This window comes from Microtus oregoni, unplaced genomic scaffold (genome assembly GCF_018167655.1).
Source record: "Microtus oregoni isolate MIOR12 unplaced genomic scaffold, Mior012 000134F_ref0000037, whole genome shotgun sequence".
NCBI lineage: Eukaryota > Metazoa > Chordata > Mammalia > Rodentia > Cricetidae > Microtus > Microtus oregoni.
In genome coordinates, this window is record NW_024544778.1 from 843,385 (window position 1) to 1,125,812 (window position 282,428).

Here is a 282,428-nt window from a genome sequence, read left to right on the forward strand (position 1 = left end):
GTGAAAACGTGGCTCGTTATCTCCATAAACAGTAGCCTCCAGTATCTTAGGAACTGTCTGTCCTTGGGCAAGGGGCTGCAGATCAGAGGCATTTTTGTTTCATGGGTCTCATAGGCGTAGTAATTAAAATTCTATATGTAACTTTGGCTCTCACAGAGGCAGGTGTATCTCTGGAATTTCAGTTACACAGAGAAACCCTGTCTCAAAACAACAACAACAACGACAAAAACCAGGCTGTGTAGGCCATGGGTCAACAAACCAGTAATCAGTCATCCCTGGCCTCTGAATCAGTTCCTTCCTCCAAGTTCCTGTCCTGCTTGAATTCTTGTCCTGACTTCCTTTGATTATGGACAGTGATGTGGAAGTGTAAGCCAAACAAACCCTTTCCTCCCCAAGTTGCTTTGTGGTGTTTCTTTTTTCTTTCCTTCCTTCCTTTTTGTTTCAAGACAGGGTTTCTCAGTGTATCAGCCCTGGTTGTCCTGGAATTCACTCTCTAGACCAGGCTGGCCTCAAACTCACACAGATCTGTCTGCCTCTGCCTCCCGAGTACTGGGATTAAAGGCTTGTGCCACCACCGTCCTGGCAAAAGTGTGCTCTTTCAATCCCTGTGCTAGGGCAGTGGAGACAGGCAGATCCCTGGGGGCTCAGTGGCCAGCCTTTAGCCTAATGGTGATTTCCAAGCCAATAGGAGCCCTGCTCTCAAATGAAGTGGGTGGTATTGCTGAAGATGGCCGACCCAGGCCTCTTCATGCCCACAGTTATGCATCTGCACACATGCTTCACATGCACACACACAAAATTAAAAAACCAAAGAGAGGGCTAGAGACGCTATTCCATAGGTAGACCGCGTTTGTCAAATCCCCGGGTTTGTATAAAAGGAGTCTTGTGATGAAATCCTGGGATCCCTGCTCTTGAAGTGGAGGCAAAAGGATCAGGAGTTCAACTACACAGCAAGTTCAAAGTCATACTGGGCTGTGTAAGAGCCTGTGTCAAAAATAAGCAAACACGGGGGCTAGAGAGATGCTTCTGTAGTAATAGGGGCGGCGGGGCTGCACCCACAGCACCCCAGCAGCCTGGCTAGCTTATGCTCCGAAATAACAACACACAAACTGTATTCATTTAAACACTGCTTGGTCCTTTAGCTCTAGCCCTTACAGGCTAATTCTCACATCCTGATCAACCCATCTCTAATAATCTGTGAGCACCGGTCTTACCGGGAAAGGTTCAGCATGTCTAACCTGGCGGCTTGCTTCATCGCGTGCATCTGCCTGGGAGAGCGGAGCATGGCATCTCTCTGAGGCGTCTGCTCCCGAGAGGAGAGCTGTGGAGTCTGAGCTCACTTCCTCTTCCTCCCAGCGTTCTGTTCTGTTTACTCCTCCCACCTAAGGGTGGGCCTATCAAATGGGCCTAGCAGTTTCTTTATTGCTTAACCAATGAAATCAACAGATTGATATATGACACTCCCACATCACTTCCCCTTTTTCTGTTTAAACAAAAAAGGCTTTAACTTTAACATAGTAAAATTACATATAACAAAAAGTTATCAAGCAAGAATTACAGTTACAATATTTATATCTATTTTATCTTTTATCATAACTAAGGAAAACTATAACTATCTATTCATTCTTCAACTCCATCAAAGACTCCAGAAGGATATAATACTACCTAACAAGAAATAAGAAAACTCTAGAAATGACAGAGACATCTCGCTGCCTGGACAGTCACCCAAAGTTCTTTTGTACTGTTGGGGCATCCATCTTCAGCCTTCAGGCCCATGGTATCCAGCAGACATTTCCATAAAGCAGGAAAATTCAAAGTCAGTTCAGTCACTATCTGTTGTGTCCTGCAGAATGTCTTGCAGACTCTTTCATGAATCAGGAACCCCGAAAGATCATCTCACCTTAGGCAAGTTCAGTAGTCCTCTCTCTGTGGGTTCTCTGTGTCCAGTTTATGCAATAGTCCAGGCAAGAGCAGTTTCTTGCCCAAATGGCTATCAAACTCCATAAGGTGCCTCTTCGATGCCCATCTTCCTCTTGAAGTAGATTGGTGCTGCCAGGAGCAGAGTGTCTCATTGTCATGAAAAGTCCTCAGTTATTAAAACATTAAATGTCCTATTCTGTAATCTTTGAAAGACATGAAAAATGTCTATCTAAAATATATCTCTATATATCTAGAAAATCTTAACTAACATGACTACAAACTTGACTATTATGATTATCTATTAACTACCTATATACATTACATTTTTAAATGAACTACACAATCACAATACCTTAATAAAGATCAGAAATACATACACATATAACAAAATTGACCTTAAATCTCTATCAATAAAGCAAAATCTATACTAATGCAAATTATTCATATCTATATCATATCCCCCTTTAAATGTTAAAGAATGTTTATAAACCATATTTGGGAACATGGGCGCAGTTTTTTCTCTCCAAACTGCTTCCTGCTGAATGGGGGTGTCGTTAATTAGGTCTTTCATGGTATAACCTGTGTGCTAGTTTCATCTCAGTTGGCAGTTGAGCAAAGCAATTTTCTGAAGATGTTCACAACAACCCTTCAGGAGGGTGTAGTCCATCATACCAAATCGGAATAGAAGAAATGAACAGGGTCTCATCCTCTGTGAAAACAAAATAAGAAACTCCTTTCTAAAGCATTATGTCCTTAGATCCAAATTTCAAAGTCAAGGCATCAAAATATCTATGTTGGATTAGTTCAGCAGCATTTATAAACAAATATCTTTTAGTAGCTTTTGCTCTTTTCTCAGCATTCAAACAATTCAAAGAGAGCATAATAGCATACAGTATCAAAATTCGCTGTTTATTTTCCATCTTTGTACACCTTTGTTTTAACCTCTATTTCATTTATTTTTACTTTTAACTCTTTGCTTTTTGAGACAGGTTCTCTGTATCTTTGACCTGAAGTAACTCTGTAGACCAGGCTGTCTTTGAACTCTCAGAGATCCGCCTGTCTCTGCCTCCCAGGCATTTGGGATTAAAGGTGTACACTACTACACTTTGAAGTCACAGAGGTCAATCTCCCTCTGCCTTCCAAGTGTTAGGATTAAAGGTGTGTACTACCACACACAACAACTCTCTTCCTTTTTTTTTTGTTTGTTACTTTAAGAACTTTAAATTTTAGTCTGCATATATTTTTAACACACTTCAAACCATTTAGAAATTTTCCTTGTCTTTGAATCGCTCTTTACTGTATATCTCTCTTTTTCTGACCACATGAGTCTTTAATTTACCAAGCAATATCAGTAGGATTAAAGGTGTGGCTTTGCCAGCTAGATGTAGCCCATTCCTTAGCTTTCCAGCCTCATGGCTGAGGTACTGGCTGTAGCCATGTTTCCTGCCACAACTCTATGGCATTTCAAGGTCCCTGCCAGCAAGCGAGCTTCAGCAGCCTGTGCTTGCAAACCGCACGAACCGCCTGCGTAAAAGAGTCAGAGTTTGCCCTGGCAGGACAGCCCAGAAAGCTGGCATTTTTAAACGGCGCAGCTTTTTTCCTGCTACGGCTGAAAACCGAAAAGCATGCGTTCAGCTTTTCGTCAACACCATTTAAGTGTTTCGTGGCAGGACCTCTTAATGAGCTGCAGGGTTTTGCAGCTAAAGCTGAGTCAGGAAGCCTCTATTAAATTGCAGCTACCAAGAAAACATGCTCTTCTCTTTCCCAAGCTTTCTCAGGCTTTCAGTGGATTCAGTTGTCCACACGTCTGGGCGCCAATCTGTAGTAGTAGGGGGCGGCGGGGCTGCATCCCCAGCACCCCAGCAGCCTGGCTAGCTTATGCTCCGAAATAACAACACACAAACTGTATTCATTTAAACACTGCTTGGCCCTTTAACTCTAGCCCTTACAGGCTAATTCTCACATCCCGATCAACCCATCTCTAATAATCTGTGAGCACCGGTCTTACCAGGAAAGGTTCAGCATGTCTAACCTGGTGGCTTGCTTCATCGCGTGCATCTGCCTGGGAGAGCGGAGCATGGCATCTCTCTGAGGCGTCTGCTCCTGAGAGGAGAGCTGTGGAGTCTGAGCTCACTTCCTCTTCCTCCCAGCGTTCTGTTCTGTTTACTCCTCCCACCTAAGGGTGGGCCTATCAAATGGGCCTAGCAGTTTCTTTATTGCTTAACCAATGAAATCAACAGATTGATATATGACACTCCCACATCATGCTTCAATGGTTAAGAGTACTGGCTACTCTTCCAGAGGACCTGAGCTCCATTCCCAGCGCCCACACGGCAGCTCACAATCTTCTGTATTGCCAATTCCAGAGGATCTGACACTCTTATGCAGACATACATACAGGCAAAACACCACTGCACATGAAACAGAAAATAAATCATTAAAAGAAATAAGCAAACACATGTGATAGCACTCACCTTTAACCACAGCATTCAGGGAAGCAGAGGCAAGTGGATCTCTGTGAGTTCATGGCCACCCAGGTCTTCATAGCAAGCTTCTTTAAATATTTTGTAGCCATTTGGTAACCTGCAACTCAGAGTTGTTACCTATGACTAAAGTAATAAGGTAAAACCTTGCTTGCCTACAGCCAGGCCATCAAAGGAAGTTGAAATTACTTGTAAATTGTAGCAAACCAAAGTAGCTTGTGAGTTTTCCTTTACATAATACATTCTGACATTGTGGAAAGACACAAGTGTATCCTATTTCTGACATACTGTGTTCATAACACCTGGTCAGAATAAAGCAGGTTAAACCAGCCTGAAAGATGCCACCCAACATGCCCTGAGTCAACTAAACATGCCCACACGCTGTCCCCTGGGTAAACTAAACATGCCCACACACTGTCCCCTGGGTCAACTAAACATGCCCACACACTGTCCCCTGGGTCAACTAAACATGCCCACACGCTGTCCCCTGGGTCAACTAAACATGCTCACACAGTGCACCTTCTGAGCAAGTTGCTGGAGTTCCTGCCAAGCCAGGACCAGGTGTCTTTTTCTTACGTGGCTCCCTCCAAGATTACTGCTTGTCATGAAGCTTCTGGCGTCCCAATGCCTCCCCTAATACCCTAGTCACCTAGAGTAGCCGGAATGGGCTGGAAGAGCGTGCGGCTAGATCTCTCAATGAGACAGCTGCCACCGGATTGCCAGCTCCCGTCAAGCCCACTGCTATAGACAGACAGGCAGTTACGCCCTGATGAGTGGAAAGGGTAAACCAATCCAGAGAACCAGCTGAGGCCCTGGAACCCTCACCGGGGCAGGGAGGGAGAAATAGAAGTGACAAAGACATGGACACAGGAAACCAGGGACCAGGTGGTCTGCACTCGGCGACAGAAAGGCCACAGTGCCCCCGCCCCCATCTCGGTGTGTTTATAACACATGGTTGAACAAGGGAGATGGACTTACTGTATACCACTGAATGAGGAGCCAGGGTTAGCTGACCTCCATAGGAGAGCAGACTTAAGGTCGTCCAGTGTGGGTGCAGAAAACTACACTGAATGTTTTCTGCAAACACTGTCACCTTCGAGTCAGACCAGAGGCAGCAGAGGAAGGCTCCGCCTGCCCTCAGACCAAGGGCGAGGCTTTGCCACTCCCACAGGACTGAGGCAGTGGCGGTCCTTGATGCGTCCACGCCAACAAAGCATTCGCTAAGGACTTCACACATCCCTACAGTTCCTTGAGTCACAGGTTCGCAACAAGAGGACCAATCGGCTGGAGTTCTCCCTTGGGGGCACCTTGATAGTGCATTCAACATTTCCTAGGGCTCTTAGAGTAAAACGGAGATCTGACAACACCCAGCCCCTTAAGGTACCTTGAGCCGTCTTACTTTCTGGGTTTCAAGTTTCCTATCTAAAAACAAACATAGAGGCAGAATGTTGTATACACAATAAATAAATAAATCTTTAAAAAAATAAATAAATAAAATAAATGACCTTGGTTTAAAATAGTGTGAAAAGCCCACACAGCAAAGAAATAAAGAACAAGCCATGGTCCCTACAAAATTTCAAGTTTCCCTGCCAGGGGTGGGAGAGATGGCTCAGTGGTTAAGAGCACTGACTGCTCTTGCAGACCTGAGTTCAATTCCCAGCGCCCACATGGTGACTCACAACCATCTGTAACTCCAGTTCCAGGGGATCCGATGCCCTCTTCTGGCCTCTGTAGGCACTGCATGAATATGATGTACAGAGTAAACTTACCCTTACACAAAAATAAAAATAAAACTCATTTACCTGCAAAAACCAAATGGCCTAACCATAGAATATTCCAGAAGACCTCAAAGAAACAATAAAAGCAAGGTCCAACATGCTCTGTTGGGAAAAGGGCTAGTGGAGATCTTTCTCTCAGGCCTAGGAGGGCAGGCGCTAGTCTTTGCCTGGAGATTTGGCTGGGGTGGCCTTCAAAGGCATGCTTTCTCCTGCCCTGGGTCGTAAAGGTTTGTTACTGGAGTTTCCAGGCAGACGCCTGGCCTTGGAAATCCCAACAGGCCAGGCTTGTGTGTCCCCAGTGCATTAAAGAGAAGAGAAATCATGAAGAGGGGGGGTTTAATCAATGTGGCCACACTGGGAAAAGAAAGGGTTTAGTGAGCTCTGAGCCCACTGTCTGGGTACTGATGTGAGGCATAGGGTTGAACACAGAAAGGTGTAGCCAGGAGTCTAACAAGCAGTCTGGCCTGGGTGGGTCTGGTTCTTCAAGGTCGTCTAGCCTTGCCTCACAGAAAACTGCAGGTCTAGGAGCCTTTGGGGGGCTGGCATTGCGACTCTCAAAATCAATAGGAAGATGTCTAAAGGAGAAAGATGTCTAAAGGAGAAAGACGAAAACAGATGCAAAGATGTCAGGTTTTCCATCACTGTGTGGGGTCCAAGAGATTTAAAAAAAGCAGTGTAGAAGATATTGTTCAAGAAATTTTATTGGGGGCTGGAGATGGCTCAGTGGTTAAGAGCACTGACTGCTCTTCCAGAGGTCTGGAGTTCAATTCCCAGCAACCACATGGTGGCTCACAACCATCTGTAATGAGACCTGGCGCCCCCTTCTGGCATGCGGGCACACAGGGAAGGAATGCTATCTATACACATAATAAATAAATCTTTAAAAAAAATTTAAAAAAAAAGAAATTTTATTAAGCCAGGCAGAGGTGGCTCTCACCTTCTATCCCAGCACTTAGGAGACAGAGACAGGTGGATCTCTATGAGTTTGAGGCCAGCCTGGGCTACAGAACTTGTTCCAGGACAGCCAGGACTACACAGAGAAACCCCGTCCCCCCCCCAAAAAAATTAATTTTTATTGATTTTGTCTGCATGTATGTGTGCAAGTTTGCCGTATGGCATGCGGAGACTAAAGAACAACCTTTTGGGAGTTGGCTCCAATATGTGGGCCCCGGGACTAAATTCAGGTTATGTGACCTGATGGCAAGCACCTTTTTATCCACTAAGCCACCTCACCAGTCCTTTACTAACGTCAAGTAACCCTGAGGACGCCCTAGCTTCTAAACATCACTACTCCATTCTTCCTGTGTCCTGAACAACCACCAGACCCGTTGGCCTTGCTGTGACTAGCCGGCTATTGCTTTCCCCTGCATACCTGAATTCAGACCGTGACCCTGAGCCAGAATTCCCTACTCTCTCACAGACGTACCATCCCCAAACACCTCCCTGGATCAACCAGGTGACTCATGGTTTCCCCTGGTCATCTGATGGATGAGCTCACGCTCTATGTCCTATAAAACCTGTGCTACACACACCTGGGGCTTAATTCTTCTTTCCTTGTGATCTCAAGTCGCCCATCTTGAGAGAGCGTGGGGCACCCCCGTGAACCCTAGTGCCATGACCACCAGAAGGAATATTGACTTACCATTCAATGTCGTTGCTAGGACACACACACACACACACACACACACACACACCTCAGCAGGCTCTCATCCAACGACTCTTTTATTCTTTACAAAGAAGATCACTGCTTCGCTGACTTCCTAGAGGTGGACCCAGCCCCAGGTGCTGGAAGGACTTGGGACAGCAACCACTCTCTTCTGCCCCCAGTCAGCGGCTCTGTCTGTGCTGCAGCGCCCCCTGCTGTCCGTGTGCCTGGCGTTCCGGGAGCTGAGCTTGTGAGATTCCCGGTGCTTCAGCAACCAACCTTCTAGCTCGTCCCTAGGTGCCCCTTGCTGCCCATCTTCACACTCCACCCCTGCTCCTGAGGTGTATGCGCCCCTTTAGTCTTCCTTGCACGATGTTCCACTGTTGCTTACAGACCACCAGGGGCTCAAGTCTGAGACTCAAGTCTCTTCCCAGAACATCTGAGCTGCAGGAATGACCAGATCAGAGTAGAAAAGGACTAAAATCTGCAGCCACAGCCAAAAACTGGACATTAGTGCATGGCTAGTCACCCAAGAGAAACACAAAAATGCTGTGCAGAGCCTTCAGCTTGACCAAGAGTGAGAGAATTGACAGTCACATCTCCTTGACAACCCAGCTCAGAGCTCCGCTTCTCCAGAGGAGAGGAACCTTACCCTCTTTCTGTCTGTTTTACAAGTTTCCGTCAGGATTAACTCGGCCTGTTGCAGCACCCTCCCTGAGAGCTGTGGAGATGTGGAGCTCATGGTAGCTCTGGGTCTCTTGCTCTTTGAGTAAAAACCAAACATCTAGGACTGGAGAGATGGCTCAGAGGTTAAGAGCACTGGCTGCTCTTCCAGAGGTCCTGAGTTCAATTCCCAGCAACCACATGGTGGCTCACAACCACCTGTAATGAGATCTGGTGCCCTCTTCTGGTGTCCAGGCATACATGCAGGCAGAACTCTATACTCATAATAAATAAATCTTTTAAAAAAAAAAATCCAAGGAGCCTTGGAAGGCTTCCTGGCCCCAATGTCAATCACACAAATATCAGAAATATCAGAGACTAGCCAACTGTGTTGATGGAACCTCAGGCCTTTCCAAAGACTTTCCCCAAGAAGGGGAGAAAGGCAAGCTTTTGAGAGCCGCTGGAGGCTATGTGAGCCAGAGGGACACAACCAGCGCTGTCACAACTTAGGAACTAACGTGAAAAAGAACACCTCTCACTATACATCCTAAAGTGGGGCTGGGGAGATGGCTCAGTGAGTCGTGTCCTTGTGCAAATATGGACTCAGCTTGGATCCCTAGCATCCAGGTAAAAAGTTGAGCAAGGAGGCAGCAGACATCTGTCACCCAAGCCTGGGGAAGGAGCAAGAGGATCATGGGAGGAGGGAGGAGGGAGGAGGGAGGAGGGAAGAAGGGTGTTGACTCTCTGACATCCAGTCTAGCTGAAACGGTAAGTTTCATTTTCACTGAGAGACCCTGTCTCAAAATAGTGTGGAGATCAATTGAAGATGACTGTCAACCACCTCAGACCTCTAGATGAACACAAATATGCAGAGGTGAACACACTCACAGAGACAGAGAGGTCTGTCTTACACACACACACACACACACACACACACACACACACCAACCGGAAACTGTGAACTGTGGACAGGAAAACATGACATAGCTATATCCAGAAGGTCATGTATTTGGGAAATATCAGTTGTGTACTTGGATGGTCTCAAACTCATTAGGAAGTTTTGACTCCTAATCCTCTTCCTCTACACACTGAGTGCTGAGATTATAGGTACTCACCGCCACACCCAGACTGATTTTTCTTCTCTTTTGAGATCAAGTTTTTCTGTGTATCAGCCCTAGGTATCTTGAAACTCACTCTGTAGACCAGGCTGGCCTCGAACTTAAAGAGATTTGCCTGCCTCTGCCTCCTGAGTGCTAGGATTATAAGTGTGTACCACCACCACCCAGTTAAGAGGGCATTTATTAATCTTTCTCCTCATGATCCAGAGATCCCAGGATGGGGTGGGAGCTGCTCTTCCACAGATATAGTGGGCTATGTGATGCTTAGGTCACGGGACCAGCCTTGGCAGGTGGAGGTACTGGGGATACAACCACATAGTCTTTAAGTAAGCTGCATTAACTCTGGAAAGGCCCTGGCAGTCCCAATCTGGTCGGCTCTGGGTGGTTACCACCCCTGCAGTCTACAAACACCCCTCCTGTTGGTGTAGACTGCTCTTGTCCTTGGTCCTTGCAATCCAGACACTGTGTTTACTGGTGGAGCCCCTGAGAGAATACAGTGCAGGCTAAGGAGGAAATCAGAGGAGACTTCCGAACTCCAGGTGCTGGGTGGGGTGGTGACTTGCCACGTGCCCACATTAGGGTCCCAGGCAGGTGACAAGGTCATAGCTGCGTTGGCGGATACAAGGGACACCTTCCCTCCCTCATATCTCTATGTTGCTGAGGACTCTGCAGCAGCTTCCAAGCTCCATCCTCCATGCTTCAAGCTCATCCCATCCGACTGTGTGCCTGTCTCTCAGCCTCAGCTCCCACGCTCCATGCTTCTAGCTCATCCCATCCAAATGTGTGCCTGTCTCTCAGCCTCAGCTCCCACGCTCCATGCTTCTAGCTCATCCCGTTCAACTGTTTCCCAGCCTCAGTCTTTGGCCTTCTACCAGGAACCCGACTGTGCAGAACCAGAGCTTTTCCCTGGAACCCAGCAGGCTAAGAACCCCAAAACCTATAGGGTTTGACCCAAGATGGAGTTTCCTCTTCCTTGTATGTATGACTGTTCACGTGCAGCCTACCCCCAGGTGCCAGCCCTCAAGTACGACACATCTTGTTTTATTCTCTCTCTCTTTGGTTGTTTGAGACAGGGTTTCCTTGTGTAGCCCTGGCTGTCCTGGAACCAGCTCTGTAGATCAAGTTGGCCTCGAATTCACAGAGATCTGGCTGCCTCTGCCTCCCGAGTGCTGGGTCTAAAGGCGTGTGCCACCACCGCCCGGCTTGTTTTCTCTTAATGTGGGTTTTGTGGCCCAAATCCATATCCTCAGGTTTTCAGGGAAAGCCCTGCAGTGACCGCGCTATCTGCTAGCCCCCGGTATCTTAATTCTGGAGCCAGATCTGCATAGCGCAGTCTGGTCTTGAATTCTCCGTCTTCCCGAGCTGAGATTACTGGCTTGCACCACCATGCAGGGCTCCGAGGCAAGTTTCACTTCTGGTGAGTACAACCCAGTCACGACTTACTGCTTCCTGCCCTTCACACACACAAGCCCCTCCAGTGACACCGGGAAGCCATAAGCCCATCTCAAGTTGAAATCATATGCACCAGCACACACAAGCGCACGTGGGCCAGGGTCCAGACCCTCTCTCAGCCATGTTCACACAAACACTACCCATGTGCCTATGTACCCAGGCACAACCATGCACACAGCAGCTATGACTACGCTCTCCCATATCACCAGCGTACCCCACACACAAAACGCATAACTGCCATGCTCACGTATGTGTACCGATGGTTCCATCCCATGTGTTAAGAAGACCACTCTCTAGTCCTGTTTGGCCTCACAGTATGGAGGGTTAAGGAGGTGGCTGGTGCTGTAGGAGCAGGCCTTCCTGGAGGAATAAGCGGTTGTGTGAATATCCGCAGAGCCAAGCTGCCAGGTGTCCAGCTCGCTTATTACGAGAGGAGTCAAACTAGGAACGTCACAGAAGCCTTTACTCAATACTGTAGTCGCTTCCCGCGGGACACCCCTGTAAAAGGTGCTGGGGCTGCATCTTGCTCCTAAGGGGCCAGAGGAAAGGCTCTGGCTGTTGATTTCTGGGAAGCTCAGCAAAGAAACCCCTAAACCTCCAGTTAAAGGAAGAACATCTCCTGGTGGTGATGGGAGGCCAGGGATTGAGGTAACGATGAACAGCAGCGTGGTTGGGAAGCAGGGCCTTGGGCTGACCTTAAGCATCCAGCGGCCAGGTAGTCTGCACATTCTGGGTTTGGATGGCGGTTCTGTGAGCAACCCAGGAAGAGTCTGTGGCCAGGCCTGGAGCCCACCCTTTCACGACTAGCCCACCAGGCACCATCTTAAGCTGTAGTTGTGGGAGGTCGGGGACCCGTCCCCTCCTGGGCCTTTGGGTTGGGCCAGCAGCATCCGTACACAGCTCGGCGGCATTACTTTTCTTGTTGCTCTTGGATGATCTCCGCACACAGTCCAGCTGTCCTCACGATCCCGAGGAACCTTGTGTCCCAACTGGAAGAAGGATTGTGGGAGGCCTTCGAGCAGTTTCGTCTTCTGCTGCCGAATCCAAGGCCTGAGGGAGCCACCAGGGGTCATCAGTTACTGAAAAGCTACCTCACCCCTGTTCTTCATAGGGCACCAGTGGGTGTCTGGGTAGAGAAGGCAGTGCACAGACTGGAACCTGCCAGGGGAAGAAGTGAGGTCAGCTCTGCTGGGCAGGGGGCTGATACCAGAGCCCTCCGGGGCTGAAATACCCCGGTGCCCACTCACCGTGTAGGGTCCTGCTGTATACTGAAACCTCCGGCTACATTCACCACATTACGTGGGTTCTCAGGACCCCCATAGCTCAGGGTGACCTGGGAGGGGGATCGGGGAGAGTGGGGGGTCAGTTCTTCCTCTTGGGTACTTTACCTGCTAAAGTAGAGGCTTGGAGAAGCAAGACAGTGGCCCTTCATAAAGAAGCCCCTCTGAGACTTGCCATGAGCTTCTGCTCCTGAGGGCCTGTCCCAGGGCTCACTCCCCAGGGACAAGGGCACCCTGCGGCTAGCCCTCTCCTGAGCTCTACATGACTGGAAGACCCCCTGGGAGAGAGGCTGGGTCCCCATAGGAGTGGACTAAGGCCCAGGCTTGGGTGTCTCACCTGCTGCAGAACGGCATCGGACGGCAGTCTCTGCAGGTTCTCCAGGTGGGAATGGAAGAGGGGGCTGTGGCGCAGACGGGCGCCCAGAAGCCCCTCCACAATGTAGCCTACCGTGCAGTCATCAGGGAGCCGTACCCGCTCGGCTGTGCTCATGAAGCTGCCTAGGCTGGAGGGTTAGGGTTAGTCAGCACCTACGTATCCCTTACCCTCCCCAAGCCAGGCCGCTGGGCTCCCAGCCTCCCACTTACCTGGCCCATGGACTCATTTTGAGAGCAAGACCTCTGCTCAGGCAGAACCCAGCCCCACCAGTAGCAAACCAGAACTTCACTGTGTTTGACTGGAAAAAGGGAAAGCTCGGTCAAGGCTGCCCAGGAGAGGGCTCCTCACCATCAACCCTCCAGCTGAGTCATGTCATCCTGGGCCACCGTACAGGAGAGTCTGCAGAGGGCACAGGTGTTCCGAACAAGTCACCGTGGTCTCTGGACCCTTGTTTATCACTATGCTTGGTTTGCTAGCTCCAAGGGCCTGGAACCAGGCCACCCGGCCCATGCCTGTCTTAGCCCAGTCTCAGCTCCTGCAGCTTTCGCTAGGTCAACCTGGGGGAGGATGCTGGCCCCAGCACTCACGGCGCCACCACCCTGGACTCTCTCGGTGGCCTCGATGGGGTGGTCCAAACTAGGTCGCCCCAGGTAGACGTCCTGGTTGGAAGAGAAGGTGGAAAGCAGGTGCAGCAGGCTTTCGGGGTTCACGTAGTTGTCGTCATCCACGTGGCAGAACCATCTGCAGGCGGAGGGAGAGATCTATGCACTGAGGCCCCCCGTTTGGGTGGGAGCCTCCAGCACGCTCAGCCCTGGGTTCTCTGAGGGGTGAGGTACTTACTTCCGTCCGGATTCAATGAACTTATCGTATTCCACCGACATTTTACAGCACAGAGCTTGGCGCGTGCGCACGGCCGAGCAATTGGTATTGATCAGGCGGCCACCTGCACGGTTGGAAATGGGAAATTTCAGGGTTGACTTTCAGCTTGCCTCCTGTTTAGACTGCAGCCCAACCACACTTAGAACAGCCCAGGTGGGAACAGGTGACTGCCGACGGGGCTTCCTCAAGGAAAATGGGTGCCAGGGACGGGGTGGGGCGGGTGAGGAGCTGATGGCCCGAAGGATGGGCACTGGAAGGTGGACTGGCTATCCCATCCCGGCTCTGCCCTCCACTAGCTCTGAGAACCCAGCCAGGTGCCTGACACAGGAACACAATTGCCCCGGTAGCTACAACTCAGTCCAGTGGGGGCGTCTCACCTGCCAGCAGCTGGAGCTCAGGGTCCTCTCCATCGGTGAAGATGAACGTCTGAGGGAGAAAACACCATGAGGCACCAGAGGACCCAGTGAGGTCTGGGAGCAGGCGCGGGGACCCCAGGACCAGAGGTGCGGGGAGGGGGCCGGCCCGGGACCAGAGGTGCGGGCAGGGCGTTCCAGCCCGGGACCAGAGGGGGAGGGGAGGGCAGGGGGGGCCAGCCCGGGACCAGAGGGGGAGGGGAGGGCAGGGGGGGTCCATCCCGGGACCAGAGGGGGAGGGGAGGAGAGGGAGGTCCAGCCCGGGACCAGAGGTGCGGGCAGGGGGTCCACCCCGGGACCAGAGGTGCGGGCAGGGGGTCCAGCCCGGGACCAGAGGTGCCGGCAGGGGGTCCAGCCCAGGACCAGAGGGGGAGGGGAGGAGAGGGGGGTCCAGCCCGGGACCAGAGGTGCGGGCAGGGGGTCCATCCCGGGACCAGAGGTGCCGGCAGGGGGGGTCCATCCCGGGACCAGAGGTGCCGGCAGGGGGGTCCAGCCCGGGACCAGAGGGGGAGGGGAGGAGAGGGAGGTCCAGCCCGGGACCAGAGGTGCGGGCAGAGAGTTCAGCCCGGGAGCAGGGGTGCGGGCAGGGGAGTCCAGCCCGGGACCCCGGACCCGCGAGGCAGGGGCGGGGTGCGCACCTGCCGCGGGGCTCGTGAGATCCAGGTGCGCAGCAGCAGCCGCAGGCGCGGGCTGTGGTTCTTCCGAGTGGTCTTGACTGCGATGAAGACATCGTCGGGCTGCAGGCGGGAGACCTCGAGAGACAGACCGGGAGTCGGGATCCGGCCGGGGTCCGGTGCGGGCGCGCGGGGCAGGGGCAGCGGCAGCGGCAGCAGCAGCAAGACAGCCAGGACCGCGGCCAGCGCGAGGCAGGCCCGGCACAGCAGACCCCGCACACGGTTCATACGCTCGCCCCGGCCCGGGCGCTGGGCGCCCGCCTGAGAGTGAGGCGGCCCCTTTAAGAGCGACCAGCGCCCCGCCCAGAGCCGTGACCCGGAACTGACGGCCGCGCCGCCCCGGAAGTGAACGTCGCTCTGCGGCGCCGGGGGTGGAAGATGCCGCTGCCGGTTCAGGTGTTTAACCTGCAGGTAGGGGTTGGCGGCTGCGCTCGCCGCGCGGCTGTGCGGCCCGGGTCGGGCTCGGTGGGCGGGGCTCGCGGCGGGCGGGGCGGGGCTCGCGGCGCAGGCCTGGGCGCGCGAGCCCCGCCAGCCTCGCGGGCCGCCCTGGGCTCCGGCCCCCGCCCCGCCCCCGCCTCGCGCGCCAACGCTTTTCCGTGCGGGCGCTGGCGGCCCTGGAGCGGTCAGGATGCGGGGCAGCCCGGCGCCCAGCTCCGCGTCGTCGTCGGCGTCCGACCTGAGCCGCAGCCCTGCGCACAGCAGGTCGGACTTGCGGCCCGGGACGTCGGGCGACTACAGCCTGAGCGCCAGTCTCTCGGCCTGCACGCTGCTCTCCGAGGTACCCGGCGCCCTGCCTGCGGGAGGCGGCCCTCGGCGTCGCCCGAGGCCCCGGCGCCTCTTCCGCACCGTGGCCGGCCTGCTGTGGCTCTCCTGACCTCTGCAGAGAGGGTGTCAGTCAGTTTTATTATCTGTGGCCTGGAGGAGGCTTCATTAATCTGTCAGAGAACTGTGACCCACACCAGTGTGGGAGAGCAGAGGGGGGCGCTTGGCCACCAATGCCCGAGGGAGCCCAGGGCAGTTGTACCTTGGGACGTCCCTGCTCTCCCTGGTGCTGTGTGTCAGGGAGCTTTTTCTGTATTGCAGGGGGCTGTGGAACCTATGCAGATTGATGTCGATCCCCAGGAAGACCCCCAGAACGCACCTGATGTCAACTACGTGGTGGAGAACCCCACCTTGGTACGGATCTTTGTGCGGGGAGGACTACTGTCACTTGGGTCTGTTAAGGGGTCCAATCAGACTCTCCACCGTAGTGGATAGTTTTGGGAGATGGCGACGCCTAGCAGCCACTTTAGTGACATCTTTCGGAGCCACGAAACTGGGTTTTCATGTGCCCCGCCTGTGTTGGCTTCTCAGGCAGTTTTAAGACTCTGCACCGTCTTAGTGGGAACACCTCCGTTAAAGTCTGTTTCTAGCCAACACGCTTTTTTATCTGTTCTCACCCCAACTTCCATCACTTGGCGGGTGTGCCTGTGTTCCTGCTTTCCAGTGCAGAGCTGGACCCGAAGGTCCTTAATCCACACCAGTGGCCTCTTCCCAGAATCTGGGACAGCAGTCAGTTCTGTAGGGAAGGTTTGGTATCCGTGCTCAGGCTGTCAGGTCCTTGCTTACCTGCTCCCCCCATTCCCCCACCAGGACCTGGAGCAATATGCAGCCAGCTACAGCGGCCTGATGCGCATTGAGCGGCTGCAGTTCATTGCTGACCGGTGTCCTCCACTGCGGGTCGAGGCCTTGAAAATGGCCCTGTCCTTCGTACAGAGGACCTTCAATGTGGATATGTATGAAGAGATCCACCGGAAGCTCTCTGAGGCTACCAGGTAAGGCCCTGGAGGGGGCAAGTGACCACCAGATTCTGTGCCCGTCATGCCCAGCATCCTACCTGTGGTGTAGCAGTACCCTGTACACGTTAAGTCCTGTGGTGTAGCAGTACCCTGTAGTTAAGTCCTGTGGCAGGGAGGTGGTAGCAGGCCCTGTTCTCTCTCTCCTGGCCTCCTTTGCCTGTGTGCACACAGCTAGGATCCTAATTCTTCAGAACTTGGTGTAGCTGTCCTTCTCCTACCCCCCCAAAAAAAGGGGGGTCAAAACCCTTTATCCTCCATTAAAACTTCCCTATCTGACTGTTGGCTCCTAGGTCAGGAAATGTCTCTGTAAAGGGCCCCTGGTGCGGGTGGGCTTCTTTGGGTGGGGCAAAGCAAAGGCCTCTTGAAGACCAGCCTGTGGCTTGTTATGTCTTCTCCCCTTCCTCCCTGGTTCTTGTGGTTGTTGCTGTCCTCATGGCTAGGTTATCCTTCAGGGAGCTGCAGAACGCACCTGATGCCGTTCCTGAGAGTGGAGTAGAGCCCCCACCCCTGGATACAGCCTGGGTGGAGGCCACTCGGAAGAAGGCCCTGTTGAAACTGGAGAAGCTGGACACAGACTTGAAGAATTACAAGGGCAACTCCATCAAAGAGAGCATCAGGTGCGGCCTGCTCTGGGCAGGGGAGGCGGGCAGCTGGGCCTGGCTGGCTCCTCGACCAGTATCCACTCACTCCCGGGCCTATAGGCGCGGCCATGATGACCTGGGTGATCACTACCTGGACTGCGGGGACCTCAGCAATGCCCTCAAATGTTACTCACGAGCCCGGGATTACTGTACCAGTGCTAAGCATGTCATCAACATGTGCCTCAACGTCATCAAGGTGACCTAGGGGACAGTGGGTAGGCATGGAGGGCCCGGAGAGGCCACCAGACTTAGCTCGGCCTTGCCTACTCATCTGCCAGGTCAGTGTCTACTTGCAAAATTGGTCTCATGTGTTAAGCTATGTCAGCAAGGCTGAGTCTACTCCAGAGATTGCTGAGGTAAGATCCACCTCCATGGGGCCCCCTGGTAGCCCCCATACCCATTCCTAGCCTCAACTTCCGTTTGAGTTTGCTCTTGACCCTTCCCTGGGTAAGCTGGGGGACAGGGAGTAGAGCCCCTTGAACAAGGAGGGCAGGGTAGGGCCTCTCATATTTGCTGCCTTCCCCTGTAGCAGCGTGGAGAGCGGGACAGCCAGACCCAGGCCATCCTCACCAAGCTCAAGTGTGCTGCAGGTGAGGCTTCCAGCCACCTCAAGCCCTTGTAACCTTGGGGAAATAGCTAGAGGTACAGTACTGGCAGGCTCCAGGGCTTCCGTGTGTTTCTGTGTTCAGGCAGAGAAGCCGGTGGGGTGTGGGAAAGTAGATGAGCTGGTTTCCAAGCCTGGCTGTATGTTATGGCATTTGAGGCTTCCCTGAAGACATACTTACAGGAATGTCTTCAGTTAGATGCTGTTACTAACAAACTGAGGGGTACTGGGGGCAGGAGGCCAGTGGGCTGTCCACTGATGACCAGTCTCCTAGGGCTCCAGTAACCTCCTCTAATAGCCTGTCTTCACTGTCTCCTGCCTGGTCCCTCTAGGCCTGGCTGAGCTGGCTGCACGAAAGTATAAGCAAGCTGCGAAGTGCTTCCTTCTGGCTTCTTTTGATCACTGTGACTTCCCAGAGGTGAGGAGGCACATGTAGGACTCTTGAGCTTGTCCAGGTCCATAAGAGGAAGTGAGGGCTCATGGATTGAGGTAACCTCTCCTGAATGAGGTCTAAGCATGTCTGAGTGGGTAGTAGGAAGGCCAGGCCCCAGCTCTGGGCTTCCTCCTTGGTGTGTGCACCCATGACCCAGGACCCTAGGTCTCTGGCCCCACCTCCCCTTCTGCCTTCAGCTGCTGTCCCCCAGCAATGTGGCTGTCTATGGTGGCCTGTGTGCCTTAGCCACTTTTGACCGTCAGGAGCTGCAACGCAATGTCATCTCCAGCAGGTAAGTTGGGTGGTGGCTCCTACCTCCTGTGCCTGCCCAGGGTCAGGCCCTTAGTCCCTTCTTAGCTGAGCACTCTGGTATCCTCAGCTCCTTCAAGCTGTTCCTGGAGCTGGAGCCACAGGTCAGAGACATCATCTTCAAATTCTATGAGTCCAAGTATGCCTCATGCCTGAAGATGTTGGATGAGATGAAGGTAGGAAACAGGAACAGTTGCACTGAGACTGGGCTAGCCTGTGCCTCGGGTCACTGACCAGTTCTCCTCTGCAGGACAACCTGCTCTTGGACATGTACCTGGCCCCCCATGTCCGGACGCTGTATACCCAGATTCGCAACCGGGCTCTCATCCAAGTAAGTGGGGGAGGGGAGTGGCAGTCAGAGGCTGTGTGGGGTGCAGACACTGGGGACAGTGGACAGCTTGTGGCCTCCATCCTGTAGTATTTCAGCCCCTACGTGTCAGCTGATATGCACAAGATGGCTGCAGCCTTCAACACAACAGTTGCGGCTCTGGAGGATGAGCTAACACAGCTCATCCTGGAAGGGCTCATTAATGCCCGCATCGATTCACACAGCAAGGTACGTAGTTAGGGCTGGGATTGCTGGGGGCGTGGCCTGCTGGGCCATTCTGAACTGCTTCTCCTACTTGTACAGATATTGTATGCTCGAGATGTGGATCAGCGCAGCACCACCTTTGAGAAGTCCCTGCTGATGGGCAAGGAGTTCCAGCGACGTGCCAAGGCCATGATTCTGAGGGCAGCTGTGCTGCGCAACCAGATCCATGTCAAGGTGAGCAGCTGGGGTAAGGAACGGGCAGCACTCACACAGCTTCCACTGACCCCTCTGTCCACTGCAGTCTCCGCCTAGAGAAGGGAGCCAAGGGGAGCTGACGCCAGCCAACAGCCAGTCACGGATGAGCACCAACATGTGAAAGGCATCCCGACCTGCAGAGACCGGTCCGCACTCCTGCCCAGCCCATGGAAGCAGCACCTGGGCCTCTTGCCTGCTTTCCTCAGAGGAGGCTCCAGACTATGTGTGGTTCATTAGAGCAGCCTGGCCGCTTGGATGCCAGTTCACTGGCCTTCCACTCTGAGGTTCTCTCTGCTGTGGTAGGCAAGCTGCCCGCTATGGTCACTCAGGCCTGACTCTAGGTTTCTGTCCAGTGAAACAGACTGTGTGCAATGCCCAGGTAGGGGACCCCGAAACCCTCCTGTCCATGTAGTTCTGACTGCAGCAGTGTAGCCATTAAAGTACAGATTGATCACTGCCCCAGGCTCTGCTCCTCTCTGCTTTGGAAGATCTCACCCAGGGCAATCCCCTGGATGTTCTGACCACTTAGGAAAGGCAGGGCATACCCACTCATTTCACACCGCTTTCCTGGCTCCCAAGGTCCGCTGAGCCAGAAGAGCAGCCTCCTTGGGTGTGGGCTGGAAGCAGCAGCCACTGGTCAGTATTAGATCTCTGCAAACGAATCTCTGAAATGGTTTATTGTTCAGTCCTGGAAACAGGTTGTGGGAAAGGGGCAAGTTCAGCCAAGGTGCCTGAAGACACCAACTGTCCTTCTGTGTCAAGTAGGAGATTCCCTGAGTAAGGCATTTCCTTAAGAGTGTCTAGGCTTCAGTGGCTGTCTGGAGTAGAGAGGGCCCTTGCTGGCTCTCAGGCCAGGGCACTACCCATGACTTCGGAGAAACCACCTGGTGTTCCGGGCCTCCCCTGCTGAGGTTCCTGCAGCCCAGGCTGGGTCTCTTTCCAGGCCAGAGACTTCTCTAATTTGGTCTTAAAAAGCAGTCCATGGCCTGACAGGGAGAACAAGAGGGGAATGATTGTCAGGAAGCCAAGGTTCCCACTGCTGCGGGGGTGGGTGGGCTGGTGCAGCAGGCGTCTGCTCACCTGGGCAATCTGCTGTCTCTCTGAATGCTCGCTTCTTACAGCAGCCACGGCACAGGTTAAACACACATCTGTTGCCCTGTGTACGAGAAAGCTGGTGAACTGAGGCCAACACCCATGCCTAGAACCCAGCAACATCCATGGGGACTGCCCTGCCCACCTGCACAGCAACAGAAGAGCCAACTCACCTTTGGATTTCCACACTGGTCACACTTTGCATATTTAGCTGAAAATAAGGGGGAGCTGGTTGAATGAGATGACTATGAGGCAAGCCAGGGTGACTGGCTGCCACCTCTACAAGTCATGCTGTGACCGACTGGTAAGGGTGCAGGATGTGGCTAGTTATGACAGGAGATGGTGGACACAGGAGAGTGAGTATGGCCTCAACTGGGAACAAACAGGAAGCAGATGGGCTGCCCATTCAGTCCCAAGTGTTCCAAAGCCCTAAGGTCTGTTAGCATGTCACCCAGTGAGAGAAAGTACAGCCAGGTACGGTGGCTCACGCCTGTAATCCTAGCACGTGGACTGCTGCTGAGGATGAGTCAGTGTGGACTACACCATGAGATCCAGGACAGCCTGGGTTACAGCCTGAGACATATCCCAAGGTCCCTCCTGCAAATTCCCCAGGCTTGCAAAGCTACCAGCTGCCACCAGACTGCTGAACCCCTAAGGAGCAGCTGAGTGTGAGAGCCCAAGTTGCCGAAATGGCCAGGGCACAGAGGACAATGCACTGGACTGAGACCTCAAAGCTGCACACCTAGGAACCATAAGAGAGGCTAGCCACCTTCAGCTCCATCTATTTGGATCAAGATTGAGCAAGCCAAGAATAGCCCTAGTAACCCAAAGCCCTGACACAGGCAAACTCCTCTGTGGTCACCTGAACAGCACCTAGGTAAGGAGTTTGTACAGTGGCCTTGTCTGATACATCACACACAGATGAGATTTAAAAGCTTTCACATGTTCTTAGTGTCAAACCCCAAGTCTGGTCTGGGCACGGGACAAACGTCCCTAGGCATCTGTTTCTGAACCTGGGCTCCTACCTCCAGTTAAGACAAAGACAGGGGACTGACAGTCAACCAGTTAACCTGGCCTGAACAGAGCCACACTCACGTTTCAGGGAAGGGTCGAAGGTCTTGTGAGGGTTCCTCAGCCGCTTCTTCAGCTTGTTCTTGGACAAGCCATCTAGGCTGCCCTCTTCCTCCTCCAGAGCCCGCTTACTGCGGCCACCACTATTCTCCTTGCTCCCTTCCCTGGGCCTGAAAGGAGAGGGCACACCAACAAGATACGGTCAGTTCACTGCTGCCAAGTTGGGCCGATCTCAGGTGTGGTCCCGGGCAAAGGGGCCTGTATAGGACACAGGACACACGTGCAGCCCACACAATACAGGGGGTAAATCTAAAGTTCAGGGGCCCAACGTTCGTACCACTGAGCCCAGGCAGGCTGTGATCACAGATCAGCCTGCCCAACTTTGGAGATTCCAGCCCCAGGGTCCACCCAGTAACCCCAAGGACAAAGTCACAGAGGACCAAAGGATCTTGGGTAAGTACCCAAAGCACTTTCTCCACACAAAGCCTCTTCTCTCCCTCCACTCAGAATAGGGACTTGCCTTAGTGACAATGGGCACCTGTGTGTGTATTCACACTGCAGGCTGGCGTAGCTCACCCCCGTGTGTGTATTCACACTGCAGGCTGGCGTAGCTCACCCCCGTGTGTGTGTGTATTCACACTGCAGGCTGGCGTAGCTCACCCCCGTGTGTGTATTCACACTGCAGGCTGGCATAGCTTACCCAGGCCTGATGTAGGGCTGGCAGATCCAGTGGAAGGTAGGTAAGTTGCCAGGTGGCCTCACTCCTTCTTGCTGCCTGGACATGTCCTCCTGCAAAGGCCCAAGATGTGTCAAAGACCTAAGCTGCTGGCCCACGACAGCTTGCTGGGCTCCCACAGCCCTGCACCTGCCTGACACCGAAGCTTTAGTGCCTGGCTCACAGCAGCCACACCCTCCAAGGTCTTCACTTTGGCCAGCTCCTCTCGAAGCTGCTGATGAACCTGCAGCCTGAGGAAGATGCCTGTCATTCAGTCACCACCTGAGCCATGACCAACTTCTTCCCACCCAGGTTCTGGCCTCCCTCACTGCCAAGCCAGCAGCCTCAGCAGACTTGGTTGTCTTGGGGAGAGCACAGAGCACTCCAGAGGACTGACATTGCTTAGAGAGACTGACTCTCAACTCCTATCCAAGGAGCAACTCACGTGTGGTGCCACAGCTTGAACAGATGGGCCCGGACGTAGGACAGTGGGCAAGGGTGTTGCTGTACAATGTCCAGGTACTCCTCAGCCAGCTCCCACACGGCAGGGCTCCGACCCTCAAAGAGGGCAGGATTGTGCAGGTTGCCCTCTGGGAAGTGGGGAGGGAGGAAGGCCTGGTCAGGTTACAGGCTAGCTATAAGGGAGCAGGCAGGACAGTGAACACTGTTCACTAAACGGCCATCCATTGCTCACCTGCAGTCATGACCCCTTGCACACCCGTGTCCTGGATACACTGCTCCACATCCTGCAGGCACTGGATATTCCCATTTGCAAACACAGGGATTCCCACGGCCTTCCTGTGGGGGGCAGGGAGAGAAGCCTGACCCTATACCACACCAGGGCAGTGCTTAGCAGGAGGGACAGAGACCAGTCACCAAGTTCCACCCTGTTGAGACACCTTGCCTGCTATGGTATTGCTGCCTTCCCTGCTAGACATAGGACACCAGGTAAAGCTGAACACACCAAGGTGTGGAGCTAGGACAATGACTGTACCCAACCTACTGTATCCACTTGCCTGACTGCCTTGATGTGCTCCCAGGAGGCTGTCCCTGCCATGGGCCCCTTCTGCTCCTTGGTGCGCCCATGTACAGTCAGGAGCTAGGACAGATCAACACATGGTTCAGCATTCTCTAGGCCAAGGTCCCAAACCAATCACAAAGGACCTGCTTAAGTTCCTCAGCTTTCCATCCAGGAAAGAAAAATGGCCAGCCGGGCCAGATCTATCCCTGGACCCCAGGGTCTTGAGAGCCCCGCCCCATGAAGGAGCCCCAGGCTGCTGAGGGGTGGCTCCTGCTCTTCCAGAAGCTACATGTCTCAGAGCACACTTGACCAGGCTCAACATGGAGGGCTGGGAAGAGTACCAAGTCTAATGCCCTGTGGCTTACGCCTAGTCTTCCAGAGAGGATGGACACTGAGCTCACCTAAGAAGGCCATGGCTGATGTCTGGAGGGCCTGAGACACGGTAGTAAACCCAATGTTACTCCCCATAGTCAACACCCTGGAGCTGGGATGGCAGTTTTAGAGGCTCTGAGACCAAGGTAGCGGGTCTTAAAAAAATGGGGTCAGGAGGGACCCACTGTTAAGCCCACAGAAAATGACTTGGACGCACCCTCCACCCAAAGCTGCAGGAGGATCAAGAGCCACCTCTGGTCTTGGAAGGTTGTCAGGGAGAGACAGTGTGGATGTGAGCCCAGACTGCCTGCTGGATCCCAGCAACCACCCCTGGGAGCCACGGCCCTCACCTGACAGCCGGCCTTCTCCAGCATCTGGGCATACCTCACCGTCCTGTCAATCTCAGGGAAGACACGGATTTTGCACGTGACAGGAACAGAGAGTCTCTCATGAGCCAACAGAACTGAGAAAGAAAGGTGGTTTCTAAGGGAACCATGGTTCTATTCCAAGGTGGAAAAGTCCCTATATGCCAGGCCCACAGAACCATACTAGCTTTTCCAAAAAGCAGATCTAGGGGCATATTCTTGGCCTTTTCCTGTCTTCACATGTGATGTCGGCCTGTGCTGGTTTCCAGTGAGAAGTAGCACCCAACAGACCTAGCTGTCCCCATGGGGCTGTGGGAGATAAAGGAAGCCCTAGAGGGATGACCGTCGTCCTGGCCTGAGCCCCAGCCAAGACGTGTGTGCTTATGAGCCCTGTCAGAATGTTCCGGGGCTGCTCCAGCTGACATGGTGGTGCGCAGCCAACTTACCCATTCTCTGAAGCAGATCCCACTCCTCCTGCAGAAAGGCGCCATAGTGACCTGCAGAGGAGAAGAGTGGCCCGGTGTCACTCTCGGACCCACTGTCACGAACCCACACAGAGCCTCCACCTGAACAAGCCTGGCCCGGACAGGTGTCAACACAGGACTGTGGAGTGACCTCACCTCTCTTGGCTATCATCTGTGGGCAGCCCAAATTCAGGTCGATGGCATCACAGTAATCTTGTGCCAGGAGACCCGCCTGGACAAACACCTCTGGGTCATTGGCACAGAACTGAAGAAGACATGAAAGTCATCTATGGTCACATCAGGCTAAGACTCCCTGCCTAGGCCTCCCTGCCCTGTGAGGAGCCCCATGGCGACCCTATTTACAATACGATAAAGCGGGGAGCATCTCGTTCCCCTAGGAACGTGAGTTATTACATGTATGTTACACGGATGTGTAACAGCAGCCAAGGGCACAGAGTTCCACAGAACTGATAGCTCTGAGACAGAGGGCACCAAGACCGAGAGGAAGTATCACGGTGACAACGGGGCTTCAAGTCCCTCACATCATCCAAGCCGTCCCTTCACCAGGGCGCAGGCTGGCTCCCAGGAAAGAGCCCAGTCTTGGGAAAGTTCACTCAGCAGCTGTGTGTCAATGCAGGAATGCAGCCTCCCCCTGCCCTGCAACCCTCAACCTGGGTACGAAAGCTTGGAGACGCTGTCCTCATATACAGGGTCTAGAACTCGGCTGCTACCTGGTAGCCATGGTCCCTCTGCCCACCTGCACAATGAGAGGCCTGTCCTCAGGGCACACTTCACAGTATAGGTTCTCCTTCCGGTAGTTAGCATCTCTGACGAAGACCTGGGCATGCAGCATAGGGGTGTAGCATAGCTGGGCTCCATGGCGGCGGCTCAGCAGTCTCCAAGCCAGCTCACTCTGGTCCACCATGGGTGCCACCACATGTCGAGCACCTCCCAGGGTGCGGCTCCAAAATTCAAAACCCTGAAGTTTGGGCATCCTCTCCACACTAAGGGCAGAAGGGGACCAGGCTCATTTTAGCCGTGGTATACATACCAGGGAGGGTACAAGGTTCATCTGAAAGGAGCTGACCACACACACACACGGTGCAGATACCACACGATGGTGACAGGAGAGGCGTCAGCAGGCACAGGATCGAGCCGCCCCCACCCCAGCCGTGACCCTGCCCGGACCTTACCCCCTCATTTGCTGCTGGATTAAATGTCAGCCTGGTGGAACGGGTGTGGAGGATAAACAGGTCAGTGCCGGAACAACGGATCTGCGCCCCTGCGGGTGGGACCTGGCCAGGCGAGATCCCGGATCTCGGGCAGTGAGAGCAGCGAGCACATCAGCCCACCGGGCCCCCTTCCTCGTCTGGCCTAGAGCCTCCTTCTCTGACCCGGTCCCTTGGGCTGGGCAGGGGGCCGAGGCTGCGACCGAACGACGGCGAAGGGGCTCGGATTAGGACGACTTCCCGCACTGTTGGGGCCGGCAGCGGCTCCAGAAGGCCTGTGGCTGCGGGCACGCTCCAAAGAAAGGGACACAGGGCCCCGGAGCCTCCGCCTTACCCGCGGCGCCGCCACGAGGACCCGCAGGAACGCGGCGAGAGCCGCTCAGGACCTTAGCTCAGACTCAGCGCACCGCTACCGGAAGTGCCGGTGCCGGAAGCGCACCGTCAGGACCTCCGCGCGGTCTACGGTGCAACGGCGAACAAAATCCTTGGAAACGGCGGCTCGGCGCCGAGGGGACCGGCCTTGTAGAAACTGGAGCTGACCAGGTACAGACTGCGCACGCCCGGAGCCACGTAGTGCTTTCCAATTATCCCTGGGAAGCCGTTCCTCCCACCTCTACTCCCTCTCCACCACGCCTTCCCAGAGCAGCTTAGTTCTTCAGACACAAGATGTAAATTCAGTATAATACACAATAGTTCAGATCCTGGATAGGAATGGCTATCAAAAAACAAAAAACCAAAACCAACCAACCAACCAAACAAACAAACAAACAAAAAACAGACTGTCAAATTCCAAACCGGGACAAAGGGCTAAGATACCTATCAAAACGGACCTAGCCTCGGGTTCTCCTAGCGTCCCCAAGTCACTTCCTCTTACAGGATAGGACTGGTACACTCGACCCCTACCCTGGACTCTACAGCCCAGGGGCTGGGCTTCCTTTAGGTAACCAGAAACTTCCTAGAGCAAGGGAACAAACACTCAGTGGTCTGGTCACTCAGTTCTCAGGCTGATGTTGGTCTGTTTGTTTATTTATTTATTTCTCCTCACCATCATCTTGAGACAAGGTGTCACTGTGCAACCACGGCTGGTCTGGGACTTGCTATCTGTGTGTGCACCTTAACTCTCAAGGGTCAGTTCTCTCTCTCCTTCTGCTTGTGGATCCCAGAAAACTAACTTAGGTGGTCAGGCTTAGTGACTGGGGGAGCTATTGAGTCTCCTTGTCAACCCACTATTTTATTTTATTTTCTTGCTTTTCCAGACAGGGTTTCTCTGAGTAGCTTTGGTGTCTTGGAACTCACTCTGTAGACCAGGCTGGCCTATTAAAGGCATGATCACCACTGCCTGGTGCAATAGCTTCCTTTTATTTCTTTTATTTTTATTTTTTTATTTTATTTTTATTTTTTTGGTTTTTCGAGACAGGGTTTCTCTGTGGCTTTGGAGCCTGTCCTGGAACTAGCTCTTGTAGACCAGGCTGGTCTCGAACTCACAGAGATCCGCCTGCCTCTGCCTCCCGAGTGCTGGGATTAAAGGCGTGCACCACCACCGCCTGGCTAATAGCTTCCTTTTAATCAGAATGTTTGGTCAGTTTGTATTTAACTCTGCAGTGACAGAAGTGAGTCTTTCTGCTTGTTTTCAACGTGTCTCCTCTGCGTGGTGTCCTGTGTTGCTTCTTTCCTGCAACAGACTGAAGGAGGAAAATAAAGAGCAGACACAGCTGTTTTTGTTGTTGTTTGAGACAGGGTTTCTTTTTTTTAATATTTATTTATTTATTATGTATACAATATTCTGTCTGTATGCCTGAAGGCCAGAAGATGGTGCCAGACCTCTTTACAGATGGTTGTGAGCCACCATGTGGTTGCTGGGAATTGAACTCAGGACCTTTGGAAGAGCAGGCAATGCTCTTAACCACTGAGCCATCTCTCCAGCCCCCAAGACAGAGTTTCTTTGTAGCCTTGAAGCCTGTTCTGGAACTAGCTCTTGTAGACCAGGCTGGCCTCAAGCTCACAGAGATCCACCTACTTCTGCCTCCCAAGTGCTGGGATTAAAGACATGTGCCACTACCGCCTGGCACACTATGTTTTTGATAGATAAAAATGAACTTCAATATAAAAGAATTAGGCCAGGCATGTGGTTCATGCCTGTAATCTCAACAGTTGAGAGGTGGAGTTTGCCACAAGTTCAATGCTGGGCTAGGTGATGACACAGTAAACAGTTAATTGTCACTTGACACACCTAGAATGACCCATGGAGGGAGTCAATAAAGGATTGTCCAAAGGTTATCAAGATGGCTCAGTGGTTAAGAGCCCTGGCTGCTCTTGTAGAGGATCAAGTTTCTATTCCCTCTGCCTCCATGGTGGTGGCGCATAACCAACTACCCTGAACTCCCGTTCCAGGGATCCAAAGCCCACTTCTGGCCTCCGTGGGCATCAGTCATGCCTACGTTGCACAATCATGCAGTCAAAACACTTATAAAGTTTTTAAAATTAAAGTTTTTTTTAAAGGTTGTCTAGATTGGGTTGGCCTGTGAGCAAGCCTGTGGGGAATTATTTTGATTGGTAGGAAGCCTTACCTCCTGTGCGTAAATTGGCATGGGATCCCGGGCTGTGTAAGAGTGGAGGAAGCAAGCTGAATACCAACACTGGCACACACGTGTTGGAGGAAGACCACTTGTTCATTGTGGCCACACAGAACCGAAATAACCACACAGAAACTGTATTATTTAAAACACTGCTTGGCCCATTAGTTCTAGCTTCTTACTGGCTAACTCTTACATCTTAATTTAACCCATCTCCATTAATCTGTGCATCACCACGAGGTCGTAGCCTACCAGCAAAGTTTCAGCACGTCTGGCTCCGGCTGCAACTCCATGGCTTCTCTCTAACTCCTCCTCCTTTCTCCCAGCATTCACTTTAGTTTTCCCCACCTAGCTCTTTCTGCCCTGCTCTGCTATAGGCTCAAAGCAGTCTTTTATTAGCCAATGGTATTCACAACATACAGAGGGGAATCCCACATCACCTCCCCTTTTCTGTTTAAATAAAAAAGGAAGGTTTTAACTTTAACATAGTAAAATTACATATAACAAAACAGGTATCAAGCAAGAATTACAGTTACAATATTTATATCTACTTTATCTTTTATCTTAACTAAGGAAAACTATAACTATAAATTCTTCAACTCTATCAAAGACCCCAGAAGGACACAATATTACCTACGTTAACAGGAAGTGTATTGTAAGCAACTTGCAAAACTCTAGAAATGAGAGAGACATCTCACTGCCTGGACAGTCACCCAGAGTTCTTCTGTACCATTGGGGCATCCATCTTCAGCCTACAGGCCCAAGAATCTAGCAGACTTTTCCATGAAGCAGGAAATTTCAGTCACTTTCTTCTGTGTCCTGCACACATGTGTCAACTCATGGCTCTCAGCTTTGACTGTGGATGTAATATAATTAATTGCTTTAAGTTCCTATTGTTTTGACTTCTCCAAAGTAATGGACTGTTACCTGGAATTGTGAACCAACTATGACAGTCATGGTAGTTTGAATGTCGCTGGCCCCCATAATCTCATAGGGAGTGGCACTATTAGGAGGTGTGGCTTTGTTGGAGTGGGTATGGCCTTGTTAGAGGAAGTGTGTCATTTTGGACATGGGCTTTGAGGTTTCCCAAACTCAGGGTCCCTCCCAGTGTCTCAGTCGACTTCCTGTTGCCTGCAAGATGTAGGATTCTATGTCTGCATGCCGCCATGCTCCCCACCATGATGATGATGGTCTGAAACTGTAAGTGAGGCACCCTAATTAAATGTTTTCCTTATAAGAGTTGCCACGGTTGGGCCGGGTGGTGGTGGCACAATTCTTTAATCCCAGCACTTTGGCAGATCTTTCTGAGTTTGAAGTCAGCCTGGTGTACAAGACCTAGTTCCAGGACAGCCAGGGCTGTTACACAGAGAAACTCTGTCTCTAAAAACAAAACAAAAACAAACAAAAAGAGTTGCCATGGTCATGATATCTCTTCATGGCAATAAAAACTCTAAGACAACAGTAAGATTTTTTCTTTATAAAAACAACAGTTATAATCCCAGCACTCGGGAGGCAGAGGTAGGCGAATCTCTGTGAGTTTGAGGCCAGCTTGGTCTACAAGAGCTAGTTCCAGGACAGGCTCCAAAGACTACAAATAAATCCTGTCTCAAAAAAAAGTTTTTTTTATAGTGTTGCTTTACTTTATTTCCTCTATTGGATTTTTACTACTACTTCCTCTGATTTTTTTAAAAGATTTATTTATTGTATATACAGTGTTCTGTCTGCATATATGTCTGTACACCAGAAGGGGGCAATAGATCTCATTACAGATGGTTGTGAGCCACCATGTGGTTGCTGGGAATTGAACTCAGGACCTGTAAGAGCAGGCAACGTTCTTAACCTCTGAGCCATCGCTCCAGCCCCCTGATTTATTTATTATTTATTTATTTATTTACTTATCTATCTATTTATTTATTTATTGAGACAGAGTTTTATTATGTATCTTCAGCTGGCCTGGAACTCACAGAGATCCACCTGACTCTGCCTGTCAAGTAGAGACACCAAAGGCATGGACCACCATGTCTGGCTGGTTTTATTGCTCCTTAATAGTTCTAAGGCTGCTCATAAGCCCCTCTAGTCAGAGTCTCAGAGTCAACAGTTTCTGTTGTACAATCACCTGCTCCCACTTTCCACCTCTGCTTCACACTTCAACTCCACAAACCTTATAGAAATATTGTATCGTCGGGTCCTGCTCTCCAGCACTGATGCTAATGTTGATACGTATTTTATAACGATATGAATTACAGAGGCCATTTAGGATACTTGCATTTTCTGCCCTGTAAGAAAATGAGAGGGGGGCTGGAGAGATGACTCAGAGGTTAAGGGTGTTTGCTGCTTGTCTTAGTGTTCTATTGTTGTGAAGAGACACCATGACCACAGCAATACTTATAAAGGAAAACATTTCATGGGGGAAGCTTACAGTTTCAGAGTTCCGGTCCGTTATAGGACATGGCAGTGTGCAGGCAGACATGGTACTGGAGCAGTAACTGAGAGTCCTACATCTTGCAGACAACAAGAAGTGATCTGTCTCACTGAAGTTCAAAGCCTCTTCTGAGATTCATGCAGTCTCTTAACTGTAATCTCCCTATAAAATCAAAATCAAAATGCAGATCACAAACTTCCAACACACAATGGCATAGGATATATATATTATGATCCCAAACATAGGGAAGGGAGCATAGTGAGGAAATACTGGACCCAAGCAAGAGTGAAAACCAGCTGGGCAAACTCCAAACTCTGCATCTCTGTGTCTGATGTCAAAATGCTCTTCGTATCTCCAACTCCTTTCAGCCTTGTTGAGTGCAGCACACTTCCTTCTCTTGGGCTGGCTCCACTCCCTGTCAGCAGCTCTCCTCAGCAGGTATCCCACAGCTCAGGCATCTCCAACATCCTGGAGTCTCCAAGGCAATCAGCTTCAACTTCATAGCTTCGTGCAGTGGCCTCTCTGGGCCTCCATTCAGGGACACCCCTGACACATGCCTTACCTCAGTGGCTTTCCTTAGGCACAGAGATAACTCCATAACTCCTTTCTTCTATCCTTGACGCTCAAGCCAGAACCACGTGACTGAAACCACCACATTCTGCTGCTCCTAACTGCTGAGCCATTTCTCCAGCCCCTTTCTTTCTTTCTTTCTTTCTTTCTTTCTTTCTTCCTTTCTCTCTCTCTCTCTTTCTTTCGAGTGCTCTATCTGCATGTAACTTTTAGACCAGAAGAGGGCACCAGACACTAGTAGAGATGGTTGTGAGCCACCATGTGGTTGCTGGGAATTGAACTCAGGACTTCTGGAAGAGCAGCCAGTGTTCTTAAGCCATTGTGCACTGAGCCATCTCTCCAGCCCCCCTTTATTCCATTTCTTTTCTTTTCTTTTTTTTTTTTTTTTCGAGACAGGGTTTCTCTGTGGCTTTGGAGCCTGTCCTGGAACTAGCTCTGTAGACCAGGCTGGTCTCGAACTCACAGAGATCCACCTCCTCTGCCTCCCGAGTGCTGGGATTAAAGGCGTGCGCCACCATCGCCCGGCTATATTCCATTTCTTAATCTGTTTATCTCCCTGAACACAGGATTCGGCTCTGTTCCACTTCCTGGTGCCCTTTTCTCAATCTGCACATTTTATATTTTTATTTGCTCAGCTTCTTCCTTTTCACTATAAATCTTCATCAGAGTTACCACTAATAAATACATGACAGAATCTATGCTAGGCTGTTTTGAGATTTCCTCTGCCAACAGACATAATCCCAAACTCTTCACTTTAGCCTCAGGCAGACTCTTTGGACAGGAGCAAAAGGCAGCCCTTCACCAAAATATCACAGGAATGATCTCTAGGTAACATACTAAATTCTTCCCCCTGCTAAGAGGAGCAGCCTCCCCATAGTTCAAATTACCCTAAGCACTACTGTCTCCCACTGGTATGGCCCATTAAACAGTGCTTAAAGCATTCCACTGGTTTCCTAAGTCCCAAAGTCTAAATTCCTCCAAACACAAACATGGTCAGGCCTTTCACAGCAACACCCCAGTCCCTGTTACCAACTTCTGTCTTAGTTATGGCTTCTGTTATTGTGAGGAGACACCATGACCATAGCAACTCTTATAAAGGGAAATATTTATTGGGTGGCTTGCTTAGATAAGTCCAGAGGTTCACTCTGTAGGGCCCAGCTATGACAACCTCAATAGAGGTCTGAGATTCAGTAGTTTATCCTAAGGCAATACCTGGTTTCAAGAAAGACCACAAACTGAGACCACCCAGGCACCACCCAGGAACAGGTCATCCAAAAGAAATTCCTAACCTTCCAACTGTTGTACACTGATGTCCCTTAGTCCAGCACACCCATCCCCCTTTCACCAAGACACCCCTAGACAAATGTCAGCCAATCAGAGGTCCTGAATCTTAGACATCCCTCACCCTCACCTCTGCTATTATAAACCCCCCCCAACTGAGCTCGAAGCGCTCTGACTGTGTCAACCCGTTGGACACTTGGAGGGTCCAAGTTTGAATTTGAATAAGAATAAAGGCTCGGCAGTGGTGGTGCATGCCTTTAATCCCAGCAGAGGCAGAGGCAGGAGGATCTCTGAGTTCAAGGCCAGCCTGGGCTACAAAGCAAGTTGCAGGAAGCGGTTACCCAGAGAAACTCTGTCTCGGAAAGAAAGAAGGAAGGAAGGAAGGAAGGAAGGAAAGAAAGAAAGAAAGAAGGCTCTTTGCTTTTACATACAGGATTCAGTCTCCTTGTTGGTTTTTTGGGGGCTCTGCAATCTGGACATAACAGGCCGTGATCATCATGGTGGGACATAGTTGTGTGCAGGCAGACATGGTGCTGGAAAAGAAACTGAGAGACTTACATCTTGCAGGCAACAGGAAGTGGGCTGCAGGCAACAGGAAGTGGGCTGTCTCACTGGGCGTGACTTGAGCATAGATGAGACCTCAAAGCCCACCTCCACTCTTCCACAACAAGGCCACACCTCCTGATGGTGCCACTCCCTTTGGGGTGGCACTTCTGCCACCCTGCTCTTCCAGGGGTCCTGGTTTCAGTTTCCAGCACACACAAGGCAGTTTACAAATGTCTATAAGAGTAGTCCCATAGCCGGGCCGTGGTGGCGCACGCCTTTAATCCCAGCACTCGGGAGGCAGAGGCAGGCGGATCTCTGTGAGTTCGAGACCAGCCTGGTCTACAAGAGCTAGTTCCAGGACAGGCTCCAAAACCACAGAGAAACCCTGTCTCGAAAAACCAAAAAAAAAAAAAAAAAAAAGAGTAGTCCCATAGCTGGGTGGTGGTGGTGCACGCCTTTAATCCCAGCATTAGGGAGGCAGAGGCAGGTGGATCTCTGGGAGTTCGAGGCCAGCCTGGTCTACAAGAGCTATTTCTGGGACCGGCACCAAAGCTACAGAAAAACCCTGTCTCAAACCCCCCCACCAAAAAAAAAAGAGCTGGGCAGTGGGCGTTACACACCTTTAATCCCAGCATTCAAAAGGCAAAAGCTAGGGGTCTCTGAGTCTGAGAACAGCCTGGTCTACAGAGTGAGTTCCAGGACAGCCAGGGCTACCCAGAGAAACAAACAAACCAAACAAAACCAAAAATGAAAAACAAGGTGCACATCCCTGACATTTATCCAGCGCTCCTCATCCTTCCTACAGATCTAAGCTTCTACCTGTTTTAACTGCTCCTTGGGCTAAAGTCATCTGTTAGTCCTTATCAGTCGGATCTGAGCATCTGCAATGCTCTCACTTTTGTTTATTTGTAAATCTCTGAAACTCTATCATCTCACCGAAAAAGGAAAAAATAAAGAAGGCAAAGAAAACAAGGTTAAAGAAAGCAGTATCTTGCTTCTTTCTTTCTTTCTTTCTTTCTTCTTTCTTTCTTTTCGAGACAGGGTTTCTCTGTGACTTTTCTGGTGCCTGTCCTGGAGCTAGCTCTTGTAGACCAGTCTTGAACTCACAGAGATCCGCCTGCCTCTGCCTCCCGAGTGCTGGGATTAAAGGTGAGCGCCACCACTGCCAGGCTACGTGTAGCTTTCTTTGGTGCCTGTCCTGGAACTTGCTCTGTAGAACCGGCTCCCGCACGGCCTCTACTGCCCAGCTGTTTTCTTTCTTTTCTTTTCTTTTTTTTTTTGGTTTTTCGAGACAAGGTTTCTTTGTGGTTTTGGAGCCTGTCCTGGAACTAGCTCTTGTAGACCAGTCTTGAACTCACAGAGATCCTGCCTGCCTCTGCCTCCCGAGTGCTGGGATTAAAGGCGTGTGCCACCACTGCCCGGCTGTTTTCTTTTTCTTAAGAGGGTCTTGAACCAGGTTTCTACCTAAGGACCTGAGGATGACCTTGAATTCCTGCTCCCCCCCCCCTCCCTCCCCACAAGAGGTAGTTTATCCTGTGCTGGGAATCAAACCCCAGGCTCCGCACGTGCTGGGCAAGCACTCTACCAGCTGAGCCATTTCCACAGCCCCTTTCTACTCCTCCCTTGTTCTTTAAGAAACAGCCCACGTTTCTAGAGTTTGTTGACAACTTGGGTTGGAATTTCTTTCTGCTTTGTTTCCTGGGGACCCTTTATTTGAGCTAGGGCGTTCCCTGCCCTTAGGCTGGCCTGCCCCCTAGTGGAGCCTTCCAGCACTGTTGGTCAGCGGAGGCAGAGCGCGGGCCAGCCCTGCAACTTACAGATCTGGCATCTGGGAAGGGACAGCCTGTGACCGTGACCCCCACTCACCTCTCTTGGCAGGGACCCACTACCTTACCGTAAGCCTGGGCAAAGACACCGAGAGTAGATTCCTCTTCCTGCCGCTCTGGAGCTGGACTTCCGACCTCCAAAGGGGATTTGGTGAGGAAGGACCCCGGGAAGCAGTCTGTGTGCTGCAGTGGAGAGCCTTTGGTAGCCTGTGTGGTAGCCCTAGGCTGGTCCTGGAGGAGGAGCCTGTCCTTAGCTGCACCCATCATGTGGGCAGAGGGGGACGGGGCCAAGACAAGTGCCCCAAACTCACTGCTGCTGCCAGGATTTGGTAGATTTTCCTGAATACTGTTTTCCCTTTGGCCGAGAGTCCTCAGAACAACTTCCAGGACTTTCAATGACTTTCTGGAGACTTTTCACCAGAAAAGGCCACTTTTCTGGGAGCAGTCCTCTGAACCCTTCCGGCCACCAGGAGCACGGGACCCTTTTAGTTCAGTGTGACTCACACGATGCTCAGGTTCTGCCAATGTGTTCCTGCTTTGTTCCGTTTTATTCTCTCTCTCTCTCTCTCTCTCTCTCTCTCTCTCTCTCTCTCTCTCTTCTCTTTCTTGGACAGGGTCTCCTTAGCTGGTCTGAAATTTTATGTGTAAACCAGGCTGGCCTCAGACTCACAGAACTCACTTGCCTCTGCCTCCCAAGTGCTGGAATAAAAGAACATGGGTAGCATGTGCCGTCATGCCTGGAAAAGAAATCTTAAAAAACAGCTGAACCAAACAGCATATTCTGAAGAATACCCCTCCACCACATCTTCCCTCTTCCTTCCTTCCTAACACATGAAGCAGCATTACTGTTAGGCCCACATATATTGTTATAACCATATCGACTCATGGTCTTCCTGCTTCAGCTAGCTGCATGCTAGGATTACAGATGCGCTCCACCGTCCTGGGATTGATTGCCTGTCTCTCCCAGTTATTGTCTTGAAGCTCACGTCAGGTTTCCTTGCTCACGGCCCTCCTTTGCACACACGACATTCGTTCTGTCAGTCATCCAGGGGAGATGGTTAGGTCATGTCCACTATTTTGTGATTTGACACAGTGTTGTGTGTGGTGTGTGTGTGTGTGTGTGTGTGTGTGTGTGTGTGTGTAGGCGTAGTCAGGCCACTTTCCAAGGTCGTTTTTCTGCATGCGGTCACCTCTCCCCCGAGACCCTTTGTTCTGTGTGTGTTCCCCACTGGCGCTGCTTTGGTACCGGTTCCCCTGCAGCCCCCACAGCACGGTGAGGAGGCCAAGTCTGCAGTTGTACGAGCCATCCTTGTTGTGACTATCAATCTTTATTTCCCTTATAATGAGAGGCTGAGCATCTTTTACTATGTTTAGAGGTCTAACCAACTATTATTTTGTTTATAAATCCCCCCTTAAACGGCTTCACGGAAGGATAATTAGTGCTTTGGAAGTATGGGTAAAGTGACAATTACACATCTATAGATACCCATATACACAGCCGAAACTGTTACAGTGAGATCTTGAAAGTGTGTATTGCCACCCCCAGTTTCCCTGTCACCCCCCCAACCCCCTTTATCCATGACACTCCCGTTGCTACTGACATGTGTGCTTTCCTAGGGCTTTATACGCACAGAAGTGTCTCAAGTCTTTGCTCATTCTTTCCAGGACTCAGTCATGGATATTCTGAAGTATTCATATTATGGGATGTCCTGAAATGCGTCTCTCCATTCCCCTGCTTGTGAGTCTGGAGTGGTTTTTGATTCAATCTGTTGCTCAAATCTTCATACGGACGTAGGGTGATTCATGTGCCCGGGAGCAGGACAGCAGCTCCTACGTTAGATGCACATTTAACTTGGCTTTTTGAAAGTGGCCTCAGATTCCCTCTGCAGCCAAGGACAGACAGCCTTGGACCTCTGATCCCCGGCCTCTTCCACTCAATGAGTAGAGGGTTATAGGTACACGCCACCACACCTGGACTCCTGTGTGCCAAGGAAAAGGTTTATTTGGCTCGGTCACATCCACCATGAGCCAAGGGAACTCAGGGCAGGAACCCAAACCGAAACTGGGAGTCAGGGACTGAAGCAGAGGCCATGGAGGAACACTGTTTGCTGCCAGGGTGCAGCCCTGAGCTATGGCCACACATCTGTCTGTGCCTTCTTTGGTGGCTGCTGTGGGCTTTGCATACAAATTAAAAGCACCTAGTCCCTGAGTCACTTCACCCATCCCAGTGAGGCCTGCACACCATTTCCATTTATTTATTTATTTATTTATTTATTTATTTATTTATTTAGGTTTTTTGAGACAGGGTTTCACTGTGTAGTCCTGGAACTCACTCTGTACACCAGGCTGGCCTCGAACTCATAGAGATCCACCTGCCTCTGCCTCCTGAGTGCTAGGATTAAAGGCGTGCGCCACCACCACGTCTTTAATTTATATGCATTGGCGTTTTGCCTGCATGTATGTCTATGTGAGGATGCCAAATCCCCCGGAACTGGAGTTACAGATGGTTGTGAGCTGCCATGTGGGTGCTGGGAATTGAACTCAGGACCTCCGGAAGAGGAGTTAGTGTTCTAACCACTGAGCCATCTTCTCAGACCATTTCTTCTTTTTTAAATTTAGCTTTATTTTATGTATGTGACTGCTTTGCCTGAACATGCATGTGTACCATATGTGTGACAAGATTTACGGAGTTCGAAAGAGGCCACAGGATCCTCTGGAGTTGGAGTTAAGGATGGTTGTGAACCACCATGTAGGTGCTGGGAACTGAACCCATATCCTCTGGAAGAGCCATAAGCGCTTTTAACCACTGAGCCATTGCTGCAGCCCCTAGCAGGTTCAGATTGAGGTGATTTCCATCATTTTATTTATTTGTTTATTCATTCATTTACTACTACTAATGCGTTTTTGAGACAGGGTTTCTCTGTAGCCCTGGCTGTCCTGGAACTCACTTTGTAGACCAGGCTGGCCTCGAACTCACAGAGATCCGCCTGCCTCTGCTTCCCGAGTGCTGGGATTAAAGGCGTGCGCCACCGCCACCTGGCTTTACTATTGGCTTTTTGAGACAGGGTCTCTATTATACAGCTCTGGCTGTCCTGGAGCTTGCTGTGTGGGCCAGGCTGTACTGAGCTCAGAGACCCACTTGTCTTTCCCTCCCAAGTGCTGGGATCAGGGGTATACACTACCACAACCAGCTTAGTTTTTTGAGGCAAAGTCTCATAGCTGAGAATGATGGAACTTTTGCCCCTCCTGATGCTGCCACTCAATGCTGGTTGGGGTTACAGGTGTGACCTGCCAGGCACAGCTTGGGCAGTGTTGGCGCTACTGTTATTGCACCTTCCGCTACGTTTTTTTTTTTTTCTTCTTCAGTAGTGGGTCTCTCGTGTCTAAAATTCATTCAGTGTCCTCTTTCTTTGCGGAGACTATCTTTACTGCCTTAATAAAAAAACAGCTATGTTCTTTACTGTTTACTGCAGCATGTGGTACCAGCCGCTTAATTCTCATTGCTGGGGTTACAGGTGCATTCTACCCAGCTTAAGCATTCCTCCTTTTCCCCTCCTCCCCTCCCTGACTTTCTTTTTTTTTTTTTAAAGATTTATTTATTAATTACGTATACAATATTCTGTCTGTGTGTATGTCTGCAAGCCAGAAGAGGACACCAGATCTCATTACAGATGGTTGTGAGCCACCATGTGGTTGCTGGGAATTGAACTCAGGACCTTTGGAAGAGCAAGCAGTGCTCTTAACCACTGAGCCATCTCTCCAGCCCCCCTCCCTGACTTTCTAATAACGGAGCTGATACCTGGGGCCTCTTGAACCACAGATGAGCCCTCTGCACTGGACTCCACACCTGAGCCCACTCGCTGCTTTCAGTTTTGCTCACTTCGGTGTCTATATCCCCTCATGGTTTTGCTCTTCCCACTCATGTCAACAATTTTCTGGTTCTCATGTCTTGATTAAACCTTGCTGTTCAGCGTTACTGGGCTGAGTCATATTCAACCCCTCAGTTTGGTTGGTCCGTCTCCTACCAGGACAGAAAGGTAAAAGACCTGGCTGCTGTTGCCTCAAGGGATCTTCCTTTTTCTTCAGATCAGGGCTTGGAGGGGTCGCAGTGAATGTCTCTGGCACCCCCTCCCCCAGCCTTTCTGACACCACTAGAGGGAAGGCGGTGGGGCTCCCTGCGGTTCTGGTTTGCTATGCTAGCTCTCCTGGCCAGAGGCCCAGATTGCCTACCTTCCTGCTCTTTTTCTGAGGTTGGAACTCAGGGCCTCGGAAATTCTGGGCAAGCCCTCTACCAATTGACCCACATTCCCAAATCCATTGAACACACATGTAGCTGAGGTTATCCTTGAGCTGGTAGCAGCAATCTTCTTGCCTCAAGTATTCAGGTCGCAGTTGTACACTACATGTCCTGGAGACCTGATGGGATTGGGGCATCTAGCATCTAGTCTGTGCCCTTAGACTCTCCAAGCTCCTCCTATCTCGTTTCCTGGACATTAAAGGAAACACACATTCAACAGTGGCTCTCGTATTTAGGACTTAGTATTTGGTTTTATTTCCACGCCCACGCTCAACAGATACCATGTGTAAACTCTCAGCTCTGGGATGACGGGGAGCACCACTCAGTCCATCTTCCCACCGCTCAGGTTTTTGCTTCTTGTTGGATTTTGAGCAGTTTGACTGTGATAGACCGTAGCATACGACCTGTTTGCTTCCTGAACCTGCAAGTTTGAAAGTGAACCCCCACCCCGCTTTTCCAGTTCTACGGATTGAAAGCAGGGCCTTGTGCACATTAGACAAAGACCACTTTTTCCTCTCAAGCTGCGCCCCTGCCCTCTTACTCTGGGACTCCACATTACCCACAAGGTCCTATCTCTTCCTGGGCTCTGTTCACTATTTAATAACAATAATAAAGATTTCTCTCTCTCCCCGGGTTCTCAGAGTCCCTTCTCTTGCTTACATACTTTTCTATTCTGAACACCTGAAGTTACCAACTTACTTCTGTTGGTTGGTATCCTAAGTTGGTGTCTATTCTGGGTGTCTTGATAGGTGATCTTGTGACCTTGTCTCCCCGTCCACCCCCCACCCCGCCCTGCCCCAGGTAGGTTTGTGTGTAGCCCCGGCTGTCCAGGCTAGTTTTGAACTCCTCTGTGATTAAAGGTGTGCCACCATTGCCAGGCATCCCCCTGCTTCTTATCTATAGCCCAGTCTGGCCTCGGCCTGCTGAGGGGATGGGGGCACAGGTACCCAATTTTCCAGAGTCTCGCTGAGATTTGTAGGGAGCAGTTTAGTTAGAAGCTTTGACCCTTAGGCCAAGAGGTGGCGTGAATGCCTTTAATTCCAGAACTCAGGAGGCAGAGAGAGGCGGGTCTCTGTGAGTTTGATGCCAGCCTGGTCTATAAAGTGAATCCCAGAACTGCCAGAGCTGTTAAGAGAAACCATCTTCAAAAACCAAAGAGAGCCTTATGGTCTTGGGGCTTTTGTTCATTCTTTTAGTTTTATGTATGTTAACGTCTTGTTTGCATGTATGTCTATAAACTGGCCAAGGTTGCTGGGAACCTGATCTGGCTCCTCTGCAAAATCAGCCAGAGTTCTTGCCCCTTGAAGCCATCTCTACTGCTCAAGTGCACAAGGTAAACTCACACCACTAGAGCAGGGGCTGCAGACGATTATTTCTGACTGATGGCAGGACTCAGTGCCAAGCCACGAAGCCAGATGTTAAATTTTGCCCTCTACCATCTCTCTCAAGACGCCTGTGAATAGCGACTGCTCTTGAATTTTTTCCCACTTATTTTAGTATTGTTCCACTTGACACGCATGGTCAGAGGGCTATTAGTTTTTCCTACTTTTATGTGGGTTCCAGGGATCAAACTCGGGTCACGGAGCATGACTCTACCCGCTGAGGGGCACCACCAGACCCAGCACTGCTGAAATCACATGGAAGACAGAGCAGGAGTCTCAAGATTTTATTGCTGGTCACAAAATGGACTTATACAACACCACGTGAGTCCCTAAAGGTCCCACGGCAGGGTGAGGGAGGCAGGCCTTTCTGGGCTGGCGTAGAAATCCATTCTCTAACCAGACATAGAGACAACACAGAGCTTTTAAGGAACGTTCTAGGGTGAATGAGAGCTAACCAGATGCTTATCAGTCTTGGGCTAACCACCGGCTGGGACGAGACCCCTTCTGAGCACCCTATTTGCACCCCCACTGAGAGGTTCTCCAGGCTGGCCAGGGTGCAGCTGTATGCGGCCACCTGTGGACAGATGCTGAAGATACCACTGCCGAGTCTCTGCTGGACATAAGTTTAGGGGCCTTGACCCCCAAAAGGCTGCCTTACAAGATCCACCATGGCTTATCCCCAAGCCCATACATACAAGCTAGCTGCCCTGTGGGCCCATGAGGCTGTGCCTGCATTCCCCAGGGACCTTAGAGACCTCAACTTTTCTGTGTTATCCTCTGTTCTGGCCATGTCACCTGTTTCTCACACCAGCCAAGGGCTGCTGAGGTTTTGCTCTAGTGTCTGGTTTGGCACCAACTGAGCTGATGCCCAGAGCGACGTGAGGGTGGAGATATTCTGCTCACACCGCAGCTCGCGGTCTCCAGCGGCCCCACGGCTGCTCCCTCTAGGGTGTGGTGCTGGAACCTGAAGCCCAGGTCAGGGACTGGACAGAGGGAGCAGAGCCAGTGCTCACACGTGGTTTAATGTGGAAAGGGCACAGCATCAAGAGCAGCACTTTTACCATTGGTGTAAAAATCAGTCCAGACGTGGTGCTTTACACTGACAGTCGCAATAAATTCAAAACCCAAGTAGCAATTTGAATCTTTTCTTGGAAAACAAAGTCAGTGTCCGGTGCGGTCCGCAGGGTCAGCATGGCCCTGCATCATGGGTGCAGCCGGGGTACTGGGGGCCAAGGGCCATGGGCTACAGTGTCTGCTGGGGTCCTCATCCTCCAGGAACCAGCCCTCTCCATACCCTGCCCCGCAGTAGGCAGGGCCAGGATAAAAAGGGGCTCCAGCCAGCAGCCTGTGTGTAGTGGGTCTGGAAACCTCACCAGAAATTTGCCCCACATTTTAAGGGGTTCTAGAATGAGCAATGGGGGTCTTTCCCAGCAATGCAATAAATATGAGAATTTATGGAGAAACAGCCAGCGTGGCAGAGGCCACACGGCAGAAAAGGCTCAGTTTGGCTTCTGCACGTCTCCACTGACTCTTCACAGACCAGGGTGTCTCCAAGTCAGTGGCTCTGGGAACCCCACTAGGTAGCTGGGACACGTGATGGTCCTGTTTCTAGCAGCCACCAAGGGAGGGGGTGGTGCTAGGCCACTGGGAGCAGGGGGTCCCACCAGCAGGACCCTCCCAGTCCCTGCATTTAGGGTGTGGTGGGGCTTGGAGCATCTCTGATGGCGGGTGTGGAGCGTGGCTTCATGTAGGTCTAGCCCTCCCGCACACTCACTCGAGGCTCAGCCAGGGAGCTGTGGATGATGTTGATGATGGACTCCAGGCCGCTGCCCTCCAGCAGCGTGCGGTGGTCTCCCTCGATGATGTGCACAGAAACCTTCCCGTCGCACACCTGCAAATGTGGACATCTCACTGTGACGCCACCAGCCAGTGTGCCTCTGCAGATGCGTCTGCCTCACCCGCCCCACTCACCTGAGAGAGGTTGTAGTCGGCACCCAGGTCCTCACCATAAGTACCGCCTGTCTTGGCACGCAACAGTGTCACATTGCCATGGTACTTGGCCTTGGGTTTATACTGGTCAGCTGCCCGCAGCTTGTAGTAGAAGGACAGGGCAGCAAAGCTTAGCTCACGGCGGTCCAGGCTGTGGTGGCTTTTGGTGATGAGGTCAACAGCAGCAGTCACCCGGTCCTCCAGGCTTTTCAGTGGTAGCAGGGCCTCTAGCATCTGGAGGGAACGGTTCTGAGTATCGGGATGGGACTAGTGTGCCCCGCCTTCCACTAGGGAGACAGGGATCTAAAGAAGCACCCCATCTCTCTCCCCATGTCATTCTCAGCTCCAGCCTGCCTTTCCTGCCCACTCCAGGTGTCTCCTGACCTACCTTGTTATGCTCTGCATCAATGAACTGCTTTATGAAGAAGCATATGGCCTCAGCCTCGGCCTCGGCCTCACAGCCTGGGGTCATCTTTGCCCGATAGCTCTGTCACGGGAGGAGACACTGCTGCACCAAGTGTCAAAGTGACCAGGACCCTCCCGGAAGAAATGCGTTCACATCCAAGACATAGGTGGCAGCACTTAGGACCAGTTGGCCCTGCTCTTACCTGGGTGTAGGCCAGCACGAAGGTGTGTGAGCCGTCAAACAGGAAGAGGCTGTTGTGGGTGGGGGCTGAGCCCTGCTGGGCCTGCAGCTGAGAACACATCTCAAAGGCCACACAGGCCCCGAAGGAGTACCCAGCCACTCGGTAGGGCCCCTCGGGCTGCACCTGCTTGATGCAGTCGATGTAGTAAGCAGCCAGGTTCGGGATGCTGTCCAGAGGAGCCGCTGCAAGACAGCACAGGGCTCAATACTTAGTGGGGAATGGAGTCCCCAGGCACGAGCGCCGCCCCAGCACATGTGCAGTACCTTGGGTGCACTGCAGGCCGTAGGTGGGCATGCTGAGCTTGGCAGCCAGGTTGTGGAACACAGTGGTAGAGCCTTCAATGGGGTGCACCAGGAACAGAGGCCGCTCAGAGCTCTGCACCGAATTGAGCCGAGTGAGGGTTGGGCCCTCGGGGTTCACAAGCAGGGTGCTCAGGTTCAGCTGGGTCTGCTTCAGGGCCGAGTCATTCTTGGACTTGGGGGCTGTCACCTCTGTAAGGATAGAGTATGATATAGGCTAGCCTTGGTATGTGGGTTCTGGTACACTACACATGTACTAAGCAAACACTCTTTGGTTTTTTGTTTGTTTGTTTTTTCAAGACAGGGTTTCTCTGTAGCTTTGGAGCCTGTCCTGGCACTCACTCTGTAGACCAGGTTGGCCTTGAACTCACAGAGCTCCAACTGCCTCTGCCTCCCTAGAGCTGGGATTAAAGACAAGCACCACTACCGCCCAGCTCCAAGTGCTCTTTGGAGAAAGGACCGTACTGTTGCCCCGGTGCTGGAAGCTCGGACGGGACACACGAAGACCCTCTCATAACCTGCTGCCGGGTACGCACCACTCGCTGAGTCAGTCTTGGAGGACAGTTCTTGCAGCTTCCGAAGCGTGAGTTGCCGCACTTCACGCATGGGTAGCACCAGGTCATGTTCACGTTCCAGGATCTGGCGTACTTCTACACCCATGAGTGAGTCTAGGCCGAGATCTGCCAGCGAGCTGTCCATGTTAATACCCGCCAGGTCTCGGATGCCTGCCAAAGGGGATTTTTTATTTAGAAGGGGAGGGGGATGAGGACAACCTGGACATGGGAACTAGGCACAGGCTGGGAGTGCTGGCCTAGAACAAATCTGTTTTTCTCTATAAGCAAACATCACTGTGGTCATAGCTCCCCAGGCCACATAACCCTGTCCTCTGCTTCTATAGATGGGGAAGCTAAGGCTCGGAGAGCTAGGCGGGTTCCTGAAGCTGGCTCACCTAGGATATGTGCTATGGCCTTCACCAGATCCTGTTGGGCATTGCCATCACCGCGGGCCACAGCTTTCTTCTCAGCCAACACAAAACTACTCAGGACTGCATACGGCTGGTTCAGGAAGAGGTCCAGCACCTCCATGCAAGAGGCAATACGCTGTGGCAGTGTGCCACCGATGACGGTGTCATTGGTACCCATCGCTTCCAGGACGATGCCCACATCACCGATAGCACCCCACTGTACGGCAAGGCCTGTGAGCAAGGGAGGCAGTGGGTGAGGGGCTTTGCGGAACGTGTGAAGTCACAGCATGGGTGGGCTGGGCAGAGGCCCACCTGGGAGGCCATCGTGCTGGCGCTGCTCGCATATACGCTCCATGGCAGAGTTGGCGAAGCCATAGTTGGTTTGTCCAGCATTACCACGTCCACAGCTTACAGAGGAGAAGGCCACAAAGTAGTCCAGCTCAGGGCAGGCTTCCCGGGTTGCCCTGTGGGTGGGTGTTCGTATCACTTTATCATGCCCATAACCTCTCCAAGGCAGTCCAGAGAAGGCCACAGGTGGCACAGATTTGCTCCCCCCAGACCCCCAGGCCCGGGGGGACCAATACAGGTGGGACCAAATGGAGGTACTGCCTACCTGTCAAGGTTCAGGGTACCATTGTATTTGGGCTTGTTGACATCCTGGAAAAGCTCTGGCGTCTGGTTCTCTAGCATAGCGTCTCTCAGGACCTGGGAGAAAAGGTTTTAGTGCTTGCTGCAGCTCTGGGGTTCTACCCTGGGTCTCAGGCTTTGGAGGTATCTGGAGCCCAGGATGCCTTTCTCACCATGGCCAGGTTGAAGACACCTCCAACAGGCCCAAGCTTTGTGGCTTCAGTGATGAGAGCACGGGCCCCCTCCAGTGAGCTGGCATTGCTTGTTGACACTAGCACATGTATGCCCTGGCGCCTCCACTCTCGAACCTGCTTGGCTTGGTAGCCTGTGGGACACAGGGCTGTGAGGCTGCACCGGAGGAGAGGGAGTGGCCTACAGCCCCTCCCAGAACACCTTCCACCAAAGGGGCCCCAAGTGCCCCTATTTGCTTACCTGTGCGGATTCCAGACCGGGAAGTTAGCACAAGCCTCTGGGCCCCCCGGAACACAAGCCACCGGGCCAGCTCCAGGCCAAAGCCACCTAAGCCACCAGTGATGATGTAACTCTTGTGGGCTGGGCAAAAGGTCTTGGCAATAGCAGAAATCAGGGTGGGCTGAGCCCCTGGGAGCACAGCCTCTGGCTCCTCCTCCCGCACCTGCAGATAAAGAGTAGTGGCTCAGAATCAACCCAAGGACCAGTGAGATGAGGAGCAATGGTGTGGGAGTCCTTCTGTATACGTGGTGCTCGTATTCGCTAAGGAATAGAGCTGCTTTGGCCTATGGGAGGGCAGAATATAACCAGGCTGGAAGAGTAGGTGGAGCCAAAGAGACGCCATGAGAAAGAAGCTGCTGGAACCTTAGCAGTAGGCAAACAGCCTCATGGTGGTACACAGACGAACAGAAACGGATTAATTTAAGATGTCAGAGTTAGTTAATGGGACTGGAGAGACGGCTCAGTGGTTAGAAGCACTGGCTGCTCTTAGGTGTCCTTCGTCTCTTCATACGTGCTGTGGCATGCAAATATCACGCAGAAGAGAGAGGAATCAGAAAAACTAAATTCTGCCAGGCAAAGCCAGCGCAGGTACGCAGGGCTGCCTCACCTGGACAACGACTTTGCCAATGTGTCTCCCCTGAGCCATGTAGCGGAAGGCATCCTCCACCTGGTTCTTGGGGAACACTGTGCACTTGAGGGGTTTCACCACCCCATCCCGGATGCCAGCCTGCAGCAGGGCTGCCACCTCCCGCCAGGTCTCATTGTTCTCCTCAAAAAGTGCGTCCAGCAGGATCCCGTGGAAAGTGACATTCTTCAAGAAGATGGCCATGCCTGAACGGGAGAGTCACGGTCACCGGTGGAGACCCCGGTGACCCCACACTAGCCCCCACCCCTGCCCCCAGGACTACTAACCCAGGGGGTGGTTGTTGGAAAGATCAAATTTGCCGATCTCTAGGAAGCGGCCATGCTGAGCGAGGCACCGGACACTGGCCTGGAGCTTCTCTTCTGCCAGGGAGTTGAGTACCAGGTCGACCCCTAGGGTGATAAACACAGATTCTCTGGGTCATGTGGGCTCAATCAGTCCAGAGGGCTAGACTGAATGCGTGAACCACTCCCTGGCAATGGCCCAGGTGGGCACCTACCTTTGCCTCCAGTGTGCAGTAACACATGCTGCTCGAATGACGTGTCTCGTGAATTAGCAAAGCTGGTGTCATCGAGCTGAGGGAACCTGGCCTGGAGGTAGGCTCGCTTCTCAGCTGAGCCTGTGAGGAGAGAGGCCCTGGTGAGCCTGGATCACAGAGCTCAAGGTCTGGGGTTCTAGGGGCAGGGCCCTTACCCACAGTGGTGAAGACTCGGCAGCCCAGACTGAGGGCAATGGAGATGGCGGCCTGGCCCACCCCACCGGAGCCCGAGTGGATGAGCACAGTTTCTCCGCGCTGCACACGCCCTCGCACCACCAGGGAGTAGTAGGCAGTGGTGTAGACGACGGGCACAGAGGCGGCCTCCTCCAGGGTCCTGAGGACACAGCACAGGATCACCTCAGTCTGGCCACCAACTCTAAGATCATGCCACCCCCAGCTGCAGCCGGCCCACTTACCAGCTGGAGGGCACTTCCCAGAGGAAGTCCGGTGACAGCAGGACGGAGGTGGCCAGGCCCTCTGCAGGCACCAGCCCCATCACACGCCGGCCACTCCTATCACGGCCTGAGAACTCCATGCCCAGCATGCAGTCCCGGTTGGCCCATTTACCTGCAGGGAGACAGAGGGGAGGCACATGCAGTGCTAAGGGTCCCCTCTTTGGGTTGTCCAGGGTATGGGGGTGCAAGTGTAGGCGGCCCTGGTGTGGGGAGCCCTTTCCTCCCCAGGACTTCTCCCTGGGTTGCACATGCACTACCCCTAGCCACTCAGCCGCACCTGGGATGGCATCTGGGGACAGCTTGCCCGTGGCGAGCATGATGTCGCGGAAGTTGAGTGAGGCATAGTAGACAGTACAGAGCTGTGCTCCTGGGCTGGCGGGCTGGGCGTGTTTCAGGGGAGAGCAGACCCAGCGGATAGAGGCAAGGTCTCCTCGGGTAAGGACATTTATGAAGGCATGTGATGTCTGCTCCTCGGGCTTGTCTGAAGACAAAAGGAAGCAAGAATGTCACAGGGCCTACCTGGCCGGGCTCTTTGCCCCCCACCTCTTCCTTGGCCTGGCAAGTGCAGGACAGGCAGCGATGGGCTCACCCTTCTCTAACAGGAAGTGGCGGAAGGCACCCCAGGCCCCATCACGGTACACGTTCATCACCAGGTCAGTCTCTAGCACCTTCCGCAGCTCTGGAGAGCCAGGGTCCAGCTTGGGGGTATGAGACGTGCTGCTGAGGTTGGACAGCAGGATGCACCTGTGGGACGAAAGGAAAGACATCAAGGGTGGGTGGGAGGGCGTGAGGGCGTGTGGGAACCTCTCAGGGTCTCTCCTACCGAATCCGGTGTCCACCAGGCTCTTTGCGGAGACAGTTCACCAAGCCTACAACACCTGAGGTGGGGCAATCCATGGCTGTGAGCCACACAGGTTGGGAGGATGATGTAGCCAGAATGCTCTGCAGGACAAAGAAGGGTCAGCCTCCAGGAGGGTCCCATGCCAGGGAGGGCAAGGAAAGGTACCCAGCCCCAGGACCTGACCTTCAGAGAGTCCACCCACTGGAAGCTGGTATCTTCCACAGGCAGGAAGAGGGGGTTGTCCTGCGGCGTGGCTCGGCGGTATAGAAAGAGTGCAGTACCATAGAATGACTTCTTAAGGGCCACTAGGTGCAGCCCCTTCTTTGAGAACAGGCTCTCCCACTCTTCCTGTGTGACGGCATGAGGTCTGACGTAAGTGCCGAGCTGGTAGGGCTCTACTCAGCCCTCACCTGCCCTGCACACCCAGCAGCAGTACCTGGCTTAGGAGGCTGGGCCCAGGCTGCACCGCAGAGGGGAGGCTGGCCAAGATCTCCCCAAGAGAATGACCTCTGAGCACCGTGTGCATTAGCAGGAAACCACCTTCCTTGAGGGCATCCACCATGTTACTCAGGGCCGAGGCTGGGTTGGCCAGCCTGGCCACTGCACAGTTGCAAACCAGAAGGTCAGATGCACCCAGGCTGCTGGGGGCAGGATCCTCAGGGTTCCATTGGCCCTGAGCAACGTCACACTGCTGCAGCTTGGCCTGAATATCCTGTAGGGCCTGGGGGTGCTGGTCGGTGGCTGTATATTCCAGTTGTAGCATAGGCTGGGTGTTGAGCAGTGCCGGGATGTAGGAATACAAGTGACCTTCTCCTGCCAGCACCTGGGGTGGGGGAACATCTTAGATCTGCTGCCTCTAGGAAACAGCAAAAACCTGGGGGCTGGGTAGGCATCCCTGGGCCTGTGGTAACGCCAACTAGGAGGCTCTTTCTACCCCCCAAGCCTGTCAACGAGGTCCCATCTTGGAGCCCAAGGCATCCAAATTCTTTTTTTTTTTTAAATTTTTTTTTTTCAGGAATTCTTTCCTAGAAGCTTTCCTTCTGGTATGACGTTCCTGGGCTGGTAGGAGTGATTTCGAAGACCACAGAAAGCAGCTGCACCATGACTGCCTGCTTTCAGGTCTGAGATCACCCTGGATCCATGCATATATACGACCTGTCTACCCTTCCGGCACCCACCTCTACCACCTTCATCTTGAGGCTAGGCAAGTTCTCCAGGGCTGTGTCGATGCAGGCCTTGAGTGCCTGGGAGTTAAGGAGACCGCTGACCAAAGGGTCTTCTGGCAGCAGGAACCTTTCTTGAGCCAGCGCCTCGCCCAGCTCCAGCTGCAGATTCCCGTTGAGCTGCAGCTGGCAGGCAGCTGCCAGCAGCCGAGACAGTCCATGCTGTGATGGGTCCTCCAGCCCAGGTGCTGCCATCTTCAGTCCTTGCTGGGTGGCCTTGGTCTGCAGAGCCTGGGCCAGACCTGAGAGGGAGAAAGGTCTGTTTTCCAAGGCCTCCAGCCAACTTCAGGACCCATTCCCCAGCTTGTCCTTTGGCCAGAGGACGAAGGGATGCAGCAGAATGCTGTGCCTAGACATGGAGAGCGGCCTTACCCTTACACAGCTGCAGCTCCCTCTGGAGGGCAGGGCTCTCAGACAGGCACCCAGCCTCCACGTGGGGCGTGAAAATGAACTTCTCCAAGGTGGGAACCAGCTGTTCCTGCTGCCGCCGTGGGGCTGCTGTTGTGTGTATCCTTGACATGTGGACCCCACCAGACACTGTGCTGCCCAGACAGAGGCTCGTCGTCACATCGGCCACTATGGAGACACACTGGTCAGCATCGGCAGTGCCCAGCAAGGACACAGATGCACAGAGTGAGGGGTCAGAGCTACCTTGAGTCTCCCCCTCCAGCGTGTACACCTTCTGCAGGTGGGTTGCGGGGTCAATGTGGATGGACGTCACTCGGGTAGGTAGCCGCAGACTCTGCTGACTGTCACCCAGAATGGAGATCTGTAGCATGGTGTCCAGGAAGGTCACCCAGTTGTCTTTCCAGAGCAGCTTGCCCTGTTCGCCTGTAGCAGAGGGGCCGGGTCAGGACTCCAGATAGCACCTGCTCCAGGGGCCTCTACTTCCCCCCAATGGGAGGAGATGGTCCTGGCAATTGTGCTCAGACTCCGGGATGCTCCTGCCCACCTTTAAGGCTGGCCTCAAAGATGCCCTGGAAGTGAGGGCCATAATCATATCCACGCAGCCTCAACTCCTTGTACACTTCTGTCTGGGTCAAGCGGGAGGCAGGGGCAGACTCAGGGGCGTTCAGGTCTGCAGGGTGGTCGAAGAGCTTGGAGTCAGGGTCTTCCCACTGGTACACTTTTCCTGTAGGAGACGGAACAGCAGGAGGACCTGAGCGCAGGGCTGGCTGGGATCGGGGTCCCAGGCCCCACAGGTCCAGCCAGGTCCCACTTACCACTCACTATCAGGTTGCTACTGTCAGACACTTCAAAGGCATGGGAGGCTTCTAGCAGCCGCACCTCCAGAGACACAGTCCCTGCAGAGAAGAAAAGTCAGAGCAGAGCCCTCAACATCCCAGCGGCCCCTGCTGAGGGTGTCTCTTACCTGTCTTGGGCAATATGGTGGCCTGATGAAGGGTGACATCCTCAAACACCACGGGAGTCTCTTCTAGGGACAGGCCCAGGCTGCGGGCCAGTGTCTTCCACACCAGGCACAGGTAGCCAGTGGCAGGGAAGATGACCCGGCTATCAATGCAGTGGTCGACCAGGTAGTGGTCAGGAGACTCAGGACCGGCATCTGTAAGGGACAGAGACCTCAGCACTGGCCAATGTGCCTGGGAAGGAACCTCCCTACCATGAGGCCCAGCTCACCAATGTTGTAGACTGTAGCAGAGGAGGAACTGGAGCCATTGGGGAAGTCTTCAGCAGCTGGGACATCCCAGGTCTGACTGTGGTCCCACTTTATGTGAGGGGAGATCAGAGGAGTCCCTCGGGGTGCCGGAAACTCCACAGGCGGGAACAGGGCATTAGGGTTGACATCGATGCTGGTGGAGAGAGCCTAGTGACACACCTGCCCCAGGTCCGAGACACTTGTGGCTCCATTTGTTTCAAGATCCCAAGATGGCCAAACAGGGCCAGAACTGAACGAGGCCCACAGTAACCCCTCTCATGGAGGGTGGAATGGGCCCCCAGGAGCAGCAGGGAGCAGGGGAACCTACCCTGTGAGGTGCACCTTGCCAAGGTTGGTGAGGAAGAACTCCAGGTTATCTTTATGGTCCCTCTTCATCAAGGGGATGATGGTGCAGCTGGGCTTCACGCCCCGCTTCAGGACAGCCTGTGCATGGCAAAGGAGGGCTGGGCTCTGACCTCCTGCACGCCACACTCATCCTCTCCAGTGACTGGCAGGCTGCTGCGCCCCTTCCCCGGGCAGACCCACTGCTCACCTGCAGCAGTGCATGGGGAGCAATCTCTAGCAGCACAGCATTCTCGGGGACATGCCACAGTGCTTCCTGGAAGAGCACGGGGCTCACCAAGTTGTTGACGTTGTACTCAGCAGAAGATGTGCGGGCCAGGCTGCTCTGCCACTGGGCCTCAGGAATGGAGGTGCTGAGCCAGCGAGCTGAGCGTGGCCGTGGTTCCCGGATCACCTGAACACAGAAGCTTGGTTAACAAGTGGAGTCAAGTTACCACACCCTTAGGTCCACGTATGTGGCCAGGCACTCACCTTCTTAAGAGCCTGCAGCAGCATGGGAGCAATGCCTTCCATGAAGTAGGAGTGGAAGGCCAGGCCACCTGTCCGCACCTCCTTGGCAAACACACCCTCCTGCTTCAGCTGCTCCACGAACTCACTCACTGCAGCCTGCAGGCAGCAGAGCCAGCGGTCAGAGGGGTCTGAGCAGGCTGTCCCTTGTCAGAAACAGCAGGGATGGGGACAGGTACAGCTCACCACTGGGCCCTTTAGCCTCCTGTGTAGGGCCAGGGCAAAAATCAGGGGAGAGAAGTCCTGCTATGGTTGCAGGGCCCACCTGAGGTCCAGAGATGGTCACAGTGTCCTCAGAGTTGTGACAGGCAGGCACCACACCAGGGGGGCAGCGCTGTTTACATTCCTCCCAGGACAAACCTGCAATCAAGAGTGGCTGGCCTCAGAGCGGGTCCCCACCCACACCCTGAACCAGGATTCTGCCATGAGCACCACCTGGGGCCAAGGGTGTTGTGGAATGAGATGACGTAATGACAGCCTCAGAACTGGCCTTCCTAGGGCACTTTCACCTTCCTCTGCGTCTGATCTCAAGAGGAGGTGTCATTATGGAGTTAGCATGGGAAAGGGGCCAGGTCTCACCTCAGAAATGACCCTTGGGGGGTGTCAGGGGTAAGTAATGGAGGAGCTGGGCAATGACCACCTAGGGTCAAGTAAGTAGCTCTCTGCCCCTCATCTCCCGTCTTGCTCAGGTCTGTGGGCTCAGAAGAACTGAAGCCTCCTGTGAATACAACCCGAGCAGAGTGGCCTGTCCCCTTGTAACCGCACTTCTTCCTCCAAGGCGGCAGCTCATTGTTTTGAAGAACCCAGAACTTTGCCCTTTCAAGAAGATCCCGGTGTCTGAGGTGGGGTCCCGAGAGGATACCTACCAACAGCTGCCATGGACCCAGCTGGGAGGTGGGCGTCCTTGATGCACTGGCCTCTCCAGTAGGCAGCAAGCACAGCCTCCCTCTGGGAGAGACAGCCATCGGCATAGCCACAGGCAACTTCTCCCAGCGAGTGCCCAATGATGCCATCAGGTTTCAGCCCCACAGAGGTCAGCAGGTCTATGAGAGCAATCTGGGGGTTGGAGACACAGGTCACGTGACTCACACAGCCCTGGGACCACTAGCCTCTCTGATGTCAGGACTCCTGGGAAGCCCTACTCTTCCCCAGGCTTGCTCTGCCCAGGGAAGCATACATGTTGGTGCCCACATCCTGGACTGTGTGATCCCGGAGAGTATAGCTCCTTGCTTCTGAGTGTCCCAGGACCCCACCATTATGCTGGTGACCTACCTGGATGGCAGTGAGGCTCACAAAGGCATGCACGATGTCATCGAAGGTGCTCTCATCTGTGCTCAGCAGCAGGTCTGACACTTTTACTCCCAATGGTTTCACAGCCTCATCAGAACGCAGAATAGACTCGCGGAAGCTGTCCAGGCGCATGAGGCTCAGCCCCATCCCGCGCCATTGCGTGCCCATCCCTGTCCCAGAAAGCTTATCAGGGCCACAGCATGGAACCCTACCAGCCTTGCCCTCAGGGAAAGGTAGCCAGCCCCCCTCCGAGGGTTAGCCTGGGAGCAAAGGGCAGGCTCACCTGAGCAGATGAACCAGAGTGGGCGTCTGCCGGCGGGCGCTTGCTGCACTTCCTGGACATCTCCCTCAATGCCCAGCACAGTATAACCCCTGAAGGGCATGGCTGCTGTAGGGGTGGCTGCAATGTCATTGAGCATGCTCACAAAGGCCAAATCCTGGCTGTGCTGGCGGCCTTGTCCCAGCAGGCCTTGCACCGCCTCTACAGTTCGTCCACTAGCGTGCAGCAAACGGGGAAGGGCAGCATGTGGGGCAGGAACAGGGGCCTGCCGTGTGTTGGGCTGGAGGATGATGTGGACGTTGGAACCTCCAAAGCCAAAAGAGTTGATGCCCACATTGCCACCACGAACAGGCAGGGGCCTATCCACCACCTGCAGCCGCCCATCAAGAAGGGCTGGGATTTCAGGGTTGGGGTTGTGGAAATGCAGGTTGGGGGCCCAAACCCCATGTTCCAGGGATAGCAGCACCTGCAGCCAGAACACATGTTAGTTAGGGGGCAGCAGACCCCAGCCAAGTGTGCCTACCCACCTCCCTAAAACACACCCCCTCCCCAGTCAGGAGCAGCCCTAGAAGGCATGGAAGTTCAGAGGTGGGTCTTGCAGAAAACTGTACATGTCTCCCAATATAGAAACGGGCTGAAGGTCCCTACAAACGGACAGGCAGGTGTGAGGGTCACCCATCAGGAAAGGGCACACGCCGGAGCATTTGCCGGCTCACTCCTCCTTTGCCATCACAGAACGAGGCGTTCTGCTGAACCTGGCTGCCCAAATGCGTCCTCAGAACTGCCCATCCTTTTCGCAGGCAAGGGTTTCCTCTGTCCAGAAGACCACAGGGTAGCCCCGTCCTGCCTGCCTTCTCAGCCACGGTGCAGGCAGGAGCCCACAGGTAGGTAAGTGGTGGTCACAGTACACAGCTACCCACATATCGGAGACTTCTGACTCACAGAGCCCAGCCTGCTCACCTTAGCCAGGGCTGCAAGGCCTGAGGCAGGCTCAGGGTGCCCCATGTTGGATTTGGTGGATCCGATTAACAGAGGGCCCTGGCGGGAGGCACACAGGGCTCGCACAATGCTATTCAGCTCCTGGGGGTCACCCACCTGCAAGGGACACAAAGAGGTTAAGGCTGCAGCCAGGAATCGCTCTAGTAAAGGTGCAGGGGTCAGGTACGGGCTAGAAAGGGCTGTCACCTTGGTGCCCGTGCCGTGGGCTTCAATGTACTCAAGGGATTCGGGGGCCAGGCCGGCTGGCCGATACAACGACTGGATGAGCTGTTCCTGGGCTTCTCCAGAGGGGAATGTCACACCTGGTGCAGACGGGGTAATGGAGGTATGAAGCCTTGCACACTCCACCTCTGCATTCTTGAGACCCATGCTCTCTTTGCCCTCTGTGCCCACCTTGCTCCTTGCAGCCATCTGTGTTGGTGCCAGCATTCAGTACAGTGGCATAGACCCGCCGGGCCAGGGACTTCTTAGTCAGCAGAACCGCCACCACAGCCTCAGAGCGACAATATCCATTCCCTAGGGCAGATCAACACCTAAGCCAGGCAGGTACTCTGAGATGATGGTGTGTGTGTGTGTACACTCAGACCCCATATGCCTCAGCGGGAGTCAGGATGCCATACTCTGTGTACAGACTGGAACCCTGCATAGGAAGCCTAAAGACAACCCCATGCCAACCTCACCTGAGTCATCAAAGGACTTGCAGGTACCCTCTGGGCTGAGCATGCCCAGCTTCATGAACTGCACAGAGGTGTTGGGTTTCAGCAGCAAGTTGATGCCACCCACAAGGGCAGCAGGGCATTCCCCACTACGGATGGCATGATAGGCGCTCTGTAGTGCCAGCAGGCTGGAGGAGCAGGCTGTGTCCAGGGCAATGCTGGGCCCTGCGAGCAAGGGCATAAAGCAGGTGTTGGTACCCCAAGGCGGACACTGGCCTACCCAGACCTCGAGCACCCCTCTCAGCTTTCCTCAAGAACAAGGAAGTCTGAATCCCAAAGGGTTGCCCGGATGGATGGACACATGCAGGTGAGGCCTATGCCAGGGCTGGTCTGTCCACCCACCAGGGCTGGGAGAAAACCAACCTTTGAAGTCGAAGAAGAAGGAGAGCCGATTGGCCATCATGGCTCGCTGACAGCCCACCATGCTGTAGCCCAGGAGTGTCTCAGGGTCTCTGCTCAGGGCCTCCGATGCCTCGGAACCACTCACACCCACCCAGACACCAGTGTTTGTTCCTCGGAGCGAGGCTGGGTTGATGCCTGCCGGGGGCAGCAGTAAGGCTCAGGTTTGGCCACACAGGTTTGGGTGAGAGGGGAAACAGTGGGCCTCTAAGGTCTGGGTCAGTCTGCAACCACAGGAGGGACAGAGGACACCATTGTCCCAAAGGCAACTCCTTTGGCCTCTGGTGTTACTGGTGGGTCCCAAGGGCCCGTTAGCCAATGAGTTCTCTAGGGCCAAGGGCAGCCTGCCACAGGACAGGCTGAGATAAGGAGATACAGGCAGACAAAGGCCAAGTGTCCAAGCTGGGAAAGTAAACCCCCAGAGAGCTGTGCCCAGCCTTTGATAGGGCATGGGTAGCCAGACAGGCCCAGTTAGGAACCTCCATGTTCACCATGGAAGCTGCCAGGGTCCTGCACCCCCTGATCTTAGACTGTACGCCAGGGTGGCTGCATATCATGTCGAGGGCTAGTTAGCTCCTACCAACCTGAAGCTCACTCTTCCCACCACGACACCAACCCACAATGGCTGCCCACTGTGGGGTCTTCTAGGCCTAGGAAGGAACACGTCCATGTCCCAAGCAGTGGGATCCAGATCTCTGTCTCCACAAGAGACAGCCTGTTGGACAGGACTGTTGCGTTGCCAAAGCTGGAGGCCAAGCCCCTACAGAACTACCTGCTGTAAGCCCCGCCCTCAGCTCCAGAGCAGCCAGAGATCAGGGAGTGAAGAAACTGGGGTAACAGGGCGCGCCTGGGACACCACTGGTGTACAGTTGTGAAACTGTGACCTACCCAAGGCCCCCGCCTCCTGAGCCACTGGCCCTAGATCAGGGCTGGGGACACAGCCAGAGGCCTATGCCAGGCTTTCCTGATATCTCAAAGCCAAGAAGATACTATTGTTACATTTCCTCTTCCTTTCCACAGAGCTGGGGATGAGACCCAGGTTCCTGTGAACACTGGACAAGTGTTCCACCACCGAGCTACCCCCTCAGCCCTCATGTTCTCCAAAGGGCAGGAGCATCCCAGTGACCCACCTGCGTCCACAATAGCCTCATAGCTGACTTCCAACAGCAGCCGGAGCTGGGGGTCCATTGTGTGAGCCTGCTTGGGGTGGACCCCAAAGAAGGAGGCATCGAACTTGGACAGGTCCTTCAGCTTTCCAGACCGCCTGGGCAGACCATAGAGCCCTGTGGAACATCACAGCCCCTGAAGCCAGGGAACAAGGAGCTCCTTCTTCTTGGGGAAGGCTCCAATAAAGAAGCGAACCAACCTCACTGTGAACGAGGGGTCCCAAAACACCTGCCAGAGCTGAGGTTGGCGACCACCCTGTCACCTCCATCCTGACGGGAGACCCGCTGCTGATATGGTTGGCCAGGCCAGCCTCACAATGCTGACTCACACCTGTCCATCAGGTAGAGCCACTCTTGGGCTCTAGTTAGAGCCCGATGGGTGTGAGAGTCAAATCAGCATCTTAAGACACCGGCAGCTGGCTCAGAGTACAGGCTGCAGAAGGGACTTTCAGAAGGACCCAAGCAAGTCATCTGTCCTTTTTCTTCTGACTGGTTCTCAACCTCACAACTATACAGGAATCTCAACGGGCGAGCACTGTCTCCAGGAAATGCCTTGGCAATTGACTCCCGATCCTAGGGAACACTCACCGGCCTTCCATCGCCTGTCATCGTCTGTGACCATGTCCACACCGCCAATGAGGTTGGCCCAGAATTCCTGCAGGTTCTCTGACTCAGGCAACTTGCCCGACATGCCGGCTATCACCACCTCCTCCATGGCTCTTCTCTGTGGGGAAGGTAGCATGGTGGGCCCCACACAGTCATTCCCAGCCAAGGCCACAATGTAGCCATCAATTGGTTAAGATGGACCCTGATCCACAGGTAGCATCCTGAGTGTCCTGCACTGACTTTCTGAGAGCCACGGCTCAGAAAAACCCTAGCAGTACCCAGCCTGGATGAGCCGAGTGTTCAGGGCTCTGAGCACCGAGAGAGCTACTTCTAAGGTTTTGATCCCTTCCTTTCGCACCGACATAACATGGCCTGACCCTACCATGCCTCGCTGGAGTTACATGGGACCATATGACCTCCAGGCAGTGCCTACTGGGTACTGGTCAAATCAGGAACTTGCAAAGAGAGATGGGTCTGGAACACTGGCAACCATGCTCTCACTTCAAGCCACGGGGAAGCCGGCGCTTCCCTCTCCAGGTGGGGATGGAGACTGGGTTCTGCTCAGGGCCAGCAAGGACGCCAGGCTTGCTGAGGATTCAGAAGGAACAGGCCCGACTACTATGGAGTGCCCAGGTCTGGCGGGGCAGAGGCAAACACAGCCCCTGCCCATGGACCCTGCAAGATCCGACCTGGAGTACTAACTACTCCCCGCTAAGTGCGGAGCAGGGACAGTCCAAGCCTCTCGTCACCTGGCCGAACACCTTATAATAACCTGGCGGAGGCAGCAGCAGGGGCTGCATGAGGTCCTCGGGTCCCCAGGGCACTTGCCCAGGACAGTCCAGGCCTTGCAGCCGTAGGTCTAACGTGGAGGCTTCCGCGCCACCCTGCCGGCGAGGCCTGGATAGTCCGGTGACTTCCGCTGAGGCCCCTGAGGCCTCGTGCGCACCCAGACCCCGCATCTGGCCTCTCCGAGCTGGCGCCCGCGTCCCACTGCCGCGGGCGAAGGCCCCGGCCCCATCCACGCGGCGCCCAGCCTCCTGCACCGGGGCTGGCGCGGCGCCCACGTGACAGCGGCCCGCCGCGCTGGCCCTCCGCACACCCCTCCCGCGCCCCTCTCGGCCGCACCGCACCGAGCATCCGGGTGGCTGGCCGTCGGAGGGGAGCGGCGGCGCTTTTGTGAGCGCAAGAATACCGGGGATCGGCGCCCGCCCGTCCTCCCGCCGGAGCCACGGCACTCCCGGCCTGCCGCCCCGGACCCCGGAACGGAGCCGCGTACCTGACTGGGCTCTGGAGGCAGACGACGAGCGCGGAGCGCGACAGGCGAACTAGATGGGGACGCCGCTGCCGTCTCTCTGGCTCCCTCTAGGCCGCGCCGGCGCTATTTAAACCGCGGCCATCCCCGCGCGGCCACGCCACATGGGCTGACAGCTTGGCTGCGCCGCCCAGGCCAATGAGCGTCGGGGCTGCGCCCCGGGACCCGGCGCGCCGCCGCCGGTGGGGTGATGCCCGCGCGCGCCGCCCCCAGCCGGGACCCTGCGCGGGCGCGCGCCGCCGCCGAAGGAGCGCGCGGCCCCCACCCGCTTCCGTCTCCCGCCCCCGGCCTCGCGCAGGCCACGCGGGCCCGGGCCCGACGCCCTCATCTCTCCCGCCCTCCCCACCCCCGGGGCCGGGCCAGGTGTGCACGGTGCGCGCGCGCGGCGTGGGACGGGCGTGCTTGGTCACACTGGGGACTGCGCGGAAGACACCGGGACCACGCGGGGCCACAGGCCCGTGTCGCCGCCGACTTCACGCCGCGATCGTAGCGCGCGCGGAGCTGAGGGGCGTGGCCTGCTCCACATCGAGACCAATGGGGTGCCGAGGCCGTCCGCGACGGCCCAATGGCGGCGCGCGGGTGGGCGTTGCTAGGCAATAGGGTGATGGGCCGGGAGCGGCGGCTAGGCGCTTCGCGGGCCCCCGCGCAAGCGCGGTCGTTGACCCTGGCGGAGGGCGCCTCCGGCGGGGTTACTACCGGTCATCGTGGCTCAGCTTTCTCGGACACCCTCTCGGTGGCCACCTTGGAGACCAGGATGCGGGCAGGGACGGGTAGAGTGAGCAGGATCAGGAATACTGACAGACTGCATGCCGCGGTCTCCGGAGTCCGCGCACGGTCCAGGCGCGGCCATCTGGCGAGCGGGATACCACCCCTCCCCCGCACGGTGGGAACAAAGGAGCTGCTGAGCGCCTCCCTGAGATCCTCGTTTCCGGGACCCTCTCCCTCCCTCCCTCAAATTCCTCTTTTGAAAGGGTCAGCAAGTTTGGGGGCGGAAGATGACAAACCCACCGACCAAAAAGAGACGAACTGCTCAGGGGGCCGCCGGAGCGCCCAGAGAGGTGGCTCCCTTCCCTGGTCACCAAAGAGACACCTCCTTATGGGGCAGTGCTTTTTGTTTTTTGGCGGCGGGGCGGGGGGTGGGGGGGGAGGTAGTGGTCCTTGACTGCCTGTCCATTGCTTGGTGTCTGAAAAAGCCTAGATGCGAACGGGTGCCAGAGCTTCAGCCTTGTTTGTCAACCCTGGTTTCTAGCTTCCCCAACTTGATTGTCCACCCAGGCTGTCTGCGGAAGGTCAGCCTACAGGACTGGCAGGTGTGTTCTGCCCGCATGCTGGCTTGCCCCCAAGTTCTCCAGCAACTGCCCCCATGTCTTTAAGGCCCATTTTATGCCTCGCTGTTGGCATCTTCCGCTGTCGTGTGTATTCTATAGAGACCCAGGTTCCGTACCTGCACCGCCCCCATTCAAGGGTCTTCACTTTGGTGATCGTTTTGGGTGTCTCGGTTTTCGGGCCAGTTCAAAAGGCTTGTGCCTGTGCCAGCCAGAACTGCCCAACCCCACCTCCTGGTGCTGGTCAGTAGGAAGTGGTCAGCAGAGGTCTGCAGCTCTCAGGGACTCGGGTGGAGGGGTTGTAACCAGGAGAGGCTGAATGCAGGGTCTGGGCCTGTCCATTGTAGGGTGCTGAGGTCAGAGCAGACATCTGCTCCTCTCCCTCTATCCCTCCATGCATGTTGCAGGGCTACATCTCACATACGTGTGGCCTAACCAGCAACGCGCAGCTGGCCTGTGAAGGAGCCACATCAGGATGGCCTTCCATTGCCCCTGCTGATCCTGGAAGCACAGTGTGCCCAGGTGGGCTGTTGTGAAGACATCCCATGGCTCTTGGTGTATGCACCTGCAGAGAAGCCTACTACAAACACAAGAATGATGTGCAGATCTCTGCTACCTAGGCCTGAGGTTCTCACGTGACACCCAAGACCACATAACTCATGTGGGCTTTCCTGTGATGTTTGTCTGGCCCAGACAGAGAGTAATCACTGTTAGTATTTTTTTTTTTTAAGATTTATTTACTTATTTAATCACACGGGTGTTTTGCCGGTCTATACTTTGAGGGTTTCAGATCCCCTGGAACTGGAGTTACAAGCATTGTGAGCTGCATGTGGGTGCTGGGAATTGAACTCAGGACTTCTGGAAGAGCAACCAATACTCTTAACCACTGAGCCATCTCTCAGTATTTTATACATGTGCAAAATGAAGCTGCAAGGGCCGGGCGGTGGTGGCGCACACCTTTAATACCAGCACTCGGGAGGCAGAGGCAGGCAGATCTCTGTGAGTTCGAGACCAGCCTGGTCTACAAGAGCTAGTTCCAGGACAGGCTCCAAAACCACAGAGAAACCCTGTCTCGAAAAACCAAAAAAAAAAAAAAAAAAAAAAAAAAAAAAAATGAAGCTGCAAGATTCTCAAGACTAGGGGCTGGAGAGATGGCTCAGAGGTTAAGAGCATTGTCTGCTCTTCCAAAGGTCCTGAGTTCAATTCCCAGCAACCACGTGGTGGCTCACAACCATCTGTAATGGGGTCTGGTGCCCTCTTCTGGCCTGCAGGCAAACACACAAACAGAATATTGTATACATAATAAATAAATAAATATTTTTAAAAAAAAAGATTCTCAAGACTAGTCATTGTCACAAAGAAACCTAGACCCGGGAGAGACCTGCACTCCGAAAGCTCTCCACATCTGTCTTGGAGGAAACCCAGCAAGGCCAAGCCAAAGCCATCCTTAAGTTCTACTTGGGGCAGGAATTGGCCCTAAGACAGTTCAAGTCAAGGCAGGTCTCATGATGAGGTTTTCAGAAGGGCATATGGAGGCCTGGCGGTGGTGGCGCACGCCTTTAATCCCAGCACTCGGGAGGCAGAGGCAGGTGGATCTCTGAGTTCGAGACCAGCCTGGTCTACAGAGCTAGTTCCAGGACAGGCTCCAAAGCCACAGAGAAACCCTGTCTCAAAAAAAAAAAAAAAAAAAAAAAGAAGAAGGGCATATGGATATGTTCCTGCGGTACTTAGGGTGATGGGGCCCCTACCAGGCTCGGACTGGGAGGACCTCTCACACAATGTTCTTTGAGAACATACTTCATAGGTAGCTACTCTACTCTCCCCCGCCAGGTTCTAGAGAACGACACAGTCAGTGTGCAGTGGCTGTCAGTGGCCATGTAGGCAGGTGGCAGTGGGACAAGATAGACAACTTTGCAGGCCAGGCAGAAGGAGGAGGGTTTTAATGGCTTGGTGGCATCAGGAAGGCTATCATTGGGAGGCTGCCTGTGCTCACAGCCACCTGCATGCCATGTGTACACCTGCACCAGCACAGGCTCCAAGCACCGAGGCGGAAGCACTCTTGGGTCCCCTGCAGGAGGTTGAGGCTTAGTCCTTGAGGTTATAGTTGCGGATCCTGGGATGCCGCGGCTGCTGGCAGTTTGTAGGTTTAGCTGGACGAGACTTGCTGGGTCTGGGATGTGTGGCTTTAGGCTGCGCTTCCATCTTTAGCCCTTTGACAGCAAAGGGGTTTTGCATGGTGACAGGGCTCTGGTCGACCTTCTGGAGACAGCTGGCTCCTGGAGATGCTGGGCACTCTGTAGGGAAGAGGCAGAAAAAAGTGCAGGTCAGGGGCATAAGGAAGCGGAGGCGTGCGTGCGTGCGTGCGTGCGTGCCCAGAGCTGGTCATACACCTGTGAGCACTCATTCTGTTTTCCTTTGCAGGAGCCCATAGAGGCCAGTAGACTCCTCCCCCCATAATGACCTAGCCCTAGCTAGTGGCAGCAATTGTGTTGGATCCTGACTGGGGTGCAGTTTAAGAGGTCTTTGTGGGCATGGGCTCCATATATTCTTGGCAGATCCTGGGCCTGCCTCTCCCCCCAGCACACAGAAACAAAACAACAAAAACACCCTGACCTGCTGTGTCCATTTCCTAAGGGGATGGGGCAGGTGGCCCCACCTCCCGTTCATGACAGATCACCCCATGGAGAGTCCAGTCAGTTGACCCGTGTCAGGGCCTGAGTAGATAGGGGGTGTTCATGAACACTTCCAACATTCGTGACAGAGCTGCACTGTGCAGGTAAACACAGCATCCCTGCCAGTGTCCACTTACGCCATGGTATAGCGAGCATTTTCCTGCTGCTGCCAGCACCCAGACTTAACGGGCAAGCCACATCTAGGTTTTGTAGGTGACCATCTGTATTTGACCTTTTCTGTCTTTTGAGTCTTTGACACTAAAAGTGCATTTCTTGCCAGGTGGTGGTGGCACACACCTTTAATCCCAGCACTTGGGAGGCAGAGGCAGGCATATTTCTGTGAGTTCGAGGCCAGCCTGGTCGACAAGTTCCAGGACAGGCTCCAAAACTACAGAGAAACCCTGTCTCAAAAACTCATAAAAAAAACCCCACAAAACCCCCCAGCATTTCTTTTGTGAGACATTATTTCACTTCCCTAAAGACCTGTCCTTTCTCTCTGGCGGCCTGGCCCAGCAGACAGGAAACTTCTGGTTTACTTGGAGCTGGGGCTTTTGCATTTGGGGGAGCGGGGAAGACAGGGTTTCTCTGTAGTTTTGGAGCCTGTCCTGGAACTCGCTCTCACAGACCAGGCTGGCCTTGAACTCACAGAGATCCGCCTGTTTCTGCCTCCTGAGTACTGGGATTAAAGGCGTGTGCCGCCACTGCAAGCTGGGACTTTTGCATTTTTATACTTTTTTCTTTTTAGGCAGGCTCTTACTGTGTAGCCCTGGTTTACCTGGAACTCACTATGTAAACTGCCTGGCCTAGAAATTGGGTATCCAGCCAGGTGGTGGTGGCTCACACCTTTAATCCCAGTAATCAGGAGGCAGAGACAGGCAGATCTCTGTGAGTTCAAGGCTGGCCTGGTCTACAGAGTGAGTTCCAGGACAGGCCCCAAAGCTACAGAGAAACCAAGTCTTAAAAAACAAAACAAAAAAATTGGAATCCACCTGCCCCTGCTTCCCAAATGCAGAGATTAAAAGCAGGCAGCACCATGCGCTCGGCATTTTATAACAGTCTAGTGGTTTGGGGACCTAACCCCACTGCTTGCCAGCCTTGCAGGCTGGGAGGTGATAGGCACGGTTTGCTCAGCATTGATGAGTTCACCTCTCTGACCCCCATGGACCTGGCACATGCTGAATGGGTATTGAGTAGGGTAAGAGTCAGTTCAGCCACACAGTGCCCAGTTTAATCCACTGTGCAGTGGGCAGGGGCTTCAGGGAAGTGACAGGCAGATGAGCCGCCCTCCACCCTGCTTCCCATCCTGCATTCCTTTCTGCTTTGCTGTGTGTGTGTGTCTCTTTTTCTTGTGTCTGTCTCTTAAAATTAGGGTCTTGCTTTGTAATCCAGGCTGGCTTTAAACTCACAACAATCCTCCTGCTTCAGCTTTGTGAGGGCTGGGGTTACAGATAGGTCATACTATGTCCAATTTTCTTTTTTTTTCTTTTTTTTTAATATTTTTATTTATTTATTATGTATACAGCATTCCTTCCATGTATGTCTGCAGGCAGAAGAGGGCACAAGACCCCATTACAGATGGTTGTGAGCCACCATATGGTTGCTGGGAATTGAACTCAGGACCTTTGGAAGAACAGTCAGTGCTCTTAACCTCTGAGCCATCTCTCCAGCCCCCTATGTCCAATTTTCTGAGGAAACTTTTTTGTTTTGTTTTTCAAGACCAGGTTTTTCTGTGTAGCCCTGGCTGTCCTGGAACTCACTCTGTAGACCAGGCTGGCCTCAAACTCACAGAGATCTGCACGCCTGCCTCTGCCTCCTGAGTGCTGGGATTAAAGGTGTGCACCACCATCCAGCTTGAGGAAACTTTGAAACACCTAGAACCAGCAACCTCATTAGGGCCATTTCTGTTCTAGCTCCTGATGAACCAGGCTCTGCTACCTGACTCAGGAGCCTTCTGGGAGCCTGAGCACTGCTGCTGCTGTGTCTGGTTCTCCAAACCCAGATACACAGATGCTCCCACCCCATCTGTCTCCCAGTCACTAGCTGCCATGTCACCCGGTGAGTCTCCCAGAAGACATCATGGAGGGACAGGCATCACAGACAGGGCAAAGGCCAAGGAAGGAAGCAGCCCAGCTAGGGGTCACAGTGGAGCTGTGCACGGCTCATGCCGGTGTCACTGAGAGCTGAGCAGACCCAGAGCTAGGAGGGTTGACTTGAACTGTTCTGCACAGGTCTGCTTAGAAGAAGAACAGAACACTCTGCTTTTCAGAGTCCTCCCTGTGGGAGGGGAGGAGGTACCTGGCCTAACTCCCAGGCTTTCGGGGCTGGGAGCCCCAGCCTGCTACTCTGTAGGGGAGGCATGACAGTAGGTAGCATGTCCAGCCTGTCTGAGGCCCTAGTCCCTGTGACCAGAGGTTGGTTCCACCTGTGCTGACCAGTAACTTGCCTGTAAAACCCACTCTGCCTCTCTGGGATTCTACTTCTTCACCTGGGCAGCTGAGTAGACACCAGGGAGAAATCTGGATGGAGACTGCCAGGCAGAGTCCCCTGCTCATCAGCCTCCTGATAGATCTGTCTCTGCCTGGCACTTGCTTGCGGAAAGTTCTAGTTTGTGGCTCTTAATTGAGGGAGCGGAGTTGGAGCCTTACGGATCCGTGTGTGGGGTCACTGCAGCTCATGGCACGTCACCAGTGAACACTGGATCCTGGGGTCTGGGGGGGGGACGGACCGCTGACAGTGTTTGGACTGGAGATGGGCTTGGCTCTGCACTGGGGCACCGAGATGTCTGACTACCAAAGGGCAGTACTTTCTGAGCCTCAGCTCTGGCCCCAGCAGCCATCTTCAAAGCTACTATCCCAGCTGCTTGGCTCCAGGATGTCATGTGACCTCCCAGCTCTATGGTTGCCCTGATGTGGCTTTCCAAAGGACAGGACTCAGTGAGGTCTCCAGAACCTGTCTTGGGGCTGAGGAGGGCTTGCCCTGGGCCCTGACTGCAGCCCAGGACTCAGTCTAAGCTGTGTTCCTGGGCTCAGCTGACATTTCCAGGTCGTCCTGAGCTTGGCTGCTCCAGCCAGCCCGACTTCGGGGGTTAACCAGCCCTCACTGCGACCTCTCCTGTCCCCATGGGACCTGTGTGCACCCCAGATCTCTTTTTTCAACATGAGCTCCTCTTTCCATCCTGCTTATCGATCAGGTCGCATTACACCCTCTGGCCCTTCGAACGCTTGGAGGCTCCCTACCACAGTTTGGCCTGCACGGGTGAATACAGCCAGCGTTCCCATTCCTGTCCCAGACCCCTGCCTCATGCCTCACCATGGGGAACCCAACGCTGCATGGCCAGCACTTGGGCTCCGTTCACAGGACTGCTGACCACCATGTCCCCTGAGCTCTGTACAGCAGAAGAGCAAGGACCTCAGCTAAAGCCACTGCCATGGAGTTCAGGAAATGGAGCCTGGGTGGTGTGGTCCCACCATCCCTCCTGAAGGTTACTTCGCCAGGCGTGGACACTGGGCCTCTCTTTCTTGCTGTCCTGCCTACAGCAAGTCATCGAATAGGGAACACCTACAGAGAGTGGCTGTGCCTACCAAGTACTTGCCTCTTTAACAACCTGTTCTGATTCTAATTCTGCCTCTGCAGGGGGTGGGGGACAGGGTTGAGGACAGCAGTGACAGCTGCAGGAGGAGCTGTACTGTGAGGTGGCCTGAGAACTGGCTTGGGAAGACACAATAGTGTGGGCAGAAAGTGAGAGAGAGAGAGAGAGAGAGAGAGAGAGAGAGAGAGAGAGAGAGGTGGGAGGTGTCTGGGCATCTGTGAACCTGCTTCAGGACCCTCACGTGTGGAATTCCATGTGTGTTCAGGTGCTGTGTAGCTCAGATTTCTCTGCAGATGGCTGACTTGATGAAATGACAGGAACTTTTGCAGGGTCTATCAGCTTGAGACTCCTGAGCATCTTAGGCTATGTCAGAGCAGGTCAAGGCTGGTGAGGGACTGTGAGGCCCTCGGTGATGGCTACACTGTGGGCAGCGAGCAAGCCCCTCGGTACCTGCATCTCACCTCACTGTGGCACCTCAGGGTTGTGGCATCTCCGGGCTGCTGTGTCTTAGCTTTTCTCTGCTTTCCTGGCCCAGGACAGCTGAATGTGGCAATCTTCCCCTCATCTACCAGTGTGGCCTTATGGGGAGAGGCTGTGCTGGCCACGTTGACACAGGCTGCCCAGCTTGCTCAAGACATTATGGGCGTCTGGCCAGGTCAAAGGCCTCCTCTGAAATCATTCTCTGCAGTTCTGGCCAATGAGCCTTTGGACCCCATGAGCTGATTTCTGTCCCCCCAGGAAGGAGAGGCAGAGGATGACATGCCTGTAGCACATGCAGGGAGGGTACACTAACCCAGGCAGCAGGCCTGAGGGCCAGGGCCAGAGGCACAGGCTGTGCTCTGGGACCTGGGAATGCCTCTGCCACCCTTTCAGCCCTCAGCTTCGGCATGCCACTCTGTGAAGGACGGACGGGAGACCTACTTACTAGACGGAACGTGGGGGGCACCTCAGGGAGAGGCCAGCTTTATCCAGCCTAAGGCAAAACGTCCTGGGTCCACAGGACCAGTGGACAGGATTGCTTTGCAGTTTCCAGGACAAACGGGCTTTGCCGAGCTGGGGGAGGGGTGCTCAGGGACTGTATGAAGGTAGCCATTGTTCAGTGTTATGCTTCTATGGTTTAGGGATGCAGGATCAGTACTACAGATTAGTGAGCCAGTGTCTACACTGAGGTGAGGGTCCTCCTGGGAGCACTGAGGCTCCCTCCACACCAGTGAGTGCTCGTGATGTTTCAAGGACAGGCAGGATAGCTACAGGGCCTGAGTCACCATGAGGAGAGGGGAGGTTTCTGGATCCACAGGCTGGGCCCCTGCGTCAGTCTCAAAGATAGGAATTCACGTAGTAAGATGAATAGGTGTTCCCAGGCAGTGGCCTCTCCCTCCCTTCCTCTGTACCTTCTTGAGTCATGCGCACACTGGCTTAGGGGCACTTGATGCTTCCACGTGTTTGGGTTTTTGTTTGTTTGTTTGTTTTGTTTGTGTGTGTTTTCTGAGACAAATTTTCTCTGTTTATATAACAGTCCAGGCTGTCTTGGAACTCGCTCTGTAGACCAGGCTGGCCTCGAATTTACAGAGATCCACCTGCCTCTGCCTCCCTAGTGCTGGGATTAAAGGCGTGCTGTGTGTTTTGTTTTTTCGAGACAGGGTTTCTCTGTGTAGCCATGGCCATCCTGGACAACCAGGCTGGCCTCAGACTCACAGAGATTCATCTACCTCTGCCTCCTGAGTGCTGGGATTGGAGGCGTGCGCCACGAAACTGGCTCATGCTCTCCATGCTGGAGGCCAGAGGCCACTGTCCTCAGGGCCGGGTCAGATTCCTTGACAGGCCACTGGGGCCTCTGGTCACTAGGACACTGCAGGGAGGTGGCATCTGCTGGGTTCCAAATGTTTGACCCCCATCTGTCTCCACCCCACTATAGGTGGCAGCAGGGTCCCCGTATCCAGATCTGCTACACAGTGACATGAACTTTGCAGATTATTTATAGTTTAAGCCATAGAATGAAGTTTGCTGTCAGCCTGTTACTGGTGTTCCATTTTAGACAAAAGTCAACGGTGCCACAGTGTACACGGTGTCTGTCTTCAAGCCACAAGAAACACACCAAGAAAACACCAACCCCTAATTTCTCCAGAACCCAAACAACCTCTCACTTGTAGTTCTCAGGGACAAGCCTGACAGGGACGTGGCCTTTGGCCCTTCTAGACTGATTAGTTCAAATTTAATTAGGAAGGGCACATTTCCTAATCCCGAGCATGAGTGAAATGTTTTATCAGAAACTTGCTGCCAGGGTACCCAGCTAGTTACCCGAGAGCTAGCTCCTGTTGCCTGGGCTGTGAGGAAGTCAGGAAGCAGGTAGGTGCCTGGTTGTGTGTGTGTGTGCGTGTGTGCGTGGTGTGTGTGTGTGTGTGGTGTGTGTGGTGTGTGTGGTGTGTGTGTGTGGTGTGTGTGTGTGGTGTGTGTGTGTGGTGTGTGTGTGTGTGTGTGGTGTGTGTGTGTGTGGTGTGTGTGGTGTGTGTGTGTGTGTGGTGTGTGTGTGTGTGGTGTGTGTGGTGTGTGTGTGTGTGGATGTGTGTGTGTGTGTGGTGTGTGTGTGTGTGGATGTGTGTGTGTGTGTGTGTGTGGTGTGTGTGGTGTGTGTGTGGTGTGTGTGTGTGGATGTGTGTGTGGCGTGTGTGTGTGCTATGTGTGTGTGGTGTGTGTGTGTGCTATGTGTGTGTGTGTGTGGTGTGTGTGTGGTGTGTGTGTGGTGTGTGTGTGGTGTGTGTGTGGTGTGTGTGTGTGGTGTGTGTGTGTGTGTGGTGTGTGTGTGGTGTGTGTGTGTGTGTGTGGTGTGTGTGTGGTGTGTGTGGTGTGTGTGTGGTGTGTGGTGTGTGTGTGTGGTGTGTGTGTGTGTGGTGTGTGTGGTGTGTGTGTGGTGTGTGTGTGTGCTATGTGTGTGTGTGTGGTGTGTGTGTGTGGATGTGTGTGTGGCGTGTGTGTGTGTGGTGTGTGTGGTGTGTGTGTGGTGTGTGTGGTGTGTGTGTGTGGTGTGTGTGTGGTGTGTGTGTGTGTGTGGTGTGTGTGTGGTGTGTGTGTGGTGTGTGTGTGGTGTGTGTGTGTGGTGTGTGTGTGTGTGTGGTGTGTGTGTGGTGTGTGTGTGTGTGTGTGGTGTGTGTGTGTGTGTGGTGTGTGTGTGGTGTGTGTGTGTGTGTGTGGTGTGTGTGTGGTGTGTGTGTGGTGTGTGTGTGTGTGGTGTGTGGTGTGTGTGTGTGGTGTGTGTGTGGTGTGTGTGTGGTGTGTGTGTGTGTGGTGTGTGGTGTGTGTGTGGTGTGTGTGTGTGGTGTGTGGTGTGTGTGTGTGTGGTGTGTGTGTGTGGTGTGTGTGTGGTGTGTGTGTGGTGTGTGTGTGGTGTGTGTGTGGTGTGTGTGCTATGTGTGTGTGGTGTGTGTGTGTGTGTGGTGTGTGTGTGTGAAGGGAGACAGTGGGAGGGAGATGTGCACTCCTTGCTCCTCCATTGCTGACTCCAGGGCGCAGTTTTCAAGGGTAAGGATGAAGGGCAGCACTGTTGACCTGGGGTCAGACTCAACCCAAACTCTCCTGCATCTTCGTTTTGAATTGTAAACAGAACTTTTCAGGTACTACAGGTATATAGGTTCTTATAGGTGGAGGGAGGCCGGGCGGTGGTGGTGCATGCCCTTAATCCCAGCACTCGGGAGGCAGAGGCAGGTGGATCTCTGTGAGTTCGAGGCCAACCTGGTCTACAAGAGCTAGTTCCAGGACAGCTCCATGCCTACCGAGAAACCCTGTCTTGAAAAAGAAACCCCAAAAAACAAAACAAAACAAAGCAAAAAATGTGGAGAGAGAATTCTCATTTACGTTTTTGTTTTTTTGTTTGTTTTTTTGTCCTGGCTGTCCTGAAATCCACAGCTCTTGAGCTCACTGAGATCCACCTGCCTCGAGTGCTGAGATTGAAGATGAGCTCCACACCAGAACTGTCTCAGAGGCACTTCTAGAGCAGGGAGCAGTCAGGTGTGATGGTGCACACGTTTGAACCCAGCACTGGACAGGCAGAGACAGGAGGATCTCTGAGTTCCTGGCCTGCCAGAGTTACATGGTGAGACCCTGTCTTTTTGTTGTTTGAGACAGGGTTTTTCTGTATAGCCCTGGCTGTCCTGGAAGTCAGAGATCTGCCTGCTGCCGCCTCCTAACTGCTGTGAGTAAAGTCGTGGCCACCACCACCTGGCAGAGAGATCCCAGAGAAAGAAATGTCAGGAAATAGTCGTCTTACCTTCTCCAAATTATCTGTAAGATTAGAAAAGGACTGAGAGCCGGCCCGATGACACATACCTGTAACTCGAGAACTTGGGAGGCAGAAGTAGTAGGGTCATGAGTTCAAGCCTAGCCTGGTTTAGATAGTCTTAACTCAAAAATCCAAAAATAGCTGGGAAGTGGTGGCACACCCCTTAAATCCCAGCACTCAGGAAGCAGAGGCAGGTGGATCTCTGTGAGTTCAAGGCTAGTCTGGTCTACAGAGCGAGTTCCAGGAGTAAACTCCATAGCTATTGAGAAACCCTGTCTCGGAAAAACAAAAATTCAAAATTGGAGGACTGAGAAATGGCTCAATGGGTAAAAGTGCTAGTTGTATAAGTCTGCAACCTGAGTCCAATCCCCAGAACCCATGTGAAGGAGGGAGCTAACTCCACTAAGTTGTCCACGTGGGTGAGGGGTATGCAAGCTCTGTGCCCCCAGACACACACATACACATACCACCACCACCACCACAATAATAAATACATGAACCAGTACAACTGTACGTAGGTAAAAAAACAAACCAAACAACAGAAAAACAGGCATGGTGGCGCCTGCCATAATCACAGCCCTGTGGAGGTGGAGGTAGGAAGTTGCGAGTTCAAGGTCATGGCTATACAGCAAGCTCAAGACCATCTTGGGGGGTATGAGACCCTGCCTCAAAACCATAAAACATATACAGGCAAAAACAAACAAAAAAGCCAAATCAATACTAAGAGCATATCACAGCAGAGTCAAGTTCACAGCGGCCTCACACCAGGTCTGCAGTGGCTTCGACCCTCACTTGAGCGTAAAGTGCTGGGCAAGGTTTAAGACCTGTCTGTGATGACATAGCTCTATAAACCAGGGCTATAAAGTACCATTTTACAGTGCTGGGGGCAGAACTCAGGCTTTGTGCATGCTGAGCACACACTCCGGCCCAGCTAGGAGAAACGCTCAGCTGATAAAGGTCCCATTGAGAAGCAGACAGCAATCATCACATTTAGAAACTTCAGCCTAATCCCCTTCAGTTTAGGATACAACACAACTACTGTGGCCACTCCTGTTACCATGGTGCTCGGAGGCCCAGCCAGCTCTGTAAGAAAAGGAAAAGGAGTGTATGGATTGGAAGGAAGACATCATCATCCACTCAGGAGAAAGACTCAAAGCCAGATTGTAAAGGCCTATTCAGGGGCTGGGCAGGCGGCTCCACCCACACTCCAGAACCTCTCTGCAGCAGTTGTAGGACCGAACAGGCCTGCCACCACCTTGCAATAAAATTTTCCTGGCACAGCCCCAGGTGTAGCGTCCGGGCCTGGATGGGAACACTCCTCAGGGCCGGGTACCTGCTCACCAATCTAGGAAGCTAATTCTGATGCTTGCTTTATACCCTGGTTTTTAAAGTTCAAGTTCCCATTTTTTTCAAGATGAATCTCCAGACCAGTTTTTCACTTAAGCTGTTCTGGGGGGAGGGGGCTTGGGCTCCTCCACTGGCTCTGTCCTCAGGGCTCTACTAAACTCCCAGGATGCTGGGGCTCTTAGCCTGCTGTCTGCTATAATGACCTCCCTTGGTGTCCCTAAGTGCCACAAAGGAAAACAATTAAGAAATCCCTAGTGGCTTGATGAGAATTATAAGCATCCTGTTAGGATCTGCAGTGGCCACCAAACAACGCACTCAGCAGGATAAGGCACTTCCTACACAGACTTGTCTGGATTTTGTCTGCCGTGGTGAGCCATCTCTCAGGCCCCTTAAGTCATTTTTATTAAGGAGTAATTAACATACAATGGTGGGCATCTTTCTAGAACTTCCTGGCAATTCATCTACTTTTTTTTTTTTTTTTTTGGTTTTTCGAGACAGGGTTTCTCTGTAGCTTTGGAGCCTGGGATTAAAGCCTTTGGAGTGCTGGGATTAAAGGCGTGCGCCACCACCGCCCGGCAATTTATCTATTTTGTAAAGTGTGTACTCAAACACTTCAGTAAGTTTGGTTTTCCTTTTTCTTGAGCCAGAGTTTCATGTGTCCCAGGGTGGCCTCAAACTTGTGATTCTGAATTTCTGATCCTCCTGCCTCTCTCTCCTGAGTGCTGGGATTATAGGTGTGTGCCATCACTCTCCCTTTACCTAGTACTGGGGATTGATTCTTTTTTTGTTGTTGTTTTTGTTTTTTCGAGACAGGGTTTCTCTGTAGCTTTGGAGCCTCTCCTGGAACTAGCTCTTGTAGACCAGGCTGGTCTTGAATTCACAGAGATCCTTCTGCCTCTGCCTCCCGAGTGCTGGGATTAAAGGCGTGCACCACCACCGCCTGGCTGTTTTTGTTTTTTGTTTGTTTGTTTTGGAGTACTGGGCATTGAATCCAGGACTTTGTGTATGCTAGGGCAAGCACTCTACCAACTGAGCTATTTATCCAAATCCCTTTTTATCAATTCAGATGTTCCAGATATGAGTCTAATATGTTTTTGTTTGTTTACCTGTTTTGAGACAGGCTCTCACTGAGTAGCCAAAGCTGGCTTCCAATTTGTGATTCTTCTGCCTCAGCCTCTTGAGTGCTGGGAGTACGATGTATGCTGCCAGGCCTGGTGACTTTATTTGCAGTGTTGGGGGTTAAACTGGGGCCTTCCAGGGCAGACGTAATGGCTCAATGGCTAAAAGTACTTGTTGCTCTCGCAGAAGATTGGATTCACTTCCAAGCACCCATTTGGTAATTCAAAACCCTAACTCCAGTTCAGGGGAATCCAATGCCTTCTGTCTCCCGAAGGCACCAGGCACACGTATGATGCATTCACATGCAGGTAAAGCACTCTCACATACAAATAAATCTAAAAATAAAAAATTAACTGGGGCCTTCGACAGCAGATGAGTGTGCTGTCCCTGAGCGCGCGCGCGCACACACACACACACACACACACACACACACACACACACCGCCGGCCTTTTTAGTCTGTTTTTGTTTTAGAGACCGGGTCTCCCTAGTAGTAGCTCTGGCTGGTCTAGAACTCCCTATGCACACAAGCTGGCCTCAGACTCAGAGATCTCCCTGTCTTGCTTCCCAGGTGATGGAGTTAGAGGTGTGTGCTACCATGCCTGGCATTCTCCTTTGTTCTTGATGTGTTCCTGGGAGTGGACCATGTGATGCGGGAAGAGCAGTGCTTCCCGCCGGGCGTGGTGACTCTGGGGAAGCAGAGGCAGGTACAAGTCCCCCTCTCGTCCCCTCTCTTGCTTGTTATGTGGTACGTTTGCCAGTGTAGGTAGGCAGAGGGATATGGGGATCAGGCTACCACCAAAAGGTGGCAGTTACAGGTTCTTCCTAGGGGCCTTCTCAACTTGCTGAATTGTTTGGTTTTGAGAGAGTGTCTCTGTTGCCCCAGCCAGCCTAGAACTAAAGTCTCTCCCACTGTCTCAGCCTCCTCGATGCCAAAATTACAGGGCTGAGAAATCAGACCCTGGTTGAATTTATTGTTTTTTAATTAATTAAAATTTAAACATTTAAAAAATCTTCATGTGTATTTGCATGAGTTTATGTGCATCACATGCACGCGGAGGCCAGAGGGTTCTGCATCCTGGCACTAGAGTGGAATTACAGGCAGCTGTGAGCTGTCATGTCGGGGCTGGGAACCCAGTCTCAGGCCTGTGTAAGAACAGTCAGTGCTCTTAACCACCGAGCCATCTCTCCAGCCAGCTGTGTTTCAGTGATCATATTATCACCATCATATCACTATTGTTGTGCGGGCATTTGTATAGGTGTGTGTGACTCCAAGTGCACACATGTGGAGGTTAGGGACAACTTTCAGGACTCGGTTATCTCTCTCTCTCTCTCTCTCTCTCTCTCTCTCTCTCTCTCTTCATTTGTTTTGGTTTTTGAGACAGGATTTCTGTGAGGCCTGGCTGTACCTGCCTCTGCCTCCAGAGTGTTGGAATTAAAGCCTTACCACCACTCCTGAGAAGTTCTTACCATCGCAGGCTTGGGCCATCAGGCTAGTGGGGCAGGCACTTGTTTTACTTGCTGCCCCAACTTGAAGTTTTGAATGGCTGTTGTTTTCAGACCACGGCTCACTGGGATTACATGTGCCACAATGCCCCATTGATTTTTTTTTGTTTGTTTGTTTCAGACAAAATCTCACCATGAACTCTGCCTGTCCTGGAACTTACTCTGTAGACCAGGCTGGCCTCAAACTCACAGAGATCCACCTGCCTCTGTCTCCTGAATGCTGGATTTTTTTCCTTTTTGGGTGGTGGTTCAAAACAGGGCTTCACTGTGTAGCCCTGGCTGTCCTGGAACTCGCTATATAGACCAGGCTGGACTCAAATTCAAAGAGTCACCCGTCTCTGCCTCCCAAGTGCTAGAAAGGACGCATTACAATTGACTGCACATTTAAAAAAAAATCATGAACATTTGTGACTTTTTTTTTTTACATCTAAGCTTTCAGGAAAATGTTTACGACAAGGCTAGTGTGGTGGTTCACACACTTAATGCCAGCACCAGAGTCAGAGGCAGAGGGATCTCTGTGAGTTTCAGGTAAGCTGAGTCTACACAGTGAGGTTCAGGACAGCCAGGGCAAACCATGTCTCAAAAAAGAAAAGAAGGAAGGGCGGAAGGGAGGGAGGGAAGGAGGGAGGACGAACAAATGAGAGGCTGGGTTTGGTGGCTTACACTGTAATTTTAGCACCTGAGAGGCGGATATACAGGAGGATTACAAGTCAAAATCAAATTAAAAGAGAGAGGCAATGTGGTTGGGCAGGGGTGAGCGTTGAGTTGGAAAGATCCTCACCTTCCATCCGATTCCCTCAGTACTGGGCACAGGGTCACTGTAATTCAAACCTCCAACACATCCGGCTGTGGGTGACATTACAACTCCTGGTCAGCCCCCTACGGCTTCCACCTCAACTACTTCCCTGCCCATGGGCCTGGGAGGAAAGCCCATGCAGGTTCATGGACCTTACCTATTTTCTTTGATGGTGGTGTCTGAATATCACCTCCATCGGGAAGGTAGCTGAGACCTGGGTTCTCTTTACAGATTCTTCATGCATTTTACAAAAGTCTTGTTTCCGTGTATTCATGAATACAGTCAATTCGATTGAGAAAATTCTGCCTTTGGCCTCTTGGTCAGCTTTACAAGCAAAATGCGTGTAGGCTCCGGTGCAAACACTGGAGTCAGCATGGCTGCGGTACCCAAACTCAGCCACACGTCTTGTGGCATCATGGCATAGTGAGTGCTTTGGTCTTTGTCCCTATTTCCTGGTGCATAATTGCTAACATCATAATGGAGTCATGCCTTAGTATCCACAGGGGCTCAGCTCTAGGCCAACTCCCTCCCCCACACTAATATATACCCTAGTCCCCATACAGAATGTCCATGTGTTTGCCTGGAAGTCTTGAATAAGCCCACTGACTCTAAATCAGCTCTCCTGAGTTCATATAATCTCTTTCTTTTCTGAGACAGGGTTTCTCTATGTAACCCTGACTGTCCTGGAACTCGCTCTGTAGACCAGGCTGACCTCAGACTCAGAGATCAGCCTGCCTCTGCCTCCTGTGTGCTGGGATTAAAGGTGTGCACCACCAACATCGGCTCCATAATTTCTCATACAATATAATGTTCTCCCAATAAATACCTGCTGTACTGTGTTACTGGAGATGATAGAAAAAGGTATGTACATGTTTAATAAAATTCAGCTTTAAAAAGCAACTTTTGCTTTATGGTGGTGGTGCAGGCCTTTAATCCCAGCACTTGGGAGGCAGAGGCAGGAGGATCCCTGTGAGTTCCAGGCCAGCCTGGTCTACAGAGAGAGTTCTAGGACAGCCAGGGCAGCATGGAGAAATCCTGTCTCTAAAAAACGAAAAAAGAGAGAAAGAAAGTATTAAGGTGTGGTGTACGGTCCCTGGAGATAAAGCTAGGGAAGTTGGAGCTCAGTACGGTGGCTCACACCTGTTTTTGCTTCAGCACTTTGGAGGCCAAGACAGGAAGACTACTGCCTAAATTGGAATTACGGGCCTTAGCTAAAAAGGTTATTTCAGTTACTTTCCTTGCTGGGGATGTAGCTCAGTGGCCGTACCTGCCTATAGTGTACACGATCCTGGGCTCAATCCGCTCAGCACTGCAGAATTAACTGACTAGATAAATGACTTTCTTTGTAAGGCTGACCTTGGCAGCTAGAAAGGTGGGAAAGTAGCTGATTACAGAGCACTGGTTCACTTCAGGAAGGCTGTTTGGAGGAAGGATTAGGGCTGAAAGTGGCCTGTCTGGGAATTATTTGGGAAAAAGGTCTGGGAGGCTTTACGTTGGACAGGGACCGTGGCCTCAGCAATTCCATGCTGACATTTAGCTTGGTCTGCAGACCCATGGCGAACCCCAGAAGTGCCCTGTTATTTCTACACACCTGCTTTGCCGCTGGGTCCCGAATCACCACCAGCTGGGGCTGGGAGCCGTTTCCTCCGTCTTGGGCCATCGCTTCTGGGCTCCTTTTTCCCTCTAGAGATTTTATTTTTATGTGTGCTATGTCTGCATGTATGTAGACGCACCAGGTGTGCTGTGCTCTAGTTTTGGAAGCACACTCAGGATTGCTGTGTCCTGCCTGCCTCACAGACAATTTCATCTGGAACACTCCTTGTTGAGATGTCTACTTTACCTTAATCCTTCCACAGAGAAATTAGCCTAAAGCAGCTGTGTTAGCCCGTCAGTTATTTTTCCATTGCAGGATTCTTGGTTTTCTTTTTTGTTTGTTTTTGGAGACAGGGTTTCTCTACGTAACAGTTTTGGCTTTGTAGACCAGGCAGACCTTGAACTCGCTGAGATCTGCCTGCTTCTGCCTCCCAAGTGCTGTGATTATAGGCGTAGACCACCACCATAAAGCAAAAATTGCTTTTTAAAGATGAATTTGTATTAAACATGCCACCACCACCCAACCTGATTCTCGGCTTTCTTAATCTGTCTTTAGTTTTTTTTTTAAAGAGAGGTGTGTGTGTGTGTGTGTGTGTGTGTGTGTGTGTAGGGGTCTCAGTGGAGTGGTGACCTACTTCTGTAATCTCAGCAGACAGGAGGAAGAGTTCAAGGTCACTCTGGGCTGTGTTAGACCCAGTCTTAGAAAAAAAAACTGGGTGTGGTGGCGCAAACCTTTAGCCCTAGAGCATTTGGGATATAGAGGCAGGTGGATCTCTGTGAGTTCAAGGCCAGCCTGGTCTACAAAGCCAGTTCCAGAACAGGCTTGATGGGGCTGGAGAGATGACTCAGTGGTTGAGAGCACTGGATTCTCTTCCAGAAGACTCAAGCTCTATCCTCAGCTCACAACTGTCTCTGACTCTAGTCCAGAGTGTATATGCTCTCTTCTGGCCTCAGACATACATGTAGGCAGAACATCCATGTGTACAAAATATACGTGCTTCCTGTGCTGGTCAGCGACTTCTTGGTTCATTTGACCCACCTGCCTTGTTCTCAGGAGTAGTTGTGACTGACTGACTACACAGGTGTCTCGGGAGTAGCTGTGACTACACAGGTGTGTGTCACCGCATGATGTGTAGACTCCTGAGAACTGGACATAACTGAATCTGGGCTCTTTACTCCCAGTTAGTTAACAGAGTGTTGTTGTTGTTGTTTTTTTTTTTTTTTTGGTTTTTTTCGAGACAGGGTTTCTCTGTGGTTTTGGAGCCTGTCCTGGAACTAGCTCTGTAGACCAGGCTGGCCTCGAACTCACAGAGATCTGCCTGCCTCTGCCTCCCAAGTGCTGGGATTAAAGGCGTGCGCCACCATCGCCTGGCAACAGAGTGTTTTGATCATGACATTAGATATACTTTATTGCATGAGGTTGGAGATTATTCTCTTACACATGCCAGGCAAGACTTTTTTTGCTTGTTTTTCTTTTCTTTCTTTTTTTCTGTGTAGCCTTAGCCATTCTGGAACTCTTACCTTGGCTTCCCACATACTAGGATGACACACGTGTGTCTCCGTGCTTACTTATGCGGTGTTGGCATGAATGGAACCACGGATTCTAGGTAAGCACTCCTATCAAGTGAATGTCCTCAGCCCCCTAGTGTTCTAACAAACACCAGGGTGGATGGAACCACGGATTCTAGGTAAGCACTCCTATCAAGTGAATGTCCTCAGCCCCCTAGTGTTCTAACACCAGGGTGGATGGAACCACGGATTCTAGGTAAGCACTCCTATCAAGTGAATGTCCTCAGCCCCCTAATGTTCTAACACTGAGCTACATTCAGGCCATAGTGGCTTCTGTCTGTCTGTCTATCTATCTATCTATCTATCTATCTATCTATATCTATATAATTTGATTTTTTTCCTTCAGAGGCTCTAGCTGTCGTGGAACACATTCTTTTCTTTTTATCTTTTATCTTTTTTTTTTTTTTTGAGACAGGGCTTTTTTGTCCTGGAACTTGCTCTGCAGACCAGGCTGGCCTTGAACTCACAGAGGTCCGCCTGCCTCTGCCTGTGGGGTTAAAGGACTGCACCGCCACACCTAGCTGGGCATTTTCTTGCATCACTGAACTTCCCTTCTGTTTCTCAAAGAAGCCTGGGCTGCCATCTAGGCACCTGAAGACCTCCTGCAGCGGCTCCTGCTGTGCCACATTCCCTGGGAATGTCCCTTGCATTGTCTGGAGCCTGAGCACCCCAACCTGGCAGAGTTCTGGAGACTTCTTTTTATTAGCATTTTTTTCCTCTTCCTCCCCTTAACTCTTCTTTAGGTCTCTCTCCCTGTTTCTTGAGGTCTCAGCTATATACCCTATGCTGACTTAAAATGTTTTTTGGGGGGGTTGTTGGGACAGAGTCCCACGTGTGGTCCTGGCTGACCTTGATCCTGTGGCGTCCTCTTGCACTCTGGTGGACAAACAGAGCCCTGGGCAGGCCCGACAGGGCTCCAGCACCCAGGGAGCCTTCAGCCCCCAGCCTCACGTGTGGATGTGTCGTAGGGTATTGAAGGCTCTTGTCTGCATAGTTCCTCTCTTTCTTTAGACTTGGCCTCAACTGCCACCCTTCCCTGCCTCTCCAAGTTCCGTTCTCCATCTCCTCAGCCTGTACCGCCTGCTCACCACTGTTCCTTGCAGCCCAAAGTGGCCTCCATTCAGATGACCTGGTGACCTGGAATTGGCCTCTGTCCCTCTACCCAGGGTGCTGGCAGTGATGCCCATCCTCCTATCTGCACACAGCTGTTTGGTATCTCGGCGAATCTGGTTCTTATCACCACAGCTTGCTAAGCAGGAGTGAGTGCCAGACATTCTATAGCCCTAGAATAAATACCACTAAAAAGCAAGCCAATGTGATTATTTCTAAACGTATTTGCTTTGTTTCAGAAGTGACTTCAACATGTTGCTTTCCTGAGTGGCTATCATCATTTCCTCGTAACCATTTCAAAAAACCAACAGATCTCGGAGGCACTGAGCCTCAGCATTGTGGAGTCTCCTTCGCCCTGAAGGAATTCAGCGCAGGCAGCAAACAGGTTGCTCGTTCGCTTCAGGATCTGTACGGTTTGCTTGATTCATTTTTTCTAAAGCACTTTTTTCCCTTTTTTTTTTTTTTTATAAAAAAATACTTTTAAGCCGGGCAGTGGTGGTGCACTCCTGTAATCCCAGCACTTGGGAGGCAGAGACAGGCGGATCTCTGTGAGTTCGAGGCCAGCCTGGTCTACCAAGGGAGTTCCAGGACAGGCTCCAAAGCTACAGAGAAACCCTGTCTCGAAAAACCAAAAAAAAAAAAAAAAAACAAAAAAAACTTTTATTGTATGTGAGATTGTGTTGGAACCCCAGCAACTGGAGTCCTGACAACTGTAAGCCGCTATGCGGGTGTCTGGACTCAAACTCGGGTTCTCTGGAAGAACAGCCAGTACTCGTAACTACGGAGCCACCTCTCCAGCGCTTGCACTGGTTCTGCAGAGGCAGATCCGAGACGCGGTGGGGTATGCACAGGCCTCAGAGAAGTGTCACTGGCAGAAGGCTCCCATCCAGGAGCAGGGACCAGGCTACAGGCAGAGATGCCGAGAAACAGGGAGGAGCCTTGGTCTCTTGGCTGTGGAGCAAGGCCTCTGTGAGGGTGGGCCGGGGGACGTGACCCAGGTCTGCACAGGGCTCTCTGCCCTCCCAGAGCTGTTCCCAGGCTCTTCTTGGTCTGTATAGCTCACTCTGGCTACCAGGCCGTATGTCCACCTTCCCTGGGTTACTGAGACCTAGGGGACTCTGTCCATTCTCCTGTGTGAGGAGCAGGCGGGAAAGGAATGCGGTGTTCTGGATTGGCTTACACAGTCACGCGCTGTTCTTGGAGGCCCCGTCCCCAGCTCTTCACTTGGGTTTCCTTATCACAAATATGCATCACACCAGTGCATTACTGTCTCCCACGAGGACGTCTTGGCTGCTCTCCTGAGCTCTCCTGTGTTTCACAAGAGACACCAAGCGCCTGTGGAGGCCAGACAGTGGCAGGTCTGCTAACAGGGACTCCAGGTTAAGAAGCGTCAGAGGAGGGCAGGTTGGGGCTAAGACTAACAGATCAGGAAGGCATCATCCTGACAGCCACACCAGCATCCTGAGGCTAGCCTGTTTGCCTGATAGGGTTAGAGCAGAGACTGCCCCGTCTTTGCTTTCCTTTAGGCCTTTTCATTTCTTTCCTCCCTGCTTCCTCTTTCTTTTCTCTCCTGTCTCCCCTCCTTCCCTTCCTTCAACAATTTTTATCTTTCGTGTGTGTGTGTGTTGCCCACCTGTATAACATATGTACCACGTGCATGCCTGGTGCCCATGGAGGTCAGAAGAAGGTGTCAGAGTGTTGGAGTTTCTGGAACTGGAGTTATGGATGGTTGTGAGCCATCATATGGGAGCTGGAATTGACCTCAAGTCCTCTGCAAAGCAACAAGTGCCTTTAACCACTGACCCATCTCTCCAGTGCTCAAACTCAGAGATCTGCCTGCCTCTGCCTCCCAAAGTGCTGGGATCAAAGGCATGGGCCACTGTGCCTGGCTATAGCCACTACTCTTAACCGCTGAGTCATCTTGCCAGTGCTCCAGGCAGGCCGGTTTCCATTGACAGTGAGGCTGCTGTTCGGGCCTACGAGGCTGTCCAGTGAGACGGAGGCCAGCCTGGCTGCAGGAGTGTGCTGCTTCCCAAAAACTTCTGGGATTAGCCTGTAAATGGTTTAACTCATGAAGTGCTAATGTTCAAACATGAACATTTTAATTTAATTAAGTTTTTAAGTTTTAAAAAAAGATTTATTTGTATAGATATTCTTCCCTGCATGTTAAGTGTGTGCACTGGATGTACGTCCAGTCAGAAAAGGGTGTCGGATGCCCTGGAACTGAAGTTAGAGATGGTTGTGAGCAGTGACAGGAGTGTTGGGTTGGGAATCAAATCCAGGTCCTTGGTAGGTAAAAGAAACAGGGTTGGGTTTTGTTTGTTTGTTTGTTTTTTTCTAAGCTATCTCTCCAGCCCTCCCCCCCTCTCTGTGTAGCCCTGGCTGCCCTAAAACTTGCTCTGCAGACCAGGCTGGTATCAAACTCAGAGAGATCCACCTACCTCTGCCTCCTGAGTGCTGGATTACAGTATCTTAATTTTTATTGTATTTTATTGATGTTTTGCCTGTACGTCTGTGTGAGGGTGCTGGATTCTGGAGTTACAGACAGTTGTGAGCTGCCATGTGGGTGCTGGGAATCGAACCCGGGTCCCCTGGAAGAACAGTCAGTGCTCTTAACGGCTGAGCCTTCTTTCCAGCCTCAATATCTTAATTTTCTTTTGAGACAGGACCTCTCTGTTATGTAGCTCTGGCTGCTCTGGAACTCCATATGTAAACCCGACTGGCTCCAAACTACAGAGAGCTTAACTACCCCCCTCAGCCTCCCAAGTGCTTGGTAAAGGTGTGTGCCTAATTAGGAATTAAGGGTTCCTAATGTTTGAGACGAGGTCTCTCACTGAGTCTGGAGCATCCTGTTTCAGCTAGACTGACTTGCTTATGCCCAAGATCTGCCATGACAGGTACATGTTGCCCATCCCCACCCCCGGCTTATTTGGGTGCTGGATCTGAACTCAGGTCCTCACATTTGATCTGCAAGCACGTTCACCCACAAAGGTATCTCCTCAGGTCACAGAAAGAACTGTTTTACAACTGGCACACACCTCTAATCCTAGCACTCCAGAGGCAGGCAGGTAGATCTTTGAGTTCAATGCCAGCATGGTCTATGGAGCAGAGTAAGTTCCAGGAAGGCCAGGGCTTACACAGAGAAGAAAAACAAACAAAAGAACTGTTTTGTTTTTGTTCTCAAGGTGAACATTTTAAAGAAATGTCTAGTTTCTCTGGAAACAGAAGCTTATTGGGTCCACAGAGCCAGGGAGGAGCCACTGTGGGTGTGCCCAGGCCCAGCCCAGTGCCCTCTTCCTGACTGCTCCCCTCTCCCCCACTCTCCTTCTCTGCTGGAAACACTCAGGCCTGGAGTGCTCTCCTGGTGAGGCCTGAGGTGGAGGGTCTGGGACAGGGAAGCTCTACAACAGGCCAGACAAGGAGCAGTTGTTGAGTTCTTTCTGTTTTTTCCTCCTGGATCTCTAAGAGAAGCTTGGTGAAAGAGTGGCCACTGTTACTGTTAGCGTCTGCACAGACGCTGAGCTGTGTAAGTAGAATTTAAGAAATGGCTTTGAACTACAGGGTATTTTATCTTAATAATTCAAATGACAAACCATTTTTTTTTCTTTTGCTTTTAGACTCAAGAATGTAGCCCAGGCTAGTTTTGAATTCACTGCGTAGCCCAGGCTGGCCTTGAATTCATGATGATCCTCTTCCCTCAGCCTACCAAGGGCGAGAATTATAGGCCTGTTCCATGAGAATGAGCTAAAAAAAAATCACAACATTTTAAAGAAATAAACCAAGCCTCCCATTGCGTTGCATGATGTCCAGCCATTAGCTTGATGAGAGAAGCAGACCAACTGCAGGAGCCCGCGCTGACGGGGAGGGGCTGGGCTAGGCCCAACTAGTACCCACATTCCTCGGCACTTCCACGCCCATGACCCTCTGGCCGTGGGACAACCTTAGTCCTCCTGCTACACCTCCCTTTCCCGCCCAGTTCTGGTTGGGTCTGTGTTTTCTGGAGCTTGGGAGATCTGCATCCAGTCAGAAGCAGCTATCCGGTGACTGTGATCTGGCCTCAGTTTTCACTTGAAAATGGGGACATGGTATCTACACACCCTGCACACCTCAAACCAAGAACTTGCCTGGTACTGAGGGTCAGGCCACTCCCTCCTGGGACCCCCTCAATCCCTGGCTCCTGCAGGTATAAACCTTCGGCCCTGCCTCTAGCCTTCCAGCGCCTGTCCCTTTCCTATTAGAAGGTTCCTGTCTAGAGCACCTGTCTACCTTCCCAATTGCCCTCTGTGGCACAAATCCACATTAAACCCAACCATGAAGCTTCATCACTGCTGGGAGGGGCGGTGCCCACCTTTAATCTCAACACTCAGGAGGCAGAGGTAGGTTGATTTTTTAGTAAATTCAAGGCCAGCCTGGACTATCTTGTGCGTGGTTCTGGGTCAGTCAGTGCTATGAAGTCATACCCTATCTTAAAAGCAAGCAAACAAAAAACTAAACCAGCAACAAACTGAACAACAACAAAACAAGTGATTGCTAATTAAGGAGCTGGAAGCAGGAGGACCCGAAGTTCAAAAGTCATTTTACGCTACACAGAGTTTGAAGCAAGCCTGAACTACAGGAAACTGTTTTAAAAACAAAACAAACTGCCAGGCGGTGGTGACGCACGCTGTGACCCCAGCACTCGGGAGGCAGAGACAGGCGGATTTCTGTGAGTTTGAGGCCAGCTCAGACTATGGAGTGAGTTCCAAGATAGGCTCCAAAGCTACAGAGAAACTCTGCCTCGAACCCCACCCCCAAACCCACCCCCAAAAACTATAGACTAAAACCAAAAATGAAGTATCAATTTTCATTTATCAGACTGAGAAAAAGACAAGGGACAAAGTCCAGGGTGCTGGATGGAGAGTGTGGCTTTCCACCCTGCAGGCAACTGCAGGCACAGGGCCAGGTCTTTTCAGAACAATTTGGTAACATTTCAAACTACTCACACCTTTGACCCAGCTATTTCCCGTCTAGATAATTGTCCAACCGTGAGCTCCCACGAGCACAAGGACACAAACCACACCACCGCATCTAGTGCGGAAGACGACGTAGGGGGGACCTTGAGACAAAGGAGCTTCGCAGTGCTGTGGACCACTGAAAAGATCTGCTAGCCTGTATACTGTGAAAAGACCTCCAGAGACAATAAAGGAGCAGGCTGCCTAGGGCTACGTGCTGTAGGAAGGAAAAGGGCAAAGGTGTGTGTTTAAGGATGGTGCACCTGGCCCTGGCAGCTGGGTAGGTGGAAGGGAACTAGGCAGTGGGCGATTGGAGCAAGGCAGAGGAGGCTGGTGCTCCAGCTGAGCCTGCACAGGCTGTTTTTCGACTCAGGGAGGTGGAAGGCACAAGACAGTTGTCACTGGAGCCCCTCTCCTCCGGGGACGCAGTCTGTCCTGGGACATGTCTGCCACTTGCATACCTGGGTCAGACACCAGGGAGGCTGGACTGCACTAATTCTTGGGGAAAACATTTGGAGGCACCACTAGCTGCTCTTCAGTAAGGCAGACTGCCTCAGATCTGAGCTTTGGGAATAGGTCCTCTGGATGGGGGAGGTTTTTCTGAAGCCTCTGGCTGGGACCTGTGATCTTCAGAGGTATCTGGTCAGGTGAACAGATGGAGCAGCTGTTTTGGCCTTTGTTGGGATGCATAAGGAACCCTTCCAGTTTGATCTTTATGCTTATGTTTGGTGTTGCCGATAACCCAGGCAAGTGTCTGCCAATGGGCTAGTCTGCTCTGAAAGAGTCCCACGGTGTTGCCCGGGCTGAAGTCGATATCCCCATCTCAGAACTGTGAACAAGTTCTGTTCTGGTTTTTCCTTGTTGTGTTAGTGTCTTCTACTCCCAGTGGGTGCATGCGTGCGTGTGTGTGTGTGTGTGTGTGTGCGTGTGTGCGTGTGCGTGTGCATGCGTGTGTGTGTGTGTGTGCGCGCGCGTGTGTGTGTGTGCGTGTGTGTGTGTGCGTGTGTGTGTGTGTGTGCGTGTGTGTGTGTGTGTGCGTGTGTGTGCGTGTGTGTGCGTGTGTGTGCCTTGCGCAGGCAAGGGGAGCCTCTGTTGCTGCTATGCTGTAACCTTGCATCATCTGTCTTAATGCTTAATGTGTGGAAGGCTGCAGCAGGCTGACTCCTTCCCCAGGCATTTCCTTGCACTGGAACTTGAAAATCCACTTGTTTGGCTTCGAGAGAAAGTCTGTCCATATTTCAGTTAGGATTACACCAAAGGTTTCTTCACTATGGGGAACACCGCTGCCCTGATCATATTTAATACTTTCATGTAGGAAGTACATGTACTTTTAAAGCCTTACTTTTCTTTTCCGTTTTCCTTCCTTGAACAGGGTCTTGCTATGCACTCAGTCTGTCTTGAAACCTTTTTTTCTCCTGCTCCTGGCTACTGGAGTTATAGGCGGCACCACCAAGAGGGGAAAGCCTTCGCTGGCGGGAGGTGTGCTGGGGATGCATGGAGAACTTCCTGCGTCAGCCATCAGTCTTCCTTCCTGAAACTCTCTCTACCCTCCTGCCCTGCACCAGGCTGCAGCCCCCGCCCCCCCCCCCCCCCCCCCCCCGTCAACTCTTTGTCCTGCATACTGGCTGCTTGATATTAGGAGTCCAGCATCCAGTGCAAAGCCTCAGGTGTCCCCACCCTTGGGGACATTGCTGAAGAGATAGAAGGGACTCAATATAAATATGAGGAAGAGAACAAGGCCTGGGGTGGGGCAGTGCTAGGGTGGGCGTGAGGGACTCCAGCAGTGGGAAAGCCGACTTGTGTCTGCTGTGGGCGCTGGGCTCCTGGGCTAAGCAGTAGCACAGGGAGCAGGAGAACGGGATCCAGTCATTGGGCCAGCACTGCTCAGACAGCCTTGAGGCTTCTGCAAGAGTGAAGGTGAGAGAGGAAACCTGGCTTGCGGGTGGGTAGGTGTGTGTGTGGGGATAGAAGTCAGGGTGTGTGGGGGGATAGAAGTCAGGGTGTATAGGGGGATAGAAGTCAGGGTGTGTGTGGGGGATAGAAGTCAGGGTGTGTGTGGGGGATAGAAGTCAGGGTGTGGGGGGGATAGAAGTCAGGGTGTATGTAGGGGGATAGAAGTCAGGGTGTGTGGGGGGATAGAAGTCAGGGTGTGGGGGGGATAGAAGTCAGGGTGTATGTAGGGGGGATAGGAGTCAGGGTGTGTGTGGGGATAGAAGTCAGGGTGTGGGGGGGGATAGAAGTCAGGGTGTATGTAGGGGGGATAGAAGTCAGGGTGTGTGGGGGGATAGAAGTCAGGGTGTATAGGGGGATAGAAGTCAGGGTGTGTGTGGGGGATAGAAGTCAGGGTGTGGGGGGGATAGAAGTCAGGGTGTATGTAGGGGGATAGAAGTCAGGGTGTGTGTAGGGGGGATAGAAGTCAGGGTGTGTGTAGGGGGGATAGAAGTCAGGGTGTGTGTGGGGGGATAGAAGTCAGGGTGTGTGTGGGGGGATAGAAGTCAGGGTGTGTGTAGGGGAGGATAGACGTCAGGGTGTGTGTGGGGGGATAGAAGTCAGGGTGTGTGTGGGGGGATAGAAGTCAGGGTGTGTGTAGGGGGGATAGAAGTCAGGGTGTGTGTAGGGGGGATAGAAGTCAGGGTGTGTGTAGGGGGGATAGAAGTCAGGGTGTGTGTTGGGGGGATAGAAGTCAGGGTGTGTGTAGGGGAATAGAAGTCAGGGTGTGTGTAGGGGGATAGAAGTCAGGGTGTGTGTAGGGGGGGATAGAAGTCAGGGTATGTGGGGGGGATAGAAGTCAGGGTGTGTGTAGGGGGGATAGAAGTCAGGGTGTGTGTAGGGGGGATAGAAGTCAGGGTGTGTGTTGGGGGGATAGAAGTCAGGGTGTGTGTTGGGGGGATAGAAGTCAGGGTGTGTGTAGGGGGATAGAAGTCAGGGTGTGTGTAGGGGGGGATAGAAGTCAGGGTGTGTTGGGGGGAGATAGAAGTCAGGGTGTGTGTAGGGGAGGATAGACGTCAGGGTGTGCGGGGGGATAGAAGTCAGGGTATGTGGGGGGGATAGAAGCCTGCACAGGCTTCTGCTTCACCCCTCCCTGAGCTGCGGCCTCCTGACTGCTGCTTCCGAGTTGTCCATACCACTCTCTGCTGAAGCCACTCAGCCAAGAAGACTAAAGTGATGACCTCATCCCACTGAGACCCCTCTTCAAGCCAGCAGTGATGTACACCAGGCAAAACTCAGGGGTTGTGGGCATAATGGCTTGTGTTTATAATCCTAGCACCGAGGGGCGGAGGCAGGAAGACTGGGGCAAGTTTCAGGCTAACCAGGGCTACAGAGTAAGACCATGGCTCAAGGGTCACTTCTCACTTCTCTATGTGATCCTTGATGCACCTGTGGGGCTGACCACTTCCTCACTCTTTACAGCAACCAGGGTGTGGTTCCTGTAATTCTTGTAATCCTAGCACCTGGGATATCACTGGAAATTCAGGGCCAGACAGAAACACCAGTGAGACACAGTCTCAAAAACACAAAACAAAATAAAACAAACAACAAAAACATTAAGCGCACGTAATATACATAGTTGAAAGGACAATAAAAATAAGATAATTTAAGTAATCTAGTTTAAGGAACAGGGTTACTGCCACTTGCTTCTGTAAGTTTTGCACACACCAGCCGTGTCTGCTGCCTCTCAGGACTCTGCGTGGCTCTTCTGCTTTTGTGCTGAGATGCACAGATGAGGAGGGACAGATGTGTGGTTGCCAAACCGCACACATTTGTATTTGGGTAACTATGAGCTTATTTCAGGTGAGAGGCAGCTGGTAGTGACGTTGCTCAGGCTTTGTCATTTTGTCACTGAGTGCACTCCCACCCTTCCCCAGTGCAGCAGGCCTGTCTGTGCTGCCTCTCAGCTCCCCGTGGTGAGAAGTCAGGTTACTCTGTCCACTGCTACCTCATTCAAAAGAACGCCCTGGTGCTGGAGAGATGGCTCAGCAGGTAAGTGCTTTTCAAGAGGACCTGGGTTCAGTTCCCAGCACCCACTTTGGGCATCTTTTAACTTCCTTGTAGCTCCAGTTCCAAGGGGACCCAATGCCTCTGGCCTCCTGGGTACCTGCACTCACCCAGACCCATACCCCCCTCCTTTGGTGCTGGTAGCATTATAACTTTCTGGGTGTGGGTTTCAATATTCTGTGTGTGATTTGCTAGGCTTCCTGAGAGCCCTTTCTTCCTTGGTCCTTCTTTCTTGGATCTATTTTCTTGTTTTGTTTCTTGAATGGAGTCTCACTGTGTAGCCTTGGCTGTTCTGGAACTTCCTTTGTAGGCTAGGCTGACCTTGAGTTCTCAGAGATCTTTCTGTTTCTGCCTCCTAAGTCTGAGTGATGGGACATTTATTTACATCATCTTATTTGTACTGGCAAAGGACTAGAAATGACCGAAAAACAATTGTGAGAACACACCAGGACATAGATAGTTATCCAGTGGAGCAGACTGTGACCAGGGCTCACACCAGATGGACACCAGACTCATTCTCTGTCACTGCTGTGGGACCCTCAGCCAACAGCCTTTAAGATACTGATCCACTTCAAGGATGACCCCTGAGAAATCTCCAGTAGGAACAGATGGCCCAGATGTCAGAGCTCTATATCCAGAACAGATTCAAGACTGCTGCCTGAGATGATCAAGACTCACAGGATACTACAGTCAGGACTTGATGATAATTATAAATTTTCTTTAAGTCCCCATAAGATTATCATCACCCCCAATCAGCAGGAAGTAGCTTGGAATACTACGTCCACATTCCCCCAAAATGGACGATGGATATTTTCCTTTGTTTAGAATGTTGGTTACAAGTTTTTATGGATAATGGTCAGGAGAAAAGCTAAACAAAGAATATTAGATTCAGAGTTCCTGTTCCTTAAAAAAAGGAGGGGAGGGAGTGCTGTGGAACAATGGTTTGTAGCCTGTCAATTGTATTTTAATAAAACACTGATTGGCCAGCAGCCAGGCAGGAAATATAGGTGGGACAACCAGACAGGAAGTAGAGGCGGGTTAATGAGAACAGGAGAATTCTGGGAAGAGGAAATCTTGGTGTACCACAGAACAAGCAAGATGTAACTGCCTCTTTGAAAAAGGTACCAAGCCACGTGGCAAACATAAACAAGAATAATGGACTAATATAAGTTTTAAGAGTTAATAAGAAGCCTGAACTAATGGGCCAATCAGTTTATAGTTAAAAAAAAGATACTGATCCACTCTGGACGTAGTCTCATGTATTATCAATGCAGATGAAAATCACGCATGGGCCTCTTGGAAGCTGGATTCAGTTCCAGTTCCCAGGGCATGCAGAGAACTGCTATTGCCCCCTTTCTGTGAGTTTATCCCCAGATAAATAAACCTTTGTTATACTCCCTTTTGGGCGATTGTGGAACTCTTATACCCCAACATGATGTCACTTACTATGACTTTTTTTTTCCTTTTTGAGTCAGGGTCTCTCTATGTAGCCCTGGCTGTCCTGGAACTCACTCTGTAGAGCAGACTGGCCTCAAACTCACTGAGCTCTGTCTGCTTCTGCTTCCTGAGTACTGGGAATGAAGGTGTGCACAACCATGTCAGGCTTTTTGTTCATTTTGTCTGGCTTAAATTTTGAAATCACTTTTCCTCCCTCCACCCTTTTTGCTTGGTGTCATCTCAAATAGTCCCCCCAAAAAGAGCCTTTAGAGAAGTTTTCCTAATAATTTCACTGCGACCATTGCTGGCTCTTCTAGAGAAGCAGAGCACTCTCTCCTAAGGAGCCCTGGGGACACGGCGTGCGACATGATTCCTGACCATCAGGGCTCTATGATCATGGCGTGGGACACTCTGGCTCCCCACAAGAACTAAGGTATGCGGGCCTAGGAGATCGAAAGGGCGGAGAGAAGTCACTTGAGAACATGGCGGCCTGCTGTTCCCGCTCCCTTTGGCACCCCACTCTGTTAGTCAGCTTCCTTAGTCAGGAAGCAGCTCTCCTACCTGCTGCAGCTGAATCGTCCTGAGAGGGGACTCCCGAAAGGCTGGATCCCAGGTCCAACAGCTTCCAGGTGTCCTGCAGGGAACTGCTGGCCAGCGAAGATGACCTGTGGTGGTCACTTTCCTCGGGGACTTCGTGAGCCTGTGCTGGCAGCTTTGGGGACCTGTTTTCTTTCTGATGCGCTGACTTCCAGGTCTCTGTGGGGACTCTGTGCTGTCTCTGTGAAAGTTAGGAGGACAGTTGTCTTTGATAGCTACCCTCTCTTCAGCCCTGGGAAGTTCATAAAGGAGACCAGGACCCTCCTCAAGATGGGGATGGGTCCCTGGAAGGCAGCTGAGTGTCTGAAGCCCAAGTGAGTCCAGGATAGAGGTGTTGGGACAGAACCTTGAAGGCGGTAGTTCCTACCAGAATGTGAAGGGCGGGGTAAATGTACAAGGGCTGTCTTGGTGTCTGTCCCTCCCTTGCCCTGCCACTCTGCAATGAAGCACCCAGTGGGAAATCCATGGCAGACACACAGGGGTGAGACCTTTCCTAAGGTGCACAGAATGTTCAAGTTCCCACAATTTCCACACTCGAGTGTGTGGGGACACCAATCTCGGTCATATCCCAGTACCCACAGAAACCTATGATTACACTCCAGCTCCCATAAACACCCCCAGAAACCACCGCACCCCAGAATGTGGCTGTACCTGAGCAGGCCTTGGTGCCATGCCCGCCTGGGAGCCTCGTGTGGTGCTGCTTTTGCTGACCGCGTGGGCGGAGTGTGGTTGATCTTTCCCTGAGTATCCAGAAACACATTTTCTCTTGGTGTGCCTGGGGTCCTGCCATGAAAAGTCAAGAGAAATTCAGGAACTGATATCTTTGCATAGGAGCTTCCCCACAAGATTAGGAAGAAACATTCCCCAAACCCTGGGACTAGGGACTCTTCATTTGGTGACGGCCCTGCTTGTTTTACTACGTAGAATAAATTCAGTCTTCCTCCAGTTGACCTAAGTGCTTCTCACACCTTCTAGGGAAGGAAGCTGTGAATTCCAAGCAGAAGTCTCTTCCCCAAGATCAGGGCAGTAAAGCCCAGCCCAAGTCAGCACCTGGTGGACTGGTCCCTAACTGGATAATTCTGCCCATCACACAGTCTGAGTGCTTGCTTCCATCCATGCTCTGCAGACAAGTCAACGGGGAAAGAGGGGGGCATCAAGGAGAACCACATACATGGTGTGAAAGGAATTGTGGAAGAAAACAGGAAGGAAAAAGCGGCTGGGCCTTTGCAGAGCTCAGAGCAGTGGGCACCGGCTGTCTCCAGTGGACACAGTAGTGAGCAAACCCAGCACACACACTCTTGGGCTTAACTTAGAGCTCTGGCTGGCAGTGGTTCTGAGCTCCATCACTGACCTCTGCTTTCCTATAATGAGCATAGGTGTTTTGTCTGCGTGTGTGCTCATGCCTAGTGTGCACAGAGGCCAGAAGAGGGCATGGGATTCCCTGTGACTGGAGTTACAGATGGCTGTGAGCTGCCATGTGGGTGCTGGGAATCAAACCTAAGAGACTGGGAAGAGGGGTCAGAGCTCCTAACACTGAGTCATCTCTCCAGCTGTCTTTCGCTTGTTTCTTTCTTTCTTGTTTTCTTCTTCATTTTAAGGCAGGGCTTCAGTATATGGCCCAAGCTGGCTTTAAATCTCCACTCTCTTGCCGCAGCCTCCAGTGTTGGTAAGAACCACTGTGCCCGGCTTCTTGTCTAGAGTTTTAAATTATTTCAGTATGTGTAATAAGCAAATGTAGTTTTACATGAGAAGTCATCAGATAACAGGTGTGTCTTATTGCCATGGACGGCAGCCTTGTTTACTGGGTCTGACAATACCTGTTTGCAGTTTGAGCACTGACTGACTAGTGCAAGTGATTGAGAATTCCCACCCGGTTAGGGTGAAAACTCCTGGCGATTGCAGATGGCCTTTCGTAGGTCAGGAGCAGGAGTGCACTTGGGAGCGTGTGCATGCCTGTGTGGTCATGGAAGGTCTGGAGGAGGTGGTGGGACAGGTACCCCAGGACGCCCCAGTTTCCAGCAGCCTGTGTGGTCATGGAAGGTCTGGAGGAGGTGGTGGGACAGGTACCCCAGGACGCCCCAGTTTCCAGCAGTCTGTGTGGTCATGGAAGGTCTGGAGGAGGTGGACAGGTACCCCAGGACGCCCCAGTTTCCAGCAGCCGGGGAGCAGTGCCCTTCTGCTCTGAGCTAGGCCTCCTTTCTGGGCTCAGCCACCCTTCTCAATGCTTCCTTTATAGTTTCCTCCACGGGGAGCGTGGTCTACTGGGGAAACACCTGGGCCTGCCCTACTTTCTTCGGCCAGTCCAGCTCAGTTTCTTCTCTGACCAAACAGCTGACCTCCGCTGCTCGGCTCTTCTCTCCCCAGGCCTCTTTCCTGGGTGGCCTTGCTCTGTCCTTGCTCTGTGCTCTGTGTGTGTGGCCTCGGGCTGGCCGCAGGTGTGAACGAGAAGGACCACCTCCAGCTTGTTCCCCGGCCCTGCTTCCCCACCCAGCTGCTCAGGCCTAAGCCTTGATGATTTTTTTTTTTTTTTGATGTCCCGATATTCTTTTTTACCTTTTAGCTATGCCCTTGCCCCTACCATGCCGCACAGCCTCAGCAGCCTCCCCAGTGGTGGTCAGCATGTCACTCCCTGACCCAGAGCTGGTCTTCCCACCTGGCTGGGAATAAACTTAGAATCCACATCACCCCAGGGCAAAACCATCACTATTCTTTTAATTTATTTTAAGTGAACTGAAAAGACAAATTGCAGATTCCTTCTGGGAGGACACATTTGCAGTCATTCAACAAATATGAATCAGTACTGAGATTGCAAAAAAAAAAAAAAAAAAACCCAGCTGGTCCTGACTGGTGGCCTGTAATCCTAGCACTTTAGGAGCCCAGGCAGGAGGACTGCAAGACTCTGTCTCCACTATGCACACACAGCTCCAAGGTATAGGTTTGCTGGAACTGGATTAGCTTGTGGGAAGGACGAGGTGGAATGAACATTCCTGGGGCAGAGACACAAGACCTCAGCTCTTAGAAGACCTCCTACCCCCAACCTCAGCTAAAGGTGGGAGTGAACGGTGCTGGACACTGGAAGGCCCAAGGATGGATAGCTTGCAGGTCATGATGCTGTTCTGGGTAAAAGCTGCAGACAGAACTTCTTGTTTGTTTGAGACAGGGTCTTACTATGCAGCCTTGAATGGCCTGAAACGCACAGGCTGGCCTCCAACTCACAGCAATCTGACAGTTTCTGCCTCCTAAATGCTGGGAGTAAAGGTGCGCGCCACCACACCAGAAGAAGGTACTTCTTTGAGTGATGGAAAAATCTCCATCAGGGCAAAGGATTAAAATGGCTGGAGTTGACCTTTTAATGTTAGGGAAGGAACCCAGGGCCTCAGGCATACACTACACGAGTGCTCTACAGCTGAGCTACACCCCAGTCCTTGACCATAACCACTACGTCTGGCTGTAAGAAAATTTAAAAGTTGGGTGTGGTAGAGCAGGCCTTTAATCCCAGCACTTGGGAGGGAAAGGCAGACAGAGCTTTGTGAGGCCAGCCCGGTCTAAATTGTTCCAGGCCCTTCTCAGCTTCAGAGAAACTTTGTCTCAAAAAAAATTATAAGAAGGTTTTTAAAGATTTATTTTTATTTGTGTGTCTGTACTTATGAGTGCATATGCCCTGTGTGCATGGGCACTGGACCCTGTGCTGCGCAGTTTTCTGCCACCGTTACACAAACTACAGCCATCTGGGAAGAGGGAGTGCGGCTGAGAAAATGCCTCTATTAGACTGGCCTATAGAAAACGCCTCCATTAGACCGGCCTGTAGGAAACGCCTCCATTAGACCGGCCTGTAGGAAATGCCTCCATTAGACTGGCCTGTAGAAACGGTTGAGGGTTTCTTTTCTTTAATTAATGGTTGATACGGGGGGGGGGGAGGGCAGCCCACTGTGGAGAGCGCCACCTCTGACAGAAGAACGTGAAAGAACACTGAGTAAGGTCTGGGAACAAACTAAACAATCAGCGTTTCTCCACAGCCTCTGCTTTAGTTTCTTTTTTCTTTCTTTCTTTCTTTCTTTCTTTCCTTTCTTTCTTTCTTTTTTTTATTTTTTACCTTTTGTTTTCGGAGACAGGGTTTCTGTGTGTAGATAGGCAGTCCTGGAACTTGCTCTGCAGACCAACCTGGCCTCAGACTCACTGAGATCCACCTGCCTCTGCCTCCCGAGTGCTGGGTTTAAAGGTGTGCGCCACCACTGCCCTACTCCCTTCTGCAGTTTCTAGCTCCAGGTTACTGCTCCAATTTCCTTCTTTCGTGAAAGACTGTGATTGAGACATGAAAGTCAAATAAACCTTTTCCTCTCCAACTTACTTTCTGTCATGGTTTATCACAGCAATAGAAAGCAAACTGGCAGAACTTAGTGCCAGGACAGTGCTATTACTGTAACAGACCTCGCCATGTTGCTTTGAGATAACTGTGGAAGGGGTTTGGAACTTTGGGCTGGAAAAGCCTTTGAGTTCTCAGAGCTTAAGGAGCTGCTGTGGGAACTTGGGAGGTAGGCATGCTCAGAGCAATGACAGAGGTTTGGAAATCTGAGAGTCCTTCAAAGACTACCAGGGACATTCATGCGATTCTTTGAATTAAGAATCTCTGTTTTTTCTTTTGTTGGGGCTTAGGATCAGCTGTGACTAAGAAGAGATCAGTGCCTCTGAGGTCAAACCTTTGCTTTATTTATTTTATTTATTCTGGCTCAGCTGTGAAGAAGAGACCAGGACCAGGCAGTGGTCCCGTCCCTGCACTCAGGTGGCAGAGGCAGGCAGATCTCTGAGTTCAAGGCCAGCCTGGTCTACAGGGCTACGCGGAGAAACCTGATCTTTTGGGAAGTTGTTTCCTAAGGGTTAGCACACAGATGCGATGGCTCAGGCTCAGTGGCTGGCAGCAAACTTGGTAATGTGTAAAAATCTCCCACATAGGACTGGTTTGGGCAGCACGAAGCTGCAGGATTAAAGGGGTCATAGAGTGTTGACGAGGCTTGACCCTGTGAGAGGGCGGGGAAGCCATTGGTGAATTGCTGCCTCAATCGCAATGAAAGCTTTAGGGCTGGAGCTGTCAGAGGAGCCGCTGAGGCCTGATGACCTGAACAGGCTCAGAGTTCGTAAAGAGAGGCCAGAAAAAAGTCACTATCAGAGATGCAGCTGTGGGATGGCCGCAGGGAGCAGGCAGCTAAGCGCAGCCATTCCGACTTCAGACTCCAATTTACATGTAGGGCGAAATAAAGTTCAGGATCCGAAGCCCTAGGAGAGCTGAGAACTCTCCGGTGGCCCACCGCCTCCTCCTTAAACCACAGAAATAGCTGTTATGCACCTTTAGTTCTCTAGAAACATCATGGCTGTTCCTAACAACAGAAGGAACAAATCAGTCTGGTTGGCTGGACTGAAAGGCTTGCATTGTGTGGCTGTTGACAATAGTGGAAGGCATAGAGAAAGCCCCTAATCTTTGACTCCCGATTGGTGAAAAATGTAACTGTAACTTGGCAACAAGTATCTGTGATTTTTGTGCTTATGAACCCCTCTTCTGCCTCTGCTTGGGGCTCAGGAAAAACAAGGCTTCCCCGATTGATCAGTGACCCCACTACGTGGTGATTTATTATTATCTTTGGAACCCCTCTCGTGGCTCACAATGGAGTGGGTGTAACCTGAGCACCAAGAGCAGCAGTGGGCGTGGACTGGAGCCGGCCTGAGCCTGTGGGACCAGCTAGTGTGACAGAGAGGGCAGAGTCGGGGAACTGGGACTTCCCAAGCCTTCTGAAGCCCGTCAGGTTGTGAGTGGACCCCAGACATTGGCCGCAATCACTGGCACTGCTGAAATTCAGTTTTTGCTTTGCTCTGACTGTGAACCAGGTTCTTCGCTCTTGGAGTAAGAGTATTTTCTTTTTAATTGTTTTTATTGAGCTATATATTTTTCTCTGCTCCCCTCCCTTTCTCCACCCTCCCCACCTCCCCTCTCCCATGGTCCCCATGCTCCCAATTTACTCAGGAGATCTTGTCTTTTTCTACTTGCCATGTAAATTAAATCCATGTATGTCTCTCTTAGGGTGCTCGTTGCTCATTGTTGTCTAGGTTTTCTGGGATTGTGAATTGTAGACTTTTTTTTTTTTTGCTTTATATCTAAAAGCCACTTATAAATGAGTACATATGATATTTGTTTTTCTAGATCAAAAAAAAGTATTTAACTTGTTTTTTTATTTTACAGGATCCTATAGTTGATAGACTTTGAATTTTTAAAAGAAAAATTTGAACTTTTAGTGTTTAAAATTTTGTTTTTCAAGATAGGGTTTCTCTATGTGGTTGTCCTGGAGCTCACTGTGTAGATCAGCAAGCCTTCAATTCAGAAAGCTGACACGGGATTCTCCTCTGTATGCCATGAATACCATTGGTAAATAAAGAAGCTGATCTGGGCCTGTGATAGGGTAGAGCAGAGCTAGGTGGGGAAAACTAAACTGAATGCTGGGAGAAAGAAGGCGGAGTTAAGCTATGGAGCTGCTGCCACAGACAGACATGTTGGAACCTTGCCGCCCTCATGGTAAAATATAAAATAATGGAAATTGGTTAAATTAAGATGTAGGAGTTAGCCAATAAGAAGTTAGAGCTAATGGTACAAGCATTCTGTGTGTTTATTTCGGGGCTGGGCAGCTGGGAAACAAACAAGTGGTCTCCTACTACAGAGAGCCACCTGCCTCTGCCTCTGCCTCCTGAGTGATGGGATTAAAGACTTAAAGACGTTCTCTACAAGCCTAGCTGAAGCATTTACATTTTAAACACTGAGACTTGGTTTTTTTGTTTTTTTGTTTGTTTGTTTGTTTTTTGAGACAGGGTTTCTCTGTAGCTTTTTTTGGTTCCTGTCCTGGAACTAGCTCTTGTAGACCAGGGTGGCCTCAAACTCACAGAGATCTGCCTGCCTCTGCCTCCGTAGTGCTGGCATTAAAGGCATTCATCACTACCATGTCTGGTATCAGTTTCTGCCTCTGGGTTTCTGCCTTGACGTCCCTTCATGATGGATATGATTGGGTAAACCAACTAAACGCTTTTCTCCCCAAGTTGCTTCGGTTTCAATAGAAAGCAAGCTAAGATAGATTCCCTGGAGCTGTGGTTACTGAGGCTATAAGCTGCCTGACACAGGCACAGGGAGACAAACTGAGATTGTCTGGAAGGCAACATAACTCCCAAGTAATCTCTCCAGTCCCAAGACATTTTTATTAAAAATTAAATTAAAAAATTTATATTGAGCCAGGCAGTGGTGCAGTTTGAGGCCAGCCTGGTCTACAAGAGCTAGTTCCAGGACAGTCAGAACTATTACACAGAGAAACCACGTCTCGAAATAAACTAAATAAAATTATATTGGTAAAGATGAAAAATATAGTAACAGCCAGGCAGTGTGGGTGGTGCACACCTTTAATCCCAGCACTCAGGAGGCAATGGCCATCCTGGTCTAGAGAACAAATCCAAGGCTGCTACAAAGAGAAACCCTGTCTTGAAAAACAAAGAAACAAACCAACAAAACAAAGTAAAAATATGATAGCCATATGGGTAAAGCTATAGTACATCATATGTATGATTAATTGTTTAAAGCCATAAACAAATCCAGGAGCCAGGGACGGTCGGGCACTTCTGTAATTCCTGTTCTTAGGAGGCTGAGCAGGAGACCCGGGGTTCAAGATAGCCTGGGCTACACAATGAGACTCTGTCTCCAAAAAGCAAAACAAATAAAAAGCAAAGGAGCTGGAAGAGTGTGAGCGTGATGCTACCAGCACCACGGGGGGCGCTGGAGACAAGGCTCTCCCTGTGTCTTCTGCAGTTTGTCTAACGAGAACCTATACCCACCACGGTGGGCACTGGAGACGAGGCTCTCCCTGTGTCTTCTGCAGTTTGTCTAACGAGAACCTATACCCACCACGGTGGGCACTGGAGACGAGGCTCTCCCTGTGTCTTCTGCAGTTTGTCTAACGAGAACCTATACCCACCACGGTGGGCGCTGGAGACAAGGCTCTCCCTGTGTCTTCTGCAGTTTGTCTAACGAGAACCTATACCCACCATGGTGGGCACTGGAGACGAGGCTCTCCCTGTGTCTTCTGCAGTTTGTCTAACGAGAACCTATACCCACCATGGTGGGCACTGGAGACGAGGCTCTCCCTGTGTCTTCTGCAGTTTGTCTAACGGGAACCTATATTTCGCACTTAGGAAAATGTTAACGCAGATTTCTGAGGTGAAGAAGTTACCTGAGCTGTTGAGTGGGGCTGCAGCTGTCCCAAAGGTAGGCCACGGTCCAAAGGCACCTCACGGGGGTCCCGGGACTCAGAGGTGGGAAGAAGTGGGCAAGGAGTCAGTTTCCCTGGAAACAGGATCAGGAAAGGGTTGTTCCCCATGCACATCATACAGGATTTCTTGAACACAAGAACAGCAAACGACTTTTCAAAACCAAAGCAATTTCTACTCTCGAGAACTGGGGAGTACAGGTGAAGTGTGAGAGGTGCCACACCACCCCAGCAGAGCCCAGCAACACATGCGGTTTCCCAGCCTAATCCTAACCTGCAACACCAACCTGCAGACAGCTGCACAGATAGCAGGAGGGATTCATTTTTACCAACAGTCACTAAAACTGGCCTCGGGGCAGTGCATCAAAGTACGTATCTGCCTATACAGGACACACATGCACACACACACATACACACCACACACACACCACACACACACACACCACACATATACACCACACATACACACACCACACCCAACACCACACACATACACACCACACACTCCTCCCCCCACACCACACACTCACACACACATACACACCACACATACACATACACATACACACCACACATACACACACATACACACCACACACTCCTCCCCCCACACCACACACTCACACACACATACACACCACACATACACACACACATACACACCACACACTCACACACACACATACACCACACATACACACACCACACCCCAACACCACACACATACACAGCACACACACACTCCTCCCCCCACACCACACACTCACACATATACACCACACACACACACACACATACACACACCACACACATACACCACACATACACACATATACACCACACATACACACACCACACCCTCAACACCACACACATACACAGCACACACACACTCCTCCCCCCACACCACACACTCACACGCACACCAGACCACACCCCCAGCAGTCCCTGATGCTCTGGATGCTGAGGAGGAGGCCAGCCTGGACAACACAGCAAATCCCCTTTTTTAAAAAAATGGGGGTGGATGGGGCTAGAGAGAGAGCTCAGCTGTTTGGAGCACTTGTTGCTCTTAAGGAGGCCCTGTGTTCGGGTCCCAGCACCCACACAGTGGCTCACAACCATGTATAACTCTAATTCTGGTGAATCCAACACCCTCTTTTGACCTCCTCTGGCACCAAGAACATATATGGTACAGAGACATAAATGCAGCCTCAACACTCATACATATAAAATAAAATTAGAACCTAAAAGAGAGGGAAAAAATTAATGTGCATTAACTTAAAGCTAGGGCTGTAACAGACGGTTCTGTGCTCTTTCACGGAGGAATGATCTTAAAAGAAAAAGAACAATTTGATTTATTCATTTAACTTGATTTGTTTTAGGTTAACCTAAACAACTTGGAGGTCTTTTTGTTTTTTTTAAGCAGGTCTTGCTCTGTTGGCCAGGGTGACCCAGAGTTATCCATCTCCTGTGGCCTCCCATGTGCCACCTAATCTCACATAAAGACGATGGTTATCAGAGACACCTGGAACTTCCTCTATGTAGACCAGGCTGGCCTTGAACTCACAGAAGAAGAAGTAAAGCAAAGGAATGAAGATGAGGTGGCAGCTGATGGCCCCCCAGGAACTCAATAGCCACTTTAGAAGGCCCTGGAAAGTGACAGAAACACACACCCTACCACGGCGAGGTACACAGGGACAAGAGAGAAAGAGGAACAGCATTTAAAGGAACAAAGGCTGGAGTTTGTGTTTTTTCATCTTTCATGTGTGTACACATGGTTTTATTTTATGTGTGTAAAGATTATCTATGTGTGTGTGGAAATGCACGCATCTGTGTGCATGTGGACTCTGAGGTCCAAGGATGACCTCAGAAATTATTCTTTTTATTTTATTTTTTTAAATTAATTAATTTATTTATCTATTTATTTATTTATTATGTATCCAATATTCTGTCTGTGTGTATGTCTGCAGGCCAGAAGAGGGCACCAGACCTCATTACAGATGGTTGTGAGCCACCATGTGGTTGCTGGGAATTGAACTCAGGACCTTTGGAAGAGCAGGCAATGCTCTTAACCACTGAGCCATCTCTCCAGCCCCTCAGAAATTATTCTTGATGGCCCATTGACCTTATTCCTTGAGGCAGAGTCTCTCAACCAAACCCAGAGTTCACTGACACAGCCAAGCTCCATAGCTAGCTTGTTCTGGGGATCCCCTGTCTCTGGCTACCACATCAACTGGAACTGGGGATTCAAGTTCCAGTCCTCGTGCTTACTCACCAAGTACATAACCACTGAGCCGTTCCTAGTTGCTGTGGCTAGGTTTCCAAGAGGATGGAAAACAAACAAATCAATGTATCCCAAGATCAAAAACACATGGACTTTTATCAAGACAAACCAAACTGAGCCCCAGCTGCACGGAGCAACATAGAAGGGGAAGACAACAGACAGCAGTGGCCAGTGGTGTGCGGCAGACCCTTCTCCAAGGAGGACCAGACTGTGGCTGTTTAGGAGATGTGAGAAACTTCTCTAAAAAAGGTTGCAGGAACCAGGTTTGGCTTATTTATCTGTGATTCCAGCACGAGAGAGGCTGAGGCAGAAGGATTTTGGCCTGGGCTACACAGTGAGACCCTGCCTCAAAAGCAAAACCAAACACTGAAAGTTCTAGGTCCAGCTCAGCCGTGGTTCTGGACAGCAGCTGAGCCAGGATCCCTTTCAGACATGGAGACTGAGGAAGGCTCTGCCCACAAGGTTTTGCTAAAGCAAGAGCTAAAAGAAGAGCCTCAGAGGCTGAAATGCAAGTCTGGTTTCCTCCAAAGGAGGCAGCTGCTTTAGTGGAGTCTGCAGAGGCCAAGTGAAGAAGGCTGCCCCAGGGCCCAGAAGATACACAGCAGCAGGACACAGGGTTTATAACAGTTCATTCAAGTGGTCCATGTGGTGAGATTCTGTGCTAAGGCTATTTCTTCATAATTAGTGTATTTTTGCAGTAGGCTTCCGAATGCCATTGTAATCAAGTAACCACGTAGATCTGACAGCGTGTGCAGGCGTGTGTTAGGGAGCAGAACCACACCGATTTAACCACAGGGAAAAGCTATCTGAGGCCCCGTTACCATCACTAAACTTTTTGACTATGGCTGGTCTTGAACTCCTGACCTTCCTGCCTGGGCCTTCTGAGTGCTGGGATCATAGGCATAACTGCCGCCAACATGGAAGACTTTCCCCAGATCATTCATGATGAATCACATTTTCATCAGCAGGGCTAGGGATGTAGCTCAGAGGCAGATTGCTTGACTGGCATGCACAAGGCCTGGGCTTGATACCTAGTAGATAAATCAGAAGTATAATAAAAATATAACAAAATAGAATGGGGAAAACCCCACAAAAATTGAAGATACACACGTAAAACAATGAGATGCTTTACTTATCCTGATTTCCTACTTTTTATGGGGCTGTGGTCAAAGGGGGATTCTAATTCTCTCCAGAGGAGTGGAGAGAGCAGGCTGTGGCAGACAGACACTAAGCTGCTGCCAGACAAGGAGAAACCCAGACGCCACCAACAGGCCACCGGAAGAAGGAAGAAATAAATGATACCATTGTTCCATCTCTTCTAGGAATTGGCTTGCTAAGGACTCCACGGGCACAGCATGCCCTGCTGGGAGGAAAAGCAGGCTGTGTACATCGTGTGCCTGTTAAGTCTTGGGATGAGGATGTGAGCTGAGCGTAAACAGACGTGGTGTGCACATGGACTGGAAGGGCAAACATATAGCAAACATACAACACATAACAGAGACAAAGAGGGGCTGACATCTTCAACAACATACAACACATACATACAACACATAACAGGAGACATACATACAACACATGACATACATACAACACATAACAGGAGACAAAGAGGGCTGGCATCTTCAACAACATACAACACATAACATACAACACATAACAGGAGACATACACACAACACATGACATACATACAACACATAACAGGAGACAAAGAGGGCTGGCATCTTCAACAACATACAACACATACAACAGATAACAGGAGACATACATACAACACATGACATACATACAACAACACATAACAGAGACAAAGAGGGGCTGGCATCTTTGCCAAGATGTGGACTAGCTCATTTAGGTTTTCTTATAATTTTTGTTTTGTGTTTTTTTAAATTTAGATTTATGTATTTATTTTATTTATGTGTGTGAGTGGTTTACTGCATGTATGCACACACATGCCTGGTGCAAAGGGATCAGAAGAGGGTATTAGACTAAAGTTATAGATGGTTGTGAGCCATCCGGTGGGGGCTAGAAGCAAACCCAGGTTCTCTGCAAGAGCAACAAGTGCTCTAAATGCTGAGTCATCGCTCTAATCCCTTGACTCAGTTTTTTATGTAAGGGTCTCACCCTGTAGCACAGTCTGGTTCCTGAATTAGTCCGCTTTGTGCTGGATTAAAACACTAGCTACCAGGTCTAGGAATGTATCTTAGTGCAGTGATTGCCCAGCATGTGTGAAGCCCTGGGTTTGATCCTCAGTTCATAGAAACTTGAGTGTGTTAGTGCAAGCTGGTAACCCAACTCAGTACCTGGGAGGTGGAGGCAGGAGGCTGAGAAGTTCAAGTCATTCTTGACTACATAGAGAGTTCTTTTGAAGCCAACCTGAGCTATATGAGACCTTGTCTCAAAAACAAAACAAAACAAACAAACAAAAACCCAAGGGATTTTAGAGATGGCTCAGCAGTTAAGAGCACTGGCTGTTCTTCCAGAGGACCCAACTTCAACTCCAAGTACCCACATGGCAGCTCACAATTGTCTGTAATTCCAGGTCTAGGGGATCTGACATCCTCACACAGACATACATGCAGGCAAAACACCAATGCACATAAAAACTGTATCTTCAAACAAACAAACAAGCGAACAAAGGCAGACGTCACAGACATTTCTAGAGGCCGGGAACACTGCTGGGCAGACACAGGGGAGAGAGTAGGAGGGAAAGGAGCCCCGTGTATCTGCTTTGCCTGGCCTGTAGTGACAGGCCTATATTTATAAACATTTATATATCTGTATTCCCAGGGCTGTGCTCCTTGGCTGATCTTGGCCTGGACCCTGCAGCAGGTACTGGGATCTGCACTTCAAACTCTGCTAGCTACTGAGTCACCTCTCTAGACCGTGTTTGGTTTTAAAATAGGGTTTCACACCACAGCCCAGGCTGCCTGGAACTTGTGGTCCTTCTGCTTCAGTCTTTGGAGTGCTGGGATCATAGGCTTGAGCCACTCTCCCCGGCTGTTTTACATTTAAAACAAACAAAATGAAAACAAACAAGCGAAAAATCCTGGGACTCAAGTATGGCTTGGTTTTTTGTAGGAAATCAACCGAGTAGACCTGGGGACACCCACAGAGGGCTGGCCTGGGACTGCCTTGGAGTGTCTGTAGATAAGTTGCCCAACCTGGGGACACCCGCAGAGGGCTGGCCTGGGGCCGCTTGGTGCTTGCCTCACAGGACCTCAGCTGTTCCGTGGCTGTTCCTTCCAGATGTGGCCAGAGCAGTGGGTCAAGGGACACCCAGTGCTGAGATGAAGCCCTGCCCTGTGCCTGAGGCGTCTGGTTGGCTCTGGTCCACCACCAGTGGCCACTGTGAAGCCTGCCTGCAACCCTCCCTCTGGCCCCAGGCTTGTGGCAAGCAAGCCAGGAAGCTTTTTCTTTTGGCCTCCCGTGGCAGAACCATGGCTCCAGCTTCCCTTCTCCATTGGCATGACCCCAGTGTGGCCTGGCCCACCAGCCTTGCCCAGGTACCTTTAGGGAGGCCCTGCTCTGCTCGGAGTCTGTTCCCCATTTCCAGGAGCTGCTCCTTTTCGAGGCTGAGGCTGAGTATCTTCTTAGCCGCGACCTTCAGCTTCCTTTGCAGATGTCGCACGGATACGGACTGTGGAGGCTGAGCCCCTTCCTGGGGGAGACTAGGGAACTCCGTCTGGTCCTTTGTGACCATGGGTCTCCAGTTACTCAGGCCCTGTACACAAAACCCAACCAAGAGACAGCCCTGAGGAGAGCCTGCTGGACATCATACAGGCTGGGAGATGGTGAAGTAGCCCACTGTATGGCCCACCAAGCGGCCCACCTGCCCTCTCGGAATCACCATGGCTGGGGGCTCGCTGGTGACACCTTACAAAGGAAAGTCAGTAGAGTGAGGACTCCCATGCTTTAACTGAGCTGGGAGTTGGGAACAGCACCCAGGTTTCAGTGAGCTATTTCTCTCCTAGGGGGAGGGTTGCATAGTTCTCAGCCTCCCCACCCCCTGCAAGCCCACAGCATTCTTTTTCCCATCAGCTCCTGCTGAGCTTTGTGTCTTTCAAGTGGAGACAATGAGAACTTATACTCAACCAGCACAGGGCCCTGCTCTGGAGGAAAGAAGGCCCAGTCAGCCTCCAGCAACACCCAGACCTGGGAAGCCTGAACCCTGTGTGGACACAGGGACCTGTGGCCAAGCTACTTCTCACTGCTATGGGCCCTATCTGCGTCTGCCCTCTGACCTGTGCTGACTGGACCTTCCCAATGTCCTCCTCCCCTGTTGCCCAAGGGCTGGCATGCCCTTCCCCTTCCTTCTCCTCTGGCTCACCCCTTCTCCACCTGCCTGTTAGAGTCCCCTTACCACCCCGTGGGTCGGCTGTGGTCTCCCTTCCCGGAGAAGGTACAGGAAGAAGCAAAGGCTGCTGGAGAGGAGGTCAAGCAGACACGAGCCCTTTGGAACCATGTGTCCCTCACTCAGCCCAGCCTGGACTTGGGGCCAACCCACACACCACAGAAATACAGTCACAACATTAAGGGGATACAGGCATGGGAGAACCAGGTTCTGACATGGCCACCTAGTCTTGACAGTTATGAGATGTCATGATGGTCAGCTGCTATTCTGAGTGCTAGAGCTCCAAGTCCCGGAACATCCTGCACGCCCTGCTCTGGTTTCCCGGTCCTTGCCAGGGCTGGCATGTGTTTGTGCCCTCTGGGTGCTACTGTTCCTCAGGTAGCCTGGAGTGTGGGGGTGATTGCGCCTGTAGGTGACTGCATTCAGGTGCTTCTGGCAGATGCTGCAGGCCACAGAGGACTGAGGGGCTGGCAGAAAGACCCAGCAGAGGGGTCAGAGAAGGTTCTGTGGACCTTCAGGACCAAGATAGGTAAGCAGTACACGGTGCTCCCAGAGTGTGCTGTTCTAGGCCCAGGCATCCCACACCTCAAGCGGCCTTCAGAATACAGAGGATTTCAGGTCTGGTAAGGGGGAGGCTGGGGCTCTACCTTGCAGGGGCTAGTCTAGTAGGAGGTTCCTGTCACTTTGAAGGTTGGGTGCTCTATAAAATAAAAGCTTGTCAGAAAGTGACAGCCCTGGTAAGGCGCAGCCCCTGATGTTCCCTGGGTCTAGAGCCCTTGTGTGTGACCACACAGGAGGCTCAGTGTGGCCTTGTTCCTGAGAGCACACTTGCCTGGAGGATATGGAATGATTTCCCTGGGCTCAGCTGTTAATAATTTTTATTTGGGCCAGGTATGGTGGCACATGTCTTTAATCCCAGAACTCAGGAGGCAGAGGCAAGTGGATCACTATGAGTTCAAGGCCAGCCTATTCCACATAGAAAATTCCAGGAGAGCCAGGGTTACACAGAGAAACCTTGTCTCGAAAAACCAATCCACAAAATAAGTATTTTACAACATGAGACACATTCAGAGATGTCTTTGACCCACAGCACTCAAGTAAACACTATGGCAACCCACTCCTTGGCACTTGTTCCAGGGCTGCGGACCCCACCCTGCCATCCATGACACTATCTTGGTATGGTGACAATCTGGACAGTACAGAAATCTGCAGAAATGTCTTTATGAGATTTGCCAAGGCCTAGACTGAAGTCCTTCAGGAGGCTGTGGTCAATGCCAGTGGACTCCATGGGTCACAGAGGCTCCTTCCCAGGCCAAGGCCAAAGCTTCCAGCAGCTAACACTCCCTCCAGCACAGGAGAGGAAGACAGGGGAGTAGAAATTAGTTGATGAAGGTGGCAGACGTGGGAGCAGGAGATACCTGGGCCTAAGCCCTGACTAAACAGCGGGCCCGGCCAAGGTCAGGCATGGAGGACCATGGCATTCTTCACAGGTACCCATGTGCACAGTGTTGCAAAGAGTGGACAGCTTCGCAGGCTCTTTGGTTGGGCAAGGGAAAGAAGACTACCCTTCCCCGTTTGTTTTTTGAGATAGGGGTTCACTTTGTAGCCCTGGCTGTCCTGGAACTCTCTCTGTAGACCAGGCTGGCCTTGAACTCACAGAGATCTGCCTGCCTCTGCCTCCCAAGTGCTGGAGTTAAAGATGTGTGCCACCACTGCCAGTTTAAGACTAGCCTTTGATAGAAGCTGAAAGGACAGTTGTCTCAGGCTCCTGCCTTGGGAACTGCCACTGCCCTGCTCACTACCCACCCAGCTCTCTGCACATAAGCTCTTCCTGAAGAATGGAGGGTGGGGGGAGACAGTGTGCCACACACTGCGGTTCTGCACGTCCCAGGAAATATTGGGGTACACTGATGATCCTGGTGACCTCCCCTGGCCTTCTGAGCATGTCCCTCCAAGTGGACTCCTGTCCAGAGCCCGGGACCCCCGGAGTATGAATGTGCAAGGATTTGCCCATAGCTGGAAGGTTCCCTGGTAGTCATTTGTATTCGATGGCATTGACATCTAAGTGTCCAGAGGAGCTAAACCCCAAAAGTGCATCTTGGGTGTTCCACTTAGGCGCAAATGCTAGTGTTCTGGTGCTGATGTTGGTCAAGATGGGTGTCCTTAGGTTTCTCCAGTGAGTTTTTCACCTTGTGATCAAGGTCAGCTGGACATGGAAGAGACACTGTGGCTGGAGACTGGGGCGCCGTGGTTCTCAGCAAGCCGCTGCCTCGAGTTTCACATCCGCACTCCATGGCCTTGTCTGCTGTGTCTACGCACTGACGTTCTGGTAGAGGGCCCACTTCACGTTTTCTTTATAAAGATTGTCTTGTTGTACCTGTCTGTCTGTCTGGGGTGCTGTGCATGTACGGCACGGTGTGCACATTGCAGAGGACAACTGTGGAAGCTGGTTCTCTCCTACCACGTGGTTCCAGACTGAGCTCGGGTCCTCAGGCTTGGCAGCAAGGGCCTCTACTGACGAGATCCTTTCTGGCCTCCATTTCTTCATGTACCTGCCCACTTGGCCAAGACCACTTGAGGATTTCCTATGAACTGGTGGACTGTAGTCTTTCCTGGCTGAGATGGTCAGTCGGAACCCTTCACAGCTAGCATCTGTATTGCCCTAATATATCTATTTGGAACTGGCGTTGTTCCCCTGATCCTGGGACTGGAGCAGGTGATTCTGGGTCAACCTCGGGACACGGGGAACGGGCACGTGCATGTCCTCTCCATTTATCTATACATTGGCAAGGATACCTGAGGACATCGTTTACCAGGTTCCAGCTTCCCTTGGAAGCACTGACTTCCTGGCCTCTCCTGCACACCTAACATCTGGTCCAGGTTGGGGACAGGCTGTGGCAGTGGCTGTCACCTTGGGGTCTTGTCCAGCAGGGGGGCCCAAGCTTCCTTGCTTCCTGAGCTTCACGACCTCACCGTGTGCCAAAACCATAGGTATGAAGACCCAACAGGAACGGGGAAGCCCGGTAACTGCTTTACACGCTGGGCCCTGGGCCTGCTGCCTTAACCCAGTCTGCCACTATTTACATTCAGTGTGTATTATTCAGTGCTGACCGACCTGTTCTCCCTGGACTGATGGATTGTGGAGAAGTCTGGGGGCTTGGGGAGGCCTAGGAGCAGAAGCCCTTAGGGACTAGCACTGCTCAGTACTTCAGTCCTGTGCTGGAGCCTCAGGCTCCCTCAGCTCCCAACCCTGCTCTGTTTCTTTCTCTGTTCCCAGAGGCTATCGACTGTGTTCCTGTTCTTGTAATGTGGTGTCATAAGGGCACACACTGTCTTCAGCTTCTCAGCTGAATGCCTTAAGACCTCTGGTGATTAAAGTCACCACTGACAACCACAGTGGCCATGGGCCACTATAGGTCAGCACAGGTAGTCAAAGGTGACCGTAAGTCATCATTGTCACTGCAGGTCAGTTGGCAGAGAGTCATATCACAGGTCATTCACTGCAGATTACAGCAGGTCAGGGCAGGGGCAGAAGGTCACCATAAGCCAGTACACATCGCCCCAATTACTGCAGGACTGACGGAGTCTCATGGGCACAGCCGGGAAAGTAGGGATGTCACCCTCCTACCCATGGTTCCACTGGGGCCTTCAATGGGAAGGGTGGGCTCTGTCAGAGGATTCCAGGGGGTCTCTGTGCTGGTCACAGTACCGACCAGATGCCGAGTGCCCTGGGGCCCCTCCTTTCACAGGCAGGCAAGGCCAGGTCTGTGCACCGTGCCTTCTTAGCCATCAGCCCAAACCTGTTTATGGAGAGAAATGCATTCTCTGCAGGGAGCCAAAGAGAGCATGGGCTCCAATCCAGCAGTAGTATGTCAAGTCAGAAATGAGCAGAGGTGTGAGTAGGCTCACAGAGGAAAACAGCGGAGGAGAAGAGGAGGCGTCTGCTTAGTCATCTCTCAACACCACCCTCTGGCCTCACAGATCAGGATCCAGCCTGTGCCAGCAAGCATGTGACAGCCAGGATGGAAGGAAATGGGCGCACTCATCCATGTCCAGCACCCACCTCTCTCTGTAGCTGCTCCCTGAGAGAAGGCTCTCCTTGGGGCTGGGGCGTCTTGAGATGCTTCCGTAGCTCAGCCACCTGCTTCTGCAGCTCCAAAACCTCCAGGTGCACCTGGTCCACTTCACTGGGGAGCTCGTGCAGGACAGTGACCGACTCCAGGGGTTTCTGCCACAGCTAGGCAATCAGTTCAGAAGGCAATGTTAGGAAGGGGTGGGGGCCTGTCCTAGGAAGGTGCAGGGGTGGAGCAGGGTCAGTGGCCGGTTTCTGCTCTGGCTGGACGTGATGATCTGCAAACCTGCCCTGTGTGCTGCACTTCTGTGCAGTCGATGCTAGACACCAAGGCTCACTGGCAAGCGTGTGAGAGAAAGCAGGTTACCATCCTTTCCCAAGCCCTAGTTCCCACCACAAGGGCAGATGGCAGCAGGGTGAGGCGGTGCACACCTTTAATCCTAGCACTTGGGAGGCAGAGGCAGGCGGATCCCTGAGAGATCAAGCCCAGCCTGGCCTACATAGTAAGTTTCAGGACAGCCAGGGTTCTGTAGTGAGACCATCTCAAAAGACCAAGAAGGAGATGAGAGGTAAGTGAGCATGATGGGAAGCTACGAAAGGCAGTGCCAGGCTAGGAACGCGGTTTAGCTGATAGAGTGCTAGCCTAGCATGCATGAAGCCCTGGGCTCAATTGCCAACACCGCATAAGCAGGGTGTAGTGGTACATGTCTGTAGTTCTGGTACTTGAGAAGTAGAGGCAGAAAGACCAGAAATTCCAGGTCATTCTCAGTAAGTGTGAGGCCAGTTTGGGTTACAAGAGAACCTATTTATTTATTTATTTATTTATTTTTTATTTTTTTTGGTTTTTCAAGACAGGGTTTCTCTGTGGCTTTGGAGCCTGTCCTGGAACTAGCTCTTGTAGACCAGGCTGGTCTCGAACTCACAGAGATCCGCCTGCCTCTGCCTCCCGAGTGCTGGGATTAAAGGCATGCGCCACCACTGCCCGGCTAAGAAAACCTATTTTTTTTAAAAAAAATAAACAAATAAAAGACAGTGAGAGAGGTGGCTGTGGTGAAAGGGGGGGGTTCAGGAGGAGCAGCTGCTGTCCACGGGTACCACAGAGGTGGACGTGGGTTCAGGAGGAGCGGCTGCCGTCCACGGGTACCACAGAGGTGGACGTGGGTTCAGGAGGAGCAGCTGCTCTCCACGGGTACCACAGAGGTGGACGTGGGTTCAGGAGGAGCAGCTGCTCTCCACGGGTACCACAGAGGTGGACGTGGGTTCAGGAGGAGCAGCTGCCGTCCACGGGTACCACAGAGGTGGACGTGGGTTCAGGAGGAGCAGCTGCCGTCCACGGGTACGTTAGCAGCAGCAGGATGACTGTGAGGACCCATCCTGAACCTTTAGCACCACAACACCAGCACCTGCAAGGCCCTAATGTGGCCGGGGCCAGGTAGGAGGAGATCCAGGCAGATGGGAAAACACACTTCTTTGTATTCTGGCTTCCCAGGCTAGGTGAAGGGAATTAAAATAATGCTTCTGTTCCAGGGATGCCTAAAGTTAACTCTGTGTGACTATCTTGTTTGGACAGTCACATACACACAGAAGAGGCGACCATTAGATAAACACTGTTAAATAAAAATGCAAACACTTGAAGGTAAACTTGTTTTATTTAGACAGTGTCTCACTCTGCAGCCCTGCCTCTCCTGGAACTCACTGTGTAAATCAGGCTGGCCTTAAACTCACAGAGATTCACCTGTCACTGCCTCCTGAGAGCTAGGATTAGAGGCGTGTGCCATCATACTTGACTGGAGGTAAATATTTTACCCAGCTTATTCTGTCTCTAATTATCAAAGTGAAATTAAAATGCTTTAAATTAAATTATTTTTTAGTAGTTTATTTAACTTTATTTTATGTGCTGTTAAGTTGGGAGCAGAGCCCTAGTCCTGGCCTGGGAGTTGCATTGGTTTGGACTCCAAATCCCAGGTCCTGACTCTCCCCCAGGGAGGGGTCAGGACCACTCCCACAAGGTATTTAAGGCGGCTCCCAGAGGAGAAACACATGGTTTTCGGGTCTGCATGGGCTCCCTGCTTTTCTGTCTCCCTGCCATGCACTTGGCCACCCGAGAGCATCTTACTTAATAAAACGATGGGCATTTTGATTTGGTTTGATTTGACCTAATTGGATTTCTTGCGCCGGCAGAGCTGCCCTTTTCTTATTATTTTTACTTAACAGTGCATTGGTGTGAAGGTATCAGATCCTCTGGAACAACAGTTACAGATGGTTGTGCACTGCCATGTGGGTGCTGGAAATTGAACCTGGGTCCTCTAGAAGAGCAGCCAGTGCTCTTAACAGCTGCTCTTTCTCTCCAGACCCTAAATTAAATTCTTTTTTTTTTTTAAAAAGAGCCTTGCCACACTTTCTTTTTTTTTTTTTAATTTATTTATTTATTATGTATACAACATTCTGCCTCTAACCGCATGCCAGAGGAGGGCGCCATATGTCAGTACAGATGGTTGTGAGCCACCATGTGGTTGCTGGAATTGAACTCAGGACCTCTGGAAGAGCAGCCAGTGCTCTTAACCTCTGAGCCATCTCTCCAGCCCCCCTAAATTAAATTCTTATTTCTTGTCTACAGCATTGAAATGTGTGTGTGTGTGTGTGTGTGTGTGTGTAAGTGGGTTTACATGTGTGTGCATTTGTGGTTGTTATTGTTGCTGCTGTTTTGAGATAGGGTCTCATGTATCCCAGGCAGGCCTCTAACTCTCTGTAGCCATGGATGACCTAGAATTTTTGATCCTCCTGCCTCTATGTTATGAGTGTTGGGACTACAGACACTTAGCACCATATCAGGCTTACCTGCGAACAATCCATAGCCACCCATGAGATAAACCAGCGACTGCACAGCACAGTCCTTTGTTCTGAAGGAAAGAGAAGTTGGGAAGACACCCAAAACACCTAAGGTCAATGAGGTCACTCCTGGCACCTCTCAGAAGCTGCACCTGTGTCCAAATCTGGACTGTTCTTCAGTAGGAATGCTTGCACAACCTGAGTGTTAAGAGCTAGTCTCACCTTCTTTTTGAGCTGTGTCACCAGCAGGTTCAAGAGATGCACTCTGTCTCCGAGTTTTCTGAGTGCTAACGCGACAGATGCCTGGCCTGTCAAAGCTGCTCCTGCAGAGAACACTTGCAGTCAGCTCAGATCTCAGAAACAAAAGCAGTCTCCCTGGGGAGCTGAGCCTCCTTTCCCACAGAGGCTTACTGAAGCTTCTAACTGACTTCAAGGTAAATACGCCCATCCCTGAATCAAAGGGCTCGGTCCCCACAAAGACCAGAGATGCAGGGAGTATGTAGTACATCCTAGAACGAGAGGAGGACTAAGGGATGAAATCAGCCTGACCACGTCACAATGACTTTCCCTAAAATCCAGGACGTTTCGAGCAGAACGGTAAAGCGGCTTTAAGGAATTTATGTAAATCTGTCTTTTCAAGGCAGCTCACAGCTCCTAGGCCTGATGACTCAGGAGTCAATCTGCAGAGTGAGTTCAAGGCCAGCCTAAGCTACTTAGTGAGAATGTTTCAAAAATAAAAACCTGGCTGTGGGGGTGGTGGTGGTGGTGCTGGAGAGATGGCTCCGGGATTATGAGCAGTGGCTGCTCTTCCAGAGGACCAAGGTTTGGTTCCCAGCACCCATATGGCAGTTCACAATCATCTGTGACTTCAGTTCCAGAGACTCTGACACCCTTTCCTGGCTCCTGCAGTCACCAGGCACACTGTGGTACAGATACACACATGAAGGCAAAATACCCATACATGTGAAAAAAAAAAGCCCCTCCGAAAATCAAACTGGCTGTGGTTAGGGCTCAGGGGCAGAGAGCTGGCCAGTGTGTGCCAGGCTCTAGGTTCCATTTCTAGCACTGCATAAGAAATGAAAAAGCACATTTATAGCATTAGGTGCATATCTTAGAAATAAAAGATCAACACATGAATCTAGAAGAAAGACAGAATAAAATTAACATTAAATACTGAGGAAATAGAAATAACGTGTCCTCTAATATCAACAAAACCAATGATCAGCTTTTGTAAAGGTAATAAGCGAAGAAATAAATAACTACACACTCTCTAGTAGGACACCAAGAGAACAGAAATGTTCAGTATGATGCACGGTGAAAACTCTATGGACATTGAAGACTCAGGAGAGACTGTGCAGTTATATGGTCTCAGCTACGCAGAAAGCTGAGGCAGGAGGATCACAGTCTCAAAGAAGAAAATGAACAAAACATATAGGATAAGAAACTTCATCGCAGAAGTTTGAAAACTTGAGGAAATGGATAATTTCTTAGTATAATGTACCAAATATATATAGAAAGAAAATATGGCCATGTGGTAGTGGCACAGGTCTTTAATCCCAGGTCAGCCTGGTCTGAGGGCTACACAGAGAAGTCCTGCCTCAAAAAATCAAACAAAACAAAACAATGGCCGGGCGGTGGTGGCGCACGCCTTTAATCCCAGCACTCAGGAGGCAGAGGCAGGTGGATCTCTGTGAGTTCGAGGCCAGCCTGGTCTACAAGAGCTAGTTCCAGGACAGGCTCCAAAACCACAGAGAAACCCTGTCTCAAAAAAAAAAAAAAATGTATATGAAGAGTCCCTTAACTACGAATAAACAAATCAAGTTTCAAATCTTCCCGTAAGAAAAACTCTGGGGCCTGGTGATTTCAAAGTTGAATTCTACAAACAGTTTAAGAAAGACTTATCTGGTCACTCCTATCTCTCCGGCCAGAGCAGTCCTGGTTCTAAACTGTGACCCAATCGTTGCAAACAGGAATGAGATGACAAGCCTGTCTTACTTCTGACCCCAACTCTGGCTGTTCTCCATGAAACGCTGGCAAGCCAGGTGCAGCAGCCATCGGGAAGCTGCACCAGTTTCTGGGTTCCTTCCTGGGAAAGGGTGGTGTGACAGGGACAGAGGGGCACCCGCATTGTCTGCTCTCTATCACCACCCAGCACACAGACGACTCTGGGCGGTAAAGCAGAGAGCGGTGGGGCTGACCCACAGAAGCTTCCATCTGTCCTTGCTCAGATACCAGGGGAATGCACCCTGTACCCACGTCCCCTCCTTCTTACTAAAGAATGGAGAGAAGGCCCAAGGCAAGCCTGTTCCAGGAAAGATGCCTGTCCTCCTGCCCCACGGCCACAGCACTCCACACCAAGGACAGAACACTCCTGGGAAGGGCCTGTGGACAGAAGTCTGTGGAAAGCCCCGAGGGGCCCAGGGACATCAGACAGCTAGCACTTGGCAGTGTGAGCGCTGTTCAGAACTCCAGGGTCTCTCCGAGGCCATAACTGACCACCACCATCTGTTTACGGCCAGTCTGGAGTATTTCATCGTAGACGTTTGATGCTGATGTCCCTCATAGGCTAAGATATTTGAATACCTGGTCCCCAGTCGAGGGCACCGTTTCCATGCAGGTTTAGGATACATGACCGGAGGCGTCTGTACAGTCTCTAACCCTCTGCAATTGCAGCCAGAACAAATGCTTTCTGCTGTAAGGCCCAGTTTTTGGGGTCCTGTCATGGCAGCAGAAAAGCAATGGATACATTCACCATGACAGCCAGGGCAGACGAGGATTCCAAAGGCCCGGGAAAAAAGATGTCCATGCTCTCCAATGCACTAGGGACAGAATGTGCCAGACAGCCTCTAGGATGGCCAAACAGGGAGAGGCTGCCCTGCAAACTGCACGGAGGGCGAACGGCAGAAGCACTGTGAAGTCCGGCATTATCCACCGACACGCAACATAGGCCAAATGCGCATGCGCATTTCATTCCACTTACATGAGGAAACAGCTCTCACCTAACACGGGGACTTCGGAGGACCCCTGGTTCTGGAGATGGGGTGTCTGAAGATGATGAACACTGTGGAGCTAGGCATGCATTTGTAAGATTTGCCTCAGGGATTCACCTTAATTTCACACAGTGAGCACAGGGTTTGGGTAGCCAGGGGCTCTCACCAGCTGCTTCTGCGGAGCTGTGGGCACCAGGCTGTGGGTTGGCAGTGGGCAAGGCCACCGTCACTGGCTCTCCGACACCTCGCTGCTGCTCTTCCAGGGCTTTCAGCTTGTGCTTTAGGTTCTGCATTTCTGCTTCAAGCACCAGAACATAATCTGCCGAGACACCAGGGAACATGGCACACGCTCACCGGCGTCACTGGCCTATAGTTTCGGCTGCAGGGCTTGAAGGCAGCCTCCGACCCTGCCCTCTCTTGCCCCAATTCTCAGCCTAGCCCCTGTATCCTCCAGGAAGGTTCTGGGGCCAGGAGGAAGAACTTGCCTGTCTTCCTTTGGCTTTGGCCATAGAGGGCACAACTCCCACACCAGGGATCAGACCCTTGGAAGCAGCCATGGTGCCTGCTAGGAACTAGGCAAAGGTGGGGCTGCCAGCTCAGATCCACCTCAGGATGCTCCTCTTGCGGAAGGTCTGGCCCCCAGCCTTGCCGCCAGTGCCTCATTCTGCCCAGTCTGATGGCTTCCCAGGTCCATCAGATATGTGCCTTGCACTTTCTCCTCCATGTCACCAAAGAAACACTGTTTCTCTTGGAGGACCAGCAAGTGCCGAGTTTTGCAGTGGTTTACGAGAGGGTGGCTACGGTGAGAGACTGGGGTGAGAAGCTTGTCTGGGGCTCCTGCTCTCACCACACCACTCACCCCTCCTTACAGCTACATCCTCTCACCTGGAGGGGCTGGATCTCCTCCAGCCTGGGGATCAGGGCTTGGCTCCGAGCACTCTTCCGGTTGAGCAGAAGGAAGATGGCAGCTCAGCATTTCCATCTCTCGCCTCATCTGTGCAACAGCGTTCCGCAGACCCGCATTCTGCTCCTGCAGCCTCTGGATCTCACTAGATGGAGACTCTTTCCTCATTTCTCCTTCATGCTGCTGTGGAGGTACCTGCCAACCACACACACCCAAGGAGAATAGTTAAGGACACAAAAGAGGAGGTTCTCTGCTTAAATCCAGCTTGGAGCCATGCTACTCCACATCTGTCCTCTAGACACTATCCTCTGAGTGTAACGGCCACCATCTTTATCAGAGAAGCTGTTATTTGCAAGAGACCCCCTCCCCCGCCAAGATTAGGCTTGCCAACCGCTGACACCCCACAGGTGGGAATGGTGGCTCACTGGGCTTCCCCGACATTCTGGCCCCCACTCCTGCATTCCCCACCCACCACTATGCGATCTGGCCTTCACTGCTCATGGTCTAGAAGTGTGTCAGGGTATATATGGACCGTGGAAGGTTAACTGAAGAGAAGGGGTCCATCTGTACAGCTATGGGAAGTCAGTGGCCACACTGGGGCAAAACTGGTACTAAGAAGGCCATGGCTTTCCCTGTGTTCATGGAAGTAGCTCATTCATGATCTGTGTGTAAGCCCCGCAAACTCTTTGGTTTCCCAGGTTGGGTCAATAGAACTGTACTTTAATTTGTCATCAAGCCTATACAGTGGGGGTAGATGCTTGGTTCCCACGACACAATGATCCTCCTCACCCACAGGCACGTGCCTCGAGAGGCATCGGTTCGTGATGCACCATGATAGAGTCTTTCAGTAGCTGGAGTCACAGGGGCTAGGGAGGAGGGAGGGGTTGAGGAAACTCTGGAGGTGGATGGTGGTCCAGTCTCATGCCCGTGTTCAGTGTGCCAAAGGCTTTAAGGGGTTTACGCAGCTTTCATACAGCACAGAGCACATCTGAGGCGGAGCGTGGGAACTATGCACGCAGCAGAAAGCATCCAAAAAGGATCAGATTTTAGAGCTCCTGGGGCTGGGGAAACACGAGGTGCAGCAAACTGACACCCAGAACAAGAAGGGAAAGAGATGAATTTGGCCAGAGGTATTTCAAAGTCCCCCTCAGTGCAAACTGAGACTCAAGAGTGACCTGTTAGCAGCTTCTCTGGTCATAAGCCAGGCAAGACCTGGCACAGGTGGTCCTAGCTGGTCTTTTGAGGAAGAGACATGAATGTGTCTAACAGCACATCTTTAATATATATATATTTATTTTCATGTTACATGCATGACTGTTTTGACTGCAAATATATATACATATATATACACACACACACACACACACACACACACACACACACACACACACACACATATATCACAAATACACTACTTCTGTGCCAGAAGAGGGTGCTGGATACCGGAACTGAAGTTACAGACGGCTGTGAGCTGCCGTACGGTGCTGGGAACTGAATCTGGGCCTCTGTAAGGGCAGCAAGAGCAGGAAGAGCTCCTGACTGCTGAGTCGTCTCTCCAGCCTCCCTCAACCCCAGCCCAACCGCAGCATTTTAACCGTGCTTGTGAACAATCTAACACCCTGCTAGGAAATGATCCCAAAATGGGCAGGCCTCCCATGTATGTCAGTCAGCCGCGGCATATCGAGTTGAGTTGCAGTAAGATTTGGAGGAGGAAAGGGTAGGAGGAGGGGAAAGAAGGGAGGAGGGAAGAGGAAACAGATCAGGCTGGAAAAAATTAATAAATAATAAAAAAGAAATTAAAAAAGAAAATGATTCAGGAAACTAAGGCATGTCATGTCTCCGTTTACATTGTGTTTCTGAGAAATCTCTATGCAGCAGAAATATTTGTGGTAGAATTTAAGGAAAAGATGAACTTCCTAGTAAAATGCTCAGCTCTGCCCCCTCCAGCTACAGGTCCCCCACCCATGCTCAGCCCACTCCATCCCATCTGTCTGCCTACCCCTCAAGCGCGTGGCGTGGATTTCCGGCAAAAGTACCACCCTCCAGGGACAAGTGCCAACTTCCTGAGGCTGAGAGACTGAGCTGGGTGTGCTCTAACCCTGTGTGACCTCAAGGGTTGTGCTGCTAACTACAGCCACCCCCACTTAAAAATTACATTCTCTGTGTGTGTTTGTGCGTATTTATACACACGCCATAGCCTGCATATGGAAGTCAGAGGAAAACCTGAGAAAGGTGATCCTCTCCTCCCACAGTGGGTCTTGGGGATCAAACTCAGGCCTCCACGCCGACCAGCAAGCACCCTTACCCAGGGGACCATCTCACCGGCCCAACTGCAACCTTTGAAGTTGCTGTCAGCTCTCTGACTCCTAGAACAGAACTTTTAACCCTGGCCCTGGCTCACCAATGCTTTTCTTCAGTCAGGCTGACTGGATGTGTGGCCCATGGCTCACAGCCTTCCAGCCCCACCTCCTCTTAGGCCAGCTCAGCTCTCAGCAGCACTCAGCCTCTCCTTTATTGACTGTGGAGACCCCTTTTCTCTGGGAAGCAGAGACACACTACAGGAGCCTGGTCACCTCTGTGTCACCTCACATCTGCAACACCGAGTTGGCTAAGAGCCTGTTCTGGCTTCAGGCTGGCTGCATCGCTCCCTCTTGGGGTCCCCAAGGTGACAACTCTGGAGCACAAGGGCCACCATTTGATCTGCTGTAGACAATGAGTAAAGCCCTACATCTCAGGTGCTCCTAGCGGGGCCTGCAGAGGGCCCTGCTCTGTAATACTCAGCAGCATCTCCAGTCCTGACGTTTGCAGCTCGCCAGTCAAGGCAGGCTGGAAAGCCTTCATTCAGTCCAAACTTATGTAATGCTGCCAGTCAGGAGCTGGTGAGCACTCTCCATGCTGAGTTCTGGTCCATCACTCCACTCCAAAGTTGTGCCTGAGTTTGTGCATGCATTCAGATTCTGGAAACTGTTGTGGTCACTTTGGCTATTGGGACCTCAGCCAGATACTCTGTCCAAGATCAAGGGTGCACTTAAGGGGTGGGTGGGTGTGGATTGTTCCTGACTACAGAGCACACTTCTAAAGTTTATTGTTTACTTAACAAAGAAACTAGCCAACTGATAGCCCTTGCTGACCTGCTTAGCTGGTACTTGGAGACAAATGTCTTTTTTTGATTGCCAGCCTAGGGGAAAAGTACAAGAAAGTTTCCAGTAAGGGACCATTGATGAAAATAAGCACCCTTTTCTTGTCATTTTCTAGAGCTTTCCTGTGTTCATACTGGGGAGCACTTCATATATGATTTCATGAAAGCCTGTGGGATAAGAGGTCATGGCTACCAAAGATATCCACTCCCTCACTGTCTCCTTCCTCCTCCTTTTTCCAAGGCAGGGTTTCTCTGCGTAACAGCCCTAGCTGTCCTGGAACTCGCTCTGTAGACCAGGCTAGCCCCAAACTCACAGAGATCCACCTGCCTCTGCCTCCCAAGTGCTGGGATTAAAAGCGTGTGCTAACATGGCACAGTTTTGAATGGCATTCTCTTAATTAGTGATTGAGAGGGGAGGGCTTAGCCCATTATGGGTGGGGACACGTCTGGGCTGGTGGTCCTAGGTTCTATAAGAAAGCAGACTGAGCAAGCTAGAGGGAGTAAGCCAGTTAAGTTGCAACCCTCCATGGCCTCTGCATCAGCTCCTGCCTCCAGATCCTGCCCTGTTCGAGTTCCTGCCCTGACTTCCTTCAGTGATGGACTACGATGTAGAAGCATAAGCCAAACCCTTTTTCCCCCAACTTGGGTCTGGCATGGTGTTTGATCACAGCAATAGTAACCTTACCTAGGACAGAAACCGGTACCAGGATAATGAGATATCACTGTGACAGACCTGACATTGTGTTTTGGGGAGGGTTGTGGAAGGACTTTGGAACTTTGGGCTAGAAAAGCCATTGAGTGTTGAGAGCTCAGCAGGCTGTTCTGTAGGAGCTGGGAAGACGAGAGAGAGAGAGAGAGAGAGAGAGAGAGAGAGAGAGAGAGAGAGAGAGAGAGGGGGGGGGGGGGAATGTCGGGAGCAGTGCAGACCATGGAGGCCTGGCCTGTGGGAGTTTAAAGACTCTGCTGGGCCATTTGTTATTCTAATTAAGAGGCCGTGTTTCTGGTCAGCTGGGGTTGAAGAATTGGGATGATTAAGAGGAGACCAGCACCTTTGCTTCACAATTGATGGGATAATTGATGCTGGTCACCTGATGCTGAGAACTGAGAGGTTAAGAAGAGACCAGCATCGCTAAGGTGAAACCTGGGAAGTGTTTCCTGAGGGCACAGAGAAGCTGTGTTCCAGAGTCAGCCAAGGTTGTACCTGGTGCTGGCGGCCTGATGTGGTCATGTGTGAGTGTCACCGAGGTGTGACTGGATGGCAGGCATGGAGGGGACGGAGAGCAGCTGAGGTGAGGCTGAAGCTGAGGCCCCAGCAGCAGTCAGTGGCCCAAGACTAAAGGGGTCACGCCACGAAGACTGCAACCCAGGTGCAGCAGAAGGTTCAGGAGTTTGGAGATGTCAGAACCATGGGACGACCACAGTAGCAGTGGAGCGGAGCCTGCCCCAGCTTAGAATACAAGTTGTGTGTGCAGCAGAGGGTGGGGCTGGAGAAGCGACCCAAACCCATAGTTGTGAGGCTTTGGACTTTTTTTTAGACTTTGGGTTTTAAATGAGGCTTGGGATTTTTAAACAGGCTGAACTGTGTGTATGTATGTGTGTATCTGTGAACAAAGCCGTACAGGTATGTTAGTGCCCGTGCTCTCTGGGGCCAGAGATAACAGATCCCCTGAAAACGGGAGTTATAGGTAGGTGCTGGGAATTGAACTTGGGTCCTCTGTAAGATCAGGATGTGCTCTAACCACTGAGCTATCGCTCCAGCCCCAGGCTGAACTTTGCTTTGTTTTTGTTTTTCAAGACAGGGTTTCTCTAGCTTTGGAGCCTGTCCTGGAACTAGCTCTGTAGACCAAGCTGGCCTCGAACTCACAGAGATCCGCCTGTCTTCTGAGTGCTGGGATTAAAGACGTGCACCACCACCACCCAACCAGGCTGAACTTTTAAAGTGTTTGAATTTGTAAGACTAGCGGACTTTTATACATATACACATACATATACATACTTATATGTGATGTTTATATTAATGTTTGATTTTGGGGATGAACAAGGAAAGGTTAGGTTTGTGGCTTAGCAGTGATGTGTTTGTGTGTCAAGCTGGCAAGGGATAGTTGTGCTGGGCAGTTTTATGTCAGCCTGACACAGACTAGAGTCATCAGGGAGGAGAGAACCTCAATTGAGAAAATGCCTCCATAAGGTCAGGCTGTAGATACACCTGTAGGGCATTTCCTTAGTGATTGATGGGAGGGCCCAGCCCTCTGTGGGTGGTGCCATCCTTGGGCTGGTGGTCCTGGGTTCTATAAGAAAGTAGGTTGAAGCTGGGTGGTGGTGGTGGCATGTGCCTTTAATCCCAGCACTTGGGAAACAGATGGATATCTGAGTTTGAGGCCAGCCTGGTCTACAGAGTGAGTTTCAGGACAGCCAGGGCTACACAGAGAAAACTGTGACTCAAAAAAACAAAACAAACAAAAGTCCTGAAAGAGTGTCATCCTAAGAGCAGCCTTATCTTCAGATGGGCACGATTAGGGGAGCCCGATGAGGCCTGCCTGCCGGAGGACTAGCCCAGGCTTGGCTCTACAGAGTCTGCGGGAGTTCCTCACAGCTTCAGGACAGACGTCCATGAACTAGGTCCAGATGAATTTATCCTCTCCTGCTATGCAGGCCCACGCCTGACACTGCGCTTCCTGTAAATGCCTGCAGAGATCTGTGCCAGGCCACGTCAGGCCACGTCAGGCCACGTCGGCCTCTGATGTGTGCTCCTGGTATTCCTGGTTGTAAGTCTGTCACTCCAGTCTGGTGTCCCTGGTTGTAAGTCTGTCACTCCAGTCTGGTGCTCCTGGTTGTAAGTCTGTCACTATAGTCTCTGGTGTCCCTGGTTGTAAGTCTGTCACTCCAGTCTGGTGCTCCTGGTTGTAAGTCTGTCACTCCAGTCTGGTGTCCCTGGTTGTAAGTCTGTCACTCCAGTCTGGTGCTCCTGGTTGTAAGTCTGTCACTCCAGTCTGGTGTCCCTGGTTGTAAGTCTGTCACTCCAGTCTGGTGCTCCTGGTTGTAAGTCTGTCACTCCAGTCTGGTGTCCATGGTTGTAAGTCTGTCACTCCAGTGTCTGGTGCTCCTGGTTGTAAGTCTGTCACTCCAGTCTGGTGTCCATGGTTGTAAGTCTGTCACTCCAGTCTCTGGTGTCCCTGGTTGTAAGTCTGTCACTCCAGTCTCTGGTGTCCCTGGTTGTAAGTCTGTCACTCCAGTCTCTGGTGTCCCTGGTTGTAAGTCTGTCACTCCAGTCTGGTGCTCCTGGTTGTAAGTCTGTCACTCCAGTCTCTGGTGTCCCTGGTTGTAAGTCTGTCACTCCAGTCTCTGGTGTCCCTGGTTGTAAGTCTGTCACTCCAGTCTCTGGTGCTCCTGGTTGTAAGTCTGTCACTCCAGTCTGGTGTCCCTGGTTGTAAGTCTGTCACTCCAGTCTCTGGTGTCCCTGGTTGTAAGTCTGTCACTCCAGTCTGGTGCTCCTGGTTGTAAGTCTGTCACTCCAGTCTCTGGTGTCCCTGGCTGTAAGTCTGTCACTCCAGTCTCTGGTGCTCCTGGTTGTAAGTCTGTCACTCCAGTCTGGTGTCCCTGGTTGTAAGTCTGTCACTCCAGTCTCTGATGTCCCTGGTTGTAAGTCTGTCACTCCAGTCTCTGCCATCACATGGCCACCCTGTGCATCTGTGTGTCCTCTAAGGCTATCTTACATCCCAGAGTACAAACAAGCAGCCAGGCTCCCGTGGCTCCCATGGCTGGACGATTCCCATGCAGCAGGGGTGGGGTCCTCACAGATGCACTCTGGCTTTGTGTGCTAAGAGTCAGTGCGGGGAAGAAACTGTTCCTGGGCTCTGTGTGCCCCGCAGAATGACTGTGGGGATGAGTGTGTGCAGGGACGGATTACCATTATTTGTGGTATTGGGAATCAAATCTGGGGCCTGGATCATGCGAGGAAAGTGCTCTCTGTGTCCTTGCCTAGTAGCATTTTTTTCATTTGTTTCTGATAGAGAGAGAGCCTATGTAGTCCATGCTGGCCTAGAGAGCCTATGTAGTCCATGCTGGCCTAGAGAGCCTATGTAGTCCATGCTGGCCTAGAGAGCCTATGTAGTCCATGCTGGCCTAGAGAGCCTATGTAGTCCATGCTGGCCTAGAGAGCCTATGTAGTCCATGCTGGCCTAGAGAGCCTATGTAGTCCATGCTGGCCTTGAACTCACGATTTTCTTCCCTCAGTTGCCTGAGTGCTAAAATCACAGCACGTGCCACACACCTGCCTAAATTTTAAATACTGTGTGTGTCCATGTGTTTTGCTTGCTGGTGTGTACAGGTGTGCTCATGTGTATTACATGCTGGTGTGTACAGCTGTGCCCATGTGTATTACATGCTGGTGTGTACAGCTGTGCCCATGTGTATTACATGCTGGTGTGTACAGGTGTGCCCATGTGTATTACATGCTGGTGTGTACAGCTGTGCCCATGTGTATTACATGCTAGTGTGTACAGGTGTGCCCATGTGTCTTACATGCTGGTGTGTACAGGTGTGCCCATGTGTCTTACATGCTGGTGTGTACAGGTGTGCCCATGTGTCTTACATGCTGGTGTGTACAGGTGTGCCCATGTGTCTTACATGCTGGTGTGTACAGGTGTGCTCATGTGTCTTACATGCTGGTGTGTACAGGTGTGCCCATGTGTCTTACATGCTGGTGTGTACAGGTGTGCCCATGTGTCTTACATGCTGGTGTGTACAGGTGTGCCCATGTGTCATCGTGTGGAGTTCAGGAGCAGCACTGGATGACTCTGTAGATTTAGGTCCCTGTGGTCACACACGGCAAGCACTTTGCCAGCCGAACTGTAACCTTATCCCTTCAAATATTCTTATGTTGGGGGTGGATGGGGTTTGAGGCAGGGTCTCAATATATAACTCTGGTTGTCCTGGAACTCACTATGTAGACCAGGCTGGTCCCAAACTCACAGTTCTTCTGGGATTAAAGGGAGGAACTTTAATTCTTTACCATGCCCAGTCCTTGAAATATCTGTAACTATGGCCAAGCCCCATTGCATGCGACAGAGGGAATCCTGCCCACCTGGTCCTTCATGGCAACAGACGCAATAGGCAGAGAAACGAATCAATGAGGACTATTGGGTAAGGAGGTAGAACCAAGGGAAGTGTGTAGGGACTTTATAGGGTGGAAAATGCTTGCCGGAAGTGGACATGGTACAGTCTCTCATCAATCTCACTGCTCAGGGTGCTATGATCTTCACTTCACCACACTGAGGGGTGAGGACACCTCAAAAAAAAAAAAAAACAACCCAGCAAGGGAAACAAAACCATCTGCAGGCCTGGGAAAATGCTATTTCCTGCCTCTCTCCATCTAAGGCTGCCTCTAGGCCCCCCAGTCCCCCTGAGCTCCCGCCCTGAGCCCTCCCAGCCCCTCTGCCTAGGAATTTAGTCCTGCTAACAACTGCAACAGCTTAGGCAGATTGGTCTCCATGGCGGTATCCACCTCTATGAGGAAGAGACTTGGGTTTATAGATAAAGATGCTTGCTGCAAGTCCAGAAGTCTGAGTGAGGTCCTCAAAACCCACATAAAAGTGGAAGGGGAGAACCAACTCCACAAGTTGCCCTCTGACCTTCGGATGCTTGTCGTGGCTCCTCCAACAACAATAATAAATAAAGATAAAGTTAAGAGATGGAGTTAGCAAATTAATGGTCTCGTGAGCATTTAACTATGAGCGGTTCTGAAGACTCAACAGTGACTTGACACTGCCCCCTAGTGTCGAGTGGCGCCTTTGGATGTAGGGGTGGAGCCTCGAGGGCTAAAGAGCAGGGAACTCCTCGCACTGGAACGCCCACTAATGCAGTAAAGCTCTGGACTTGCCCTCGTTGGGGCAACTGCCATTGAGAGGGGCTGGACCGAGAAAGTCCTAGCCGACCTAGTAGACACGGAAGTCTCTTCCGCAGCTGTGGACGGAGGGAAGGAAGGCTCTTCAAGCCAGCAGGGGGCTCACCTGTGCCTCCTGTCCGGTGACTAGCCCGTGTGTCCGCAGAGTCTCCACGGCCTGGTCTCGTTCCAGTGACACAGCCTTCAGCAACGTCTCCTGCTGACGCAGCGCCTTCTCTGTCTCCTGGAGCTTAGCAGCAACCTGGGGAAACGTCCATCAGTGGGCGGAGACCAGCACCCTCCTGCTAGAGAGTGGACAGCAGGAGCAAACGCACAGCCACAAGACAAGATTTACAAGCAGCACTCAGAGCGCTAGGGCCACCTAGTGGTGGAGCAGGACTTTCTGTTCAGCCATGGTACCGAGTTTGCCCTGGTCAGCACTCTCAAAACCATGCCACAGCTAAAGGGAACAGCTCGTACAGTGAATACATTTGGAGATAGGGCAGAGACTTATTTGTACTCAGATTGGCCTTGAACTTGGGATCCTCCCTCTTCCCCAACCCCAGCAGCTGGGATTACAGGGCCCCATCACTGCACCAGTGTGGCTGTGACTCACTGCTATAAATTAACTGGTATTTAAGGCTTTGTGTTTTCTGAGTTAAAAAATAATATGGCAAGGGCCACACCCATCTTCTACAGTACTGCATAGACGCCACACCATCTTCAGTACTTCATGGATGCCAACCCAGAACTAGCCAACGCACCTGGTCTCTGGCCTTGGTCAGCCCTTGGATCAAAGTCTCTGATTTCTGGATCTGGTCTCGCTCAACATCATCGCAACGGCGCTGCCAGTCTAGACCCAGCTGCACCTGGTCGCGCTCCAGGCTCTGTTCCCTTTCCACTGCCAGGGACAGTTGCTGCTTGTACCTATAGACACAGTCCAATGTCCCAAGTTGTGGAATATTTTAAGATGTGTTACATTTGTTTATGCTGTGGAACATTTGTTTTAATGATGCAAAGATGTGTTACATTATTTTATGTTGCATTTGTTTAACTCTGTGAATCTGTGTTACTCTGCCTATCTAAAACACCTGATTGGTCTAATAAAAAGCTGAATGGTCAGTAGCTAGGCAGGAGAGAGGCTAGGTGGGGCTGACAGGCAGAGAAGATAAAGAGGAGGAAAAATTTGGGAAAAGGAGATGGAGGAGCAAGAAAAGGAGGAGGGACTCCTGGGGCCGGCCACCCCGCTACCAGCAAGCCACGAAGTAAGAAGTAAAGAAAGATATGCAGAATTAGAGAAAGGTGAAAGTCCAGAGGCAAAAGGTAGATGGGATAATTTAAGTTAAGGAAAGCTGGTTAGAAATAAGTTAAGGCTAGGCATTCATAAGAAAGAATAAACCTCTATATGTATTTATCTGGGAGCTGGGAGGCAGGTCCCTCAAAGAGCAAAGAACAAAGAGCAAAAAAATCAAACTACACCATGTTAACTTTCTTTCCTGCGGTCTCTTCAACATTAAGAGCAAAGGCAGAATGCAGGATGAGGGGCTGACATGATGCTCTTCCGTGTCCTTCCCATCTCAAGTGTAGCTTGTGCTGAGGTACGGGGAGAAGCTCGCCTATGGGAGACCTGGAGGAACATTAGCACCTGGGGACAGGTGAACATAATGGGCAGATGTCAAAATTCTCCAAATGCTGGAGAAAACGGTGCTGGAGGGAGGTGGCCACACTCAGCAGAGAGAACCAGTGTGCAAGCAGGGAACTGAAGGTGTCACAGCTAAACCCTGAACAGAGAAAATTGGAGCATGTGCCACTGGAACACGAAAGCTGAAAGAGCAGGAGGAGCCGAGGGTCCATGTCAGACAGCAGTGAGGACAAAGGGGGCAAAGGGAACTGGCTATACTGATACAGAACCCAGCACGACCAGTGAGCAGCCGGCACCACCCTAAATGCAGCCGCACTCGACATCAGAGCTAAAGACAGAGCCGAGAGGGAGCCACGCCTAAGCACAGTTATTCTCTTCTCTAACTGACAGAACCAGTGGGCAGATCACAGGGACATGGGAGACAAGAACACTGTTAGCCACCAGAGTGGTACAGGTGACATTTTCAGAGCCCAGACTGCAACAAGAGCATGCTTTATCCTTTAGGGCTACTTAGCCAGCCATCAGGGCAGAGCACGTTCCAAAGCCACGAAACAGATCGCAGAGGAAATCAATTGTGCAAGGTGCATTCCACATGCACGGCCAGGTTAGGTCAGAATCGCGGACAAATGGAACCTGGGACTAGAACATCTCCTGGCCTGAGAAGAACATACAAGGAGACTGTATTTCTGCTGAGCAGACCAGGATTCATTGGGTGTGGCTAAGCTGTGTTTGAAAAGAAATTTATACCACGAATCGTATCTGATGGAAGGAAGGATGCTCAGAGTAAATCATCGTGGCTCCACTGTCAGGATCAATCAGAACAAATAACCAGATCCAAAGGAAATAGAAGAAAGTAGTAGTAGAACTGAAAACAGTTGAAAAAAAATCAAATCAAAAAGCTGGTTCTTCACAAAGATTTGAAGATCGATAGACCCGATAAGCCTGTAGTGAGGCTGGTTGGGAGTAAAGGGAAGGCCCTAAAATGCCCAGTGCGTGAGCAAGAGGGGCACACACAGCAAGGTAACAGGAGCCAGGGATGTGCGACAGTGAGATGAAGTGGACAGACAGACACAAAGAACAAAATGAACAGAAAAAGTATTAGAGAGGAAAAAAATCTTGAAAAAAAAAAGAGAGAGAGAGAGAGAAAAAAAAAGGCAGCTAGTTGGGTGGTGGTGCACGCCTTTAATCCCAGCACTCAGGAGGCAGATACAGGCGGATCTCTGTGAGTTCGAGGCCAGCCTGGTCTCGAGAGCGAGTTTCCGACATCTGGAACTGTTGTCACACAGAGAAACCCTGCCTTGAAACCTGTCCCCCTTCCAGAAAATAAAAGGCAGCTACGAACTCAAGCATCACAAGACTGAGTATCAAAAAGAATTCGCAGCATCCTAACCTCAGTGATGAAGACACCAGAGTCAAAAGTCACACTTAGACGCCCAGTCTGGGCGGGCAGCAGATGGGAGTGGGGGCAGTGGGGGCTGCAGACCTGCGGGGATCTGGGTTAGAGGGTAGGGTGCACGTGTCTGGTTACCCAGATCCGTCTCGTGGACAGGGCTTTACATCTGCCTGAGTCCTTACAGTGAACAGGGAACACATTTTTAAATTTAAATTTATTTTCTTTCTTTCTTTTCTTTCTTTCTTTTCTTTCTTTCTTTTTTTTTTTTTTGAGACAGGGTCTCTCTATGTAGCCTTGGATGTCCCAGAATGCTGTGCTGTCATTGAACTCATGAAAGTCTGCCTGCCTCTGCTTCCAGAGTGCTGGGGTCAAAGCTAAAACACAAGCATGTTGAAGGCAGAGGAAGTGGCCACTCCTCAACACCCACCATCCCTTTGGCTGCTTTCCTTGAAGCCTGAAATTCTTCATCTCAAAGGTGTCTGGGCATGCCCTCTTGGCTAGGATGTCTGCTCTCTTGACCACCACAATCTGCTTACGTCTCTTTTACTGATCCTCCCAAGTTTCTTTCCCTGCAGTTCCAATCCCGAGGATCTGCCTTGGGACAGTACCTGTCTATGTCCTTCTGGAACCTGGCCACCTGTGCCTTGAGCTTCCCCTCTTCTTCCTGTAGCATCTGGACCTGAAGGTCTTTGGAGACAGCCTCCTTGGACATCTGAGTGATCTGGGCATCCCAGGCAGCTTTCAAAGCTGCTGCGTCTTCATGAAGTCTGCACGGGAAGAAGTGTGTGAATCCAGCTAGGTTCCCTTATACTCCCTCAGCTTCTATATAGACTCGGAGGAATGCACACATAGCTGTCCGGTCCATGCAGAAAAGCCACAGTTCTACTCAGTAAGAAACATCTAGCAGTCAACTACGTGAATGTTAACACCATTGACTATATACAGGGTTAAATTACGCAGAGTGGAGAGCTGATCGGCACCCACAGCCAATGGGACTGAGGATTGAGGAAGTGCCCAGCACAGCCCCCAACACATTTCAGTGGCAAGCACAAGTAGATTCCAGAGGCTGCTCATTAGCTTGGCAGTAAGTGTTGCTGGGACATTTTCCTCGGGAACACAGGCCCTCTTTAGGGAAGGCATTGTGCTGATCTAAGCAAGACCATCCCTCCTCAGAGGGACAACTCTGTTCCTGTCACAGGATTCACCAGGGATCACATCCCTGAGCACAGACCTCTTGAGCCAAGCAGACTGTGAGTAGCAGCTGCTTGCCACGCAGCTGCTCCAGAGTGAGGCCGCCCTCGATCACGGAACCCAGCATCGGTGTTTCAAACCTGGTCTGTGCCAACATCTCTACACATTTTGGGAGTCTGGCTGTCTGTGCTGGTTATCTGGTACCGAGCAGACGGACCTAGAAATGCATACCTCGTCACATCTTGCCAACATCCCCAGCACCAGCACAGACACAGCTGGCCAGTGACCTGTGTCCACTGTAGCCTCCTCTTCACACTCTACCTCACTCCCCAAGCACTTGGCCCAGATTGGGTGCCAGGCTATGACTGCCGCACCCTTACATGGAGACCAGTAGACACTGACCATTCCAAGTGAAGCAGGCGGGTCACCACTAAACCCGTTTTTATCCCAATCCTACGTGTTTACCCAGGGGTCCTCGAGCAAACCCACTGCTAAGCACTGAGGTTGTCACTGAACGCCAGTGCATGCTCCGGATAGAGATGAGAATGGTATCTGAACTCCCAGAAGTGAGAACAGTGCCCTGTCTGCCTAGTAATAACTCTTAATAAGCAAAAAATACTTAGAGATAGAAACTAAAAGATAGTTAAAACTGGGTGTGGCATATAATTCCAGCACTTGGGAGGCTAAGGCAGGAGGATTGTGAATTCCAGGCTATCCAGTACTATATACGTGTGTGTGTGTGTATATATATATATATATGTATGTATGTGTGTGTACACACACAGACACACACACACAGACACACACACACACACACACACACACATATATGGTGAGACCCTCTCTCCAAACAAAGACAAACACATGTAGTTTAAGGCTTCAAGAGGAGGCAGGAAGCAGCCAGGCTCCATGAGGTCCCAGCGTTGCAGCTACACTGATGGGGGAATGCAACAGCAATGACATAGCACCCCACACCCACAGCGCGCTGGGGCATCGCTGGCTCATCGAGGTGGCTGCCTTGGCTCTTACCTCACTGATCGATCAAGAGCACACTGGACTTAACCAAGTAACATGGAACGAGCATTTTAAAGTACAACATAAATTTGTTTTTTGTTTTCGTTTTGTTTTGTTTTTGAGATAGGGCTTCTCTATGTAGCCCTGGGCATCCTGGATCTCTGTGGACTAGGCTGACCTTGAACTCACAGAGATCCACCTGCCTCTGCTCCCTGTGTGTTAGGATTACAGTGTGTGCCACTATCATCTGGCCAATTTATAATTTCTTATTTTTCTGTTTTGTGTATGGGTATTTTGTCTGCATGTGAGTGCTGAGGGTTGAACTCGGATCCCCTGGAGGAGTGGTTAGCACTCTTAACCACTGAGCCATCTTGCTAGCCCATGTGGAATAAACTTTAATTTCCTGAAACATCGTAGTTCTAAGATCTACTTCTTCCCCTAACAGAAATGTAATTTGGCAGTCATTTTCTGTTAGAAAAAAAAAAAGATTGAAATACCCCCATCCCAAAGACACACCCAGCTGCTAAGTCTGAGAGCATGACGTCAGTGTTTCTCCTGAACACGGTGTTCCCATGGATGGGGGCGCAGGGCTGCACGCCCAGCGCTGTTACGACAGTCTCCCAGCTGACGAGGCACAGGTGGAGCAGATTGCCCAAACACTCTGGCCTGGATTGGATACTGAAGCACTGGGAAGCCCGAGGGAGGAGAGCAGAGGTCTCCCACACAGGCAAAACAAATGTAAAACCCAGAGCTGTGTGGTCCTCAAATTCCAGTTCTGTTCATATCCACAAGAGTTGAAAGTGAAGTCTATAAGGGAGGTCGGCCTGCCCGTGCAGACAGCAGCGCTGTCCACGCTCAATAGGCCAGAGGTTGACCCTGGGTGATGCCCCCCAGGAGGTCTCTCAGTGGGACCTGTGGCTCAATATTATGAGAGGCTAGCTGGCCCACGAGTCCCCACGGCCTCTGGAGGTAATGGATGGTTCCACACAGTCACAGTGATTTAAAGGAGAGTGGCAGTCGACAAACGTGGCTGAACGCACCTTGGGGACTCGAGTCTCTGTGACAGGCCAGTCACAGAAGGGCCAGTGCCATACGATTACAGCATGTGCTGTTCCTAGGGTAGCAGATTCACAGAGAAAGCAGACTGGAGGCCACTGGGAGGCTAGGGAAGGGGGGAAGCCAGCGCTGAATGGGAACAGTCCCGCCAATGGCTGGCATCCGACATGGTGGCACACACTTGCAGTCCCAGCACTTGGGAGGTGGACGCACAAGGATTATAAATTCAAGGCCAACTAAGGTTATAGGGCAAGTTCTGGACCAACTTTGGTCAAATGAGACCTTGTCTTAGAAAAAGCAAAAACTAAAGACAAACTTTGTTATGTATACTTTACCACAAATAATCATAAATATAAAAACTACATAATTAAAAAGAAAACATTAAGAGAAATGGTTAGAAAAAATGGCCAGAAAGTTCCAAAGTCCCTCCCACCTATTGCATGCAATTTCCCTTGGTCTAAAATGGCCCATGCCTGGCCAGGGCACAGGCACGCAGGGCTGTTGGGCCAGGCAGGCCAGAGGGAGTGGCTCACTTGTCAATAAGGGCATTCTTTTCTTTGGCATCATCAGCTCGCGTCCACTCGGCCCTGCGCAGTTGCCCCTCCAGGGTTTCGCAGTGGGCTTGCAGCTGCAGCACCCTGGCCTCCAGCGCTCGCAGCTGCTCTGCATGGGCGCTCTTCACTGCTGCCAGCATTGCGTCTTTCTTCCTGGCTTCACAGTCAAGCTCTTCATGTCTGGAACACAGGGAAGGGCCCCACCAGGGTTCACTCAGTGCCCTGGAGTCTCCAAAGTGTCTGCCATCTGTTCTCACACTACAGGATCCCCGACAGGATGCCGGCTTTACAGGAGTGACTTGGGGGTGAGCTTGCTCTTCCTATGTAAGCAGCTATTCTTAGATGCCAGGCTCCTGGATGCATCCCAAAGCTCACGAGACAGACACCAAAACAGTTCACAAAGCACTCTTAGCTCAGCACCGAGACCGCGACCAGCCCACGGAGGGCACAGGAACACTCTCAGCTCATCACTAGGGAGGTGTGTTATCGCTACAGTTACTGTGTTTCCTTTGGAAGAGAAAGTAAATGATTCTTGCCCTGGGGGCTAAAACCCTAGAGCTGGAGCTTCCAGCTGAGCTCACTCATGGGGCCTCTCACCCCATCCCCAACCCACTCCATGGAGCTACCTTGTTGACTGTGCTGTTCCAGCACCTCCTGAACCCCACGATAGCCTGGAGGAGGGGCAATGTTTCAATGGCCCTGCTGAAGTTCCACCTTGAGCCAACACACCACCTACTTCCTGGGTGTCCCAGACCTTGGCAACAAGAAGCACCTGCTGCAGTTGGCTGGGTCCCAACCTACTCTGGTCACAGGCTATGTCAGCAGGAAAAAGAGAGCTCAGAGAATCTACATCCATGAGAATAAGAGGTGACTGCATCAACATGGTAAAGTTTGGGGCTACAGTCTAAAATTTATAGTTAATAAAACATTCAAGCCGGGCGATGGTGGCGCACGCCTTTAATCCCAGCACTCGGGAGGCAGAGGTAGGCGGATCTCTGTGAGTTCGAGACCAGCCTGGTCTACAGAGCTAGTTCCAGGACAGGCTCCAAAGCCACAGAGAAACCCTGTCTCGAAAAACCAAAAAAAAAAAAAAAAAAAAAAAAAAACATTCAAGTTTTAAACGTTAACTTTCAATTTTTTAAATATTTATTTAGTGGTGGGCATTGTGTGAAGTCACGTGTGTGAAGTCAGTTCTCTTCTTTAACCGCATGGATTCCAGAGTGGGAACTCTGGCCACTCGCTCCCTATGGTGGCAAAGATTTTATGTACAGAGCAAGCTCACTCACCCATAAAAGTTAACTTTTAACTAAGGCTATACTTTTTAAAAGCGTGTTTTGGCACTGGAGATTAGATCCAGAATTTCAGGCATGCTAAGCTTGTGCTTTACCAATGACCTGGAGCCCTGGCCCTTAAAGAATTTTAAGTTTTGAGATGTTGAAAGTCTAACCCTCTCTGAGGAAGTAGAGCATGGAGCCAAAGCATCACGTGAGCACAGGCTACCCGGCACAGGGCCCTTGTCGTCAGTGACTACAACCCAGACTCTCTCCCAGAGCTCCCCACCCAGGCACAAATACTCACTTCCTCCTGACGGTGTCCTCGGCTCTCTTACTGGCCAGCTGTACAGAGTGAAGCTTCTCCTCCAAGTCCTTTATCCTGAACAAAAACTGTATCAGTAAAGAGCAGTTACAGAAGAAGCCGAAGCAAAGAGCTGGCATAGCTAGGAAGGCAGGGCCACCAGGCTCTAGCCCTGATGGCCACAGTGCCCGGGAGGAGAACCCACGCACCGACCATCCTTCACGGCCTCCAGATTCTGGAACTCCAGGGCACGGCCCTGTAGCCTCCTCTCCAACTCAATGTGCTCTGCCTCTGCCTTCTGCAGACTCTCTGTGGCCTGCGCCCCAGCTTCTCTCAGAGCCTGCAGCTCTTTGTTCAGTAGCTTCACCTAGGAAAGTCCGGGGGAACAGCTGTGGGAGGATGCTGAGGTGCTTGCAGCTCAGATCAAAGCTGGCAACAGTGAACTGGAGAGCTAGAAAGCCCGCCAAAGCCCCGGCAGGGACGGTTACCTTGAGCTCATGGGCCAAGACCACATTGCTCATGTCGTCTGCCCTCAGCTGGAATTCGTGCTCCCGTCTCTGCATCTCAGATTCAAACTCCAGCAGCAGCTCCTGTGAGTGGGGAGTGAAGGAGGGCAGCGACCTCAGACACCTCAGGTCAGGCTTGAGACCACGGTCCGTCGTGAGCCGCAGTGTCTTTATAGCACATACAAAGTTTGTTCTGCACGCGTGATAGTTACCTACAGAAAACAAAGGCTTCGTACCACCATTCTTCAATATGTATCTTTATAGACCTTTGGTTTTTATTACGTAAGAATGCTTAATTTAGCCGGGCGGTGGTGGCGCACGCCTTTAATCCCAGCACTCGGGAGGCAGAGGCAGGCGGATCTCTGTGAGTTCGAGACCAGCCTGGTCTACAGAGCTAGTTCCAGGACAGGCTCCAAAGCCACAGAGAAACCCTGTCTCGAAAAAAAAAAAAGGATGCTTAATTTTAAAAGTTTCTGTCTGTCCGGGTAGTAGTGGTGCACGCCTGAGGCAGGCGGATCTCTGTGAGTTTGAGGCCAGGACAGTCAGAGCTGTTTCACACACACACATTTTGCTTGTGTGTATGTCATTTGCCTGCATGTATGTCTGCACTACAAGTGTGCCTGGTGCCCTTGGAGGCCAGAAGACGGCATCAGATTCCCTAGAACTGGAGTTACAGTTGGTTGTGAGCTGCCACATGGATGCTGGGAATTGAACCTGGGACTTCTGCTCTAAACCACCAAAACATCTCTCCAGACCACAGACAAACTTCTATCACTTTGTACTATATTTAAGTAGAGCAATCTTCTCATCATTGATATCAAAATATCAACCAGCTCTGAAAAAAACTTGAAGATGCTTGATGTTCTAAGCATCAAGTAGTCAGCCAAGATTTCACCATTTATGTAAAAATAAACAAGCACATCCAATTCATTCGTAGGCAAATTTGCTTTCTTTGTTACTAAATGATCAAATTAAATGTAAACTAAAGTTTTCTTTGTCTTTGTTTTTGATAGGGTCTTACTGTGTAGCACTGCCTGGCCTGGAACTTACTATGTAATTAAAATTTTTTAAATATGTGCGAGTGTTTTGCCTGCATGTATGTCTGCACACTGCATGAGTGTCTAGGGCTTGCTTGCATCAGATCCAATGGAACTGGAGTTACAGTTTTTAGCCCCCACGTGGGTGCTGAGAATTGGACCCAGCTCCTCTGGAAGAGCAGCCAGAGCTCTTCATCGCTGAGCCATCTCTCCAGCCCCAGTAACTTGCTGTTCAGACCAGACTGGCCTTGGATTCAGAGATCCACCTGCCTGTGCTCTCAGGTGCTAGGGCTAAAGGTGCGCACCACCATGCCTGGCACCACCATGCCTGGCGCCCAAAGACTGTTATATTTCTCCACATTTCTCCACTTAAATGTGTGTGTCTGCATGTGTGCACACTGTGGGGAGGTCAGAGGACAACTTGCTGGAGTCGGCTCTCTGCTTCTACCACGTGAGTTCTAGGGACAGAAATCAGGTTGGCAGGCTTGGCAGCAAGTGCTTTTACTCAATGAACCATCTTGCCAGCCAAGAAAGATTTTAAATTAACTTTATCTATGATTTATTACCAGTAACTGTGTGATTTACATTTCTATTTTATATACATATACTAATATATATCAAGCTACATAAAAATTTCTCAGGTAAGTGAGGCAGTGGTGGTGCACGCCTTTAATCCCAGCACTTGAGAGGCAGAGACAGACAGATCTCTGATTTCAAGGCCAGCCTGGTCTACAAGAGCTAGTTCCAGTACAGGCTCTAAACCCATCTCAACAAAACAAAAAAAAGGAACCTCTCTCTTCTAAGGGAGAAGCGGCTCACGGGTGCCGCCCTCAAAGGGGCTGGTGTAGCTCCCTCAGTTGGGTCAGAATGCGGGCTGCACAGTCACCTCAATCAGGGCAGCACACACATGCGGACTGTACAGTCACCGCTGTCAGGGCAGCACACACATGCGGACTGGACAGTCACCGCCGTCAGGGCAGCACACACATGCGGACTGCACAGTCACCACCGTCAGGGCAGCACACACATGCGGACTGTACAGTCACCGCCGTCAGGGCAGCACACACATGCGGACTGTACAGTCACCGCTGTCAGGGTAGCACACACATGCGGACTGTACAGTCACCGCTGTCAGGGTAGCACACACATGCGGACTGCACAGTCACCGCTGTCAGGGCAGCACACACATGCGGACTGTACAGTCACCGCTGTCAGGGTAGCACACACATGCGGACTGTACAGTCACCGCTGTCAGGGTAGCACACACATGTGGACTGTACAGTCACCGCCGTCAGGGTAACACACACATTACACACATCTCCTCATTTCTCTGACATGGTGAGGTCAGCCATGGGGTCCCTGGCTGATTAGGGTGTTCACTGGCCTAATCTTTCTACTACCTAGTGTCAGTCATCCTTCACCTCACTCTTGGAGCCCTTGGGAGGACTGAGTGCTCAGGAACGTGTGAGCCCCTTTGGACCTGGGCCCTGCCCTGCCCACCACCAGACTGGCCCTGAAAGCAGGGCTGAGGGGGCACAGACGCAGCTGTGAGGGAGCTGCCCCCCTCCCAGTCCTGTGGAGCACACCGTCCAGCCCGGGCAGACAGGCCCCATACAAATGTGTGCACCATGAATTCTGCCCCTGCTGCTCATGTACCTGCTTAGGAAGCTGTAGAAAGCATGACTAAAAAAATCACATTTCAGGTTTTCAGTCCCTTGAAAGGTAAATGTGAAATATGAACGGTCACATGAGCGACCTTACTGGAATCAGAATACTACAATCATTATTATAAATTACAGAATCATGGGGTTATAGCTTAGTGGTAGGATACTTGCCTGTCATGTATGATGCCCTGGATTCTGTTCCAAGCATAGAAACAAACAAAAAAGGAAGGAAGGAAGGAAGGAAGGAAGGAGGGAGAGAAAGGGAGTGAGAGAGGGGGTGGAGGGAGAGAGGGAGGGAAAGGTGGGAGGTGAGTTGGTGGAATATACCCGTAACCCCCGAACTTGGGAGGCAAAGACAGACAAGGCCGGGCAGTGGTGGCGCGCGCCTTTAATCCCAGCACTCGGGAGGCAGAGGCAGGCGGATCTCTGTGAGTTCGAGATCAGCCTGGTCTACAAGAGCTAGTTCCAGGACAGGCTCCAAAACCACAGAGAAACCCTGACTCGAAAAACCAAAAAAAAAAAAAAAAAAAAAAAAAGACAGACAAGTTCTAGTCAGCCTGGGCTACACGGTAGGAACCTCTCTCAAAAGATCCACACCAAAACCAGCCAACTAATCAATGGCAGCAAAAAACCCACAAATCATGAAACATTGTTTTTTTTTTTTTTTTTTTTTTCTGAACAAAACCCGAAAGGGAAGTTCTGCAGGCTGTGGCTACCAGAGAACAGGGATCCACACTACAACATCGAGCCCGTGCTGCCACCTTCTGGTCCTGCTGGTCAGCCAACATGACAAGCTGACTTGTCCGGCCTCTCACTGTCCTCCTTGTGCCCTTGTCTCAACAACTAGCGGTCACCCTGTGTGCTCAGCCCAAACTGAGGCGTCCCTGGCAACCGCCTCTTCATCAGCCACGTCAGAAGTCCCACAGGCTCCTCTCTAAGCATATCGAAAGCTGGCCTGTTCTCATCCACTAGGGCCTACTGTCCAGGCGTGTCCCATCAGCCTGCTGACGACTTCTCCTACTTCTGGACCAGAGATCCTCAATCTTGTCAGTGTTCTGCACAGAAGCCCAGGGCTCCCCATGCTGCTCCCGTTCCTGCAAGGCCCTGCAGGCCAACATTCATTCCTCACATGAACATGAACTCTAGTTTCTAGGTATCCCTGTGCACACAGGCAGGTGCTTGTCCTCCTCCTGATGACTCCCCCACCCTGCCCCCAATGCTTAATGGCCCTTCTTGACCGCTCACTCTACCTGAAAGCGAATCCAACCAAACCCCACACCTGACCCTCCTGTTTCACCACATCCACGCTGGGAAGGCTAGGATCTTGCTCAGGTTAACTGCTCCAAGGATGTTCTTTGCTCTGTGAGGGCAGGCAATCTAGGTATGCCAGGTATTCATGCCCGACCCAGAGTCTAGAGAGCTACCAGCATGTAGCATGCATTCAAAAACATTTCAGCAATGAATGGGTAAATTTCCTCCAATGTCTTGTGACCCTGTGATTAACCGACCAGAAGGAAGATTTTCTTTGCGCACAGTATGTGATGAAGGTGAGCAGGCCAGTTCCCAGCCATCAGTTTGTTTCACTTTATAAGAGAAAAACCATTGTTTTTAATCTCAATTTTTTAAATTGATATTTATTGAGCCCTCCCTACTTCAATCCTCCCCCAAGGTCCCCATGCTCCCAATTTACTCAGGAGATCTTGTCTTTTTCTACTTTCTATCTCCCATGTAGATTAGATCTATGTAAGTCTCTCTTAGTGTTCGCATTGTTGTCTAAGTTTTCTGGAATTGTGGTTTGTAAGCTGGCTTTCTTTGCTTTATGTTTAAAAAACACCTATGAGGGGCTGGAGAGATGGCTCAGAGGTTAAGAGCATTGCCTGCTCTTCCAGAGGTCCTGAGTTCAATTCCCAGCAACCACATGGTGGCTCACAACCATCTGTAATGGGTTTTGGTGCCCTCTTCTGGCCTGCAGGCATACACACAGACAGAATAGTGTATACATAATAAATAAATATTTAAAAAAATAAAAATAAATAAATAAAACCTATGAGTGAATACAGGTGATAATTGTCTTTCTGGGTCTGGGTTTCCTCACTCAAAAAATGTTTTCTAGCTCCATCCATTTTCCTGCAAAATTCAAGATGTTGTTATTTTTTTCTGCTGTGTAGTTCTCCATTGTGTAAATACACCACCACATTTTCCTTAACCATTCTTCAGCTGAGGGGCATTTAGGTTGTTTCCAGGTTCTGGCTATGACAAACAATGCTGCTATGAACATAGTTGAGCACATGTCCTTGTGGCACAATTGACCATCCTTTGGATATATACCCAAAAGTGGTATTGCTGGGTCTTGAGGAAGGTTGTTTCTTAATTTTCTGAGAAATCGCCACATTGACATCCAAAGGGGTTGTACTAGCTTGCACTCCCACCAGCAATGCAGAAGTGTTCCCTTTTCCCCACAACCTCTCCAGCATAAGTTGTCATCAGTGTTTTTGATCTTGGCCATTCTTACAGGTGTAAGATGGAATCTCAGAGTTGTTTTGATTTGCATTTCTCTGATGACTAAGGATGTTGAATATTTCCTTAAGTGTCTTTCAGCCATTTTAGATTTCTCTGTTGAGAGTTCTCTGTTTTAGGTCTGTACTCCATTTTTTTAATTGGATTATGTGTTCTTTTGGTTTCCAATTTCTTGAGTTCTTTGTATATTTTGGAGATCAGACCTATGTCTGATGTGGGGTTAGTGAAGATCTTTTTCCATTCTGTAGGCTGTCATTTTGTCTTGTTGACTGTGTCCTTTGCTTTACAGAAGCTTTTCAGTTTCTGGAGGTCCCATTTACTAATTGTTTCTCTCAGTATCTATGCTGCTGAGGTTATACTTAGGAAGTGGTTCCCTGTGCCAATGTGTTCAAGTGTACTTCCCACTTTCTCTTCTATAAGGTTCAGTGTGCCTGGCTTTATGTTGAGGTCTTTGATCCATTTGGACTTGAGTTTCGTGCATGGTGATAGATATGGGTCTATTTTCATTCTTCTACATGTTGATATCCAGTTATGCCCGCCGAGGAAAACCACTGTTTTACTGAATCAGTTCTACTGACAAGGCTGCCCAACACGTGAGACTATGGCCTGACCTCTCCTCACAGCCAAGACTGCTCCAGGCCACACCAGGCTGGGCCGACTATTCCAGCCCATACTGGGCAGACCTTCCCAACCCTCTTGCAGCAGATATGCCGGTTTCTTCTTCCTGAGATAGGGATGCCACTGGAGACAACAGAACCCATGCTCTGCTGAGTCTGTGCAAACCAACTACTTACCAGACCTTCCTGCTGAAGCCCTTCTTGACTAAAGCCCCTCTCATACTACTTTTGTGGCTCTGGTACCATCAGAAACGGGTCGTTTCTTGCACATCACGGCTGTTCAGCCACTTTTGGTGGTTGTTGACTTTCTGAGTCCGAGTCTCATTCTGTAGCCCACGTTGGCCCAGGAACTCATGGTGACCCTCCTGCCTGTCTCCCAAGAATTAAGATTGCCGGCTTGAACCATCACATCTGGTACAATTAGTCTTTTCTTTTTTTTCTTGTTAGTTTTTTCAGACAGTTTCTCTGTGTATCCCTGGCTGCCCTAGAACTCACTCTGTAGACTAGGCTGGCTTTGAGCTCACAGAGATCCTCCTGCCTCTGCCCTCCTGAGTGCAGGGATTACAGGCATGCACCGCCACCACCCAGACAATTAGTCTTTACTTGAACACATATTTCTGGCTCTGACTTAATGTGTAAGACTCCTGGCTGTTTCAGAAGTCAAACCCTCCCACAATGGACAAAGTTCTTGGTCCCTAAAAGAAGTGCACTGGGGGCCATTCCTAGTAGATCACAAGGAAGTCCTGAGTCGTGGGGCATCCTGAGTATTCACCCCCAGAGGCATGAAGAGCGACAGTGGACTCCACTTCCAGGTTGAAGGTCTCGAGAATTGCTCTTTCCAGTGCCCAGGACACAGCTGGTTCTCTGCAGGTGCCCATATACCTCTACATATCTTGCCAAAGGCACCCTTAGCCAGGGGTTAAGAAATGTGGTGGTTTGAATGAAAATGGCCCCCATAGGCTCTTATATTTGAGTATTTAGTTCTTACCTAATTGATGCAACTGTTTGGGAAGGATTAGGAGGTGTGGCCTTGTTGGAGAAGGTGTCACTGGGGGTGGGTTTTGATCCCAGTCTTTCCTTCTCTGCCTAGTGCTTGTGGATTAAATGTGAGCTCTCAGCCACTGCTCCAGCACCAAGCCTGCTTGCTACCGTGCTTCCCACCATGATGATCATGGTCTCACCCTCTGAAAATGTAAGCAGGGCCCCAATGAAATGCTTTCTTTTGTAAGTTGCCTTGGTCAGTGTCTTTTCTTTTCTTTTTTTTTTTTTTTTTTTTTTTTTTGGTTTCTCGAGACAGGGTTTCTCTGTGGCTTTGGAGCCTGTCCTGGAACTAGCTCTGTAGACCAGGCTGGTCTCGAACTCACAGAGATCCGCCTGCCTCTGCCTCCCGAGTGCTGGGATTAAAGGCGTGCGCCACCTCTGCCCGGCGGTCAGTGTCTTTCACAACAGAAATGTAACGAAGGCCAGAAGCAAACAGATCAAAACGGCTTTCAGAGTCCCACACTCTGGGAAAGGGCGGATGTGGAGGCAGCCTGACTTCCGGCTTCACTTCTCCAGTATCTTAAACACAATTCTAGGGGAGCACACGAGTCTGTGTTCTGCACACTGTGGACGATGCTATTATGTGAAAGGCTCAGCTTCTAACAGAAGTGGAGGAGACCCTGTCCACCATCATGGACACAGTAGCAGCACCACTGAACGTGGACTCTGTGTGTAAATCCTCAGGCTATGCTCTCCCTGCATCCCAGCTTGCTGAGGCTCTGGGTGGTACAGGCTGGCCTGGAATCACAGAAATTCGCCTACCTCTGCTGACATTAAAGTTGTGCACCACTAAGCCTGGCTTCTAGATCCTTTTTGTGAGAAAACTTTTGGTCAGCCCCTGGGTCACCTTGGCCTTAGCCCTCAATTTACCATGTGACTCCAGCTGGTTCATCATCTGATCCACTAAGCTATCGGTTGGTATTTGCTGCAATACACCATAAGGAAAACAAGGAAAACTGTAATCTGCAGGACTGGACGTAAGCAGACCCAAGATCACAGCGTCACAAAGGCTCCTGCTCTCACTCCTGCAGCTGGGCCTTCTCCTTGCAGCCTCCACGGCCTGGGGCCCTGAACAAGCAGTTCACAGAGGAAGATAAAACAGGCACCACCTGAGGGTGCTGGCTGTGACACACAGGCCCGCCCTAGAACATTCCTGAAGGACAATCGCTCTTCTTAGCAGGCAGAACTTTGAGCAATGAACCCAATGGTACATTTTGTTTGAAAGAAACAAAAATGGACAAATATGCAATTATATACTGATTCCTGTGCTGTAGCCAATGGCTTGTCTGGACGGTTGGCTCCTTAGAAGGACTTGAATACTGGAGAGAAAGACAACCGAGGAAGTGTGTGGACGGCTCTCTGTGACCTCAGCAGAGGGTTTCAGTGATCTGCTCTGCAGACAGTTAACAACCCCAATCTCCTTCTTCTCGTCCTCCTTCCTCAGTTACCCCTGTAATTGCCCAATGGATTCATGAACAATGTGGCCATGGTGGCAGAGATGGCGGTTATGCAAGGCTTCAGTAACACAGACTTCTCACTTAGCAAGGCTGATCTGGCTGTGGCTCCTGCTAAGTGCCCATCTGCCAGCAACAAACCCAAGACTGAGCTACAATATGGCAGCAGTCCCTGAATGACCAGCCTGAGGCCTGGGGGCAGGTTGGGGACACCGAATTGCTGCATCATCACATCCTTATGGGAACAGACACTTGTTCTGAGTGTGGCTTTCCCAGCATGGAATGCGTCTAATCAGTACTGCGCTGTATGGACCACAGCATGGAATGCGCCCATCAGTACTGCGCTGTATGGACCACAGGATGGAATGCACCCATCAGTACTGCACTGTATGGACCACAGCATGGAATGCACCCATCAGTACTGCGCTGTATGGACCACAGCATGAACTGTGTCCATCAGTACTGCACTGTATGGACCACAGCATGGAATGCGCCCATCAGTACTGCGCTGTATGGACCACAGGATGGAATGCGTCCATCAGTACTGAGCTGTATGGACCACAGGATGGAATGCGCCCATCAGTACTGCGCTGTATGGACCAGAGCATGGAATGCATCCATCAGTACTGAGCTGTATGGACCACAGCATGGAATGCATCCATCAGTACTGCGCTGTATGGACCAGAGCATGCCTCATCCACAGGAAGGGTATTCCACAGAGCATGACTTCTGAGCAAGGACTCACTCAGTAGGCTTATGACTGTTAGATTAATGGGTCTTACCATGGTCTCATCATCATGAGAGTTGGCTTGACTAAGCAGTGAAATGGCCTTTTGAGATTAAATCACAGTACCAGTTGGGTGGCATTAGGTTTCTGGGCTGAAACAAGGTTGTCTAGAAAGTTGAGTCTACTCTGAATTGGAATTCGAAAACCACGGAGACCAGACATGGGCCCAGGAATCGAGGGGTGGAATTAAGAATTGCATTACTATCACCTCTAGTTTCCAGGACACTCTGCTCTGCTGTCCTAGAAGCCTTGATTTCGGGGAGGGAAACTCTTCCATCAGGACCACTACAGTGGCCCCACTGGGCAGCTCAGACACTGTCTGTCATTTGGGGCCCTCAAGCCTGTAGGTCAGCAGGTTAGGGAAGAAGCTATGGTGTTGACTGAGGTGAGCACCCTACACTACCAAGGAGGACCGGATGATCACGCCACAGTGGAGGTTAGGAAGATCCGGGGGCATCTCTAACCACAATGGAGGTTAGGAAGATCTAGGGACATCTCTAGTAACATTCTCTGATTACAGTCAGTGGAGCCAGATATGGTAGAATATTAAGTATTAATTTCCTTTTTTAAAAAATACAAGAAATGACATTTTATTTTTAAATTCAAATATATTTTTAGTGAAAACACATGTCCCTTTACTGAGCACTTACAGACTCTTAGGTTCTGTATAAAATGACAAAAGTTTAGCCAGGAGGTGGTGGTGCACACCTTTAATCCCAGCACTCAGGAGGCAGAAGCAGGCAGATCTCTATAAATTTGAGGCCAGCCTGGTGTACAAAGCAAGTTCTCAGACAGCTAGAACTAAACTGAGAAATTGTCTCGAAAAATTGTTTATGCTCTTCTAGAGCAGAATCTACTGCTGTTCTCCACTTGTTTTGGGTTTTGGTTTTGATTTTTCGAGACAAAGTCTCATTGTGTAGCCCTGGCTGTCCTGGAACTCATTCTGTAGACCAGGCTGGCCTCTAACTCACAGAGATCCTCCTGTTTCTGCCTCCCGAGTGCTGAGGTTGCCCTGGCCTCCACTTGTTTTCGCAGGAAACTGAGGAATGACATCTTCAAGGTTGCTCAAGACAAAGATTTCTAACCGAGGGAGAGCTGTCACAGTTAAAGCGGAAGTCTGTCATTGTTGTTTCTAAAGTCACTACTTCCTCTTCTCCCTCCAAAGCCACTACTTTACCTCCCCTGCTCTTCCTGGACTCCACCTGCCACTGCGTCTAGCAGGGCCTTTCTCACCTGGAGGAGGAGACGGAAATCTCTGCAGTGGCACCAACTTTTAGGGGTCTATACAAAACTGCTGTCATTTTTAAAAAGTAAGCTATCTTTAAGTTTTCTAACAATTTAATTGAAAAAGAAATCAGAGTTTTTTCCATTTGTCCTTTGTTTTCTACATAAACAGAAGTGTTGAAATAAGGCACCTTGAGCTTCAGAGAAGGCTCAGTGATTACGAGCCCTGGCTGCTCTTCCAGGGGACCGGGATTTGATTCCCTGCAACCACTCAGTGGTTCACAAACATCTGTAATGGCGGTTGAAGGCCCGTGCCCTCTTCTGGCCTCTGTGGGCACACAGGTGGTCCAAAACACTCATACACATAAGATTTTTAAAAAAGAAAAAATAAGCCAGGTGGCGGCGGCACACACCTTTAATCCCAGCACTCGGGATGCAGAGGTAGATGAATCTCTGTGAGTTTGAGCCAGCCTGGTCCACAAGAGCAAGTTCCAGGACTCCAAAGCTCCAGAGAAACCCTGAACGAAAAACCAAAACCCCAAAACAAACAAACAAACAAAAAGAAAGAAAAAAAGAAAAGGCACCTTATTTTGTCTTCTACTCTTCTGTCAGATAACATAACATTGGCTATGTATCACCAAATCCAGATTAAAGTGCTAAAGTTAGGACATCAGAAGAATGAGCACCAATTAAAATGTCACCTGGGCGAGGTGGTGCAGGCACTGGGAAGGCTGGGGCAGAATTGCAATTGCGAATTTGAGGTAAGAGTGGGCTGCAGAACGAGGCCTTGTCTTCTCGTTTGGTTTTTGTTTTTCTTCAGACAGGGTTTCTCTGTGTAACAGCCTAAAACTCACTCTGTAGACCAGGCTGGTCTCAGACTCACAGAGATCCGCCTGCCTCTGCCTCCCACTCGACTGCAAGGCCTTGTCTTGAAAACAGATCAACATTTGTTTCCTTTCATACTTGGGAAGAGGGGCACAGCTGTTGTTACACTGACCTTCCTGACATCTTTGGTGCTTTAGAGTAATGGGGGATGTGTACTGGGCTACAATGACGAGGGTGGGTTTGTGACGGTCAGCTTTATGGGTCAACTTTACTGGCCTAAAGGCTTTCCAGCTAGTTGGTAAACATTATTCCTGGGTGTGTCTGTGAGCAATTTCCAAACAAGCAGGGCATCTGAATCACCGGACCAACTAAAGAAGACTCAGTCTCCCCAGTGCGGGTGGTGTCAGCCAATCCGATGAAAACCCAAAAAACAGGAATGCTCTTTCTTTCTGCTTGAGTCCTAACTTCATCTTCTCCTGCCCTTACAGGGTGTGGCCTCAGTTTCTTAGGCCTTTGGGTTCAAGTTCCAGGTTCTCTAGCCTACTTAGTAAATTGTGGGGTGGCCTCCAAGACCTCCAAGGTCAAGTCACATAATAAATGTTTTTGTATCTCCATTTCCCCAGAGACTTCTGACTGGTGCGTGAGAGAAGAGTACACGGCAGTGACTTCCAGGGAATTCAAACACAGCTCACAGCATCCAGCAGACCCCTATGCTTCCACGTCTCCTAGGATAATACCCTCAATGAACACCTCAGCACCCGATTTCACACTAGCTGGCAAGGCATACCGCTAAGGAAGAACCAACCCCCAACAAGTTTCTACCTGTCTTTGAAGAGCAAGTTCACCGTCGAGTTCCCTCAGTTTTCTCTCCAGCTTCCACTTCAGATTCTCATACTGCTCCTGCTGCTGGTCGATTTCATGCCTCCTGCCACTGTGGTGATCAGACATGGTATTCAGAGAGCCATACTGAGTGTTCATACGCATGCACGCTTATACTCTGAATGTATACCTTGCCGGGTGCGCTACACATGGAGCTGCCTGCAGCAGGGGCTTGTAACAGGCCTCCAAGAAGTAGAACTTTTCCTGAATCTGCTGCCGCCTCTAAATGGAGTGTCCAATTGTGCAGCAGAAAACACAACACAGAACCCCAAACTGATGGACTAACAAGAACCAGGAAAAGGGCCAGGTGTGGTGATGCACACCTTTAATCCTAACCCTCAGGAGGAAGGTCAGGCTGAGCTCTGAGTTCAAGGCCAACCCTGGTCACAAAGTGAATTCCAGGACGGCCAGAGCTAAGTAGTGAGACCCTGAGGGGAGGGCGAGAGTTCAGCATCAAACTGCACCACATTTAGAAAATCAAATAGAAACAGAAAATCTCAGCAAAGAAAGAAGCAACAAAGAATCAAATAGAAACTTGATAACTAAAAAGTACAATGACTCTCAGGTCACCGCCCCTCGAGCCTTTAATCGGGGTCCCAGCATTTGTGAGGCAGAGGAAGGCGACCTTTGTGATTTCAAGGCCAGCCTGGTCTATGTAGTGAGGCCCCATTTCAAAACAACAAAAAAGATTTAAGAAGTCCAATAACCTAAACAAAAGGCTCAAATTCTGGGCATGATATCACAATAATTTGACAAAGGAGGGAATGGTGAACTGGTACAGACATTAGACACTACACAACTGAACACAGAGAAAATAAACTAAAAACAACAAACAAAGGGAGCCCCAAGGGTCTGAGGAGTAGTGACAACTGATACTTGTTGAACCCCCAGGTTTCAGGACAGGAGGCAAGGGCAGGGGCCTGACAAAGTATCTGCATATGACTGAAAGGTTTCAGGTTTGTAGAAGAAGGGAAAAGACAGAGTCACAAAAAGACACAAAGTAGCTTTAAACTGTGGGCAGAGGTCAGTGACATCCTCAGGAGCCCTTCCTGACTGCGGATGGCAGGTGCTGCCGGCCTCCACGTCTGACACAACATCTCTGCCACTAGTAGGTGGAACTCGAGGAATGTATTGCGGAAATTTAGCAGACCAGGAGCCTCCACCAACTCTAAAGGTAAGAATGCCACGGATAGCACCTGACATGCTGGGGCAGTGATGCATGCCTTCAATCCCAGCACTCTGGAGGCAGAGGCAGGTGGATCGTTGTGAGTTTGTGGCCACCTTGGTCTACAGAGTGAGTTCCAGGACAGCCAGTGAGATCTTGTCTAAAATACAAAGAAATCTTGGACTGAGATCTAAGGAAAGAAAAATCATAATATTACCAAGTGTCGAGTGGAACATGCATCACTCACTGGGCACCAGAAAAAATCATCGTAGGGGTAAACTAGTTTTAAAAACCACTTCCATACAAGCAGTAGGGATAAATCCTGGTGCCACTGCCAGTGGCCCTGCAGTCTGCCCCAGCCATGCAACACACCTTATTCAGCCTAGATGTAGTAGGGAGGGCCTTGGACCTTCCTCAAAGCATGTGCCTTACCCTCTCTGAGGAGTGGATGTGGGTGGGGATGGGAGGAAGGGAGAGAGTGGGAACTGAAATTGGTGTGTAAAATGAAAAAGATAGTTTGTTTTCTTTTTTCAAAAATAACAATAGCAAAACTCCCCAATAGTAGCTCAAAAATTATATTCAAAGTATCTTATTTGTCCCACACATAATCCTGGAAAACTGCTTCATGGACCACAGGGACATTTCCTTTTACTGAACAGGAGGCCCAGGGTGAGGGCACAGTGGGAGTGGGTGGCTGCCAGCCTGTCAGGAGAAGACTCCAGGACCCTGACATGTGATGCTCACCTGCGGACACGCTCCAGCTCCAAGTGATGCTCCTGCAACGTCCGCTCATGCTGACGCTGCAACTCCTCCACGTGCCTGGCCTCCCTGGAGAGTGCCTGCTTCAGCTTGGCCACCTCTATCTTCAGCTCACTGGCCTCTGCTTGCTGAGCCTCCTCCCGCCTGCGGGCCTGGGTGAATTCAATGTCGTAGCGCTCCAGCTCACGGTCCCGCTCCTCCAGCACTTGAAGGTTGTACACGAAATCCTCCTGCAGGCGCTGCAGCTGCCCTCGTGTCTCCTCCAGATGTTTCTGCGTCATCTGTAGAGCTGTCTCCTGCAGCTGGGCGCGATGGGCCTGCAGAGCTCGCCACTCCTCCTCCTTGCGAGCCAGCAGCTCACTCAGTTCCCGATCTGAACACGGTGGCAGCATGGCAGTGGCTACAGCAGAGACGGCAACAAGGAGCCACCATCAGGGGCTGTAACTTCCTTCCCCGGTGCCACCTCAGGTTCTCTACCATGGGGGGTATGGTCACCCCCAGCTTTAATGTCAGGGAGGTTCAGAACCATGAGGCAGCACCAAGCCCGAGGCCTCCAGGGTTCACGTGTCCCTCATCATGGGCTGCTCCTTTCTGAAGCTCACTCTACAGCAGGAGAACCAGGGAAGGCAGAAGAAGGGAAAAGGGGAACCATGACTTGAACACCTCCAGGAGTTATGTTCTATCAAGCAGCTTTGTGTAGCTCTTACTCCATCTGCACATTAGACATTGAGGCGGCCATATAAGCAAAAAGGTCTTGGAGAGAGCAGGGATACAAGGAACAAACCTAACATAATAAAGGCAATATACAGCAAGCCAACAGCCAACGTCAAACTAAATAGAGAGAAACTCCCAATGATCCCAGTGAACTCAGGAAAAAGACAAGTTTGTCCACTCTCTCCATATCTATTCAATATAGTTCTTGAGGTCCTAGCTAGAGCAATAAGACACCAAAGGGAGATCAAGGGGATACAAATCGGGAAAGAAGAAGTCAAACTCTCACTATTTGGTGATGATATGATAGTTTACATAAGCGAATCCAAAAATTCTACCAAGGAACTTATACAACTCATGAACACTTTCAGTAATGTAGCAGGATACAAGATTAACTCAAAAAAAAAAATCAAGAGCCCTCCTATACACAGATAATAAATGGGCTGAGAAAGAAATCAGAGAAATATCACCTTCACAATAGCCACAAATGCTGTGGGAGGTCCTCTATGTGTTGCTTTTATTGGCTAATGAATAAAGAACTGATTTGAGCCTATGGCAGGGAAGAAGAGAACTAGTGGGGCGGGAGGGGGGACTAAGCTAAATGCTGGGAGGAAGAAGAGCTGAGTCAGAGAGACGCCATGGAGCCGAGACATGCTGAAACTTTGCAGATAAGCCACTGCCATGTGTCGATACACAGATTAATGGAAATGGGTTATACTAAGATGTAAGAGTTAGCCAATAAGAAGTTAACGGGCCAAGCAGTGATTTAATTAATGCAGTTTCTGTGTGGTTATTTCAGTTCTGGGCAGCCGGGACGAACAAGCAGCTGCTGCTACACACGAATAGTACAAAATATCTCGGAGTAACTCTAACCAAACAAGTGGAAGACCTGTGTGACAAGAACTTTATATCTTTGAAGAAAAAAATTGAAAAAGGCACCAGGAAATGGAAAGATCTCCCATGCTCGGGCTGGAGAGATGGCTCAGTGGTTAAGAGCATTGCCTGCTCTTCCAAAGGTCCTGAGTTCAATTCCCAGCAACCACATGGTGGCTCACAACCATCTGTAATGAGATCTGGTGCCCTCTTCTGGCCTGCAGGCAGAGTACTGAAAATACTGTATACATAATAAAGAAATAAATCTAAAAAAAAAAAATCTCCCATGCTCTTGGGTAGGTAGAAATAACATAGTAAAAATGGCAATCTTACCAAAAGCAATCAATCTACAGATTCAATGCAATGCCCATCAAAATCCCAGCAAAATTTTTCACAGACCTTGAAAGAACAGTACTCAACTTCATATGGAAAAGCAAAAAACCCAAGATAGCCAAAACAATCCTGTACAATAAAAGAACTTAGGAGACATCACAATCCCTGACTTCAAACTCTACTACAGAGCTACAGTACTAAAAACAGCCTGGTATTGGCATGAGAACAGACAGGAGGACCAATGGAACCCAATAGAAGACCTGAATATTAGTCCTGACACCTATAAACACCTGATTTTTGACAAAGAAGCAAAACATATAAAATGGAAAAAAAGAAAGCATATTTAACAAATGGTGCTGGCATAATTGAATATCAACATGTAGAAGAATGAAAATAGATCCATATCTATCACCATGCACAAAACTCAAGTCCAAATGGATCAAAGACCTCAACATAAAGCCAGCCACACTGAATTTCACAGAAGAGAAAATTGGCACAGGAGACCATTTCCTAAATTTAACCCCAGTAGCACAGACACAGAGAAACAATAAATTGGACCTCCTGAAAGTGAAAAGCTTCTATAAAGCAAAGGACATGGTCAACAAGACAAAACGACAGCCTACAGAATGGAAAAAGATCTTTACCAACCCCACATCAGACAGAAGTCTGATCTCCAAAATACACAAAGAACTCAAGAAATTGGTCATCAAAAGAACAAATGATTCAATAAAAAATGGGGTACAGACCTAAACAGAGAACTCTCAACAGAGAAATCTAAAATGGCTGAAAGACACTTAAGGAAATATTCAACATCCTTAGTCATCAGAGAAATGCAAATCAAAACAACTCTGAGATTCCATCTTACACCTGTAAGAATGGCCAAGATCAAAAACACTGATGACAACTTATGCTGGAGAGGATGTAGGGTAAAGGGAACACTTCTGCATTGCTGGTGGGAGTGCAAGCTGGTACAACCCCTTTGGATGTCAATGTGGCGATTTCTCAGAAAATTAGGAAACAACCTTCCTCAAGACCCAGTAATACCACTGTTGGGTATATATCCAAAGGATGCTCAATCATGCCACAAGGACATGTGCTCAACTATGTTCATAGCAGCTTTGTTTGTCATAGCCAGAACCTGGAAACAACCTAAATGCCCCTTGACCGAAGAATGGATAAGGAAAATGTGGTACATTTACATAATGGAGTACTACACAGCAGAAAAAAATGACATCTTGAATTTTGCAGGAAAATGGGTGGAGCTAGAAAACATCATTTTGAGTGAGGTAACCCAGACACAGAAAGACAATTATCACATGTACTCACTCATAGGTGGTTTTTAAACATAGAGCAAAGAAAACCATCCTACAATTCACAATCCCAGAGAACCTAGACAACAATGAGGACACCAAGAGAGACTTAAATAGATACAATCTACATGGAAAGTAGAAAAAGACAAGATCTCCTGAGTAAATTGGGAGCATGGGGACCTTGTGGGAGGGTTGAAGGAAAGGGGAGAGGCAGGGAGGGGAGCAGAGAAAAATGTAGAGCTCAATAAAAATCAATAAAATTAAAAAAACAAATTGAAATGGGTAAGTAGCCAAGCCAGGCCTGAGGCTGGCACCTGATTCTTTGCACCATTTTACCCCTGCAGCCAGGACTCAGCCTCCTGGAAGAGTTACCTCATGAGAAGTTCATTCTTTTACTGCCAAGCTATCATGAACTGATATTTTTATAAATAACAGAAATCAGAAATAAATGTTATAAAAATTAGAAAACAAAATACAATATATAAGTCCCATGGATTTTGAGATGGAGTTTTACTAGATTGCCCACATTGGCTTTGAACTCTCAATCCTTTGCGTTAGCCTCCTAAACAGCAAGGGTGAGTGCCACCGTGCCTAAATAAAGTCTGAATTTTTAAAAACATTAGATCCAACATTATAAAACTACTTTTTCAAATAGCTGGTACGTCTTTAAACACCTCTTGCTGGGGACTGAGGACTGAGGACCGGGGACTGGCCCCAGAGGGCAGGGACCGCAGTGACCGCAAACACCGGAAAAGCCTGTTTCTTATTGAGGCACAGTGCAGACTGTTCCTGGTCTAATGCCCTGCCGTCAGCACTCAGCAGAGGAGGGTTCTTCTCTGGACACGGTCAGTCTGAGGTTACTCACAGGGAAGTACTAAGGCCAACAACGCCGGGCGTCATCACCTCGGCCCCACGTCCAAGGGTGTGAAAGCAGCGGCAGGAGAGGCCTTGTCACCTTTGGGAGGCAAAGATGTCTGACTGTCACCCTCTTCCAGTGGTGCTTTCCCAGGGCGCATGGAGACGCCTAGCAGTTATATTTGTGTATCGCTGTCACCCCAAAGAAGGCAGCTGTCTGACTCTCTGCAAGTGGGTCTTCTTTAGGAGGAGAAAACACGCTGCCCCAGGTCACCTCAACTCACTGTCTTATATATATTTACACAGAAGGTGAAAAATGACAGTCAACACACTGAGAGAGAGCCCAAAGTGAAGAACATGTAGGTTGCTTCACTTCTACCCAAATCAACAACAAGCAAGAAACCACAGACATAAAACTCAAAAAACAGGGACAGGAGGACCACAGGGGTTTGCTTTTGTGTTGTGCTGTGTGTGTGGGTGGAGGGGAGGGCATGGGGTATGTGTGGAAGGTGTGGTGCTGTGAAGGTGTGTGTGTTGTGTGGTATAATGTGGGTGAGCGAGTTCGTGTGTCACGGTGTGCTGTGTTACCTGTTTACATCAACTCCCGAGAGCCCCTAAGCCAGCAGCTGCTCTTTATTTAAGCAAGAATACTACTTGGAGAAAATTTCATTCATAAAGTTACTGATAGCAAAAACTAGTTACAGTTGGGCTAGAGAGAGGGTTCAGTGGTGAAGAGGATTTGCTGCTCTTGCGGAGGGCTTGATTCCTTTCCCAGCACCCACACGACAGCTCACAAGTTCCTGTAACTCCAGGTCCAGGGGCTTTGATGTTTTCCTCTGGAGTCTACAGGCTCCTTTGTTATCCATGTCCACAAGCACACACACAGACATAAAATTAAATAAAGATTTCAAGTGTGGTCAAAATCATCTGGACTAAAGAGCCAAGAGTGCATTTCACAGGAGAGAACAGTGTTTCACTGGCTGGTGGCCGCAGCTTTGTGGCAGGTCTTCCTGTAAGTTCCAAACACCTAGAGCAGGGCCTGGCAGGTAGTGAACCAGGCAGTACATGCCAGGAGCTTTGGCCACACAGCAACTCTGCAACTCCAGCCCCATCCTGCTGCTTCACACAGAGGCTCCTATCAGCGCCTAGGTGACAAGCATGGCAAAGTCTCTCAAGGCTGGTCATGGGGAACCCCAACTCTTTAGGGGTCCAAGCATGAGCTGTACACTGGCTGTACAAAGTCCCTGGTCCTAGTGCTCCCCAGGTGACTGTTACTGTAGGTCCCAGAGCTCCAAGTGTCTGGACTGGGGTTTTTGGAGCAGATGACAAACAGGCAGCCTTACTCACCCAAGTGCACAGCTGGCACGAGACCCAGCTTCCCATCAGATCACAGCAGCCTGGCCTCTCGGAGCTGCGGGAGATCCCTCTGCCTGGCTGAGTGCTATCCACTCCACAGCTCTGCTGGCTCCTGCAGCCCTCTCACCAACAGGCCTGACTCCTCACCTCAGCTGCCTCACGGTCCGGCCACCATGCCGTCCCAGCCACAACATACTGCACCTTCAAACTGTGAGCCAAACAACCCCCCTTTCCTTAAACTGCTTATGCCAGAGTAATGAGAAAAGCAACCAACATGCGCCTTTGGACACCAGAAAAATCACTTTAAAATGCCTAAGTAGGGTTGCTTGCTCCACTAGAGCACAGGGTGCCCCACGGCAACCAGCTACCGTTTGCCTCTTCCGGTCACGGGCTACAGAACTTCAGGTTGCTACTCTTCCAACATGGGAACCTGGTTGTGTGATACTATTCTATTTAACATCTGCTGTGGCCCCTGGACATTCTCAAAAATAAGTTTCAGGCCGGGCGGTGGTGGCGCACGCCTTTAATCCCAGCACTCGGGAGGCAGAGGCAGGCGGATTTCTGTGAGTTTGAGACCAGCCTGGTCTACAAGAGCTAGTTCCAGGACAGGCTCCAAAACCACAGAGAAACCCTGTCTCGAAAAAGCAAAAAAAAACAAACAAAAAAAAAACAAAAAAAACAAAACAAAACAAACAAAAAATAAGTTTCAGTTCTTGGGGCTGCACACAGAGACCTGTGGGTTGGACCCGGTTGGCACGGCCTGCTGCAGCACTCTCTGATGGCCTGCTGCAGCGCTCTCTGATGGCCTGCTGCAGCGCTCTCTGGACTTCTAGCTGCTTCCAGAAGGCCAGAGGGCTGATCCTTTTGTCTCTGGGTGTACATGCTATTCTTTGCTGAGGATTTTCTTACTGCTAGGTCTTCAAAACTCAGCAGGTCACCGTCTATGAAGCTTCTGTCCACCAAGCCAGGTAGGTGGTATTTATCCCTGTCATTTCTTCTTTGTTCTCCTAACCAGGTAGACAGTCTGGTGCCCTGTGCTCTACAGTAAAATGGGGTCTCCCTGCATAGACAGCAACACAGTAAGCAGAGAACAATATGATGTAACCCCCAGCTAAGAAATGCAGGAGTAATGGAAAGAGAAAAATATTTGGCAAATATCACATAATTATTTCAGGTCTGAGGCTGCCAGGGGCAGAAGTCACCATGTCTTAGCACGCAGGCGCTCTGACTCCACAGGAGGTCAATGTAAGTGCCAACTCTCTGTCAGTTTCAAACCAGGCCTTGTGGCTTCAGAAAAAAGAATCCTAAGTGAAATAACTAGAAATACCAGAGTGCCTAAGGAGGGATAAGAGACACAGAAAAGCCACCAGATCACTTAATTAGACTGCTGCCTAGCCCAATCGTCATCAGAGAGGCTTCATCCTGTAACTGATAGAAACAGATACAGACCCACAGCCGAATATTAGGTGGAACTTGAGAAATCCCCACAGAAGAGAGGGAGAAAGGGTTATAGGAGCCAGAGGGGTCAAGGACACCACAAGAAAACCCACAGAATCAACTCACCAGGGCTCACAGAAGCTCCAAGAGACTGAACCGACAACCAGGGAGTCTGCATGGGACTGAGCTAGGCCCTCTGCATATGCTACAGTTGTGTAGCTTGGTCCTCTTGTGGGACTCCTAACAGTGGGAACAAGGGCTGTCTCCAACTCTTTTATTGGCTTTTGGGACGCTACTCTTCCTATTGGGTTGCATGCCCAGCCCCAATACACAGGGAGGTGCTTAGTCTTACTGCAACTTGATAGGCTGTATTTTATTGATACTCATGGGAGACCTGACACTTCCTAAACAGAAATAGAGGGGGAGTAGATAGTAAAATGGGAATAGGGGGGAGTTGGGGTGAGGGATTGGGAGGGGAGGAGGGAGGGGAAACTGCAGCCAGGATGTAAAATAAACAAACAAACAAATAAATAAATATAATTATTTAGGAAATGTGTGATGTGGCTGGGAAATCTGCAGCTTTCTGCAGAAAGTAGAATTCTCCCCCTCCCTCCAGACAGGGTTTCTCTGTGTAGCTTTGGAGCCTGTCCTAGAAAGAAATTGGAAGTCTTGAAGGTAAAGTATATCAGAGTGAGAAAGACAAACAGCACAAACCAGCCTCTGCAAGCCAAGATCACAGAGTAAAACATTACTATTTCCAAAAGCTGCTACACATGCGTGGTGGTCTGAATAAGAATAGCCTCCAGAGGTGCACTTATCCGAAGGCTCAGTCGGCACCGCACCGGGAGTGGGGCTGTTTGGAAGGATTACAAGGACTAGGAGGTGTGGCCTTATTGGAGGCAGTGTGTCACTACCAGCCTGGCTTGCTTTGTCTCTCTTTTCTGTCTCTCTCTGTGTGGATAGGGAAGTAACTCTCAGCTACTGCTCCAGCATCATGCTTGCTGCTGTGATGGCAATGACCTTAAGCCTCTGAAACTGTAAACAAGTCCCCAGTTACATGCTTTCTTTTATATGGTGTCTCTTCACAGCAAGAGAGCAGTGACTAAGACAATGGGTTTAAGTTGGACTATTCCAGAAGCCAAGGAGTAAATCCCTGCCTGATCCTCATGGAGGAGTTTCATGACAGATTCTAGGATACAGGTGGAAGGACAGGGACCTTTGAGGTCTGACCTGTGGGGACATCAACAATCTCCATCTCTTCATGAACAGCCTCAGGCCTGGGCCATCCCCAACCCCTTGAGGAGCTGCTGCATCTCCTTCACCTGTCATCCTCATGGAGGACTGTCCTGTCCCCAGAAGCAGCCTGTTTTCTGCAGCTCTCCTAGGGCTGCAGCTGCCAGAGCAGTACTTGAAACCTACTCTGGTCCAGATTCTAAATAAAGACTTGGAAACTGGATCCCAGGTTAGTCTGAAAGGTCTGGATGGTTTGACTCAGCTAACTTGTGATTCCTGTTCTCCACCCAACATAGCAAAAATAAAACGTGGCTGGATGGTGGTGGCACACTCCTTTAAACCCAACAATCAGGAGGCAGAGGCAGGCAGATCTCTGAGTTAGAAGCCAGTCCGGTCCACAGAGTGAGTTCCAGGACAGCCAGGGCTACACACACACACACACACACACACACACACACACACACACACCTGTCTTGAAAAACCAAAAAACAGCCGAGTGATGGTGACACATGCCTTTAATCCCAGCACTTGGGAGGCAGAGGCACGAGGATCTCTGTGAGTTCTAAGCCAGTAATCTGGTCTACAAAGTGAGTTCTAGGACAGCCAGGGCTATTACACAGAGAAACCCTGTCTCAAAAGACAAAAAAAGAAAGAAAAAAAGAAAACCCCAAAAAACAAGCAAAAATAAAGCATGAAATCAGGACGTTTTTGCTAATGTATCCTAAAATTAATAACTGAAAATATGGTTAAAAGCAAGACATTTACACAGTCAAGCACTCATCCACAAGGTATTTATCATTTACAACGGGAAAATATTGGCATAACTTTATTTATTTAGGTTTGCTTGTTCGTTTTTGTTTTGTTTTTGAAACAGCGTCTCTACTTAGACTTGGCTATTCAGGAACTATGCAGACCAGGTTGACCTCGAACTCAGAAATCTGCCTGCCTTGCCGGGGATTAAAGGCGTGGGCCACCATGCCCGGCAGAAAATAGTAACTTTAGTGATGTGGGCACTCGGCAGACATCACTGTCTTCTGGGAGGCACAGGGCGGAATGCTAAAAACGAGTAACTTAATCACGTTAAATATCGGGCCAGCCCAGGATGAGATGCAATCTACAAAATAACGGACTCATGAAGTCAACGAGGGACCGAGGCGCTGTTCCTGGCTGCGGTTCTGTGCTGATTTGAGGGAACCCTGCACGCGCTGCCGCTGCCGGCCGCTGCCTCTTGACGGTCGCCTGGGGCGAAGCGACCTGGGAGCAGGAACCTGATGCGAAGGCCGTGCCACTTACCGCGTGCGCCACCCGGCAGGACCCAGGGAAACCCGCTTCGCCTCCCGGCGCGCGACTGGGGTCCCCCGGATTCCAAGCGCCGATATTCGCCCGCCACACCTAGGGCGCGGGCCACGTTGCCATAGCGACTGGAGTCCGCGGCCTGGGTCCGGGTGCACTCTGAGCGGCGCTCCGGTCCCTCCGGGCAGAAACAGGAACCCCAACACAGAGTTCCGAATCTGTACATGCTGGCACTGAAGGAAGAGATATGTTCCGTTTGGTGACCTGTGGGACTCCCTGACTAGTGCAAAAGCCAGTGAGCAAGGTCCGCACCTATGGTGTCCTGTGCTCTCCCCACAGGTGGCCTGAGGGTTCCCAGGGTGCCCATCTTGTAGCCTCAAAGAGTGGCAGAGTGACTAGGAGCTTAGGTGGAGAGCCTGAAAGTCGGGCGTGGAGGGTTATTCCGGGGATGCTGATCTTTCCTGCATTTCACTGGTGTAGACTGCACATGGGACTGTAGCAAGGATGCACTGGACTGCACATGGGAAGGTTGGAGGGAGGTTGCAACCGGGGCTGGTCGCCAGGCAGAGGGGGCTAAGTTGGTCCTACTTCAGAGCCTTGGTGAGGAGGGACCACAAGAAATCCTCCCCAGGGTTTCCCCTTATATCTCAGGCATCAAAGGGCGAATGTTTCCCCAAGAACCCCAGCTTTCATGGAGCTTGTCCGGTTGTACTAAGAAGAGTTGGATGGAGAGAGGCTGGTTACTGGGAAGAGCCTGCATGGGCCCCACGTCAGACTCACCTCTGTCTCTTTCTTACCTAGTCATTTAAATCTTCAGTGTATCTGAGGGCCAGGAAGATGGTTCAGTGGGTGAGTGACCCACATAGTGGAAGGAAAGATCCAACTCCCATGAGTTTTTCCTCCGATCCCCACATATTGTGGTATGCATGTTCACACAATCACAAACACACAAAATAAACAAATAACAAATAGAATGGAATCCTGATCTCCTTTTCCTAAAGAGGTGAACTGTGGTCTGGCCCTGGGTCAGAAGCCAGCATTGGCTCACACACCTCAACCGGCACAATTCCTAGGGCATGGGGAGTGAATGGGAATCCCCTGCTCCAGGAGGGAGCACCCAGAGGTCTAGCATCATTCCTGCGTCCCTGCCCTACATTCTGTCGTCTCCCTCCACCCCTTCAGTCTTTGCCTTGTACTTTCTGTTCCTACTTCCTGACAGCATACTCTTGGTGCTTGACCTGACCCCTCACCCAGACAGCTTGTCTAGCCTTAGTCCTGCTGCTGTCTTCTCAGTCACATCTGGATCTCCTGGATCCCTAAGGGCCTTTTGTTCTATGCGAATGTGACACAGGCCCAGCTGTCAGTTCTTTGGTATCTCATGCAGAGCCCCTGCCTTCGCTAAGGAGCCCAAGAGTCAACCCCAAGCCAGACGTATCCACAAATATGCTCACACCCTTGTCTCTGCCTCACCCGGTCATATTCCTGGGAGCTTCCCAAGGTGATGGGGGAACTGGGTCCCCACGTACATACAAATGTCCAGAGAAGGCTGGGAGGACCCAGCCTAAGCTGGGTGCTCAAAGCAGGGCTAGACTACCCACAGGGGAGCCAGAACATGTAGCACTTGAGTTCTCTGAGCCTTAGTTCCCTTATCTGTGAAATGGGGGTCTGTAAAGGCCTTCATGTTATGGATGGAAGCGGGTTCCCTGGAATCCATATTTTAAATTCCTATTCCCCAAACTGACTACATTTGGAAGTTAGGGCTTTAAGGAGATAGTTACTGAAAAATGAGGTCATCAGGGTAGGACCCCCATCCCATAGGACAGCCATCCCTTATAAGAAGAGAAAGAGACACAAGGAACACAGTGAAAGGCCAAGTGAGGACATAGGAAGAAGGGGCCATCTGCAGGCTGAGAAGAGAGGCCAGAAGAAACCAGCCCTGCTGGCTTCCGACCTCAGACTTTCCTCTCCAGAAATGAGAGAAAAGAGAGTCTGTGAGGCCCCAATCCTTGGCGTATGGCTCTGGCAGCCAGAGCGAAAACACCACATAACAGGAAATGTGCTTGGAACAGTGGCTGGGTAACCCAGACGTTATAGTGACTATGGTCATTCTTGCAGCTCAGCCACATGCCCTGGTATCTAAGAACAGAAGCAGGGGTGCCATCCAGGTCTAGAAGCTGTGGTAATGACCCACAGCCTTCATTCTAAACTGGGGTGCCCTGGCTGATAACTCCCCAATGGCTCGGACTAAGGTTGTATCCCCTTCAACAATTCTGCCCTACCAGATACTCCTTGCACCCCGAAATTCCTTTCAATACTTCGCGAGGGTCCTGGCTCATATTGTCACACCCTGCAGTCTCCCAGATGGCCACATCCCAGTGTTTCGGCATTACCTTCAAGGCAGAGGATGTGCTGGAGCCCTTGACACCTCCAGGCTGAAGAAGGCTGTCCCCTGAGCCCTTTTGCACTTCACATTTCACTTTCGCCGTCAACCCCTTCTTAGCATCACTACCCAGGTGATGGCTAAGGATATGACATTTACCCCACTCCCTTGGAGGACAGTGCAGCTGGGGCTCATGGGTGAAAGACAGACCGATAGATGTATGAAAAGATACTTAAAATTTTTTTTGCAGTATCTTTAATTTTCAACATTTTTTTTTAGTATGTTCTGTCTGCATGTATGCCTGCCCACCAGAGGCGGGCACCAGGTCTCATAGATGGTTATGAGCCACCATGTGGTCGCTGGGAATTGAACTCAGGACCTCTGGAAGAGCAGCCAGTGCTCTTAACCTCTAAGTCATCTCTCCAGCCTGATACTAACTTTATTTTTTTTGTTTTTGTTTTTCGAGACAGGGTTTCTCTGTAGCTTTGGTGCATCTCCCAGAACTAGCTCTTGTAGACTAGGCTGGCCTCGAACTCCCAGAGATCTGCCTGCCTCTGCCTCCCGAGTGCTGGGATTAAAGGCGTGTGCCACCACCGCCCGACTCGATACTAAACTTTTTGTTGTTGTTTTTCGAGACAGAATTTCTCTATGTAACAGCTCTGGCTGTCCTAGAACACACTTTGTAGACCAGGCTGGCCTCAAACTCACCGAGATCCACCTGCCTCTGTCTCCCAAGTGCCGGGATTAAAGGTGTGCTCCACCACTGCCCAGCAAACGATACTAAACTTTCCTCTCACCGTTCTGGAGAAACCAGGGTGCCGTCAGGGACACACCCACACCAGAGGCTCAAAGGGACCATCCTCCTAGGGTCTTTTAGCTGCTACAGGTGGCAGCCATCCTTGACATCCTTGACTGCAGGTGCAGCGGTGGTCATGTGACTTTCTACACTATGACTCTCTTCACTGACTGCTCTGCTTAGGATGGAAGTCACATTGGATCAGGATGTACTCGGTACAGTGTAACCTCATCCTAACCAATTGCATCTTCAGGGATCCTGTTTCCAAGCAAAGCCACTTTGAGGCACAGGTGTCCAGTGCCTGTCTTTTGGGGAGCTAGCATGTATCACAATATAGACCGTTGTGACTGGGCCTGTGCTGGGCTCCAGTGGCCATTCTGCAGATGCAGAGAGTATCTTAGGGTAAGGAATACTGCCTGGGCCATCATGAGCAGTGCAGTCGCACGCTGCCTGTGCTCCTGTGCACAGACCAAGCCCCTGTCCAGGTATGGACAGAAGCCAGCTGTCCTCTCAGACCACCTGGCATCAATGCCACCGTCCCGCGCAGATGTCAGCACCGTCTCTGAGTGGCAGGTGCGTGGGTTCCAGGGTGGGATGAATAAGGACGGGTAGGAAGGCTGAAAGGCTAGAGTTAAGCCAGCACTCTGGGATGCCAGAACACAGGCTGACTTGGTGGACACTTACTGACCACTGAGTGAGCAGCTTAACGCGGTAGCTGGCAGCCTCCTAGGACAATACCCTGGGGACGAAAGCAGCACCAGAGCTGCCCGAGGACTCTTGGTCGTGGCCATTGGCAACTTGGGAGCCCTTCCTTTGACTTTTGGGTGTAGGTCAACCTTGTCATGGCACCTACCCCGACACATACACACACACACACACACACACATGCATGCACGCACGCACGCACGCATGCACACACACATGCACGCACACACAGAGCTGTCTGCCTTAGGACTCTAGGCCTTTTGGGGGCCACGATAGCACAGAGATCCGGAACCAGAAGTAATGTAGGGCCTTGCCTGGGCACGGACCTGTATGGCCTTGAGCAAGCCACTTCCCTTAGGTTCAGGAAATGGCTGTGTCAAGCTTGCTGAGGCAACTTCCCCATCTGCCAGAGGGCAGGAGGTGAGCTGAGAAATGAAGGAGATGGAAGCCCCCTGTTTCCTGGACCTCTGTCATGGTGACAGTGGGTGCATCTATTTGGCCATGTTCCCTACAAGGGAGTACCAGCTGCTGAAATAGTGCACCTTCTCATGACATTCTGACCAGAACTCCAAATAAGAACTTTGAAAAAACAAACAAACAAAAACCCAATTGACTGCTCGGAAATTGTTCGCAATTATACTAGACAGTAATTGTGGAACTTAACCACCACTTAATTTTTGCAGGATCCCATTAAGAGACCATCACCCCATGACAGTGGGAAGCAATTCTAAAGGACGATGCCCCCTATCCCAAAAATGTTTGTCCTTAGGGTTGGGAACACTGTTTACGGGTTGTTGATTATTACTTGTACTAGATAAAGGGTTGGGGTGAAAACTATGTTTGTTTTTTTTTTTTAAAAAAAAAAGGTTAATAATAGTGGGTAATAGAGTGAATACTTGTGAGCTATTATTCGTGGGTAATTTACATTGGTATAGTTTTTGTATATTGATACAAGTTCAAATTATATTTGTTATTTTTGTTTACATTATTTGTACACCTATGCAAAGTTATTCTGTCAGATTGTATAGATGTATGTTTTTTTATCTCTGTTTAGGACATTTTGTATGTTGATGCAACTTTTAGGATATATTTTCTTTTTTTTTTGTTTGTTTGTTTGTTTGTTTTTGGATTTTCGAGACAGGGTTTCTCTGTAGCTTTTGGTTCCTGTCCTGGAACTAGCTCTTGTAGACCAGGCTGGCCTCAAACTCACAGAGATCCGCCTGCCTCTGCCTCCCGAGTGCTGGGATTAAAGGTGTGAGCCACCACCGCCCGGCTAGGATATATTTTCATATTGCATTATATATTACTCCTACCTCTGATCAAGATACTTATAGATTGTTTACATTTTGAGGTCATTGTTCTCATTTGTTGCACATTTGTTTACAGATTATTTAATATTCTGGCATGAAGTTTTAGTCTTTAAGTTATACAGGTATTAATTATTATAGGTCAATAGTTGTTCATGTTTGTTGTACATACAGTCAGATCAGTTAGTTTCCTTAGACTCATAGAGATTGTATTCCGTCTAGATAGGTAATCTTCAACCACTTCAAGGATCTGTGGAACATGGCATTTAAATGACTTAGGGTTCTGTTGACATGAGACATGACTGCTTCTGACAGCACCAATCTATTCCCAATCTCTTCTAGAGAATGTTGAGCACAGAAGACACTCCACTTGGAGTTTGTTTTCTTCTTGGCAATACTGGCTTTTGGGCAAGGAACTGACAATGCCTCAACTACTGACAAGGTACATGGTGTCCAGAAATGGGTAAGCAGGACTGTCAAATCTTGCCAAGACAGGGTAAGACAGTTTTGAAAATTTTCCTGCCTCTGAAAATGGTCTGTCAGTTATGCTAGGCCTTAGCCAAAGTTGGTTGCTTCAACATTGCAAAATGAGACTTTGGGTGATTGCTCAGGTAGCTAATTGTCTCTGCCATATACTACTCACTTTGGAAGCTGCTTGATTGTACTTCCTGCCTGCTCAATTATCTTCCTTCTCAGGCCTTCGATGGGGTTGAAGATTAGATAGTCATAGCTACTGTACTCTTAGGATCTAGCCAAGCCATTTCCTATACAAGACTTAGACTCCATAGGATAGAATGTTTATTAAAACATTTAGTATTTGTTCCTTGCTTAATATTGTTTATACTGGTTGTAATTCTAATTATACTTGATATCTGTCCTAGTGTACATAGTTTTGTATTGGGTTTGGAACTCTGTTATTTAAACAAAAGGGGGAGGTGCTGTGGGAGCTCATTCTGCTCCTTCAGCCAATAGCCTTTAAGATACCAGCCCACTTGGGCATGGTCTCTTATATTGTAAAAGCTCCGGCTGCCAGACTCTGTTCCTGTTTGCACAGAGGGCTGTTGTCTAGGACAGTGATCTGTAAGTTTTCCCCTTAAATAAATAACCCGTTTATTATTCATAATTCTGAACTGGTGTGGAATTGTTTTGTGACTTACGTCATCAGAAGTGGAGACAGGGGATCTCTCCAGCAAAATAGGTAGGCAGACTAGCCAAATGGTGAGCTCTGGGTTCAATGAGAAATTCTGCCTCAGTGAATATGGTGGAGAGCAACCAACAGAGACATCTGACATCTGTCAACGCTGGGCCTCCGCAGACACATGCACATATGTGCTTAAGCACTCCCCCCCACACACACATACACACATACACACACACACATACACACACACACACACACACACACACACAACGTGACAGAAAAGCAAACAAATGGAACTGGAGAGATAGTTCAGAGTTATGAGCTCTTGTTCTTGCAGAGTCTTGGTTTCGATTCTCAGCACCCAAATAAAAATAAATAAATAAAGCAGAGTCATGATGTTCAGATTACTAGTCCCTTGAGAAGTGCAAATCATAACTATGTGAGCTGCTGCTCCATACTCATACGGATGATTTTTAATAAAAGTTGAAACAGAAAACCTACAACCAGAGAAAATGGGTGTTGGCAAGAGCATGGAGAAGTTGGAAGTCTTCTGCTCTGTGGTGGGAGTGTGACATGGGGCAGGTGGTGTGGAAAGCTGCTTGGTAGTTCCTCCTGAAGCTAAACACGCAATTCCTGCTCTGTGTGAGCCAGCAATTTCACTCCTACGTGTATCTCTGGGAGAGATGGAGACATATGTCTATACAAAGACTCGACTATCGTGACTAACACTCTTATGGGCATTTACGTACAAGAGATCGTAATGGCCCAAATGTCCATCAACGGGCGAACAGATGCACAGAATATGTCCTGTCTGAATAATGGGGTAGAATTCAGAATAAAAGAGCGGAAGTACTTTACGGTCAGTGAAAGAAATCAGTCACATAAGGCCACTTACTGAGCCAGGCCTGCAATCCTAGCTGCTTTGGGAGGCTGAGGCAGGAGGATTGCAAGTTCAAGGCCTGCCTAGGAAACTTAGTGAGACATTGTCTTAAAATAAAAAGGAAGAAAAATGTCTGGAAGTGTGGCCCAATGGCGGATCACTTGCCTGGTACAAGGCCCTACGTTTGACACACACACACACATACACACACACACACACCTTTCCATGAACATCAAATGTCCACAGAGGAAGAGGCAGAAAATACAGAAACAGCTGCCAGTGGGTGCAGAGTGACTACCTAGTGGGTGCTGTAATGGCGATGGAAAGATTTTGAAACCAGAGAAGACTGGCGGTTACATAACACTCGGGGACACTGGACGCCACGTTTCTGTATGATAAGTGCACGTTACACGGATTTCATTTCGATTTTAAACATGAGTGAACCACACACGAGTAGCAAACTATCCTGCTGGGGAAGAGGGTGGTCTGGGGAAGTAGGAAGGAAGACGTGTGAGAGGAGCCACACTGGGGTGTCCTTCTGGCCACTTGGGCTTTGCATGTGGATGTGCTGCGTGAATGTGCTCCCCTATTCCAATGTATATGGGGTTATGGTCAACACCAGGATGTCTCCCTCAATCACTCTGCCTTTTTAAAAAGCAAGTTATTGTGTGTGTGGGAGAGAGAGAGTTTGGAGTTCGAGGGCACCATGACAAATGCACAGAGGTCAGGGACAACTCCTAGAAGCCCCTGTCTGCTCTGTTTCGTTGAGATGGAATGTCTCCTCTTGTTTCCGCTGTAGTACCACACGCTTCAGGCTAACTGCCCTGAGGGTTTCTGTAACTCTTCAGTCAGGCCCCACCCTTCCACAGGAATGCTGGGATTGCAGGTACTCACCTTTGCATCTTTTTGTGTGGGTTGTGGGGATGAAACAGGGGTGGTCAGGTTTGTGTAGACCGCGCCTTTACCCACCGAGCCATCTCTCCAGCCTCCCCCTTGTGTTTTGGGACGAGATCTCTCACTGAACATGGAGCATTCTGGTTTGCATAGGCTATGTAGCCAGGGCTCTACCTGTCTCTGTCTGCCACCACTCCCTTGCTGGGGTTATAGACATAAGCTGCCAGCCCTAGCTTTTACATCGGTCCTGGGAATCCTGATGTTAGAAATGGGTCCCAAACTGGGCAGTGGCGGTGCACGCCTTTAATCCCAGCACTAGGGAGGCAGAGGCAGGTGGATCTCTATGAGTCTGAAGCCAACTGGTCTACAGAGCTAGTTCCAGGACAGCTAGGGCTGTTACACAGGGCGAAAAAAGGGTGGGAGAGTTCCCAAGAAAATGTCCAACTATCCAAAGAAGTTCAGCGATGCAAAAATTTTTACTTGTGCAGAAGGATGCAAAGCCATGCGAATCCAGCAATGCAGTGTGCTTAGGAGTTTCCGCTGGGTTTTTATTCCCAATGCAAAGGGGCCGTGCACCTCACTCAGAGTGGTCACGGCTCAGCCCCACATTCTTTAAAGGGTGGGCTCACTTCAAATGGCACAGCTGATAAGCAAAGTGTAACCTTTGGCAGTGAGCTGCAACCCTGAGCATATATTTTTATCTTAGAAAGATGCTGAGTTGGAGAGGGAGACTGGCCAGATGGTGTCTTTACAAATCTCTTTTTAGGGGCTGGAGAGACAGCTTAGTGGTTAAGAGCACTGATTGCCCTTCCAGAGGACCTGAGTTCAATTTCCATGAACCTATATGGCAGCTCACAACTGTCTGTAGCTACAGTTCTAGGGGATCTGACACCTTCACACAGACATACTTGCAGGCAAAGTACCAACACACACAAAATAAAAACAAACCAATTAAACCTTTTACAGACTATATTTTATTATTTTATGACTGTGAATGCTTTGCCTGCATGCACTATGTGCATTAAGTGCATGCCCGGTGCCCTTGGAGGTCAGAAGAGGTCATTGGTCTCCAGGGACAAGGGTGTGAGCTAACGTATGGCTGCTGGGAATCTAACCTGGGTCCTCTGCCAGAGCAACTGCTCTTAGCCCCCAGGCCATCTTTCCTGATCTAAGTTCTTTACAGATGGAACTTGCATGATCTCATTTAACCCTTCGATAGTGAAGGTAGCATATTTCATTTACACTCGTGCTTGCTCAGGAAGCATTTTACCCACAAAGCCATCTCTCTTGATCTGATTATACTTTCAAGACAGGAACTTGTGTGTGTGTGTGTGTGTGTGTGTGTGTGTGTGTGTGTGTGTGGCCCAGACTGGCCTCACGCTCCAAATCCTCTTGCCTCAGCCCCTGGGTTCTGAGACTGCTATGTGTGCTACCACACCCTTCTGTACATGAGCAATTCTAACAGAAAAACAAGGCTTCCCTCTGCCCTCAAGTCTGCATCTTGCTTTGTCCTGGATGGCCTGCTCAGCTGCAGAGCACATCCTGCTCATGTATTCAAACACTTGACTATCTCAAACGATCCACACCCAGCTGCTTCCTGAGGCCACGGCCTGTGCGACTGTTGTTCCTTCCCTCACCCTTGCTGCTGCCTGTTCGTGGATGACTGAGGGACACTTAGCAGAGAGCCCCAGAGAGCATCAGAAGCTGGCCGGGGAGAGGTCAGTCCCAGATGGGCAGAAGTGGGAGGAGAGGAAAACTGATGTATTTGAAATCCAGATCAGGGTTACCCACCTGGGTCCGAATAGAGTCAGATGAAGGTGAAGTGGGGTGGCTAAGAAGGAAATGGAGACTTTCCTACAGGGTGCAGGAAGGCCCGTGGAGGTCCTGTGGGACAGTCAAGTGAAGGGACCCTGGAAGTTAACCCCTAAGGAGCTTCAGATGGTTCTGCCAGGTCCACATCACAGACCAGGGGTGAAGTAATAGGGGCGGCAGGGCTGCGTTCTCAGCACCCCTGGCCGCCTGCCCGGCTAGCTTATGCCCAAAATAATTACACAGACACTGTATTCTTTTAAGCACTGCTTGGCCCTTCTGCCCTAGCCCTTACTGGCTAATTCTGATATCCCGATCAACCCATCTCTAATAATCGGTGAGCACCGGTCTTACCGGGAAGATTCTAGCCTAGTCCATCCTGGGTCGAGCTTCATCCCGGGAGCGGGGCATGGCGTCTCTCTCAGGCGTCTGCTGCTGAGAGGAGAGCTTTCGAGTCTCTGACTTCACTTCCTCTTCCTCCCAGCGTTCTGTCCTGTTTTCTCCTCCCACCTATCCTCTAACCAATAAAATGGGCCAGGGCAGTGCCTTTATTAGCCAATGACCTTCCTCCATCATTTCCCCTTTTTCGGTTTAAACAAAAAAAAAAAGGCTTTAACTTTAACATAGCAAAATTACATATAACAAAACAGTTATCAAGTAAAAGTTACAATAATCTTTATCATAACTAAGGAAAACTATAACTATAACTAACTATTCTTAACTCCATCAAAGACTCCAGAAAGATATAATATTACCTAAGTAAACAAGAACTAAGAAACTTCAAACTCTAGAAATGACAAAGACATCTCGCTGCCTGAACAGTCACCCAAAGTTCTTTTGTACCGTTGGGGCATCCATCTTCAGCCTTCAGGCCCATGGTATCCAGCAGACATTTCCATAAAGCAGGAAAATTCAAAGTCAGTTCAGTCACTATCTGTTGTGTCCTGCAGAATGTCTCGCAGACTCTTTCAAAATGAATCAGGAACCCCGAAAGATCATCTCACCTTAGGCAAGTTCAGTAGTCCTCTCTCTGCGGGTTCTCTGTGTCCAGTTTATGCAATAGTCCAGGCAAGAGCAGTTTCTTGCCCAAATGGCTATCAAAACTCCATAACGAGCCTCTTCGATGCCCATCTTCCTCTTGAAGTAGATTGGTGCTGCCAGGAGCAGAGTGTCTCATTGTCATGAAAAGTCCTATTCTTTGAAAGACATGAAGAATGTCTATCTAAAATATATCTCTATATATCTAGAAAATCTAATTAACATGACTACAAGCTTTACTATTATCGATGATTATCCATTAACAACCTATATTTCTTAATTATACATTACATATTTAAATGAACTACACAATCACAATACCTTAATCAAAATCAGAAACACTTATACATATAACAAAATTGACCTTAAATCTCTATCAATAAAGCAAAATCTATACTAATGCAAATTATTCATATCTATATCATATCCCCCTTTAAATGTAAAAGAACATTTATAAACCATATTTGGGAACATGGGCGCAGTTTTTTTCTCTCCAAACTGCTTCCTGCTGAATGGGGGCGTCGTTAATTAGGTCTTTCACGGTATAACCTGTGTGCTAGTTTCATCTCAGTTGGCAGTTGAGCGAAGCAATTTTTTGAAGATGTTCACTGGAACCCTTCAGGAGGGCGTGGTCCATCATACCAAATCGGAATAGAAGAAATGAACAGTGTCTCATCCTCTGTGAAAACAAAATAAGAAACTCTTTTCCAAAGTATCATATCCTTAGATACAAATTCAAAATATCTATGTTGGATTAGTTCAGCAGCATTTATAAACAAATATCTTTTAGCAGCTGTTGCTCCTTCCTCAGCATTCAAATAATTCAAAGAGAGCATAATAGCATACAGTATCAAGATTCTCTGTGTATTTTCCATCTTTGTTCGTTTTATTTTAACCTCTATTTTGTTTATTTTTACTTTTAACTCTTTGCTTTTTGAGACAAGTTCTCTGTATCTTTGTCCTGAAGTAACTCTGTAGACCAGGCTGTCTTTGAACTCTCAGAGATCCGCCTGTCTCTGCCTCCCAGGCATTCGGGATTAAAGGTGTACACTAGTACACCTTGAACTCACAGAGATCTGCCTGCCTCTGCCTTCTAGGCACTGGGATTAAAGGCGTGTGCTACCACACACAACAACTCTCTTCCTTTTTTTGTTTTTTACTTTAAAAACTTCAACTTTTAGTCTGCATATATTTTTAACACACTTCAAACCATTTAGAAATTTTCTTTGTCTTTGAATCTCTCTTTACTGTATATCTCTCTTTTTCTGACCACATGAGTCTTTAATTTACCAAGCAATATCAGTAGGATTAAAGGCGTGGCTTTGCCAGCTAGATCCAGTCCATTTCTTAGCTTTCCAGCCTCATGGCGGATATACAGGCTGTAGCTATGTTTACTGCAACAACTGTATGGCATTTCAAGGTCCCTACCAGCAAGTGAGCTACAACAGACAACACACAAGTCCTCTCTTGGTAGCCGGCCCTCCTGCCTCAAACAGTCAGAGTTTGCCCAGGCAGGATGGCCCAGAAAGCCGGCATTTTTGAACAGCGCAGCTTTTTTCCTGCTATGGCTGAAAACCGAAAAGCATGCGTTCAGCTTTTCGTCAACACTGTTTAAGTGTTTCGTGGCAGGACCTCTTAATGAGCTGCAGGCTTTGCAGCTAAAGCTGAGTCAGGAAGCCTCTCTTAGATGAGGTGCTTGCTTGCCTCTAGCAAGCAGAGTAGAACCGAGAAATGGCAGCTACCAAGAAAACATGCTTTACTCTTTCCCAAGCTTTCTCAGGCTTTCAGTGGATTCAGTTGTCCACACGTCTGGGTGCCATCTGAAGTAATAGGGGCGGCAGGGCTGCGTTCTCAGCACCCCTGGCCGCCTGCCCGGCTAGCTTATGCCCAAAATAATTACACAGACACTGTATTCTTTTAAGCACTGCTTGGCCCTTCTGCCCTAGCCCTTACTGGCTAATTCTGATATCCCGATCAACCCATCTCTAATAATCGGTGAGCACCGGTCTTACCGGGAAGATTCTAGCCTAGTCCATCCTGGGTCGAGCTTCATCCCGGGAGCGGGGCATGGCGTCTCTCTCAGGCGTCTGCTGCTGAGAGGAGAGCTTTCGAGTCTCTGACTTCACTTCCTCTTCCTCCCAGCGTTCTGTCCTGTTTTCTCCTCCCACCTATCCTCTAACCAATAAAATGGGCCAGGGCAGTGCCTTTATTAGCCAATGACCTTCCTCCATCACAGGGGCCTGAGGAGCAGAGGGACCTTGCTCTTCCGTCTTCTCTGCTCTGCTTCCGTGTCACCATGACCCTGCAATCACTGCCTGGGGTCCTAATGACCCTAATGAGTTCCAGGAGTGCTGTTCTTGCCCAGTTCTGGCTCTAGAAGATGTGGAATAGGGGTTGTTTTTGCTACTGATGGGAAGGTCTGACCAGCAGTTGGTTGTTTCTGTTAGACTACACACATCCAACCGTCCCACAAATCCACAACCCAACATTCACACTGGACCATGAACGTACATACAAATAAACACCCCAGTTCACACCCCAACTCCCACCAAAATTACACACATAAAACAGACACACCACAACATCCAATGCCCAGCATCCTCTCCCACCACACATCACATGCACACATATTAACACACCAACACCCAACCACTCCATCTCACACCTCCAACACCCATACACCCACACAGACATGGACAAACACCCAAGACCCATGCTTACCCACTGCCACCTCCATACAAACACATACAACAAACGTACACCATATACCCACATGCAGGCACATCCACGTGCAAATACCTATTCACAGCACACAAACACACCAATACCTCCAACGCCCAGGAATAACACCTACCCAACACCCCCAATACCCAGCCAACACTCATACATCAATGCCCACACCTATACAAACATATCCAACACCTCTGCAGTTAGTGCTCCTACCCCTACCACATACCCAACACTCATGCACAACATAGCACACACAAACTCATTCAGCACCAACACCCATCTACAGTGCAGTGCCAAACTCCTTACCAAACACACACCCTCCCATGCATGCATGCACACACACACACACATGCATACACACACACACAACACACACACAAACACACTCACTCATCACCTAAGAGCAAACACCCAACAACAACAGAGCACAGGTGTGTGTGTGTGGCAGGGTGGGCTGAGGTTTCATTTCTTCCAACTGCCCACTCTCTGGGGAAAGTTTGGCAACCGCCAGGCTAATCTGTTTTTTGTTTTTATTTTCTCCAGAAGATTTGGGAAGGAAAAAACCCTGGGGAAAGCATAGAATGAAGGAATGGGTTGGTCCCAAACCCATGGTCTTGGGTCCAGGCTATGTCCTGTGAGCGCTCTGCTTCTGTGAGCCTCACACGAACATCCTCCTTTCCAGTCTGGGCCTGGGAAGGCTGCATCCCACTGCACCGGCAGGGCCTGGAGGAAGAGGGCCCTAGGTGTGGGGTAACAGCTTCAGGAGTGTGTCACTAGATCCCCTGGACAGGGAACACTCAGGGAGCAGGGGCAGGAGCCAGGCAGCTGGGGACCCCAGGAATGGGAGCCGTGGTTGGGACAGAATGTTCCAGCAACTTGGCCTTCTTCACCTGACCCATCTCGTCCTGGCCTCAGTCCATCATGGGGTAGCAACTGGCACTGGGTGGTTTATGTGGACTTGGCTAGGCACGGCGACTAGGCTATAATCTGAAGGATCATGAAGAATCTCCACGTCTGTACAGCTCTGCAGAACCTGGACGATTCCCGACTCCTTAGTGGACATACTTGATCTTTCACCCATTTATTGTCCATGGGGCAGCTGCCAGGAGAACCTTCAGAAAACTCTTTCCCTGTTTCTAAGATCATTTTGGAGACAGGGGAGAAGTCTGGCTTCCAACCTGTCTGGGAGACTGAACAACTGGATGCTTGCTCAACACTGGTGATAAATCCTTCACGTCCCATGGTTCCCAGGAGCAGGGATCTTGGGAAAGTCCATGTCCCCCAGGCTTCAAGCCACTCAGTCTCCTCAGAGCACATTCCAGGGCCTGATGGGACCTGAAGCTGTAGACTGGAATGGGAGGAGGTGAGACAGATGGTAGGGCACCTGGAGGGACATGGAGGACTGTGGAGGGCAGGGCCGGCTCTGGCTGGATCACTGGCAGTGCTACATCTTCCCAGGTACCTTCCCTTCAGAACAGGGCATCCTGAGCTGGTGCAGCCCACGGTGGGCAGACTGGACGCTGGTACAGAGACGGCTCCCACATCATTGCTACAACAGTAGCTGCTGTGCTGTGGGAGTTTTGCTCTTGGGTTCTAGGTCCTAAATGCTCCTAGATTCACCCAGAAAATGGAGTATTGGGTCCTCTAGGTCTCAGAGTCTGCAGAAATCTGGCTGTGGAGGGTGCAGCTCCTGGCCTTTGGGAGATAGGAGAAGACAGCGAGACCTTGGATGCACTGGCTTGGTTTCTGTTTCCTTGCTGGCAGCCCTTCGTTATTTGGGCTGAAGGAAGGGTGAGGTGTGGCAAGCTCCTGCCACACTGAACTGTTAGCCCAAGAAGAGTACGTGACGAGTCCCCGCATCTGTGGGACGGTGTCTGGGTATCTGTAACGTATTCAGTGACGGAGGTTGGAAATTTGGCGAACCTGCCTCCCAAAAGTTAGTCGCCTATAATTATACATTTCATTCCTTAGGACCGAGGTCCCATATGCCACTTGTTGGTGGCCATGAGACTCTTACCATGAAAGTTCATGGTCTCTGGAACATCTTTGGAGTAATAGTCAGGTTCTAGGCAAGGGCGGAGATCAGACCCTGAATGACCCTTTTCGTGGAGGGTCCATCAGAGCAGTGGGGGCATCTCAGTAGGTAAGGACTCAGGATAGTGGACTATGGGGCCAAAGCTAATGCCATGGTAACCTCTAGTTACCATGACCAAAAGAGTGGACAGCTGTGACCTTCTGGACTTGGGGGTCACCCTTTCCCATTCTGGATGTATGCTCTAAACTTCTAGCCTCAGGGACTCTGGGGTTGTTTAGGAGCCTCATTAGAAGTGGATGGAGTGCTTCTTTAGCCAAGGCTGGGTGCCCGGGAATAGCTGTCCTGGCCCTGTCCATCAAAGGTCATGCTCCCTGGTGCCTCCTCAAACCTAGCACCCAAAATGTCAGTTATTTCCATCATACGGAAGAGAAAAAAAGGGGCTGAAGTTGCCCACCCCACTCGGAGCACTGGGAAGAACCCGGTCAGAGGCTCTGCTTTCTCCCAATCCTGATCCTTTCCAGGCAGACAGCATTTGTGGCATAGGATGGAAAGGTTCTCATCACCCGCACTGGGCTAGGCTGGGTGACAGAGCAGGGCTGTGGTGTCAGTGTCTGGCTTTGCAAGGCCCCAACCACAGGGGAAAGCGGAAGTTCAGAGAGGCTGACAGCCTTGCCCAAGATCCCCCTGTAGTTTAAGGTGCGCGGGTCTTGCTTCTCAAGCAGGGGAGACAGCCCCGCCACCGCCGTGCGATAGCCCAGGCTTAGGTACCCGCAGGATGTGAAGGTCTGGATGGAGCGAAGATCGGAAGGAGCCCTAAAGACTGAGAGCTGAGGCAAGTGGTGGGAGCCCATGGTAAATGGGGTGTGGTGGAGCGTGTGCCGACCTGGTAGAAGACGAGGGCCTGGGTATGGAGGGCAAAAAGGTCCGGGTTTCGGAGGTAGCCACTCTCTTGCCAGAATCATTGAAGGATCTCACAGCCTTGGAAAGGAATAAATGGAGGGACAGAAAGGGGTGCCGACGGGGAAGTGAGGCGGTCAGCCCGGGTCTGAGGGCGCGGAAGAGACCAGTGAGAAGGTCCGTGTTGGGTGGGGTCCGCGCCCGGGTCGCCTATAGAACGGGATCAGACCCGGGCTCCCCGGTAAGTGGAGAACTGCAGTGACCGAGCCGTCGGGGCGCAGGGGCTGGGGCGCCCCCTCTGGCAGCAGCGTGGGGTCCGGACGGGGAGGGCAGGGGCGGCGCCAGGCAGCGGTGACGTGCGCGGGGGACGTGCCGCGCGAGGGATGAGAGCACTTAAAGTCGCCCCCGGCTCGGCGCCGAGCAGCCGAGGCGGGCAGAGGCGGACGCTGTAGCTGGCGGTGGTGGTGGCAGGTAGGCGCGGCGGGATGCGCGGTGGGATGCTTGGCGCGCGGAGCCAGGCAAGGACCCTCCAGTCACCTAGGGGTTGGGCCTTCGTTCATCAGGTGCCGGATCCGGGCCTGGAGCTCCTGGCTCCTGGTCCTCTCCGTTCTTGGTTCTCCAGCCCTGGGTTTCTCCTGACTTGGAGAATCCTCTCACCACCGCAGCTCCACCAAATTGCCCGGAGCAGCCAGTTGAGCGTTTGCATCCTGCCTCCCTAACTTCACAGAAGCCTATCCATCCGGCAGCCCTCGGGGGCTGGGCTTCATCCAGGAGGCAGCTGCCCTGGACAACCAAACGTCCACAGTATAAATAGCTCGGCCCAAGAGGGTTTGGAGGGTGGCCGGGCGGCTGGAGAGCCTGGGCTATATTTGGTGGGAATGATATAGACTTCTTGGAACCCTGAACCTCCAGCGGGCATCAGCAGGCCGCCAACTGAGAGAGGAGCACGTGCGCTTCGGAATGGTTGGGAAAAGGAATGCCCTCGGATTTCTTCCTCCCGTCTCTTTACATTTTACTATCACCTTAAAGCCGTTAACCCTCACCCAGCCACCACCACTAGCCCAAACTAGGCACATGAAAATGTGTTTTCCCCTCATAATGGCGTAATTTGCTCTATCCTCATTTCGTGGGAAAACCAGGTGCACAGCCTTGGCTTTCTTACCTGAAAAGTGGGTTTTCTGGATGCTGGTCCAGGTTTAAGTGCAAGGGAAGCCGCTAACTCTGGACTGATGATCCTTGGAGTTTGGGTGGCGGGTAAGGGCGGCAGCAGAATCGAGTCTGCTCTACCCGACGTACAGGGCTGCATGTCCAGGCCGACAGGAACGCTTTCTGTGATGGTCAGAGCCATAATGGCAAGGCTCCCTCATACTACACAATAGCTTGTCCAGACCTGGGGGTGGATTCTGCAGGGGGCAGGAGGTTATCTCCCGGGGCTCTCAGCTTCATTCCACAGGCCTGAGAGTTGGCTGGTGTCCAGTGGATGTTGGGTCTGTCTGTGAGAAATGGGGACAGTCCCGAAAATGTGGGGGCTCCCTCAGGATGGGCAGGGACTAACACACAGCTAGGATGTGGTGCAAACGATGGGTCTATTACCTCTCAAGGGGCACCGGGGCACTATCTAAGTATATGTGGAGCCTTCTTGGCAGGGACGTTGTGGTGTCGACAAAGCCCTGAACAACCATTAGTTTGGTTCAAAGATGGACTTCCCCACACCACCAGTGACCTTGGGGCAGGGCTTGCCTGGAAGTCTAAATTTGGAGGGGTAGCAAGGAGAAAGCATGTTGAACATAAGAGCCATCAAGGAGCGATATGGAAGGGGTCAGTTTGTGGGACCCCACAGTACGCTGATGTGCCAGGATTTCTGACTCTAGGGCCAGTTCTGCTGTGAACTGGCCAGGAAAGGGCTGGGGGCGGGGGGCGGGGTGGCTGGTGAGGAGCCACGTGCAGAAGGGCACCTTGCCCCACCCCACCCCACCCCAGTCGGACGGACCTTCTGGATGGTGGTGCTTAGCAAATGGAGACCCCTCTGGACCAGGCCTTGATCCACCTGGCACTGGGCACTGGCACGGGAGCAGGGCAGTTATGGAGACCGCCCTAGTGGCAAGAGTAGGCCTCCGGCCTCAGTTTCCATTAGCGGAATGGGCCATGAGGGGCAGATGCACTTAATGAACTATCTGCGAGACCGAAGTTCATCGGTCAGCATCCCAGAGGCTCGGCCGCGCAGAGGGAAATGGCGCGCCTGGAAAGCGAATCTGTGGGTGAGTCGTAGGACTCCCCCCCCCCCCCCCCCTTAGGGCAAGTGGCGCCGCACTCTGAAAGTACGGTAGGAGTGGAGAAGGACCGCCTACTCCAGGCAATACGGTGGCGGCTCCTCCCTTGGCGCGGTCACGTCCCCCACGTCCCGAGGCCGCTTGGGCGGAGCTTCCTTCCCTTCCCGACCCTAGCCCGACCCACTGAGCCCCGCCTAGGTTTGCTGGACCTTTACCTCCAGTCCGCAGAAGGAGTGAGGCTGGGCTGGTCGGTTGCCTCCACTAACCCGAGCCCCACCCCCACCTACCTCCTTGCCAGACAATGATGGGAGTTTCGGGGGCACTTATGACTTCTGAGCCTCCCGTTAGCCTTAAATCCTGGCTTTGTGGAGGAGTGGCCATTGCAATGCCCAGCAGGCCTAGGTGGAACTCTGTTGGAAAGTGGCCCAGAGAGAGCCCCATACGCTGACCCTAACCTTGCAGAGAAGGGGCTCCCACGGCAAGATGGAGCGGGTCCCTAGGGCTGCCCCATTTTGTGACAGTCAAGCGTGGAAAGTTCCTCATACGATGTGGGACTCTGAGCCCATCTATCCTAGGACAGCCCTGCAGGGATCTCTGGCCTGAGGTGGGGTGGGGTAGTGATTGGCAAACAAGACCAGTGTTTCTGCCCTACTGGTCCCTGTAGAGTTGATGTGAGCTGACGGGACAACCTGGAGCCTGGGCAGGCCAGCTGAGATGGGGCGGAGGGCCGGGCAAGCCCGTGGCCCAACCTCTGCGGCACCATAGACGCCTCTTCAGAAAAAGCCTTTCTTTCCACGGCATTCTTTACATGCTGGTGGGCTCAGGGCTGAGGGCTCAGAAAGGAGAGCACACTGCAATCCCTGTTTGTATGATGGTAGGGGAAGGGAGTGAGGAAACGAACTTGGAAGGAGGTCTTTCAGCAACTTCTCCCCCCCCACCACCATGGTACTGGGTGCTAGCCTCAACTAGCTGCTTAGTTGTTTTGGGAGGAAATCTGGAATGTTAACCAAGGAAGATAGTTGCCTTAGTTCCTGTCACCTACTTAGACCACAAAGGCAGGGCCAAGGCTGGTCCCTCCTTGGATGATAGGCACTTAAGGGGCCCTGAACGGACCACAGACCAGAACTCGGGGCTTGGACCACCATGGGTACCCGGTACGCCTTCTTTGGACTGATAGTCCAGGCGCTTGAACCCAGAGGGATGTTGCAAGGGACTCCCATGTACCTATGCCGTAGGCAGCAGCCAGTGGTGTTAGACCTTCCAAGGGCCTCTAGGGACCAACTTTTGGGAGCACCCTGGAGACTTTCCTGACCCAGTCCCCACCCCCAGATCGGTTTTCTGTGACCTGGAGGCTGAGTTTATTTCTGGGCTGCTTCAAATGCTTCCCTGGGAGGGTAAAATGTCACTGAAAGGCCAGATGGCTAGGGTGTGCCTGAGGCTATCCTGTTGGAGGTGGGGAAGCCCTAGGGTTAGGGCACTGGCCTGCATTTTGGCCCATCCGTGCTGTTACCCTGCAGATCTCAACCTCAAAGCAGGCTGGAAATCCTAACCTTTTACGCAATTGGGATGTGTTGAGGCCTGGGCGACCAAATGCAGTCTAAAGGGCAGGCTTAAACTGTGCCCCTGGTTGGGACATTTGATCTCCCTGAGAAGTCTTTCTCTGCCGGGTCTCTGGTGACCAGCTGGGGTGGGCGCTGGTGAGGTTCCATTAGGGTGGTTAGTGCCAGACTGGGTAAGGACGACGCTGGTGTGGGGCCTTGGCAGAGAGCTTGTCTTGGTGCTCTCTGAAGCACTGAAGGTGGCCCTCCCTGTATTATCAGCCTTACATGGCGGCCATGGACCCGAAAAGCTCCAGAACATGGACCCTTCTGACCTTGCTTGCCCAGTTTAGAGGGCGCCTTGTCTACAGCTGGGAATTATGTTCCCATTTCTCTCCTCGTTGGACTCTGAGAGCTCCAGTGAGGGCCCAGCCTTTATAATAAACAAAGGTGAAGAAGCTTCAAAAGGCTGGAATCCTTGTTAGTACCTTGACGAGTGCTGGGCAGACCCGAAACTGCCCAGGTGCTCAGGTGTCCAGAGTTAGGTTCGTGTTCACTGCTGGTTCTGGGCATGTTCTCCTCTTTGCTTTGTATGGAAACTGGGTTTTATTTATTTTTTTACATTTTATTTTGTGAACACGGGGGTGGGGGCACAGGCATCTGTGTGCCTGTGTGTGCCATTGCTTGTGGAGGTCAGGACAACCTGTAGGAGTCGGGTTCTCTCCTTCCGTCATGTAAGTCATGGGGATCAAGCCCAGGCTGTCAGCGTAGGCGGCAGGTGCCTTTAGCCACTGAGCCACCCTGCCCACCCTGGATTTATTTTTAAAAGTGCAACAGAAAGCTTGGCATGGTGATGCATGCCAGCAACCCCAGCACTCAGGGGTTAGAGGCAGGGGAGTTTGCCATCCTGGGATACATAGAGAGTTCCAAGCCAACTAGGGCTCCATCGTGAGATAGTGTCTCTGTCTCTCTGTCTCTGTCTCTCTCTCTCTCCCTCGTATGCACGCACATGGTAACAAACTGGGCCTGGGATCCTCCTCATGCTTTCTGTCTTAGCTTCATCTCTAAATGGTACGGCCCTAAACTGTACTCCCCCACTCCCGGTACTAACTTTCCCTTTAAAACCCAGGGCTGATGGATAAGAGGTGCCTGGCACCTGGGGCTCCCACTGAGCATGTCTTGATTGTGGCCATGATACTTCTCCTTTGGGTCAGAGTGCGGAGGGTCTCAGGCTGGGTCATGGCCGGAAGTCAGAAGCAGGGTGAAGTCCTCGAAGGTTGGTGTGCCTTCCTATCAGAGCTGTGTGTTGTTTCTGAGCCTTAGGAAAAGCCTTGGTAGAGTCCCGCCAAGCTTGGACTTCCTCAGACAGTCTAGTTTAACACGTCTGTGTCCCAATCACGGGACTGTGCTCATAAGAAGACGGCAGCAAAGGGGCAGGGCTGGAGCCTAGAGACCCAGGGTGAGCAGCCAAGGTGGGAAGCTCTCCTGGTCGGGGGTTTACATTCCAGCGCAAGCTACCCTTAAACACTGTGGATTGATCTTTCTCCCCAGAGTACTGGTTGGCAGCACAGCATTTGAGGAGACTGGACTGAAAACTCAGGTCAGAGGCTGTCCCCCCCGCGCCCCCCCCCCTCTTCCTAGGAGGTAATGTGACTCCTGGTCCAACCCTAAAAAGATCATTGTACTTTATAGCCACCTGTGTGGGAACAGACAGCTCAATTCTTGGTGAGATGGGGGATGAGGCCAAGCAACCTCTGGGATTAGGGGACTAGTGATTGTGGGGTCGACAGCCAAACAAAAACCTGGTCCTAGACTTGTTCTGTCTCTCATCAGCTAAGCCCATGAAATTCATGAAAAGGGAAGTTAGTGTGTGTGTGTGTGTGTGTGTGTGTGTGTGTGTGGTAGGTGTGGGTTTTGGGATACTCCCTGCTTGCTTACGGCTAGGGGCCAGAAGATTGGTCCTTGTTCCAATAAGTTTGTTATGAGCTGCTGCCATGGCTGATGTTTTCCCTTAACCCCCAGGCCTTCCTTGGGGAACCCATCGGGATCTTCAGCCTCTCCTTCATGGATGGTTGTAGGCAGTTACAACAACTGAGCTCTTCCCAGGGGAAGTAGGAAGCCCCCCTCAGATACCATGGCCTGTGTTTCCATCTGCCTCTGTTCCAGACCCACGTCCTCCCAGGCAGTCAGTGGGGAAAGGAAGAAGCATAGCTCCTCGGGGGTAGGAGAACAGGGCTGGGTACTCACCCCAGATATCCTGGGGGAGGACTCAAGAGTGCGCCTCCTCAAAGGGATGGGCACAGCCTCTGCCCGGCACAAGTTCAGAAAACACCAGCCAGGCTGATTTCTTGGGTCTGCTCTTCCTAGGAGGTAATGTGACTCCTGGTCCAACCCTAAAAAGATCATTGTACTTTATAGCCACCTGTGTGGGAACAGACAGCTGAGTGAGGGGTCCAGACAGCTTCCCAAAGTACCCGCCGGGGAGGGGGAGCCGGGGAGGGGGAGCCTCCAGTCGGCAATACCGGGCTGTCTATGGCCCGCTGCCAATGCTGGGGCCCTCCAGGTGTCCCCACCCTCCTCTGCTGTCTGCCGTTGAGATGATCACCCTGGCAACCTAAGTCAGCTCTGTTTCTTTTCTCTCAGGGCGAGGCGAAACCAGCCCTCCAGGCTATGGGAGGTGCTGTGGTGGACGATGGTCCCACTGGCATCAAGGCCCCCGATGGGGGCTGGGGCTGGGCTGTCCTCTTTGGCTGTTTCATCATCACGGGTTTCTCCTACGCCTTCCCCAAAGCCGTCAGCGTGTTTTTCAAGGAGCTCATGCATGAGTTTGGGATTGGCTACAGCGACACGGCCTGGATCTCCTCCATCCTGCTGGCTATGCTGTATGGCACAGGTGAGGGAGCGCCGAGGGATGGGGGCGAATCCTTGAGGGGGTGGTGCCTGGAGAGGGCAGAGCCCAGCTGGAGGCCTGGCTGCTCCCTTAGCTCCCATCTCTACACAGGCCCCCTCTGCAGCGTGTGTGTGAACCGCTTTGGCTGCCGGCCTGTCATGCTTGTGGGCGGCCTCTTTGCATCCCTGGGAATGGTGGCCGCGTCCTTCTGCCGAAGCATTATCCAGATCTACCTCACCACAGGGGTCATCACAGGTGAGCCGAGGTCGGGGGACCTGCAGACCTGCTCATCTGAGCACTGTGGGACGTCTTGGCTGGACCCTTTCCTCCCGTCCTAAGAGTTTGCTGAGATGAGTGGCCAGTTCTACTCTGGTCCACTAAATGCTCACCACCATTTGCAATGGAGCCCGTGTCCAGGGAAGCGGGGGCATGGATGAAGGTGTGGGGAGGCACAGGGCCCCACACCGCCCTCCTTGGACGTCCTGCGTTTGAGGTCTTCCACTGTCCTCTCTTACAGGCCTGGGTCTGGCTCTCAACTTCCAGCCTTCCCTCATCATGCTCAACCGGTACTTCAACAAACGGCGCCCTATAGCCAACGGGCTGGCCGCAGCGGGCAGCCCGGTGTTCCTCTGTGCGCTGTCTCCACTGGGGCAGCTGCTGCAGGACCACTATGGCTGGCGGGGTGGCTTCCTCATCCTGGGGGGCCTGCTGCTCAACTGCTGCGTGTGTGCTGCGCTCATGCGGCCGCTGGTGGCGCCCAAGGCGAGTGGAGGGGCCGAGTCCCAAGCACCCCAGCGGCCATCCAGGCGCCTTCTGGACTTGAGTGTCTTCCGAGACCGTGGCTTCCTCATCTACGCTGTGGCCGCCTCCATCATGGTGCTGGGGCTCTTCGTGCCTCCGGTGTTCGTGGTGAGCTATGCCAAGGATCTGGGTGTGCCCGACACGAAGGCCGCCTTCCTCCTCACCATCCTGGGCTTCATCGACATCTTCGCCAGGCCCACGGCTGGTTTCATCACGGGCCTCAAGAAGGTGCGGCCCTACTCTGTCTACCTCTTCAGCTTTGCCATGTTTTTCAACGGCTTCACAGACCTCACAGGCTCCACGGCCAGCGACTACGGTGGCCTGGTGGTCTTCTGCATCTTCTTTGGCATTTCGTATGGCATGGTGGGGGCTCTACAGTTTGAGGTGCTAATGGCCATCGTCGGCACTCACAAGTTCTCCAGTGCCATCGGTCTTGTGTTGCTGTTAGAGGCTGTGGCTGTGCTCATTGGACCCCCATCAGGAGGTGAGTGCTGCTGGCGGGGACACCAGGACAGAGCGGGCAAGGGCTGTCCTCCCTGCTTTAGGAGACTGGAAATGGATACGGTCTGGGGCCAGCAGAGGTCAGCAGTGAGCTGCTGGCTCTGAGCCAAGACAGGCATAAACTTGACAGCCCTACCCATAGGGTCTGGCAGCTTCTTTAGGCGTCTGCATACCACGTGGGGGCAGCTTTCAAGGGAATGGGGCAAGATTTGTTACTTTGGTCCTTTTACTTTCTGAAGGCCAGCCGAAAAACACTCCATTGAAATTGAGAATGGTTTTGGCTGGCAAGGACAGCCTAGCCATCCTGGACCTGGGTCTCTTACTCCACAGCCCTTTCTGATCCTCTTATAGCCTCTGGCTCCTTCTTTCTCCAAGAATGGCCTTGGGGTCCTCAGTTACTGGGCAGCTAAGGCATGTTTCTTCCTAAGGGGTCTGTAACTGGGAAGGGGGGTAGAGACTTCAAGGCCACTTCTATCTATTCTTTGCTCTCATGGGGAGGAGGAAAAGGAAGAGGAGGCTGGAGAGGGCTGAGAAGATGCTGCTGGGGATGGAGAAGTGTGAGGCATTTCCTCAATGCCGGGAGAGGGAGCCCTGGTCCGGGGTGGAAGCAGGGTACTCCCAGGAGCTTCTGGTGACCTGAGTCTTCTTTGCAGGCAAGCTGCTGGATGCAACCAAAGTTTACAAGTATGTGTTCATCCTGGCCGGGGCTGAGGTGCTCACCTCCTCCCTTGTGCTGCTGCTGGGCAATTTCTTCTGCATCAGGAAAAGGCCTGAGGTGACACAGCCTGAGGTGGCGGCCTCAGAGGACACGCTCCATAAGCCCCCTGTGGATGTGGGGGTGGACTCGAGGGAGGTGGAGCACTTCCTGAAGGAACAGCCTGAGAAAAATGGGGAGGTGGTTCACACCCCAGAAACCAGCGTGTGAGTGGCCTGGCCAGGCGGGCAGGGAGCAGGGAAGAGGTCCAGAGACTGGCAACGCTCATATTTATTTCACAAACAGGACCAGCTGAGGCGGGGCCATCGGCTCAGCTCTGGCTGCCTGGTCAGCGGGTCAGTGTTTTGCGGGGAGAGGTGGCGGGGTGGGAACCGTGTCATTCCAAAGTGGATCTGCGGTGAAGCCAAGGGAGTCCCACGGTTACCAGCCGCCTACACCAGGGACGAGGGACCCAGCCTGCTGAGCCCAAGCGGCCTGTGCCTCCCCCGCCCCCCGCTGTGGCCAAGGACCTAGAAACCCACACTTAGGAGACAACACGACTTTAATCAGATGGCAGGGCTGGGACAGGTGGGTGCTGGCAGGTGGGTGCTGCCGGCAGGGTCCTCCCTGATCCTATCCCCATCTCCAGCCCTCTGTTGTCTAGCAAAGAGCTCCTTCTGTCTGACACGGTGGAAATAGTCCTGTGTGCAGGAGGAGCGCCAGAGGGCTTGTCTCCAGGAGCTGTCTGTTTCTGGGCAGTGGTCTGTTCACCCTAAGTCCCACCTTTGTTAAATAACAAATCGCTGATTCTTAAAAAGTGGTTCTGACATCTTCATTAGCTCTCCCAGTTTTGCCTGCTGTCACCTTCTTTGCTGCCTCTGGGGTTTGTTCAGCAGCCACAGCATTCGTACGGCAGGAAGAAAAGGGGCGAGGGGAATACCGAGGGAGGGAGAGCCCCATGCTAGAGAGGGGTGCCTGGGTGGCACTTGGAGGCCATGGGGAACCCCCAGGGCTGAGGAGACTGAGCTGAGATGTGGCATAAGCTACGTTCACTGTGTGTGGGCTTCCAGCGTGAGTTTCCTGCCTTCCGTTTATTCGCCCCTCTGGAGGGCCGGTAAATTTCTCTCTGTGGTCAGCGCCTGCTGATCTCTGTTCCCCGTCCTCCTCTGTCCAGCCCATGCTCAGCACTCGGGTTCGCCCTGGGCACCTCGCACCCACCTGCCCTGTGGCCAGTGGCGGCCTGCGTGGCTGGAAGCCCGGTCAGAGGCCGCTGGGGCCGCCTCAGTAGGTGGTTCGTCGTGGGCGCTGGGGACGGCAGCGGGCACCTTGGCGGGCCGCATGCAGCCGGAGAGATGCCACGTCCCTGCTCCTCTGCAAGGAAAAGGAGGCGAGTGCTCATATCTGGGCCCAGCCTCCCATACCCTCTGGTGGGTCTGGTCCTGCTAAGCCCCACATGGAGGTCAAGGCCTTGCAGCTCTGACCCAGTCTCAACACTCTGGGGTGCCTCTCCCATTTGGTGTTTCTGTTCCCTCTAGGAGGTCAGCTGTGGTCACATGCATTCTGGAGTCTCAGAGCAAATGGGAATGGCAGGACCTCAGGCTTCCAAACAGGCTAAGCTCCGACTGTGGCCATTAGCAGCTGCCCCTGGAAACTAGAGGGGAAGAGAAAGTGGTGGGGGAAGAGGGTACATGCTGGGTGGGGCAGAGGCACTGGGCCTCAGGGAACATAGCTTGCTCTGCCCACTCTCAGTTGGCCTCTGGGCGAACCTCAGCAATTACACTGGTGGAATCACTGGTTGAGAGTGGCTCTTGGGGCTGGGCACAGGGAGGACTTGTTTCTAGAACCATCTGCACTGATCAGACCCTCACTAAGCTGTATCACCCTGGGGGAGAGGTCATGCTGCCCCTCCCCTTTGTTCTTCCCACACCTGCGCCCAGGGCATGTGGTCTATGTGAACAAGAAGCAGTCAGGAAATGGCAAAATGGTCCGGCTTCATGCACACAAGCAGTCACTGTTAGGATGTTGGGACCATTTTTTTTTTTTACAAAGACACTTCTTTATAGGGAAGAGATCCCCAGTGATCGTCTTCGTAAGGAAGATGTTGGGTGACCAGCCCTGAGGGCCCTCCCAAGCCTGTGCTGGTGGGACCCCACTTGCACCCTAGGGTGGCAGCTTTGGGCCCTGTAATGAGCAGGTAGTTTTATCTGTGTTTCTGCACGGAGATATTTTCCAATTGGACAGAAGGAAACACAGTCCTCAAAGTATTGCGGCTGGGGAACCTAGAGCGGTGCCCAGCCCAAGCAGGTGATGTGAGGCCTCTGAATTCAGCTGGAGACACCAAAGGACACAGACTGCCCTGCAGGGGCTGAGTGGAGTGCCAAGGGAAGGCTGCATTTAGTATCCCGTGATCCATCCAGGCCCACCCATAATTGGGCTTGCAGTAAGGGAAACGGATATCCCATCACCCCCAACTCAAGAGCCAAATGAGCTAGGCTCATAGGCCAGCATTGCCAACCTCACTGGGCCCGTCCCCTCAATCCCGTACCCTACTCCTGGCAGAGAATAGAGGTCAGGGTGTGAATCACAGTAGGAGCCTCATGGCCAGTGGCTACTGACCCTGTGCCATCTGAGGAAGCTAGGCTGGGCCCAGATGCACAGCCGTTTGTGGGACCCCAGTCTCCAGTGCAGTCCACCCAGACTTCACTTCCAGCACAAAACCTTTCCAGGAGAGGCGAGAAATATCTAACAGTGGAATGTTCATAGGGACCCATGCCAGGCTGCAACAGGGGGGAGCGCTAGGCAGAGCTGGCACTAATACTTCACCTCCCATTCAGTGGCTCTTAATGCCACAACCCCTTAATATAGCTCCTATGTCCCAGCTACTTCATAACTAATTTTGCCACTGTTATGTATTTTTGGAGAGAGGGTTGGCAGTGGGGTCGGGACCCACAGGTTGAGAGCCACTGCCCTAGCTAATGAGGGACAGAATCGAGCAGTCCTGGGATCCACCAAGCAGGCCAGAAGCCAATTTGGGATGCTCAGGGTACAAACAGAAAGGCTGAAGAGCAACTTGGAAGAGGATGGGGGTTAGAGGAGCAAGAACTCAGGCATGGTTGGGGGAGTTCCGCTCTCTAGCAAGTCAACACCTGTCACATACAGAGAAATACCAAGTGGCTTTTGGCCATAAATCCTGGCAGCATTTGACTGTAGATCTGAGCCTCCAAGTAGGACACAGATAAGAATTCCCAAGAGGACAGGCTTCCACAGCAGGAACAGACCTACTTATAGCAGTCTGACAGCTTTTCCCTGCCCCTCAAAAGGGGCACCAACTCCGAGGGCTATGTAGGGTAGGTGAGAGAAGGGCTCACAGAACTGTCACAGTATCCCTGAACTGCACACCAGAGTCCAAGTGGGAGCCATCTTTTTGACACCTACTCCAACTAGTTTTCCAATACCCACAGGCTGAGAAAGAACGAGGAGGACGTCACCCTGGACCTAGCTCTCCTGGGTCTCTAACACCAATAGAAGGCTGAGGCAGGACTGTTCCAGGACAGCCTGGACTACAGAAAGAGACTGTCTTAATCTCAGCTGTCACCCACACCAAGTTAACTTTCATGTGGCTTACACATTCTGAAAACTCAGTTGCTGAAAGAAAAACCACACAAAGGGAAGAAAGGTAGAAGTCATTATGAATTTATTATTTACACAATTGTTAAAGTACACAAATACAGTGGTAGTACAAACGCACAGCTCAGAGACTGGTCACCAAGACACAGGTTGATACACACATTCTAACTACGCTTCCTGCGAGTGATGATGAGATTAAATATTAGGCAAGAACCGTCAGAGCCACCCCCTGGAGGACTTTCAATGGGCTTGGCTGAACCTGGATCAGTCTCAAGGCCACCCCGATACCCCTTCGGCACCACAGGTGTCTACAAAGAACACTCGCCAGGCAGGCCTGCCGCTGGAGAGAGGAGGCCCAACTCTAATAAAGGATTTGCAACAAAAATCTCAAACTTGCCCAACCCCCCCCAACCTCCCTCTGCACTCCCAGACAGTCTCCCAACCAGTCAAGTCCCTGCACCCTAAAATCCTTGCAGAGTAACCAGCTCAGGACTCAGAAAGAAGCACCCACAGGCTCAGATGGCTGGCTGGCACAACCAACAGCCACATTCTGGGAGGCTATCGCACATCATCAGTGTGTTCCCTGATCTCAGACCAGTGCTCAGTACCAAGGAACCAAACCCAAACAGGGAACCAGCCAGAGCCAGCATAACTCTCTCCACAGGCTGACACCCAGACACACGTACTGCACCCCATTCCTCAGATGGGGAGCTCAGGGCCTGCTGTCTCTTCATATCCGGTGCCCATGGTGGGGACAAACATGTTGGCATCCTGACCGCCAGCGGCAGAGCAGCCCAGCCCTCAGATGTGTCCAGCTGAAGACCACCAAGCGTGTGGCACCACGCCTTTCTGGAGGCGAAGGGTCTTGATTCGGGTAGGCAGTTGCCTGCTTCTTGGCACTTCAGGGTTGACTCCCTTTGGCCACTGGTCCTTCTGGGCAAATCCTGGGCTCCGAGCAGAGGCGACGATAGACCTAAGTGGCATCTGCATGATAGGACTCGGTCTGTTCAACAACTTCCCAAGTTCAAAGGCATAGAGGCAACCAGCACTACCAAAACCGCAATCCTCTTCCCAGAAACCAGAAACACAAGCTCAGCTTTGAATCTCGGAATTCTCCAGCAGCCTGCACGGATCTCAAGGTCTCTCCACGTGAGTTCTTCAGTTTGACTTCCTTCTTGCCTCCTTTGGGAAGAGCGTCAGGCCACGGCCACAGTGCTCTGATGAGCGTATGCTCTGTACCCTCCCTGCTCTGATGACTGCAGGTGGATCAGCTTACAGTGGGGAGGGGTCAGCAAGATGCCCACAGGAGGCTGATGGGAGCCCACAAGACACACGCACACAACTGATGAGTATTCCTTCCTAAAGTGAACAGCACAACACGAGAAAACAAAACAAACAAACCACACACCCTCGACACTCACATGTGCCCCTCTTTTGCCTGCCTCCATTATACACAGAAGCTCCAAGCCAGCATGTCTTAGGATTCTTTAAGGTCAACATCTTTTTTGTTGTTTAAGACCGCAAAAACAGACAAGAAAGAAACAATAAAAAGACAGATTTCTTTACACAGATTTAAGCCAGTAATTTTTAGCAAAATGATACAAAACTGTCTTAACCAAGTAGAAGACTGGTAGCTGCGGTGGGATCGTCAGGGAGTGCAGGTCCTCCACCACTGGTGGGAGCGGAGAGGCTCTTCACAGGGAGTCGGGTTCTCTCTGCAATGGTCTCCCAGCCTCTGCTCTTCATTCCAGCCCCATGATAACTGAGCTCCATGGGGCCGTGGTGGCAGCCCCTGGTGGTGGCAGCCCCTGGCGATGGCAGCTCTTGGAGCCTGTCCATTTAGTTTGTGTTTGATTCCCCATGAGCGTCGCTGGGTGAGTGGCCTGGAGAGCTCCCGGCGTTAACATTTCGGGTTTAGACCGGGGGGCGTGTCACTAGTAAAGCCATTGGTAACAGAGTAGATCAGCCATGCATTGTCTGCCCTTCACAGCAAAAAGGAGAGTTCTCATCGGTGCACGACAGACTGAAGACCACTGGAAGCCACCCGACCGGGAATCTGTCGGAGCCAAAGCACAGGACAAGGTCAGCATGGGGCCAGAGGAACAGGCCAGCCAGGCAGTTGGGCGCACATAACACAGTAGAGCCTGGGAGGGAAGGGACACAATGCCACCTGGCTTCAATCTAAACACGTTCACCCCTGGCTGCACAGAAAGGCCTCTGTAGCCAGGGCAGGCGCTGAGCAGAACACAGGACAGGAAGATGGGGAAGAGGAGGCATGCAAGCAAGAGACTGCAGAGCTGTGCTCCTGTGGACCTTCCTGGAAAGAACTCGGAGCTCTGAAACGCATGTCCCTTAGGGAGGACAGGAAAGCAATTCTTACCAATACATCTCCAAGAACGCACATACGTGTTAAACAGAGCAGATCTCCCAGCAGCACAACCCCACCAAAGCTCAAGCCTCTGATGGAAGGAACCACCAAGTGCCATGTGGCCAACAAGAAAGGAGCTCAGCGTGGACACCGAGCCATGCGGACGGCAGGGTAGCAGGTGGCTGTGGCTGGATTAATACAGACAACAGCTGCATGGACAAGATGGCCGGGCAGGTACCAAGTTTGGAAAGAAACATAAAATGAGGACAGCGATAAATGAGAGAGAGGAAGAGGAATGACTGAAAAAGCCAGGATGGGCACAGCAGACCACTCGGAGTCTGCATGAGCTCAAGAAAGCCCAACACCAAGCACGGCACCACTCAGCCGAGTACAACAGACACAGGTGCCAGCACTATGCCCAGAGCCACAGGCCTGAGGGCAGCTCAGCACACCAAATGCAGTCACAGGGAGGCAGGACAAAGGCACAGCAGGATGGCTCCCTAAGATCACTTGGTCCAGAGATGCTAAGAATGCCACTAACCCCCCAGACTGGGCAGCTCACCGCAGCTACTCCATAGCCCACACGTGAAGAAAACCAAGCAGAAGTCATCTCACTCTACCTCCAGCACTTGGCATGCAAGCCCAGCCCACCAGCGAGCCCAGACGACGGGTGGGGAGTGGCTCCCACCTTGCCTGGCACCTGCTACCTGCAGAGCCCACCGTGAGCACACTCACCCAGTGCTGCCTTCCGATGGAGACGAGCAGCTACTTGCCGTGGTGTTCGAAAGGAATGCTATTCTGAGGTGGGGAAAAGACAGCTGTTGGTAAGTGTCATGCTGGTCAGACCAGCACATGAGATCCTGGTCCCCTGGCTGCCTGTGTTGAGCCTGAGTCTTGATGTGCCCCTTGCTTTCACCAGGTCAAGACACCAAGAGACACTAGCTAATGGCAAGTCTCTTCGCACAGGGCACGAGCTCATCAGTCTCTCACGACCCTTGATAAAAGTGGCCACTGCTGTTCCAGCAGGAACCTTCTACTTTCATGCTCTGGAGAAACTGAAATCTAGCGGACGGCGGGGCTGAGGAAGCCCTACAAATCGGTTCCGTAGCACTATGCAGTAGGTGGAAGGGATAGCACCTCCCAGGATACACCCACGGGACAAACTCTCTACTAATGAGAGCAGCAGAATGATCTTATTTTAATGCAGGCATGGAGTAAGTGAAGTATCAAAAGCAATACCTAACACATTTTGAACTGTGCTAGACAGGAGACCTTTCTTTTCAACAAAGGAAAAACAAATAGAGATCCAAAGATCAGATGCCCTGCAAAGCCTATGTTCTTTTGGCTAATGAGAGCAAATGCACAGATACCAAGAAACATGGTCTCCCCAGAAGACATGTTCAAGTGCCCTTTAGGGAAGGAAAGATGCTGAGGAAGAAGCAGCTGCTTGTGGGTAAAGCTGGAGCAAGGCTGAGGTCCTGCAGAAAACAGGCCGCCTCAGGGACTTGCACCACACTTTATCATCAGAAGAGGTGAACAAGGGCTTTAACTGGGTGCAAGGACTTGTGGGTATCACACTGTACCTCACAGGATGCACCAGTTATGAGGAAGCTCAGCAGAAGATTATATGCTCTTGCTCCAGGGCTTACACACACGCATGGTGTCCTCTAGCTCATTATGCTAAGCAGATGCCACCACTCCTACCTGGACTCCAACTCTCTAGAGACAAGTTACTATTGTCCTGCCAAGCTTGGAGAGGGAAGGCCATCACACAAAGGACAGCGCACTGGTGCTGGTGGTACTTACTACGCAGTGAAGGGAGGCTCTTAAGGAGCACAACTCCCCCAAAGGTGCAGCTGTGGAGACAGACAACCACAACACAGGCAGCATCTAGGAAACCTCCAAGGTAGCCCAAGGAAAAACTAAGGAAATTAGGAAGGGAGCCTCTGAACCATGTTCAAGCCTGTTAATAGTTTTCCATGCAGAAACACGAGAGACCAAGCAACCAGAGACCGACTGAGGCCCAAATCACCATATGGAGAAAAATGCTATTCTCTGCCACAGCTTTTAAAGAAGCAGCTGGGCTGTACCCCGTGTCCTCTTGGTAGCCATAGAACTTCCTGACTCTTTCTTTCCTTCCTGGATCCAAAACTACCAGGTGCTTCGTTTTTGTATTGAACTAAATCAAACACAAAACAAAAAAGACCACTTTGCCATCCCTTCATTTGTCTCTGCCCAGCTACTGGCATGAAAATGTCCAAACCCAGCCAGGGTCCACCACATCATGGGTTGTAGAGGCAACAGGCATGGGCCACTTCCTAGGCGTCAACACAATGTTTTATGTAGAAATGCATTCCCTCCTCCCCCTCAAAAAACAAAACAAAACAAAAAAACCAAAACATCTTCCATGAGGGAGCTGAGCTCAGAGTATACAAACCGAGGGACTCAATCTCCTCATGATGTCAAACCTCAAGGCCTACAACTTAAGTTATCCCTTGTCAAACTCCCTACATCGGTTGTCTCTTCAGGAGAAAATTATCATACAAACAAAAGCAGTCATTTTACACAGGAACATGTTTCAACAGTCTTGATTTCCATTAGACCAGTCCTAGGGTGGCCCCAGCGACTTTGTACTGACTCAACACACATTTAGTCCTTACCCATTCAGACACCATGCTAGGCCCTACTGTAACCAGAGAGAGGTTAAAATGAGCTCTTGGTGAACAGTGGCACTGGCTGGTAAGAGCCTCCTCAAACACAACCTTGGCCTACCCACTCTAAGAGGGAAACTCTAAAACTCACGTCAGAAAAAGAAGCCTAATAATGTAGACCGAAGCTATTCTAATCTGTTGAATATAATGTAGACCGAAGCTATTCTAATCTGTTGAATATAATGTAGACCGAAGCTATTCTAATCTGTTGAATATAATGTAGACCGAAGCTATTCTAATCTGTTGAATATAATGTAGACCGAAGCTATTCTAATCTGTTGAATATAATGCAGACCGAAGCTATTCTAATCTGTTGAATATAATGCAGACCGAAGCTATTCTAATCTGTTGAATATAATGTAGACCGAAGCTATTCTAATCTGCTGAATATAATGCAGACCGAAGCTATTCTAATCTGTTGAATATAATGTAGACCGAAGCTATTCTAATCTGCTGAATATAATGTAGACCGAAGCTATTCTAATCTGTTGAATATAATGTAGACCGAAGCTATTCTAATCTGCTGAATATAATGTAGACCGAAGCTATTCTAATCTGTTGAATATAATGTAGACCGAAGCTATTCTAATCTGCTGAATATAATGCAGACCGAAGCTATTCTAATCTGCTGAATATAATGCAGACCGAAGCTATTCTAATCTGCTGAATATAATGCAGACCGAAGCTATTCTAATCTGTTGAATATAATGTAGACCGAAGCTATTCTAATCTGTTGAATATAATGTAGACCGAAGCTATTCTAATCTGTTGAATATAATGTAGACCGAAGCTATTCTAATCTGTTGAATATAATGTAGACCGAAGCTATTCTAATCTGTTGAATATAATGTAGACCGAAGCTATTCTAATCTGCTGAATATAATGTAGACTGAAGCTATTCTAATCTGCTGAATATAATGCAGACCGAAGCTATTCTAATCTGTTGAATATAATGTAGACCGAAGCTATTCTAATCTGTTGAATATAATGTAGACCGAAGCTATTCTAATCTGTTGAATATAATGTAGACCGAAGCTATTCTAATCTGTTGAATATAATGCAGACCGAAGCTATTCTAATCTGTTGAATATAATGCAGACCGAAGCTATTCTAATCTGTTGAATATAATGTAGACCGAAGCTATTCTAATCTGCTGAATATAATGCAGACCGAAGCTATTCTAATCTGTTGAATATAATGTAGACCGAAGCTATTCTAATCTGCTGAATATAATGTAGACCGAAGCTATTCTAATCTGTTGAATATAATGTAGACCGAAGCTATTCTAATCTGCTGAATATAATGTAGACCGAAGCTATTCTAATCTGTTGAATATAATGTAGACCGAAGCTATTCTAATCTGCTGAATATAATGCAGACCGAAGCTATTCTAATCTGCTGAATATAATGCAGACCGAAGCTATTCTAATCTGCTGAATATAATGCAGACCGAAGCTATTCTAATCTGTTGAATATAATGTAGACCGAAGCTATTCTAATCTGTTGAATATAATGTAGACCGAAGCTATTCTAATCTGTTGAATATAATGTAGACCGAAGCTATTCTAATCTGTTGAATATAATGTAGACCGAAGCTATTCTAATCTGTTGAATATAATGTAGACCGAAGCTATTCTAATCTGCTGAATATAATGTAGACTGAAGCTATTCTAATCTGCTGAATATAATGCAGACCGAAGCTATTCTAATCTGCTGAATATAATGCAGACCGAAGCTATTCTAATCTGTTGAATATAATGTAGACCGAAGCTATTCTAATCTGTTGAATATAATGTAGACCGAAGCTATTCTAATCTGCTGAATATAATGTAGACTGAAGCTATTCTAATCTGCTGAATATAATGCAGACCGAAGCTATTCTAATCTGTTGAATATAATGTAGACCGAAGCTATTCTAATCTGCTGAATATAATGTAGACTGAAGCTATTCTAATCTGCTGAATATAATGCAGACCGAAGCTATTCTAATCTGCTGAATAGAGCAGTTCTGAACGCAAAAGACAAGCAAAAGCACAGGAAGGAGAACCTGGATGCGGATGAGGGAGTGGCTAAGAGGAAGGGTCTGGAAACTAGTCCAAACTACACTGCCTTCTCTGAGCACCTCCCTTATTAGGGACAGACAGGACGACACAAGAGAACACCTTACCGTCTGGCACCTCCAAGGATTCCCCCCAGGGACCCTTCTTATGCAGCCACTGCCTTTCCTGGTTTTTTTGCTAAGGAGATCCTTGCTAGCAAACACAGTGGAGTTGTAAAAAGACTGGGTGTGCCTATAACAGACCTCTCCCCAACGGGAGCAATGAGCAAGCAGGCATACGGTGCTTCCCCTGGTGGGGAAGGCAGCGGGGTAGGAATAGGGATGTCCCTTTGAAATCCAGCAGAAGTGAAAGAGTTTTACACATAGTTCACAGCCCATTATAGTCCCAACCAGGAAATAAACCCTTTAGAAATCCGGCTAGTCAGAGGCTCCGACCAAGAAGCAAAACATAACTAGAAGCCTAGCTGGTTAAATACCCTCAAAAATGAGGAAGAGAGAAGGAAGGAAGACACTCTTCACAAGTGCCACCCACTCCTGACTGTGAACCGTAAAGTCGGGCTTCAAGGCAAGGTAAGGGAGAGAGCCAGTGCCGGTACACAGGGACAAGGACACGCAGCCCCACCCTGGGGTCTGGCGCAACCAGGCCTCAGTGAGCTCTACATGCATACCTGTGAGGTGGACATGCGAGAGGTATCTTGTCGGCCCGTGAGATCAGACGAGGAAACGTTTACTGGTGCCCCACGGTGCAGCCGCATGCTCACTTTCCGTTCTCGTTCCATACCAGAGACGGGCCTAGGAGAGGTGTTGGCTGGAAGAGAGGAAGAGAAGCCACAACCACTGAGTACCCTGGGCTCCTTAACATCTCCGTAGCTGAAGCTGGAGAGACAGCTCCGAGGTCAAGAGCACTCGCTCTTACAAAGGACCCAGTTTGGGTTACAGCACCCGTGCGGCAGCTCACAATCATCCATGACTCTAGTTCCAGATCTGACGCCTTCTCCCTTCACAGGCACTAGGTACATATGCAGTACATATACACACATGCAGAGCATTCACACACATACAATCTAATAAGTAAATAAGTAAAGGCCCCAGTTAAGGCTCTAGGTGGAGGTTTTCAGAGCGGAACAAGAACTCATCAACTAACTGGCTCAGGGCTACACACACAACCAACTCAAATGCTCAGCAACCCCAAGATCCCTGCTGGTAGTGGGAATGCATTCTAAGACCTCAGCAATACACATCAGACCTGCGTAGTTAAGGATTTGAGACAATCTGTCTTATAAAAGCAAAATAAATTTTTTTTGAGACAGGGCTTTTCTGTACTGGCTGTACTGGAACTCGCTTTGTAGACCATGCTGGCCTCGAACTCAGACATCTGACTGCCTCTGCCTCCCAAGGTCTAGGATTAAAGGTGTATACTGCTATACCCAGCACAGCAAAAAGTTTTTAAAAACTCGTATATATGTGTGTGTGTGTGTGTGTTGCCTAATCACATCTGTGTACCATGTGCACGCAGTGCCCAAGGAGACAGGAAGATGGTGCCTGTTTCCCTGGAACTAGTTAGACAGTGTAAAAGCTGTTATGTGGGAGCTGGGAAATGAAACAGTCCTCTGAACACCAAACAGGGCTCTTAACCACTGAGCCATTTCTCCAGCCCCATCAGAGTAAAACTTTATACAGGAAACAGCCAACACTAGCAACAATTTCAGGGAACTCAATCTTTAGATCAGATCTTGTGAGAGGGAGATTTCTTTCTTTCTTTAGGAGAAGATCTCACTATGTCGACTGAACCGGCTTTAAACTCACAAAGTCACCTTGCCTCTTGCTTCCTAAGTTCTGGGGTTAAAGGCGCGTGTCACCATCACCGTGCCATTTCTAAGGTGACATCATAGGTTGTGCCCCAGTCCTATCTACACTTCAGAATGAGGACTGACTGAAATGGGGACACAACCCTCAACTGACTGGCCCCAAATCCTTGAGAGGCCACATACTGGGGTGGCCGGTCAAGTCATCGAACATAAAACAGAGGCCCCAGCCTGGTGGAGCATGCTAAGAGGTGTGCTCACCCGTGTGTGAGGTAGGGGTAAGGGGCGTTGGGGGAGCCACTTCCTGGGTTCCCCGCAGACGGCCGGAAGCTGTAGAAGGGAGGCCGCGGGTGGCTGGATTCCGGGAGTGTCTTAACCGCTCCTCTCGGTCCCGGCGTTCCCGCTCAGCATCGTCTGCAGCTCGGCTGGCACCCTGAGGGGAAAGAGCAGGATAAATGGGAGGAAGTGGCCTCGGCTTTAAAAAAAAAAAATAAAAAAGCAAAATCCCCCAAGGCTTTTGACTGGTTTTGCCCCTTGAAAAAACACCAAAGGGCACTTGGGACAAACCTACCCCTTGAAACCACCCACACCGATAGCGAAATCAGAAAGATGACGCCTGCAGAGTATCCACAAAGGTCAGTCTCTCTTCACACCCCTCCATATTGGAAGTCACAAGTACAACCTGTCATCTTAATCCCTACCTATCAATGTTGTGCTGGCATATTAGGGAACGAAAGAGAGACTGCCTGAGACAGGAAGGAGAACAAAGTAGAGGCCTAAGCAAGCACTGAGTCAGAAGGGAGGGCCTAAGCAGAGTCCAGACTCCGTGACAATTCTGTGCCATAGCAACGCCAGTCGTTGGCCTGTGAATAGGACTGGCGTTGCCAACGAGAATGGGAGTCAGGTTTCTGCTGGATCAGAAATCAGAGTCCAAGTCATTCTAATCACTGTCAGCAGGAGTCTGCAAGCTTAGGCAACTTCATGAAACTACTGGTCCCCAGCAGGACCAGGCCTCTCCTGAGTCAGCTCACCCTGTAGGGTAAGTCTCCTTCTGGCCCTGGCTGGTCTACAGAGATATAAACAGTGCTAGGCCCGGGCAGGTAGTTCTAGTTAACAGCACTCCCCATGAGTTGGGACAGGGCAACTGGCAAAGTTCTTGATATACACCCTAAGAAGCAGTTCTTGCTACTTCTTTCACTAGATACATTACCTATAAAGGTTCCAATTTCTAGTTCAAATTACAAAAAATTTCTTAATTGTTTAAGACAGGGTCTTGCTTTGTAGCCCAAGGCTGGCTTCAAGCTCATCACCAGCCTCCCAAGTGCTGGAGGTAATGACAAAGGTGAACAACCATGCTTGGCTCAAGGAATAAATTCCCATTTTTATTTTATTTTTGTCTGTTTATTCTGTCTCACTTTGTAGACCTGGGTGGCTTGGAACTATGTATTCTAGGCTGGTCTCAAACTCAACAAGAGACCTGCTTGCCTTTGCCCTCTGAATGCTTAAAAGTATGAACAAACTCTCAATGAAAATAGACATAAAAAAAAAAAATAAAAAAAATAAAAAAAAAAAAGAAAGAAAATAGACATAAAAGTTTCACAAAGCCTTGAATGGTAGCAGCAAATGCCTGCATCAAATTCAGACTGAATACCAGGCACTGTAACCCAGAGGCTCTTCTGAGGCCTGTGAGATGCACACTGGATTAGAGACAGAGGAGGAGGAGGACTGGATGACAGGGAGAGGCAGGGTTTAAGGAGACCACCAGGCTTCCTAGCAGTCCAGACTATCAATGCCATGCCACCACAGGCAGCTGAAACCACAGCTCATAGAACTGGTGATAGAAATCATAATAAAATGATGTTCTACAATGGGATGGGGCAGCAGTACACACAGCACTCGGAAAGACAAACAAAACACGAGGACAGCTTAACTGTGGTTCAAGACTGGCCTAGGCAACAACAAACTTCAAAACTAAAATCCTCAGGGTTGGAGCAATGGTTCAGGGATTCAGAGCACTTGCTGCTCTTGAGGACCTGGGTTTGGCTCCCAGCATCCACACAGAAGCTTACATTAGCTTCTAACTCGTTTCAGGGGATGCGCCCACCTCTTCTGAGCACCAGGGACACACATGATGCACGTACAGGTGTGCATGTACGTACACACATATACACACACACACACACACACACACACCTACCTTAAAAAACATATTCTCTCAGAAGTAACTTTACTCCCTAAAATTTAAGGAAAAAGAGAAAGGAAGGGAGGGGAGGGAAATAAGAAGGACAGCAGACAGGCCTTTCAACTAAGGAAGACTTACCAATCCATAAGAAGCTGACTCTGTGCACAGCTTACTGGGTTTATTATACATATTCATAAGTGCCCGAGGTTTTTATTTAGTGTCTGCATGTAAGTAAATGAACCATGTGCATGCAGTACCCACAGCAATCAGAAGAGGGCATAAGGGGAACTGGAGTTCTAGATGGTCCTAAAAACTGTAGAAAAAGCAGCAAGTGCTCTCTAAACCACTGTACAATCAATCTCTCCAGCACCATATGCTAGAGAGGTTTTTGCCTCACTCAGCATCTCCCCCCTCAGTACTCTGAACCCACAGGCAAAGTGGTCTCTAGGCCCCCAGTTCTACCAGGTAGGTTTGGGTTTCACCATTTCCACCATGCCTTACCACTGTGCCTTGCAGACAGCATAGCTTTCATAAAGAAGCCCAACCCAGCCTCCTAAGGACCAGGCTACTGTCATCCAACACTCTAGCAATGCCACTTACAAATTTGAGCATGTTCCAGTCGAACACGTAGTCGTAGGAGAAGCCCTGGCGATGGAACAGATTTCGGAAGAGCTGTCTCAGGTAGGAGTAGTCAGGTTTGTCATCAAAACGTAAGGAACGGCAGAAATTCAGGTACGTGGCAAATTCAGCTAAAAATAAAAAAAACCGAAAAACTCAAAACTAGCAAGGATCTACCAACGGTAGCCCAGACTGGTATTCATTCACCCAGCTCACCTTCTACAGTGCTACATACCAAAGACATCAAAGATGACATTTGAAAACTAGTCATATTATTTAAGAAATCAGGCCTTGGGAGACTGCTTGAAAAAAAAATCACCATCTAGAAACTGGAGGTGTGTGGTTCAGTGGTAGAAAGCTCGCAGAGCTAGCAGTGTGAGGCCTTGGGTTCCACATCAGCCCCCTCTACACATCCCAGAGGTCAACACTAGAGAGCAACGTCACCAAACAGGGTAAAGGGTGGTCAGTTTAAGGAGTAGTTAGGTCTCCCCTACTTTCCTCCTTTCCTATCCATGGAGGTCACCTCTCAAGGCTCAGTCTTACATCATTTCAGTCTCTCCTGGGCTTCAAAGAACACCTTTTAGACAAAAGAGCTCAGGGATGGAAAAACAAACCAGGTCCACCTTCTTATGAGAGAAAGTGCCCCTTTCACACAACTCCTCTGAAAGCACAGCCAGAGCGCCCGACACAGGAGTCTGTTAACACTGGGGTGGGGGGCGCAGTAAGGGTGGGAGGGACTCACAAGGATAGCCCTTGCACAGCACTTCAATGGGGGTGGACATCTTCTTCTCACTGATCCTCTCATACTTCTGCCTCTTGGTGGCGGCCTTCAGCCCCTGCCAGGGGAGAGAGCCCAGGTTGAAGTACATCAGCACGTACCCCAGAGACTCCAAGTCATCCCTTCGAGATTGTTCTGGAAAGAAAAGGGAACTATGTCAAGAATGGCACGTCTATCTGTGTGTGCAAAAAGCAACACCCGGCAAACAAGAAAATGGAAATACAACTTCAAGAATAACGTAAAAATATACCTGCAGAATTATGTCACCAGAAGTTGTCCCTAACATGATATTAAAGAAACCTCCCTAACACTTCAGGCGTGTAATATGTAATAACCTTGGAGAAGTGCTGGAGAAGCCAGCTTCTGCCTACCCCACTGCACCTGGCAACATAAAGACTCCCAGTGGTTGTGTAAACCTGCTTGTCTGCTATGGAAGTTGGCTGACAGACTCCAGGCTTCTCTCATCACCAAACTGGCTCATAACCCCAGGCTGCTGAACAAGTTGGACTTTCCCTAAGCTAAGGGCGGGCATGTTAAAGGCACACTAAGTCAAGGGTTCCACCCCTATGTCAGGGCTCACCAATGCCAAGATGTGTGTTGATGGAGGCATAGCGTGCCGTCCCTGTAAGGTTCTTGTTCTCTCGATAGGGGATATGCTGGTGGGTGCGGGCATCCCGGTACTTCTTGGCCAGACCAAAGTCAATGATGTAGACCAGGTTGCCTTTCTTTCCCAGCCCCATGAGGAAGTTATCTGGCTTCACATCTCGATGAATGAAATTCTTCGAATGAATGTACTCAATACGACTTATCTAGAAACGGAGAAAAAGGTGATATGAACCCCACAGTGGTTCATATGCTGGGAAAGCACACAGCCTCTGCTTTCTGGAGATCACAATAGGGCGGTCATCCCTCAAGGTATCTTCAGCTCCCCCCACCCCAACACACTGGCCCAGACATCTCTTTTTCTTGGTTCCCATGAAGTAGAAAAGAGAGCAGGCTGAAGAGACCACACACCACTAACGATGGTCTGCATCAGCTGAACTCTGCATGAGCTATAACCAAGAGTTTTCATGGAAACCACCCCAAAGTTGCTACCAGTAAAATGTGGGCTCCCTGAGAGAACTGGGAAGTCCATTCAACATGGACACACTTGGAAAGCTAAAAACTGGTCTCTAATCTTGAGGCCAGGGTTAAATAAATTTCCCTTTCTATGCACAAATGGGTGTAATAATGGAGAACTGGCAACCAAATAACTATTTTCTTGAGACAGGGTTTTACTATGTAGCCCCTGCTGGCCTGGAACTCACAAAGATCTGCCTGTCTCTGACTTGAGTACTGGGATTAAATCATGTACCACCATGCCCATCATAACCCACTAATTTATTCTGTCAAGCCAGCAAGCACATGCCAAGTACCTACACTGCCTGTGCAGTTCAGGAAAAGGGTGCTTACCATTTGGTCAGCAAGCAACAGGACAGTTTTCAGACTAAACTTCCTTGAACAGAAGTTGAAGAGGTCTTCTAGGCTCGGTCCCAGTAGCTCCATCACCATGACATTGTAGTCCCCCTCAGCCCCACACCATCTGATGGTGGGGATGCCCACTGGAAGAGAAACCAGACACAGCCCTTCAGCCTGGGTACTGCATCAGGTCATCAGATCACCTCTTTCAACACGACAGGCGTTCAGTGGACTGAGTCTGTGGGTGTTCCAGTTCAGATGATCCTGGCAATGTCTCCTTCACATATGCTCACTTGTGCTTAAGTCACATATAGTAGTAACACATGACACGGAACAAACTCTGCTAAGTCAAGCAAGCAGTAGAAGCAAATGAGACGATCTCATAACACCAGTCAGCATCCACGGAAAGAAAAAGCACGTGAAGCAGACAGTCCAGACAGCCAGCTGAAGTCACAGCTGCACCAGTGAGACTAGAACCTAACGCCGGTTGTAGAAGAAAAAAGTTCCCGTTTTTTATAATACTGATAAGAGAAAAGCAAACACAATGAAAACTTCTTAGAGAGTCACATAGACTTTAAACACATCAACCAGCAGAAGAGAGAATAAGAACAGACAACCTCAACATAAAGGAACCAGTAGGGTGAGGTGCTTGTGTGATGGAGCTATAGAGGCAGTTTTGCACCTTGGACTACACAATGAGACCCTGTCTAAAGAAAACAACAACTACAAAACTAAACAATCTAGAATGCCAAAGGGGGAAGGAACTTAATGATGCCTCCAAGATGCCAGATCTGAAAACAGAAGTTAACACTAAAGCAGACTCTCTACCTTTGAGAAATGGGTTAAAGACCAAGTATCTCACCTAAAAACATGACTGATAAAGATGCTCAGAAAAAGCTGAGGGCTCTTGCTCATGAAGACTGCTTTGCTCAGGTCAAAGAGCAAGCACTGCAGAGAGGCGAGCTTTACCAGATGCCCATACTCCCCTCTGCCTACCAGAGCATGTGGTCTAGGGAGCTGCACACGCTCACTGGGCTCTGCCGTGAACCGAAGGCCTCTCTTTCCTTCCATGTCAAGAACCATTTAGTGGAGCTTCATTGGGAGTTTAGATGTTTGCAGGGAGATCCTACCATTTGGGGGGGAAAAAGCTTCAATATCTCAAAGTATTTCACATCTTACTTGAGAACCCATACAACAAATAACTAAATATAAAACTAACGCTGGGCGATGGTGGCGCACGCCTTTAATCCTAGCACTCGGGAGGCAGAGGCAGGCGGATCTCTGTGAGTTCGACACCAGCCTGGTCTACAAGAGCTAGTTCCAGGACAGGCTCCAAAACCACAGAGAAACCCTGTCTCGAAAAACCAAAAAAGAAAAAAGAAAAACAAAAATAAATATAAAACTAACAGACTTGGACCTGAGACAGACCTAGTTATTCCTAGCAGCAGCTCCTGGATCCCTGCCACCTTTTGTCACCCGTGCTCCCTCACAGGTGCTGTGTAACATCTCACACCAGGTCCCCACAATCTCTACCTTACCTGTCATCTGGATGGTGGTTTCAATGAAAATGGCTCTCACAGGCCCACAGGGAATGGCACTATTAGGTAAGGCCTTGCTGGAGGAAATCTGCCCCTAGGGGTGGTGGGCTTTGAGGTCCTAGATGATTCCAGGCCCAGTGTCTCCCCCTTTTCCTGCTGCCTGCCAATCCTAGATGGGGACCTCTCAGCACCCTGTCTGCCTCTGCTCATGTGCCCCCTTGCTCCGCATCACGACAACCGTAAGCCAGCCAAATTAAACGCTTTCCCTTGTAAGATTGCCACCTTGTCTCTTCACAGCAACAGAAACTCTAGGACAGATAGTTTAGGTTTGCTTTTCCTATTATAAATGGCACTGTGAATTATTTCTTATGTATGCCCACTCTAACACATGGAATTCCTTTTATCTCTGAACGTATACTCACAGACCCACGAGATGCTGGATGTCATCTACTGCCCAGCACTGTCTATTCCCTACGTGTACCAAGGGTGTGAAATCAATCTCTCTGACGACTGTGTCTTTTATGAACACAACTATTACATCTGTTTCTCTTTTCTGACAACTCAAGCATACTTTGTGGCAAAAAAGAGAAAGAGAGATTTAACGGTTTTACGTGAGACAAGTCTCTTACAGTGAGCAATGCTTTCAGGCTTTTGTTTTGTTTCTGAAATAGGGTCTCACTATGTACCCCAGTCTGGGCTTGAGTTCCAGGTTTTTCTGCTACCTCTCAAGTGCTAGGATTACAGGGACACGGCATCATGCCTGCCCAGCCTGCTCTCAGTATTTTTTTGTCTATGAAATTAGTCCTGACCCCAGAGTCATAAAGAGATCCTATTATCACCTTGTAAAAGTGCCAAAGTGCAATGCTACATATTGAGACCTTGTCTTAGTAATAACAAATGCTTATGTGCAGAAATCACTTTTGCTTCTAGTAGTGATAAAGAGATCCAAATGACCTCTGTACTGAAATAACTAAGGAGAGGTAAGATAAAAAGCATGAACCTCAGGAAGACAATGTTGAAGCCTGAAAGACCCCCATCACATGCCCAAGTGTCATCATAAAAGACAGAAACAAGCTGGGCGGTAGTGGTCCACACCTTTAATCTCAGCTCTTGGGAGGCAGAGGCAGGAGCATCTCTCTGAGTTTGAAGCCAGCCTGGTCTACAGAGTGAGTTCTACAGCTACACAGAGAAACCTTGTCCAAAAAACCCAAACAAAGACGAGGTGGAAGAATGTGCACGACAGAAACACTGAACACAAGGGGATAAGATTCTCAATGTCTAACATTCAAGTTATGACATCAAGCAGGGCATGTGGGTCCACAAATTAGAACTGGTAGAGAAGGGCATTAAAAACTCTGAGATCAAAGCCCAGTAAAGCATGTCAAGGGACTGCAATTCCAGCTGCTTAGGAAACGGAGACAAGAAGATCATAATTACAAGTTCAAGACTTGTCAGAGCTACAGAGCGAGTTCTAGGCCAGTCTGCGTAACTTACTGAGATCCTGTGTCAATACAAAAACAAAAAGTGGAGTGCCTGCTTGGCACGTGAGGGACTCTGAGATCAAAGCCCAGTAATGCAGAAGAAAAACTGAAGTCCTTCTGTGTATGTGTTACTTTTATTGATTAATGAATAAGGCTGCTTTGGCCTAGGGCAGGGCAGAATAGTCAGGTTGGAAGAGATAAACGAGTGTAGGCAGAATTAAGGAGACGCCGTGTAGCTGCCGAAGGAGAAAGACAAAGCTGGTAGGCCACAGCCTTGTGGTGATATATACATGAACAGAAATGGGTTAATTTAAGATGTAAGAGTTAGTTTATACAGACCGTGCAGCAGGCCCAGCTGAAGCGGTCAGACATCTGAAAACAAATCCAGACTCAGTTCAAAGAAGTCAGGTGTAAGAATCATGAAGGCAACTACATTAGTGCACAACAAACTGCCCACACAAATGGTGTTCCATCCGCAGTAGTCCTGCATAAAAGCTCCTTCCTGAAGAGTGAGATCCATATCTACACAAAGATATGACCAAGTGAGATCCATATCTACACAAAGCAATCAGCAGCACTTCTTAGCTGCAATATTCTTTGGAGAGAAACACGGCTATATTCAGGAGCAGGGGACTCAACTGTTGCAGAATATTTGTTTACACTGTATGAAGATGTGTCACTGTGACTGGTTTAATAAAGAGCTAAATGGCTAAAAGACAGGCAGGAGAGGGGAACTTGGGATGAATCTAGGGGCACTAGAGACACCAGTAAGACACTTAAGAAGTCAGACATACAGTACAGCTACATGGCAGAATGCAGAATAAAAATAGGTTAACTTAAGTTATAAGAACCAGTGGGGCCGGGCGGTGGTGGTGCACGCCTTTAATCCCAGCACTCGGGAGGCAGAGGCAGGTGGATCTCTGTGAGTTCGAGACCAGCCTGGTCTACAAGAGCTAGTTCCAGGACAGGCTCCAAAGCCAGAGAAACCCTGTCTCCAAAAACCAAAAAAAAAAAAAAAAAAAAAAAGAACCAGTGGGACAAGTCTAAGCTAGGTCAAACTTTCATAATTAGTAAGTCTCTGTATTTTTATTTGGGGCTGGCAGCAAAAAAAGTCTGATTACATATGGCATTCAACATCAGGCACCAGATGAAGCAATTACTTATATTGTCCTATCACTAAATAAAACTTGGGAGTCAGATACTGGGGTTAAAAACCTGACAGATCCAAAGAGCAATGGAGGAAAATCAGAAAAAGCCCTGGAAACCTCTCCAACCGCTCCCTCCCTGTACCTCTCTATCCACTTCCTTGGTCCTCCAACACATCTATGGCTAACTAACCCCCACAGCTCCAGGGCAAGCAGTGACATTCCCTCTCCTCTCTCAATTCTAGTCATCCTGTTCTCTAAGCCTTTGGACAAGACCTAAACAGGTTCAAATCCTATGAAGCCCCAGCAATGAGAAGGGAAGCTGACACAAATTCCCATCCCTACCCAGTACCTGCTGCGAAAGGCAAACCAGGTTTCTCCTACGCAGTGTCACGAGGTCTATCAACCACACTGTCCCAGGGCTGGCCACATAACCTACCCAGTCAACACCAAATACACACTTTCCCCCACGTGCTTTCTCCCCCCACTTAAAATTAAGCTTTTGTTCTTTGAGAGAGAGAGAAAAAGAATATGAAATTGTGTTGGTAGGGAGGTGAGAAAGATCTGGGAGGAGATCAAGAAAGGCAAACGATACAAGCAAAATATATGCAAACAAAATTGGAAAGAGCTGCCAGTGGTGCGGAGGAAGCTGGAGAGATGGCTCAGCAGGTAGAGCACTTGGTTGCTTCTGTAGGAGATCCAGGTTTGATTCCCAACAGTCACAGAGTGGTTCACAGCCACGTAAAAATGACTGCAGCTCCAGGGATCCACAACCTCTTCTGACTTCTGCAGGCCGCAGGAACAAATGTGATGCATACAAGCACACTGCGCGCGCGCGCGCACACACACACACACACACACACACAGGCAAATATCCTTATGTAAAGATTAAGAATAAAAAAGATGGGAATAGTGGTACACACTTTTAATCCCAGCTGTCAGGAGACAGGTGGATCTCTGAGTTCAAAGACAGCCAGAGCTACACAGACAGACCCTGCCTCAAAAAAGAAAAGGAGATTGTTATGTTGAGTGGAATTTCATTTAACAGTAAAAAAAAAAAGTTTTAAAAATTACACTGTGACAATATTTAAGGTGTACACTACCATAAATGGCATTTGGGGCAGGGGGGTGTTTCAAGACAAGGTTTCTCTGTGTACCCCTGGCTGTCCTGGAATTCACTCTGTAGACCAGGCTGGCCTTGAACTTTTGAGATCCAACTGCCTCTGCCTCCCAAGTGCTGGGATTCAAGGTGTGTGCCACCACTGCCTGGCTATAAATGGTATTAAAATTGTATTTTATAACTAATTATTGTTGATCTTGTTTGACTTCCCACACTATATAGGCGTGCTGGGATCACAGAAACACACTACTACATCCTGCTTGCACTTTAACCCACTGAGCCCTCTCCCTAGCCCAACTGCTGATATTTTGATCTTAAGCTAACAAAACTCTTTAATTTCTTCTATGTTTATTCTAGGAGAGTCTATCATATGCAAACAAGTTCTAGGAATATACAGTAAAAAGACTGTGAGATGCAGATAGCATGAATGCATTATATACATAACAGCAAACTGATATTTAGGAGGGATGTATCCATGGCTTCTTGATGTACTTAACAGCTGGGGGGGATTAAGTGACAGGAGGCAGCATCTTCCTTTTCAATGGGGAACAATAGTGCTATTTGTTAAACCACAGCATCAGAGACGGGATAAAATACAGTCACTGCAAAGATTCCTGAGCTCACAGATCCCTGGCTGGAAAAGATGAAGAATGTCTTTTGTGGCACACTTTACCTCAGCAAACTGCCAGAAACTAGTGGTGAAGCCTAGGAAGGAAGTGATTATCAACTAATTAGGAGAAGGTTCCTGATAAAGTATAATGAAGAACCTTCCAGTTACAGGCTCTTTGCTACTCTGGAGTCAGACATTCATACTAGCAAAATCCAGAAGCCAATGCCTGGAAAGTGTGCTACTAATCTTTTGTTTGCTTGTATTGCCAGGAACAAATGATGCTAGTGGTTTAAAGAAAAAACCTGAGTGCTGTCTGTGCCATGACTTGGTCTAAGATGCCAAAATAAGTAACTGAGGCCAGACACTAGAATACACAGGTATTCAGAACTGCTTTCCATTGTGATTTGACAAATATTTCAATGTAAATCTGGGCACTCAGAATTAATTCAAACAGAAGAATTCATTATATTTCCAGTAATTCAGTTAAGAATAATTAAACCTGCCAAACATTTCTAAACGATGTTATTTAGATTTTGAAAACCAAATTTCTCATGGGAGGACAAGAAAGAGAAACAGAAGGGCTGGGGCTGCAGTTCAGCGGTATGGTGCTTATCTAGCCCAGACAAAGTCCCAGCTTCATCCTAGCACCCCAAAACAACCCCAACATGCCCCAAATCATGGCAAACAGAACAAAGACGCAAAGGCGAGTGGAGATAGACTAGAGAGACTAGGCAGGCGTGTGACTTCACAGGGGAGGGAGGGCTCACAGCACTGCTACTCCAGCATCCCCTTCACCACACACTGCATGCTCTCTAGCTCCTGACTGACACGTGCCAGGCAGGATGGTCCACAACATCAGCTCTGACACTCGGGAGGAGAGCTGCAAGATTGTGAATGTGAGATCTTGACAAAAAGCCAAAGACAGAAGATACAAATACTGCCAGACATGCTGGCTTATCTGAGCACTTGGGAGGCAGAGGAATGAAGTTCACCAGCCTGGTCTACAAAGTGAGTTCCAGTCCAGTTATGGCAACACAGACTGTCTTGTTTGTTTTTTATTGCTGTGAAGAGACACAATGACCACAACAACTCTTTACATCTAACATCTCGTAGGCAGCAGGTAGTCGACTGTCACACCGCAAGAAGCGTGAGCAGGAAGAGCCCTCACAGCCACCTCCACAGTGACCGGCTTCCTCCAACAGGATACACACTTTGGGGGCCATTTTCTTTAAAATAAATAAATATAAAAAAGTGAAAAAAATTACGGTGATGTATATTTTCCTACCCAGATTCTATCACAAAGAGCCATTCTCCCATCCCACAGTGTCCTGGTAACATTTACCAGAAGCATCTGTAAACACACTAATGCTTTCTGCTGAGGAGCCACTGAAGGAGGGTGCGGTCTGAATCTACTTTAGGATATATCAGGAATGCAATAAACAGTTCAAAAAGCTACCGGGTCTTATCTGGCAGCACCAGCTGTTGTTGAAAGTCACTACTCAAGACTTTTACTAACACTGAATTCTAGTTTATTTCTAGTATTTCACCTTTAACCTATTGTGCTGACCAGATTTTGGGCTGGTGAAGTGCTCAGGGCACACTGTTGCAGGATATTTGTTTACATTGTATGAAGATGTGTCACTGTGATTGGTTTAATAAAGAGTAGGTAGAATAGATATGTGGGATTTCTGGTGAAAGAGAGGAAGAGGAAGAATCTAGGCGTGCCCAGATTAGGCCAGAAAGCTGCTGGGGGACTCTGAGAAGTCAGCCGTACGGTACAGAGCAGAGGTAACTGAGCCATGTGGCAGAAAGTAGATTAATAGAAACATAAGAGCTAATGGGACCAGTATAAGCTAATGGCCAAGCTTTTTTAATTAGTAAGAAGTCTCTGTGTAGTTATTTGTGGGCTGGTGTCCCAAGAAAGCCCGATGAGAGAGAGAGCATGTCCTGGGCTGAGAGCTCGGGTTCCAGTCTGTACCCTATGGAAAGCCTCCTGGGCTGATTCTCACGTGCAGCATCCACTGCTCAGAGCTCCAAAACTGCTTCTCCCTCAGCTTGGAGCTCATAACAAGGCACCATGACAATACCAGCGCCTGCAAGTCTTCCAGATGGGTCATGGTGCTGCCAGCCACTCAACTCTATGCCAGAGCCAACATAAACAAGATCAGGACAACGAAAGAGGTGTTTGTTCCTTTCAGAAAGTAGCAAAGCAATCCGTGTTCATCTACATACAAAGAACATGACATGACAAGGTTTCTCCAGAGAGCAAAGTGTATCTCCTATCCTGCACCTGCCAACCTCCATTTAGTCTCAGATAGCAAACACTGCCAAAACTGTTCAGTCTTTGCCTGGACACATTACGCTTCCTAAAAACAAAGACCTGTAGGGCACCCCGCAGTCAACAAGAGTAAAACCTTACCAAAGCCTGAGGAACAGCCTTCAAACACCAAGAGAGGATAATACCCATTTTTGAATCTTGTCTGGGTCTATGGGCAATGATGACTGAGGGCCCAGCACAGGAAGTAATGCTCTCCACTAGCAGGTACTCAGCCGGCATCTAGGACACTCCACAGCACAGGGCAGTTTGGGGCACACTATACTTGTTTCTCATCACTATCTGGCTGCCTTTCCACTTAGTCACTCTAGGCTAGCAGTCAGAACTACAACCCTTAATATACTAATCTCAAATGCTGACACTCCTAGAAAAGACCAACCCCATGTCACTTTGTTCTACTCTCTACTTGTTACAAACTACGCAGCCAGTCCCTGATGCTCCCAAGAAGGCTGTCTTACTGAGGACGACACCAAAGGGCAGGTGTGCAGGATTGGGTCTCTGCTGACCTGAGACAACAAGAAAAAAAAAAAAAAAACCAACAAAATTGGATAGGATGAAACAGAAGGAAAAGAGTCAAAGAAAGAGCACCTGAAACACATATACAGAGACCAAACAGAAATCCCATAAAAATGTTTTAACATCAGAAACCATAACACATACGCAAAATATCTGAAAGAAAATGCAAAAGAAAAAAATTTAACAACCAGACAAAGCATTATGAGGCAGTTTCCCTTTTCCTGCTGACAACAGGCCATAAAAGTTCCATCATGGGGGTTGGTTGGGGGCATGGAGGGGGCTCTCTCTCCTCCCTGCTCTAACTACCACGGCACCATGGAGGCTTCTGCTAGAGATCATGAGTAATGGCCACAAGCAGGATCCTATTCTCCAGAAGAACCCTGACCCTGACCCCGCGAGTCAGTTCTATCATCTAGGAAGGAGCCCTCACAACGCTGCTGTGTCTCCAAAGCCTTGAATAAGAACACCTGCTCCATCAGTCAAACTATTTCCAAGTTCCCAGAATTCTAGAAGTGAGACTGGCCTGTCACTGGCTTCAGTTCTCCAAGGTGTTGGGGTGAGGTTTTACAGAACTGAGAACAGTGAGTGGCTGAGCTAGGAGAGTCAGAGAAGTCATGTTCAGAATTTCTATCCAAGAGAAAGTGAGCGTCAGAGTCAGGTTCTAAGGAAAGCATGGCCCAGAAGAGGCCGACGGGCAGGAAGCCCCGAGGTATGACAAGCAGCACCAGTGGGGGCACCAGAGAGAAAATGTTTACTTCAAACCTTTCATAAAACCCAGATTTCAAAGACATTATCATCGAACGGGAAGCTAAGAAAAGTAGTTCTTAAGCAAAACAAGTACGACTATGCTTCTTTTTCTTGGTAGGGTACCTGTAAGCCAGGCTGTGGGCAGAATCTGACCCCAATGAACCTTACCTCCTCCCTGCATCATTTTGTAGATCTTGCTCTCGATGTGGAGCTGAGGATGTTTGGTTTTGACACATTCAAGCTTGATGGCAACTTCTTCTCCTGCAGCAATATCCGTACCTTAGCAAAGAGAGAAAATCACATCCATTACCAGATAACCCAGAGCTGACTACAGAAAGGACAAGCGCTATTTCTACCCTTTACATCTTTCTGAGGCAGGAACGGTGCTGGGGATGGAATCCAGCACCCTTGGACATGGCTAGGCCAAAACCTGCCACCGAACCACACCCTTGCTCTTAACTGAGCTAAGCTCCCAGAGATGGACAAATGACAGATGCGCTTCACTTCCTATCAGAGACTGCCCTGTACTGCACAGGGAAATCCATCTCTACCTGTACCCACTGCACAAGTCGGTCACCGGAGTTGAAGGCTCCAGTCTTCTGCCCACTCAGGCACCTCAAAGCAGAGTAACAGGACACTTCTGTGCTGCCCCGTCTCCCGAGAAGAGCAGATGGCTTTTACTCTATTCATCCTGCAGCCTGAGGCCAGACAGGCTTGGCATCCACCCACACATCCCAACAGTTTCTCACCAGCAGTTCTCAAGTGGGCTCAGTCCCCTCATGGCTGCAGGAGTCATCTCTAACAAAACCATCCAAGGCCGGCAAAAGCCTCAACTAAACCGAGAGATACGCTCCCGGGTACCCCAACGTTGTTTGTAGACCAGACTGGCCTTGAACTCAGAGATCTGCCTGTGTCTCTCAACTGCTGGGATTGAAGGCAGGTACCACTCTTAGGGCTAGGAGACTAGAACTGGCCAGCTCTGCCTTTGCAGTACAAACAGGACACGTAGCTTTTGTCAGTTTGTGACAGACATGATGATGACTAGAGCCCAGGAGCTCGGAGGCAAAGACAGTTTCCCGTGTGAGCGTCCCTCTCGTGCCTCACTCCACCACCTCCCTTCAGGCTCCCTGCCCCCAGCTGCTGGGGATTTTCCTCTGCTCCCTCATGGACCATCCAGCCTACTGCACCTCACGGGCCCTCCTGCCTGACAGGTTGCTTCTGAATAGAATGTACTTCCAGGAATGTGGTCATCTGAAAAAGATAACATGGCCTTCTACAGAGCCAGCCAGAACCAACCACACATGACCAGGGTCTGTGCTGGGTAGACAAGTTATGGACTGAACAGCCTAGCTACTTTTCTTGGTGACTCAATTTCTCTTGTCAACTGAGATGGGAGGGGTCAGCAAGAGTTTCCCAGGGAGCTGAGGAAACAAATGGTTAATGCGTCACTCAGAGAGAAGGGGGAGCAAGACCTGTAAGCACAGGGACGATGCTAACAGCTGTGTCTAGTGCCACCAAAGAACCAGAGACAAGTCATTTTGTCTGTCAGATGGAGCTTCCAGAGCTAATTTTCAACGCTGCAGTTCTGTAAGAATAACAGGATCCCAATAGTTGCCAGTAACCATTCATTCTGGGCTTAAGAACTTCACTATTTATCCCACAAAACCTCTTTGGAACACTAGTAATAAGCAACTTATCTTACTCTTCTTGCCTGCAGCAGGGCAGCCTATCCATTTACACAAAATGTGACTTCATCTAGAAAGTACCTACAGATGAAAAATGACCTCTGAGTTCTTTTAAGGACCTGGACTTTGAGCTGAACTTGCCAGCCAGGAGGAATGGTGATTCATTCCACCAGTGACGTCAGTGACTCCCTGCACCCCAAAGCAGTAGTCTTTGGGGGACAGCATACCACCCTCCACAGGGACAAGACAGACTGGGGCTGAATCAGGACCTTCAGGAAGGTGGAAAGTGCCTCCAGCTTTACTCTTCTGTGGCCACTATAGTTCATCCCTGGAATACTCTCGGTCTTGCGAACAATGACCACTGACAACTGTGAATTACACCTTCTCAAGGAGCCAACGCCATGTACTGTGTCAGGACAAGAGTCTGCAGAACTATGAAGAGGCGGCAATGAGTCTGGTAATTAGCAGGAGAGGAGCAGCTGGACAGAGGACACCTAAACACGAGGACAGCACAGGCCTCCTCCATGGACTTCCTCACCTGGGAAGAAGGCCTAAGCAGCTTCTGTCTATCTTATGGGTGCCAATGCAGACTCACTGGTTTGAGTCCTGTAGCTCTGGCCCACCATCGCTGCAGACTACATCTCCTGAGCCCCACTAGCATGCTCATCTAGTCCAGACTTTACACAGGAAGGACGGACCTAGGAGCTCTGGTACCTAAAAGATGCCACTGTCATCAGGGGCCAGCATCCTACAATCAACATGGAGAAGCCAGAGAGCCTCCACAATCTGCCTTCCCGGCCTCGGCATGTACACGCATGCCCCACGTTCACGACCTCGGCATGTACACGCATGCCCCACGTTCACGACCTCGGCATGTACACGCATGCCCCACGTTCCCGGCCTCGGCATGTACACGCATGCCCCACGTTCCCGACCTCTGCATGTACACGCATGCCCCACGTTCCCGACCTCTGCATGTACACGCATGCCCCACGTTCACGACCTCGGCATGTACACGCATGCCCCACGTTCACGACCTCGGCATGTACACGCATGCCCCACGTTCACGACCGCTGCATGTACACGCATGCCCCACGTTCACCTCTGCATGTACACGCATGCCCCACGTTCACGACCTCGGCATGTACACGCATGCCCCACGTTCACGACCTCTGCATGTACACGCATGCCCCACGTTCACGACCTCGGCATGTACACGCATGCCCCACGTTCACGACCTCGGCATGTACACACATGCCCCACGTTCACGACCTCGGCATGTACACGCATGCCCCACGTTCACGACCGCTGCATGTACACGCATGCCCCACGTTCACGACCTCTGCATGTACACGCATGCCCCACGTTCACGACCTCGGCATGTACACGCATGCCCCACGTTCACGACCGCTGCATGTACACGCATGCCCCACGTTCACGACCTCTGCATGTACACGCATGCCCCACGTTCACGACCTCTGCATGTACACGCATGCCCCACGTTCACGACCTCGGCATGTACACGCATGCCCCATGTTCACGCACAGATCTAACTAAAAACATCAAAAGCCAAAATCAACCGCACCAAAACATTTATCGTCTTACTACCTGCACAGTATCAATATCTGTATGCAGTTAAACAATGCTGGAACTGAAGACAGGGACCCCACTGGGCAGAGGCTGGACTGTGTGTAGATGTACAATAACATTAGGTGATGGCCCACAGCCATCTGTAACTCCAGTTCCAGGGGACATGACACAAAAATAATAATAAAAAAAAAAAAGAAAGAAAAACAAAGTTATGTCCCTCAGGTTGAACAGTCCATAAAGGTTGATGAATCACACAAACCTAACCCAGAATATCACTCTGTCTAGGGACAGGAAAGGAACTCTGAATGACAAGCCCAGATGCTGGTCCCTCCAAGGTTTCTGGAGGATCTGGGTTCATTTCCCAGTTTCCACATGACAGCTAACAACTGCCCCGCAACACTAGGTACAGGGGACTGGACATTCTCTTCAGGTCTCCTTAGGAACTGCATACATGAGAGCAGGCAAAACACATCATATAAAAATACATTTTTTTTTTTTTTTTTGGTTTTTCGAGTCAGGGTTTCTCTGCGGCTTTGGAGCCTGTCCTGGAACTAGCTCTGTAGACCAGGCTGGTCTCGAACTCACAGAGATCCGCCTGCCTCTGCCTCCCGAGTGCTGGGATTAAAGGCGTGTGCCACCATCGCCGGGCTAAAAATACATCTTAAAAATAAAACAAAACATACAGTTGGGTGGTAATGGTGGTGGACACCTTTAATCCCAGCACTCGGGAGGCAGAAGCAGGCCTCTCTGTGAGTTTGAGGCAGCCTAGTCTACAATCCGAGTTCCAGGACAGTCAAGGAAACCCTGTGAAGTCCTCTCTTGAGAAAAAGAGAAAGAGAAAAACAAAAACCCAAGAAACAATCTTGTTAATAGCGAAGTGGGGAGCCACCTCCCAACAGCAAGGCAAAGGTCATCTCACAGGGTGATGTCAGCAGAGTAGCACACAGTGTCACTTGCTATCCGTCAGAATAACACTAGTCCAAGGCAGAAGCAAGCCATGGCCCAACGGCACTGCAGGATGGGAACTCTATAATTACAATGGTGCTACCACAACTTTTAGGGACTAAGCCTAGATCACAGTACCCTCAAATATCCAGGTTCAGCCACCCATCTCCAACACATCAGTTAGAACGAAAAGTAACAAAGCACAGCAGAGGAGATTTATTCAACATAATCACACTAGGGAGAACTGCCAGGCTGTCACTCAGGTGTCCTCGTTTTTGATCATACGACATCTAAACATGCTGGGCTGCTATACTAGCATGAATGCCAAGCCCAGGTCGGACCCTCCTGGAACTTCAAACTAAGCAGACCTGGTCAAGGCATGGTCCCACCATTACTGTCTCAGTTCCTATCTGTCCTGGAAGGTATATACATAAACTGTCAGAACTATATGGAATCTTTCTGAACATCAAGTTTGGGGGTAGCACAAGGATTTCAGCCTTGACTTTCCTCCAACATGGGTAATTTTAATTCCTTGATGTCTGGCTCAATAGATAACATACTTACTATCCAAGCATGAGGGTCCGAGTTTGGACCCCCAGCACCTATGTAAATGCTAGGTAGGTCTGACACCCCACTTGTTATCCCTATCCAGGAAGCACAGACTGGGTTTCTGGAGCAAGTTTGGTTAACTTGCCTCAGTATATAAAGTGAAAAGGGACCGCACACAGCACTCGGGAGGCAGAAGCAGGCAAATCTCTGAGTTTAAGGCTAGCTAGGACTACATGGTGAGACCCTGTCTTAAAACAAACAACAGCAACGAAAAACCCCACAAACTATGACAGACAGGTAAGCCAGGGACTCTAGCCCTAGAATCCCAGTGATCCATTTTAGAACACATCAGAGGAATAATCAAAATAGAACTCCCTGGAAAAGGTTAGCTCACGTGATCAAATGCTGTGTGCCCAGGACTGTCTAAGCTAGTCAGATGTAGAAGTCCCACCACCCACACGCCTGTGGAAGACCCTGGGCAGGTTCAAGACAGTCTCTCAACCCTCTCCTTTCCCTGTGCACCACTGCTCTGGATGGAAAGAGGCTGCGGGAACTGGGGGGGTGAGGTGGGTGGGGTGCTGAAGTGCTGTGATGTGGTAAGCCACACCCCCGACAGAGCCTGAACACTGAGAAGAGTTTAGGTCTCTGAGTGGCATGTGACACCACATCACAATTTGGTTGTTAGCATCAATCTTCAGAAAGCACAAAACTGCTTGGCAAAATCTCAGGGAACAAAAAGTTTCAAAACACCTATTTTCTGATGCCCATGAAAGGGTGGCTAATGGATTGGCTTCAGTGTAGCTCCTATATCCTGAAGTAAACTTCTGCCAAAAATCTATTGTTCTATAAATAAGCCAAACATCTCCATTTACCCAGCACTCTGACCCCCAAACACTGCCGAGAAGGCATCTGGTGGACTACTTGGTTATAAATATTTAAATACGCAAACCCCAAGCATCTCTAAAGCATGTTTTACTAATCAGGCCACGATGGTAAGAAGTACAGGTACTAACTACTTCTGATGTACTACAGTACTGACGTGGCACCTAGCAGGGTTGCCAGGCACCACAAAAAGAACTAAGAACTACCTATATCCTATATGGGTCAGTTGTTCACCCCACACCAGAAGTCAGAGTAGGAAGTTCTTGGACTTGGGTAGCCTGAGAGGCAAGGCCCAAACCTCTGCTTCTGCCTGACTCTATTACAGGTACAACAGCCAAAGGAATGCAGAAGCTGGGCTACTCAACAGAGCACACTTGCCTCTCACAGGCAACAACCCAGAAGGCTGGCGGACCTCAAGTTCAGGGGCTTTGCAATGATCTACAATCCCACTCATTTTAAAATGCCCAACAAGAGGGTTTAAACAAACCCGTAATTACATGGATGTATGTGCATATTCTTTCACTGTCAAGTCTGACGTAAGCCCGGATAGTCTAATCCTCAGGGTAGGATTCTCAAGTCTGCCTTGACAATTCTGAGAGTCAAGTCATGAGAACTTCCAGGCCACTTCCTCCCCTCTCTTCTGCCAACCTCTTCACACCGACTGTGCCCGCATCGGTCACAATTTCATTCCTGTTGATGTCCAGGAGTCCAGCAGTCAACTTAAGATGCTCACCCTACACTGCAGACCCCCACCAACCCAAGGCTCAAGGGCCAGGAACTGCTCTAGCTCAGACCTTCCCAGCCCTGGGCTGGAGTAAGGTGGCAGCCATGAGCGCACAGACGATCCCTCCCGGCAGGTCAGTTCACTGGAAACACCACTTGAACCCGCAGACACCGGCCCGTCACCTTCCCATTTCGGGGCCGGGACACTCCCCACCTCCACGCTACCCTTCCGATTGTTCTGACATTTCTCCCCCACACACCCAAACACGCAGGATGACCCTGCAGGGGTGAGGGGCAGGACCGGAGCCTCGGAGGAGCACAGAGAGCGTGGCCTTTGTTTACTGCGGTGACCTTAGGTGGGGGGGAGGCTGCTGACGCCGGGCCCCGCAGCCCAGGCCCGGCCTCCTTGGGGCCCCACCCCCAGCCCGCTGCCCTCCTTCCCCCAACGCCCCGCTCTCCCCTCCCCCGCCCCACGGTCCCGCTGCCCCTGGCCGAGCTCCAGCACAGCCCCCCGCCCGGACCCGCCGTCCTTTTCCCACGCCCTCCGACACCCCACAACCGCTCTCCGAGCCCCGCTGCCCCCGCCTCCGGAGCCTGCTCCCCACCTCGCTGGCCCCCGACCACTCCCCAGGCTCTCTCCGAGCTCTACCCCCACTGTTCCGGGGTCCCCCCCGACTCGCTCTCCCGACCCTTCCCCGCCCTCCTCCGCAGCCCGCCGAGCCCAGCCCCCCTGCCGCGCTCGCACGGCGGCCGTTGGTGTCGGCCGCGGCCGGTGGTCCGGACCCCCGGACTGCGGGGATGCAGAGCGGCCGAGCGTCCCCTCCGGCCCTGGCGGAGGCCTCGGCCCCGCCGGGAACCCCGCCCGCCCGCCAGCCCGCCCGGCTCCCGGGAGCTCGATGGCGCCGGGCCTCACCGAGATAGATGTCTCCGAAGGAGCCGCTGCCGATCTTGCGGCCCAGCCGGTACCTGTTCCCGACCCTCAGCTCCATGGCGGCGGTGCGGCTCGCTGCTGCCCGCCCGCCCGGCCGCTTCCTGGGTCTGCGCTCCGGGAGGCGGCGCCGCTGCTGCCGCTACTGCGGGTCCGGTCCGGCTCCGCCCCCCTCACGGCCCCGCTTTCACCATCGCTTTCCGGTTGCCCCGTCGCTCTCAGCGCCTCAATACGGGGCGGATGGGACAGTCCGAGCGCCGCCGCCGCTGCTCCGGCCCCTGCCGGTCCCGCTCACGCTCTCCCCGCCGCGGATGGACTCGGATCTTCCGGGCCTAAATCCCCCTTCAGCTGCCTAAAGGAGCCGCCGCCATCGCGCTGTGACGTCACTTCCCCTAGCAACCCGGAGGGGCGGGGCCACGGTGCTCGGGGGCGGGGCTTGGCTACTTAATGGATTGCGCAGCCGCAACCGGGCTAGTTTCTCTGTCCCCTTAGCCACGGCGCTCCGGCAGTACTGCTACGGCTGGTCTCTCTGGGCTTTCCATTTGTCTCCAACAGGAATCTGAGAAAGCTAAACCGTGCGTGGTAGGATATGGCCTGTAGGGAAAGGGTAGTCCCAGCTCTCGGGAGGACGAGTCAGGAGGATCATGAGTTCTAGACCATCCTAAGCTACAAGAGACCCTGATTCTAAACACACCACATGTACCAAGCAGCAGTTCTTTCTGCAAAGCCCAGGAGAGGTCCTGAAGAGCTGCTCTTTACAAATGAGGGGAACGGGGTAGAGAGGAGGCTCCAGGCCCGGCTATGGGGGGTCACAGATAGGCAATTTGTTTTGTAGGAATCAACAGTCGTAGGCTTTGAATGCTGCAGTTGCGGCACCTTCTTGCTCATCAAGGATGGAAGGAGAGTGGTCCTGGGACAGTAAGGTAAAGTTGAATTCACTGAGGGTATAGAGGGTATGACCCAGACCCTAGTCTCTCTCCAGTGCCATCTGCCTGGAGACCACATCAACCTTTCTTTTTTTCTGGTCTGTATTGGATCTGAATGTTCTTCCTGGAAAATGCATTCATGAATTCTGAAGTCCAGGCCGATGGCCAGATTCCAAGGCTTGGCTGTCTGTTCTGACCACTGAGGAGGGCCTTCGGGGAAGCCACCACACAGGAGGTATACCCTACACCCCACCCAGCTAGGAACACAGAGCCGTGGATCAACTTAATGCTTTTTATTTGAACAGCTAGCACCCATACCATGCTGTACACAAGGTATAGAGCTTCATGACACCTCAGAGTGACTCCTGGCGCGTGGGCAAGCAAAGCTGTCATGCAATTGCTCCCCAGGAACACACGGAGCTCGTATCTCTTCCTTTCTGGTCTCCTGGCTCCACCACCTTCCTTTTGGGGGTGCCGCAGGGCCTGCCTACACATAGCTAGCGGTCAGGTTGGAGAGCGTTACACAGCGTGGCTGGAGATAGAAGACACCAGAAGACAAACAAACCAGTAGCCATTGAGTGGTGGGTAGCTGGGAACTGCCCAACTTCTCAATCCAGGAGACAGAGCCGGTCTTGACCAGAGTAGGAAAAAGAATCTCACTGACAGAATTCACTTACGATTTTTCTTTTTTTTTTTCTTTTTTTTTGATTTTCGAGACAGGGTTTCTCCGTAGCTTTTGGTTCCTGTCCTGGAACTAGCTCTTGTAGACCAAGCTGGCCTCGAACTCACAGAGATCCGCCTGCCTCTGCCTCCCGAGTGCTGGGATTAAAGGCGTGCGCCACCACCGCCCGGCCACTTACGATTTTTCTATGAAAAATTAGAAACGTATGAACAACACCTAGCTTCCCCATCAGAGAAACCCATATGTTAACCTGGGAACAGAACTGACCTGGTAGCTGGACCAACCTCTCCCTTAGCAGCCTTGGGCTGATTCAAGCCCGATCTTAGGTACTGATCCTCCCTCTTGAGGCATCTGCTCTTTTTCGAGTAGGAAACCGAGGATGTGATCTGCTGTATGCCCAGGGTTTGCCTGACTCTCCTGTCTTAAATAAGTCAGGATAGTCAACTGTTAAAGTGACCAAATTTTTTGCTATATTTAGTTTTTGATGGCCAAAAGGAGGCAATACACGGAAAGGGCCCCAGGCTAAGGGTTAAGCACAATTAATAAAAACTCAAGAGAGGGAAATTGGGGTTCAACCTGAAGGTCCGAAAAGTAAAACAGCCAGCCTTTGGCTCTTATCTCTAGCTAAATCCAAAATGGCGATCCTGCCTCCAGGAATCTCAGAATTGAGACTGTGTCTGGGAGCTGTCTCCTCCTGTTTTATATTCCTCTCTAGGGCTGGGATTAAAGGTGTGCACCGCCCGGTTTTCTACGACAAACTAGTGTGGCTACTGGGATTAAAGGTGTGTGTCACCACTTCCTGGTCTGTAAGGCTGACCAGTGCAGCTGTTTTACTCTCTGAACTTCAGGCAAGCTTTATTTATTAAAATACAAGTGAAATATCGTTATAGGCAGGAGCAATCTCTTGCTTTTGAAGGTCATTTATAAGCGGCTTGTGCTGGGTCTTTGGCTTCCCATCACATTGCCACAGGGATGGCAACCTTACCATGCTGCCAAAGCCCTGAGCATCCAGGACTTGCAAAGGCTCAGCTCACGACTGGTGCTCACACCCGCACCTCTGAAGCTCCGGTCCCACGCACCACCCCCTCACTGCTCTTTATTTGAACACCCTTGAGGAGGGGGCCAAGTATCAGACCTACAGACCCTCCTCATACAATGACAATGTCCACACAAAGGCCCACATGGGTGTTTAGCAAGCATGCTGTGTTCTTTCGGAAATGGCTTTGTTAGCTTCCTGGTTCATAGTGATTCTAAGAGATACACCACACTAAGCGTTCAATAAACTTCAGCTTTGTGAATGACCCCTGTAAATGGATGTCTAACCCAGTGTAGGGTGCAAAGTCAGGCCAGCCCAAAACAAGACAGCAAGGTACAGATACTGCCTTGAGGACCTGGGGTGACCTCTGTGGGATCCTGGATACCCCTCTCAGCCTCACTTACCAACAAGGGTGCTGATCTGGGGGCCCTCTCCTCCTTCAAAACTCATACCTGGACTTCCTAGGTATGTCTAGAACAAGGCACGCCTCCCCAAGCAAAGTCTATTTTAACCCCAAACCTCCCCAGAAGCATAGTTTTCTCAGGAAGGTTTGTGTGGCCTCTGTTGGGGAGCTAGAGAACTTCCTGGCAGCCCCAACAGAACCTGGAGCATAGATTCATGGCTTTGCTGAGCATAGCCTGATCTCCATGCGACAGGATTCACTGCCAAGGTTGTGTGTGTCTGCAGATTCCTCCACCCCCAGTTGTGAGCCTCCAGATACACGGAAGACCACTTCAGTCCAAATTCCCCAGTCTCCCAGGCACAGGGCGAGGTTCCCTTTTCCGATCCAAGATGGAAACTGTGTGAGGCGAGCCTAACCTCCATCCCGTGCCACCAGAAAAGAAGTGAGAGAACAGAATGACTATGTCCTTCCTCCTGAAAGCATGAAAGATGTCTCCTGATGAGCAGCCTGTATGAGGTGTATAGCCTCATTTAAATAGAGCTCACTTTCCACAGGCTCACCTGTATCCTCAGAGGTACGCCACCAAACCCCCACAGATTTTGCCACTTTTTATTCAATTTTTTTCTGTTTTGCCATGGACGTCAGGTCCTTTGGAACTTGAGTTACAGACAGTGGTGAGCTGCCATGTGGGTGCTGGGAATCGAACCCTGGTCTTCTGGAAGAGCAGCCAGTGCTCTTAACCCTTGAGCCATCTCTCCAGCCCTTTCTTCATTTTTTTTATTTATTTTATGTGTGAGTGTTTTGACTGTGTGTGTATCTGTGTACCACACTTAGTGCCCTGGGAGCTCAGAAGAGGGCACCAGATCACTAGAACTGGAGCTCCAGATGGTTGGGAACCACCATGTTGGCATGGGAATCCAGTCTGCTCCTCCGCAAGAGCCGCCATGTTTTCAGCCCCTGGATTTTTCCTCCTTACTCCCCACAAAGAATCTCGAAGTCACAGCATCCCCCACACCTCGGGAGTGTTCACAGACAGGCAGGGCTTGGGCTCTGGTGGTTCAGAGTTTGTATTCCTGTGTGGCCATCGGAATTCAAGGTGATGACCCAAAGGGCACACGCTTCCATTCAGTCCTGGTCAGACAAGTGGTAGACCAGGACGGGTACTGTGTGCTTGTGTCCTGGGAAAGACACGTGAAGGTCTGACGGGGTTGGACACAATGAGAGCTGCTCTGGGGGTTCCCTCTCCGCTGCCTCTCACGGTGGCCCTACTCTTACTTGTAGTTTTTTTTTATTCTTTGCTCTTTGGGGGCCCGCTACCCAGCTCCCAGATAAATCCATGGAGACTTACTCTGATTTGTGAATGCCCAGTCTTAGCTTGGCTTGTTTCTAGCCAGCTCTTCTCTTTTTCTTCTTCCTCCTCCCACTCCTCTTCCTCTCTCTCTCTCTCCCCCTCTCTCCCTCTTTTTAGGTTTTCAAGACAGAGTTTCTCTGTGTAACTTTAGCTTTGGAGCCTGTCCTGGAACTAGCTCTTGTAGAGCAGGCTGGCCTCCAACTCACAGAAATCCACTTGCCTCTGCCTCCTGAATGCTGGGATTAAAGAGGTGCACCACCACTGCCTGGTTAGCCAGTTTTTTCTAAATTAAGATCGATTTTTTTTTAACCTCTGGGCTTTTACCTTTCTCTATTTTATATACCATTCTTTCCTTCTTATTCTATGACTGGTTGTGTGGCTAGGTGATGTCCTCTCTCCTCTTTTTTTTTCTCCTCCCTTCTTCCCTCTATTTATCTCTCTGCCTGGCAGTCCCGCCTATCCCCCCCCCCCCCCGCCTAGCTATTGGTCATTCAGCTCTTTATTAGACCAATCAGGTGTTTGAGGCAGGCAAAGTGACACAGCTTTAGCTTTACAGAGTTAAATAAACACATCATAAAGGAATACAATACACCTTTGCATCATTAAACAAATATTTCATAGCATCAACAAATGTAACACATCTTAAACTAATATTCCACATTTCCCCCTTTTGGTCTAAATAAAAATGAAAGGTTTTAACATAGTAAAACTATAAACAACAAAATAGTTATCAAGTAATAATTACATTTAAAAATAATGCAGTCCGCCGGGCGGTGGTGGTGCACGCCTTTAATCCCAGCACTCGGGAGGCAGAGGCAGGCGGATCTCTGTGAGTTCGAGACCAGCCTGGTCTAAAGAGCTAGTTCCAGGACAGGCTCCAAAACCACAGAGAAACCCTGTCTCGAAAAACAACAACAACAAAAAAAAATTAGTGATTCCAAAGTTACATACCTAATTTACTTTGTATTGTAACTAAAGAAAACTATAACTCTAACTATTTAGTCTTTAACTCTATCAAAGAGCCCTGAAGGATATAATATTACTTAACAACAGAGACATCTGACTGCCTGGACAGCCGCCCAAAGTTCCTCTGCAACATGGGGGCAAATGCATCTTCACCCTACAGGCCTAGACTATCTGGTAGACTTTTCAGTGAAGGAGGACATTTGAAGGATTATCCCACCTTGTATTGACAAAGTTTGTCAGTTGCTTTCCTCTGTCTGCAGAATGTCTGGCAGACTCTTCTGTGAAGCAGGAATCTTGGACTGTCGTACCTTGACTTGGCCAAGTTCAATAGTCTTTTTTTTAAAAGATTTATTTATTATGTATACAACATTCCTTCCATGTATGCTCGCATGCCAGAAGAGGGCACCAGATCTCATTATAGATGGTTGTGAACCACCATGTGGTTGCTGGGAATTGAACTCAGGACCTTTGGAAGAGCAGTCAGTGTTCTTAACTTCCGAGCCATCTCTCCAGCCCAACAGTCTTTTTTCCTGTGTCACACTTGTGCAGTTGGTGCAGCATGTTGTCAGCAGTCAAGGCAAGAACATTTTCTTGCCCAAAGGACTATCCTTGCCACATTGAATGAAAACTCCAAATGGCGATTCTTCAATTCCCATCATCTTTTTATGAAGTAAATTGGTGTTGCCAGGAGCAGATGTGTCTCATTGTCATGAGAAACCTTAGGTTACTAGACATCTTAAATGCATATTCTGAAGGTCTTTGAAGTGTATGAAGATCACCTATCAGTCTAAAATATTCCTGTTTAACCTTGAAAACATACCTAACGTGACTACAAGTTTATTATAGATTAACTACTAACCTCGTTTTTTAGTTATACTTTGCATTTTCAAATGAGCTGTATAAGCCCAACACTCCAAATAAGAGTAGAAACATATACACATTATAACAATAATAAATTTAAAGTTGTATCAATATACCAAATCCATGCCAATGCAAAATATCTGAGATTAATAGTTGTCTTTTTATCCTATATTCCTGTAGTCCCCTAAATGATAGCAAACACCCACAATCCACCAAATAACCAACAATCACCCACCCATCTCTTTGGAATATGGGTAACATGTTCTCCAGGCTGCTTCCTGTGGGTAGGGCATCTGTAGGGGTCCCTGAGAAAATGGAGATAATTGCCAAGTCCTGGGAAGACCAGCTGTAAGATTCAGGAGGTCACCCCACTGATCAACTCTGAAGGAATCCACAGCCTCTTGTTTCCTGTGGAAATAAAGGAAAGCCTGTTCTCCAAAGCAAGGTATCTTTTGAGCTCCATTTTAAAGTTAGGGCATTCATAAGATATCTAGGTTGGTTCAATTTAGCGGTCCTGTTCACAACCCCTTGTCTCTTGGCGGCTGTCATTTGCTCATCAGTATCAAAAAAAGTTAAAAATCAACACAGTACCATATAGGATCCAGGCTTACACACACACATACACATATAGGATCCAGACTTACACATACACGCACACACACACATATAGGATCCAGAATTACACACACACACACATATGTTTTTTTTACTTCTCTCTTTAAAGACTTTATTTTTAGTTTTAGGTTTTTTTTGTTTTTTGTTTTTTGTTTTGTGTGTGTGTGTGGTTTTTCAAGACAGGGTTTCTCTGTGGTTTTGGAGCCTGTCCTGGAACTAGCTCTTGTAGACCAGGCTGGTCTTGAACTCACAGAGATCCGCCTGCCTCTGCCTCCCGAGTGCTGGGATTAAAGGCGCGTGCCACCACCACCCGACTTAGTTTTAGTTTTTTGAGAAGGGTCTCTCTTATGGCTTTGGAGCCTGTCCTGTCACTCATTCTATAGACCAGGCTGGCCTCGAACTCTCAGAGATCCGCCTGCCTCTGCCTCCCAAGTGCTGGGATTAAAGTTGTGCACCACCACCACTCAGCGACTTTATTATTTTTAAATTACTTCTTTTCTTTTTTTTAGTTTTTCGAGACAGGGTTTCTCTGTAGCTTTGGAGCCTGTCCTGGCACTAGCTCTTGTAGACCAGGCTGGCCTCGAACTCACAGAGATCCGCCTGCCTCTGCCTCCCGAGTGCTGGGATTAAAGGTGTGCACCACCACCACCCGGCCAAACTACTTCTTTTCTGTGGCTGTCTGTATCCTTTCTCTTTTCTTCCTTAAGCCTACGAACATTTTAAAACACTGGAACTTGTTTAGAGTTACTCCCCCCCATCCCAATCTGGACCTGTCCTTACTGCTTATCTCTTGTTTCCTGACCGCAGGAGCCTTTAAACTGCTAAGTGGCATGGGCTAGGGCCTCTGCCGCAGCAGCTTTGGTGGCTGGTTCTGCCCTGCTTCTTGGGTCGTAAAAACCGATCCTAAAGCTCCCAGCCCAGGAAGTAGGTGACCAAGAATTGCGTTCAAGCCCCCAGATCTAGAATGCCAATGCTTGCAGTGTGGAAGGTGTTTTTTACTTGACTTTTTGTTTCTACTTAGTGTGAAAAGGCTGTTTAAGTGTTCTTCTGTACAGCAGAACTTCTTAAAGGAGCCACGTCGTTTGGTTTTTCTTTTTTGTTTGTTTTAAACTTTCTCAGGCCTTATGGAAATTCCAGCCTCATGCTGGACCACCAAAATGTTGTTTTTACTCTTTTGGGGGGCCCCTCTCTCCTGCCTAGCTATCGGCCGTTGGGCTCTTTATTAGACCAATCAGGTGTTTTAGACAGGCAAAGTAACACAGCTTTCCAGAGTTAAACTAACGCAGCATGGAAGAATGCAGCACATTCTTGCATCATTAAACAAATACCACACAGCTTAAAAAAATGTATCACATCTTAAACTAATATTCCACAACACTTCCTGGCCGCTAGACTCTTCTTCTTCGTCTGTCAGTGGACTGCTGTGGCTTCCAGAAGTTTCTGCTCTGTTATGAGCTTTCCTGGTCTCCCAACAGCCAGTCCATTCAGCTTGTTAAGAGATGATACCTGGAAGGTAGCCAGTTCTTTTTTTTTTTTTTTTTTTTTGCATCAGATCATAGGTCATAGATGACTGGCTAACCCCAAACTGTTACTTTGGAGGGTACTGGGCCATTCACACAAATTGTGGCCACTTCTGGCTTCTCCTATGCTAGTCCCTGGGGCTCTTGGGGTCACTGATAAGGCTTTGTCCTTGGAGAAAAAGCCACCAGTTCAGCTCACAATGGCTGGCTCCCTGGTGAGCAGCGAAGGTCAAAGGTCAAGGGTCCCCTTTTGCAGCTCCTATTATCCCTGCAGAACCACAGGAACGTTGACACACTCTGCCTAAAGTGGTTCAAGCCTGTCATTGCTGGTGGGGTGGGGGAAGACGGATAAACCAGTTCACAAATGAACAGAAATTGCCAACTTAACAAAAGTTGTAAGATCTCATGAAAGCATCCGGCAACACAGGGTTTGCTCTGGCTGCAGTGTCTAGGGTAGATGACTATGTTAGTCAATGTTCTCTAGAGGAACAGAACTGATAGGATGAACACACACACATGCACACACGCATGCATACACACGCTCACGCGTACACACATGCACGCATGAATACACACGCTCACACACACATGCACACACGCATGCATACATACGCTCACGCACACACACATGCACACACGCTCACGCACACACACACACAAAGGGTATTTATTAGAATGGCTTGCAGGCTGTGGTCTAGCTAGTCCAACGATGACTATCTACCAACAGAAGTTCCAGTAGCTGTTCAGCTCACGAGGCTGGATATCTTAACTGGTCTTTGGTGAACGCTGTAATCCTGAAAGAAAGCGTAGACTCCAGTGTCAGTGAAGGAATGATTTGCCAGCAAGAATGAGAACAAGCAGGCAAAACGCAAAGACTTCCTTCTTCCATCTCCTTTATACAGGCTGCCGGCAGAAAGTGTGGCTCAGATTAAAGGTTTATCTTCCCAACCTCAAAAGATATGGATTGAAAGTAGGTCTTCCCAGTGGGAGGGGGAGATAGGGGAGAGGGCCTGGGAGGGGAAGATGGGCAGGGGGAGGCTGAAGCCTGATTGTAAAATAAATGGACAAATAAAGAAGAAGAAAGTGGATCTTCCCACTTGAAGTGATTTAATTAAGAAAAACGTCCTTCACAGGTGTACCCAGCCACTTAGGTTCATTCCAAATGTAGTTGACAACCATGAGTAGCCATCACACTGACCATTGGTGTCTGAAAGATGGGGAGTGACCTTGGCCTGAAGGAGAACAGACCCTGTCCTGTGGAGGATCCACCATGGAACGTGGGGTTACTGCATGAGCGGCCAACAACGTGCATGTGCACACGTGTGTGTGTGTATGTTGGGTATGTATGTGTGTATGTATGTATGTGTGTATGTGTGTATGTATGTATGTGTGTATGTGTGTATGTATGTGTGTATGTGTGTATGTATGTATGTGTGTATGTGTGTATGTATGTATGTGTGTATGTGTGTATGTGTGTGTGTGTGTGTATGTATGTATGTGTGTATGTTCAGTCGCATGCTGAAGGTAATCCCAGGAAGTTCCGGGCTTGTTGCGCTCAGGTGAAACACGAGCACTTCGGCCCTAATGACTCATCACGCAGAGGTGGGAATCCCCGACCCACTCCAGAGTTTGTGTCCTCGCCCCCCCCCCCCCCAGCCCCACAGCAGCAAGGCCTGGCAGAGGCCAGCCAGGACCATTGAGAGTTGGCTCCGGAGGTTCCTTGTGGAAGGCGCCAGACACACGCGGCTACTTAAGTTAGACTAAGTAAAAGTAATAAAACATCTGCTAGGTACATGATTCAGACACCTGGTGATGGCCACCCGCCTGGGGCCTGGGAGACAAGCTGGACACCGAGTGTACCCCTGGCTGGGCATAAGCGCTACGCTAAATCTTCACAGCGAAGCTCTGCAGTGGGTACCACTGCGTTCCACACTTAGGAGCTGGGTAACACTGCTCTGAGAAAGCCAGGACTCAGGCCGAGCCTCTTAATCTTGACTCCTGGCCTGACACAGCCCCTGTGGAATATCACTCAGACACAGACAGGGGTTTGTGTGTGTGTGGAGGGGGGTATCGCAGCTGCTCTGGGCCCACAGCTCTAGAGCTAGCTGTGTGGTTTGGGTCTGTCTTAACCTATCACCCTTCCTCCACATCTCTTCCTATCCTGATTCCTAGGCCTTCCTACCACGTACAAGTCCTGCCCCCAAGAAACCTCTTTCATAGCTCCTGGTAGGTGACCTAGTGATAGGGAACACCTGCCTGGTTTGAAGAAAGTCACAGCAGTCTCCAGATGTTCCCTCTCTGCTCGGGTAGTCCCTGCAAGACTAGGAGGGTCATGGTTGCCTCTAGCCCGGGGTCTTCCTCCTCTCTTGGGGATGTGGAGGCAGCCGAGAGGCCCTTCTGGTACCGCACTGTGTCTAGGCACCAGCCAGGCCAGTTTGAGAGCTGATGCGAACTCAGACGCCCCCGTTATCCCCGCTTATCTGCATCTCGAGCCTGTGGGGGCACTGACTGGGCAGTGAGTCACCAGCCTAGTTTCTCTTGGTGCCTCAAGGTGAGCACCCAGTGAGCTGGCAGTCGTGAGAACATCCTCGGCACCTCCTCCCCGAGACCTACCCACCCCAACAAGCTTGGGTCCCAGCGGAGCAATACACGAAGGGGTGGGTGTGGCAGCCTCTGATGTCAGTGCTCACCCTCCAGGCACGACATCACACTCAACTCAGCTGGCAGAGCTCTTAAGGCCAGAGAGCCAAGTGTGGCTCTGCTCAGCCTTGAGCTCGGGAAGGGTGCCCTAGTGCCGAGGGAGTTCTGGGTGAGGTCAGAGTAAGATTGTAAACTCTCAAAGGGGTTCACAAGCCCCGACTGGGAGGGCAAAATGGACATATGGGATTGGGGAGAGGGCCACACACAGGTGTTGGTAAAGAAATAATTGCTGGACCAGGCAAAGGAGACACAAACCTGTAATCCCAGCACTCAGAAGGTGGAGGGAAGAGGATCAGACATTCAAGGTCATCCTTGACTACCCAGAGAATTATTTGATCCTGTCTCAATACAAACAAACAAAACATCTTTGGGGAGATACAGTAAGTAATATGCTTGCTGTACAAGCATAAGAACCTGAATTTGATCCCCAGGCCCAAATTTAAAACAAAACAAAAGACAGACATGCCAGGCATAGTGGCACATGCCTTTAGTCCCTTTAGCACCCAGCAGGCACAGGCTGGCCTAGTCTATGTAGAGTTCTGGGACATCCAGTGTTGCTTAGGGATATTGTCAAAAACAAGCAAGCAAGCAAGCAAACAGCAACAAAAATAAAAGAATCGCTGTGGTAGCCCACACTCAACCGTGGTTCTAAAAAGACATAGACAGTGATCAGCCAGCTGTTGTTACTGCTCTCTGAATCAAGCAACTGGCATCTTGAATCCATCTGCATCCCCTTGCAAAAGGGTTGTTCCAGCTGGGATTGTTGACTGTTTAAATTCCTTCACGGAGTGTTGTGTTACGAGCAGCAGGGCTGCGTCCCTGGCACGCGGCCGCCCGCATGGCTAGCTTTACCTGAAATAATTACACGGAAACTGTATTCTTTTAAACACTGCCTGACCCATTAGTTTCAGTTTCTTATTGGCTAGCTTTTACATATTGATCTAACCCATTTCTATTAATCTGTGTAGCCCACGAGCTGGCTTACCAGGAATGATCTTAACCTGCGTCTGTCTGGAGTGGGAGAATCATGGCGACTCCCTGACTCAGCTTCTTTCTCCCAGCATTTCATTCCGTTTACTCCGCCTACCTAAGGGTTGGCCTATCAAATGGGTCTAGGCAGTTTCTTTATTAATAAGAAATCACTCCCACATCATTTCCCCTTTTTCTGTTTAAACAAAAAAGAAAGGCTTTAACTTTAACATAGTAAAATTACATATAGCAAAACAGTTATCAAGCAAGAATTACAGTTACAATATTTATATCTATTTTATCTTTTATCATAACTAAGGAAAACTATAACTATCTATTCATTCTTCAACTCCATTAAAGACTCCAGAAGGATATAATACTACCTAAGTAAACAAGAAATAAGAAAACTCTAGAAATGACAGAGACATCTCGGTGCCTGGACAGTCACCCAAAGTTCTTTTGTACCGTTGGGGCATCCATCTTCAGCCTTCAGGCCCATAGTTATCCAGCAGACATTTTCATGAAGCAGGAAATTCCAAAGACAGTTCAGTCACTTTCTGCTGTATCCTGCAGAATGTCTCGCAGACTCTTTCATGAGTCAGGAACCCCGAAAGACCATCTCACCTTTAGGCAAGTTCAGCAGTCCTCTCTCTGCAGGTTCTCTGTGTCCATTTTATGCAACAGTCCAGGCAAGAGCAGTTTCTTGCCCAAATGGCTATCAAACTCCATAAGGATCCTCTTCGATGCCCATCTTCCTCTCGAAGTAGATTGGTGCCACCAGGAGCAGATATGTCTCATTGTCATGAAAAGTCCTAAGTTATTAAAACATTAAATGCCATATTCTGCAGTCTTTGAAAGATATGAAGAATGTCTATCTAACTGAAATGTATCTCTATATATCTAGAAAATCTAACTAACATGACTACAAGCTTGACTATTATTGATGATTAACCATTAACCTATATTTCTTAATTATACATTACATTTTTAAATGAACTACACAATTACAATACCTTAATCAAGATCAGAAATACATATACATATAACAAAATTGACTGTAAAATCCACACCAATGCAAATTACTCATACCTATATCATTTCCCCCTTTAAATGTAAAAGAACATTTACAAACAATATTTTGGGAACATGGGCGCAGTTTTTTCTCTCCAAACTGCTTCCTGCTGAATGGGGGCGCTGTTAATCAGATCATTTAGGGTGTAACCTGTGTGTCAGGTTTATCTCAGTTGCCAGTTGAGTAAAGTAATTTTTTGATGGTGTTCACAGGAACTTTTCAGGAGGTCGTGGTCTATCATACCAAATTGGGATAGAAGAAATCCACAGGGTCTGGTCCTCTGTGAAAACAAAAGAAGACCCTTTCCAAAGTATCATATCCTTAGACCCAAATTTTGAAATCGTAATACCTTTATATCCATTGTGGTTTAGCTTGGCAGCCCATGTAATGAAATGTCTGTCTGTACTTAGCTCCTTTACAGTCAAAAATTTTAAAGAAAACACAATGTACATAATCCAGATTCTCTGTGAATTTTTCATTTTTACGTGGCTTATTTTTCTTTATTTATTTTAATCTCTTAACTATCTGTACTCTGTCTCTTTAAAGACTTTACCCTTTTTTTTAAGACATTTACTTTATTCTCTATATTCTTATTCTTCTCTCTCTCAAGCCTATGTACATTTATCCAACACTGTGATCCACTGAGGTCTGTTATGTCTGAATCTGTTTTATTGTGAATCTGTAATATTTTTACTATCCAGGAGCATTTCTTAAAATGTTAAGCACTTCTTAAAAACTTAAGTTGCACCATGTACAGGTAATACGGTACCACCTGTGTCCTGCCCAGTCTAAACCTTAACTGTGCTGTTATTATGGTAATTACGGTAGTTCCTGCCAACCAGCACAGTTCAGCAAGGAGCAGCCGCTCCTGCCTCAGATCCATTTGGTGCCCCTGAGCTGTGCACAGTTTTAGGCACACAGCAAGTCCTCATTGGAGCCGCACTCAGCAGTTTAATTTTGAGACTGAGCATGCAGCACAGAAACTCTTTTTATCTAAGTTACAACCAAATCTGACACGCAGAGCAGTGCGCAGTCTGAAAACACGTCTCTTCCACCATGCTCTTCCGCCTGCCTAAGCCTGATTCTGCCATCTGCCCAGGTGCAGGCGGGGAGCGCTGAGAGCACTCTCCTTCCGATCCCAAGCGGGAACACAAACATCCAGTCCCATAAAATCCATTGAAATGCTTTAAAGCCAGAGTTTGCACTGGCGGCACAGTCCCAAGAAGCCGCACTTTAAAATGACGCAGCTTTTTTTTCTGCTGCTGTTGCCGAATCAGGAAATCTCTCTACAGCACGCCACCAACAAACAGCAAAAATCTGTGTTAAAGTCTCTCTCCCTTATTTTTAAGCCTTCTCAGGTTTTTAAGTGGATTTAGCCCCACGTTGGGCGCCACTCTGTTGTGTTACGAGCAGCAGGGCTGCGTCCCTGGCACGCGGCCGCCCGCATGGCTAGCTTTACCTGAAATAATTACACGGAAACTGTATTCTTTTAAACACTGCCTGACCCATTAGTTTCAGTTTCTTATTGGCTAGCTTTTACATATTGATCTAACCCATTTCTATTAATCTGTGTAGCCCACGAGCTGGCTTACCAGGAATGATCTTAACCTGCGTCTGTCTGGAGTGGGAGAATCATGGCGACTCCCTGACTCAGCTTCTTTCTCCCAGCATTTCATTCCGTTTACTCCGCCTACCTAAGGGTTGGCCTATCAAATGGGTCTAGGCAGTTTCTTTATTAATAAGAAATCACTCCCACATCAACGGAGGGCCAGGGAGGGTCATGAGCAGCAGCTCCCTGCCACTTGTTAAAAGCCTGCAACTCTGCCTTAATTGCACAGGGCCTAGGGTAGGGCCTAGAACAGTGGTTCTCAACCTTCCTAATGCCATGACCTTTTAATACAGTTCCTATGTTGTAGTGATCCCCAACCATAACGTTATTTTCATTGCTATTTCATAACTGTCATCACGGTAATGTTATGAATTGTAAATTTCTGAGTTTTCCTGTGGTCATAGGTGACACCTGCGGAAGGGTCCTTTGAGCCCCAATGGGGTTTCGACCCACAGCTTGGGAACCACCGGGCTAGAATATATAGGAGAGTGGGAACTAGAGGAGACTCCATTTATGGAGATGTGGGCAAGCCCTCAGCCATGCTGGATAAAAGTTTCCTGAGTTTGGCTTGTTGTGGGGGAATAGCACCCAGACTTCTATAAGTAAGCCCTCACCAATGCTCTGTAAGGAAACTTGCTGGTTCCTCAGAGTGAGCTTTGGCAAAATCATGCCTGGGTTTGCCATCAGGATTTGTATCCCCCTGGGAAGGAAATTGAGTGACATCAGCATAGCTCAGGTCAGTGAGAGACCTGTTCTGGAAAAACAAGGTATCAGGACTGGAGAAACAGCTCCACCATTGAGAACACTTGCTGATCTTACCAAGGACCCAGGTTCCATTTCCAGCACCCACACAGTGGCCCACAATCATCTATAACTCCAGTTCCGGGGGATCTGATGCCCTCTTCAGGTTCCCTTGGGACTAGACACACACCATGCATACGTAGGCAAAACAAAAAAATAAAGCTAAATCAGGCGGTGACGGCACACGCCTTTAATCTCAGCATTCAGGGAGGCATAGGCAGGTGGAGCTCTGTGAGTTCAAGGCCAGCCTGGTCTACAGAGTGAGTTCCAGGACAGCCAGAGATACACAGAGAAACCCCATCTCGAAAAACCAAAATAATAATAATAAATATAAATAAAGGTAAAAACAAAAGCAAAGTCAATGGTGTCTGAGGAATGATACCCAAGGCTGACTCTTGGCCTCTACACGCATGTGCATACATATGCATGCACACCAGCACACGTGCTCCCCCCACCCCCCACATGCACAAGAGAATGAATAAAATTGCTAGGGAAGGTGTGAGTACCAGAGGGAGTGGATACAAGATCAGCTCTTCCCCAGCTAAGCCTCAGTTCTGGAACTATAATCAATCAATTGAGAGCAAACTGAAGAAACCAGGAAGAAGAAAGAAGTCAGCATGAAAGGGTAGAACAAGGATCAACAAAACTGAAAGCTGGTTCCTGGAAGAACTCTAGCAGGCAGGCTCCCCGCGGGAACTATGCCAAGAAAGTGCCTTAGTGAACCAACACACAGGGCAGAGTTTAGAAGAACATGGTTAGGAACGCCAATGCCCTGATAAAGATGGACGTCTAAATAAAGGAGGAAAATGTCCCAGAGAACTGTAAAATCCAAACAAACAAACAAAAACCACTCACACCAAAAAGGAAAACAACTCCAGAAAGACTAGGAAGTAACAGTGGGAGCCTTCCTTTCCACAGCCCAGCGTGGGCAGCTTCCAGAGACCAGCAAATTCTTGCTTCGGACAAGATGTTCCAGAGGTGAAAAAGAGGGAGGCGGCAGGGCAGCTCGTTTTACAAAGTCAGGACTGTGTGGAAACCCAACCAGAAAGGACAAACAAAGGATGGGGTGAGGGGCTGGAGAGATGGCTCAGCAGTAGAGGACCTGGGTTCAATTCACAGCACCCACAGGGCAGCTCACATCTGTCTGTAACTCCAGGATCCAACACCCTCACACAGACATACATGCAGGCAAAACACCAATGCACATAAAAATAGTTTTTAAAAAGGGATGGGCTGAGAGCCCACTTCACTAGGAGTTTAAATGCAAATAAATGAATAATAGGGTTCTGTCAGGATGGTTCAGTAGGTAAACCAGGCCTGACAACCTGAGGTCAATCCGTGGGATCCACATGACAGAAAAGACTCTGCTCCTGCAAAGTGTCCTCTCTCCTCCACCTACACGCTATAGCATAGGTACTCCCCCCAAATAAATAAACGTAACACATACAAATTTAAAAATAAAATGCAGGGGCTGGAGAGATGACTCAGTGGTTAAGAGCACTGACTACTCTTCCCAAGGCCCTGGGTTCAGTTCCCAGTACCTACATGGCAGCTCATAGGTGTCTCTAACCCCAGTTCCAGTGGCTCTGACTCCTTCATACAAATGTGCATGCAGGCCAAATACCAACACACATAAAAATGAAATAAAATTACTTTAAAAAACCACAATGCAATATTAGGAACTGTGTGCAATTGTACATGATGAACGGGCCGTATGATCTTGGTTTCTCTGGCTTAGTCATCAGACAGTGTGGACACCATCCATCCTTAAGGAGATGAAAGAGACCATGTCTGTCATTAACAGACACAGACATTGTTTGAGGGTAGATTTTCTCTCCTTGGCTTATAACTAAAGAGCTCACAGTGCAATAGAAAAGAGAGTGTTCCCATGTCTACTGCAATCAATACATGCATATATAATATAAGCAATATGATATATAATAACATATATATGTATACACATACAATATAGTAGAGTGTGTGATAGAAAAACGCCAATGGTCAAGGTCGTGGCCCAACCAAGAGGTCCAAGGAGATAAATCACACAGCCTTTGAGATAAATCAATCTAGTCGCCAACCTTCTGCCTAACTGAACTGAAAACTTGGATTCAGCAGGACAGAGGGCTCAGCTAGAAAAGTGCTTGCTGTGAAAGTCTGGCAACTTGAGTTCCATCCCCGGAACTTACGTAGAGGTGGCTGGAGAGAATCAGCTCCACAGGGTTGTTCTCTGGCCTCACATCTGGGTCATGGGAATGTGTACACACATAAATCACATACATGTGATGATAATAAATAAAATTTATTATAAAATTTATTATAAAATAAAAAAAGAGAACTAGCCCCAACACAAACCTTTTCTTCTTTGTTTTCTTTTTCGCCCTTGAGAAAAGGCCTCACTGTAAAGCCCAAGGCTTGAACTCACTTTGAAGTCCAGGCAGGTTGGCTCTGAATTTACAACTTCCCTTCCTCATTTTCCATAGTACTGGGGTTATAGGTGTGGCTTTCACTTTTGTTTGTTTGCCATAAAAATGTTCATATGAACATTTGTATCATTTTTTTTAAATGAGCCAAGTTATTTGTTTATTTCATTTGAAATACTCAGTGATGACACCCTTGGCCTGAGGTTCTTTGCCACAATCCTTAACCACTGCACGACGGCAATCAACCCCTTTGTGTGGCTTCCCCTCATGATCAGAATTACAGAGGCTTACCTGTATCTCCTGGTGAGATGGCTCACTGGTTAAGAGCACTGGCTGCTCTTCCAGAGGTCCTGAGTTCAATTCCCAGCAACCACATGGTGGCTCACAACCATCGGTAATGAGGTCTGGTGCCCTCTTGAGGAAGAGACCTATCAGTTGTCCTCATCAACTTAGACCATGAAACCCAATATGGACGAGTTCAATAGAACCGCCATATACGGGCTGCCACGCCTGCCTCAGCATTGCCAGGGTGCAAAGTTCATCTTTTTTATTCACCCATTTCCCCTAGATTCTTGTTGATATCACTTAATTAGGTTGCTTGGTGCTAGGCTCAAAGGGCCTCCACCAACTTGACATACAGAGGCTCCCCACGATTGAATGCCAGCTCACAGACAGAGGCGCAGGCTTCCGCCTCTGAGCACCTTGGTGGGAGCAAGGGAAAAGATTTGTAGCATCTGTCATCATAACTGTCCCAAACTAGAACAAACACGGCTTTCTCCAGTAGTGAGTAGATAATCGCGTTAGCTTTTTCATCGCTGCGATAAAATATCTGAGGAAAACAAGATTCAGGGATGATTCCCTTTGGCTCGCAGCCCCTCAGCAGCCTGTCGGACCATCACGAGGGTGGGTCATAGCAGAACCAAGTAGCTTTCCTCATGGAGGACTGAAACAGGAACAAAGAGGAGAGGAAGCAGGGCACAAAACTGCCTTTCAGGATGGCTTGCTTCCTTAGACCAGGCCCCGCCTTCTACATTTTTTACCACCTCTCAATAATGTCATAGTATTATGACCCCATCAAGAGATTAATTCACCGTGAGGTCAGAGCTCTCAGGATCCAGTCATGGTTCCAAAGTCCTCAGCTGGCAACCTCATGCCCCCACAGATGCCTGTGAATGAGGAGTCATATTCAAATGATAGCAGTAAACAAACCATTCCCTACGTCCAATCGCAGACAGAAGGAATACGTTGCTCAGGCGTGTAGAGACACGGATGAGTCATAGTGCTCTGGCTTAGTGGAAGAAGTCATTCAAGAAGGCTGTGCAGATACTCTGGGAAGATCAAGGCGTTGGGGTGTGGGGGTGTGTGGTGAAGGAGGGGAGGAAGAGAAGATGGAAAATAGAACACAGGGGATTTCCAAGACAGCAGAACTCCTTTGTAATTGTGGAACCTGAAACCCGACCGACCTCCGTGTATGCAAATTTAGTCGCTTAGGAGGTGGGGAGTCCCGGGATGGGAATTCAGACGTAAGGAGGAATATGACTGTACCACAAATAGGAGCATTACCGGAGGCTTGGTGCTGGTCTCAGTGATTGTAGAACTGAGTGAATTGTGGAGGACGAGAGGCAGAAAGAACTGCACATAGACACGAATCTCCAAAGCTGACTGGCAACGGATTCTGAAGCTTCTGTCCTAGAGCCAAGGAATGAGGTTGGTGGTGTTAAATTAGGGTTAGAGACATCAGTTGAGCTCCTTCCTAAGGCGGATGGTCATGGATACATGCATTACACACATATATGTATGTGGAGAGTATAGCACACATACGATTCTACCTTTGGTGAGTCAAGAAGCAAAGCCACTGCAGTGAACACAGGTATCACCCAGAGCATGGCTTCTAACATCACTCTTTGATAAGGGACCTGCAACACTTAGTGAAATGGAGGATGATGGACTATGTATCTTTGAGTGCTACTGCTATGGATCAAATTGTGTTCCCCTCCAACTGTATACTGCAGCCCCAATGTGACTGTGTTTGGGGCCAAACAGTGAAATGAGATCATGAGGTGGGTGGGGTCCTTGTTTCATGTAGGAGGAAGAGACTCCTGGGGCACACGGAGAAAGTCAGGTGAGGACATAGGCAGAAGGGAACATCTGAAGTCCTAAGAGAGAAGCCTCAGGGGAAACCAGCCCCGCTGGCATCCTGACTGCCGATGTTTAGCTCCAGAACTTTAAGCTACTTTGTGGTATTTAGTTACGGCAACACAAGCAGATTAATACACCCAGGAAGTGAAGAAAGCATCAGACAAAACTACCAACCCACAATGGGATTAGACCGGAGACACAAAGGTGTTTCTTTCTAATGGCTAATCCTGGAATGATCTAGATGCTAAACAGTAACACTGGTAACATAATGCTGGGCTGTGAGCCAAATATAAACAAGTCCACGTGGGTTCTCAAATAAAAATGACGGAATACATAACAGGGGAAAAGAAATGAATGTCCCAATAGAACATTCTATATAGTAGATTCGGGGAGAGAGCCTCTCTCCCCTGTCGCAGTTAGCCTTGTCTACTTGACACAGCCTAGAGTTATCTGGGAGGGAAATCTCAATTGAGGAATTACCTAGCTCACACTGGCCTAGGGGCATATCTGGGGACGATTGTCTTGACTGTTATTGCAGAAGGACCTAGTCCATTGTTGGTGGCACCATCCTTAGGCAGGTAGACCTGGGCTAGGTCCTGGGTGTAAGAGAACCAGCTAAGGGGGCTAGATAGTACCTCAGAGGTTAAGAGCACGGGCTGCTCCTCCAGAGGTCCTGCGTTCAATTCCCAGCAAAGACAGACTGGCCCACAATTATTTATAATGAGATCTGGTGCCCTCTTCTGGCCCACAGGCGTACATGCATGCAGAACAAAGAAAAAAGAGAAAGAAAGAAAACTAAGCACGAACCTGGGAGTAACAGAACCAGGAAACAAAATTGCTCTGTGGTTCCTTTCCCGACTTTCCTAAATAATGGGCTGTTACCTGGAAATACAAAACAAACTCTTTCCTCCCCAAATTGCTTTTGGTCAGAGTGCTATTTCCCAGCAATGGAGAGGAGGGTGGCACACCACAGTGACTGCTTCCCACAGGGCGTGCAGTGTGGACAGAGAAGGGGAAGGATTCCTGAATAGTAGTTAATGGTGAGATAGGGGATAACAAGGAGCGAGAGAACACACGGCAAGAAGGGCCCTGAATTAGCTATGCTTCTACTGCTGCGATAGAGTAGAACGCCGTGACTAAGGCAGCTTACAGAAGAGAGGGTTAATTTGGGTTTACGAAACCAGAGCAATAAGAGTCTGTCTACAAACTGTCAAGTGGTGGCACACGCCTTTAAGCTCAGAACTCAGGAGGCAGATGCAGGGGATCTCTGTGAGTCTGAGACCAGCCTGGTCTACAGAGTGAGTTCCAGGACAGCCAGGACTGTTATACAGAAAATAAAAAAACAAAAACAAAACAACAAAGATGTTGTAAGGAGGCTGCTTGTTCATCCTGGCTGCCCAGAACCAAAATAGTCACATAGGAATCATATTATTTAAATCACTGCTTGGCCCATTAGCTCTAGCTTCTTATTGGCTAATTCTTACATATTAATTTAACCCATTTCTATTAATCTGTGTATCGCCACGTGGCTGTGGCTTACCGGCATCTGTTTTTGGCTAAAGTTCCAGCATCTGTCTCTGGCAGGACTCCATGTTTTCTCTCTGACTCCATCCTCCTTTCTCCCAGCATTCAGTTTTGTCTTCCCTGCTTACCTAAGTTCTGCCCTGCTATAGGTCCAAAGTAGTTTCTTTATTCATTAATGGTAATCACAGCATATAGAGGGAAATCCCACATCATAAAGAGAGTCCATCACCATCATGGTTGGGATGCAGGCATGGTGCCGGACTGCATGCTGAGAGTTCACTTATTAAACCACAAGCAGGGAGCAGAGAGAGCTAATTGGGAACGGGGAGAGGCCACCTCCCGGGACAAGGCCACAGTCCCTAGCCTGCTCAAACAGTGCTACCAACTGGAGGCCAAGTACCCAAATGCCAAGGATTAGGGGGAGTAACTTCTATTTAAACCATCGCGAGCACTTCATCCGACTGAGTTTCCTGCCCTCAGATCCCAAGCCCCAGTCTTGTCATGGTGAGGGGAAAAAAATGTACAAATCCTGGTAGAGCAACCCTCTGCAGCCTACCTGTCCAGTGCTCCTAACAAGCCCAAAGACCATCAGAGAGAAAAGGAGTCTCTAGTCAGCCATGGCATCCTGTGTTCCCAGCATTTGGGAGGCTGAGGCAGGAGGACAGTTGTGAGCCAATGTGGGCTACAAAGTCTGAGATACTCGCAGCCAGGAGACTCCTAAGGAGAGAGACCAGAAATGATGTGTGGGATCCTGGACAGAAGAGGGGTCTTGAGTAACTTTGAGAAAATATGAAGGGATTGAAGTATATGACCTCTTTGTTTTTATTTTTCTTCCTTTTTTTTTTGTTTTGTTTTTGAGACTGACTTTCTCAGTGTAGCCTTGATTGTCTTAGAACTTGCTCTGTAGACCAGGCTTGCCTTGAACTCCCTGAGATCCGCCTGTCCCTGCCTCCCAAGTGCTGGGATTACAGGTGTGTGCCACCACTGCCTGGCTTACCTCCACCTCTTACAAACTAAAATGACACGGTGCCTCCACGCTGGGGTTTACAGTGCTGGGAACTGAACCCAGGGTTTTGACCATGCTAGGAAACATGCTTTAACAACTGAACTGCAGGGCTGGAGAGATGGCTCAGCAGTTAAGAACATTGCCTGCTCTTCCAAAGGTCCTGAGTTCAATTCCCAGCAACCACATGGTGGCTCACAACCATCTGTAATGAGGTCTGGTGCCCTCTTCTGGCCTGTAGGAATACACGCAGACAGAATATTGTATACATAATAAATAAATAAATATTAAAAAAAAAACTGAACTGCAGCCCCAGCCCCTGAAGGACAACGCTCACGGTCCAGCACTGGGCTCATAGGGATAATGGATGCATCACACTGTGAAAATGGAATCAAGTAACCCACAACTTTGCACAATTAATGTACACCAATAAAACAGAACAAGACCCAGAGTACCATGTTACTGAGGATGTTAACAGCGGGAAACATCTATATGGGAATTCTGCACTAATCTAAAATTAATACTGATACAAAATTTTTTTTAAAAAAAATTACTTTAGGTTTCAGAATGGTCCCACATTTTGCATCTTTTGTTTCTAGCTTGTTAATAATTGTATTTTGTGCTGTATTTTTGAGGTGAGGGTCTGTTATGTTGCCCAGGCTAGTCTGAAAATTTTGCATTCAAATGTTCTTCCTGCCTTAGCTTCAGAATGCTAGGAATACATGGTTACCATACTGCATCTGGCGCTAACAGTTTCAGCAAGAATGAATATTTATATTTAGTGTCTCGAGATGATGAAAACTCATCATCTAAAACATGGCAGGAAAGCTGCCTGAAGGTCAGAGGAGGAGGGCAAGGAGTGGCTCTGTGGGGTGTAGCTACAGGAAGCCAGAGTCCTGGTACTTAGGAACCAGATTGTATTACAAGACCTGGGGAGTGTTTGAAGTAGGTCTGTCAGCAGAGAGAAGGAAGGTGGCTATGCTTCCAGAAGGCTAGTGGGTCTTCTGTGGCACCATGCCCATCTCAAAGAACAAAGGAAATTAAAATAGAACCTGCTCTGAAACTACTGAGTGTGTGTGTGTATGAGAGAGGGGGGGAGGGGGAGGGGGAGAGAGAGAGGGGGGAGAGGGGGAGGGGGAGGGAAAGAGGGAGAGGAAAAGAGGGAGGGAGAGAGAGGGGAGGGGGAGGGGAGGGGGAGAGGGAAAGGGAGAGGGAGGGGGAGAGAGAGAGGGAGAGGAAAAGAGGGAGGGAGGGAGGGAGAGAGAGGGGGGAGGGAGAGAGGGAGAGGGAGGGGGAGGGGGAGAGGAGGGGAGGGGGAGAGGGAGAGGGAGAGGAAAAGAGGAAGGGAGGGAGGGAGAGAGAGAGAGAGAGAGAGAGAGAGAGAGAGGAATGAAGGGAGATTGTGATAGAGTTTCATGTAACTCAGGCTGGCTTTAAACTCACTAAGTAGCCAAAGACAACTTTCAACTCTTGGTTCTCCTTCTCAAGTGTTGATATCCGAGTAGGTGCCACCAACTAGAAGTAGACAAGCAGAAGTTCAGGTAAGAATATATTCATGGAAAACCTTTAGGTCCTACTAAACCCGAAAACCACACTCACTGACTGCCCGTCCAGCCCTGTGTCTGGGCCTGGACTTCCTGTGGAGAGCTGTATCTAGGACATCCAGAGGAATCATACTTCCCAGGGTAGACTCGGGCACTGCCTGCTTTCTTGAGGCTGTTTTCCTGGAAATTTGGAGGTGAGAGGTGAGACTATCAGAGAAGACATCTCACGGGCAGACAGTCCCAGGCTCCGGTCACCTCCCCAAATGAGGTCCCTGGAGACCTACATATGGGTGGCCAGATTTAATAAGTAAAAACACAGAATGTCTGGATGAGTTTGTGCTTCAGATAAGCAATACAAGCTTAGTACTGTCTCTGTGATATTGAACCTGTAGTGGATTCCTAGGGCCAGAGAAGGGCGGAGTGGCTGCTAATAATATATATATATATATATATATTTTTTTTTTTTTTTCTGAGGCATGAAAGCACAGTTTGGCAGGAGGATCAGCTGCACAGCTCTGAGCCTCATGTTAAACACATATACTTTGTGTTTGTGCATTGCCATACAACAGATCTATCTGATGTGCTATAAACAGTGTGTTCTCTCCGGCCATACTCAATTGCCTTCACATCCCTGTGTCTATAAAGTTTCCAGAAGTCCCCTGGGCTTGTCTCTGGGGTGAGTTCCTGCGTCTCTGGAGTCTAGTGGCTGGAGTACCCTCAGACGGCTGTCCAGGGTCACACAGTTCAACTTCCAGTTACTGGCAGCTGGGGTCACCTATTGTTCCTCCAGGTCAGGATTCAGGCCCACAGACCTGGAGGACTTTTGGGAACTGGGAGTCATGGCTGATCTCAGAGCTGAAGTCATTCACAATTCTTGACCAGGCCTCATGTGACAGGGAGCTTTGACTGGATGGAAGTTTCCAGGCCTCTTAGTGTGTTTCCTTGGGCACTCATGTCCTCTTGGTGTTCTTGGAGAAAAGGACCAGCACTGTGCAGAAGGCCTTGCTGCACACTTCTGAGAAGGCCTAAGGACCCCGAATCTTTGCAAATTTGCGGACTGAGGCTGCCCCTGAAGAGGAGAGGAAGGGCTGGGCTTACAGAGACCCTCATCTGTCAGATCTCTGTCTGCCCAAACAGCGTCGAATTCCAAAGCACCACCTGCTGTCTGTGGTTCCGACAGTAGAATGTAAACGCCCACAGCTTCACCCTGAATGCTTGAGCATACACACCATTACAGACAATTTGCTTGTATGCCGCCTATGGTCACACACACACACACACACACACACACACACACACACTTTTATTTAATCCCAGCACTCTGGAGGCAGAGGCTGCAGATCTCTGTGATTTGAGACTGTTTAGATCTACATGTGAGCTTCAGTTTAGTTGGGGCTACATACTGAGACCATGTCTCCCAAAGAATTTTTGCTTGTAGTTTTTTTTTCTCTTAATATTAAATTGACAGTAAGCACACATCGGTTGAGTTCTTGCAAACACACACAACCGTGTTACCCGAGAGCCTTTGCAGATGCATAGAACGTTCTAGCAGCCCAGAACACCCATGCCGTTCTAGTGCCTATCCACGGAGGCATCAGCCGTCTGGTTTCTCCCTCTAGTTTGGTTCTCATAGTTCCCGTTAAGATCGCCAGGACACACTTGTGAGCAAGACTTCCTTCTATAATGTGTTTGTAACTTGCCCATGTAGCTCAATGCATCAAAAATCAGTTCTTTTATTTTAAAGACTTATTTATTTTTATTTTATCTGTATGAGTGTTTTGCCTGCGTGTATGGGTGTGCACTAAGTGTGTGCCTGGTGCCAGAGGAGGCCCAGAAGAAAGAGTTGGATCTCCTGGAACTTATATGGACCATTGTGTGGGCACTGGGAATGGAATTCCAGTCCTCTGCAAGAGCAGTCAGTGTGCATACCACCGGGTGTGCAAACCACCGGGTGTGCATACCACTGGTGTGCGTACCACTGAGTGTGCATTCCACTGGGTGTGCAAACCACTGAGTGTGCATACCACTGGGTGTGCATACCATCACTCTAGCTCAGTAGGCTGTGCTTTTGCTCGCTGAGTAGCACTGTTGCAAGCACACTGCAATGTGTTTATACCTTCTCCTTACAGATACGTGGCTCCTTCCATTTTGGGCTTTTGTGAGCAAAGATGCTGTGGACTTTGTTTTTTGAGACAGGGTCTTGCTCTGTAGCCATGGCTGGCCTGGAGCTCCCTCTGTAGAGCAGAGCAGAGGCTGGCCTTGAACTCAGAGATGAGCCAGCCCTCCCGAGTGACGGGATTAAAGGTGGCGTGCTCCACTGTGCCTGGCTCTCAACTTGCTTTGTCATATTGTTCAGGATCACCTGCCCATGGGTGGCATTGCCCACAGTGAACTGGGGCCTTCCTTGTTAATCATTAACCAAGAAAACGCCCGATAGACATGCCCGCAGATCAACCTGACGGAGGCAATTTCTCAAGAGATTCCCTCTTCCTTGGTGACTCAGTGAGTTTCTGTCTCACTAAGAAAACTAACCAGCAAGGCTACCATAAAATACTTTAAAAGAAGGGGAATAGGGCTGGGCAATGGTGGCTCACACCTTTAATCTCAGCACTCAGGAGGCTGAGCCAGGTGGATCTCTGTGAGTTCAAGGCCAGCCTGGTCTACTGAGTGAGTTCCAGGACAGCCAGGGCTACACTGAGAAACCCTGTCTCAAAACAAACGACTGAATGACTGACTGACTGAATGAATGAATAAAAGATGAGGAGGGGAAGCAAGACCCCTAACTTTCCCTTGGAGGATATGTACAAACATCTACCCTAGACAGGGTACCAACAACATGAAATAAACGGCTCTCTTCTCAAGTCTAGCTTAGTGAGTCAAGGAGTGTATCGGGGATGGTGAGGGCTACAGGGGTGTGGATGACCCCAGAGCAACCGCACACACTGCATGCATTCACACACACCACACACACACACACACACGTGTGCGCATGCACATAAACCACAACCATACACGCACACTGCACATATACACATACACCATACATAACCATACACACACACTGCACATATACACACACTGCACACATACACACACAACCGTACACACACTGCACAACACACACATACACACATACAACCATACACATATATACACCACACACACAATCATGCACACACACTCACACACATATACATACACACACATTTGCATACATACACACACAACCATATACACACATACACATACCACACACACTCACACACAACCATACACACACACTGCACATATACACATACACCATACATAACCATACACACACACTGCACACCACACACATACATATACCACACACAAACTCACACACAACCATACACACACTCACACATATACACATACCACACACACACGCACAGAGGAAAATGGCTCTGCTGCCTATCAGACAGTGTCTCACAACTATCGCATGTAACTTCTGCCCCCTGCCTACACCACCCAGATGATATGATCCAGGGCGGGGGACATAGGAAAGACTGAGTGGCTGACCAATCCTTCCTTCAAGGGACCATTCATAGGCCCTATCTTGTGAGAATCTCTTGTGCAATTCATAACCTCTCTACTAGCAATGGTGGGTTTAAGTCATAAAGTACTTGCACTAAAACCACGAGGGCTTCAGTTTAGAGCCCCAGCACCCACATAAAACCTAGTTATGAGCCAGGTGGTGGTGACGCACGCCTTTAACCCCAGCACTTGGGAGGCAGAGGCAGTTGGATCTCTGTAAATCCCAGGCCAGCCTGGGCTATAGAACAAGTTCCAGGACAGGCTCCAAAGCTACACAGAGAAACCCTGTCTCGAAAGACCAAAAACAAACAAAAAACACTAGTTATGGTCGTCGCCTGAGGACACAGTGTTTACAGCAACCACAAGCAACCTCTCAGAGAGCATGTCCATGTAATGGATTATGGCACTGGAAAAGGCTTTTCAAACACACAGCACTATATTTCAAGCCTTTGATTAAAATAGCAGAAGTCTAGTTAGTATGATGAAATCTTCTAGAATTCTGTATTGTAAATAGAATTGCTGTAGGGATCCACTTGGCATGATTATAACCATCTTGGGCACAATTGCAGTCTTGTGCTCCAAGCAACCCTGGCACACATCCCAGAGCCTCTCAGACAAATGATATCTTTGAGACGGTCAAGTGTGGTGTGCCAGCCACCGATGCTGGGTTGTTTCTTAACGGATGGGGACATGTTAATAGTGAGAAAGACCAAGTGCATTCAGGGGGCTGCAGCCCACCGTCGTCTAACTAAGCATATAAATCCCTTGCTTCTGCTTTGGGGTACAGGGAGCAACCTGTCTCATCAAGACGGTCTTCTGTCTGTGAATTCTTGCTAAACCTGTGTGACCCCTGGCTCCGCATCTTCTTACATCTTACACCATCTTCCATCTTTGGTGGCCAGTTCTCTGCGCTAGGTTAACGTGGGAGCTGAGCGTGGTGGCGCATGCCTATACCCCCAGCCCGTGGGAGGCTAAGGCCTGAGCTCAGATAGCAGCTCAATGCCAGCCAGATACATATTAAGTTAAAGGCCAGCCTGAGTTACTGAGGATGACATCAAAGAAAACTCAATAAAGGCGGGGATAGTGACACACACCTATTACCCCTGTACTCGTGAGGTACAGGCAGGAGGATCTCAATTTCAAAGTTATCCCCGTCTATATAGTGGAAACCAAAACCAGCCTGGGCTATGATCAAATAAAAACAAACCACAAAACAAAAGATAGCATTTGGTCCTGGTAACTCTGGGTCCATCCTTCACCCAAATAGCTTCAGTCAAGTTGTAGAGAGGGGTAGCTGATGCTTGACTAGAAATACAGTTTTGTGTATGTCTAATGGAACCTTATTTCAGGTAGGCCAATTAAAATGTTACATCTGAGGGGGTGGGAGGGTACAGCTCAGTAGAAGGGAACACAGGTATCCCCAGGATACTGGAGGCCTGAGTTCCATACCCAGCAACCCAAAACAAATGATATGTTACGTGAAAATCTTATATTCTGGCTTCTTTCTGGATATGTAAACAGTAGCGTGTGTAAGGCTTGTCTTTACCCCGTGCTTGAATTTCCGATTTTCCTCCTCCTAGCCGCCAATGTCAAGACCTCCCCCAAGCTCTCCCTCCCCTTCCTTAGCCTCCTTTATTCTAACTCCGTGTCTTCTTCGGGGTAGTTCTGCAGTGGGGATTGGTGTCTCATGATTTTAATCCTTAAAGGTCTTCCACAGCGCAAAGTCACAAAGAGAATCTCGGGTCACTTAAGAGTGGAAGAAAACGCCCTAGCGTGCGGAGTACAGACTGCAGACCGGATCTACGGACCGGATCTAAGCGGTTCAACCCACACGGGACTTTTGCTATTCTGTCTACTCGGAGAGAATTGCAGCATCTCTTTCGCTTGTTCCCAACTGTGTTCATCATGACTGTAACTGCATGAATCTGAGGAAGTGCGCGCGTCCCCCGGAAGCGTGACGCCACCACATTCTGGCCACCGCAACCGGCTGTCTGGACTGTTTGCAGAGCTGAGCCCCGAGCCTTGCATTTGCCGCCTCTAGCGGCGAAGCAGATGGATCACAGGGAGCTGAATTCAGAAGGCAGAGTCTAGGCTTCCACCACCAGGAAGAGCCTCCTCCATAGGACGAAGTCCCAGCGGAACAAATGCCTGCCTCAGCAGTGAGCAATTAGCCTGTCATCCTCGGAGGGACAACGTCAGCAGGCAGCGCTTGCCAACAGCACCTGAACCGTCCCTGCTAACTGACAAGACCTAACCAATCTTCTTTCATCTTTCATGACGTCTGTGCTTCCAAAATTACCGCACACAAATGCCGAGGCATTTTCTATGTTCAGATTTTCATCCAAATCCCTAATAAACGTTTTCATCGTGCTTCTGTTTTTACTATTGTAAAATATCCATAGTCTTGTCTTAGAACAGAAAACAAAACAAAACGAAAACCTAACAATACAAAACAGGGCACTGTTAACTATCTCCTGGCTCACTGAATGAGGACAGCTCCCAGAAACCAGGGTGGAGCTGGCATAGGTTTGTCTAGGTCTCTCCCGCTCCCTCTCCAGAAGCCCTTAACTGTTAGTGAGCAGAGACAGGGAAGATGGGAACAGCTTAGAAAGTAACCGAGGTCCTGCAGGGCTGGGCAGCTCAGTCTCACCCAGGCAAATTAGTGCTCAGTGGGACAAGGTCATCTACTAGGGAGCATGTCTTCAGCGTACAGACATTCCACTCCGTGCTAGGTTGTCCTTGCCTCCTCCTCCTTCCTTTGCTCTTTATTTTTGTTTTATCAGACAGAAGTCTCAGAGAATGCAGGCTGACCTTAAACTACTGGGTAGCTGAGGATGACCTTGCAATCCTTATCTTTCTGCTTCCACCTCCCAAGCGCTGGGATTGTAGGCGTAAAGCACCAAGGACGGATTCCACTAAACTCTTCTGATCCACTCTGATGGACAGAGGCAGCAGGGAGCTGGAGAGCCCAGCGCTGTTGTGGGCAGCCCAAGGGGATCCCCTCTGACTGTGAGGCAGCAGGGATACTGCTGTGGTCAGCCGGAGGAGGTCCCCACTAGTGACCTCCACTTGGGTAAGACCAGATCCTTAACTACATCATAGGAAAGACTTTGGGACAAGCTATGAAGGAAAACCTAACAGACGGTAAATGTTTATATTTAAGGATGAACATTGGTGAGAAAGAACCTTGAAAGGGCAGAACAACATCCCTACCAAGACGTAGGTGTTAGATGTCTTTAGAGAGAGTTATACTTAGGTGTCTTTGCAATGGACGAACACAATTTTGTGTCTTGTTTTTGTTTTTGTTGTTGTTGTTTTGAGGCAGGATCTCACCATGTAGCCAGGCTATCTTGGAACTCACTCTGTATAACCTAGACTCGCCACAGACTTATCTGCCTTCCTCTGCCTTCCAAGTGCTAGACTTACAATTGTACTCTTGTATTATCTAGTTGATTCTGTAGCTTTCTTAATTACATTGTTCGAAGGCTATAATCTCTATAGCACAGCACCTGTGACAATGGCTACATCTCTATAGCACAGCACCTGAGACAGGATGGTTACATCTCTATAGCACAGCACCTGTGACAATGGCTACATCTCTATAGCACAGCACCTGGGACAATGGCTACATCTCTATAGCACAGCACCTGTGACAATGGCTACATCTCTATAGCACAGCACCTGTGACAGGATGGTTACATCTCTATAGCACAGCACCTGTGACAATGGCTACATCTCTATAGCACAGCACCTGTGACAATGGCTACATCTCTATAGCACAGCACCTGTGACAGGATGGTTACATCTCTATAGCACAGCACCTGTGACAATGGCTACATCTCTATAGCACAGCACCTGTGACAATGGCTACATCTCTATAGCACAGCACCTGTGACAATGGCTACATCTCTATAGCACAGCACCTGTGACAATGGCTACATCTCTATAGCACAGCACCTGTGACAATGGCTACATCTCTATAGCACAGCACCTGTGACAATGGCTACATCTCTATAGCACAGCACCTGTGACAGGATGGTTACATCTCTATAGCACAGCACCTGTGACAATGGCTACATCTCTATAGCACGGCACCTGAGACGGGATGGTGCATCTCTATAGCACAGCACCTGGGACCTTTACAATCAGATTGAGTTCTGTTGACACACAGAATTCAGGGTATGAGCCTAAGGAGGAAGGGTTTGTAACAGGCATAAGGATGGATGCTTTTGATGGAGGATATAAAGTACACGAGACCGCTTTCATAAGGATGGGTTCTGTTCACTGAGAGACAAAGCTCAGGATGAGGGCCTAAACAATGCCCAGGATTTGGGGGGAGTCAGGTGAAGGCTGGCTCTATAGACTATCAAAAGATCACCAGGTCATAAAATACATCCATTCTAGCCTCCTGACTGAAAAGGCAACATTTTCTTTCCTTGAAGAAACTAGGCCAGCATGTTTAATACTTCTGGTTCCTCCAGTGCTTTCTCTAAGCTGTCTCCTACTTTCTCTCTCTTTAAAAAAGATTTATTTTATTCTTAAACTGTGTGTGTGTTCACGTTGTAGTGCAGGTGTCCTCATTGGCCCGAAGAGGGAGGGAGCATCAGATCCCCTGGAACCAGAGTTATCCGAAGCTGGGGCTGCCCAATGCCAGTGATCCTCAGGGCTGAGTCACCTCTGCATTCCCACCCCCTAGCTTTTTTCCTGGTACAGAGTTAAACTGGTCTGTGCTGTGGTTAATAGCTCCTGATTTATGGTACCTGCCTCCTCTGTTCTCTTTGTCACGTGTATTATCAAACATCTGATCACACAGTGTAAAACTTGCAGCCAGCCCCCAAAACCTTACAAAAGTCTTCTCTCTCTTAAACATTTTTAAAATTTATTTTTATTTTATGTGTATGGTGTTTTGTCTGTGTGTATGTCTGTGTACCAGTGAACACAGTGCCCTTGGAGGCCAGAAGAGGGGGCGTTCTGAGACGGGAGTTACAGTTAGGAGCTGCTATGTGCATACTGGGAATTGTCCTCTGGAAGGGCAGCCAGTGTTCTTAGTCAGTGAACCGCTCTTAGTGAACGTCCTCTCCAGGTCTTAGAGGAATGCCTCTTCTTTCCCCCAGGTCTCTGTTATCCTGGTTTTAGTATATTACTGTTTCTTCTAATGGTCTCTCACCTTAAGGCCCTATCATGGGTTCTTAATAAACCTCATTCATGATGAGGAATTCTCTGTAATCTCCTTTCATGAAGCATCAACCATGATCTTCCTCTTCTTATATTTAATACCTATATCCCCTAAACATCTCCTTTTTTTTTTTTTTTTTTTTTTTTTTGGTTTTTCGAGACAGGGTTTCTCTGTGGTTTTGGAGCCTGTCCTGGAACTAGCTCTTGTAGACCAGGCTGGTCTCGAACTCACAGAGATCTGCCTGCCTCTGCCCCCCGAGTGCTGGGATTAAAGGCGTGCGCCACCACCGCCCGGCTTCCTTTTTTAATATATTGGCTTTATATTCTTTTTTTAAAGATTTATTTATATATTTATTATATATACAACATTCTGCCTCCATGTATGCCCGCACGCCAGAAGAGGGCACCAGATCTCATTACAGATGGTTGTGAGCCACCATGTGGTTGCTGGGAATTGAACTCAAGACCTCCTTAAGATCAATCAGTGCTCTTAACCACCGAGCCATCTCTCCAGCCCCATCTCCTATCTTTTAAAAAATAATTTATTTTTATTTTATGTGCATTGGTGTTTTGCCCTCATGTATGTGTGAGGGCGTCAGATCCCCTGGAACTGGAATTACAGACAATTGTGAGCTGCCATGAGGGTGCTGGAAATTGAACCTCGGTTCTCTGTAAGAGCAGCCAGGGCTCTTAATCACAGAACCATCTCTCTAGCCCCTCCCCTTTCTATCTTGTCTCAAGATTTCCTTACTTTTTAAAGCCAGGACAGCATCTTCCAGGAAGTCACAGGCAGGGAGCGATGGGAAAAGCTCAGGGAACGTGAACTTGGAAACACCGGCCAATGATAACACAAGACACTAAGGACTGGAACACAGTTCAGGGATGAAGGACTTGTCTAGTCTGTCTAGGCCTTGGGTTCACTGTCTCAGCACTGGGAAAAATCACTGTGATTCTTTGAAGTACGCGTGATGCCTCAGGCATGTAATCTCAGGAAAGCAGATTAGAAAGCTCCATCTCCCCGTGGGGCAGAAGTGAATCTCCGTGGAAACACTGTTAAAGTTGATGATGACTTCTTACTGTAAGCACACCTTTCACTGCTAATTTAAAAAATAAACTAAGACACTGGGGGTGTGGTCTTCTGATTCCATGATTGACAGCTGTTACACCCAGAATGTTTTGAGACAAGGACGGTCAGATGAACAGGCAGCTAGAATGCCTTTGCTTTAAATGGTCCCTGGACTGCTTGACAAAGACCATAGAGCTGCCTCAGGAACCTGTTCCTCTCCCCTCTGACTGCCTGTCCTCAGCCACCAGCCTTTTCTGCTGGCCACTACAGCCCAGTGTGGTCTCCATAATGCCCAGGCCTCACCCTACTTCCTCTGTGTTCCATGCTCACACGTGCATACTCCCACGGCCACAGATACAAGAGTTTCTCACTGTCCCTTCCAATCTCAGACCCGGACTCTGTGCACCTACAACACATGGAAGAGTCTTCCCCGCTGGGTGACCTGCCAGGTCCATTGACCAGGACCAATCTTCTCTTGACTTCTGTGTCCCATAGTTTCTGCCCCAGCATCTTTTTTTTTAAAGATTTATTTATTTATTATGTATACAGTGTTCTGTCTGCATGTATACCTGCAGGCGGGAAGAGGGTGCCAGATCTTATTACAGATGGTTGTGAGCCACCATGTGGGTACTTGGAATTGAACTCAGGACTTCTGGAAGAGCAGCCAGTCCTCTTAATCGCTGAGCCACTTCTCCAACCCCTCAGCATCTTTTTGGAGCTTTCCAGTGTTATCTCTCACTACTGCACACCCTCACCCCCCCCCCCCTCTTGACACTGTGTTGCTAGCTCCGCCTGCACCTGCACTACCCACTGTGAAGATCACGTTTAGCAGAATACCCCTCAAAAGAAACATTGTATTGCAGCACCGGGTGCCTTCCAGTTCCCCCACAAGATCAGTAGAACCACCTGTTTAAACAGATAGAGAGGCATCGTCACCACACACCATCCTGTAAATGAAAAACTGTTTACACCAGGCTCTCTAGTGGGGGGAAAGGCCATACTCCTTATCTGAGTAGAATGTGATGCAGGGCTATTATCTAAAGTTCAAGGAAACTTGGGATGCCAAAAAGTCCTGCACAAGCTGTTTGAGACAGTGTTTATCGACTGGAGTGGAACACGGTGACCAGGTCATGGTGGGGTATTTTAAGACTCATGAGAAATGAAACATTGGCTCAAGGACCTACTGAGTAGTCTTGCGGGCTGTTCCCTACGGTGTGGTGCTGGACCTGGAGTCACCAGGCAGTCAGGACACCAGGTGGTAACGGGCAGGAGCAGGTGGAGGCCTGTGGAAGAAGAGGAAGGGTCCATACGTGGCCCAGGAGCACAGAGGCTAAAGACGTCCCTGTCCTCCAGGTCAATCCCAGAGCTTATAAGCGTCCATCAGTGGTGGAGGGCACACACACACACACACACACACACACACACACACACACAGAGGATGTTCTATAGGCTTACTATAGATACTCAGGTAGCAGACAGGGGCAGATGGGACAAGAGAAGCCCACCTGGTTCCTCCCAGCCATGTTTTCCCTTCTGAAATAATGTTCCTCCCGGGCCTCTTAGAGGCAATGCTGCCTGGAGACAAGCATAGATGAGTGTCCTTCCTTCACGGGACATCTTTATCATTTTTGCCTCAATGGACCCAGATGATGGCCAGTTCACTCTTGCTTGGCACACTCACTCAACCACTCAGACTCCTGCTCTTTCCCCCTAATGGGGCAAAGCAGATGTGCAGAAGAGGACCACGGGGTCTGTGTTGGTGGGGGTGGGCAGGGCTCATCTCCCCTCTATAAACATGTAAACTTTCAGAGCACAGACAGCCCTGCTCCTCCACAGATGCATCTGAGCGTGCTCTCCCCAGTTCTGCCCTGTCTTGCCACCAGAGGGCAGTCAGCCCTTCTTAGCGCTGCAACAGGCCTTGGACTCTGCCTCTGTGCTTTAGTATCCTCTGCCCTGCCCCTGCCCGGATCCCAGTGTCAGGACCTACCCTGCCTTCAGGACTAAGTTTCTAGATGGTTTCTAGACAGTGCTAACCTGGTATTGAGACGAGATGGCCCCAGTGTCTCCAGGGTGATGGGACCGTTCAATGACCATGTTGGGAAACCGTCCAAGAGCTTGTCCAAGGACAGCATGAGGCAGGGCTGACCCTGGATAAGGACAGGTGGTGGCGGATATGGAGGATTCCAGTTCTCTCTCTCTCTCTCTCTCTCTCTCTCTCTCTCTCTCTCTCTGTGTGTGTGTGAGAGAGAGAGAGAGAGAGACAGAGACAGAGACAGAGAGAAAGAGAGAAGCTGCAAGTATGCTGGAGGAGCCTGGAGCTCTGTGGAAGGAGGGTTCACGGGGAGTAGTGGACCACGCTGCCCTGTGAACCACTTTTTCCCAGTCTCCTAGAACTAGACTTAGTCTCAGCCCCAGGCTGAGATGGGTAGCAGCTGGGTACTGAGCAGGGGTGGGATTTAGGCAGACTCCCTAGGGGAGGAAGAAAGCTTTACAATGTAACTACCAGGAACAGCTGAAATAGACAAGCCCAGGGGACCCCTGATCTGGACCTGGAACCGATACTGGAAGAAACTCCTGGGAAGGTATCGATGTTTGTGAGCTGTCCCAGGATACACATGACATCCTGGGGAGCGGAATGAAGGAGACGACCCCTTCCCCAAGTGCCCATCTTTTTCTGTTGTCTTGGGGGCATGACCTAATTGGGACCATGTCATAGACTTTCCACCCAGTCTCAGTGACCAGGAGGATAGTCGGTATATCCCTGGGGTTCCATGGCCGGTGGTGGCAGATGCAGGATCACAGGCAGCTTTCAGGCACACTCCTGCTCTTGACGTCCTTTTCCCCAGCCTCCCAGCCCTACAAGTGATGGATTGCCTCTTGGCAGCAGATACAGAGCCAGGGAGTGGAAAGATGGCTGAGAGCCTACCCCGTCTTAGCCTGGTTGCTCATGACGCCCTCACCCCAGGTGTGAAAGGCTGAGATGGTCTTTGAGCTCCTGTGCAGCAACCGCCTGAGGTCTGTGGTCTCTGCACAGAGAGAAGGGATGGAGCAAGGAGGTGCAGAGGGTTCTGCAGGCAAAGGTCATTTCAGGCGATGCTAGCTGTGGCCCCTTCTCACTGTTCCTCAGGCCTGGGTGAGAATGTGGGTTACCTAACGTCCTGTACTCTGGTATAGCTCTGTGTTCCCCTGGGGGCCCTCTCTCTGGATATGATGTATACCCCATGCCAGAGGCAGAGCTGAGGGTGACCAGCCTGGGCCCAGAGTGAGAGAGAGAGAACAGGACTGAGCTTTCTCATGAGTCTTACAGGGCTGTAGTAGGACCTTGGAGGGGTCTTGCCAGGGCCTCCTCTCGGTGCCCCCAGACTCTCAGATCAGATTAACAGGGTTACCTGGGGGTCCCTTTTGTCCCCATCTCTCCCACAGTGGGCAGGGAGTTGCTATCATGTTTTCTGCTTGCTCTACCCGAGAGCTAGCTACCTGGTATAGCGTGGGCACAGACATTAGGTTGACTCCACTCCCAGCTGTGGAGCCGACTGGCGTAGAGTGGACGGTGTGGCCTTCTGGCAGGTCTGGTGTATACACTGGTGGACAGAGGGTGAGATATCCCTGTCCTGGGTTTCTGGAATCTTCTTGTGGAATAATGGTGGATGCCTGGGCCTCACTCTGCTCCCACATCTGACTCAAGCGGCTGGGGAAGGTGCTCAAGACTTGCAGGCACCCCCACCCCTTGAATTCTGTCTAGTTTAGGGCTTGAAGGGGCTGGCTTTCTCTTCATGGTTCAGGTTCAGAGACAAGGACCGTGGCCCTGGAAATGGGGATGGTAACCACCCAGCTCTTGGTGGATCCTTGGCCTGGTCCCTCGCTGTGAGCCTGTGATCTCTGACACACTGGGCTCAGGGCATTTGAGGACTCCATGATGAGCCTGGGGGACCCTTGTATGGGGGTCAGCACTTGCCAGCTATGCCCTCCCTCACTAGTGATTTATGAGAGCCAACATGCAGCGCTTCCACCCAGTTTCATCTTGCGTTTTTCTCGGGGGTCTCTGGAGGACTTTGTGCTTTAACTTGGGAGTTATCACAGGCTCACAGAGGTGCAAGATGGACCTAGTTTCCGGGGTCCCTCATCCCTTTTAAGAGAGATGAAGTTGGTCATCGTGAGATGGCAGATCCATTTTATACCTGGGGGCATAAACAAAGGCTCTGCTAGGGGGATGTGGTACCTGTGGCAAGTGGAGTCCCAGGCCTTGTTGGGTCACGTGAGGTGTGGTCAGGCTGGCAGGAGGTGGCTAGACCAAATCCTCTGCAAAGTCTCACAGACCAGAGAAGGATGGAAACAAGAGACCCAAGTCCCCTTGCACACGCCAGTGCATTGCCTCCTTTCTCAGGGGATTCAGGAACCACTGTGTCCTTGTTTCAGCCTGGATCTTATCTTTTATTGTTGTGTGTTGCTATATCTTCCTCCTGTGGCCTTAGACTGACTTCCTTCTCCCCAAGCGAGTTTGGTGACCTCTGAGGAAGGGAGAAGATAAAGGATGCCCACTTCCCACCAGGCAAATTCACCTCTGTGGACTTGAGTCCCTCAGTCCCCAGAGGAAACCCTGCCTTTAGGTCATTCCTGGGAGAGATCAGGGTGATCTCTGGGCCTGGAAGACGCAGGAAGGATGACTGGGCCCAAAGTTCAAGCAGAGAAGAAAGTCCCACCCCCATGATGGTGGTGGGGCTGTTAGGCCAGGTGAGCAGATCGAGGGTCTTATGGTACTCAGTGTTCTGTAGGGAGTGGAGGGTATCCCAGATAGCCCAGGCTCCTGGTATAGACATCAGACCTGGAGGGGAGGTATAACAGCTTGGGCTGCAAGAGAGAGAGAGCACATACCCCCAAAAGAGGCAGGATGAAGTGAGGTGCACTTTCAAGGACCAGAAGCTCAGCTTCACAGTACAGGATCCTATACCTTGGACTTGGCCTTAGAGAGAAACTGAGGTTTTAGGTCTTGGTAGGTTTCTCATTAGTTTCCTTCCATAGGGCCATAACTAGCCTGGCACCCTAGCTTCTGGGAGCTGTTCCCCAAATGTCACAGCAGTCCACTCTCCATATTGGGGTAGTGATCTGATGGACTTACTGCTTATAATGTGGCTACCGTGGTCCTATAGCTTGTGACAGGTCCTTCCTGGGCTCAAGACACCTGAGACCTGGGACACGGGGTCTGGGGGACTACTGTACTGTGAGCCAGCCTCTTAATGAGGTTAAGAGCACTTACTGCTCTTCCAGAGGTTCTGAGTTCAATTCCCAGCAACCACATGGTGGCTCACAACCATCTGTAACGAGATCTGGTGCCCTCATCTGGCCAGCAAGCATACAGACAGACAGAATACTGTATACATAATAAATAAATAAATCTTTAAAAAATATATACACACACAGGTCCACATTAACCACCACTAGATATATAAACTTTAAATATATATTTTAACTCTATATAGTTTTATGTACATAATTATATATAAACTTTAAAAATTAGGTTTATTCATCTTAATTTTTGGGTGAATGTTTTGCCTGCATGTGTGCCTGTACATCACATGCCTGCCTGGAACCTGTGGAGGTCAGGAGGGGGCATCAGCTCCCAGAGAACTGGAGTCATGAATAGCTTAGGACCACCACATGGGTGCTGGGACTTGAGCTGAGATCCTCTGCAAGAGCAGAAGTACCCTTAATCACTGAACCATCTCCGCAGCCCCGTGAGCACTCTCTTATCAGAACCGCTCTCACAAACAACCTATGAGAGCCGCGATGTGGCTCTCCCCACTGGTGTTTCCCTCAGTCATCCGTGGAGGGCGTGAATCTTTTTTGTTTGTTTGTTTGTTTTTTGAGACAGGGTTTCTCCGTGTAACAGCCCTGGCTGTCCTGAAACTCTCTCTGTAGACCAGACTGGCCTCGAACTCACTGAGATCTGCCTGCCTCTACTCCCCACGTGGTGGGATTAAAGGCCTGCACCACCACTGCCTGACTTGAGGGCCTTGCATCTTAACTCGAGAACTTCCCATGCAATCTGAAGGGCTGCAAACATAGAGAGGGTGCAGGCTACAGCTCCCAGGAGCTGCAAGGGGTTGGTATTGGGGTAGGGGTGGGCTATGGATCTGAAGCACACAGGCTTAGTGTAGGGACATTTGATGTATGCCCTGGTTGTTGGGGGAGGGGGACACCAAGGATCCCCTAGATCAGGAGTCACGGGTTCTTGTAAACGGACCCAAATGAATGTTGGGGATTGATTTTGGGAACAGTACATTCCCTTAATTGCTGAACCAGCATCTATTCAGATGCAACAAGTCTGGCTTTGTTAGCAGAGAGGCAGCCTGTGGCCCTTTCGTGGAGGTAACTCTGTGGTTCTTCTGAGGAGTGAACGCTTTAAACAACTTGATGACGCTCAGGACTTGAGTCTGAGAGTATGATAGGGGAGGAACCCAAGAAAACACGGATCCTCGGATTCAGGAGTGTCATAGGGTCTGTGGGACACCCACCCACAGGCTGTGAATCTCAGGAGTCCTGGGATGCTGCCCATAAGACCCATGGTAGTGCAAGAGTGTGCAAGGGAACAGCTTCAACTTGTCCAACCGCCATTTGCTGTCTTTGAACCCTAAGAATGTGTGAAAAGACCCAGAAGAGCAGAGAACTGGGGATTGGATGAAGGTCTCGTGCTGTGAGGAGTGGGATGTGGGGTGGGGCTAACATGGTTGTCGTGGTGATCATTCCACACTCTCTCCATGCTGCCTTGGATGCTGCAGAGCTCTGGGCCCTTGTTTCTTGAGCACTGAAGACTTTGGGCTCACCTACTAGCCAATGGACCGGGGACAAGAGGGTTTCCGGCAATATGTACTTGCTGATTTCAGGGTTACCAGGGTTCATCTTCTCCCCCCTGCCCGCCTTCTCTTTCAGCTTCCTCCCATCTCTCCTTTCCTCCCTCCAGTGTCCCTCCCATGCCCAGGTCACAATTCAATTGTCCTTACTGTTGTCTGGGGCATTGCTCTACTGGGCGTGTCCTTGTAGATGAGACCGAGACCAGAGGTCATGGTATAAGTAAAGGACTGTGCCATGTTCCCCAGATTGGTCATGACTCCCCCTAGCAGGAAGAGCAGAGAGGGACCAGCAGCAGTGTGCATGATTGATGGTCCCACTGGTAATGCTATTGGAGGGGTCAGGCATGGCCAGGGACTTGCCACACAGGGGTGCCCACTTGGTATAGAGCCCCTTGACCCTCAGGTTCATATAAGGGTTCTTTGCCAAAGTGGGTGCATTTTGTGGATCCACCTTTGACCTGGTATAGGGGTGTGAACTGTTCAGTGCCTAAGTTGAGGATCCTAGCTGGTATTGAGCAGTGGGGGCTGGTGTTAAACAGCAGGAGCCCTGAGAACTTGTTGGGTTTCTGCAGACCCAGCAGGTTCTTCCTGCGTCAACCACAGTAAACCAAAGCCATAGCCACAGCTAGAGCCACAGCTCAGGCAGACAGGTGCCCATAGGCAGCTTGTCCTCTTTAGGTTGCTCTGCATTCTGGGGAAGGGCAGCAGGGGAGGGGCGCCAGCTAAGTCTTTCTGGGAGCAATGAGTGGTAGGGGGACTTCATCACAACCTTAACCCCTTGGCCAGTTGATGGGGCCATGTGGGGCTGGGATCTAGGTGCAGCATGATCAATTGCTAGGAAAAAGTCCAGGAGCTGAGTATATGGGGCAAAAATTACAAATTCTCACACCCACTAGGCTAAATTAGGAGGAACTCTAATGAGTTCAGGGTAAACTCAGGCAACATTGTAGCTTCTAGACCAGCTCAGGCTGCAGAGTGAGACTGTCTCCAAAACAAACTGCAAGAGGTTGGAGAGAGGGCTCAGCTGTAAAGAGCACTAGCTGCTCTTGCAGAGGACCCAAGCACCCAGGCAGTTCACAACCGTCTGTAGCTCCAGCCTCAGTCTGTAAGTGACAACCTCTTCTGGTTTTCATGGGCACCAGGTACACAAATGATGCAAAGGCACAAGCAGCAAAACACCCACACATATAAAAAAATAAGAGACCCAAGAGTTCAAGGCTGGCCTGAGCTATATGAGTCCTAGTCTCAAAAACACAAGCAAAAATCAACAACAATAAAACCAGCCAAAAAGTAGCTGAGAGATGGCTCGTCAGTACAGCGCTTGCTGGGGCATAAACATGAAGGTCTGAGTATCTCTTTGCCAGAAAGACAGAGACAGGAGAATCCCTGGGGTTTGCTGGCCAGTTGGTCTAGCTGAATCTGTGAGTTCCTGGTTTAATAAGAGATCCTGTCTCAAAGAATAAAGTGGAGAGTGTCAGTCCTCTGATCTGTGCACACAGTAATATATACAAATAAATCAATAAATGAACAAAACCTAATTTTGTGAGCCATGGTTTTGGACTGAGTTCCTTCACGAGGTCCTAGAATCAGTCAGGACCCAGGCTAATCTCAGACTTACTACTTGCCTGAGATTGGCCTTGAACTCCTGACGCTCCTACCTCTACCTCCTAAGTGAGGAGATTACAGGTGTGTGCTACCTTGCCCACCTTTGTTAGGAAAAGCTTGCTTGCTTTCTTCCTTTCCTGACTTCCTTTCTTTCAGTTCTGGGCATTGAACCTGGGGCTTCACGCATGTAAAGCAAGCACTCTACCACTGACACTACTGAGTGACAGCCCACTTGTTTTTCCCTTGAAAAAGTTTTAATATAGATTCAAATACAAGAATGGGAAGAGAAGTGTGGGGAAGGTTTGGACATATTCTAGTGTGAGCATAAAATTCTTAATGAAGAGTACAATTTGCTTTTTGTTTTTTTCAAGACAGGGTTTCTCTGTAGCTTTGGAGCCTGTCCTGGAACTAGCTCTTGTAGATCAGGCTGGCCCCAAACTCACAAAGATTCGCCTGCCACTGCCTCCTGGGTGCTGGGATTAAAGGTGTGCGCCAACACCACCTGGCTACTCTTAAACATTTTTATTGGTTATGTGGATGCTGAGAATTAAACCTGGATTCTCTGGGAGAGTAGCAGTCCTTTAATGAAGAACCATCTCTCTAGCCCTGAAATGAAAACAAATAAATCTTTTCTTTTTTTTGAGCCATAGCCAGGTGGTGGTAGTGCACGCCTTTAATCCCAGCACTCGGGAGGCAGAGGCAGGTGGATCTCTGTGAGTTTGAGACCAGCAGTTTGGTCTACAAAGCAAGTTCCAGGACAGCTAGGGCTACACAGAGAAACCCTGTCTTGAAGAAATGAAAAAAGAAAAAAAAAGAAAAAAAAAGAAAAAAGGAAAGAAAGAAAAGAATCACATTCCATTGTTCTCACAATGGCTTTATGTATGATTTTGAAGTTACACTAGCCAAAGTGTTTACAATTAAGAACATTTCCACTGACTTTTTTTTTTGTTTTTTTGTTTTTTGTTTTGTTTTGTTTTTCAGACAGGGTTTCTCTGTAGCTTTGGAGCCTGTCCTGGAACTCGCTCTGTAGACCAGGCTGGTCTCGAACTCACAGAGATCCGCCTGCCTCTGCCTCCCGAGTGCTGGGATTAAAGGCTTCCACTGACTTTTATCTAAGAAAGTTCACCAAGTGAGATCGTCAGTGGTGTGTGAGACGCATCTTACAGGTGATACTGGGAGATAAGATTGAAAACAGCTCGGGAAAGCACAAAGGGAAAAACCTTCAAGACTTCTTTTGATAGCAAACGTGTTCAAACTCTCACTCGTGAGATTCTCAGAAAGGTACCAGTTGGTAGATGAGAAAGGAGTCTCTTAAACTCAGAGTTCACAGACATTCCGACCTTTAGCACAAGTCATTGCCCTTTTAACGTTTTTCAAAAAACGGTTTATTTATTTTATGTGTATGAGTGGTTTGCCTGCCTGTATGTTCGTGTGCCACGTGAGTGCCTGGTACCTTCGGAGGTCAGAAGGGGGTGTCCGATCCCTGGAACTGGGGTTACAGACGGAGGGTCAGCGCTACCATATGGGTGCCAGGAACTGAACCCGAGGTCTGTGAGAGCAAATAGTTCTCTTAACCATCTAGTCATCTTCCTTAACATTTTTTTTTTTTTTTTGGTTTTTCGAGACAGGGTTTCTCTGTGGTTTTGGAGCCTGTCCTGGAACTAGCTCTTGTAGACCAGGCTGGTCTCGAACTCACAGAGATCCGCCTGCCTCTGCCTCCCGAGTGCTGGGATTAAAGGTGTGTGCCACCACCGCCCGGCTTAATTTAACATTTTTATTTGAAACATCTTTCAAGAAAAGAGTACAGTCCCTGTGGGTAGTCATCACTGTGATTTTTGTTAGCTGTGTTAACATTTTTGACTCTTAGGCAGTGGCGGCACATGCCTTTGGTCCCCGCACTCGAGAGGCAGAGGCAGAGGCCGGCGGATCTACAGAGCGAGTTCCAGGACAGCCAGGGAAACCCTGTCTCGAAAAAACAAAACAAACAATTCTTGACTCTCAGTGCGTGGCACGCCTAACCCTGGTCAAGAGCTCCCTTCCTTTCTCCTTGTCCTCTGAGGTTTCTGTCACTCCGGCTCCGCTGGGCTGGCTCAGGGTTGATGGGAGGCTGAGCTGAGGCTCACCAGTGCCCCTTGGAGTTAAATGGAGGTGACTAGAATGGTTGGCTGTGTGTAATCCACCAAAGTTGTAACAGTCTTGGGAAAGGCTTAGTATGCATCCACACCTTTTACACACACACACACACACACACACACACACACACACTTTCACTTACCCATGATGCAGCTGCCTGTCAGATCTGTAACCACGTTATTCTATTTTACTATTTTGAGAAACTCTCAGGAATCATTTTCCAGAATCCCTGTGTGTGTGTTGTGAACAACACCCACGTCTGGAAATCCCCAGTAGGTTGCTCTTATCTGGGTACCCTAGACACATCTCTGTTGAATCAGCATGTAGACTCCATAACTTTACTCTAGAAAAGGACTCCGTGGAAATGTGGTCACCTGAAGAGGCAGAGAGAAGGCTGTGACGTCATCCAGCAAACAATAGTTATGAGCAGCCAGGCGTGGTGGTACATGTCTCTAATCCTAGCACTCAAGAGGCAACGTAGGCAGGAGAATCTCTATGAGTTTAAGGCCACAGCTGATCTACATAGTTGGTTCCAGGACAATTAGAATTATATAGAGAAACCCTGTTTCAAAAAAAAAAAGTTATAAGTAGATAGTTTGTTTTAGAGAATTGCTAGTTCCTGGGTATTTTCCTCCTGGCAATTTTTTTTTGAGAGTATTTTTGCAGCTAGTTGAGGTTAAAGGATTGCATGCTGGGCTATGGTGGTGCATGCTTTTAATCCTGGGACTGGTGAGTCAGAGGCAGGTGGATCTCTGTGAGTTCGAAGCCAGCCTGATCTATAGAGCGAGTCCTGGCATAGCCAGGGCCACACAAAGAAGCCCTGTCTCAAAAAACAAACAAACGAAAGGACTGCATTACGATTAATTTCCTACCATGTAAAAGTTTAAATTCTGTATCAAGAATATATGAAAATGAACTTGCTGTGGGTCCTTACCCAGTCTGAGTGGCGATACATACACCATCAACGACAGCTATGCTTCTCTTTACAACCATAGCTTCACTAGGAGATGCGGATGTGCAGAGGTAACAAAGTTATTTTTTTTCGTAGTCTAGGTTTTAGTTTTGAAAGTTTATAAATTAAAAATTATTCACACAAATTTAAAAATTTTTCCTTGTTCTTTTCTCTAAAATTTCACAATTTATCTTTCCTTTAAATTATGAGAAATACACGTAAGGTCCTGAATTGCTTATATATTCTTTAAAACATTAACCTTTTAGGACTTTTTGTATTGAAAAATTTAGAATGGGAAGATGGCCCAGTGGTTAAGATCAAATACGGCTCTTGCAAAGGACCCGAGTTTGATTTCCAGCACGCATGTCAGACAGCACACAACCACCTATAACTCCAGATCTAGTTACGCTGGGGGCTTTAACGAGCATGGACATTCATGTGCCTTTCCCCACACACATATGTAATCCTAAAAACTAATAAACTTTTTCTAAAAAACTGGGCTGGGATTGGGTTTGACACGCTGGCACATGCCCTCAATCCCTGTACTCAGGAGGCAGAGGCAGGAGGATCTCTGTGAGTTCAAGTCTATCCTGGTCTACACAGCAAGTTCCAGGACAGCTAGGCTATGCAGAGAGAGCCTCTCTCAAAACCAAAAAAAACAAGAACATAGGACTGGGGAGATAGTTCAGTTGGCAAAGTATTTGAATCACAAGCATGAGGACTTCAGTTTTGTCCCCAGAACTCACATCAAAATCCAGGCATGGTGGCAGACATCTAGAGTTCACTGGGCAGCTAGCCTAACCTAACCAGCAAGACTCAGGCTACTGAGAGACCTTGCTTCAAAAACTAAGGGAGCCAGTGCCTGAGGAGCAATACTTGGTGCTCACCTCTGATCTCCATATATACGGGCACACACATGACTCTGCATACATACAAACATTCACACAAACATACACATTATAATTTCCTTTCCAATCTAAACAAGTAGCCCAGACTATCTTAAACTCATGATATAGATGCCGATGACTTTGAACTCCCCAATTCCCCTGCCTCTACCTCACCGAGATGGCGCAGTTTTACATCTGTGGTTTGGTGTTTATTTTCTGGGTGTACTTTCTCTCAACCTCCATCAACTGAGTCATTCCAGATCCATGGGGACCCAAGAACAACCTTTGGGTTGTTCTTGTTACCATTAGCCTGAAGGTGAGCCTCTCCAGAGTTGGCCAACCCGGCATGAGCCTGGTGTCTAGACCTTGGGCATTTGCTGAGTGGGAGACTAAATACGAGCATGATAAGATGTGGTTATCTCTGGTTGTAGGATTAAGAATAATTTTCACCAGGTTTTGGTGGTGCGTGCTTGCAATCTCAACACTTGAGAGACAAACAAGAAGATTAATGTGAGTTCAAGGGCAGCCTGGCTCAAAATACTTGCACGAACAAAATATTTTTATTCTCTCCTTTATATGTTACAATGAATGTGCAGCTAATATTACTCCCCAAAGCAAAAAACGCTTTTAAAAATGTTTTATATTTTATATATTTTAAGGATTTACGTTAATGTACTTTAATGGGTCTGTGAATCGCCCCTCCCTCCTCCCCACACACCCCAGTCCAGAAGAGGCCATCAGATCCTCTGGAAATGGAGTTTCAGGCAGTTGTGCGCTGCCCAGCATGGGTCCTGGGAGCCAACTCAGGTTCTCTAGAAGAGCAGCCAGTGTTCTTAGCTGCTAGGCCTTCTCGCTCCCTTTTAATGACCTTGCATTTACTGAGTATGCTTGCGAGTGTGTGTGTGTGTGTGTGTGTGTGTGTGTGTGTGTGTGTGTAGGCATGCTTATGTCACAGTGTATGTATGGAGGTTCGGAGGAGAGCTTATGAAGTCTGTTCCCTCCTTCCACCATTCAGGCTATCAGGCTTGGTGACAAGTGTTTTTACCCACTGAGCCAGCTCTCGCCAGCCCTTTCCACATCCTCCATTGTCTGTCTTTCCTTCCCTCCCTCCCTCCCTCCCTCCCTCCCTCCCTCCCTCTCTCCCTTCCTCTCCCTCTCTCTCTCTTTCTTTCGTTCTACTATGGGTTGAGCCAAGGGCCTTGGGCACACATCCTAGGCAAGTTCTATCACTAAGCTACATTCTCAGCCCCCAGTCTCACAGAGTTGCCAGACTGGCCTGTAGGCCAAGTTAGCCTTGAACTTCTGATTCTCCTGCCTCAGCCTTCTGGATATCTGGAAGGACAGGTCTGGTTCACCCATTATGGCTTGCCCTCCTTTTTAAATGCCCCGATGGTCTTCTCTCTGACTTTCTGGGGTTTCTGCACAGATCTCTGGGCCGTCCACAGCAGCTACCCCTTTAAGACCATGGACTGCTGGGAAAGCTATGAAAGGAACAAGAGATGGGCTCACACAGAGAGGCACACTCTAGGGTCCTCTATCCTGAGCTGGGCACGAACCTGCAGCCCAGGTGGGAGAATGGGTGGTCAAGGGTTTGAGTCCTTTCCTGGGGGAAGGGGCAGATCTAGGTTTTGGCACAGGGTCCTCAGGTTGGGTCCAGACAGAGGCCAGGCTGAACTTCAAAGATAATGTCCCGGCCTGGGGCCCCTCAGATGTGAGGACCAGGGTTATCACCCACCTGCCTTATCACAACCACCCTCCTGTTTTGTGGTATCTTGTTTTTCCCCTTGCAAGAAAACCGAGATACTCATTCTTGACTCTGAGTTGAAATGCTCTTTCCTTTTGTCTGCTTACAGCAAAACACGCGCTGACATTTTCTGCAAGTTCATGAGCTGCACGGAGGGCCCTGGGCTCATAGACCTCATCCTGTTTCTCGCTGAGCAGGGCCTGTTGACACAAGCTAGAATTAAATATGGTTAGCCGGGCGGTGGTGGCGCACGCCTTTAATCCCAGCACTTGGGAGGCAGAGGCAGGCGGATCTCTGTGAGTTCGAGACCAGCCTGGTCTACAAGAGCTAGTTCCAGGACAGGCTCCAAAACCACAGAGAAACCCTGTCTTGAAACCAAAAAAAAAAAAAAAAAATATGGTTTCACACACTCTGGTGGTAGCATCTGAATGAGTGTGAAATCCCTGTTGACTGGGTCTGTGAACTGGATCTGCAGGGGGCTCAGAATCTCCCCCCAAACACAAGCATGGTGGTATACACTTATGGCCCTAACACTTGGGACGCTGAGGTCAGGAGTTCAAGGTCATCCTTGGTTGTCTACTGAAGGAAGTCTGGGCTGCGTGGGACTCTCCCTGTCTTCTTCTCCTCACCCTACCCTGTGAAATTTCTGCTTAAACTATTGATTTATGGGCTGGAGAGATGGCTCAGTGGTTAAGAGCATTGCCTGCTCTTCCAAAGGTCCTGAGTTCAATTCCCAGCAACCACATGGTGGCTCACAACCATCTGTAATGAGGTCTGGTGCCCTCTTCTGGCCTGCAGGCATACACACAGATAGAGTACTGTATACATAATAAATAAATAAATATTTAAAAAAAACTATTGATTTATCTATTTATGTCTGTGGTTACAACATCCTCAGCTGCACAAATTTTACGTCTTCAGAACATATGTTTTCTTTTTTTAAATTGTTTTTATTGAGCTATATATATTTTCTATGCTTCCCTCCCTTCCTCTCCCCTCCCCTCCGCTTCTACCCTCTCCCATGGTCCTCATGCTCCCAATTTACTCAGGAGATCTTGTCTTTTTCTACTTCCCGTGTAGATTAGATCCATGTATGTCTCTCTTAGGGTCCTCTTTGTTGTCTAGGTTCTCTGGGATTGTGATTTGTAGGCTGGTTTTTCTTTGCTTTATATCTAAAAGCCACTTATGAGTGAGTAATATGATATTTGTCTTTCTGGGTCTGGGTTACCTCATTCAATGTGATGTTTTCTAGATCCATCCATTTGCCCACAAATTTCAAGATGTCATTAATTTTTTTTTGCTATGTAGTACTCCATTGTGTAAATGTACCACATTTTCCTTACCCATTCTTCGGTCAAGGGGCATTTAGGTTGTTTCCAGGTTCTGGCTATGACAAATAATGCTGCTTTGAACATAGTTGAGCACATGTCCTTGTAGTATGATTGAGGATTCTTTGGACATATACCTAAAAGTGGTATTGCTGGGTCTTGAGGGAAATTGTTTCCTAATTTTCTGAGAAAATTATCCAGTTATGTCAGCACCATTTGTTAAATATGCTTTCTTTTTCCATTTTATATTTTTTTCCTTCTTTGTCAAAAATCAGGTGTTCGTAGGTGTGTGTATTGGTATCCGGGTCTTTGATTCGGTTCCATTGGTCCTCCTGTCCGTTCTTATGCCAATACCAGGCTGTTTTTAGTACTGTAGCTCTGTAGTAGAGTTTGAAGTCAGGGATTGTGATGCCTCCAGAAGTTCCTTTATTGTAAAGGATTGTTTTGGCTATCTTGGGTTTTTTTTTTTTTTTTTTTTTTGCTTTTCTATATGAAGTTGAGTACTGTTCTTTTGAGTTCTGTGAAGGATTTTGGTGGGATCTTGATGGGCATTGCACTGAATCTGTAGATTGCTTTGGGTAAGATTGCCATTTTACCATGTTAATTCTACCTATCCAAATGCATGGGAGATCTTTCCACTTTCTGGTGTCTTCTTCAATTTCTTTCTTCAAGATTTAAAGTTCTTGTCAAAGGTCTTCCACTTGTTTGGTTAGAGTTACTCTAAGATATTTTATGTTATTTGTGACTATTGTGAAAGGTGATGTTTCTCTGATTTCTCTCTCAGCCTGTTTATCATCTGTGTACAGGAGGGCTACTGATTTTATTGAGTTAATCTTGTATCCTGCTACATTACTGAAAGTGTTTTTTTTAAAGATTTATTTATTCACTAAGTTTACAGGGGTCTGCCTGCATGTTTGCCTGCAGGCCAGAAGAGAGCACCAGATCTCATTACAGATGGTTGTGAGCCATCATGTGGTTGCTGGGAATTGAACTCAGGAACTTTGGAAGAGCAGGCAGTGCTCTTAACCACTGAGCCATCTCTCCAGCCCATTATTAAAGTGTGTATGAGTTGTAGAAGTTCCTTGGTAGAATTTTTAGGGTCGTTTATGTAAACTATCTTATCACCTACAAATAGTGAGAGTTTGACTTCTGCTTTTCCAATTTGTATTCCTTTTGATCTCCTCTTGTTGTCTTATTGCTCTAGCTAGGACCTCAAGAACTATATTGAATAGATATGAAGAGAGTGGACAATCTGTCTTGTTCTTGATTTCAGTGTGATTGCTTTGAGTTTCTCTCCATTTAGTTTGATGTTGGCTTGCTGCATATTGCCTTTATGTTTAGGTATGTTCCTTGTACCCCTGCTCTCTCCAAAACTTTTGTCATGAAGGGATGCTGTGTTTTGTTGAAGGTGTTTTGAGCTTCCAATGAGATGATCATGTGCTTTTTAAAATTCTGTTTATACGGTGGATTACATTGACATATGTTTGTATGTTAAACCATCCCTGCATCTCTGGAATGAAGCAGACTTGGTCATGGTGAATGATTTTTCTGATGTGTTCTTGGATTTGGTTTGCCAGTATTTTATTGAGTATTTTTGCATCAATGTTCATGAGGGAGATTGGACTGTAAATCTATTTCTTAGTAATGTTTTGTGTAAATGTGGTTTGGATATCAGGGTAATTGTAGCTTCATAAAAGAGTTTGACAATGTTCCTTCTGTTTCTATTGTGTGGAACAATTTGAGGAGTATTGGTTATTAGTTCTTCAATAAAAATCTTGAAGAATTCTGAGCTGAAACCATCTGGCCCTGGGCTCTGTTTTTGCTTAGGAGACTTTTGATGACTCTTTCTATTTCTTTAGCAGTTATAGGTCTATTTAATTTGCTTATCTGGTCTTAATATAATTTTGGTAAGTGATATTTATCCAGAAAATTGTTTGTTTTCTTTAAGTTTTCCAGTTTTATGGAGTACAGGTTTTTGAAATATGACCTAATGATTCTCTGGATTTCCTTCATGTCTGTTGTTATGGCTCCCCTTTTCATTTCTGTTTTTGTCAATTTGGATATTCTTTCTCTGCCTTTTGGTTAGTTTGGATAAATACTTATTTATTTTGTTGATTTTCTCAAAGAACCAACTCTTTGTCTCATTGATTCTTTGTATTGTATTCTTTGTTTCTATTTTGTTGAATTCGGCTCTCAATTTGATTATTTCTTACCATTTAGTTCTCCTGAGTGAGTTTGCTTCTTTTTGTTCTAAAGTTTTCAAATATTCTGTTAACTCACTAGTGTGGGATTTTTCCAGCTTCTTTATGTAGGCATTTAATGCTATGAACTTTCCTCTTAATATTGCTTTCATTGTGTCCCATAAATTTGGGTATGCTGTGTGGTCATTTTCATTGAATTTTAGGAAGTCTTTAATTTCTTCCTTGACCCATTGATGATTCAGGTGTGCATTGTTTAATTTCCACGTGTTTGTGGGCTTTCTGAAATTAGTATTGCTGTTGAATTCTAATTTTAATCCATGATGATCGGATAAGATACATGGGGTTATTCCAATTTTTTTTTGTATCTGTTGAGGTTTGCTTTGTTATTGAGTATGTGGTCAGTTTTTGAGAAGATTCCATGAGGTGCTGAGAAAAAGGCATATTCTTTTATGTTTGGATGGAATAGTCTATAGATGTCTGTTAGGTCCATTTGATTCATAATGTCTGTTAGTTCCCTTATTTCTCTGTTAATTTTCTGTCTGACAGACCTGTCCAGTGGTGAGAGTGGAGTGTTGAAGTCTCCCACTATTAGTGTGTGGGGTTTAATGCATGATTTAAGCTTTAGAAGTGTTTCTTTTACATAGGAGGGTGCCCTTGTATTTGGGGCATAGACTTCAGTATTGGCATTTCCTCTTGATGGATTTTCTCTGTGACTAATATGAAATGTCCTTCTTTGTCTCTTTTGATTCATTTTAGTTTGAAGTCTGTTTTGTTAGATATTAAGATAGCTATACCAGCTTGTTTCTTAGGTCCATTTGATTGGAATATTTTTTCCCAACCCTTTACACTGAGGTGATATCTGTCTTTGATGTTGAGGGATGAATTCTGTTTTTGTATCCAATTTGTTAGCCTGTGTGTCTTCTTAAAGATGAGTTGAGTCCATTTATATTAAGGGATATTAATGACCAGTGATTGCTAGTTCTTTATATTAGGTTTTGTTGTTGGTGATGTTATTGTGTGTGTTCTTCCTTTCTTTGGAATTTGCTGCTGTGAGATTATCTATTGTCTGTGTTTTTGTGAATGTAGCTAACTTCCTTGGGTTGGAATTTTCCTTTCAATATTTTGTGTAGGGCTGGTTTTGTGGCAGGCTATTAGTTAAATCTGGTTCTATCATGGAATATCTTGTTTTGTCCGTGTATGGCAATTGAAAGTTTTGCTGGGTATAGTAGTCTGGGCTGGCATCTGTGGTCTCTTAGTATCTGCATAATTCTTGACCAGGACCTTCTGGCTTTCATTGTCTCCAATGAGAAGTCCCATGTAATTCTGATAGGTCTGCCTTTATATGTTACTTGGCCTTTTTCCTTTGCAGCTCTTAATATTCTTTCCTTATCCTCTATATTTAGTGTTTTGATTATTATATGGTGAGGGGAATTTTTTTGATCCAGTCTGTTTGGTGTTCTGTAAGCTTGTATCTTCATATTTATATCTTTCTTTAGGTTGGGAAAGATTTCTTCTATAATTTTGCTGAATATATTTTCTGTGCTTTTGAGTTGGACTTCTTTTCCTTCTTCTATCCCTATTATTCTTAAATTTGGTCTTTTCATAATGTCCTATATTTCATGGATATTTTGTGTTAAGCCTTTTTAGATTTAATTTTTTCTTTGACCAATGAGTCTATTTCCTCTATTGTATCTTCAGCGCTTGAGATTCTCTTTTCCATCTCTTGTATTCTTCTGTTTATGCTTTTGTTTGTGGTTCCTGATCGTTTTCTCATGATTTCTGTGTCTCGAATTGTTTACACGGGCTCTGTTAGAAAATATTCTTAATACCAGAGCCCAGAAGACATTGGGTCTGTTGGGACTGGAGTTACAGATGGTTGGGAACCTTCATGTGGCTGCTAGGAATTGAACCCTGGTCCCTGGAAGAGCAGCCAGTGCTCTTCACCTCTGACCTCTACAGACCCAGTCTCTGATTTCTTATATTTTTGGTAATGACTCCTACACTTGTTTGTACCCTGGCTTGAGTACTGCCCCTAAGAGTGACTGCAAAGTTGACTTTTGATGGTGTGTTTTAAGAGCTTAGATGTCTGGGTATCTATTCTGTCTTGAAGTTGTATAATTTTGTTGAATATGATTGTCCAGGGATCAAGTTCTTGACCCCCAGTATTTAATTACTCAGTTGTCCTCATCATGAGGAGCTTGGCACCATCTGGGTCTGGAATCTCCTCGCCATTTGGCTGTTCTCATAGGCTGAACCAAAGCAACGCTCACCCTCCCCTTTCACCTAGCGCCCCACAGGATCTCTCTGCTTGCTTCTAACCCTTCCCTTCCTTTCCTCCCCATTGGCTGCTACCTCTTGGCCAGGTTCTTGTATCAAAGTATAACATTAACAAAGAGGCTTGGAGGAAGGGAGGAAGAGGAGGGGAAGGTGTGTGGTGGTGTGTGGTTGGTGGCTTCCCTTCATCCTGGGATGCCTTAGGCTGAGGTTGACGTCTGTTTCAGGATGCTGATCTCGTGAAATTCTCAAAAGGAAGGGGTTGTGGGGGGAAAGTTCTCCCCTGTGGGTGAGGCTTCCCCTGAGGTTTTTTTTTCCCCCATGTAATCTATTCCCTTGTCTGTCCAAACCTGAGTGGCTGAGGGCATATTGCTCTGTAGTGAGCCGGACGGGATCGCCATTACAAGATGGCGCCGACATCCTGTCTTGTTGGTTATAAACAACTCCATATTTGGCTATGGTTTTGAGAGCTGCGTGTCCCCGCTTCCCGCATGCGCGGTGGATGAGGATCCTTGAGCCTATCCCGATGCGGTCTGATGTCAGCTGTTGGTGGCAGCCAATCACAGGGCGACCTGTGTGCCAATTCCCTATTTAAGCAGCTGCCTAAGAGCCCTTCACCCCCTTCGCTTCATGCTGTCTCTCCCCTTAGCTCCCTGCCCCTTCGCTCCCTGCCCCTTCGCTTCATGCTCTCCCTGCCCCTCCCTTACTGCCCCTTGTTTTCTTGCCCCCCTCTTGTTTCCTGCTCCCCATCAATCAAGGGCACTCCAGTAAAGTGTGTTCTGAGTAGAATCCTGATGTGGTGGTTGTTCTTTCTCGGTCGAGAGGTCCGCCACATTGCTCTATGGTGGTGTTGCATGCAGCATCTTGGTTAATCTTTATGGCATCCAATCACTGCATTGTCCCATGTTACATATGAAGGACCCACATCCTTGAGAGAGCCTCCCCAAAGCCCCAAGGGCCAAAAATAAGGCTTATGTGTGGAGTAGCCAAGATCTAGAACCAGAAGTCAGCAAGCCCCTGGTGGCACTGCCCTTGGCTGAGTCCCAAGCCATAGATGTCTCCACTTCCTGCAGGGAAGTGGGAGGCACAGAATTTAACACAGTGGGGCCGGAACTCAGACCTAGCACACGCTATTGTCACTGGAGTCACCAGAATATTACCCAACATGCAAAGCTCATAGTGGTGCTCACTAAGTGGGTGCTTCTGAGCCTGGGTGGGGACGGGGACGTAATTGAAAGACTCATTCCCATGTACCACACCATCCAGGCCTCAATGAAGACAAAGAGGAGGATTGTGGGGAGCTCAGCACATGAGAGCAGGGTCACGGAAAGGATCATGGGGTCCTGAACATGGAGGGGTCAGGAGGACGACCATGAAGTGAAAGCCCTGAGCAAACATGGCTAGGAGGAGGGAGAGGAGCCTGGGGGTTCAGTTCTGTGGACACACGGCCTGTTGTTGCCGGGCGGAGTCTGGCAAGCCATGTTTCATATCACAAGGCCTCTGAGGTGGGCTTGTGGGCAGTCTGCTTATCTTTCAGGAAGTTGCTTCTGAATTGAAAGGAGGAACCAGAGTAGAGTAGCTTCTCTCTGGAACAGCTTAGCTGATGTCAGCGAGCCTTGGCAACCAAACCAGCACTTGAAGAGAAGCAGACCCCCACCTCTCTAAGTCATTCATTCACAATAATCAGGCCCCTTTGTCGAATCAGCAAGACCCTGGTGGCATCCGCTGTATGTGTGGATGTGCCCTTGGCTGAGCCCCAAGCCATAGATGTCTCAACTTGCTTTAGGGAAGTGGAGAGCACGGAAATCAGCCTCCTGGGCTCTGTCCCCTTGCTGATCCTTTGCTCTCTGTGTGGAAGGCTGTGCCAGAAGGAGACTTCTGTTACTGCACAGGGCACAGCTGCCAACATGGTCGCTTTGCAATGCGAGAGGAGCATTTGTATATACGACATCTTCACGGTGAAGGGTGTTGACCAGGCTTGAGGATCTCAGGATGTCAGCTGTGCCCAGCCTGTTCCCCAGGACCCCACACCTGTTTTCTTTTGCCTTTCCTGGTCACTGCTGGCTGGTGGGGCTAAGTGAAAAGGACTCAGCTACAGCCATCCAGGCCCACAGATGCTGCCTGGGGTCAAGCTCTTCTAGACTTAGACTTTACGTTATTGCCCAGATCTGCAGAGGGTTGGTGGCCTCCAGATGCTGAGGAGCAGACCTGATGCAGAGAGAGCATTAAATGATGGCAGACATCACTGTGAAAAATGGGATATTTGGGTATTGCTGGCTACCTGCTCGTTTTTATTTATTTATTTATTTATTTATTTATTTATTTATTATGTATACAATATTCTGTCTGTATGCCTGAAGGCCAGAAGAGGGCGCCAGACCTCTTTACAGATGGTTGTGAGCCACCATGTGGTTGCTGGGAATTGAACTCAGGACCTTTGGAAGAGCAGGCAATGCTCTTAACCACTGAGCCATCTCTCCAGCCCCCAACCTGCTCGTTTTTGGTATGTTCTTTTATCCAAATGTTGTCTTCTTATTCACGGACAAGTCAACTTATAACTTAAATAAATATATTGACTTCTGACCTGTATTTTGTTTAGTAAACATTTCCCTGCAGTTCGTAGTTCTCTATCATTTACTTTTGAGATGTCTTAAAGCATGCAGCTGACGGCACTTGCTTTGTCTCTACGACTTATGCTGGTGGGCAGACGTAGACAGCCTTGGGGCTCACTGTAGACCTCTGGACTTGCGGCTGTCTTAACCAGGTTCTCTTCATGCTGATGGAGGACTCTCTGTGGATGACCCCAGCTGAGCAAAGCCCTCTCCATGAAGGCCTGTAGCGAGGGCCAACCAACACAGGAGCGATGTGTCTCTTCTGAGATGTTAGGGGTAGATCAGGCCTTGGAGCTGGGTCAGTCCAGCCAGGCCTGGATGGAGGACAGAGGGCCTGAGTTTAGGTTTAGAGGGAGGTCTCATGTCCTAGAGGCCTCATTCAAGGTTGAAAATGCACATTTCACCAGTGAGGTTGATGACGCTGTCTAGGAGGCCACCTAGACCCAGGGCAGTGGCCCAGACAGATGGGACTTGGGGCAGCAAGTGAGAGGTACCTACAGAGGGACAAAGGTTGCTGGGGCTTATTAACAGAGGCTTTCGTTGCCCCAGGGGTTTTAACCTTATACGATCCAGGTCCCTGTGACCCTTGACCCGGGTTCTGTCTACACAGCATGTTGGGCTCTTCAGCCTCTGGTGCTCCCGGGGCTCATTCGGGCTTTGCTGTCACTAGTGTCACAGTGCACAGCTCTATTGGGGCCATGGTGGTAGCTTGGGGAGCAGAGGTCAGCCTGGGTAGGGAAGGCTGAATTGGGGATGAGCTGGCAAGACAGGAGGCTCTGTGGGGAGGTGGATGGAGCCGTGGTCTGGGTCCGAGGGTGCCACTCACTGGGGGATTCTCTGACCCCTGTTTTCCAGGTGCACAGAGCAGAGCTATTAAACCCCCCACGGTACAGCTGCTGCTAGTCACATGTCCTGTGCACCTACCTTATTCTGTTGGCAACGGGGAGGGGTCAGAGGGCAGGAGACAAGGGTGGCAGGCGAGAGCATGGAGCAGCTGTGGGGCCAGCACAAATGTGTCTATTTTGTTCTTGTCCTTTCTGTTGCTTCCGGTTATCCCAGGAGTCAGCGATGGGAGGAAGACGAGGGACTGAGCAGCTCACCATGGATCAGCTGACCGCTCTGGCCTCAGTTTCGGGTTCCTGTCCCCAAGAGCAACACTGGGAACTGGGCTGGCCCCCAGGTTTCGGTACAGTGCTGCTGTGGCCTCATGTGTCAGTCCCTAATAGTGGCCTCTGGACAAGGGAGGAGTCTGGGAAAGCCAACACTCACTCTCTTCTCACTGAGGGCCCTAGGGCTGCACCAACAGGGACCTAGCAGGGCTGGGCCCTTAGGAACATGGCCTTTTAGAATGGGTGAGGCTGTTGCCACTGGCTCTTCCCCTGTGCAGGTGAGCTGCTCCTTATGGGGGTGTCTGGAGTGCTGAGCCTCCTGGGGACCGGGGCAGGGGAGTATCCCTTATCCCCGCTTTTGCCCTCTGCTGTTCTCACAGACTCTGGCCACAAAGCCCTGGAGGAGCGACAGTCTGAATCCCTGCCCTCTTCAAGTAGGAGCTGGCTGGAAAATAGAAACCAGGGTCGGAGGTGGAAAAAAGCAAGCTCTTATTTACTTGTTTGTTTATTTATTTACTTACTTATTTCCGGCCAGGCTACTCAAAGGCAGGTACCACATTCCCCCCCCCCCAAGTTTTTTTTTCTCTGATGGCAGCATGGTCAGGGCTACCTGGCTAGGGTAGGGATAGATTGCAGAGCCCTGTGGACTAGCTTACAGAGGAGGAGTCCCACTCACCCAGAAGCACCAAGGGGGCACTTGAGTGCCATGGTCAGGGTGCTGGGGGAGCTGGGCTGGGTGGGTCAGCAGGACCACTATGAACTCTGCTGAAACAAGGCATGGGGCGGGGGACCGTGGGTAGAGGGGCTCACTGGTACGGGTTGGGGGCGCATGGAGTCTTGTGCTTGTAGGACATGTCTTCATACACTACACACCGTGAGTCCTTCTTCTTTGAGGCACACAGTTCCTTGATCTGAAAAGGCAGTGGCAGTGGTCAGCATGGCGACGTGGGTAAAGTGTGCCTGTCTCGAAGCCGCCCCTATCCTCAACAAGCAGTTTCCCCAGACTTGGGGGAGCAGAGCAAGCGTCCATCTGCACCTGGCAGGATGAACTGCAGGCAGGACCCAGGGCCAATGCTGAGCGATCAGGAAGAGCTGACCGCTGTCGGGACCCTTGCCCTCTGTCTCACAGCACACGGGACTCGAACACATTAACACAAATCTCAGGGGCTCCACATATCCCACGTTCATACATGTCCACGCACACTCAAGCATCGCACACAGTGCATACACACGCATGTTCACACATGTGCTGTCTCACTTTGCTGTGCACAGGGGCCTGGCCAGAAGCCCCACACTCTGCCTCTCGGCTTCCCTCTGCCATTTTGCGTCCCTGCAAGACGCCTCATTTACGCCCCTCTGCGTCTTCAGTGCCTTTGACCAGATCTTTGGCCTGAAGCCTTCTGTCTTTCCTTCTGTCAACCCGTGAGGAGGGCCAGCTCGTTGGTTACAGCCATAGGCTCACACTGACCTGTGTCTTCCTCAGCATGCACAGCATCCCGAGGACCAGCCCAATGAGGAAGAAGCCTACAGCCATGACAGCCAGGAGGGAAATGGATGTCCCCTGAGGTTCCTGGGATCTGTATGTCTCCTGGGACACTTTTTCTGAGAAGACGAACAAAAATAACCATTGGTAGGAGAGGATCCTACTCGAGGCCTTAAGGTCGAACCAGGAAGGAGCTACAGCAGCAGCAGAGGGGGAGCAACTGGAGGCTCCCAGGAGCAAGCAGGCTCTGAGCAGACAGTTCCAGAAAGTGAAGAGAAGCTCCTGGGAGCCAACGGGCTCCTGGCCTAGCCAGCAGTAGATGGGGGCATTCCCTACCTCTCACCACAACCATGGTGGATGGGCCATCTTTTATGGTTTTTGTGTTAGCGTGGCAGGTGTAGATGCCAGAGTCTTCCCGCCGGAGGAGGTGCATGGTGATGGTCAGGTTGCTCTGGGAACCGGAGAAATCAATTCTGCCTGTGAAGGTCTCGTCTACTGTGGTGTTGTTTTCCCCATCTTCAAAGTAAATCACATTCTTATTCTTGGGCCAGGTCTTCTTCAGGAAGATCCCCTGCAAGTCCTCACTTGTAGAGCAGGTGATGTTGATGGAATTCCCCTCAGAGGCAATCTTGAACTCTGTGAAGGACCAGCCACCATTACCACTGGGCTGGCGGAGAGATCTTCCCCCTTCCCGCACAGCACATGGGGACTCAAACACGGTAACACATATCTCACGGACTCCACGTTCATACATGTCCACGCACAATCAAGCATCTCACACAGTGCGTACACATGCATGTTCACAGACGTGCTGTCTCACTTTGCTGTGCACAGGGGCCTGGTCAGAAGCCCTGCACCCTTCCTCTAGGCTTCCCTCTCCCGTTTTGCATCCTTGCAAGATGCCTCTCTCAGACCCCTCTCTGCAGGACTGGTGTAGGGACTTGGTCAATCCTGTGCTAACACGGCACCTCAGCGAAGGTGCTGAGGGAACCCTGGAGCTGCGCTAGGTGCTGATACCCCTGTGCTCAAGTTCTGAGCGGTCCACGGCTTCAGGGTGGGCTGTCGGCAACTCTGTTGTGTTCCAGCACTAGGACTTCTTCCTTTTTACCCTCCCCTCCCCAAGGCTCTACCCTTTCTCTCTCTTCTAAGTCAGTTCCATCTCCTCTTTGCCTGCTCTTTCTGGTGCTGGCTGCGTCGCCAGCCTTCCTCCCCTGTCATTTCCAGGCATCCAGAGCCTATGGCTCTGTAGGAGGTGCACATGTTGGTTATGGGATTCCCCACTCTTTCAGAGTCCAGCCTAGTTTGCTCTGCCCAGAGCCCGCACCACCAGCCCGAGGGCAAACCTCGGGACCTCACAGACTGAATGCTGTGCCCTGGGAGCCACGGCCTCCTGTGCTTTCATTGCAGAACCTTTGAACCCTACCACAGGACTTCCCACAGACAGCTGCTCTGAACGGGAACTAGACAAAAACATCCTCACTAGCAACAAAGGCCATTGCTAATCATGTAAACAAAGCTTTCAAGTCTCAGCTCTTCCTCAGACCTGAGGCGGCTCCAGGAGACTCAGGGAAGTCAAGATCAGTGCCAACTCTTCCCAGGCAGGTGTGTGAGGCTCCCCCTGGGAGCCCTACAGTGTGGAGAAATGCTTACCTTGGGCATCCAGGGGGCCAGGCAGGACCATGGCCAGTGTAAGGAGCAAGATCGGCAGTACATCCTTAGACATGCTGCCCAGATCAACCGACCAGAACCACATCATCGGCCACTCTGGCGGAAACACATTAGTGAGCAAGATGACAGAGGCTCCCCCAAAAGCCCCAGGAGAGGAAGAAACAGGGGCGTGGTCTTTCAATTTGGTTGGTGGTAAGTACAGAGGGAGGGCTTCCTGGAGGTGAAGGCAGTCTTGGAGGTGGAGCCGCACAGCAAACACTTTAGTTACATCGCTACTGGACCCCAACTGTTCTCTTTGGCTGGTTGTCTGGTCCACCTCTTCATCGCCCCAACCTAGAGTCTCCACCAGAGACATCGAGAGAGGAGAGATAAGGGCTGGGGCTGTGTCAGAAAGAGAAGGGGGTCTTAGAGTGTTAGAGGCCAGGAGGCAGCTGGGATCTCCTCTGGTTTTTGGTATCATTTTCTGCTGGGACACGCTGAGGTCTACGGTGTCACCTGGCATCATCCCAGAGCTTACCTGGCTATAGCCCTAGAGGAGAAGTCACATATAGGCTAGGCTGTGATTGCTTCTTCCTTAGAAGCAGTGTTGAGTCAGACTGCTGGGTCAAAGGGTGGTCAGGAGCCCCTTCAACAGCAGCCCACCTTCTGGGGTGAGAGTGAAGACCCTGTGTCCGGCTCCCAAGTCAAGGGACATCTAGGACTCTTGCCCACCGTGAAGCTTTATTTGGAGGTACCAGAGCCAGGGTGTGCCACAGTGAGGGTTAAAGGTCAGTGTGTGTACACTGTCACGTAAGGACCTAAATCCAGTTCTTCCGTGGGGGTCCCACTTGGAATTGCTGGAAGATGTGGGTAGGCTGGGTGTTCCAGGGCACACGGAAGAGGAACTTGGGTAGAGGAAGGTCAAATCTGGAAGGTTTTAGCAACAAAGGATTGGGGAGGGGGCAGTTCACGTGTGCCCAACAGAGGGTCAACAGGTAGAGAACCCTGTAACTGGAGAAAATGGGAGAGAACCATGAGGGGAGCTGGGGCAGGCAAGCAGTTGGGGAAATCATCACTCAAGCCCCAGAGGAGACGACCATGGTTACAGGGAAACAAGAATATTCAAAGGCCTTAACCTAGTCTTCCTCCTAGGATTCCTGTGGCCATACAGGGGGCACATGGACTGGACTCCTGCCACCCCCAGGGCTGGCCTTATGGAGCCTTCATGTATGAACACTTTTGACTGTTTGAGGTACCATGTGGCATGTTTCAGAGGTTACAGACACACACGGCTCCGTGGACGGTGCCCAAATGTAACCCAATACTACAGGGGAGATGAAGGCCCAAATATAATGTACTTTATTGATTAAAGAGACACAGACTCTTTTTTTTCCCCTCGGTTTTTCAAGACAGGGTTTCTCTGTAGCTTTTTGGCCTGTCCTGGAACTAGCTCTTGTAGACCGGGCTGGCTCGAACTCACAGAGGTCCACCTGCCTCTGCCTCCCGAGTGCTGGGATTAAAGGCATGCATCACCACCTTCCTGTAAGAGACACAGACTCTTATGTCCCTGGGCATAGGGCCATAGCCTCAGGGGCACTATGGTAGTGGCTTTGGAGGTCATAGTCACCAGGCAGTGTCTTTAGCTCAGGGCTTCATGGTTAGGTCTCAGCATATGGTGTTCAGCAAGTGTTATGCGTTCTTTTTTTTTTTAAATGTTTCTTTCAATCGTATTTCCCAGAAGATGATGATTTCTTCCATCCAGTGATTTACCGTACTCATTTATTTAAAGATCGGAATCACAGAGGTTTACCCGCAGACTGGGTCACAGCACAGCATACGTAGGGGGAAAAATCACCCAAGTTGAGATTACCATGAAAAGAAAAATGAGTCCAAGAGGAACAGAGGGTGAACATGGGGTGAGAGGGCAGTCAGGGTGGGGATCTCTAAGGAGAGGTCCTTAGGGAGATTAAGGTCTCCAGAAGCTTTGGTCCCTAGGGCTCCCTGCAGGCAGGCACACTCTGCCCCCTTGTGGTGGTAGCCGGATGGCGTTGCTTGGACGGCTAATACCAACTGCTCCTGGAACCTGACCGCTGTGAGTCAGAACAAAGCAGTGTGACCTTGATCTCCTGAAGCTAGCTGACTGGTCGCTGGCCTTGGAGACTACCAGAGAGAGGAGAGCGAGATGATGGGTTCTGCTGAAGTCGTGTGCTCTCTCTCTCTCTCTCTCCTCTCCCCTTCCCTCTTTCTTTCTTTCCCCCTCCCTTTCTCCCTCTCTCTACCCTTCCCTCTCTTCCTTGGTCTCTCTCTCTCTCTCTCCTCTCCCCTTCCCTCTTTCTTTCTTTCCCCCTCCCTTTCTCCCTCTCTCTACCCTTCCCTCTCTTCCTTGGTCACTCTCTCCCTCTCTCGCTGTTTCCAGAGTCTCACTACGTCACTCTGGCTGGTATGGAATTCCCTATGTTGGTAAGGCTGCCTTGGACTTACAGCGATGGTCCGGCCTCTGCCTTCCAAGTGTTGAGTTTTAAAGGCAGAAACCACCACTTATAAAAGGCAGAGGCTGTAGAATCTGAAGGTCAAGGGAAGTGAGAAGCAAACCCCCAGGGTTTTTAAGGGTTGTGCTTTCTGAGGTCATTCACAATTTATTTAGCAGCAGCTGGATTTCTAGACGCTGGGTGAATGCATCTCTTGTTTCCTGTGGCTTCCTTCTAACATGTGGCTTTGCCCTGTGGGTTCCTTTTCTCTGAATTTTGTTGGGGTTGTGCCTGTGAATGCATGGCCCCACACAGGATCAACCAGAGATGTGTCTAGCGTCCTGGAACAAAGCATGGTATAGCTAGCTGTTTCCTCAGAACTGAAACTTTTCCCTCCTCGAGGGAGGTGGGAGGTTCATCAGATTCTGGAAGCTAAGCAGGAAGCTCAGGAAGCTGTAAGATTCTGGCAGGCGATGGTGGCACACTCCTTTAATCCTAGCACTCGGGAGGCAGAGGCAGGAAAATCTCTGTGAGTTTGAGGCCAGCCTGATCTACAGAATAAGATCCAGGACTGGCTCCATAGCAACTGAGAAACCCTGTATCGAAAAACCAAAAAATAAAATATAAAATAAAATGAAAAAAGAAAGATAACTGTAAGATTCAGGAGGCTTCTCTCCAAGTTGTAAAACGAGCAAAAAATTTCTATGGAAAGAGTCTGTACTGGGCTGGAGAAAATGCTCAGACCTGAGTTCAATCCCCAGTACCCACGTCAGGTGGCTCACAACTTCCTGTAACTCACCTCTGGCCTCGTGAGCACTTGCCCACACACAGACAAAACACATAAAATAATAAAAGTAAATCTAAAAAAAAAAAAACAGAAAAAGAGAGAGAGAACAAGAGAGAGAGTGTGTGTGTCTAGAAGATTCTAGCCTGGCGACGGTGGTGCATTCCTTTAATCCCAGCACTCTGGAGGCAGAGGCAGGCGGATCTCTGTGAGTTGGAGGCCAGCCTGGTCTACAGAATGAGTTCCGGGACAGCCAGGGCTACACAGAGAAACCCTGCCTTGAGAAAGAGAGAAAGACAGACAGATAGACAAAAAGATAGACAGACTATGGTGGTGCTAACTGCAAGCTGGGCAGAGACCCAGGGGCTGATAGAATCAAAGATAAGGTCAGGGAGAACACTGGAACGGGCCCTGTGAGTAGTAAGACATGCAAACTGAGGCCAGCCTGTCAGGAAATGGAACATTCTCATGGCTACCTTTTCCTGTGTGGTATAGGATGGTCTGCTTCTTTGTGGCGGTGGTTGCAGGCTTACGGAGAACAGTCAAGTAATAGAAATCTCAGCTCCGGCACAACATTCTAGCACCCACAGATCCCTTTACGTGTGTTGGAGGCAGCGGCAAACCGGGGGACGTGTGCTCCGGATTTTGGTTTAACCATTTTCAAAGAAACCGGGCACCAATGGCTCTCTGAGGTGCCATTAACATAGCATTTCTCATCCCGCCCACTACCCTAAACCTCTCCAGCCACTGAACTTCCCGTCCCCTGGTTTCTCTTTTCTTATAAGACCCAGTCTTTTGGCTTTGTGCTGTCTTGGCCTCTTGGGTCGTCTCTTGGCTCCATTCCTGAACCTCCTCCTCTTCCATCCCTCTTCTCTTCCTCTCTTGCTTCCCCCACCCCTCCCGTGCCCCGTCACACCCGGTCCCATCTGCTCTCCTGGCCCAGTTCAGTCTAGACCCTTCCAGATGTCTCCGACTCTTCTCTCTCATATCCACAATAAAAACCTTCTCAACTACAGCTAGGGGCAGTCATGTCCCCATTTCCACTCAGCACCTTATTAGGAAAATGAAACGGTCTCAGACCACAATACCAAATCCCTAAATTTCATCCTCCCCTTAAGTGGTCTTAACTTATAGATATTTCTTTCATGTCTTAGCTTCTACCTTTGTTAAAATCCCTGGGCTGGAAAGATAGCTCAGTGGTTAAGAGGGTTTCCTTCTCTAGCAGGTGACTTGGTTT

General features: G+C 49.9%; 8 protein-coding genes and 1 long non-coding RNA gene across 21 annotated transcripts; 3 read left to right on the plus strand and 6 right to left on the minus strand.

Moving 5' to 3' along the window:
• Positions 1–9,230: 9,230 nt before the first annotated feature.
• Positions 9,231–15,003, minus strand: LOC121444594 (beta-1,3-N-acetylglucosaminyltransferase radical fringe). Of its 4 annotated transcripts, none has more exons than XM_041646446.1 (8): positions 14,646–15,002; positions 13,972–14,020; positions 13,556–13,658; positions 13,303–13,456; positions 12,925–13,013; positions 12,677–12,842; positions 12,307–12,392; positions 9,231–12,109 (listed from the first exon to the last, which is right to left on the minus strand). In XM_041646446.1, the coding sequence occupies exons 1-8, from the start codon at positions 14,907–14,909 to the stop codon at positions 11,863–11,865; spliced, it is 1,158 nt and encodes a 385-aa protein (XP_041502380.1). In that variant the 5' UTR covers positions 14,910–15,002; the 3' UTR covers positions 9,231–11,862. The 4 variants fall into 4 exon arrangements, with proteins under 4 accessions (XP_041502380.1, XP_041502378.1, XP_041502377.1 ...); XM_041646443.1 differs by having other exon boundaries at positions 11,966–12,217; positions 14,646–14,999; XM_041646444.1 differs by lacking the exon at positions 12,307–12,392 and having other exon boundaries at positions 11,880–12,109; positions 14,646–15,003.
• Positions 14,995–19,750, plus strand: LOC121444593 (COP9 signalosome complex subunit 1). Of its 8 annotated transcripts, none has more exons than XM_041646440.1 (14): positions 14,995–15,092; positions 15,765–15,857; positions 16,314–16,495; positions 16,960–17,136; positions 17,221–17,356; positions 17,439–17,516; positions 17,693–17,750; positions 18,097–18,182; positions 18,395–18,489; positions 18,577–18,682; positions 18,757–18,837; positions 18,925–19,062; positions 19,138–19,272; positions 19,340–19,750. In XM_041646440.1, exons 1-14 carry the CDS (start codon positions 15,060–15,062, stop codon positions 19,412–19,414), a joined length of 1,473 nt encoding a protein of 490 aa, XP_041502374.1. In that variant the 5' UTR covers positions 14,995–15,059; the 3' UTR covers positions 19,415–19,750. The 8 variants fall into 8 exon arrangements, with proteins under 8 accessions (XP_041502374.1, XP_041502376.1, XP_041502372.1 ...); XM_041646442.1 differs by having other exon boundaries at positions 14,996–15,092; positions 16,972–17,136; XM_041646438.1 differs by having other exon boundaries at positions 14,997–15,092; positions 17,690–17,750.
• Positions 19,751–19,952: 202 nt separating this feature from the next.
• LOC121444627 (tRNA-dihydrouridine(16/17) synthase [NAD(P)(+)]-like) lies at positions 19,953–26,065 on the minus strand. The gene is made up of 14 exons (XM_041646514.1): positions 25,587–26,065; positions 25,151–25,397; positions 24,550–24,658; positions 24,376–24,426; positions 23,915–24,027; positions 23,188–23,270; positions 22,866–22,969; positions 22,617–22,761; positions 22,326–22,422; positions 22,157–22,245; positions 21,481–21,626; positions 20,559–20,596; positions 20,374–20,449; positions 19,953–20,279 (listed from the first exon to the last, which is right to left on the minus strand). The coding sequence occupies exons 1-14, from the start codon at positions 25,592–25,594 to the stop codon at positions 20,140–20,142; spliced, it is 1,446 nt and encodes a 481-aa protein (XP_041502448.1). The 5' UTR covers positions 25,595–26,065; the 3' UTR covers positions 19,953–20,139.
• Positions 26,066–40,788: 14,723 nt separating this feature from the next.
• On the minus strand, positions 40,789–58,619 carry LOC121444583 (fatty acid synthase). Its single transcript, XM_041646416.1, has 43 exons — positions 58,476–58,619; positions 57,182–57,317; positions 56,558–56,710; positions 55,392–55,565; positions 54,993–55,193; positions 54,706–54,828; positions 54,499–54,614; positions 54,274–54,408; positions 53,317–53,779; positions 53,016–53,203; positions 52,610–52,799; positions 52,009–52,103; positions 51,708–51,842; positions 51,427–51,630; positions 51,202–51,317; positions 50,855–51,027; positions 50,589–50,780; positions 50,440–50,520; positions 50,169–50,348; positions 49,868–50,047; positions 49,589–49,792; positions 49,172–49,458; positions 48,430–48,816; positions 48,177–48,341; positions 47,976–48,094; positions 47,742–47,896; positions 47,430–47,633; positions 47,114–47,264; positions 46,853–47,031; positions 46,659–46,778; positions 46,429–46,551; positions 46,124–46,347; positions 45,478–45,679; positions 45,219–45,370; positions 45,032–45,123; positions 44,731–44,882; positions 44,404–44,649; positions 43,991–44,179; positions 43,419–43,646; positions 43,117–43,337; positions 42,897–42,995; positions 42,491–42,742; positions 40,789–42,410 (listed from the first exon to the last, which is right to left on the minus strand). Exons 2-43 carry the CDS (start codon positions 57,306–57,308, stop codon positions 42,273–42,275), a joined length of 7,515 nt encoding a protein of 2,504 aa, XP_041502350.1. The 5' UTR covers positions 57,309–57,317; positions 58,476–58,619; the 3' UTR covers positions 40,789–42,272.
• Positions 58,620–61,574: 2,955 nt separating this feature from the next.
• On the minus strand, positions 61,575–157,555 carry LOC121444575 (coiled-coil domain-containing protein 57-like). The gene is made up of 19 exons (XM_041646410.1): positions 157,471–157,555; positions 148,055–148,469; positions 146,089–146,197; positions 134,083–134,184; positions 133,804–133,961; positions 133,598–133,672; positions 131,999–132,199; positions 128,813–128,971; positions 125,934–126,096; positions 125,297–125,431; positions 116,131–116,344; positions 115,412–115,564; positions 112,478–112,578; positions 109,418–109,591; positions 104,511–104,724; positions 98,682–98,794; positions 91,081–91,212; positions 90,394–90,610; positions 61,575–62,130 (listed from the first exon to the last, which is right to left on the minus strand). The coding sequence occupies exons 2-19, from the start codon at positions 148,459–148,461 to the stop codon at positions 61,922–61,924; spliced, it is 3,036 nt and encodes a 1,011-aa protein (XP_041502344.1). The 5' UTR covers positions 148,462–148,469; positions 157,471–157,555; the 3' UTR covers positions 61,575–61,921.
• On the plus strand, positions 68,424–79,575 carry LOC121444577. Its single transcript, XR_005973803.1, has 3 exons — positions 68,424–68,443; positions 78,227–78,336; positions 79,310–79,575. It is a non-coding gene; the product is annotated as an uncharacterized LOC121444577 (long non-coding RNA).
• A 16,889-nt stretch (positions 157,556–174,444) lies between the features above and the next one.
• Positions 174,445–183,578, plus strand: LOC121444588 (monocarboxylate transporter 4). Of its 2 annotated transcripts, XM_041646426.1 has the most exons (6): positions 174,468–174,553; positions 179,442–179,490; positions 180,534–180,783; positions 180,892–181,035; positions 181,298–182,065; positions 182,736–183,578. In XM_041646426.1, exons 3-6 carry the CDS (start codon positions 180,561–180,563, stop codon positions 183,005–183,007), a joined length of 1,407 nt encoding a protein of 468 aa, XP_041502360.1. In that variant the 5' UTR covers positions 174,468–174,553; positions 179,442–179,490; positions 180,534–180,560; the 3' UTR covers positions 183,008–183,578. The 2 variants fall into 2 exon arrangements, with proteins under 2 accessions (XP_041502361.1, XP_041502360.1); XM_041646427.1 differs by lacking the exon at positions 179,442–179,490 and having other exon boundaries at positions 174,445–174,553.
• A 2,870-nt stretch (positions 183,579–186,448) lies between these two features.
• LOC121444589 (casein kinase I) lies at positions 186,449–217,496 on the minus strand. Of its 2 annotated transcripts, XM_041646429.1 has the most exons (10): positions 217,162–217,496; positions 210,043–210,153; positions 200,377–200,525; positions 199,505–199,733; positions 198,889–199,059; positions 198,129–198,277; positions 195,608–195,779; positions 194,210–194,349; positions 189,507–189,569; positions 186,449–188,459 (listed from the first exon to the last, which is right to left on the minus strand). In XM_041646429.1, the coding sequence occupies exons 1-9, from the start codon at positions 217,235–217,237 to the stop codon at positions 189,537–189,539; spliced, it is 1,230 nt and encodes a 409-aa protein (XP_041502363.1). In that variant the 5' UTR covers positions 217,238–217,496; the 3' UTR covers positions 186,449–188,459; positions 189,507–189,536. The 2 variants fall into 2 exon arrangements, with proteins under 2 accessions (XP_041502363.1, XP_041502362.1); XM_041646428.1 differs by lacking the exon at positions 189,507–189,569.
• Positions 217,497–275,354: 57,858 nt separating this feature from the next.
• Positions 275,355–278,072, minus strand: LOC121444653 (T-cell antigen CD7-like). Its single transcript, XM_041646554.1, has 4 exons — positions 277,943–278,072; positions 276,629–276,928; positions 276,278–276,411; positions 275,355–275,720 (listed from the first exon to the last, which is right to left on the minus strand). The coding sequence occupies exons 1-4, from the start codon at positions 278,046–278,048 to the stop codon at positions 275,616–275,618; spliced, it is 645 nt and encodes a 214-aa protein (XP_041502488.1). The 5' UTR covers positions 278,049–278,072; the 3' UTR covers positions 275,355–275,615.
• Positions 278,073–282,428: the final 4,356 nt, after the last annotated feature.

Coding starts and splice junctions, on each gene's coding strand:
- LOC121444575 (XM_041646410.1), bottom strand. CDS start 148,461: ATGCTGCCACCGTGTTCAGATCGGGAACTGAGTGAGCTGCTGGCTCGC. Junction 116,345..125,296: donor TCACCGGACAGGAGGCACAG/GTGAGCCCCCTG, acceptor TGTGGTTGGCAG/GTACCTCCACAGCAGCATGA. Junction 91,213..98,681: donor AGCCCCACTCAACAGCTCAG/GTAACTTCTTCA, acceptor TTTTCATGGCAG/GACCCCAGGCACACCAAGAG.
- LOC121444588 (XM_041646427.1), top strand. CDS start 180,561: ATGGGAGGTGCTGTGGTGGACGATGGTCCCACTGGCATCAAGGCCCCC. Junction 180,784..180,891: donor GGCTATGCTGTATGGCACAG/GTGAGGGAGCGC, acceptor ATCTCTACACAG/GCCCCCTCTGCAGCGTGTGT. Junction 182,066..182,735: donor CATTGGACCCCCATCAGGAG/GTGAGTGCTGCT, acceptor TCTTCTTTGCAG/GCAAGCTGCTGGATGCAACC.
- LOC121444593 (XM_041646434.1), top strand. CDS start 15,310: ATGCGGGGCAGCCCGGCGCCCAGCTCCGCGTCGTCGTCGGCGTCCGAC. Junction 18,683..18,756: donor AGATGTTGGATGAGATGAAG/GTAGGAAACAGG, acceptor TCTCCTCTGCAG/GACAACCTGCTCTTGGACAT. Junction 18,838..18,924: donor GCAACCGGGCTCTCATCCAA/GTAAGTGGGGGA, acceptor TCCATCCTGTAG/TATTTCAGCCCCTACGTGTC.
- LOC121444583 (XM_041646416.1), bottom strand. CDS start 57,308: ATGGAGGAGGTGGTGATAGCCGGCATGTCGGGCAAGTTGCCTGAGTCA. Junction 55,566..56,557: donor TGAGGCTATTGTGGACGCAG/GTGGGTCACTGG, acceptor TGCCCCCGGCAG/GCATCAACCCAGCCTCGCTC. Junction 50,781..50,854: donor TGCTACAGTCTACAACATTG/GTGAGCTGGGCC, acceptor TGTCCCTTACAG/ATGCCGGTCCTGAGTCTCCT.
- LOC121444589 (XM_041646428.1), bottom strand. CDS start 217,237: ATGGAGCTGAGGGTCGGGAACAGGTACCGGCTGGGCCGCAAGATCGGC. Junction 199,734..200,376: donor TGTTGCTTGCTGACCAAATG/GTAAGCACCCTT, acceptor CTCCGTTTCTAG/ATAAGTCGTATTGAGTACAT. Junction 198,278..198,888: donor GCTGTGCAAGGGCTATCCTT/GTGAGTCCCTCC, acceptor TTTTATTTTTAG/CTGAATTTGCCACGTACCTG.
- LOC121444594 (XM_041646446.1), bottom strand. CDS start 14,909: ATGAACCGTGTGCGGGGTCTGCTGTGCCGGGCCTGCCTCGCGCTGGCC. Junction 13,457..13,555: donor TTCATTGAATCCGGACGGAA/GTAAGTACCTCA, acceptor CTCCGCCTGCAG/ATGGTTCTGCCACGTGGATG. Junction 12,110..12,306: donor ATACAGCAGGACCCTACACG/GTGAGTGGGCAC, acceptor TGGCTCCCTCAG/GCCTTGGATTCGGCAGCAGA.
- LOC121444627 (XM_041646514.1), bottom strand. Junction 22,246..22,325: donor CACTAAAGCTTCGGTGTCAG/GCAGGTGCAGGG, acceptor GGGCCTTTGCAG/GAGGACATGTCCAGGCAGCA. Junction 20,597..21,480: donor CTTCGACCCTTCCCTGAAAC/GTGAGTGTGGCT, acceptor CCTTATTTTCAG/CTAAATATGCAAAGTGTGAC.
- LOC121444653 (XM_041646554.1), bottom strand. CDS start 278,048: ATGATGTGGTTCTGGTCGGTTGATCTGGGCAGCATGTCTAAGGATGTA. Junction 276,929..277,942: donor TGGCCCCCTGGATGCCCAAG/GTAAGCATTTCT, acceptor GGTCCTTCACAG/AGTTCAAGATTGCCTCTGAG. Junction 275,721..276,277: donor GCATGCTGAGGAAGACACAG/GTCAGTGTGAGC, acceptor CTGCCTTTTCAG/ATCAAGGAACTGTGTGCCTC.